Below are 287,533 nucleotides of genomic sequence, written 5' to 3'. Positions count from 1 at the left end.
GAAATGACACAGCACTTTTGAGCTGGCATGGCACAATTCCAAGGTGTGTTGTGAGTGAAAAATGCAAGGTGTGGGAGTTCTGTGTAAATAAAATAAAACATGCACTTGTTAATAAATGCATGAACTACTTCTGGAAACATGCACAAGTGGGGTTGGGGTGAGAGGGAGATTATCACAGAATATACTTTGTAATTTTAAACTCGAATTGTCTGCATTTATTCTTTTTCCAAGAATAAAATACACAGAACACAAATCTATCTAATTTAGCTTCCCTTTTACTGATCATCAAAGTGGTGGCCAGAGAAGGGTCAGACAGTGAGTCATGAGGTTAGGAGTGGAATCTGGATCTTCCAACTTCTATTTCTCTTTGTCATTACTTGTTTCAACTTTCTGAGGCACCTGCTGGCTCTTTGCAACCCATTTTTTATGGGAATACCCCCAAGTTATAGGATGTGGGGTGGGGGTTACAAGCTGGGCTGGAAAGAGGGCTCTCTGTGACACCTTCTTAGGCCATCATCTATCAGGTGGCGGGGGGCGGGGGCTGAAATATGCATGTTGATTCCACACACAAGAAGCAAATTTTTCATCTGCAGAGGTTGAATCTCGTTGTGCTGTTAAGGATTTCAGATGTGATATGTTGTATAGACATTGTTGGAGCCCATACCATTTCCATCTGACTATGATTCCTATGCTTTTTTATTTGCTTTCCATTCCTAGTTAAGTAACTATTATTTGGAAGAATTTGATGCTGTTGTCCTTACTGAACTTCTCATGGTTTTGTCTCTTTGGGCATCCACTTGGCCTTATAGTATCTCTTTCCCTAGTTCCCTCCCTTTCTTTAAGCCACTATCTACATGGCACAAAACATAGTAAATAATTGCACGATGGTGGTGATGGTGCCAAGGAACTAAAATCCAAGACATGGTTGTCTACCTGAGCTATAAAACTTTTCTAACAACTTTCTATATTTTTTGCTTTTGCAAATGGGAATCTTAGGCACCTTTAGTGATTTTTACTCCATTCCCTAATGTTAACCAGTCATTTATATGTGCTAGACATTGTACTAAACACTCAGGCATTGTGCTAAACATGCTAACACACCCGTATACAACAATGTGCTGGAGATATTACAGGTCCAGTTCCAGAATAAGGGTTCTGGAAATTTTGACTCATAAAATCAAATTAATTTTTTGGTTCCTCAGTGCATATAGAAGTTGTGTTAATATTATACTGTAGTCTGTCCAGGGAGCAATAGCATTATTGCTAAAAAAAAATGCTAACCACACTATCTGGGCCTTCAGCAGGCATAATCAATGATCATAGATTGCCATAACAAATACAGTAATAATGAAAAAGTTTGAAATATTGTAAAAGTTATCAAAATGTGACACAGAGACCCAAAATGAGCAATGCTATTGGAAAAAATGGTGCCAACAGCATTGCTTAATGCAGGATTGTTGCAAACCTTTGATTTGTAAAAAATGTACCTTTAAAGTGCAATAAAGTGAAGCAGAATAGAATAAGGTATGCCTGTATATCAAAAAAGGCACATTTATTGTCTCCATTTTACAGAGAAGGAAACTGGAGCTTAGAAAGGCTGGGTGAACTGCTCAAAGTGCACACAGCTTGCATGGAGAATGAGCCCATGGTGGTCATGGTCTCTATCATTCTGTGGGCCTGCATCCTACAGAATGTTCATGCTCCCACAGCATCTGATCAGGGAAATCTTTGCTTACAAGGGGTCTCAAAGGAAGGTGCTCATGTGGGCTGGGGATGAGGCTGGCTGAGGCTGAAACCATGCAAGGGGGTTGGCCATAGAGAAAGAGGTGGGTGTCTCTAGTGGTGGGAACAGTATATACAAGGTTCAAGGTGGAGAGAATGTGGCTTCTCTGAGATTTAGTCAAGAGGTAGGAGTGGTGAGCAATGAACAAAGTAAGGGAACACTTGGCTGGGGTAGCTGGCTTCCAGGGGTCACAGGTCACCCATGGGTGTCAAAGGTCACCCATGTCCCAGCCCTCCAAGCAGATGCCCCTCTGATGAAAATTTCCCAATTTCCCCATGGAAGCCTTTTGCCAGCTCAGGTAGTCACAGATGCACAGGGTTTCCTGAAACAGTCCTACTTTCATGAAGTTAAACATTTTCAGTAAGATTGGGTTTATTAATTATATAACTAAATGTGGTTTACTTACATGTAATCCTTTGTAAGAAATGCTCTCATATGAAAAAAACAGTTGAATAGAAACTTTCCTTTTCTAGATCATGCTTTGATCTTGACATCTGATACTTTTGAATCTTTTGGATCCATCCAGACCTTTGGTCCTGACATCCATGTACAAGCTCTGGCTTACTCTCTATACCTTTAAGCCATTGTAGCAGATGTTTTTGTGCCCTGTCCAGACCCTTGGGATATCCTTTTCTGGTCAGAGGGTATGTCCTCCCCAGATACTATGGGGGTTTGGGTTTCACTCCTGTCACCTGCCCCTGGACCCTTCCAGGGAACTGAAGCTGCCTGGTCCAGAGAAGCTGCTTCCATCTGCTGATGCCTGGTTGCCTGTAGCCTCTGATTACCTGGCTGGGGTGGGTGCCATGTGGGTACAAAGTCCCTGCCTCCTGTCTTAATAGGATGGTCCCTGCTCCAGGACCCCTGTGGGATCAGTTTGGAACCAGACTTCACCTGAAACCACATTCTTGCTTCTCTCTGTTTCCTGCCCTGCTTCTTCCCTCTTTCCCAGGGTTTACTCCAGTGCACTATGCACATATGGATCCCATCTGGGCTCTGCTCCCTGGGGGCAGGGGATATGGACTGGCATTTTTGGCACTCCTGACAGTCAGGCACAGCATGGGGGTTCTATGGACCTGAGATGGTGTAGATACCAGTTAGACAGTGGCTGCACCTACTTGTAGAAAGACCACCAGAAGAAGGTGGTAGATGATGTTTCAGCCTCCCTGGCGAGAGAACAGCTCACCAGGTGGTGACCTAGGTAAACGGGTTAGTCAAAGGTGGTTGATTGGTGGCTATGTAAGGTATGCAAACCAGATGTGAAGCTGGAAGGTAGAGTGGTGGCAATTCGCAGGGCTCAGCATTGGTGGGAAGGGGCATATGGGACCAGGACAAAACAGCCATAGCTAAGTGTTGCTGGTGATTCCAGGAAACCCCAACCTGGAGAGGAAAAGTGAGGCAGGCAGTGGGGGCAATACCATTGTGGATGACTAGAGCTTCTTCCCAGAGGGGAGCACTGGGAACCAGAGAGCAGGTACCTCAGGGTGATTGTAGCTAAAGTCCAGGGTGCTGGAACAGTTGTCTATCAGCTCCTGCCCTTGTTTTTTGGGGGCTATTTCTGGGGCCATTAACTCTCTGGAACTCCCAGTAGTTAGGTAAGTGTCCAGGCCAGAAAAATTCCCAGAGGTAGAGTTATAGGTGTTTACAGTGTGAAACGTAAAATGAAATGGAGTCACTTATATCAAAGAGTTTTAATCTCTTTCTTTCTTTCTTTCTTTCTTTCTTTCTTTCTTTCTTTCTTTCTTTCTTCTTTCTTTTTTTCATGAGCTCTATGTAGGGCTCGAACTCATAACCCTGTGATCAAGAGTTGCATGCTTTACCAACCAGGTGCCCCTCAAGTGGTTTTAAAATGAACCAGGGGGCCATTAAGGAAATGGATCTCATTGTAATACAAATTGTTGTAATACATAAAATGACATAATACAAAAATATAGAAGCAAAGTTAATTGTCTTCACTTGTCTGCCTTCTGCTTAAGCCTGTCATTTCTCTCTGGAAATCAATTTTAGTGGTCTCGTATATATTTTTCCATACATTTTTGTTGTTCAAATGGATATATAGCATAGAAAGGGATTTTGGTTGATTGATCATTTGTGCTTAAATGGTATTTTATTACACATGTAAGTTATTCTACAGTGTCCTTTCACTTGTCAATATGTTGTAGCGATTTCTAGAAATCAGTAAAAACAGATCCAACTTGCTTTTCCAATTTCCTTATGTAGACAAAAGCACACAAATATTATAATGATAACCTAGTGATCTCATATCTTATATATGATTATATCATATACATATATATTCATATGTATAGCATTTTTTTAATTTTTTAAAATTTACATCCAAATTAGCATATAGTGCAACAATGGTTTCAGGAGTAGATTCCTTAGTGCCCCTTACCCATTTAGCCCATCCCCCCTCCCACAAGCCCTCGATTAACCCTCAGTTTGTTCTCCATATTTATGAATCTCTTATGTTTTGTCCCCCTCCCTGTTTTTATATTATTTTTGTTTCCCTTCCCTTATGTTCGTCTGTTTTGTCTCTTAAAGTCCTCATATAAGTGAAGTCATACGATTTTTGTCTTTCTCTGACTGACTAATTTCACTTAGCATAATCCCCTCCAGTTCCATCCACGTAGTTGCAAATGGCAAGATTTCATTCTTTTTGATTGCTGAGTAATACTCTATTGTGTATATATATATATATATATATATATATACACCACATCTTCTTTATCCATTCATCCATCAATGGACATTTGGGGTCTTTCCATACTTTGGCTATTGTTGATAGTGTTGCTATAAACATGGGGGTGAATGTGTCCCTTTGAAACAGCACTCCTGTATCTCTTGGGTAAATGCCTAGTAGTGCAATTGCTGGGTGTAGGGTAGTTCTATTTTTAGTGTTTTTTAGGAACCTCCATACTGTTTTCCAGAGTGGCTGCACCAGCTTGCATTCCCAGAACCATGAACTTTTAACTGGGCCAAACAGCAAATATTCCAAGGACTTTGCTGGAAAACCTGCAACTTGCTACAGTGAGAGACTTAGCTTAGTGTTAGCCTTAGCAACCAATCATATTTAGTCAAGATTAGCTTTCTATCACCACAACCAATCAAAATTATTTGCAATCAACACATACAAGTATTCCTTTTGTCTTCTAAAATCCTCAACTTACTTTTGTTCCCTAGGGGGATGTAATTTGGGTTATTACCCCTATTGCTCCCCGAATTGCAATTCTGAGACCCCAAATAAATTCTTTTGTTCTGTTTTAGCTCTGCCTTCTTTCTCAGTTGATAGTAGGAAGTACTTTCAGCATTTGCAGGAATAGAGGGGGTCTGGCCAGTGAGTCTTACTGGTATTATGTTCTATCTGTCCTGAGTTGAAAGATAAACTGAGTCATATTAAAGGCTTTAAGAGTTTATTTGAGCAAAAATTTGAATAAGGCAGCATCCAATCCAGCAGATAGAAAGGAGCTCAGAGGAACTGCACAAAATGAAAGGCTTTTACAGGCAGAAGGGAGCAAGAGCCAAGAAGTTATAGTAGGCAAAAAGTGGGTTGGTTATTGCAAGGTTACTTTCCTTTAGGGGATTGCAAGGGTCTATCAGGCAGATATCCAGCTAGTGCTGATCAGGGAATTTCTGACTGACTGGTTTATGATTCCATTCCTGGGAGAGCTGAAGCTGTAATTAAGTTAGGCCTTGGTTTGATGACATGGGACTGAGCACAAGAGACTCCATTTTGGGCTCTTTGTCTTGTGTCCTAAAACCTCATTCCTTCAATCCTTACCACCACCTGTGGGATACACAAGACTGCTATCATATTACAGAAAAGGACACTGGTGGAGGCTGTGAGAAGCCACATCAGCTGCTGGGTGTTGCACAGCCACCAAGATGAAGAGTGGGGACTCAAGTCAGCCTGGCCCAGAGCTCTTGTCCTACCACCACCCGAGTTGTTTGTAGTCTAAATTGGAACTTCCCCACATGTTCTGAAGGCAAGGGCAGGTCCTCACCCTCCATGGACCATCCCATCCCATGGACCCTGCTCCTTAGGGCTGTGCTCTGGGGCTGAGCATGCTCATCCCCTCAGTTCTTCTATCTAGCCTTCCCCACACCTGGTGTGGGGAGTTCTCCCTCACTCATGATAAAGGATAATTTCAACTTTTAATATTTGTGAACCCTGCTTCTGGGCTCCCAGGGAAGCTATACTTTAACACTCACTAAGGTTAAACAAAATGACTCAGCAAAACCTTAAAGTATGACCTCTATTTCTGCCCTGGGCACACATTATACGTCTGCTTTTTAAACAAAACAAAATAAAAAACCAAAAAGGAGCATTCCAAGCATAAAGATAAGAAAAACAAAAATACCTCTCTGGTTCCCATAAGACTCAAGCCCTATAGCCTTAACACACACTAAAAACATGAGGTAAAGTCTGTAACTTTTTGGAATGTCCTTTACCATGATGATTTGTAACTCTTTATGTAAAAAATATATAACCCTGCACCAAATGTTCCTTCCCTGGAGCACTCTCTTCTTTATGAAGATTGTGTACCCTGGACAGCTGTCCTCACTTGGGCTTGAATAAAACTCTTTTCCTTTCTCTTTAAAATTTTAGTGTTTATTTATTTTTGAGAGAGACACACAGTGCGAGTGGGGGAGGGACAGAAAGAGAGGGAGACACAGAATCTGAAGCAGACTCCAGGATCTGGGCTGTCAGCACAGAGGCTGATGTGGGGCTCAAACCCACAAACTGTAGGATCATGACCTGAGCCAAAGTCAGATGCTTAACTGACCGAGCCATCCAGGAGTCTCTCTCTAAAATTTTATAAAAGGTTTGTTCATTTTGGGCCTAAACTCACTGAACTCATACAAGTTGTTAATCCCTGCTTGGGGTCGGGAGGAGAGGCAGGTGGCTGCAACTCACGTTCATGTCCACATGGGAGTGTGATTGGAATTTCCTGCTTGCCTCTGTGAACCACAAAAGGGTTAAACACTTTATTTAGATGGCTTTGCTTGTTCTGGAGAATTAATGGAAGATAAGCTAAAAGTTCATTTATAAGAGTATTAAAGGATAATTATGATGGAGTAAGTGCAGAAGGTCAAAAGGCATTATGATGAACAGACTTATGACACAGAGCTGGGAAAATAGGCTACAGTATATTCAGTAATGCAGCACCCAACATTTCTCCCACAGATTCCAGTATATGTGAAAATTTCTCTCCCTCCCTTCCCCTGTTTCCCTGCCCCCCCCCCCTTTAATTAAAAGAATAGTAATTCAATCCCTGGCTAGGTCATCTATGAACTTATAATTATAAATTTATCCCAGGAACTTAAGAGTTTCAGTCAGATGCAAATAGGTGACCTTTTAATAGCTACAAAATTAAAAAAAAAAAAGACTTCGTACAAAATCTGCTTCAATCAGATTAGATGGAAAGTGGGTAAAGCTGATTACAATCCCACTAAAGACAGTATTTGGGCAGTATTTGTTCTCAAACAATAGTATTAATTCTTCTTTAACAAGTATTATCTGGAAAAAATCAATAATTAATGGGAACTCAGTATTAACTCAGTATTAACTCATGCTCCATGTGGCATAGGGAGAAGGAAAGATTGAAGCCCTGGGTGTTGCCTGACCCGAGGAAAGCAGAAGTCACCTGAGTTCCTCAAGTTTTGGGTTAGATTTGAGCATGTTTGCCTGTTTAAAACATAACACTTTTTTTTGAGGAATAATTCATGCACTATAAAATTCAACCCTGTAAAGTGTACACTGCAAGGTTTTCAATGACAGGATGTTAATAATATTCTGAGGTTTTCAGCAGACACTTGACTGATAAAATGGTAGGGGCTTTGTGGTGATCTTTAGCCAAGGACTGTGTGTCTATACAGGCATGTGTGGTACAGGATGATCTGTCAGGCACCACCTGGAGGGGATGCATTTTCCCAGACATAGCCCTCAGCTCCTGCCCAGTTTCCAGGAATGTTTTGTTTGGCCCCAAGTGTATTAAAACAAAACTTTGAGCTACAATGAAAAATAGATTGATTTTATATAAATATATGGATTTTTTCTTTTTTTAAAATATGAAATTTATTGTCAAATTGGTTTCCATACAACACCCAGTGCTCATCCCCAAAGCTGCTCTCCTCAATACCCATCACCCACCCTTCCCTCCCTCCCACCCCCCATCAACCCTCAGTTGGTTCTCAGTTTTTAAGAGTCTCTTATGCTTTGGCTCTCTCCCTCTCTAACCTCTTTTTTTTTCCTTCTTCCCCTCCCCCATGGACTTCTGTTAAGTTTCTCAGGAGCCACATAAGAGTGAAAACATATGGTATCTGTCTTTCTCTGTATGAGTTATTTCACTTAGCATAACACTCTCCAGTTCCATCCACATTGCTACAAAAGGTCATATTTCATTCTTTCTCATTGCCACGTAGTATTTTTTATTTTTACAGAGACATCAGAAGAGCTACAGACTCCAGGCTCTCATTTACCCATGGTCATGACGAGCTGTTACCTGAGAAGTGTGTCCCCTTGGAAGAGGTGCTCTGTTTCCCCCCAGTCCCCACACTCCCTATCCATTCCCAACACTGTGTGTCTGTACATGTGCAGTTACCTAAGAGGAAAAGAGCATTGCATTGCAGTGTTGCCACTCTCAAGAGGGCTTAAATAAATAATAGTTGGGAAGGCCTCATGGTCATTTTCATACTCCTTTCACCTTGCTTATCACCTGCCTGGTTCCTATGCAATTGTTCTATCTATCTATGTATCATCTATGTTTTCAATTAAAAAACTGGCCTAAATTTGTTTTTCATCAACTTTGCTTTAGTGACAATTTAAGAAACAAGTAATCAACTGCCACATATAGTGAAATTTGAATAGGAACTGAATAAATAGGCCTTTGGTGTGAGGTTTTATGTTACCCTGGCTGGGAACTGTATGTATTTTGCCTGTACTTTTTGGTGTCATGTCCATGAAATTATTGACAAATGCAGTGTCTTTAAGCTTTCACCCTATGTTTTCTTCTAAGAATGTTATGGTTTTAGGTCTTCAATCCACTTTGAGGTAATTTTTTTAATATGGTATAAGGTAAGGATCCAACTTCATTGTTTTGCATGCAGATATCCAATTTTCCCAATACCATTTGTGGAAAAGTCTGTCTTTTCCTCACTGAATGGCATTGGTACCCATCAAAAGTCATTTGACCATATATGTGATGGTTTGTTGCTGGGTTCTCTATTCTATACCACTGATGTATGTGTCTGTCTTCACGTGAGTACCATGTGGTTAGGTGACTATAGCTTGCAGTAAGTTTTGAAATTAGGAAGTGTGAGTCCTACAGTTTTGTTGTTTTTCAAGATTGTTTTGGCTATTCCAGGTCTTCTGATATTCCATATGAGTTTTAGGATTCTGTTTCTGCCATAAACATTATTGGGATATTGATGGGGATTGCATGGAGTCTGTAAGATCCCTCTGGGTGGTATGAACATCTTAATAATATTAAGTCTTCCAGTCCACGAACACAGGATGTCTTTTCATTTATTGGTGTCTTCTTGAATTTCTCTCAGTAATGTTTTGTAGTTTTCAATTTATAAGTTTTCACCACCTTGGTTAAGTTTATCCCTAAGTATTTTATTGTTTTAGAAGCTATTGTAAATGGATTTTTTTCTTAGCTTCCTTTTCAGATGTTCATCTTTAGTATATAGAAACATAACATATTTTTGTGTGTGGATTTTGTATCCTGCTGTGTGTGTGTGTGTGTGTGTGTGTGTGTAATCTTAAGGGTTTTCTACATATAAGATCATGTCATCTGTGAACTGGCCCTCATTATTGAAAGATTATATCAGATGGGTAGAATGCTAGGATTCCAGTTATTTTTTTTAATAGGAGAAAATCAAATTTAATAGGTGTACATAAGGGGAACCCATAAAGGCATGGAAATTCCAAAGTTAGCCCAACAAAATGAATCCTGAACTAAGAAGAAGGGGGCAGGGGGCAGGGATTTCAGAGGAAAGGAATGCACTTCACAGGGTGATAAGAGGAGTAGATGTTTGGCAGGTGGATGTTTACCCTATGATACAGATGGGTCACCCAGATGAAACTTATCTCCATTAATAACCCTTATTCTGGGAAAGAGCTTCAATCTAGATTCTTCTGTGAAAGTTATTTTCTCTCAGTTTTTGAAGGTATCAACCACTGTCTTCAGGTGTCCATTGTTGCTAGAGAAGTCTAACTGTGGCTTCTTTGCAGGTAACTCCGTTTTATCTCTACTTGCTTTTTAAGATCTTCTTTTTGTATTTTTGTTTTATCCTTCTTGGTAAATATTGCACTTTTGTATCTGCAGGATTCAAGTCTTTCCTTAATCCTGAAAAATACTTAGGAATCATTAGGACAAATAACTCCCTTTCCCTTATTCTCTCCTTCAGAGATTCTGATTAGACACAAGTTAGGTTTTCTTCTTTCTTGTTATCTCTCTTTCATATTATCCATGTCATTTTCTTCCCTTGCTGAAATCTGGGCATTTTCTTCAGCTTTGTCCTGTTCACTATTTCTGTTTTCAGCGAGGCAATGAAATTATTACTTTAGTGAATATGAAATATTCACTAAATAAATATTCACAATGAAATATTTTTCTCAGAAATTTCATTTTCAAACTATGTTAATTTAAAAAATTTCTTGATTGTTCAGTTTTGATAGTATTTTCAGCCTTGCTCATTTTTTAACATCACTGTTTATATCCTCAAACTTTTCATATGTAACAATTTTATAGACCATATTTGATAATTCTAATACTTAAAGTCTTGGAGGGGGTATCTAAATCTGATGCTTACTTTCTGTCTTCATTTTGAGTCATTAGCTGAGTATGAACCGTGAGAATTCTTAGCAGAACATTGTGTTTTTTCTTTAGAGTTGATTAGCACTTTCTAGTGGCATTTCTATTGGTGCTTTCCATCTGGTACCCAGATGATTAGGTACCAGAGAGCACAACCAGCCTTGAAATGATTTAATTTAATTTTACTGCAATTATTTTGTTTTAATCTCTTGGGCTTGGCCAGGTTACTCTTACTGCTTGGGCAGTGTAAGATTACCAGATCCACATGTTCAATTATCAGGGGAGTCTAATTTTTTCTATCCAGATCAGGGCAGAGAGGAGGGCTTTTCAGGATACTTATGACACCATACCTCCAGAAGCAGAAATCAAGGTAGCTTTTCCAGAGTTTTACAATTTCTCCCTAATGTTGTACAGGTATACTCTCCGAATCTAATTTGAAAGTTTTTTTTTTTTGCATTTATATCTTGTTGGTTTACATATTATTCATATCTTATTGGTTTACATATTACTTCTAATTCTTTGTTTACAAATTATTTAACTAACTTGCATAATGCAGACAAGTACAACTGGCATAGATAGCTTTGGTAACAACCCCTACAAGCACACTACTTGATTAGTAGGAATGGAAGTATGAAGTCATTTTTGAAAGTAACTATAAGCATTCAGTGTGCATTTGGATTACTGCAGAGGAAATAAAGGATGTCTTTTGGCTTACTAGAGATTATTTTAGAGACCCTAAATGTAGTTTAAAAACTTAGGGGTGCCTGGGTGGCTCAGTCAGTTGGGCATCCAACTTCAGCTCAGGTCATGATATCACAGCTTGTGAGTTTGAGCCCCACATCAGGCTCTGTGCTGACATCCCATAGCCCGGACCCCACTCAGATTCTGTGTCTCCCTCTCTCTCTTCCCCTCCCCTGCTCACACTCTGTCTCTTTCCTTCAAAAATAAATAAACACTAAAAAAAATTTTTTTTAACTTAAGACTACTGGTAGCTTATAAAGTACAATAATACCTTGGTCCAAGTAGCATTTCTGGTGCCCCATTGCTACCCACTTTGTCCATCTCAGATGTTATCTGTAGTCTCAGCGGACATGCTCATGAATTCCTACCTTGAGCACCTGCATCTATCTGCTTGAAGGTACAATTTGGCCATAGGAGTGTGCTTGGTGCATGCATGGAGCAGGCACAAAATTCCAGTGAGTTAGTGCCTCCAGGAGCAGCCCTCAGTCAGTAAGGGATGAGTAGTGATAATTCTGAGTATGTTCTACATAGTCTCTCAGAGATTTCCAGGAGGATTGAGCTCCAGCTGTCTACAGTGGCAACCTGATCATTAATTCATTCTGTATTGGCTTCCTTCCTTTCCCTGTCCCACTCTCCACTTTGTCTACCAGTGTTTCCTGGAATCATCTTCCAAATAAACTTCTTGTACTAATTGCCTGTTTTAGGATCTGCTTTGGGGAGAAACTGGGCTAAGATGTCCTACTACTTCTCACCCTCCCTTCCCACTGTACAGAGGCAACAAATTCCAATCCTTTTAGCTATTTCTAGAATTTATCTGCTTATTACTAAATAACATGTTTATTTAGCCATTTCTTGGTACAAGCATTTTAGAGATTATAGTGTATTAGAACTTTGCTATCTTCTCTGCTTTCTTCTTTTTCTCACATCCTCCTTATAATTTTTGTTAAACTGATTATGTTTGTATTATTATAACTATGTAGTGTGTTATAATTAGTTGCTTTCTTGTAGAACTTCTTGTTTCCCTGGAGTTAATAATGATCGTCTCATTTAAAATTTGCTTTGTTGTATGGAAAGAGACCAAATGTCTTTTGACTGATGAATGGATAAAGAAGATGTGGTTTATATATACAATGGAGTATTCCTCGGCAATCAAAAAGAATGAAATCTTGCCATTTTAAACCATGTGGATGGAACTAGAGGGTACTATACTAAGTGAAATTAGTCAGTCAGAGAAAGACAAATATCCTATGACTTCACTCATAAGAGGACTTTAAGATACAAAACAGATGAAGATAAAGGAAGGGAAGCAAAAATAATATAAAAAGAGGGAGGGGAACAAAACATAGAAGACTCTTTAATACAGAGAACAAACAGAAGGTTGCTGGAGGGGTTGTGGGAGGGGGAGGATGGGCTAAGTGGGTAAGGGGCATTAAGGAATCTACTCCTGAAATCATTGTTTCACCATATGCTAACTTGGATGTAAATTAAACAATAAATAAGTTTAAAAAATGTGCTTTGTTTTCTGAGAATACCACTAATTCTTTCCCCACCCTCTGACAGCATGCTATCACAACATTTTTTTTTTTTATGCTGCCAAGTATGTCAGATAACATTACTGATCTACTGATCTATTTTCCCTACAAACATATCTCCTGGAGCCCTCCAATCTCCTCTTCAGCCAGGGAGTTGCACAGATATCATCTTGGAATTTCTTCAAACTCCCAGGAGTTTCTTTGGCTTTTCCCTTATGTGACCTTTTCTCCTGGATCCCATATTTTCCTCTTTCTCGGTTTCTGGCCTTCATTTTAGTGGAGTGCTTTTTCCAGTGGCTTCATCTGGGAAGATGAGTCAAAATTGTTGCATCCACATGACTCCTGAAACAGAATGCTACGGGCACCAGTGACAGTCACAGCAAAGTTTATTGCAGTGAGAGGCAAGGCCAACCGATCTATCCGGACCAACACTCTTGACCAGAGTGTAGTCCTGAACAGCCGGGATACAGAGTTTTTATAGCCGACCACATCCTCTTATCATCACCTGGGAACAAAACAAAGAAATAGTTCCCAGATGGGGGTGGAAACAGTTCAGACATGCCCTTGCCCCAATCTAATCAAACACGAATCCAGTTGATTTTCCTTGAACTTTTGTTTCCTTGATTGATAGGTCAAGGATGTTATCTCTTAATCTAAAGTGTTAAAACAAAGCTGTTATTTCTTAAAGCTACAGGTTAGCCCTACACTACAATTTAACCCTTACAAAAATAATATTTCAAGTCTTATAGATCTGAAAAAAGCCTAATTTTCACATTAGAGATCACTTCCCAATTGATTGACAGTTTAGTTGTGGATAAAGTTCTAGGTTGGAAGCAATTTTCCTTCAGAATTGTGAAAGCAAGTCCCCCTTGCCTTCCATCATTGTGTTGGGGAATCTTTTCCAGTTTCTCACCCTAGGTGTTTGAATTGTTTTTTCCTCTCTAAGGACTTCTGGGATCTTTTATTTGTCCCTAGTACCCTGTAATCTCTTCATGATGTGCCTCAATGTTAGGCCCTCCATCATTTCTATTTCTGGGTGTCTGGTAGGCCTTTTGATCAAAAGAAAAATTCTGTTCTGGGACATTTTCTTGTGTGCTTTGTTTGGTGATTCTCTCCATTTCCCCCCCTTGACTCCCTTTGTAGAACTCTGGTCAGCCAAGTGTTGTATCTCTGAAGTGATTCCATAATTTTCCTTAAAATTTTTTAATGTTTATTTGTTTTTGAGAGACAGAGGAGAGACAGAGTTAGTGGGGGAGGTTGCAGAGACAGAGAGGGAGACACAGAATCTGAAGCAGGCTCCAGGATCTGAGCTATCAGCACAGAACCCGACGTGGGGCTCAAACTCATGAGCTGTGAGATCATGACCTGAGCCAAAGTCAGATGCTTAACTGACTGAGCCACCTAGGCACCCCTGATTCCCTAATTTTCTTACATTTTCTCATACTGTTCACCTCCTTGCCTTTCTCCACTTGCCTTCTGGGGGATGTCTTCAACTTTATCTTAAACTCCTGCTACTGAACTATTTTTGTTTTGGCTATCACATTTTTTAATTTTCAGGAAATCATTCTTAATTTCCAACTGTTCCCTTTAAAAAAAAAGTATGTTCTAGTTTCATAGATAAAAATATCATCTCTTTGAAGATGTTAGTTATAGTTCTTTTAATGTTTTCTGTTCCACACTTTCTCTATTTCCATTGGGTTTCTCTAGCTCTTGGTTATTTGTTTTCATCTCTGTGTCCAATATTAAGGGCTTTCCTCAGCTAGCCCCTCACATTTAAGAATGATTAACCCCAAAGCAGATGGAAGTTTTGTACATAGGTGTGGTGGAGTGTGTGGATGTGTGAGAGTATATGTGTGTGTGAGTGTGGGTGTACATATGTGTGAGTGTGAATGTGTGAGAATGAGAAGAGAGTGTATGTCATTGTGTTTGTGTTAGTGTGTGGTGGGGGCGCTTGTTGACTGCTGGCTTTCCCTTTAGGTAATTAGGCACCAACCTAGTGTCCTGGCCAGGGGGGTCTCACAATTTCTTCTCAAAGTTGCCACTTTCTGTCTTGTGCCAAGCCTTTTCCTCCACTGTGATCAATGTCGCCACCTCTGGAGCCTTTCTGGGTTAATTTCTCTAGAGAAAAAGCCCTGGCTTCTGAAGTGCAGGGAGAGGAGTGGTCCTGTGGTGAAAAGGGATGGCTCTGTGGGAGTCTCCTTCTTCATACAGATTGCTCCCACTTTTAGCCCCAGACCTTGTCCTGCCTGCAGTGGTACGTGGGTTTTCAATACGGAGGCTTCCTGGGTCTCTGTGGCACGTGATACCCCACATTTCATTGGTGTTCCTGCACCAGCCCTCAGGCCTTTCTTGCTCTGCCCCGAGCACCAGTCCTCTGTTTACTGTCTCTGTTTGAAGTTTTGTTGACCTTTCCTGTCTACTGTTATCTCCTATTCCATTTGCCATTGTAGGTTTATACATCTTCCCCCTTTACTTTCATTTGGCAGAATTTGGGAAAGTAATGAGGACAAAATCTGCTGCTCAATTTATCACTGTTAACCAAGTGTCAGACTCCTGTGTTAATGGTCATATCATAACCAGTCAAATGAACTTATAATTATTTATTATCTGCCTTAAAGGGATATTTTAAGCTTTTCTCAGTTTTTTGCTATTTAGCAAATACTTCAATGGACATCCATGTAAATTGAGCCCTTTATTTCTGTTAAAATTTTTCTCATTAAAAAATTGAGATACAATTGACATTTAACATTGTAGGTGTTTGAGATGTACAGTGTGTTGGTGTGATACATGTATGTATTGCAATATGATTACTAACTATAGTGGTGTTAACTAATACCTTTATCATGCCACATAATTGTCATTTCTTTTTTGTTTTGAGAATAGTTAAGGTCTAGCCTCTTAGCAACTTTGAGTTTATAGCACAGCATTATTTACTATAATTACTATGTTGTGCATTAAGTCTTCAGAACTAATTTATCTACTAGTTGTAAGTTTGTACCCTTAAATATTTCCCCAGTTCCCCCAGCCCCAGGTTACCACCATTCTACTCTCTTTTTACAAGTTCAGTTTTTTCAGATTGAACATATGAGATTGTATGTATTTGTCTTTCTCTGTTCGACTTTCCTCACTTAGCATAAAGCCCACCCCACAGTTGTATCCATGTTATCACAAATGGCAGGATTTTTTTCTTTCTCATGACTGAAAAAATTCCATGTATATATACTCCATGCCTTGTTTATCCATTTATCCACTGAATGACATTTAGATTGTTTTCATATCTTGGCTATTGTGAATAATGCTGCAATGAACATGGGAGTGCAGGTATCTCTTTGAGACCCTGACTTCAATTCCTTTGGGTATATACCCAGGAGTGGGATTGCTGGATCATATGATAGTTCACTTTTTAGTTTTCTGAGGAACTGCCTTATTATTTGCCATAACAGTTGCACCAATTTACATCCCTACCTACAGTGTATAAGGGTTCCCTTTTCTCTACATCCTCACCAACATTTGTTATGTCTTGTCTTTTTTGACAAAAGCTATCCTAACAGGTATGATGTGATATCTCATCGTGGTTTTGATTTCCCTGACAACAAATGATGTTGAGCATGTTTTCCTTTGTTAAATGATCTCCTTAGGATAAATTCCTGGGAGGGCACTGGTGACCATTCTCATGAACTTTTGTACCTATTGTTTTCTCACCTGTAGCCACTCCCACCTGAGGATGTGTCCACATTGGCTTTTATTTTCAGTTGGCAGCAATGGTGTTATTTGTCCCAAAGTGTCCTCTGTGTTCACTTGGGAACAAGGAGGAGCACATGGGTTCACCTCTGGAGAAGGCCCACAACTTACAGGGAAATGTAGGGTTTTTTGACAAGTGGTGGCACTGGCTTTAAGAAGAAAAGAACAGGCTGTGGATGAAGGGGAATGAGGGAGGCTCACAGAGGAGGAGGTGCCTCTGCAGTTTCATTTAATCACTGGACATTAACAGAGGACATCTGTCACTGCCCTCAACAGGGAGGGCAGGCTTGCAGCCTTGGTATGGCAATATGTTCTGGGCCTCATAATCACTTGAAAAATACCACTTTTGCAGAGGGTTCTTCCAACGTTTGTTGTAAATCCTTCTATTTTATTACAGAAATCCGAGGCAAATCCTTCATCAAGGGGGGCTTTCTATTAACATGCAGCTGTTAAGTGAAAAATAAACAAGAAGAAAACTATGCCGCACCCCGAATAATCACACTGACCCTGTGAACACAGCACAGTTAGGCAGAGGAAGCCTTTAGAGCTTTGAGCAGTGCTCTTTTGAAAGGCAGAGCAGGAATCCCAGCCCAGACTTTGTCATAGATTACCAAAGGAGCTTGGAAGACCTCTTCTGTGGGTGGGGAATGTGGCCCTAGGTCCAGACTTTCCTGCCTCCTCTCTTTTCCTTTCCATCTCTTGCTTCCTCCTTTTCTCCCAAAAGGGAGATCACTTTTGTTGTTGTTGTTACTGTTACTAGCCATTGTGAGCATGACATTTATTTTCTTTATTTTTTATTTTGATTTGAGTATAGTTGATACACACTGTTGCATTAGTAACAATTGACTTAGCAATTGACTAGTTTATACATTATGATATGTTCACCACAAGTGCAGTGTCTGTCCTATTACATTGTTGTTACAATATCATTATATGTATTCCTTATACTCTGCTTTTTATTCCTATGACTTACTCATTCCATAACTGAAGGCCTATATCTGCCTCCCACAAGGGAGATTTTAATTGTACTCATCCCTCAGTCAGTACTTGGGACACCGTGGAATGACCCAACCCTTAGCTCATTCTCTCACCTGTGAGATGCTGCACATTAGGAAGCCTAGAGAATATTTTAAACGCAGGAAGGGATCCTTTGTCATGCTTCCCTTCTTGCTTTTCTGAAATCTTCCCTTGGTTAACATGTTATAAACAGAGATCTTTTGTTCTTGCAATAATAACTATTTTTCCATGGAAATTCATCTTCCTTTTAAAAGGCAGGTTTATTAAGGTAAAATGGAAAGGCAGTGGGATTCATCCTGTTTGATGCACAGTTCTATGAGTTACACTCATGTACCCACCACTTGGAGGCCCATTCTTCTGTAACCACTTGGCTTAGGTGGGTTTCCTGGAATCAGCGTCTGAGATGGAATTTGTGCCTGTGATTTGTTGAGGGAGGGCTCTCAGGGAGTGAGGAGGTGGGATGGGCCAGGAGAAGGAGCTGAGCAAGGACATGGAGCAGCAATAGTACCACAGTGAATCCCATCTTGAGGCTGGGGCTCTACCTGAGGACTTGCTCAGTCAGTCAGTGTCTGCCACTGAGGGGAAGTTGAGTCCTCAGGCACTTGAGGGCATGGCAGTTCTGTCAGCCTTAGGAAGATCCCCAGGGAAGGATGTCCAGTGAGCCCATAATCAACAACTCCCACAGCAACAGGGGATTGGTGGCACTGGCCCAGCAAAAGCATTTGGGTGGGCACTGACCTTCCAACTACACTTCCTTAGAAGCAGAATATTTAACATTCACAAAAACCATCCTGGGAAATACCAGTGTCCTAGAAGCATGCCAGTTCTGCATCCCCTGACTTCTCAGTTATGGGGAAAAGCTTGTGGGTGGTGAGACCTGTGTCTCTGCTCTGTGTGTGTATGTGTATGTGTGTGTGTGTGTGTGTGTGTGTATAATATTTATATATTATATATAAATATATATGTGTATATAAATATATATTATTTATTTATTTATTTTGAGAGAGAAAGAGAGAGAGTGCACAAGTTGGGGAGGGGCAGAGAGAAGGGGAGACAGAATCCCAAGCAGGCTCCATGCTGTCAGCACAGAGCCTGATGCAGGACTCAAAGTCACAAACCAGGAGATCACGACCTGAGCCAAGATCAAGAGTCCGACGCTTAACAGACCACACCATCCAGGCACCTCACTGCTGCATATTTTAATGTCAAGGCAAAAGAGGTGAAAATTTTCACCTTTACTTCTGACTGATAAATATTCTATTTGCATGTAAAAATATGTTGGAAATAAGTTCTGAATTTATATTTTTGAAAAACATTCATCTAAATTTGTAGGAAAAATATCGTCATTGACTTTTGTAAAAAAAAAAAAAACTTTTGGGTACTGGAAATCCATGAAATAGAAAATAAAAATAAAAATATATTTTACGTTGGCACAAATCTCCTGCTGTCACTCATGAGACATTTCTCTTCTCTTTCACTGGTTGGGGAGTGCATTGTGGAATACTCTGTAAATAACGCACTTAGAAGCAGTCATTCATGCCCCTGCTGTAAGCCTGGATTATGATGCTCTCCTACCAGCAGAACATATACTGCACACATGTGCAGGATAAACATCTTCCTACAACATAATCTAGGAATCAATTCCCTGAATTTGAGAAAACCGGCTTCATTTGAGTAGGATTAATTCCTCCCTCTCAGATGTGGAGAGGCTGTGCTAATTCTGTCAGAAACATTAGTGTGAAGTCAACTCCTCTGTGTGTATTATACATATATCTGTCTCTCTGTCAGGCATTTTATTTTTAAGCACTTTAAGATAACATATAAAATGGAAATTGATTGAATGTATTAGTTTTTGCTCAGCATTGCTGGAACATTTCTAAAATGCACATTTTTGAATCTTACCTCAATTTCATGGTTTTGTTCCTTAAACAAGTTATCTCTAACAGATCCTAGGAGATGGTACTAATCAAGGTGACTGTAAAGCAAAAGAGTAGTAGGTATAATTGACAGTCATTTGATAGATCTAAATAAAACCTTTTGGGTTATGCTTTTTTGAAAAGGAAAAAGTGAAAGACTCCAATGGCTGGATAAGAAATAATTTTGGCAGTTTTCTTATTCTTTGTTTTAACAAATTGAAAGACTACCTGATTAAGTTTTTAGTTAATAGATAATTGAAAAATGGGACTTGGGGTGTGGGATAAGAAAGGGTTCAAATAATTGAGTGAGGTTGCTCTGAAGAAACTGCTTCGAGCTCCATCCTCTTCTTTACATAAACAGGCAATCCAATGCTCTGCAATACTCTGTACATAAAAAATGAGAATTAAGACAAAATGGATGATGTAAGCTGTCCCAGGTTAGCAACAATGAGTATTCACCCATGCATACATGAAGTAATTGACAAAAGTTCTATTTTAATAAAAGATACATTTCCAATAAAACAGAAGTTTCTGTATTCAATGGTTATTTAAAACTGAAGTATGTTTATTGTGTACTGTTCAATTGTGCATTAATAATAATTGTTATAATTCAACTCAGGTGACTTTTTTTTAGTTTTTATTTAAATTCCAGTTAGCTAACATACAGTGTAATATGTATTTCAGGTGTACAATACAGTGATTCCACAATTCCATTCAACAGTTGGTGCTCATCACAAGTGCACTCCTTAATCCCCATCACCTATTTCCCCCCTTACCTCCCATCTGGTAACCATCAGTTTGTTCTCTATAGTTAAGAGTCTGTTTCTTGTTTTTTTTGTCTTTTTTCCTTTTGCTTGTTTGTTTTGTTTCTTAAATTCCACATATGCATGAAATCATATAGTATTTGTCTTTCTCTGACTTAATCTTGCTTAGCACAATACTCTCTAGCTCCATCCATGTTATTGCAAATGGCAAGATTCCATTTTTAATGGTTGAGTAATATTCCATTTTACACATATAACACATCTTCTTTATTTATTCACCAGTTGACAGACACGGGCTGCTTCCATGTCTTGACTATTGTAAATAATCCTGCTCTAAACATAGGGATGCACGAATCCCTTTGAATTAGTGTTCTTGTATCTTGAGTAAATACCCAGTATTTTGATTACTGCATCATACAGTAGTTTTATTTTTAACTTTTTTATGAACCTCCATACTAGTTTCCACAGTGGCTGCACCAGTTTGCATTCCCATCAACACTCTAAAGGGGTTCCCCTTTTTTTACATCCTTACCAACATCTGTTGTTTCCTATGTTGTTGATTTTAGCCATCCTGACAAATGTGAGGTGATATCTCATTGTGGTTCTGATTTGAATTTCCCTATGATAAGCAATGGTGAGCATCTTTTCACGTGTCTTTTGGCCATCTATATGTCTTCTTTGGAGAAATGTCTGCTCATGTTGTCTTCTGCCCATTTTTAATTGGATTATTTGCTTTTATAAGTTGTTTATGTATTTTGGATACTAATCCTCTATTGGATATATCATTTGCAAATATCTTTTCCCATTCCAGAGGTAGCCATTTAGTTTTGTCGATCGTATCCTTTGCTGTGCCGAAGTTTTTATTTTGATGTGGTCTCAATAGTTTATTTTTGCTTTTGTTTCCTTTGCCTCAGGAGACATATCTAGAAAGTAGTTGCTATGGCCTATGTCAAAGAGGTTACTGCCTGTGTTCTCATTTAGGAGTTTTATGGTTTTGGGTCTCACAGTTAGGGCTTTAATACATATTGAACTTATGTTTGTGTATGATGTAAGAAAATGGTCCAGTTTCATTCTTTTGCATGTAGCTGTCCGGTTTTCCCAACACCATTTGTTGAAGAGACTGTCTTTTTCCCATTGGATATTCTTTCCTGCTTTGTTTAAGATTAATTGACCATATAGTTGTGGGCTTATTTCTGGGTTTTCTATTCTGTTCTACTGAGTTATGTGTCTGTTTTTGTGCCAGTACCATACTGTTTTGATTACTACAGCTTTGTAATATAGCTTGAAGTGTGGAATTGTGATGCCTCCAGTTTTGCTTTTCTTTTTCAAGGTTGCTTTGCAAACTTTTAAGGTCTTCTGTGGTTCCATACAAAATTTAGGATTATTTGTTCTAGTTCTTTGAAAAAATGCTATTGGTATTTTGATAGGGATTGCATTAAAAGTGTAGTTGTTTTGGGTAGTATGGACATTGTAATATTTGTTCTTCCAATCCATGAGCATGGAATGTCTTTCCATTTCTTTGAGTCATCTTCAATTTCTTTCATCAGTGTTTTATAGTTTTCAGAGTACATATCTTTCGTCTCGTTGGCCAGGTTTTTTCCTAAATATCTTATGGGTTTTGGTGTAATTACAAATGGGATTGATTCTTTAATTTATCTTTCTGCTGCTTCATTATTGGTGTATAGAAATTAAACTGATTTCTGTACATTGATTTTTCATCCTGTGACTTTCCTGAATTCATTTGTCATTTCTAGCAGTTTTTTGGTGGAGTCTTTTGGTTTTCTACATCCAGCATCATGTCATCTGCAAATAGTGAAACTTTGACTTCTTCCTTGTCAAATTTGGATGCCTTTTATTTCTTTTTGTCTTATTTCTGAGGCTGGGACTTCCAGTGCCATCTTAAATAATGATGGTGAGAGTGGACATCCCTGTCTTGTTCTTGGGTGCAGAGGAAAAACTCTCAGGTTTTCCCCATTGAGGATGATATTAGCTGTGGGCTTTTTATATATGGACTTTAATATGTTGAAGTATGTTCCCTGTAAAACTACTTTGTTGAGGGTTTTTATCATGAATGGATGCTGTACTTGTCAGATGCTTTTTCTGCATCTATTGACAGGATCATATGGTTCTTATTCTTTCTTTTATTAATATGGTGTTATCACATTGATTGATTTGCAAGTATTGAACCACACTTTGAACCCAGGAATAAATCCCCCTTGATTCTGGAGAGTGATTTAAAAATTTTTTTAAATATTTATTTGTGAGAGAGAAAGAGACAGACTGTGAGTTGGGGAGGGTCAGAGAGAGAGGGAGACACAGAATCTGAAGCAGGATCCAGGCTCTGAACTGTCAGCACAGAGCCTGACACAGGGCTTGAACCCACGAACTGTGAGATCATGACCTGAGCTGAAGTTGGATACTTAACTGACTGAGCCACCCAGGTGCTCAGAATGATTTTTTTTAAATGAATTGTTGGATTAAGTTTGTTAGTATTTTATTGAGAATTTTTGCATCTATGTTCATCCAAGGATATTGGCCTGTAGCTTTCTGTTTAAATGGAGTCTTTATCTGTTTTGGTATCAGGGTAATTCTGGCCTCATGGAATGAATTTGCAAGTTTTCCTTCATTTTCTATTTTTTGGAATAGTTGGAAAGACTAGATAGTAATTTCTCTTTAACTGTTTGGTAGAATTTCCCCGTGAAGCCAACTATCCCTAGGCTTTTGTTTTTTGGGAGATTTTTTTTTATTACTGATTCAGTTTCTTTGTTCATTATTCATCTGTTCAAGTTTTCTATTTTTTCTTGTTTCAGTTTTGGTAATTTATATATTTCTAGGAATTTATCCATTTCTTCTAAGTTGTCCTTATTGGCATATAGCTTTTCACAATATTTTAATTGTTTGTATTTCTGTGGTGTTGGCTGTTATTTCTCCTCTCTCATTTGTGATTTTATTTATTTGGGTTCTTTCTCTTTTGTTTTTGATAACTCTGGCTAGAGGTTTATCAATCTTATTAATTTTTTCAAAGAGCCACATCCTGGTTTTATTGATTTGTTCTATTGTATTTTTAGTATCTGTATCATTTATTTATTCTCTAATCTTTATTATTTCCTTCCTTCTGCTGATCTGAGGTTTTGTTTGTTGTCCTTCTTTATCTCTTAGGTGCAAGGTTAGGTTGTTTATTTGAGATTTTTCTTGCTTCTTGGGGTAGGCCTGTATTGCTATATACTTCCCTCTTAGAATCTCTTTTGCTGCATTCCAGAGGTTTTGGACCATTGTATTTTCATTTTCATTTCTTTCCATGTAATTTTTAATTTCTTCTTTGATTTCCTGGTTGACCTATTCATTGTTTAGTAGCATATTATTTAACATCCATGTATTTGTGCTCTTTCCAGATTTTTTCTTGTGGTCGACTTTTAGTTTCATGGTGTTGTGTCAGAAAAGATGCATGGTATGACTTCAATCTTCTTGAATTTGTTGAGACTGGTTTTAATGAGTTAATATGTAATCAATTTCCATCTGAATTAGAAAAGAATGTGTATTCTGCTGTTTTATGATGGAATGTCCTGAATACATATCTGTTAAGTCCACCTGTTCCAGTGTGTCATTCAATGCCATTGTTTCCTTGTTTTATTTTCTATTTAGATGATCTGTCCATTGATATAAATGGGGTGTTAAAGTCCCCTAGTATTATTGTATTATTATCAGTTAGTTCCTTTATGTTTGTTGTTAACTGTTTTATATATTTGGGTGTTCTATGTTGGGTGCATAAATATTTATAATTATTAGATCTTCTTGTTGGATTGTCCCATTTATTACTATATAGTGTCCTTCTTTGTCTCTTGTTACAGTCTTTGTTTGAAAATCTATTTTTTCCAAAATAAGTATTGCTATTCCAGCTTTCTTTTGGCATCCATTTGCATGGTAGGTGTTTCTCCACCCCCTCACTTTCAATCTGCAGGTGTCTTTAGGACTAAAATGAGTCTCTTTTTATAGGCAGCATATAGATGGATCTTCTTTTTTATCCACTCTGCCACCCTATGTCTTTTGATTGATTTAGATATGTATTTCTTGCCATTTTATTACTTGTTCTGTGATTGTTCTTATGATTTTCTGTGATCCTTTCTTGTCTTTTTCTCTTTCATAGTTTGCTGATTTCCTTTAGTGATATATTTACATTTATTTCTCTTTGTTCTTTACATGTTTGTTAGTGGCATTTGATATATGGTTATCATTAGGTTTGCATATAACATCTTCTGAATATAGCAGTGTATATTAAGTTGATGGTCATTTAAGTTTGAATGCATTTTTTCTCCTCTCCTTCTCATTTTTATGTATATGTTATTATATTTTATATCCTTTTTTATTGAGTTGCTTCATTTTTTATAGAAGTATTCATTTTCACTGCTTTGTGTATCTTACCCTTTTACTGTCACTTTTGGTCTCTCCTTTAAACTCAAAGAGTTACCTTTAATATTTCTTATAGGGCTGGTTTAGTGGTCACAAACTCCTTTAGTTTTTGTTTCTCAGGAAACTCTTTATCTCTTCTCCTATGCTGAATGATATCTTTGATGGATAGAGTTTTTTTTTGGCTACAGATTTTTCTCACTCAGTACTTTGAATATATTATTCCTCTCCCTTCTAGCTTGCAAAGTTTTGTGGAAAAATCTCCTGCTAACCTCGTGGTCTTCTCCTTTAAGTGAATGACTTCTTGCTGATTTTAAGCTTTTTTTCCTTATTGCTATATTTTGCAAGTTTAATTATAATATAACTTGCTGCTGGTCTCTTTTTTATTATATATTTTTTATTTATTTATTTTTTCAATATATGAAATTTATTGTCAAATTAGTTTCCATACAACACTCAGTGATCATCCCAAAAGGTGCCCTCCTTAACACCCATTACCCACCCTCCCCTCCCTCCCACCCCCCATCAACCCTCAGTTGGTTCTCAGTTTTTAAGAGTCCCTTATGCTTTGGCTCTCTCCCACTCTAACTTCTTTTTGTTTTTCCTTCCCCTCCCCCATGGGTTTCTGTTAAGTTTCTCAGAATCCACATAAGAGTGAAAACATATGGTATCTGTCTTTCTCTGTATGGCTTATTTCACTTAGCATCACACTCTCCAGTTCCATCCACGTTGCTACAAAGGGCCATATTTCATTCTTTCTCATTGCCACATAGTACTCCATTGTGTATGTAAACCACAATTTCTTTATCCATTCATCACTTGATGGACATTTAGGCTCTTTCCATAATTTGGCTATCGTTGAGAGTGCTGCTATGAACATTGGGGTACAAGTTCCCCTATGCATCAGTACTCCTGTATCCCTTGGGTAAATTCCTAGCAGTGCTATTGCTGGGTCATAGGGTAGGTCTGTTTTTAATTTTTTGAGGAAACTCCACACCGTTTTCCAGAGTGGCTGCACCAATTTTCAATACCACCAACAGTGCAAGAGGGTTCCCGTTTCTCCACATCCTCTCCAGCATCTATAGTCTCCTGTTTTGTTCATTTTAGCCACTCTGACTGGCGTGAGGTGATATCTGAGTGTGGTTTTGATTTGTATTTCCCTGATGAGGAGTGACGTTGAGCACCTTTTCATGTGCCTGTTGGCAATCTGGATGTCTTCTTTAGAGAAGTGTCTACTCATGTTTTCTGCCCATCTCTTCACTGGATTATTCGTTTTTCGGGTGTGGAGTTTGGTGAGCTCTTTATAGATTTTGGATACTAGCCCTTTGATATGTCATTTGCAAATATCTTTTCCCATTCCATTGGTTGCCTTTTAGTTTTGTTGGTTGTTTCCTTTGCTGTGCAAAAGCTTTTTATCTTCATAAGGTCCCAGTAGTTCATTTTTGCTTTTAATTCCCTAGCCTTTGGGGATGTGTCGAGTAAGAGATTGCTACGGCTGAGGTCAGAGAGGTCTTTTCCTGCTTTCTCCTCTAGGGTTTTGATGGTTTCCTGTCTCACATTCAGGTCCTTTATCCATTTTGAGTTTATTTTTGTGAATGGTGTGAGAAAGTGGTCTAGTTTCTATCTTCTGCATGTTGCTGTCCAGTTCTCCCAGCACCATCTGTTAAAGAGACTGTCTTTTTTTTCCATTGGATGTTCTTTCCTGCTTTGTCAAAGATGAGTTGGCCATACGTTTGTGGGTCTAGTTCTGGGGTTTCTATTCTATTCCATTGGTCTATGTGTCTGTTTTTGTGCCAATACCATGCTGTCTTGATGGTTACAGCTTCATAGTAGACGCAAAAGTCTGGGATTGTGATGCCTCCTGCTTTGGTCCTCTTCTTCAAAATGACTTTGGCTATTCAGGGCCTTTTGTGGTTCCATATGAATTTTAGGACTGCTTGTTTAGTTTCGAGAAGAATGCTGGTGCAATTTTGATAGGGATTGCATTGAATATGTAGATAGCTTTGGGTAGTATTGACATTTTGACAATATTTACTCTTCCAGTCCATGAGCATGGAATGTTTTTTCCATTTCTTTATATCTTCTTCAATTTCCTTCATAAGCTTTCTATAGTTTCAGCATACAGATCTTTTACATCTTTGGTTAGATTTATCCCTAGGTATTTTATGCTTCTTGGTGCAATTATGAATGGGATCAATTTCTTTATTTGTCTTTCTGTTGCTTCATTATTAGTGTATAAGAATGCCACTGATTTCCATACATTGACTTTGTATCCTGCAACTTTGCTGAATTCATGTATCAGTTCTAGCAGACTTTTTGTGGAGTCTATCGGATTTTCCATGTATAATATCATGTCATCTGCAAAAAGTGAAAGCTTGACTTCATCTTTGCCAATTTTGATGCCTTTGATTTCCTTTTGTTGTCTGATTGCTGATGCTAGCACTTCCAACACTATGTTAAACAACAGCAGTGAGAGTGGACATCCCTGTCGTGTTCCTGATCTCAGGGAGAAAGTTCTCAGTTTTTCCCCATTGAGGATGATGTTAGCTGTGGGCTTTTCATAAATGGCTTTTATGATGTTTAAGTATGTTCCTTCTATCCCGACTTTCTGAAGGGTTTTTATTAAGAAAGTTGCTGAATTTTGTCAAAGGCCTTTTCTGCATCAAATGACAGGATCATATGGTTCTTATCTTTTCTTTTATTAATGTGATGTATCACGTTGATTGATTTGCAAATGTTGAACCAGCCCTGCATCCCAGGAATGAATCCCACTTGATCATGGTGAATAATTCTTTTTATATGCCGTTGAATTCGATTTGCTAGTATCTTATTGAGAATTTTTGCATCCATATTCATCAGGGATATTGGCCTGTAGTTCTCTTTTTTTACTGGGTATCTGTCTGGTTTGGGAATCAAAATAATGCTGGCTTCATAGAATGAGTCTGGAAGTTTTCCTTCCCTTTCTATTTCTTGGAATAGCTTGAGAAGGATAGGTATTATCTCTGCTTTAAACGTCTGGTAGAACTCCCCTGGGAAGCCATCTGGTCCTGGACTCTTATTTGTTGGGAGATTTTTGATAAATGATTCAATTCCTTTGCTGGTTATAGGTCTGTTCAAGCCTTCTGTTTCCTTCTGATTGAGTTTTGGAAGTGTGTGGGTGTTTAGGAATTTGTCCATTTCTTCCAGGTTGTCCAATTTGTTGGCATATAATTTTTCATAGTATTCCCTGATAATTGCTTGTATTTCTGAGGGATTGGTTGTAATAATTCCATTTTCATTCGTGATTTTATCTGTTTGGGTCATCTTCCTTTTCTTTTTGAGAAGCCTGGCTAGAGGTTTCTCAATTTTGTTTATTTTTTCAAAAAACCAACTCTTGGTTTCATTGATCTGCTCTACAGTTTTTTTAGGCTCTATATTGTTTATTTCTGCTCTGATCTTTATTATTTCTCTTCTTCTGCTGGGTTTAGGCTGTCTTTGCTGTTCTGCTTCTATTTCCTTTAGGTGTGCTGTTAGATTTCTATTTGGGATTTTTCTTATTTCTTGAGATAGGCCTGGATTCAATGCATTTTCCTCTCAGGACTACCTTTGCTGCATCCCAAAGCGTTTGGATTGTTGTATTTTCATTTTCGTGTGTTTCCATATATTTTTTAATTTCTTCTCTAATTGTCTGGTTGACCCACTCATTCTTTAGTAGGGTGTTCTTTAACCTCCATGCTTTTGGAGGTTTTCCAGACTTTTTCCTGTGGTTGATTTCAAGCTTCATAGCATTGTGGTCTGAAAGTATGCATGGTATAATTTCAATTCTTGTATACTTATGAAGGGCGGTTTTGTGACCCAATATGTGATCTATCTTGGAGAAGGTTCCATGTGCACTCGAGAAGAAAGTATATTCTGTTGCTTTGGGATGCAGAGTCCTAAATATACCTGTCAAGTCCATCTGATCCAATGTATCATTCAGGGTCCTTGTTTCTTTATTGACCATGTGTCTAGATGATCTATCCACTTCTGTAAATGGAGTGTTAAAGTCCCCTGCAATTGCCACATTCTTATCAATAAGGTTGCTTATGTTTTTGATTAATTGTTTTATATATTTGGGGGCTCCCGTATTTGGCGCATAGACATTTATAGTTGTTAGCTCTTCCTGATGGATAGACCCTGTAATGATTATATAATGCCTTTCTTCATCTCTTGTTACAGCCTTTAATTTGAAGTCTGGTTTGACTGATATAAGTATGGCTACTCCAGCTTTCTTTTGGCTTCCAGTAGCATGATAGATAGTTCTCCATCCCCTCACTCTCAATCTGAAGGTGTCCTCAGGTCTAAAATGAGTCTCTTGTAGACAGAAAATAGATGGGTCTTGGTTTTGTATACATTCTGATACCCTATGTCTTTTGGTTGGTGCATTTAGTCTATTTACATTCAGTGTTATTATAGAAAGATATGGGTTTAGCGTCCTTGTGATGTCTGTATGTTTTATGCTTGTAGCGATGTCTCTGGTACTTTGTCTCACAGAATCCCCTTTAGGATCTCTTGTAGGGCTGGTTTAGTGGTGACGAATTCCTTCAGTTTTTGTTTGTTTGGGAAGACCTTTATCTCTCCTTCTATTCTAAATGACAGACTTGCTGGGTAAAGGATTCTCGGCTGCATATTTTTTTTCTGTTCATCACATTGAAGATCTCCTGCCATTCCTTTCTGGCCTGCCAAGTTTCAGAAGAGAGATCAGTTACAAGTCTTATAGGTCTCCCTTTATATGTTAGGGCATGTTTATCCCTTGCTGCTTTCAGAATTTTCTCTTTATCCTTCTATTTTGCCAGTTTCACTATGATATGTCGTGCAGAAGATCGATTCAAGTTACATCTGAAGGGAGTTCTCTGTGCCTCTTGGATTTCAATGCCTTTTTCCTTCCCCAGTTCAGGGAAGTTCTCAGCTATTATTTCTTCAAGTACCCCTTCAGCACCTTTCCCTCTCTCTTCCTCCTCTGGAATACCAATCATGCGTAGATTATTTCTCTTTAGTGCATCACTTAGTTCTCTAATTTTCCCCTCATTCTCCTGGATTTTTTTTATCTCTCTTTTTCTCACCTTCCTGTTTTTCCATAATTTTATCTTCTAGTTCACCTATTCTCTCCTCTGCCTCTTCAATCCGAGCCGTGGTCATTTCCATTTTATTTTGCAGCTCGGTTATAGAATTTTTTAGCTCCTCCGGACTATTCCTTAGTCCCTTGATCTCTGTAGCAAGAGATTCTCTGCTGTCCTCTATACTGTTTTCAAGCCCAGCAATTAATTTTATGACCATTATTCTAAATTCACTTTCTGTTATATTGTTTAAATCCTTTTTGATATGTTCGTTAGCTGTTGTTATTTCCTGGAGATTCTTTTGAGGGAAATTCTTCCGTTTGGTCACTTTGGATAGTCCCTGGAGTGATGCGGACCTGCAGGGCACTTCCCCTGTGCTGACTTGAATAACTGAAGTTGATGGGTGGGGCCATAGTCAGACCTGATGTCTGCCCCCAGCCCACCGCTGGGGCCACAGTCAGACTGGTGTGTACCTTCTGTTCCCCTCTCCTAGGGACAGGATTCACTGTGGGGTGGTGTGGCCTGTCTGGGCTACTTGCACTGCAGGGCTACTTGCACACTGCCAGGCTTGTGGTGCTGGGGATCTGGCGTATTAGCTGGGGTGGATCGGCAAGGTGCATGAGGGCAGGAGGGGCAGGCTTAGCTAGCTTCTCCTTCGTGATCCGCTTTGGGAGGGGCCCTGTGGCAGCAGGAGGGAGTCAGACCCGCCACAAGAAGGATGGATCCGCAGAAGCACAGCATTCGGTGTTTGCGCAGTGCAAACAAGTTCCCTGGCAGGAACTGGTTCCCTTTGAGATTTTGGCTGGGGGGTGGGTGAGGGAGATGGCGCTGGCGAGCGCCTTTGTTCCCTGCCAAACTGAGCTCTGTCATCCCGGGGCTCAGCAACTCCCCCTCCCATTGTCCTCCAGCCTTCCCGCTCTCTGAGCAGAGCTGTTAACTTATAACCTTCCAGATGTCAAGTCCCACTTGCTGTCGGAACACACTCTGTCCGGCCCTTCCACTTTTGCAAGCCAGACTTGGGGGTTCTGCTTGCCCCCCCCCCCCGGCAGCCCCTCCGCCCTGGCTCCCTCCTGCCAGTCCGTGTAACGTGCACTGCCTCTCTGCCCTTCCTACCCTCTTCCGTGGGCCTCTTGTCTGCGCTTGGCTCCAGAGACTCCGTTCTGCTAGTCTTCTGGCAGTTTTCTGGTTTATTTAGGCAGGTGTAGGTGGAATCTAAGTGACCAGCAGGACGCATTGAGCCCAGCGTCCTCCTACGCCGCCATCTTCCCCTGGTTGAGTATCGCTGCTGGTCTCCTTTTGTTGATTTTGTTGGAAGTTCTCTGTGCCTCCTGGATATCTGTTTCCTTTTCTAGATTAAGGAAATTTTCATGTCTTATTTGTTCAAAATAATTTTCTGCCTTCTTTTCTCCTTCCTCCTCCCCCTCTTCCCTCTCCTTCCCCTCCCCCACCTCCTCCCCCTCCTCCTCCTCCTCCTTCTTTCTCTTCTACTCCTTCTCCTTCTCCTCCTCCTGGTCCTCCTCCTCATAGTCCTCCTCCTCCTTCTCCTCCTCCTCCTCCTCTTCTTCTGGGACTCCTGTAATATGAATATTATTATGTTTGATGTAGTCACCAAGTCCCTAAAACTATTCTCATTTTGTGTAATTCCTTTTTCTTTCTTTTTGTTCAGCTTTATTATTTTCCATTACTCTTTCTCCCAGGTCACTAATCATTCCTCTGCTTCTTCCACCAGCTATTCATTTCTTCAAGTGTGTTTCTCATTTTGTTTACTGAGCCATTTACTCTATGATTCTTTGTCTCTGTGTTAAGTGTCTCACCCATGTCTTCCACTCTTTTCTCAAATCCAGCATGTATCCTTATGATCATTGCTCTAAATTATCTATCAGACATATTACTTATATCTGTTTCACTTAGCTCTCTGGCTGTGTGTTTTTCCTGTTCTTTTATTTGGGATAAATTTCTCTGTCTCCTCATTTTGTCTGCCTCTCTGTTTCTGTTTCTCTATCAAGAAAGTCAGCTGTGTCTTCTGCTTTTGAAAGTAGTGACTTTATGAAGAAGGAGTCCTGAGGTGTCCTGCAGTGCAGTGTCTCCTGTTCACCAGAACTTGACATTTCAAGAGAATATCCTATGTGTGCTGCTTATGCCCTGCCATTGTATCTGAGTCACTTTTCTTTTCAGTGCAGTCATCTGCAGTGACTCTCTTTCTGTTCTGGGCTGTGCTTTCTCTGTGGTGTTAGTGGGACCCAGGCAGTCCAGCTTTGTGGAGGATGCCCACCAGGGAACTTGGGAGTGGAGTGGAAGTAATAGCAAAATCTGCATTGGACCACTAGTCCTATACAGTACCCCAAAGCACTATGGTGGCTGGGGGCTGTGTGCCAGGGCTGCCAAGGGTGTGCAATGATGGCTGGAGGCATGTAACAGGGATTCAGGGTGGATGGATGTGGTGCATGTAGCAGCTGTGCACACAGAGGCTGGTCAGGGTGCATGCATGGCCAGGACCAAGGCCAGCAGGTGGGAAGTGGACTAATATTCAGGAGAACTCAGGAATGTGATGCACTGCCAGCAGGTCAGGCAGCAAGTGTGTGTGCAGCCTCACCTCTTGCAGGTTGCTCTGTGTTTATGCTGGGGGTGGGGCAGGAGAGGAAACTGGCACCTGTCAGCTTCCTCATTTTCAGAGAAGTCCCCCAACATGCTTCAAAATCATTATGAGCAGAGCTGTCTCCCATTTGTCCCTGGCATTGTGCAAACTGCCATTTTTTAGATGCCTGTGTGTGCAGACTGCTGTCTCTTAAAGGCAACAACCCAGCTATCACTCACCCTTCTGGCCTGCCCAAAGCTGAGTAAGGAGACTTTTAAACCTTCAGGTCCACTGATTTTATAAATTCATGGAATTCAGTCCTTCTGGCTTTTAAAGCCAAAAGTTATGGGGATTAGTATTTCCTGTGTGAACACCCTGGTACAAGAGCTTGCTTCTCTGCTCTCTCTGCACACACACATGCCTCCCTCCTGTGGGCAGCCTCCCTTCACCTTTCTGACTTTTCTAACCTTTGAGCTATAGATTCTTCCCTTTATTTATTTATTTATTTATTTTATTTAAAAAATTTTTTTAACATTTATTTATTTTTGAGACAGAGAGAGAGCATGAACAGGGGAGGGTCAGAGAAAGAGGGAGACACAGAATCTGAAACAGGCTCCAGGCTCTAAGCTGTCAGCACAGAGCCTGACGCGGGGCTTGAACCCACAAATGGGGAGATCATGACCTGAGCCGAAGTCGGACGCTTAACCGACTGAGCCATCCAGGCGCCCCATTTCTTCCCTATATTTAGTTACAGAGTTTGTTTTTCCATCTTTGGACTGGTTTCCAGTTTGTTGACTTGGGTGTAGATAATATCTAGTAAAAAATGTGGGATGGAGTGAGCTCTGGGTCCTTCTACTCTGCCACCTTCCCAACCTCTTGATTCAAGTTGTTTTTGACACCTGCACCCAGAAGAGCCTTGAAAATGTTTCTGAGGGAAAGTATCTGATTTCCATTTGGGGCCATAATTGTGAACTGATTACACTAACAGCCTTACCTAGAAATGCTGAATAAAATATAATAAGTGTCCTTTTAGAGTCAAAGTTTATCTCTCATCATTCAAGGGGAATTTCCAGGGACTATTTATAGTACACATTTATGTGCACAAAAATCAGGAGTGTGAAGTACTGAGAGCAAACTTTCCCTTGTGGGCCTTGCCAACATCAATGATAAGACTTCATTTTTTTTTTCTTTTAGTTTTAAAAGTTGAGCAGAAAGTACAGAGGATTCCTATGTACAAAATCTGCCAAAACACATACAAGAAGAAATAGACAACCTGACTAGGACTCCTATCACTAATTAACAACTATTTACTTATTTAAAAATGTTTATTTATTTATTTAATTTTTAAGAGAGAGAAAGCACAAGCGAGGGGTGGGGGCAGAGAGAGAGACACAAAGAAATCATAACCTGAGCCGACGTCAGATGCTCAACTGAGCCACCCAGGTACCCCGATAATTAATAACCTTTTAAGTAAAAAAGCACCATGCCCAGATGGGTTCACTGGTGAATTCAACCAAACATTTAAGGAAGAGATTATACCAATTCTCTGCAATTTCTTTTAGAAGGTACAGAAGCAGAGAAAATACTTCCTAACTCATTCTGTAAAGCCAGCATTATTTTAATACTATAAGTAGATAAAGACATTACAAGAAAGGAAAATTACAGTATCTCTCATGAACATAGATGCAAAAATCCTTATCAAAATATTAGCAAATCCAAAGTCCATTAATTTTTTTTTAATTTTTTTTCAACGTTTATTTTTGGGACAGAGAGAGACAGAGCATGAACGGGGGAGGGGCAGAGAGAGAGAGGGAGACACAGAATCGGAAACAGGCTCCAGGCTCTGAACCATCAGCCCAGAGCCTGACATGGGGCTTGAACTCCCGGACCGCGATATAGTGACCTGGCTGAAGTCGTACGCTTAACTGACTGCGCCACCCAGGCGCCCCCAAAGTCCATTAATTTATAAAAATAATTACATCATGACCAAGTGGGATTTATCCCAGAAATGTAAGGCTGGCTCAGCGTTTGAAAATCAACTAACATGATCCATCACACCAACAGTCTAAAAAAGAAAAATCACATGATGGTATCAATAGATGCCAAAAAAGCTTATGACAGAACACAACATCCATTTATGACCAAAACTAGGAATAGAGGGGAATTCTGTCAACTTAATAAAGCATAACTATATCAACAATAGCCAAATTATGGAAAGAGCCCAAATGTCTATCAACTGATCAATGGATAAAGAAGATATGGTACATACATACAATGGAATATTACTTGCAAATCAAAAAGAATGAAATCTTGCCATTCGCAACAATGTAGATGGAACTAGAGTGCATTATGCTAAGTGAAATAGGTCAGTCAGACAAAGACAAATATCATATGATTTTACTCATATGTGGAATTTAAGAAAAAAAACAGGTGAAACACGGGGGAAGTGAAGGAAAAATAAGATAAAAACAAAAAGGGATGCAAACCATAAGAGACTCTTAAATGCAGAGAACAAACTGAGGGTTGTTGGAGGGGAAGTGGGTGTGGGGATGGGCTAAATGGGTGATGGGCATTAAGGAGAGCACTTGTTGGGATGAGCACTGGCTGTTATATGTAAGTGATAAATCACTGGGTTCTACTGCTCAAACCAATATTACACTGTATGTAGGTTAACTAACGAATTTTAAAAAACAGAATACCTATAAAACCTACAGCTAACATCGTACTTTTTAATTTAATTCTAATTAATTGATATGGGATATATTAGTTTCAAGGGTACAACATAGTGATTTGGTATTTTTTTTACATTACAAAATGATTACCACACAAAATTATTATTTAAAAAAATTTTTTTAATGTTTATTTATTTTTGAGAGAGAGAGAGACAGAGCACAAGCAGGGAAAGGGCAGAGAGAGAAGGAGGCACAGAATCTGAAGCAGGCTCCGGGCTCTGACCTGTCAGCACAGAGCCCAATGTGGGGCTTGAACTCATGAACTGTGAATCATGACCTGACCCGAAGTTGGCCCCTTAACTGACTGAGCCACCCAGGTGCCCCCACACAAAATTATTTTAATATTATTGTTGACTATATTCTCTATGCTGTATATTACACTCCCATTATTTATTTATTTTATAACTGAAAGTTTGTACATCTTAATCCCCTTCACCTGTTTTGCCTTACCTCACCCCCCTCCCCCCCACTGTTGGCAACCACTGGTTTTTTCTATGTATCTATGGGTCTGTTTCTGTTTTGTTTTTTAGATTCCACATATAAATGAAATCATATTGTATGTCTTTCTCTGTCTGACTTAATTCACTTAGCATAATACCCCAAGCTCTATCCATGTTGGTGCAATATATATGTATGTATGTATACTACATATATATCTCCTTTATCCATTTATCTATTGATGGACAATTGTCTATTGTAAATAGTGCTGCAATGAACAGAGAAGTACACATATTTTTTCAAATTAGTGTTTTTGTTTTCTTTATATAGATACCCAAAAGTGGTATTAATAAGTGCTGGATCATATGGTAGCTCTTTTTAAAAATTTTTTGAGGAATCTTCATACCATTTTCCATAGTGGCTGTACAAATTAACATTTCCACTAACAGTGCATGAGGTTTCTCTTTTCTCTACATCCTTGCCCACACTTGTTATTCCTCGTGTCTTTGATCATAGCCATTCTAACAGTTGCCAGGTATTATCTTATTGTGGTGTTGATTTGTATTTTCCTGATGATTACTGATGTTGAACGACTTTTCATGTGCCTGTTGGTCATCTGTATGTCTTCTTTGGAAAAACGTCTATTTGGATCCTCTGCCCATTTTTAAATTGGATTCTTTTTGTTATGGAGTTGTATGTGTTCTTTACATATTTTGGATATCAACCCCTTTGTCACATATATTGTTTGTAAGTATCTTCTGCCATTCAGTAGTTTATCTTTTCATTCTGTTAATGGTTTCCTTTGCCATGCAAAAGTTTTATTAGTTTGATATTCTTATTTGTTTATTTTTATTTTTTGTTTTATTCTTTTGCATATAGCTGTCCAGTTTTCCCAACGTCATTTATTGGAGAGGGTTTCTTTTCCCCCACTGTATATTCTTGCCTATTTTGTCATAGATTAATTGACCATATAAGTGTGGGTTTATTTCTGGGCTCTCTATTTTGTTCTGTTGATCTATGAATCTGTTTTTGTGCCAGTACCATATTATTTTGATTACTATAGCTTTGTAGCTTAGTGTGAAATCTGGGATTATGATACCTCCAGCTTTGTTCTTACTCAAGATTGCTGTGGTTATTTTGGGTCTTTGTGGTTCCACAAAAATTTTAGGATTATTTGTTCTAGTTCTGTGAAAAATGACATGGAAAATTAGATAAGGATTGCATTGAATCTGTAGCTTGCTTTATGTAGTATGGACATTTTAACAATACTGATTCTTCCAATTCATGAGCATGGTATATATTTCTTTTTGTTTGTATCATCTTCAATTTCTTTCACCGATGTTTTGTAGTTTTCAGTGTACAGGTCTTTCACCTCCTTGGTTAACTTTATTTCTAGTTATTTTATTCTTTTTGATGAAGTTATGAGATTTTTTTCTGAATTTCTCTTTTTAATGATTCATTATTAGTGGATAGAAATGTAACAGGTTTGTTTACATTAACTTTGTATCCCAAAACTAATAAATTCATTTACTCTGATAGCTTTTTTGGTGGTGTCTTTAGGGTTTTCTATATATTGTATAATGCTGTCTGCAAATACTGACAGTTTTACTTCTCCTTTTCCAATTTGCATGACCTTTATTTCTATTTCCTGCCTAATTGCTGTGGCTAGGACTTCTGATACTATGTTGAATAAAAGTGGTGAGCATTGGCAACCTTTTCTTTTTTCTGATCTTAAAGGAAAACCTTTCAGCTTTTTACCCCTGAATATGTTACCTGGTGGTTTGTAAATACAGCCTTTATTATGTTGAGATTCATTCCCTTTATACTAACTGTTGTAAGTTTTTACCATAAGTGGATGTGAAATTCCATCAAATGACTTTTCTGCACCTGTTGAGATGAGCATATAATTTTTCTGCTTTGTTTTGTTAATGTGGCGTATCACCTTGATTGGCTTGTGGATGTTAAACCTTCCTAGCGATCCTGGAATGAATCCAATTTGACCATGTTGTATGATTATTTTCATATATTGTTGAATTCAATTTGCTATATTTCGTTAAGGATTTTTGCATTTGTGTTCACCAGGAATTGGCCTGTAATTTTCTTTCTTTCGTTTTCTTTTATTAAATATAATTTATTGTCAAATTGGTTTCCATACAACACACAGTGTTCAAACCAACAGGTGCCCTTCTCAATGCCCATCACCCACTTTACCCTCTCCTCTAATCCCCATCAACCCTCAGTTTGTTCTCAGTATTTAAGAGTCTCTTATAGTTTGCCTCCCTCCCTATCTGTAACTTTTTTCCCCTCCCACTCCCCCATAGTCTTCTGTTAAGTTTCTCAGGATACACATATGAGTGAAAACATATGATATCTTTCTTTCTCTGTATGACTTATTCCACTTAGCATAACCCTCCATTTCCATCCACATTGCTGCAAATGGCCAGGTTTCATTCTTTCTCATTGCCAAGTAGTAATCCATTGTATATATAAACCACATCTTCTTTATCCATTTGACAGTTGATGGGCATTTAGACTCTTTCCATAACTTGGCTATTATTGAAAGTCCTGCTATAAATATTGGGGTACATGTGCCCCTATGCATCAGCACCCCTGTATCCCTTGGGTAAATTACTAGCAGTGCTATTGCTGGTTTTCCAGAGCAACTGCACCAGTTTGCATTTGCACCAACAGTGCAAGAGGGTTCCCTGAGTTACTCATTTTAGCCACTCTGACTACCGTGAGGTGATATCTAAGTGTGGTTTTGATTTGTATTTCCCTGATGAGGAGCGACATTGATCATCTTTTCATGCACCTGTTGGCCATCTGGTCTCTTCTTTGGAAAGGTGTCTATTCATGTTTTTAGCCCATTTCTTTACTGGATTATTTGACTTTTGGTGTGGAGTTTGGTGAGTTCTTTATAGATTTTGGATACCAGCCATTTGTCTGATATGTCATTTGCAAATATATTTTCCCATTCCATTGGTTGCCTTTTAGTTTTGATTGTTTCCTTTGTAGTGCAGAAGCTTTTTATCTTGATGAAGTCCGAACAGTTCATTTTTGCTTTTAATTCCCTTGCCTTTGGAGATGTGTCAAGTAAGCAATTGCTGTGGCTGAGGTCAGAGAGGTTTTTCCCTGCTTTCTCCTCTAGGGTTTTCATGGTTTCCTGTCTCATATTTAGGTCCTTCATCCATTTTGAGTTTATTTTTGTGAATGGTGTAAGAAAGTGGTCTAGTTTCAATCTTCTGCATGTTGCTGTCCAGTTCTCCCAGCACCATTTGTTAAAGAGACTGTCTTTATTCCATTGGATATCCTTTCCTGCTTTGTCAAGGATTAGTTGGCCATACTTTTGTGGGTCCAATTCTGGAGTCTCTATTCTATTCCACTGGTGTATGTGTCTGTTTTTGTGCCAATACCATGCTGTCTTGATGGTTACAGCTTTGTAGTAGAGTCTGAAGTCTGGGATTGTGATGCCTCCTGCTTTGGTCTTCTTCAAAATTACTTTGGCTATTTGGGGCCTTTTGTGGTTCCACACAAATCTTAGGATTGCTTGTTCTAGTTTCGAGAAGAATGCTGGTGCAATTTTGATTGGGATTGCATTGAATGTGTAGATAGCTTTGGGTAGTATTGACATTTTGACAATATTTATTCTTCCAATCCATGAGCACAGAATGTTTTTCCATTTCTTTATATCTTCTTCAATTTCCTTCATAAGCTTTCTATAGTTTTCAGCATACAGATCTTTTACATCTTTGGTCAGGTTTGTTCTTAGGTATTTTATGCTTCTTGGTGCAATTGTGAATGGGATCAGCTTCTTTATCTGTCTTTCTGTTCCTTCATTATTAGTGTATAAGAATGCAACTGATTTCTGTACATTGATTTTGTATCTTGCGACTTTGCTGAATTCATGTATCAGTTCTAGCAGACTTTTGGTGGAGTCTATCGGGTTTCCATGTATAATATCATGTCATCTGCAAAAAGTGAAAGCTTAACTTCATCTTTGCCAATTTTGATGCCTTTGATTTCCTTTTGTTGTCTGATTGCTGATGTTAGAACTTCCAACACTATGTGAAACAACAGTGGTGAGAGTGGACATCCCTGTCGTGTTCCTGATCTCAGGGAAAAAGCTGTCAGTTTTTCCCCATTGAGGATGATGTTAGCTGTGGGCTTTTCATAAATGGCTTTTATGATGTTTAAGTATGTTCCTTCTATCCCGATTTTCTCGAGGGTTTTTATTAAGAAAGGACGCTGAATTTTGCAAATGCTTTTTCTAAATCAATTGACAGGATCATATGGTTCTTATCTTTTCTTTTATTAATGTGATGTATCACAGTGATTGATTTGCGAATGTTGAACCAGCCCTGCAGCCCAGGAATGAATCCCACTTGATCGTGGTGAATAATTCTTTTTATATGCTGCTGAATTTGATTTGCTAGTATCTTATTGAGAATTTTTGCATCCATATTCAGCAGGGATATTGGCCTGTAGTTCTCTCTCTCTCTCTTTTTTTTTTTTTACTGGGTCTCTGTCTGGTTTAGGAATCAAAGTAATGCTGGCTTCATAGAATGAGTCTGGAAGTTTTCCTTCCCATTCTATTTTTTTGGAACAGCTTGAGAAGGATAGTTATTATCTCTGCTTTAAACGTCTGGTAGAACTCCCCTGGGAAGCCATCTGGTCCTGGACTCTTATTTGTTGGGAGATTTTTAATAACTGAGACAATTTCTTCACTGGTTATGGGTCTGTTCAAGCTTTCTCTTTCTTCCCGTTTGAGTTTTGGAAGTGTGTGGGTATTTAGGAATTTGTCCATTTCTTCCAGGTTGTCCAATTTGTTGGCATATAATTTTTCATAGTATTCCCTGATAATTGCTTGTATTTCTGAGGGATTGGTTGTAATAAGTCCATTTTCATTCATGATTTTATCTATTTAGGTCATCTCCCTTTTCTTTTTGAGAAGCCTGGCTAGAGGTTTCTCAATTTTGTTTATTTTTTCAAAAAACCAACTCTTGGTTTCATTGATCTGCTCTACAGTTTTTTAGATTCTATATTGTTTATTTCTGCTCTGATCTTTATTATTTCTCTTCTTCTGTTGGATTTGGGGTGTCTCTGCTGTTCTGCTTCTATTTCCTTTAGGTGTGCTGTTGGATTTTCTATTTGGGATTTTTCTTGTTTCTTGAGATAGGCCTGGATTGCAATGCATTTTCCTCTCAGGACTGCCTTTGCTGCATCCCAAAGCATTTGGGTTGTTGTATTTTCATTTTTATTTGTTTCCATATATTTTAAAATTTCTTCTCTAATTGTCTGGTTGACCCATTCATTCTTTAGTAGGGTGTTCTTTAGTAGGGTTTTCTTTTGAAGGTTTTCCAGACTTTTTCCTGTGGTTGATTTCAAGCTTCATAGCATTGTGGAATGAAAGTATGCATGGTATGATCTCAATTCTTGTATACTTATGAAGGGCTGTTTTGTGCCCCAGTATATGATCTGTCTTGGAGAATGTTCCATGTGCACTCAAGAAGAAAGTATATTCTGTTGCTTTGGGATGCAGAGTCCTAAATATATCTATCAAGTCCATCTGATCCAATGTATCATTCAGGGCCCTTGTTTCTTTATTGACCATGTGTCTAGATGATCTATCCATTGTTGTAAGTGGAGTGTTAAAGTCCCCTGCAATTACCACATTTTTATCAATAAGGTTGCTTATGTTTGTGATTAATTGTTTTATATATTTGGGTGATGTTGAATTAGGTTCATAGACATTTATAATTGTTAGCTCTTCCTGATGGATAGACCCCGTAATTATTATATAATGCCCTTCTTCATCTCTTGTTACAACCTTTAATTTAATGTCTAGTTTGTCTGATATAAGTATGGCTACTCCAGCTTTCTTCTGACTTCCAGTAGGATGGCAGATAGTTCTCCATCCCCTCACTCTCAATCTGAAGGTGTCCTCAGGTCTAAAATGAGTCTTTTGTAGACAGCAAAGAGCTGGGTCTTTTTTTTTTTTTTTAATCCATTCTGATACCCTATGTCTTTTGGCTGGAGCATTTAGTCCATTTACATTCAGTGTTATTATTAAAAGATATGGGTTTAGCGTCATTGTGATATCTGTAGTTTTCATGTTTTTACTGGTGTCTGGTACTTTGTGGTCCTTGCAAAATTTCACTCACAGAATCCCCCTTAGGATCTCTTGTAGGGCTCATATAGTAGTGATAAATTCCTTCAGGTTTTGTTTGGGAAAACCTTTATCTATCTTTGTATTCTGAATGACAGATTTGCTGGGTAAAGGATTCTTGGCTGAATATTTTTTCTGTTCCTCACATTAAAGATTTCCTGCCATTCTTTTCTGGCCTGCCAATTTTCAGTAGATAGGTCTCTACTACACTCATGTGTCTACCTTTGTATATTAAGGCCTGTTTATCCCTAGCTACTTTCAAAATTCGCTCTTTATTCTTACATTTTGCCAGTTTCACATGATATGTCATGCAGAAGATTGATTCAAGTTACATCGGAAGGGAGTTCTCTGTGCCTGTTGGATTTCAAAGCTTGTTTCGTTACCCAGATCAGGGAAGTTCTCAGCTATGATTTGTTCAAGTACACCTTCAGCCCCTTTCTCTCTCTTCTTTTTCTTCTGGGCTCCTATGATACTGATATTGTTCCGTTTGCATCACCTAGTTCTCTAATTCTCCCCTCATACTCTGGGATTTTTTTTATCTCTCTTTTCCTCAGCTTCCTCTTTTTCCATTATTTTATCTTCTAATTCACATATTCTCTCCTCTGCCTCTTCAATCTGCACTGTTGCTGCTTCCATTTTATTTTGCACCTCACTTATAACATTTTTTAATTCATCATGACTATTTTTTAGTCCCTTGACCTCTGTAGCAATAGATTCTCTGCTGTCCTGTATGCTTTTTTCAAGCCCAGTGATTAATTTCATGACTATTATTCTAAATTCTTGTTCCATCATATTGCTTAAATTGGTTTTGATCAATTCATTAGCTGTCGCTACTTCCTGGAATTTCTTTTGAGGAGAACTCTTCCATTTCATCATTTTGGCTAGTTTTCTGTCCCTTATGCATTTTAAAAGCTTGTGTGCTCAGCACCTGCCAGCACTGCTATATGAAAGGAGGGTCATACACTGTCCAGGGCCTGGCCCTTCAAGAGGTGTTTTTTCAGAGATTGTTACTTGATCTCTGTTGTTGTGACTTTGCTTATTTTATTACCCTACTTGTAGTAATAGTTTGGACCCTCCACCAGGTGTGCTTTGATTTGTTCCTTGGAGTAGCCCTGTAAAGGAAAACAGACAAACAGGAGACAAAAACATGCCAACACACAAACAAATAACACAAACAAACAAAAAACAAAAGCAAAAACCTAAAGACTAAAAACAAAAAACCCTAAAACACCTAGTACAAGTAAAGAAGAGGGTGGAGGTGGTGTGATGGAAGAGAACATACAAAGAGAGAAATGACAGGAGTGGGGGGGAGGAGGGGTAACCATTGATTAGGCAGAGAGACTAACTTAATCCAGAGAGAGAGAAAAGAAAATAAAGGAGGCAGGGAAAATGAAACAAAGATAAAGTTACCCAGACAGGAAAACTGTATGGCTTGATTATTCCAGAGAGAGAGAAAAGAGTGTAAAGAGGGAGGTGTAGAACATGTATCAAGACAATGGATTAAATATGTCTGTTTAGACAGGCCAATAACAAGAGTAACCAGCCTAGGTGAGGGAAGAGATAAGGAGGAGAAATGGGGGCGAGGTGGAGAATATAGCTATATATCCAGAATTGACCTAGAGTTAATCTAGGCAATGCTGCATCACTTGTTGGGAGTAGCTGTCCATTGGGTCTGTGCTGCTCTGGTGGATTTGCAGTTACCCAGTACAAAGCAGTGTGGCTTGGCATAATCTGAACCCATCTCTACTATGGGCCCGGGACTGATCTCTGAGGCCCCGCCTTGGTGGTGGTAGGGGCAGAGGAAATGGTGATTCCCCAGTCTCTTCTCCACGGAGCTGGACCCGTGGACTCAGTTTGAGTCGTCCTGACTGTGCCATGGGTGCAGATGGGGTGGTCCTTCTCTCTCCACCAACTGCCCTCACCCTGCACGCTTGGCTAGGATTCAAAGTCCTGCTCTGTGTGCTCTGGCCCTGGGGAAGCGCCTCTCAGTGTGGTGATATGTGGTCCTGGCTGGCTTTGTGCCACAGCATTTCAGGGAGGACCGCCTTCTACTGCAAACTGAGCCACTGCCCTTGCCGCCTCAAAGCCCCTGGGGTGGGGGGATGCAGGCAGCCTTTGTCTTTTCCCCCCAGTACTCTAGGGAAACGGTGGCGTTTTTTTTTTTTTTTCCTGCAGATTGCGCTCTTGGCCCAGCCACTGCACCCGGTGTGGCTAATGCAGGCAGATTCTGTAGTAAGGTGCAGCCCTCCAGGGAGGGAGGGAACCACTTTCTCCAGCTTCAGACTGAGCCCCTGAGCTACAACCGCACCCAGGCCTGGCTCCCCTTATAAAGACCTCTTTTTTAAAAAAATGTTTATTTATTTATTTTGAGAGAGAGAGATAAAGTAGGGGAGGGGAAGAGAAAGGGAGAGAGATTTCAAAGCAGGTTCCCTGCTGACAGCACAGAGCCCAACACAGGGCTTGAACCCACAAACTATGAGATCATGACCTGAGCTGAAATCAAAAGTTGGACACTTAACCGAGTCACTCAGGTGCCCCTAAAATGTACAAAAAACTTTTAAATCTCAACGGTAAGAAAACAAACAATCTGATTAAGAAATAAGCCAAAGACCATAGCAGACACTTTACCGAAGTAGATATATAGGTGGAAAATAAGCATGTGAAAAGATGTTCCACATTATATGTCATCAAGGAAATGTAAATTAAATCAACAGTGAGATACCACTGCTATTAGAATGGCTAAAATCCAGAACACTGACAACACCAAATGCTGGTGAGGATGTGGGGCCACAGGGACTGTCTGTCATTCATTGCTACTGGGAATGCAAAATGGTTCAGCCAGTTTGGAAGACAGTTTAGTGGTTTCTCACAAAACTGAAAATACTTTTACCATAAGATCCAGCAATTGCACTTGTTGATATTTATTCAAAGGGATTGAACCTTATGTCCATACAAAAACCTTCACACAGATGTTTATAGCAGCTTTATACATAATTGCCAAAACTTGGATGCAACTAAGCTAAGCTATCATTCAGGAGGTGAATGGGTAAGTAAACTATGGTACCTGCAGACAATGGAATATTATCTAGCACAAAAAAGAAATGAACTATCAAGCAATGAAAAGGCATAGAAGCACCATAAGTGCATATTACTAAGTGAAAGAAATCAATCTGAAAAGGCTACATAGCATACAATTCCAACTATATGATATTCTTGAAAAGGCAAAGCTATGGAAATGGTAAAATGAGTGGTTGCCAAGATTTTGAGGGAGTGAGGAATGAACAGGTGGAGTGCAGGGGATTCTTAGGATAGTGAACCACTCTGTATGATACTGTAATGGTAGATACATGTCATTATACATTTGTCCAAACCCATAAAATGTACGACACAAAGAGTGAACCAAATGTAACCTATGGACTTTGGGTGATAATGATGTGTTGATGTAGCTTCATCAAATGTAACAAATGTACAATCTGGTGGGGGATGTTAATAGTTGGGGAGGGTGTGCATGTGTGTGGGTAGGAGGTATATGGGAAATCTGTGTACCTATACTCAATTTTTCTGTGAATTTAAAACTGCTCTAAAAAAAGTCTTAATAAAAAACAAAAATCAAAACAAAACTACTCTGAGCAGGAGTCAGCAGAAACAACAAATAACAGAATTTAACCTTTAAGTGCTCAAATACTGTTTGAGGCAGATTCTAAAATGAGTGAGTTTAAATCAGACAGTAATGAAAAATATAGCCACTGAACCTAAAGCACAATAGACTACTTTAGCAGATTGGGCACAATTTAAGAGAGATTAGGAAATACCAAGTTAAGCTGTAGCAAAACAAAAATATGAAACAGAGGCTTAAGAGTCATGGAGGAGAGAATAAGAAAGTCTGACCAAAGAATAACCGGAACTCAAAAGGGACAGCCTAGAAGGAATGGAGGAAGGACCATATTAAAAAGGATAAAATCTGATAATTTCCAGAACAAATGAAACAAAGGTGACCCCAGGCTGGGGAATCACCAGTGACCTCCCAGCATGTGAGGAGTATGCAATGAAAGTCCCTCCAAGTGTGAGAGGACCAAGAACACAAATCACTTCTAAATACCTTCCCCTTTTGGTGGGTGAAAGCCTCGCCTGTAATAGCCCCGTAAAGAATGAAATATCTCAGTGTTTGCCACTTCCTCTCTCTCTGGGGAGCTGCCCTTTGAATAGAGGCATCTTTGTTGTGTTCAGGAAGGGCTGATTTAAAGCATATGGCAGCCTGTGGTGGGGGGGCGGGTGGCGGGAGGCTTCACTGTCATACCTTCTTTTCTGCTTCCTCCTCTCCTCTTTAATGAGGATTTCTTTAGTCAACTTGAAGATGTCTGGTTAGTTAGCATGTTTGGGGGTAGTGAGGTAGAACAAGTAAGATTCAATCACCAGATAGACACGCTGCAGTCCTTGCCCAGGCTGATGGAGCACAGATGGCTTGTTCCAGCCCCATCCTGCCGAAGGCCTGGGCCACCACAATCCAGCCTCTAATGCCACCTCCTTTAGCCTCACAGGCAAAAACCCAGCACAAATGAAAATACAGTTTCAGAGTGGCTGCTTGGTGCCATGCATTTCAAAACCTTGGTTGGCAGCAGTGAACACAACAGCTCTGTGAAAAGAAGTACTAGGCAGGATGACTAGTCCCAGGGTTGGGTTGTGAGTTCCAGTGTTGGTCTCCTTTCTGCCCTGAGTGCCAGGGTTGCTATGGAGGAGATGTGCTCTCAGCTCATCTTTGTGGACCAGGCCTTGAGCTTCTGGGGTGGGAACTCTTGAGAAAGAGTGCTGAGTAAATGGGGAGGAACTGAAGTTTTGGCAACAGGCATGTGGTCTATTTGTGTCACACCCTTGGATTCTTTCACTCAGCAAACCTTCCAAAAGCACTGATTCTGTGCCAACCATGTGCTGGACACTGAACACACAGTGCTGCCATGCTGGCTTAGCCCTGCTTTTGTGGAGCTTATCCACTGTTAAGGTTTCAGTCCCTTCCCCCCACCCCAAAGACCCTGAGACAGGGACTGGGGTAAAATAGTTCACCTGGAAAGTGAAACAAGGCAGCTCTGGTAAGGGAGAAGTGGAGGAAGTCTGTGGTAATGAGTGGTGTTTGTTGGGGCTCAATCCTGATGGGGTCTTTGGAATGAGTGTGTAGAATGCCCGCAGTCTCTTTGCCCCAATTGGCAAGGATGCTTTGGTATTACCCACCAACTCCCAGTCATGCTCAGAAGGTTGCTGCTGAGGCCGTTGCCTCCCCAGACACCAGACCTGGCCACTGCATTCCTGGGACCTGAGAATGTTTTTAGGCAGCATTGAAGGTGCTGTGGAGGAAGCTGTTGGTGTGTTTGGGAACTGTCCACAGATGCTGCAGGTGACCTAGGGGGATGGTGGACAGTCCTCAGACAGTGCCAGCTATACCATCTTGTAAGGGGGATAGGCAAAGCACAATAATCCTCTAGGCAAATGAATAATTACAAATGTGGCAGGTATTTCTGAGAGAGCTGACAGAGAAAAGTGCTTGGCAGGAACAAGGACCTCCTTCAAATGGGAGGTGTCTGTGTCCTTGGGGGTTGCTCCTTGAGCTGGAGGAACCTGTAGTCACCCCTCCCTGGTGGAACTGTTCTTACCTTCACCCAGAGCCTCAGTGCCTAGGTATGGACCTGGATGGTGATCACATATTCACCTCTTCTACAAATTGGTTACAAACTCATTATCATTTGCTGCCAGATAGTTGTCTCCACCAGTAGATGACCTAATGCATGTTTAACACTGGAAATGAAACTCATCAACAGCTCCTGTCTGCCCTTAGTGTCCCCTTCCCATGACCTTTTGGTTGACATGACCTGTGCCATTACCCCCTCACTCCATTCCATGCCCAAGCAACATACCTGTTGGTGTCTCTTCCTCCCATTTGGTGAGGCAATGCACACCTTCTGTCTGCCCTGGGGTTCAGTTGACTCACAGATGGCAATCATGATTCATGGCCATGAGTCCTTTTGATGACCTATATTGAAGGAGGCGCTGAGCAGGAGGGGAGAAGGAAGAAGAAGGAGGAGAGAGACAGATACAGGGTCCCAGAAGGAGGAAGGAAAATACATTCCTTGGGGCCAAAGTGTTACCTACATTCCTACCTGGGATTTCCCTATTATCTCAGAACCTAAGGAGAAAAGACCAATGATGGGTATGTGAGTCTCTCACAGAAATCTGCCTCAAGCCCACTGTACCATCGACTGACAGCAGTTAGAGATGTGCCAGATTAAGTCCTTTACAGGACCCAAGCATATAGAAATCAGGCCAAATCCAATGCCAAACAACAGACAAGTGTGAGGAACATTGTCATTTTCCCCATCATGACTTTGCTGCTTCAAGGCTGACAGTCAGGGTTTGGATCCTGACTTCACTTCCATCCAGGCAAGTTACAGTTCTGTGCCGTGGTTTTCTCATCCACAAAATGGGGATAATAATAAGACTTCTCTCATTACAGTTGTTGCAAGTATTAAATTGATACATATAAAGCACTTGCACAGCACATGGCACACAGCCAGTGCTCCACTACTGGGGTATATTAGTTTTATTATTAATATATTTTTTGACATACAACATTTTAAAATAAAAGTTTCTCTCCTCATTTTTTTTATGCCCTTGATTTACAGGTCCTTTTAGCTCACATCTGTCTGCTGTGAGCTCCTCAGAGCATTGGGGAATAACTGGGAGTTTGTGTGCTCAGACCATATTTGTTAAACAAAGAAGAACACAAGGTTCATGAAGCATTGCTAGAAGACCCTGTTTCTCAAACTTGAACAGGCAGCGGAGTCCCCTGGAGAGATTACTGGGTCCCACCCTGAGTTTCGATTTAGTAGGTGGGTGGGGTCCAGAGTTTGTCTTTCTAGCCAGTTCCCAGGTGATAACTGATTCTGCTGGCCCAGGGACCACACTTTGAGAACCACTGGTCTAGAGTGAGAAGATAAATCCAGAAGCCACATGAAAAAATGCATTGTTTTGGATGATAAAGAACATTTTTCTGGGAATATGATTGTAAGACTTGGTCCTGGGCACCTGAAGACAATGGAAGGATAAAGACAGAAAAGACTGAAGGGCAGGACAAGATGCATAAGGAACATCAAGTACTGCAAGAATGTGGAAGAGATTTTTTCCATTGGGGAATCTGGGAAGGACTTAAGGTGAGGAGCCCTTTGCACTGGCCTTCTATGGCTGGGTGACTACTGTTCAGCACCTGCCTTTCAACTGCAGTGTGGAGGTCTTAAAACATGTGCTTCTGGGGCACCTGGGTGGCTCAGTCGGATGAGTGCCTTCAGCTCAGATCATGATCTCGCAGTTCGTGAGTTCCAGCCCCAGGCTGGCTCTGTGCTGGCAGCTGAGATCCTGGAGTCTGCTTCAGATTCTGTGTCTCCCTCTCCCTCTGTCCCTCACCTGCTCACACTCTGTCTCTCAAAAATAAATAAATGTTAAAAAAAATTAAAACATGTACTTCTGCTATGGAGAGGTAGGGTCTATGTTCTATCCTTGACTCTGGCTGGACCTGTGTCTGCTCAAATCACAACAGAGACAATTTATTGATTAGACACAGCAGGTATGGTGCCCAATGGCTTATACTTTAGGTCCCATGAATATATTTTAATTTATTTTAAAATCAGAAATAATATAATTATAATGAACAAATAATGAATCCAGACTGGATTACACTTACTTTTATACCAACACAGTCGTAAAATAAAATTTGAATATTTTTTTGGAGGAGGGGGCCATTATGGCAAAAGTTCCAAGGTCCCTAAAGTGTTATAATGTGGCTCTGCTAGTTGAGAGTGCTGGAGGTGCTACTCTGTGACTTTTGAGGCAATGTCAGCAAAGGCCATGCAACTCTGTCTGGTTCTCTTGGGAGGCTCCCAACTCCCCTAACTCAACTATGCTGGAGAGGCCATGGCCCCATCAGCCTTGGGCTGAGTGAGTGAGCCACCTTGGACACTAGCCTCCCCAGAAGACTGCAGCCCCACATAGCAATAACATGACAGGCTCCAAGCCAGATCTGTGCAGTCAAATTCTCCCAAAATATCTGATCCACAAAACCATGACCACAATAAAATGTTTCATTTGAAGCAGCTAAATTTTAGGACAATTTGTTATGCTGAAATAGTCTGCAGAACATTCAGCCAAGGAAGGGACCTCAGAAGTTGGGGGCCTCATGGGGGTGATGAAGGATAGGTAGTTCCTGATCCCAGCACTTCCCACAGTTTTGGGTCAGTTTTATAAGAAACTAGGTTGCTGACTCCCTATAGTCCACTAATTCATTGATGAGCCCTGCATGTGATGGAATCTCTTCTTCAGTCAGTGGAATTAGGGGCATTGGCAGTGGGATCTTCGCTGTTGGGGAATTTGAGGTCCTTAGCAACAAGGTTGCGCTTTAGAGGGATCACTGTGGCTGAGGAATAAAGATCAGTAGGGGAGGTATATGGGAAGGGGTATAAGGAAGGTAGGGGAGATACCAGAGGAGAGGCCCAATGCCTAAGACAGGGTTCTTGGATTCAGATCTCAGAAACAACATCCAGCTAATTTATGCAGCAAAAAAGTTTACTAAATGGCACCTTCTCCCTCTCCCACTCCAATTGATGGAAGCCTGGAGAAAAAGGGCAGGGATTGGCAGCCAGACATCTGTGAACAAGGCCAAATTGTGCCAAAGGACAGTGACAATGATATGCAGAGTAGCTGTTGGACACTCAATGCTGCCATTGTACAAAAATCACCACCTCTTCCTCAGTCTTTGGGGGGAGGTCCCAGGTAACTGAACTGCCAGAGAGTGGGAAGAGAAAGCATCTACCCCACCTTGAGGTGCCATCTTTGTGGGCACCTCAAGACTTGTTTGGATACTGAGTAGCCCTAGACTGACAAATACATTTCCCTTCAGAAAGTGCAAACTTCTCCTGACCCACAGTGTGGTGATGGGCAGGGAGGAGAACTTGAAGACAGATGCAGGCTAGCTAGTGGAACAGAACCAGGCATTAGTCTCACAGTTGTTTGGTTCAAATCCTGGCTCTGCCACTTGGCAGCGGGGTGAATGTGGGTAACTTATGTGATTATTTGTCCCCCAAAATCTTTGGTTCTTTACCTGAAAGATATAGGACAATAATAGCATCCACCCTTAGAGCTGTGGTCAGGATGAAACATGATCCTTTTGATAAGCATATGCAATAGTAGCTGCCCATAGTAAGAACCTAAGAGGTATTAGCCCTTGTTGTTATTTATGTTATTTTTGGCAACTGAAGGTAGACCTGTGGGCAGCGTGCTGTTTGGGCCTGTGGGGTGAAGGTGAAGAAGTCTTGGGGAGATGTACCCTGGAGGGTGCAGATGTTGCATTCAGCACTGGTGGGCTGTGCTTTGGTGCTTCTGTGAGACTGGGACAGAGGTCCAGAAGGCCATAGATGTGCATGAAGGAGCATGTACCCAGGCTGGAGACAGATTTGGCAGTTCTTGGCAAGCAGATGATGACTGAATCATGGGATCTCACATGGGGGAGAGAGAAGAATGCCCAAGGGAGCTTGAGAAATACAATGTGTGAGTCTGGGTTTTCCTAGAGGCAGGCTCTGAGTCAAGCACTCCAGCATAAGTCATTTATCTGGGAGATGCCTTGGGACAACACCAGTAGGGGAGTGGGGAAGCAAGGTGAGAACAGGTCCCTAGAAGTAGAGCTGAACAGAGAGTAGGATGTATGAGCTTTATTGGGAAAGGGTCTGAAGAGGTCTCAGGGGTGAGGGAGGTCAGAAAAGAGGGAGGAATTAGGCAAGGGTGTGCTCATAGGTCCAGCTGAGCCTTGGCCTGATCTATGAGCAGAAAGAAGTTTGGAGCAAAAAGGGCTCTGCAGAGTTGTCCCTCTGCAGGCAAGCGGTAGCCTTGTATCAGTCTAATATGTCAGTCAGACATTGTGGATGTGGGGATAGAAGGGTCTAGGTTAAGGGCTTTTGTCAGCAGAGGGCAATTCTCATTAGGGGCAATGGTGAGCTGTTAGCAGCCTACAGTCAAGGCAGCTGAAGGGAGGTGTCAGAGCCCAAGAATGGGAGTCTGGGTGGGGCACCTACAGCACCTAGGAAGAAAGCAAATTGAAATGTAATAATTAGCAAGTAACTGGGGCACACCCTTTTGGGGACCTCTGGGAAGCAGAATAGAATGCAAGTGTGAGTTATTCTACCCTAGGCCTAGGGCTGGTAGTCCAGGGCTTCTCAGGGCCTGTTAAGCCTTGGCACCTCTGGCTAGGAGGCAAAGTGGCCTCTGGAGACCAGACAAAGACCCCAGGCAAAGATGTGGTCGGGTTGGCACTGGAGGCTGGGCTGCCTGTAGGCAGAATGGTCAGGGCATGAGATGGTGGACAGGGCAGAGCAGTGTCTACACAGCCTTTGAGGGGCGATATGAAAGAAGGAGCAGCCAGAGAGGCAGGATGTAAATCAGAAGAGGAATGAATGAATGGTCTTGTTTGTGCACTCACATGGCAATACATTTTATTCACCCGTGTCTATCCTACTCCGATTGTATCTCTAATGCTGCCAGCCTGGCCAGGGCCGTCTGGGAAAAGCTGAGGAGGCATCTCTGTTGAGCCACTCACACCTGGTCTGCTGAGAAGAGCTGGGATCCGTGGGAGACCAGGGGAAACGGAGAGCACATTCCTGGTTAGCCCCAGAGAGGAGATGGAAACATTCCTTGGAAAATAATGAGCAGAGGAACCTTTACTGATTAGTTAAATCCCGGATAATCCCAGTTGAGGAAGACAGATCCGGACCTCTTAACAGATTTAGGGTTCCAAAACGACTCCGAGAGTGACCCAGGGCAGAGAGGCTCGAGAGGGCTCTGCCTCTGGCTGCAGATTTGTTTGTGAAGAGAGGGGGCTGGGAGGAGCCTACCCTTCACCCTTTCAGGGTCGAAGTTCCCCAAATTCTTGCTCCCGCCCATAGACTCTCTAACTGCAAGGGGCGCAAGGGGACTCGCGGAGTGTGGGTAGGCTCGGGGACCAGCTCGCACTCTCCTTTCCTAGTCTCCTAAACGACTGGAAGCGCTCCCCACACCGTGGCGGTCGTGGAGCCAGGCGCTGGGTCCTGCTCCGGTGGCTGCGTTTCCATCCTTGGGCGCCGGGCCTCTGAGCAGATCCCGCAGAGTCCTGCGCGGTAGGCGACCTTCCGCCGCAGGCTGCTGGGGATGGGAGTGTGGACCTGGATTAGCGCTGCGAGAGAGAAGGGGAGGCACTTCTCACTGGGGAGGAGACCATGAGAGTGCCCTCAGCGCTGCGTTCCAGTCGCCGCCACGATTCAAAAAGGAAGACACCCGGGGTTCAGCGGTCTCTCCAACCTGGTCTGGCGGACCCCTTCCTGCAGGTGGAGCAGGAGGAGGCCGTAGGGATGCTCCTGTACAGGAATTGCAAGGTTCCCTTAGAGCTCTGATTCCGGCTCCTTCTCTCGGCTTTCTCTCTTTCAGCTTCGCTTTCCCGGTTTCTCTATCTGTGACCGGTGTGACCGGGTTAATAAGCCTCAGTAGTTTTCATCTGCAAAAGAGGTTTTGTAAGATCCTTCAGAATGGGTTTAACCGGTGTGCTCTTGGCTCACCCCACCGTGTGGGGTGGCCGAAGTTGGGCTCCTCCCGCCCTACCTTTTGGTACTTTGGGATTCCTAGCCATCCACTTGAGGTCTGTCCTCTCGGTGATCACCTGCCTGTTCTGCAGAGGGGAGGGGAGGGAGACTTCAAGACCCTAGTGGAGGCGAGGGGAAGCTGTCGGCACTCCAAACTGCTAGAGCTGCGAGAGCATCCGGGCTAGCAGGGGAGCCGCCTCTTAGACCCTCCCCTTACGAGTGACCCGGGTTGGGCCACCCTAGGGCCAGTGGTTCAGCCTGTTGGCCCAGGAGTTGGTCTGCAAAATGTGTGGATCGTTAGGTGTCTTCCTAAACTGCGGCCCCAAATTCTGAATTACAAAACGACTATTCTGCAGGGCAAAGAGCTAGAGCACTTTGGTTTGGTCCTTTACCACCAACACCCTACTTTAAACCCAGAGATAAATTTGGGGAAAATTCCTGGCGGAGCCGAAAACGACGCTGGCGTCTAAAGCCGCCCCCGCCCCTGAACGATTCAAATGACAATTATCTCAGAGGAAAGTTATTGTTTTGCTAATCCCAGGAACAGCTTGCGAGGGGGAGATTTGGGTCTTCCTTTAATAATGGAAAGCTAATGCGCAGCCTCTTGTAATTATCTTTATCTGAAACCCCTCGTTTAATCTGCATGTTTAACAGTGGCCCCACTCGAAGGCGCAGGGAGCGGGAAACCCACTTTCCCTGACTTGGGGTCCTCTCTGGCGCGCGCAGGGAGACAACGCCGCGTACGGGTGGTCTCAGAGAGTTGCCGCCTGCTCGCTGGGCGACCTCAGACCGCTGGGCCCTTAGGAGGTGGAACTGAGGAGATTCTGTGTCCATGGTTCTATGTTTGGGAAGGGTGGGCTCAGGGTTTCGAGCGATTCGGGTTGAGTGGACTCAGATTTTCACAAATTTCACTTGTGAGCCAGGAGTGATTTACTCACGTGCTTTGGCGCCAACTTCAACAAGCCAGGGGGTTTCACAGGAAAATCTTTCTTTGAATAATTGTAAAATCTGACAGTAATTTGTTTGCCTCCGTGAAGAGGGGTGTGTCCCAGTAGACAGGTCCTATGTTCCGATTTACGCCCCCCCTACACACCCAATTTAGAACTGTCAGATAAAATACTGATACATACTCATACTAAAAAAAAAAAAAAGTTCATTGTATATCTGAAATTCAAATTTCACTGGATCTGCAGTATTTTTGTTTGCTAAACCGGCACGGTTCCTTAGTCCACTCTATATCTGTTTCTCCCTACTCCCCCTTCTCTCAGCTCTTGTGAGTTTTGCGGCCCGCTGCAGCTCAGCCATTAGGGCTCTGGGGGTGAATTTGGCTGGAGGTGGAGTGGGCGTGGATTAAATAAACGTTTTCCACTCCTCTCCCTTCAGAGGTTTTCGTGGAAGGTCTTGGCTCTGGCGGTGGAGTTGGAGGGCTGGTGAGTGTCATACTGGTGGTAGTGTGGCTAGGAATGAGGCCCTAGGTCTTAATGAGCAACTGTGTCTTGGGAGGGAGCCTTCGAGGTAGCTGTGAGGGGGACCTCCACCTAGAGAATCTGGAAGGAAAGGAAGACCACTCCAGGGCCTGAAAACTGCAGCTTTTTAGAGGAACCAGCAGATAGCAGGGTCGTGCCCTCCCTACTTTCCTTTCACGGAGAACGGGGGAGGGGGCTGTCGGGTGGGGACTGGGCAGGGGGACAGCTGGAGAGGAGAGAGAAGGAGGTAATTGAGGGGACTGCAGCTGGGAGGGCGGCGACCGAGGGGAGGGAAACTGGTGGCGTCCCCATCTCGCAGGGTCCTGGGCGATGACGCGTCCGCGCCCCACTGATTGGAGCCCTCCCGGCCTTCTGCGCCCGACGGGCTGTCAGGGAGTATAAAGCACCCTCCGAGCTGTGTCCTCTCCGCAAACGTGACCTAGAGAAAGTCAAGCCTCACCGACTGAGAAGCCATGACATGCCGGGACGCACTTTGCGACGGGCGCTCCAGGAGCAGGGTGCTGGTGCCAGGCAGCTCCCCCAGCGGCTTGCGCCCCCGCGGGTTCGCCATTACGGATCTTCTGGGCCTGGAAGCTGAGGTGCCCGCGCCTGCTGGCCCCGGGCCAGGATCTGGCTGCGAGTCCTCCGTGGCCGCACCCTGTACGGGTTCGGGTCTCGCGGGCTCCTGCATGGCGCGCGGGGCCCTCCCATTGGGGCTCGGCCTTCTATGCGGCTTCGGCGCACAGCCCCCCGCGGCCCCTCGGGCGCCTTGCCTGCTCATGGCCGACGTGCCGTTCCTGCCACCCGGGGCGCCTGAACCCGCTGCCCCGCAAGCCCCTGGTCGCCCGCCGCCCCCTCTCGGCAGCCAGAAGAGCAGCGAGAGCGTCTCGACGTCCGGTAATCAGGCCAACGCATCGGGGTCTTGCCCCTGTTTCCTCAGGCTTGGGGCCGTACAGGGGTAACTCACCATCGTCTCATTGAGCCCCTACTCCCAGCATCCCAGATCTAAGGGAACTCGGGACCCCAGAGCGCGGCCCCGTCGGGGGAGGCGTATTCTAGCAGTCTCGCTCCCTTCCCCTTGTCTTTCCCTAAGTCCCTGCCTCATCTCCGGGACCTGGTCCCGCAGCACAGCAGATACTGCCACCACTCCGTTCCGGACCTACCCCGGGGGTCTTGGCGACTAAGCAGCGGTCTCTGAGGGTTTTTCCCTAGCCCCCGCCTGAGCCTCGGTCTCTGCGAACGGCATAGGTCGAGGAGGCCAGGGCGTGCTTGTTCATCACCAGCACAGAACCCACTACCCCGCGGGGGCTCAAAGGTTTGCTGGATTCAAAGAGTGAAGAGCTCAGGGCCTGGAGGCCTAGAACTGTCCGCCTCCCGGGGTGCTGAAATAGGAGCCTAGGTACCGCGCTTTTTTCCTTGCGTTGCCTTCCGTCCTCCTGCACACCTGAGAAAGGAAGCAACCTTGCCAATTTCATTGCAGCTATGCTCAACATTTTGTTCCAAGTCCAGCTATTTCCTCAAAGAAGTTGAGGTGCATTACGGGGAAAGAGAAGGCAATGAATGTCTATAAAGAGCAAAGGCCAAGAAATTGAGAGGTTTGGGGTGTGGGGGGAATAAAATGGAGAATTATACAAGAAAACACAGACTGAGAGAAACTATATAGTAAAACCTAGAGCTAAGCATCTAGTAGGCAGATAAGGCAAAAAAGTACGTTGAGTCTCTCCACTGAAACTAAAAGTAATAATATAATAAAAGTAAGCATGCCAATTTAGCAGACAAGCAAGCTTTCACTCAGTTTTAAAAAAAACAACAACACTTCACAAGTCTCTGTGTAAGATAAAATGACGCCTTCTATTAGTGGTTTCATTAAAAATGCAAAAACCACCTTCATAGGATGAATTCTTTCTGTGAGAAAATGAAAGGCAAAATACCACTAGATCTTGTCAAGAGTGAGTTTCCTGGATCTGCTTCCAGAGATTTAGAATTGGTACAGGAGAGCAGGGAGTGCACGTCTGACAAAGGTTTTGATGTCAAACCTTAGCCGCCCCACTTAGAGAAATGTTGGTTTATTGGTTAAGATGAGGAGTTGGAGGCAGAAAGAAGTGGATGAATTTGGGAGCTAAGTGGGAATAGAGAGTGTCATTAATGGCCAAGTAGCTTCACGCAGTCTGGGGTTTGACTTCCAACTTCACCATGTACTTACTACCTGTGTGATCTTGGGCAAGTTACTTAATCTCTCTGCACTTCAGTTTCCTCATCTGTAAAAATAAAATAATACTAGTAGCTATCTTGGAGTTCTTTTATGAAGAATAACTGTGATAATGCATGGACAATGCTAAGCACAGTGACTGGAATATAGTGAGTGCTAAAAATGCTAGTGAATATTGTTAAATACTCACATTCTCCAGCAGAATAATAACTTCAAACCTCATATTAAAATCCAGAGAAGAAAGTGAAAAATGTGCTCACCTTTAAAAAGTTTTCCTTCCTTCCTTCCTTCCTTCCTTCCTTCCTTCCTTCCTTCCTTCCTTCCTCCCTCCTCCTTCCTTCCCTCCCTCCCTCTTTCTTTCTTTCTTTCTTTCTTTCTTTCTTTCTTTCTTTCTCTTTCTTTTTCCTTTCCTTTTCTTTCTTTCTTTCTTTCTTTCTTTCTTTCTTTCTTTCTTTCTTATAAAAGGTAATATGCTCACCTTTAAAGTCCTCTCTTTTTTCCGGTGCTAACAGATGAGGACAGCCCATCTGAAGATAGGAGTGACCTGAAGGTGTCCCCCACCCTTGGCAAGAGAAAGAAGCGGCGACACAGGTATACAGCCAGGCTGTCCTCCCTGGCTATTTCCTCAGGACACAGTATCTGAGAATATATGATGCTGCATTATGGCAGGCCCAGTGACCTCCTGGTTGGCACACAGTAGGCATTTGGGAACATAATTCTGCTATTCATAAGAGGCTACAGGACAATCTTTGTAGCATTTTAAAGACAAATTTGTGGACCTTTAAAATAGATATTCTTAGAATGAGTTGATAGAATTCATTGAGGAGAAAAAAATGTCAAAGAACTTTATTGTTGTTTTTGAACGAAACTTCTGGACTTTCCAGAGGCTAATCATTCAGAGGTGATATGTCCAGTTATCATGAGGAGGGCTTTTAGGGTGTGGAAAGGCAGGCATGGGGTCTTCTAAGTCTGGGAAGCCTGGTAGCCTCCTGAGGACATGTGCCCACATATGTGCTTTGGGCTTCCCTACAGGACTGTTTTCACTGCCCATCAACTGGAAGAGCTGGAGAAGGCGTTCAGCGAGGCCCACTACCCTGATGTGTATGCCCGGGAAATGCTGGCTGTGAAAACTGAGCTCCCTGAAGACAGAATACAGGTGTCTAGGGTCCCTTTTCTCTTTCCCAGAGACATCACAGAGAACATGTTTTTCTCACACACAGTGGGTCAACCCACAGCCACCTGTAGACAGCCTAACACATTCCCATTGACACACACTGAGGCTCACTAGCTGCAGGTACCACAATGCTAGAGACTTTCTGTATTTTTATTCCAAGAAGATATTTCCTGTAATCTGCATGTCTTTTTTTCCTTTTATTTATTAATTCTTTAAAATTACACAATAATGTGTGCTGCAACTAAAAACTACATATATAGCTATATATATCTATAACTCTATCTATCTATCTATCTATCTGTCTGTCTAATCTTTGACTATCACTCCTTGAGAGAAAACAATGTAAATATCCTGCTGTAATCTTCCTTCACACCATCTCTGTGTTTATATCTGGCTGGGAATATGTTTATATATCTCTATCTCTCTATCTCTCTATCTCTATCTCTATCTCTATGTCTATCATCTATATTTATACTTACACACACAGGATTTTGTGTGTAAGGTATTGAGTTATACTTCTTAGTCTTTTGTTTGACAATGCATCTTGAACATTTCTCTAGGAAAGATTTGCCACTAACTCACTCTTTTTTTCACAGCTAAACAATATTCCATATTGTTCCTTTATTAAGATAATATTTTCCAGGAGAAGTATCACCAACAACCCAAAACCTGGGGGTTAGAAAGGACCATTGCCAGCGTGAACTCTTTCTAATCAATGAAAAAAATCAGGAAACATAATAGTCTACTTCTTTACACAATCTGCGAAAGAACACTTTGATTTTATTTTTTGTCATTTCTCATTTTCTGGAAAGCCCCAGTGGAAACTGCACATTAGCCCCACAATGATAAGTCCTTTTGAGTTCTGAGTGAGCAGTAGGTACAGCTCCTCAAAGGTCTGGGACTTGAGTGGATAGTTGGCCCTTTTAGAACTCCCTGCTCAGGGGCACCTAGAAGCATCCTCTTTACTGTGTCTCCTCCTGTATGCTCTTCTGCTTCCTGTCCTGCCTCATATTAGGTCTGGTTTCAAAACCGGAGGGCCAAGTGGCGGAAGCGGGAGAAGCGCTGGGGTGGCAGCAGCGTGATGGCGGAGTATGGGCTCTATGGGGCCATGGTGAGACACTGCATCCCGCTGCCAGACTCTGTCCTCAACTCCACCGAGGGTGGCCTGGTTGGTTCCTGTGCACCATGGCTTCTGGGTAAGGAAGAAGGGCCTTGCAGCCAGCAAGAGGCCCAGAGATACTGGGGGAGGGAGTGGGGTTCCCACAAAAGACAGCCATTTGCAAAGCCAATCAATGTAAATTTACTCAGATTTGGGCCCAGAATATCACATCCAATTTTTAATTAATTTAAAGGCTTGAACTGTGGTCAATTGATTTATTTTGCATTGGAACTGTGTACACAGTGTGTGGAAAGGTCACATTAAGCCTTGGTTTTAAGAGTGGAATGATGTAATATGTGAAATACATTCCAAAATGTTAGAATTTTTGGAAATCATACAACTTAGAGCTCGTGGTAATAGTAATGAGGGCAGTGCTAAGCAGTGAAACCTGCAGGTGATTAACGCCCTACAAATCAGAGCCAGGAGGTCTGGGTCTGGGTCCTGGCAGTCTGCCACTAACAACCTGCTTTTCTGTCTCTTAGACTTTTGGTGCTAGAACAGCCTACACTGGTAAGGTCCAAGTTTTGAGGCTAGGCATTCTGGTGTTTTCTGTTGTTACCAGAGACCAATGGGCAGAGATCACACCTTAGAGGAATGAGTCACAAGATAGCACCTAGGGCAGGGTGGGAGATTAGAGTTAGGTGTATGTATGAGGAATTCTAGGCTGGTAGGGGGAGGAGGTTTTTTGTTTAGCAAACATTTTTTTTAGCCCCTACCCCCAGACACTATGCTGAGACTAGAGATACCAATAGTAAATATGGTCCTGACTTTGCCCTCAAAGACTGAAGAGACAGAATTTGGGGCAGGGAACCAAGTTCACCCTTCTGAACTTCCACAAGCAGGTCAGATGTGGGGCAGTGATGCTCACTGGCATCTGCATATCTGTGGCCTTGTAAGAAAGTGGGCTCAGTGCTGCCAGACACTCTTACTTCCAGAGAAGCTGGAAATCTGGCTTTTGATGTAAAATCTCCTGATTTTAAAATATTGACAACAATTAAATTTGAACAATTACTGTGATATCCAAATAAGACACCTTTGTTGGGTGCACCCCACAGACAGATATTAGATTTAACCCTTAATGGGGGTAGTTGCCTAGCTGGTTCCCCTAGAGGCCCTGGAGACAGATGCTGATGAAGGCATTTTTTTTTAACGTTTAATTATTATTGAGAGACAGAGAGAGACAGAGCATCAGCATGGGAGGGGCAGAGAGAGGGGGACACACAGAATCCGAAGCAAGTTCCAGGCTCTGAGCTGTCAGCACAGACCCCCACATAGGGCTCCAGCCCACAAACTGTGAGATCATGACCTGAGCAGAAGTTGGATGCTTAACCAACTGAGCCACCCAGGTGCCCTTATGATGAGGACATTTCTAATGGGATTTAGAGAAGCTAGACAAGGAAGAATTTACAAAATTGCTGAATTTGGAGATACCTATTTTTATTTTTTCTCTTCTTTTTTGCAAGGGATGCATAAAAAATCCACAGGGATGATAAGGAAACCAGGAAGTGAAGAAAAGCTGACAGGACTCTGGGACTCAGACCAATTCCAGGAAGGTTCTAGCCCAAGGCAGACAGGATCCCAGAGAAGCTCAGATGAAGCCAGCACTGAGAATGGCTTGGAAGATATGGCCATTGATCTCTCCAGCTCTGCCCGGCAGGAGACCAAGAAAGTACACCAGGGCACCAATGCTAGAGGATGCTCAGACTCCTCAGGGCTGGAGGGGCTCCAGCCAGGGAAGGTGGGAGCCTGATGAGGCCCACAGGCCCTACCCTCAAAGGCTGGCAAGTTCATTCCTTATGGCATTTTCCACAAGATAACAGTTGTCTAAGACAAGGACTCTCAGCTGGATTTTCTTCTTCCAGTGTCAGGATAAAATGTAATGCCACTTGCTTTAAGAAGACAAATGGATACCTTAGGGAAAGCCCATTTCACCCTAGAATGGAAACCATTCCTTAAAGGCAGTTAATTTTATGTAAAATTTTACTTCTTTTTTGTAGAACTTGAGAAGGGAGGATTTAAAGTTCAAAAAGTGTATTCACTGCTGGGCCTCATTTGAGATTTGGTTCAATATACTGTGTAAATTAATAGGTGGTCTGATGTCCTCCATCTGAATTTGAAAATATAAATTTATTTAATCTCCAGAGAATCAGATGTCTTTATAAATAGCAAAGACCCCATACAGACATATGAATGAATTATAGTATCTTTACCTTGAACTTGGCTTTGGACATTTCACTTTTCTCATTAAGCAATACTTTGTATTATCCTGAGTGTCATTTGATAGGCTGTGCATATCAGAACTCATAAACAAGAAAGCAACCCATACTTTCCCTTCCCTTCTGAAATAGCATGGGACTGTGTTTAATATCTATAAACAGTGTTTTAAGGTCAGACAAAGCTTCTTGGTCTTTTAAAATTTATGTTTGAAAGCACTTTAGCAACTTGGATTTCATGAATGTTTTGTTTCCTGTATTTCCTTTGCAATTTATTTATTATTTAAGAATAAACATTGTGTGGTGTGTTTGCTTCTCAAGGCACTATTTCTGTTATACATATGTACATCTCCAAGATCACTGATCCCCTAATGAAGCTCTCCCCCCACCCCCCATTCCTATTGGCCCTTTTCAATCAGGATTGAAGGATTGAAGGATTTCATTTTCCAGGCTGCAGCACGTGTCATGTGTAGCTTTGTAAACTCCCATAGGGTGGTGGCTGGGTCTAATTCACCTTTTAGAGTTCAAGTTCAGAGAGACTTAGGTTTGAGGGGGAAATGTGAAGCTTCATGAAGAAGGCAGAATGGGGAAGGAAAGTGGGGAGCTTGAGAGGCTTCCTCTGGAAATCAGTGCAGTCAGGCTGGGCCTGTTTTCTCTCATCTCTCCATGAGAACACAAAGGATCCCTTCCTTTGGCCTATTTTTCTCATCCTTGTTAATTCCATACTCTGTGAGAATTAAGTATCACCTATCCTTACTGCAGATGCAGAAAACCATGAGCACTACCTTCTTTTATTCATTCTGGCTCATAGAAATTATTGCTGAATCCTGACACTGCACAGCGAAAGAGCAGGTGTTGGTGAAGAACTCTAGAAGTTATGTTCTATCTTTCCTGTTTAGAGGCAGCATGCCAGGCTCTAAGCCAAGTGGCCATACTTGCTCTGGACCATCTTCTGCCTTCCAGCTGGTCATAAGATTCTTGCTTCCATCTCTCATCCTTAGTTTATCCAGGGTTGAATTTGAGCTAGTAACCTGTTTAACTAATATACATTGCACTCATAGAATAAAATATTGCGCAACCTCTAAAAATGGTAACAATAGGGCATATTGTTTCATATTTCATATTAATTAAATATTGGTGATTAAAAACTAACTCTAAATAAATGGAAAAAAGATATAAGTAGAAGTAAACAAATATGTAAAGCAGAATGAAATAAACAATTAGTTTTACATAAAAATATACAAATAGTGGACAAATTTCTATGAAATATTATAAAGAAAGAACAAACAGGAAGAGGCAAAAGAGAAAGGGACCAGAATGAGTAATGTAGACAATTTTAAATACATAAGAAAATACTATTCATGACTGGCAAGTATACTGATATGTTTTAAAACTCCCCCACAAATGGGCACATTTTCTGGAAAAATATGTATTACTAACATTAACTCTAGAATAAACATGGGATTTGAAAAATCACTAACCAAGAAAGTCAATTGTATTATAAAGTGGCTCTAGATCTAGATGGGGTTACGTGTGAATTCTTGACATTTTTGAAGGAAGAGATCATTTTCATGGTATATAAGTTGCTGCTGAGCATAGAAAGAGGTGAAAGGGTTTCTAACCCTAACATAACCTGGTTTCCAAAACCCAATGAAGATAGTGTAGCCACTCTCCTCAAAACTCTCTAGTTAGCACCACTAATGGGAATATGAAATTCCTAAATAAAGTGTCAGTGTCTGGAATTTAATAGTATGCTGGAAACAATCTTGGACGACAGAAGGTCTACCCCAGGAATCCAAAGAGAATTTAATATTGTGAAAGAAAATTATTTAAACATTTTATTGACAACCCAGATAAACAAAAAGCTATCTTAACAGATTCATTCAACAAATACCTATTTCTTTAAAAAAAACCTTAAAGGTAGGAATAGAAGGATGCTTATTTCAAAAACAGCATCTCAATAATTTATAATGCACATATACATATATATAAAAACACAGTCTTTGAGGTAGCTCTGTTACCTTCTCACTTTGTAACTGTGGATGCATTACATAACCTTTTTGATCTCTCACTTTTTCAGTCATAAAATGGGGATAATAATAGAACACTTATTTTCCCGGAAGATTAGACGAGAGAACATGAGTAATGTACTTAGCTTGGTTTCTGGCATGCAGAGAAAGCAAAATAAATATTAGCTATCATTATGACTATTAATGGCATTCCTATTAATATCAAGACTCAAATGAGAATACTTACCACCATTATTTAACAACATGGTACCAACTAAGTACAGGATGGAATAGTAGTAACCTGTTGGAATGTTTTGTGTAAATAACATTTAGGAAGAGCTCCAGGAACAAAGTAGGACAGACTTTTGGTCTTTTTTCATGTTTTCTAAGTTCTGTAAAGTTGGTATGTAAAAATAAAATAAATTTGTTGTTAATATTAATATTATTAAAATAGTAATACCTCTTTTTCAATTTAAGGCTAAGTTCGCACTGGACAAGAACTCTTTTAGGGGTGCCTGGGTGGCTTAGTCAGTTAATCATCTGATTCTTAGGCTCAGGTGATGATCCCAGGGTCTTGGGAATGAGACCTGTGATGGGCCCTCTTCCACCCCCCACTCCACCCCCACCCACGTGGCTTGGGTGTGGAGCCACCTTGAGTTTCTCTCTCCCTCTGCCCCTTACCTCCTTTCTCATGCTCTTTGTCTCTCAAATTAAAAAACAAAAACAAAACTTTTTAAAAACACAGTGTGAAAACTTTTTTTGATGAGAAATCTGCACTTTGCTCATGTCTCCTGTCTGGTTCTCGAAAGTGCCAATTTAATAATGAGGAAACAAGCAGGCATTTTATACAAGTGTTTTAAAATCCTTACTAAAATCATGCAGCAGGTCAAATTTAAGCCTGGCCACAGACTGACAGCAGGACTGAATCATTTCCAGCTTTCAAAATTGTTTTCTGGCTGAAATGTGGCTGTAAAAGCCCCAAAGCAGATTTTTAAAAATTACAATTTTAGCAAGGCCAATTTGGAAAGATTCCTAATATGTCACACTCCCAGAGTCATACTCCCAGCTGCTGAGAGTATCAGGAGGCAGCATATCAGTGCATGAGAAACATTCATGATTTCAGGAGATATTTTCAGAAATGACAGAAGAACAAGAGATAGAAATCAATATTGTTTCCTTTGGTTTAGCAGTATAAATACAATAAACTATCCACACACTATGTATATACATACATACATATCTGAACCATTTGAGAGGAAGTTGCATACAAAATCTGCCCCTTTATTTTTTTTATGGCTTTATTGAGGTATTATTGACATAGGCCATTTTGTAAATGTAAGATGTACAATATAATGATTTGATACATGTATATATTGCAAAATGTTTGCTGAAATAGGTTAGTTAACACATGCTTCACCTCACAGAATTATCATTTGTTGTTGTTATGGTGAGAACATTAAAATGCTACTCCCATAGCTACTTTCAAGTATGCAATACAGTACTGATAAATATAGTCACCATGCCGTACCTTAGATCTCCCAAATTTATTTATCCTATAACTGAAAGTTTGTACCTTTTGACCATATCTATCTATTTCCTTCACTCCTCTGCCCTGGCAGTCACCATTCTACTCTCTGTTTCTATGGGTTTGGTTTTTTCAGATTCCACATATAAGTGAGATGATATAGTATTTGTCTTTCTCTGTGTTGGTTTGTAAGCCCCTTGGGAGCATCCTAGGTAAAATCTGAAACCCGCAACTGTACACAGAAGGCAGAGAGAAATAAAGAGGCGGCCACTCAAGGTTGGTAGGTGGGCATTCTAATACACAAAGAAAACTCACGTATGAGGCTTGTCTTTGGTGGCAGCAAGACAAATAGATTTCTGCACCCACCTGCCAGATCTTAAAAGTTTTTACAGAAGCCTTTACTGGGTTTAGTCATATATACTGCCCAGATGGTCTCAGGACCACATTCACTTTCTCAAGGTTGTGTCCTTGGGGAAACCTCTAGAGTGGGGAAAAGCAAGTAGAATACATATTCTAAGAACAGGGGAGGGGGTGAGGAGCCAGATTGCCAGGGTCCAGTTCATAGGTGAACCAACAATCAAGTCATATCCCCCAAAAATCTGTCTGACTTATTTCACTTAGCATAACCACCCCCGCCAGGTCCATTCATGTTGTTGCAAAAGGAAGGATTTCCTTCTTTTTCGTGGCTGAATAATAATCCATTATTGTTATTATATATTATAATATTATATATTATATGTATATCACTTTCTTTAAAATTTTTTTAAATGTTTTTATTTTATTTTTGAGAGAGAGAAACAGAGCATGAGCAGGGGAGGGGCAGAGAGAGAGACACAGAATCTGAAGCAGGCTGTACTGTCAGCATAGAGCCTGACGCAGGGCTTGAACTCATAAACCTCTAGATCATGACCTGAGCTGAAGTCGGTGCTTAACCGACTGAGCCACCAGGTACCCCATATATCACTTTCTTTATCTGTTCATCTGTCAGTGGACACTTAGGTTGTTTCCATGTGTCAGCTACTATAAATAATACTGCTATGAACATGAGGGTGAAGTTACCTCTTCAAGTTACTGATTTCATCTCCTTTGGATCTATCCCCAGAAGTGGGATTGCTGGATCATATGGTAGTTTTATTTTTAATTTTTAAAACAACTTCCATTCTCTTTTCCGTTGTGGCTGTGCCTCTTTATCTCTTAACACTGTGTGTATTTCCTAAGAATATGGACTTTTTTTTAATGTTTTTTACTTATTTTTGATAGAGACAGACATAGCAAAAGTGGGGGAGGGGCAGAGAGAGAAGAAGACACAGAATCTGAAGCAGGCTCCAGACTCCTAGCTGTCAGCACAGAGCCCAACGTTGGGCTCAAACTCACAAACCGCAAGATTATGACCTGAGCCGAAGTCAGATGCTTAACCAGCTGAGCCACCCAGGTGCCCCAGGACATTCTTTTATATAACCTGAGTAGTTATAAACTTCAGAAAATCTGAATCAATATTTTGAATATGAACACAATATTCTAAAATTGAACAGAATACAGTATTTCTCAATCTGAATCTTACATTTTTATCTGATACAATACAGTATCAATTAGATACATACCTAATACTGAATTAAATACAGTATTCTAATCTGAACATACATTTTATTTAATACAACTCTGTATGATTACAATATTCTAAATCTGAAAAAAAAATACAGATTTCTAAATGTGGATGCAAGCCTCTTATCTAACCCCACAGTCACATTTCAATTTTGCGAATTGGTTCCATAATGTCCATTGGTTCCATAATGTCTATAATGTTACCACAATTTCCTTTTTCCATACAGAATCCAGTCGAGAATCATGTAGTACATTTAGTTGTCATGTCCCTTCAATCTGGAACATTCCTCAGCCTTTCGTTGTCTTTCATGACATTGATATTTTTTAAGCACATGGATCATTATAAGATGCCCCTTCAGTTTGGGTGTGTTTAATGTATCTTCATGAGTAGATTTCAGGTTTGGTGGGACTATCCCTGATGTGAACAGCTGACAGGATTAGAAAGGTGGCTGACTAGAAAGGCTGCAGGTGGGAGATAGGAGAGCAGGGGCTCCTGTTACCTGCTATACATCCACTTGCATTATTTGAGCTCTTAACATATTACTATTTGATAACTTTTTTTAAGACTGTATTTTTAAGTAACCTCTACACTCAACGTGGCGCTTGAATTCACAACCCTGAGATCAAGAGCCGCACACCCTACTGACTGAGCCAGCCAAGCACCCCAACAATTTTTTCAAACTAAGGGAAACTTATATTGGAAGGCACATATTTTGGAGATAGATGGGCATGGTAGTTGTTTTTCAAATCCTTTGAGGAGGTTAAAGAGATGGACAAGGCAATACATGATCTAAGGAAGAAGCTTTTCTGTTGAGGAGAGTAAATCACTTTCCATCTACTTAGACATTTTGCAACTCTTGGAGGTGGTGTCCTAGAAATTCAAATCATAAGTGCTTTGAAGGTTGAGAGACCTAGACTTTCTGCTCTCCCTTTCATGCTGGGCATATAATGGCAGCTCATGAACTCTGGGCCATTGGTTCAGATATTGCTTTTGAGATTCTTTGGCCTCACTTTGGATGCTGAGTAAGGGCTGGAAAGTTTTTAAGAATTCTGGGAATGGGACCATGGGTTTGTAATGGGTGTAGTGATTTCCCTAGCAGTTCTAAGATCTGCCTTTCCAAGAACTGTTGTTCTTGGAACAACACAATTTTAACTTCAGTTCATCTAGGCCCCTATTTATAGGATTTTATCAGATAGCAAGCAAGCCGCTTCAAACTCTGTTTTGGTTCATGATCACCTTTAGCTACACCCTCTACTGCTGTTGAATTTTGCTCCTCTGGGAAACTTCTCATGAAGTTTTGTTCTGCCTAAATAAACATGCCAATTTCCCTTTGTCATCACTTATGATCCCCTTTCCAGACTCCCCACTTGCAGGCCTCCTAGAAATGCAAAAATTTCCCAGGTGGTTGTATTCTTTCCCACATCTGGTACCTGGCTGATGAGAGTAAAATCTTATTTGTGACATCTAGGTCCAACATACAGATGCAGGAATCTGTTCTTTTGGAAACACCTCTCCATATTAAAGAAAGGGCTTTGTCCATCCTCTCAAGTACTTCTACAGCACTTATCTGTCAGGAAGGAACTATAGATACCCATGGTGCTATTCTCACTTTTTTGGATACCTCCTTTCCTTAAAAGTTCACCCCAAGGCTGGTTATTTTCTCTCTTTCTTCTATAAAAGAAATAAAGAGAAAAAGAGAGAAAGAGAGAAAGAGAGAGAGAGAGAAAGAGAAAAAGAAAGAAAGAAAGAAAGAAAGAAAGAAAGCAGGAAAGAAGGAGCAAAGGAGGGAGTGAAAAAAGGAAGGAAAGAAAGGAGGGAGTGAAAAAGGGAAGGAAGGAAAGGAGATAGGGAAGGAAGGAAGGAAGGAAAGAAGGAAGGAGAGAAAGAAGGAAGGCAGGCAAAACCCCCCAAACCCAAAACTCACATAAGCATCACAAGTTTACCCACTGGTGCCACCTGTTGGCAAGCACACTGATATGCTTTTGCCTTGCTTGTAGCTTAATATCCATCTAAATTCACAGCTTGAACATTTTTATGTGAAGGACATTCTATGTTTTTCTACCTTCATCTTTCTAACTCATTAGCCACCTTGCTTGTTCAGCTTCACAGCCTTAGGATTTCTCTTTCACTCCCTTCCACCCAAGGCCACCTGCACTATCTCTTTTCTCTTTCTCTCTTCAACACACTGTCAGTTTTGTACAATGACTGAAATTGCATTAAATCCTGAGCAAAGGGAATGGGGATGCAGCCAAGGATGGGAGGTAGGGGATATTCTGGGATATCTTTAAATGTCATGTGTAGGGAGCCCATGGCCGGGCTGGAATTCCATAAAAATAACCAGTGTAAGCCCAATATTGCAAAGAAGTATGTGTTCGTGTGGGGGGGGGGTGCGGGGGGGGAAGAAATCCATTTCTTTTACCAAGCAATACAGTGAAGAGTCCTTCAAGAAATTTCTGATTGAGATACTCTTGTGCCCCACATTACATCTTCTCGAACATCTCTTAACTTTGGCTGTATCCACTGGCTTTGCAAGTCTGGATGCTGCATTGAATGTCTCCTGCTTTCTGCCTGAGATTCTGGAACACTGAGGCATGGATCCTTCTGGGAGTCCACCTGGTACTTCCACCTGTGAGACCTGGAAGTGCAAAAAGTCATAACTCATGACCAGCAGGTGGTGGAATCCTTGTGGATGAATGCTCTCCTTTCCACCTCTGTGATGGACAACTCTACCCTGCGTTCTACAAGGCACCTTGAAAGCCTTGGTGGATCCATCTCTCATGGTCCACAGGAGTGACAGACAGGAGAATGGACTCTTGCTGTGGCATTCCCTCTTTCTTGTTCTGTCTTGCACTCCTCTATCACCCCTCCTCTTTCTCCCTGGATGTCTTCTCAAGCCAAACCACCTGTCACAAGCCCTCAAGGGTCTCAGGCGGGTGTGGTAGAACAACATCCTAACCATGACAGAGTGTAGTGGAAACTGAAAGAACTCTTATGATCTGAAATTCCACCTGCACACACAAACTGGCTTTACTGAATTCAATTTTGTAAACAAAGCCTGAATCCAATCAAACAGCCGTTTTTGTAAATCTAAATCCAGTCACTGTCCTGATTTTTATAAGATGGTTTTGGGATTGTGTATACATGACCTGAAAATTATGAGGGTTAATTTGTTGGTTTCTCCTTGTATTTCTGTCAATTTTTACTTAATGCTTTTGGAGTTGTATTTTTAAGTGTACACAAGTTAAGAATTACTGATGACCATTTATCATATGTAATTTCCCTCTTATTTTGAATTACTGTCCATTTTGTCTGATATTTAATTCATATTCATTTGGTAAATATTTTCCATGCTTCATTATCAATATTTCCATATATTTACATTTTATTTTTTCCCACATATTTACATTTTAGATTGAGGTAAATTTCTTGAAAAAGTATCTAGTTGGGATTTTTTTTTTAATATATGAAATTTATTGTCAAATTGGTTTCCATACAACACCCAGTGCTCATCCCAAAAGGTGCCCTCCTCAATACCCATCACCCACCCTCCCCTCCCTCCCACCCCCCATCAACCCTCAGTTGGTTCTCAGTTTTTAACAGTCTCTTATGTTTTGGCTCTCTCCCACTCTAACCTCTTTTTTTTTTTTTTCCTTCCCTTCCCCCATGGGTTTCTGTTAAGTTTCTTAGGATCCACATAAGAGTGAAACCATATGGTATCTGTCTTTCTCTGTATGGCTTATTTCACTTAGCATCACACTCTCCAGTTCCATCCACGTTGCTACAAAAGGCCATATTTCATTCTTTCTCATTGCTACGTAGTATTCCATTGTGTATATAAACCACAATTTCTTTATCCATTCATCAGTTGATGGACATTTAGGCTCTTTCCATAATTTGGCTATTGTTGAGAGTGCTGCTATAAACATTGGGGTACAAGTGCCCCTATGCATCAGTACTCCTGTATCCCTTGGATAAATTCCTAGCAGTGCTATTGCTGGGTCATAGGGTAGGTCTATTTTTAATTTTCTGAGGAACCTCCACACTGCTTTCCAGAGTGGCTGCACCAATTTGCATTCCCACCAACAGTGCAAGAGGGTTCCCATTTCTCCACATCCTCTCCAGCATCTATAGTCTCCTGATTTGTTCATTTTGGCCACTCTGACTGGCGTGAGGTGATATCTGAGTGTGGTTTTGATTTGTATTTCCCTGATAAGGAGCGACGTTGAACATCTTTTCATGTGCCTGTTGGCCATCCGGATGTCTTCTTTAGAGAAGTGTCTTTTCATGTTTTCTGCCCATTTCTTCACTGGTTTATTTGTTTTTCGGGTGTGGAGTTTGGTGAGCTCTTTATAAATTTTGGATACTAGCCCTTTGACCGATATGTCATTTGCAAATATCTTTTCCCATTCCGTTGGTTGCCTTTTAGTTTTGTTGGTTGTTTCCTTTGCTGTGCAGAAGCTTTTTATCTTCATTAAGGTCCCAGTAATTCACTTTTGCTTTTAATTCCCTTGCCTTTGGGGATGTGTTGAGTAAGAGATTGCTACGGCTGAGGTCAGAGAGGTCTTTTCCTGCTTTCTCCTCTAAGGTTTTGATGGTTTCCTGTCTCACATTCAGGTCCTTTATCCATTTTGAGTTTATTTTTGTGAATGGTGTAAGAAAGTGGTCTAGTTTCAACCTTCTGCATGTTGCTGTCCAGTTCTCCCAGCACCATTTGTTAAAGAGACTGTCTTTTTTCCATTGGATGTTCTTTCCTGCTTTGTCAAAGATGAGTTGGCCATACGTTTGTGGGTCTAGTTCTGGGGTCTTTATTCTATTCCATTGGTCTATGTGTCTGTTTTTGTGCCAATACCATGCTGTCTGGATTATCACAGCTTTGTAGTAGAGGCTAAAGTCTGGGATTGTGATGCCTCCTGCTTTGGTCTTCTTCTTCAAAATTCCTTTGGCTATTCGGGGCCTTTTGTGGTTCCATATGAATTTTAGGATTGCTTGTTCTAGTTTCGAGAAGAATGCTGGTGCAATTTTCATTGGGATTGCATTGAATGTGTAGATAGCTTTGGGTAGTATTGACATTTTGACAATATTTATTCTTCCAATCCATGAGCACAGAATGTTTTTCCATTTCTTTAAATCTTCTTCAATTACCTTCATAAGCTTTCTATAGTTTTCAGCATACAGATCTTTTACATCTTTGGTTAGATTTATTCCTAGGTATTTTATGCTTCTTGGTGCAATTATGAATGGGATCAGTTTCTTTATTTGTCTTTCTGTTGCTTCATTGTTAGTGTATAAGAATGCAACTGATTTCTGTACATTGATTTTGTATCCTGCAACTTTGCTGAATTTATGTATCAGTTCTAGCAGACTTTTGGTGGAGTCTATCGGATTTTCCATGTATAGTATCATGTCATCTGCAAAAAGCGAAAGCTTGACTTCATCTTTGCCAATTTTGATGCCTTTGATTTCCTTTTGTTGTCTGATTGCTGATGCTAGAACTTCCAGCACTATGTTAAACAACAGCGGTGAGAGTGGGCATCCCTGTCGTGTTCCTGATCTCAGGGAAAAAGCTCTCAGTTTTTCCCCGTTGAGGATGATGTTTTTTTATCCATTCCAACAATCTTTGTTTTTAATAAGAGAATTTATTCCATATGCATAGAATATAATTATTGACTTTTTTGAATTTATTTTCACTAATTTATTTTTATGTGTATTTAAAAAATTTTCCACCTTTTCTTTTTTTTCTTTTAAATTTGTTTCTTTCTTTCCATTTCTCAGATTGCTCAGACTTTCTTACTCCATTTTCCCTGCTACTAGACTAGAAGTTATAGATTCTGTTTCTATCTATGGTTAATCTAGAAATTGTAACAGGCATATTTATTTAAGTTTAAAACTCTCCTAACCGTGGGAAGAATTATAGAATGCTACTCCCATCAACTTCAACACTCCTGTTGTTCAGGATTTTGTTTCCATCTCATTCATTAATTCCACCATGTAGACATTGTTACAATTTCATATAGATAATGTTTGTTTTGATTTACCCACAAGTGCAATGATTTCCTTGCTTATCCTTTTGAATTTCAGATCTTTATTTGGGCTAAATTCTCTTCCTTCTGAAGTAATTCATTAGTAAAGGAATAGAGTGGAGAACTCTATTAGTTTTTGTTTTGTACTTTGTACTTGTTGAAAAATGATTTCACTACACTATAGTTGACAATTATTTTCCTGTAATACTTTATTTTTTAAAAAAAATTATTTATTTTGAGAGAGGCAGAAACAGCATGAGTGGGGGAAGGGCAGAGAGAGAGGGAGACAGAGAATAATCCCAAATTGGTTTCACATTGTCAGCATGGATCCTGCAATACTTTAAAGATATTCCTCTTTTGCCAGCTGTCAATCTAATTATCATTCCTGTGCAGGTGATCCACCTTTCTTTTATGTTTAAAAAAAGTTTTTTTAACGTTTTATTTATTTTTGAGAAAGAACGAGTGAAAGTGGGGGAGGGGCACAGAGAGAGGGAGACACAGAATCTGAAGCAGGTTCCAGGCTCTGAGCTGTTAGCACAGAGCCCAACATGGGGCTTGAACTAACAAACTGTAAGATCATGACCTGAGCTGAAGTCGGACATTTAACCAACTGAGCCACCCAGGCATCCCCCCTTTTCTTTCTGTTTTTATGACCTGCAATTTGTCTTGTCTTTGATTTCTGACAGTTTTACAATGATGTGTATAGGTGTTGATTTCATTTTGTTTAACTGGCTCAGAATTTGTGCACTTTAGAAGTTGAGTATTGTCTTTCATTAATTCTATAAAATTTGAAGTTCTTAAGTCACTGAGTATTGCCTCTTCTCACTCTCTTCTCTAAAACTCCAAGGGTGTGTGTGTGGGTGTGTGTGTTTGTGTGTGTGTCTTCTATACTCCATGTCTTGCATCCTCTTTTCCAAACTCTTTATCCTTTTGACTCTGTGATACAATGTCTATTTAGTGGGGGGAAATTTGATTAATTAATTCATAGCTATTACTGATATGATGTTTGGTCATATACCCCTTGATCTTGTTTTATATTTTCTAATTTATCATTCTTGCTTGTTCCTTTCCCATCTTACCCATTTCTGCTTTTTATTTTTTGATTGACCAAATTTTGTTCCATTTCCTTCACCAATGGTTTGTAACTACATTGCCTATTTTTAGTTTTCTAGAATTGTTTCTAATTTCTAAGAACATACTCTATGTGTGTTTTGGGCTGTAGTTTCTTCCCAAAATTCCACCATTTGTCTCCTATCTTCCAAGGGCTCCTCCCTCAGGATTTCTCTTCAACCAGTTGTTATGGACCAAATGTTTGTGTACCCCCAAAACTCATGTGTTGAGATCCTACCCCCAGGGTGATGGCATTAGGAAGCAGGGCCTTTAGGAGATGCTGAGGTAATGAAGGTGAAGCCCCCCTGATCAGGTTTAGTGCTCTTGTGAAAGAGACCCCAGAGAGCTCACTCACCCCTTCCACCATGTGGAAGACACAGTGAAATGATGGCTGTCCATGAATCAGGAAGAGGTTCTCCCCACCAGACACCGAATCTGCCGGCACCTTGTCTTGGATTTTCCAGTCTCCAGAACAATGAGAAATTAACTTTTGTGTTGAAGTCAACCAGTTGGTGGTACTTGTTATAGTGTTGCATCCACACGACTCCTGAAACAGAATGCTACAGGCACCAGTGACAGTCACAACAAAGTTTATTACAATGAGAGGCAAGGCCCACCGATCGGGACCAACACTCTTGATAAGAGTGCGGCCCCGAACAGCCGGGGTACAGAGTTTTTATAACCGATCACATCGTTTTATCATCACCTGGGAACAGAACAAAGAAACAGTTTCCAGATGAGTTAGAAACAGTTGCTTAATGAGATGTTTACTTTAGACTTTCTGCCTCTAAGTTGCAACCAGTGGATCTCCTTGACCCTGCCTCTGATGCTCTTTTCTTTGAACTTTTGTTTCCTTAATTGGTTAAGCCTAATTTACAAGAGTATGAGGCGTAGTTTACCAGAGCAAAGCAAGGCTGTTATCTCTTAACCTTCAGTGTCAACACAAAGCTGTTATTTTTCAAGCTAAGCATTAGCCCCACACTACAATTTAACCCTTAAAATCACAGCTAAAATGAAGTCTATCTTTTCCCATTTTATCAGAATTTCAAATAAATTATTTCAGTTATTTCATATACCCTGTCTACCACCTTGATATCCCCCACCGCCACCGCCCCCCCCTTCCCCTGGTCATATATAACAGATGTCTCATCTCCTTAACCAGAGTGTCTGTCCCTTGAGCTCAGGACTGCCACACTGCTTTGTACATAGTCAGTCTTTGTTCATGAACTCACTAAAGAGACAAAGACTATTTCAAGGGGTGTCATTATTCAGGAAATATTTCTGGACTTTCTTTGATGATGACATGATTTCAAGGAATGTGTTGTGTTCTTCTGGTTGACCTGTCCTGTAAATTATAATCATTAGGTTTCCCAGTCAGGATAGGAAGTAACTTTAAAGTTACATGTAGACTCCCCATAAAAAAGAATGAAATCTTGCCATTTGCAACAACATAGATGGTTCTAGAGAGTATTATACTAAGTGAATAACATCAGTCAGTCAGAAAGACAAATACCATATGGTTTCACTCATATGCGGAATTTAAGAAACAAAACAAATGAGCAAAGGGAAAAGAGAGAGAGAAGCAAACCAAGAAACAGACTCTTAACTATAGAGAACAAACTGATGGTTACCAGGGGGGAGGGAGGTTGAAGGTTGTGTGAAATAGGTGATAGGGATTAGAGTACACTTATGATGAAAAAAAGTTAAACATAGAATCTATCACCAGGTGGCAGTGTTGGCCAGCTTGAACTTTCTCAAAGTCCTTGCTGTCAGAAATTTGATTGATACTAGTTTTGTATTTTCTATCACTGATTTTTCCATCCAATCAATCAATATAGCAATCAATACACATTCTCTGGACACTCAGTGGGTGCTTTCAGGGTTGGGACACTGTTTAATCTCTCTTTGGGACCCACAGGGATTGGCCTCAGAGAAAGCAGTGTCCATTCCAGGCAGTCAGCACATGTTTGCTGGCTGACCCCTTTCCTGCCACAGTCTTTGTCTCAAAGCTGTGCGTGTATGTAAACCCTTACACTTGGGTTGATTGAGCTAAGAGGCTGGAGAGCCCCTGGAGACATTACCAAGGCCACAACAGAGATGGCAAGAGTGGTTTCAGCTGCCATTGCCCTCTTGGGGCAGGAAAAGGGGCCCAACTCCTCAGACCTGCCCAAAGAGTTCTTCCTGGTTTGCCTTCCTCTCTTATAGACTCTTGCATCAGAGAAGCCAAGCATCCAGGGTGATCACTGACAGACAAGCTTCTGAGCAAAGATAGATGACGAACCCATAGGATGAACCATGAGGACAAATGGCCACTGAGCCTTCCTGGCACACGGGGAAATCCACACACTGTTCAGGATGACTGTCCTGGTTTAAGAGTTGGCTTCTCTGAGCAGTGTTGCTCTTGGCTGTCTCATCTGCTTTGCCCTCTGGAGTATAAATAAACCTTCTCCTCCTCCTGTTATCTCTCCACTAGTCACCATTTGAATTCAAAGAAAACTCTAAGAGTGAGCTGAGAGCACTTTCTCTAGCTGTCCACCCCCTCAATTTTTTGTTTTATGCAAGTTGAAATAAAAACCTTCCCAGGCAGAACTGGCTGCCATTCGTAGAAGCTGCTGGATCAGAAACCCATTAGACATAAACTCTGATTGCACTTCTGTCCAGAATAAAGCCAATTCTAGTTGTGCCAACTTTAAAGGAAACCACAAACAGTGCTCCTGACTGCATCACTCAGCCCTAAAGGAGTGTGAGACACAGTGGCTGTCCTGATCTGATGGGGACAGTGCCCATCGAGCTGGGCTGGGGGCAGTCTACTGAGTTGGAAGCCAAAGAAAGATAAGGAATGGGGAGGGGATAGGGCATGAGATCCATAAACCTGAAGTGCAACAATCTTTAAATCTATCATTAAGTTTCCCATACTAACAGAAGCTATGATTTTATTGAAACAGAACAAAAAAACCCTTTGGATATTAAATCTGGCATCTTCTTATGAGGAAGAATACACTGCTTGGAATTTTAGAGCTAAAGGATTTAGAACTTGCTACATTTGCTCATTTTGTAGATAACAAACCTGAGGCCTAGAGACATCAAGGGGCTTGCTACATGGTGGGCTGAGGGAAGAACTGAAGGCCTAATCCAGTCTCTTGGCACCCTGTCCAACGCTGTCTGTCTACTCAGCTTCCCCAAGGGCTGCTGAATGAGGAAGCAAGGGTTTGACCCATGGGTGATGGTTGCCAATGGCTCAAAGTTCTTACCACTTGGTGCTTGGAGGGACCCTCATTGTGTCTGTATGATCACCACTAATAATGTCAGCCTGCCATTGGGTGAGAGCAGGCAGTGCTTTTGCCACAGCAAGTGTGTCTGCGGGAGAGGCAGCTCTGAGACTGAGGAGAGTATACGTGGGTGCAGGGAGCCTTGCTCTCTCCCCTTGGCCCTGTGGACCCTAGCAGTTAGAAGATTGGTTCTTCCAGCTATCAATGACTACTAGACACAAAGATGCCATTGTCTTTACTGATGATGCTTTTGACTATGTGGGCTTTTGTGTGTGAGGGGGAGGGGGTCTTATGGAGGTGAACCCAAGAGCATAAATCCTTTCTGTGGGTTTGTGGATAAATGACACCCTAGCCTTTCATACTCATGTAGGGCTAGATAACTTCCAGGGCTTGGTGTTGATGAAATTGAGTTAGCATATTACTAGAATTGACAGAGAACACACCCGCCACAATGTCTGGCTGCTGTATATGCAGCACTGCCTTCAGATGGAGGGTCCCCCACATCCAGGAGGACACTCGCTGTCAACCCAGTACCACCTGGAGGTGGTCCTGGTTTTCACTTCCTCTCTGTTTTGTTCTTTGGTGGTGAACCCTCTTGCTCTGTGGTTGCTGTGCATGTTGGGTTAACCCCACAGGGTAGATACAAAGTAAGCCCCAGCTTCCTATGGAAAATCTCTCAGGCCTCCCTACTTCTGCACCTGCCAACGTACATCTTTCAGCTGTAAGGGCTTGGCCCAGGGGCCTCTTGGGAAGAAAATGTGACTAGCACTTCCTGAATGTCCTGCTGCTCTCTCTCAGCACCACTGAGGCTCCACAGAAGCAGTCTTGTGGATATGGCAAGGGCAGATGGATAGAGTGGTTCCACCTTGTTCTGGGAGATAGGCTTCCTGGAGGCAGCAGGGATGGCCTTGGCCTCAGGGGCCCCAAGGGCTGTGACACTCAGGAGGAAGCTCCTCCAAGTCACCTCTTGGGTAATGGGCTGCAGGAAGTGCAATTCTGTACCACCCGAATTCTGAAATATTTTATGTACACATAATCACTTTTCTTTATGCAACCTGAAGGAAACAAGAACTATGTACTTCTTTCTTTCATTAAAATCTTTTTTAACGTTTATTTATTTTTGAGACAGAAAGAGACAGAGCATGAATGGGGGAGGGTCAGAGAGAGGGAGACACAGAATCTGAAACAGGCTCTAGGCTCTGAGCTGTCAGCACAGAGCCCGACGCGGGGCTCGAACTCACGGACCGCGAGATCATGACCTGAGCTGAAGTCGGCTGCTTAACCGACTGAGCCACCCAGGTGCTCCTATTTTAAAGTTGAGTCAATTCTATGTACTTTCCTCATTGTTCTCATTGTGGGGTCTCTTCCTCTGGAAGGCTATATGGGCTCCCTTATAGCATCACAGCTGGGTTCCAAGAAAGATGGGGCTGTGGCTGGGGTCTCACAGAGCCTAGACCTAGGCCCATCAGAGAGGGGTGCTCCCTGTGTTCCAGCATCAAAGCAGTCCACCAGCCTGCATTCAAGAGGTGAGGGACAGGCTCCTCATCTTGCTGGAGTGTACACCATCACTTACAGGGGATGAAATGTTGTTAGCCATCTTTGGGATCCCCTGCCACAGTTATAATCTTCATTCACAATTCTATATGTTCTATTAAAATGAAGATCCAGGCCAAATGGTGAAGCAGATAATGAGGAAAGAGCGGGGGTGCTGGATGTTACTGCTGCTCCTCCACTGTTTTTCTTTGGGCTCAGTTTCCTCATTTGTTCCACCAGGGGGTTGGTAATTAACAGAAATTGATTGCCCTAGATAATTTTTAATCTAAGTAAAAGATGCGTTTGGCACAGAGCAAGGCACATGTCTAGTGCTAGCTGTTGTCACTGGCTTACCAGCCTTAAAATCCTTCATTCTCTGGCAGAAGACAGGCATTACAAACACACACACACACACACACACACACACACACACACACACACACATACGGCCTGGGGTTGACTTCCAGTGGAAGCTCCTTCAAAAGACCCTCTTCTGCATCGTATTTCCCTTTCCAGATCTTACAGCTAACAGGAAGTAATCTTTCCCAAACCCAAAGAACTCAACCAACCAGTTTTCCAAATTCCCTTTCCCCTCTGTTTGTCTTCTTTAGTATGTGTTTACTCCTTGGGTGTTGAAATATTTAAGTATCTGGTTGAGACAAGATTCTATGAGTTTCCTTCTTAGCTTGACAACAAGAACACAGCATCCACCACTGGGCTTCCTGTGTGCCCATTCCAGGCTAGACTTTTCAGATACTACTGCATTTAGTCTTGACTGAGGCCCTGGGGAAAGAGATGTTACTCTTGTTTTGAAGAAAAGGAAAATGAGGCACAGAGAGGTTAAGAAACTTGCTCAGGGTCACAGAGCTCGCAAAGTCAACGTTTGAACCCAGGCCACAGACGCTGGAGCAATGGGAGAAACCTTCATGTTTCCAAATCAGCCAAGGTTAGTAGGCCATTTGCTTCCCTGTTACACTCTCGCTCACCTCCCCTTAGCAGGTGACCTCCGCGAGGGCTGAGGCCGGCAGCTGGCTGATAAGAACATCAGACTCCGGACCAAGGTCCTGGCCCAAGGATCACTAACCAGCCCATTTGGCCCACGGGAGCCGCTTGTGTGTGTGTTGGGGGGTGGGGCATGGGCCAGCCTGGCAGGGTGACTGGCTCACTCTCAAGGGTACACCAAGGGATTAATACTTTGACTTCAACCTATGAAATGCTGAAACGACCTAACTTTGGTGGTCCTCGGACCCACCTGCGCACTTCTCTCCACCAGTCACATTCTGCGCTGGCTCCTTCCTATTGCAGACGGTTCCGGGAGCCACTGCCTGGGAGCCTGCGTCCCCCAACGCAAACAGGTCGCTGTTTTGTTCTGTTTTGTTTCTTCGTGGCGCAGCTCTCAGATCCTGAAGACCCACAAACTGAAACCAAAACATCCTGGCCTGATGCCCAGAGTCTGGACGGGAGCGAAGAAACGGGAGGGGGGCTGTGGCATCGCAGTCCCGCGAGAGCAGCGGCCCTCCCTTTCGTATGCATGCCCCAGCGCTTCTTCCTCCGCGGACCCCTTCTCAAACGCCGGAGAAGAAAGGGTGGGACCCGCGCAGGTCCGGGAGTGAGGCAGGTCCCTACAGGACCCGGGCCCCGAGAAGTGGGTGGTGGCCGGAGGGCGGAGACGGGGCGGGGCTCGCGGAGACACCAAAGGGCGCCCCCGGCTCTCCGCATCAGATCCTGGCTCCAGAGTGCCTCCGGGCGTCGGGCAAGATGGCTGCGCGCGGGCTGGGTCGCAGCTTGGGGAGACTCCTGGGCAGCCTGAGCTGGCGCTCGGGTCAGCCCGTGAGGCCGCTACGCGGGGTGAGCGCCCCCGCCGCAGCCGCAGCGCAGCCCGGCTCATACCAGACACAGATCGCACAGGCGGCCCGAGAGCCCGCCGCTTTCTGGGGGCAGCTGGCGCGGGACATGCTCGTGTGGGACATCCCCTATCACACCGTCTGGGATTGTGACTTCAGCAGCGGCAAGATCGGCTGGTTCCTGGGAGGCCAGTTAAACGTGTCTGGTGAGTGGGTTGCCGGGGACCCAGGGCGCCTTTAGCTCACGCGTCTCGAGGGGACGTGACAGAAACTGGCGGGCCCAGCCGTCCCCGGCCCGGCGGGTCAGGCCCCACGGGAGGCCCTTTTTCCAGTCTTCTGCTAGTCGAGCTCTCAACTGTGGCGCCTCGCCATCCCCGCCCCCATCCTACCCAGCCCGGCAGGCTCCAACTGCCACTGCAACCCGGCGCCCCGACTCCACCTTCCCGGCTTCCGCACGCACCTGTGGAGACCTCCGGGCATGAGCTTGAGTCGCCCAAAAGTTGGCCTTGTCCCAGCGCGGCTCCTGTCTCCACTGCCTCCAGAGTTAACTACTTGGTTCCACCGCAGTGCGGAGCGCGCGCCTGCGGAGTTGCGGGCGAACTATGTGCCAGGCTGGGGTGTAGGGTATGGGGCACAGAGGTGTCCGTCAGGACTTGCCCGCTCCTATCCCTGGGGGAGGCAAAAACCGAAAAGTGTCTGACTTGTCACCGCCAGTTGCGGGGCCCAGCGACTTGCCTGGGGAGAAACTACCCATGTAAACAAACATAGGAGTGGAAGGCATTCGGGTAGGAACAAATCCTGAGCCAACAGTAGGAATCGGTTATTTCCTTGCTTCTGGGACTGTGGGTGGGAAGGATGGAATGGGTGTCTCCTGACAGTTTCAGCTGCACCGGGAAGACCCACGACTTGCTTCAGACCTGGTGGTGATTGAGACCCCATTAACCAGTTTCGTATCTGCTGAGATTGAATCCGTTATAGTTTCATTAAGATTTGGGATTGGGAACACTGTGTTCCCATACCACAAGGGGAGAAGGTCCAGGAACTGGAGGCAGTAGTGGCCAGGCAGGGTAGGCCTGGTGTTGGTCTGCTGGGGCAGGATGGGACTTGCAGGCAGGTGCGGTGGTCAGAGGGGCTGCCTCCTGTCTGGGAATATGGAGTTAGATGGGCTCTGGGAGGTGTTTAAGAAAAGGGCCTTCAGGTCTTCACCGCAGGGCCATGCCAGGGTCTGAACTTGGAGGTTGGATCTGCTGTCTGGCACAGCTCCACCAAGTTTTTCTACTCAGAGCCTCAGTCTCCTTCTGTGCAAACTGGGGGTGATAATGCCCACCTGCTACTCTGGTTGTCAGGACAGAGTGCCAGAAAGTATGGACCAGTCCAGCATTTATTGGTGATCAATAGGTAGTAATGATTTTAACTTATTACATTCTGAAGTGGTCTTAAAATTATAGGTAGTGCCTGGCAATTATTTTTCCAGCAAAGAAACTTAAGGGAACTTTGGACCATATATATATTTTTTCATACTGTACATTACTTTGCTGGTTTAATCAAAATGAGTCACTTACTAGCTAAGTGTTTTCTCTAAAATTGAATCAGCAACAAGTGTCCTTGAACTAAGTGGGAAAAAAAACCAAACCCTTAGGTTTGCAGAGTTGGTGGAATGTGCCTTTGAAGGGGAAGACAGTGACTTACAGAAGGAAGGTGCATAAAGTGCAGCTCCTTGAGGCTGCTTTTGGACGTGGAAGGCCTGAAGTGGGTGTAAACATTCATGGTTAGCTTGTGTGCACTTGCAGCCTCTTACTCTTTGATAAGAGAGTGAGGATGGACCTTGTGGGGCAGGTACCTAGGGCCTGGTGAACCTCAGTCAGTCACGGCTGGGTGTGGTGAGCAGGAATTCTTCTGCCTCTTTTTCCTTCACTTATTTCTCCTTTATGGCTGCCTAGCCAGCAGCTGAGCTTCAGGAAACTGTTATGGAGAGAGACAGCTTTTTGCAGCTTCCTTCTTCCAGTGTGTATGCCCACCCATTCATCTGCCTGGGATATGTCTGTCCTTTGCCAGTGTCTGTAAATCACAGAGGTGACACTATGGAAGAGGATCAGGCCAGGCCATAGCTGCCCTGAGTACCATCTAGAGAGTTGTGGAAGGGGTGGGGGTGTTTTGGCCTGATCTGTCTGTGTGATAGCACAATGATGGCTTGTTCCAAAGGTGCATTGCTCTCAAAACTGCCATTACCCCTTCAGGGTACTAGCAACTGTACTAGCAGTTCTCAAAGTGTGGTCCCCAGACCAGCAGTATCAGCATCACCTGGGAACTGTTTAGAAACACAAGTTCTCAGACTCCATCCTAGACTGTCAGAATCAGAACCCCAGTGAGTGGGGCCCTGCCATAACAAGCCCTCCATGCACATTCAAGGTGGAGAACCACTGACCTATCAACCCCAAACCAGGGCAGATGAAGGCACTTTTGAAATGGGCAGGATTGGGATTAGTGTCCTGGAGATGACTCTGCTGAACGAACAAAAATGGTATATGAGTGATGCAGTACAGTTTAGTGGTCCTGGGTGTGTCTAGAATCACACCTAGGTTTGAGTCCTTACTTTCCCCTTACTGTTTTTCGTATGCATCTCCTCCTCTGTAAAGTACAGATAGTGTATAACCAAACTCTGTTCTAATTACTATTGTTGCATATCCACCACCCCACGTTTACTGGCGTAAGGTAGCAACCATTTTATTACTCTTGCAGATTCTGTGGCTCAGGGCTTTGGACAAGGCCTGTTGGGGATGACTTGTTCCTGCTCCTGAAGGCTGTCTGGGCTGTTGCATCTGCCTTGTTTCTCAGTCCCAGGTCTGGGGCTTAGGCTGGGATGACTGCAGGCTGGGCTCAGCTGGAACTGTGGCCCAACGCACCTACACAGGGCTTGTCACAGCATGTTGCTGGGCCCGGGGAATGCTGATGACCAGTGGTCTCAGAGACCAAAGCAGAAGCTGCTAGGCTTCTTCTGACCAGGAGGGAACAACCTGGGGACACCTGGGGCCGTGGTTAGCAGCAAGTGAGAAGTGAGAGACCTTGTACCCAATCACTGGCTTTTGTTATTTATTAATGAATCATGGGGAAGCCTGTGACCTTGAACTTGGCCTTCAGCAGTGGTACTGGGAATGACGTTTTCTGTTAAGACCATAGGAGTTTGCATTGGATCAGTCTTGGATAAGCGGGAAGCAGGCTTGGGAAGACATGCTGGTGGCCGACATGGCTCTCAAAGTCCATCCTGGGGCTCTGGGATAGCTAGAGTGTCAGGTGGGGTCATGGTGTCAGAGGACCCCTGAGCAGGGCAGATAGAGTATCCAGCCTTCACTGATTTGCTTCTATTACATTTACATAAAACTGCTTTTCAAGTTTCTGTGGAAAGCCAAGACCTAAAACTGATTCTAAAAAAGATTCTTTTTTTAATTAAGTTTTTTATTTTAATTCCTATATAGTTAACATACAGTGTTATATTAATTTCAGGTGTACAATATGGTGATTCAACAATTCTATGTATTACTCAGTGCTCATCATGATAAGTGTACTCTTTAATCCCCATCACCTATTTCACCCATCCCCATACCCACTTACCCTCTGATATTTGCAAATGACATAGCCGATAAAGGGTTAGCATCTAAAAAGGATTCTTACCAGTCTTTGAAATTTGGCTCTGTCTTTTGCAGGGCTCAACAGATTAAGGTTTTTGCTCTGTGGCATATAAACTCAGGATGTCAGGAAATTGCAAATGCAGAACTGGAGGGTAATGATGTGTGTTGGTTGCAAAACACACAACTAAATTCTGTTTTCTGAACACCAAATTCTGCATCAGATTTTTAAAAACTTTTTTATTGAACATTTTTTAAAATGTTTATTTACTTTTAAGAGAGAGAGACGAGTGCGAGCAGGGGAAAGACAGAGAGAGAGAGAGGGAGACACAGAGTCGGAAGCAGGCTCCAGGCTCTGAGCTGTCAGCACAGAGTCTGATGAGGGACTCGAACCCATGAACCGTGGGATTATGACCTGAGCCGAAGTTGGACGCTTAACTGACTGAGCCACCCAGGTGCCCCAATGAATCAGATTTTTTTTTTTTTAATATGAGTTTTCTTACTTTTAAGCAAGGGTGTAGAAAAACTATTTTAATCCAGAGATTTCTGGAAGCTTTTTGGAGCATGAATTGCAGCCGTGGAAACCATTTTGCTATACTTTTCTCCTCTTTACAATTGCACCTCCCCTAATTCAGAAGACAGACACACTGAGAATGGAAGATGCTGCACTTCTGTGGTCCACTTTTCTGTCAATGGTTAAAGTAACTTTTCTGAAGTCTTTCAAGGAAGTCTAAATGAAAGTCTAACCCCAGGTCTTAGGAGGAATGTCCTCCTGAAGACACTGAATCCTTCCCAGTTGTCAGATGCACAACTTACTTTAAATAGCAGATGCTTCTGGAAAATTGGCAAATATAATTTATGACTGATGTAATCTCTTAAAATATGCCAGGGAGATTTTCTATTTAAAGAAAACCCATTGTGAATCCCTTTGTGAATATTAACTCCCTCATTTCTTTTGATTAAAAAATTGAATTTCCGTATGTGGGTTCACTTAAAGTTGGGGAGGGGGAGGGATGTACTTAAACATCTGACAAGAGTTCTTGAAAATCCCTACATAAGTGTGTGCCATCTTTATAATGGAAATGATAATCCTATTGTAATCTTTTTTAAAAAACACAGCTCAAGGGGCGTCTGGGTGGCTCAGTCAGTTAAGCAGCTGGCCTAGGCTCAGGTCATGATCTTATAGCTTGAAGGCTCATGGGTTTGAGCCCTGAGTTGGGCTCTGTGCTGACAGCTCAGAGCCTGGAGCCTGCTTCCAATTCTGTGTCTCTCTCTCTCTGCCTCTCCCCTGCTCGTGCTCCATCTCTCTCTCTCTCTCTCAAAAATAAATAAACATTAAAAAAAAAATTAAAAAAAAAAAACGCAACTCAATACCCATGAACCACCAGCAGGCTTTGCTTATCTGTTTGCAGAGTAGTGTCAGGCCTGAGTTGTAGATCTGTACTTAGGAACATGGTGGAGCCTCTTCTCATCTCATCCTTATGACACCAGTGTGAGGTGGTTGGTTTTCCCATTGTACAGATGTGGAAATGAAGGCTGCAACTTAAGCACAGTGATGAACAGTACAGAAACCACGCCAATACCACAGGGCATACATTCTGCCCAGGAGACGAACCACAAATCAATAAGTGAGAAAATCCACACTGGGGTAACTTGCTCAAGATTTTTCTAGCTGCTAAGGAGAGAATTATGATAGCGCCCCTCCACCCCAACCCCGTGATAAATGAATCTTAGGCACATGGTCCCTGTCCTCAGGGACTGGTGACCCAGATGGGGGAGGATTTTGCAGAGTTAGCATTATGTCCCAGAGTGGAGACCACTGGGCAGGTAAGTAAGCATTAAATGGTGTGAGCCATAGAGTGACAGGGAGGGAGAGGTCACTGTGTGCTAGGATATTGGAAAAGGCTTTTAGTAGGAGGTGGTGTTTGAGCTGAGCCTTAAATCGACCTAAGTCCTTGCCCATTTGTTCTTGGAAATGGAATTTTCTTGTCCCACTGCCCAGTTCTTTTGGTAGAAGCTTTGTTTTTAAATGTGGAGAAGGGGGGAGTGCTTGGGTGGCTCAGTTGGCATTTGACTCTTGATTTTTGCTCAGGTCATGATCGTAGGGGTGTGGGATCAAGCCCTATGTTGGACTCCACACTCAGCGTGGAGTCAGCTTAAGATTCTCTCTCTCTCTCTCTCTCTCTCTCTCTCTCCCTCCCTCCCTCCCTCCCTCCCTCCCTCCCTCTCTTTCTCTGCCCCTTCCCCTGCCTCAGATAAAAAAATTAAATGTGAAGAAAGAATTTCCTTTCTTTCACTCCCATCCCCCTTCTTTCTTTTCCTCCCTGCAATGAAGGCAATAGCAGGAACCATACACATGTGTTAAAAGCCAACACATACATGGCATTTTAGGACCACTATCATCTCAGACCCTGAGCTGTGCTTTGTGTATGTGTTTGTGTCATCTGAGCATCATCTAGGGCAGCTGTGGAGGGTGCTTCTCTTGGGGACACAGCAGAACCATCTGACCCCATGCAGGAAACCCTCAAATGGCCTTTAATTCCTACCTTCTCTCTGAATCAGGAGCCATTACCCCCATGATGGATTAGGAAAGCAAGATTTAAATTAGATAAGCAAAGCACTGTCTGTGGTTAGTGAGTGGTTGGACAGGGTCCAGATACCAGAGCATGGGTTTTTCACATGACTCCAGGCTGCCATCCAGCAAAGGTCTGGCCAGATATCTTACAGAGAGTCTTATTTTTTAAAAAAATTTTAATGTTTATTTATTTTTTAGAGAGAGACACAGAATGTGAGTGGGGGAGGGGCAGAGAGCAGGAGACATAGAATATGAAGCAGGCTCTAGGCTCCGTGCTGTTAGCACAGAGCTCGGTGTGGGGCTTGATCTCATGAACTGTAACATCATGACCTGAGCTGAAGTTGGACACTTAACCGAATGAGCCACCCAGGTGCCCTGAATCTTTAATTACTCCTGTCCCCAAAAGGAAAAGAAAGGCCCCCCCGCCCACCCATCCCAAATCTAGAATAGATTGTGTGTAGATGTATGCATTCACATCTATCTGCTGGGGCAGGGTCCTGAACCACCACTAGCAGCAGCAGCAGCAGCAGCAGCAGCAGCAGCAAGTGGGATCTTCCTAGAGGTGAAGATGTTCATGCCCACCCAGACCTGCTTGTTCAGAGACTCAGGGTGAGGCCTCACCATCTCTGTGCTAACAAGCCCTCTGGGAGTTCTGGAGGATTCAGAAGTGCTAGTTTAGATTAGAAAGAGACTCTGAGGGATAAGGCTACAAAGACAAGAGGTCTGTTCTTTCCCTAAGGGTGGAGCTAACCTGGTGTCCTTTAGACTCCAGTGTTACCCTCCAGCCTGAGGACTTGAATGGTCTGTCCATCATTCCGAGCTATGGTACTTCTTTGCTCTGTGCTATGGGTTAGGCTGCACAGGTACAAATATTGACAGGACATTGGGTCCCAGCCTACAGAGGGGCAGCAAGTGTAAACATCTCAGGAAAAGTTAGAGGGAGGCATGAGGTCCACAGGATGTGAAGTGCTTAGTGAGAGTGGGAACATGTAGGCCAAGACCTGCGTGAGTGTGGGCACCAGGTGAAAGGAAGCAGTGGGGACAATGGGACAGTGTCCCCCAGGCAAGGAGAAACAGCACAAAGGCCCAGAAGCAGGAAGGAGCTCACCAGACTCAACATGGCCAGCAGTGAGAGGTAGATCATGCGCAGCCTTGGCTGATGCTTGTTGAACACTCCCTGTGTGCAGGGAAGGCGCGTAGGGGATACTGCACCTGGGGCTCAGTGCTTACCTGCCTGGATTCCTGCCATCCATAAGCCCCAGGAAGATGGGGATACATGGCTGCTCTCACTGGCCACTCATCCACACCCTGGATTCCCAGTGTCCATCCTGTGGCAGATATTTCTCCTCTACTTTTTGCAGCTCTTCCTTTTTGCTTGGTATAAACCAGGTGCAGGATGCCCTGCTGGGGTCTGAGGCTGTGAGGGTCTTGGCTTGAAGCTGGGCCATCACTCATGGGATGAGACGTATATCCTGGTTCCCTGGCTGCTGTAGGAACAAGCAATGCTGGGAGATGAATCCTGGGTGAGGCGTCATGTGTGGTTTGTGGCCTTTTCCACTGTGGCCTTGGGCAGGTCACTAGACCACCCAGAACACCTGGTAACTGTTTTCTAGGCTACACCTGAGCTGCCCACTTTTCAGGGTGACACAAAGGGTCAAACTCAGAGTGGGAGAAGGTATTTTAAAGCAGGCTTCTTGGTTCAGTGTGCACACATCTCAGGGGGTCTTCTGTGGGGCAGGTTTGGTGTGAGGCTTAGAGTTTGCTCTTATAACTAGCTCCCCTGTGATGCCTGGAACAGCCAGGGGCCAGTGAGCACTCATGTGCACATGGGAGCAGCCCCCTCCTCCCGCTGGACCACCCATCCCCACACAGTGCACAGCTGTAACCCAGTCTGTGGATTCTCAACTGGGCACTTTCAGGTTTGTTGTGACCTTCCCAGAGTCACTTCTTCCTGATTCATCACTTAAATCCTTCAGGGCCCGGAAGCATGGGTGGAGGGTGGGGTGGTGGGCTGGTGTTGGGGGGTGGGGAAGTGGGGGGTATGAGTGAGAAAGGGTAAGTCCCTCCTGGGGAGGGGGCAGTCACTGCTTTAGTTCCTAGGTGAGGATGTGGCCTCATCTGCTGATTGTTCAAGAGAAGCCAGAAATCTGTGGTTTTGTGTGAAAACTCTTGATTTCTAAATTTTGGACTAATTGACACCCCCCCCACACACACACCCACATACACACACTGAGGTCAGGTTTCTTGTGCAAACCCAGATTTTGCCACCAATCTCCTCAGTTTGACTTCTTTTTGCATTTTCTATCTGCTGTTTTTTTCCTCTCTCTTTTTTTTTAATGTTTATTTATTTTTGAGAGAGGGAGAGAGAGAGGGAGAGAGGGAGAGGGGCAGAGAGAGAGGGAAACACAGAATCTGAAGCAGGTTCCAGGCTCTGAGCTGTCAGCACAAAGCCTGACACGGCACTCGAACTGATGAACTGTGAGATCATGACCTGAGCCGAAGTTGGACACTTAACCGACTAAGCCACCCAGGTACCCCTCTATCTGCTATTTTTATGGCACTTCTTCTCTTTTGTTTTTCTAGTAATTTAAAGAACTTTCCTGCATCAGTAAGTACTAATAGTATTAATAATTTTTCCAGATGACCTCTATCTTTGTTTATTAAATTTTTTGAGGTATAACTTGTATACCTGTTAGGAGTCAGAAAGTTCAAATGAAAATTTGTTTAATGTTTATTTTTGAAAGAGAGAGGGAGAGAGATAGAGCATGCACACATGCGGGTGCAAGGGAGGGGCAGAAAGAGAGGGAGACAGAGAATCCCAAGCAAGCTCTGTACTGTCAGTGCAGAGCCCCATGTGGGGCTCAAACCCATGAACTGTTGAGATCATGACCTAAGCTGAAATCAAGAGTTAACTGACTGAGCCACCCAGGTAGCCCTGAAATTTTTTTATTATAAGAGTAAATGATAGATAAAATAACCCAAGAAGGAGAAAATGTAATTCAGCACATGCAGCTAAAGTATGTAAATATTTTTGTGTGGGTTCACCCTGTCAAGAATTATGGGAATCACATGATCTTTTATGAGCATCGGCTCCCATAACTTTTGTCAGAACAGTTACTTCAGCAAGAAATATTTATTAAAGTCCCTGTAGCTCACAGCATGGTATTATCAGTTGATAATAGTACCTTGCATTCATATAATAGCACTTCAACATTCAGTCTTTCTTTGATCCCAATTATAGTCTTGTGAGTTAAACATGGTAGATAATGCATATCCCATTTATATGGGATGATTTGGAATTGGAGAAGATAAGTAACTGCACTCAAAAGAAAAAAAAAAAAAATATATATATATATATATATATATATATATGCCTGAACACTGGGGTGACCCTGAAGACCAGGTTGGCAGAGGCCTGCTGGCCCCAAAAGCTGTTTGTGGTTTTTGTTTTTCCTGCTGAAGGAGAAGTGAGTAATGAAAATCTGGCTGTGAGGGCTGATAGGAAAGGGCGCCTGCATGAACCAGGCAGATCGAAGCTCACCTTGAAATCAAGAGTACTGAACAGGATGTTAGCAAATGAACCTGATCTTACTAATCTTCAGGTTTACAGTAAATCGTCAGAACTGATTTTCTGTTTTTGTGGGCAGTCATGTGATCTGAGCTTGGGTAACAGAGGGGGCGGGAAGCAGAACCTTCCGGAAAATGAGCATGACATTTCTCCATCATTTCATCACATGGAGTAGAGGCTTGTTTGTAGGGTACTGGCTGGACATCTGAGAAGGGATATGGATCCTTGTCTTGGGTCGCACCTCCAGCAGACTCCAGAGCTTTCTGCATGAACTGTATACTGAATCGGGTGGCTTGTTTGCATTAAGCATTCTTTCCAGCATCTCAGGTTACAGTGCTCAGCCCCAGCTGCATGTTAGAACTACCCAGGGAGCCTTGAAAACCATGGAGCTAATTGGGTCAGGGTCCCTGGGGGTGACCTGGGTGACGCCCATGTGTGGCCAGGGTTGGGCCCGCAGAGATGAAGTGCCTGCTTCAGAGTATTCACAAGAGATCGCCCTGGACATGTGAAATCCTATTTGTGTACTGGTAGTTTCATTTTGCAGGCTCTGACAAATCACCTTTCCTGCAAGGAGGTAGAATACTTGCTTTTGAGGATGGTAGGGTCCACCTCAGTGGAGAGTAGCCCAAGCCACAGCAAACCAAACCCTCCCCTTATCCAACTTTAAAAGCACCAAGTGTAACATCCGTAAAACCTGTTTTTGTGCAGTCAACTGCTTGGATCAGCATGTTCGGAAGTCCCCAGAGAGCGTCGCTTTGATCTGGGAGCGGGACGAGCCTGGAACTGAAGTGAGGATCACCTACAGGTATTGTGTATCCCCTGACAGCATCTCAGTGCCCAGCAGGGTCTTCTGGGCCTTTACATCTGTGTCTGTGGTACACACTAGCCCCAAACACTTTTGATGGGCTGTTTATAGGAGCAAGATTGCCCAGCCTGGGGGAGGGCTGCCCTTGTTCACCTCAGTAATACTTGGTGCTGTTAGGTTCCCACAAAAAGAACTGGGTCTTTGGACACGAATATGACAAATGTTCAAGGCATGGGGAGGCTTTTGCCACAGTGCTGTGTGCTTCTGTCTGGTTCTGAGCAGGAGGTCATCTGAGTATCAAGGGGCATGTTTCAGCTTTGGAAATGTTCTCTGGTCCCAGGAAAGTAAACATGAATGCAAACTGAATAAAATACATGCTGGAATTAACAAATGAGTCTAATTAGCATCTTTCTCCCAGTGCTCTGAGAGTGGCACCATAAATAAGATCAAGCCATTTCAAGAGGGGTCCTCCTGACATCTTTAGATAAGTGTTCCACACATTCCATGTGTCAAGCACCTTTCGGGATGTTGTGTGCATGCTGAGGGTTTGAAGGAACCCTGTGTCCAGGAATAGTAACCTGGCTTCCTAAAGCACTGCCTCCTTCTGGAACTGCCTTGCTCAGGGATCTCTGTGGTCAGTCACTGCAGGGCATTGGTTTCCCCTTCCAAGGGGTAAGCCCCCCTCTGCTTAAGCCTAAAGTTACCTTTACAATGCTATCTCAGACCCACTGTGAATCTAAGTCATATGACCTTTATCACTACGCACCCTTCACCATCAACTAGTGATCATTCTCCTTGTGGGCAGCTTGTGGCTTTTCTCGTCCAATCATTCAACAAGTTTCACTGAGTGCCATTGTATCTGTCAGGACAGGCTGGGGTATATTGTAGTAACAAACAGTCCCCAAATACATGGTAGCATGTGGCTGGATGGCCACTTTAGACTGAATAGTCTGAGAAGGTGACATTGGAGCTGAGGTCTTGTTGCCAAGAAGGAGTAGCCAAGATTGGGGGGAGAATTCTCAGGCCCACCTGGGACTCTTAATAAGCACAGGTGTCCAGGAAACACCTGTGGCTGGGGCAGTAGGAGCGAGGGGGGCATGGTAGAAGGAGTGTTCAGGGAAGGAGGGGGCCTGAGAGCGGCAATAACTCCCCTGCCACTTCGGTGACTTGGGGACTACTGGGCATCCCTAATTTTCTGTTTGTTTCTCAGACTCAGGTTTTATCACAGACCAAATTCATCAAACCTGGTAAGTGTGTACTCATTGACTTTTGGATGCAGCAAAGTGATGTTTGTTAATCTGCTGCAGCTCCTGGTGGGCACCACCTTACCATCCCCCAACCTCAACAACCCTCCGCTGTCCCAGCTTTTACCAGTGCCTGCATTGTTTGCTGACCTGTCTCTCCATGAGCCTGTACAGATAAACCTCTTGCCTCCATGCAGCCCACCGGCCAGCAGCATTGCCCCCTGGGAGCCTTGGGCCCCATGCTGACAACTGAGGCAGAGCCCCAGGCCCCTATGCACACTTGAGTTTGAGGAACACTGCTCTAACAAACAAACTGGCTTCACTGTTCATTACTATTATTGGCCCAGCTTGATTAATGTGTGATTCTTTAGTAAAAGATTAAGACTGTGGGTGGGGGTAGAAGGGCTTACCAACTGGTTGTTGGAGATAAGCTGGCCCAGTGATGAACCATTTTCCCTTTGTCACTGCCTCAGGTGTGCCTGGACTCTAAGGATATCCCCTTAACTGGACACCCCCCATCCACACTGAGTTAATGGTCAGCAGTGTTAAGTGATCCGAGAGCTGGGCTTGGTCTGGCCTGCTGAGATGTGTGGTTAAATGTAAGCCATGGGGGAATTTTCAGGACTGCAGCCAGTGTGTTAAATCTCAGTTCAGTTGCACCAAAGCAGTCCCAGGCAAGGGACATGCTTATGAGTACAGGCAAAGTATTTATTATTCTCTTTCTAAAAATAAGCAGAATTAACTTGAAATGGTTTTATAAACCTTATCTGGACTTAGTACCAGATGACTGTTTCTAGTTGCTGTTTGAGTAAGTGTGTGTTTGAGTCAGTGTTTGAGTAAGTGTGTGTACAGGTTGTTTATAATTCCAGCTAGTTTTTGAGAGATATGGGTTAATTATTCTCCTGGTCATTTTAGGTTTTTGACATGAGGTTTTCTTTCTCCCTGTTCAGAGGAAAGCCACCTAGACATTGGTGCTGGATGTCCTGCCAGCATATAAACTGCCACTAAAATAAAGTGCTCTCCTGCCCAGTGTCTCATGCAGTGGCAGCAAGGTGACTTTGTCGGCATGAAGACCAAGTTGCAGACTTGGAGCCCTAGCTCTTTCAAGAAACTCTGTGGGGCTGGGGTTCTCAGAGGCTGTGTGCTGGGGACCACACCCACCTTGTCTGTTTGGAAGTTGTGGGTGGCCACTCCAAACTCTTCCCCCACTGTGACCTCAGACACAGAAGGTAGCAGGTTGATGAGTCCAGGACTCACCCCTGGGACAAGCACTGTGGCCTTTGCTCTGGACATGGAGGAATTTGCAATCTGCCATTCTGAAGCTGCCTCCTACTGGCTGGGTGATCTTGTGAAGCTCTGTAATCTCCCATCTGTAGGATGGGTTAATTGTGATAACCAAAGTGATTGTAGGCATGGGGAAGTGACAAAATGTGTTGGAGGTTAAAGTAGTACTTATTAAATGAACATGGTGATGATTATGGTAGCCGCTACTATTTATCAAGTACTTCCTGGGTTCCAGAACTGTTTTAAGCATTGTAGCTAAGTTATTTTGTTTAAGTACCACCGCCTGATTACATAGGAATTATTATTGTTCTTATTGTTACTTCCAACATTTTATTATGGAAAATTTCATAATTTGAAATTTTTCAAGTAGTGCACCTACTGTCTCCCTACCACCTAGATTCTACCCTTAACATTTTACAATGCTTGTTTTTATCACATGTGATCTATATATCCATCCCTCCATGGGTCAGTCCATCTTATTTTTTGGATACATTTTATAGTAAGTTGAAGACATTAACATATGTCCCCTGAGCAATTTGATGGCATGATATTAACTACAGTTAATTGTGTGTTTATTTTCTATTTTTTGCTGTGAGGTTTATATACAACAAAATGCACAAGTGTGCATTTGCTGAGTTTTGATCAATGTATATACCTGTATAACCCAAAACCCTATGAGATACATAACAAGGAGCACTGTCCCAGAGGATTCCCATGGCCTTTCTCAGTCGCCATCCCTACCCTCCTGAAGCAACCGCTGTTCTGATTTTTTTTCCCAAATAGGTTGTCAAAGCTTTATCTTACAGATAAGGAGGAGACTCAGAGAGAGGAGTTGATCTGTCCTGGGGCAGCAAGGTCAGAGTGGTGAAGCCATGTCCCATCCATCACCTACCTCAGCCATGATCAGCAGTCTCACTGGGGCCCGATGATGGAGTCTCTCAAATGGGCTGATGCGGAGCCTCTGCCTGGGGTTTAGCTCATAGGGAATGGTCACTAACTTGTCTCATTCCTTGGGAGCCCAGAATCTCTCCCTTCTGTGACTGCTAAAGTTTTTTGAGGAAGCATGTTCCTGGAGAATCATTGTAGAGCTTGTAATGGGTGCAAGTGACACCTCCACCCTGCTTACCAGAATCTCCACTATTCATCACATGTCTGGGCAGACACACACGTGGTACACTTACACACGTACATTTTGAGTGTGCTTATTCTCCAGGTGCGTTTCTACAACTTGCTTTCTCTTTGTGCTTGGGATCTGTCCTGGAACGTTCTCTTGGGTGGCAGGTAGGGTCCTGCCACCTGTTCTGGGAGCTGTGCCCAGAGTTGCCTGTGTGTGGACTCTGCTATTCTGAATACTGGCACATATTTGTAATCTCACCTCCCTCGGGTGTGGAAGGCCTGGCAGGATTGGCTTTGGGAATCTTGGGGAGGCCCTGTGTCCTCGCCTGCCCCATCAGTTCCTTCCCTCTGCGACACCAGCTGGCACCGGTTCCAAGGCGTACCCTGCCAGATTGACCAGGAAGCTGCAGGAATGTGCTCAGCGGTGCAGGTGGGCCCTGGGATGGCAATGGGGCTCTGGGAGGAGGCAAGATAATCAGCATGGTTCTGTTGAGCTCCCTTCTTTAGAGGTGTGACACTTTTTTCCCGCAGGGAAGTGAGGGAGCAGGAATGCTTTGCTTGGCAGGGATCAGCCTGGGATGGTCTGTGCACATCTCCCAGAGAAGAAGGCAGACTGTGACTTTAGGCTGGAGCCAGAGCCAGAGGGCTGCCCCAGCCCACCTTCTAGCCTGCCTCTCTGCCCGGAGAGATGTGTTCAGAGCCAGTTGGAGGAAGCTGTTCTATCCTAGTGAACCAGCAGACTTCAGACCCTGGGCCCCTTCTGCATCTCCTGAGGCTGGGCCTGTGGGCTTGAGGCCTCCGAGGGCAGGGACTTCAGGTGTCCCAGCTGGGGGCACAGATAAGCTGGGTGGCTCCTTGAGGCTGTGTAGCCAAATAGCACTCTAGGCACTGCCCCTTTCAACTGTCCACGTGTCCTTTTGTAGCATAGTGCCTTTTTAGAAGACTGTCCTTCACCTGTAGTTCAAGTGACAGATTCTAGAGGTCCCTGGGGATGAGGATGTGTAGAAAAACAAACTCCTCAGGAAGTTGGTGGTGAGGTAGATTATGAGGCTTCAAGATTACTGTCTGCCTGGAGCCTGGAGGTCTGGACTAGGGATTTCTGAAGCTGGGGATGGACGAGGGCATAGAGTGGAGCAAACTGAGGTCCTGTGGCTGGTCCCAGCCTGTGGGGTATACGTGGGTGCCCTGAAACAGAGGTGACAGCAGGATGTGGGTGTCTTACGTAGAGTATTTACCAAGGCTTAGCTCATCTTTTGTCTGAGTTCTCCAAAAAGAGGTCTGAACTTGAACTCGAGCCCAGAGCTTAAGAATTTTAGCCCTGGCCAGTTCTGTGACCTTGAAGCCTGTCACTCTGGGCCTCAGTGGGCTCAGCTATAAAATGAGGGACCAGATAAGACCTGCACTATTCCAACACCAGCAGGTGTGGTTCAGTGTGGTGGTCACGACCAACATAGTTCAATAGAGCTGGATGTCCACAGGCTTCACCAAAAAGGGTAGGTGTTGTCTTGGGTGTGCCCACAACATGAACTGAGTATAGTTTTCACTGTGGGTCAGGGCCCTGGAAGGGGTGATTTCTATGGCTGTTCCATCTTCTTATTGGTAGCAGGTGTACACAGTGAGGAACCCCTGTCCAGAGGAGTGAAGGGGATGTCAGGCCTCTTTCTACCCTGCCTGCCTCAGAACCCCTGGATGGACACTGAGGAGACGGCTTTCTTCCCAGACATGGTGGGCAGACACTGGGTGTTATTGAGACTACACAGCCTTGTGCCTAATGTGGAGGGCCCACAGAGAATACAAGATGGGGCCCACAGGGAATACTCTTTCTGGGGCAGCTAGACCAACACACATAGAGCTGTGGGGCAGGTCTGCAGTTTGGAGGCACCTCCTGCACAGGATTCTTTGTTTCCTTGGCCCTGTTTGTGACAGAAAGGAGGGTCCCTCTGGATTCCAGCAGTAGGAAGTAGGACTCCAGCATGGACACCAGGTTGGAGAAGGCTTTGGGGAAGTTCTGAGGAGGGCTGGGTTTTGAGAGGCACAAGAGGGGCAGTGTGATGATGAAGACAGAGAAACAGTGGCAGGTGAGGGCACTGTAGGGTGAAGTGGCCAGGGAGGGTGGAGGTGGATGGACCCTGTGCTCCATGCCTGCTCTGTCCTCTGGCTGTGTATGACCTTGAGCAAGTCATTCTACCATTCTGACCCTCTGTCTCCTCATCTGCAAAATGGAAACATCCTTCTCCTCTGCTGGGTGTCTGAGTGTGGAGCATGGGGAACAAAAGCCCAGAACAGTGTCTGGGATGATGAGGATTTCAGATTTGATGATGGAAAGGCATGGAGTGGCCCTGTGGGGTGGCGTTTTCAGAGTGAGGACTTCACCTCGGGAGAACAATCTCTAGTCAGCTAAAAGGCAGCCCCTTCTCCTTCTTGTGGGCCCAACCCTTGCTGCTTGCTCTTCTCCTTGCCCCCAAATTAATTACTTAAAGGAGCAAACTCCTTTGTTAAAATATTAGGGCAGTTGAAGGGGAGGATCCTTAATGGGCATAATGAGGTTGATGGGTTAGGTGCTTTGGGGTAAAACAGCCCTGTGATTAGTGAAGTTTCCCATGGCACGGGCCATCTGTCACACAGAGCAAAGTCAGTTTGCTCAGTGGGCTCCCCTGGATATGGGGAGGAGGGGCCAGAGGCCCTGGGCTCATGTGCTGTGTCCTGGCTTCCCTAAGAGGAGGGAGGTGCCCTGGGCACACTCTTTCCCCTGCTGACCTCTGAGTAACTCTGATTGCAAAACTTGGTCGGGAATCCGCATGCTGACTGCCAGGATCTGGTAGAAACCCTGGGTCACTTGGATTGTGTACTTATCTTTCCTTAAGACTTTGGCTCCAGATGTTGAAACTGAGAAGGGTTTTGAATCTTTCTATACATGATCACTTATTGTTCTTGTTCTTCTTTTGAACCAGCTAAGTCTCTTGGAATTTCATATTTTAGAATGCCAAATCTTGGGACTACAGCAGGAATATTGTACCCTGAGAGTGTCTATCTTCATGCCTAGGGAAACCTCCTTGATGGAGACCCTTCTGAGAATTCTCTGGGGCAAACAGTGGCAGAGGTTTACTTCTGGGAGCACACTTAAGCAAATACCTCCCTTGGAGCTGGATTCCTCTTCTGCATGCAGGGACTATTGGGGGATGGTTGGGTTGTGGGAGGTGGAAGGGCACAACCTGGTGAGGGCATGGTGCAGGCCCTGGGGTGGGAGTGGACGGGGGAGCACACACCTGAAGGGTGGGGGGGAGTCAAGCTCTGGGGTGGGGAAGGGGCTTGATGCATGTTCCTGAGGAGTGGGGACAGTTTGGGGAGGCGTCTTCTAAGACTAGGTGTTGTCGTTTCTGACTTTTTTCCTTTCTGCTTCTGGAGGCTCAAGACAGTGGGATGAGCCTGACTTACAGCTTCACTGTGGGTGGCCGTGTGGTGTCACATGGCCCTTCCCCATGTTGGTTTTCATCAGGGCAGCACCGTGGGCACAGAGGGCAGTGGTTGAACCTCCTCACCTGTCCAGAAGTGCACATTGAGGGGGCTGCATCTTCATTTCTGCCCCCTCTCCCTCCCAGTGCCCATTTCCTCTCATGCTAGGTGGATACAGAAGGAAGGGGTCACAATGAGGTTAGACATACTGTCCAATGTAGAGTTGAAAATCGATGCGCAGCTAGAAGGGAGTGGGCCCCTGGCTGGCTGGGCCCCTGGGGAGGGTGACGAAGCATGGCCCTCACTGCTGGGGGACACATATGGCACTGCACTTGGCCCAGTCCCCAGCGGTGTGGCCCCTGCAGTGCTGGCTTCTGGGCACCCAGTCTGGGGCAGGGCTGAGAGGAGGGCAAAGTGGGTAGGTGGCACGTGGGTGTGCCCTGGGGGGTCCCTTCCCATGCTCAGCCCAGTGTCCAGTCTCCAGTGCCTGCCAGGCTGGATCCTTCTGTCCATGGCCTGCCTGGAACAAAGGGCACCAAGAACAACTCCTGGGAATATTCCTGGTGACTGGGAATGGGGTGTCCAGGCCTCCATCCTCCAAAAGTCACGTCTGACCCTGCTGTCTGGGGGTAGCCCCTGGCTGATTGGACAGGAACTCACACTGATGATCTTAGCTCACACTCATGGTCATCCTTGGTTTTAAAGTCCAGGACCTGAGGTCCCAGTGAGCTTCCAGGATCCTCAAGCTTACCCACCTGCAAAGGTCAGAAATGGGGTTTGAGTTCAGCTTTGTCTGGCTCTAGCTGACGTACTGAGGAATCTGAGTCTTCTTTCTCCATCCTGAGAGAGGAGGTGACAGTGTAAAGGGGCCTCTGGCTGCTCTGCTATACTAACTTGGTGACAGGCTGGACTCCTGGTGGTTCCTGGTGGTTCCTGGTGGTATGTGCAGAGAGGGTGAGCTCTGCTGACAATAGCCTTTTACTGACCAGGACCCTGTGTTCCCAGCATCTGCCCCCACCCCCTGCTTAAGCACACGTTCATTAAGTGCTAACATCAGCTGGCGATGAGGAGGCTTGTCAGTGCCAGCATGCTCTGGGTGGCCTTGAAGAGGGACAAGGGTCAGCTACAGAAGAAGGCGGGGCTAAGGGCTGTGGAGTCCTGCCGTGACTGTGGGACAGTGAGGGGCAGGAAGCAAAGTGTGTGAGGGGTGCTCTGGGCCTTGGAACACCTTAGAGGCAAGGGTGAGGGATGCCATGGGTGCCGGGGGAGGGGTGACAGAGTGACAGATGGGTGCTGTCAGAACAGGGGCTGCCTGGCCTGGCACTCTCTTACCCTTCACTCTTTGTCCTGGGCCTCCTGTGGCTGTCTTGGACCTATTCTTCCTCCTGGCCCTGCCCAAGACTGTCTTGCACCTCATCTGAATGTGGTAACAGCAGTGGGTCAGGTTTGAATGAGAGGCTTGACAATTTTCCATCAACAAATCCATGTAAACTTCCTCTGAGAGGGCTGGAGTGAGGTTTCTGAGCCTTTGGCAGATAAGGTGACTCATTTGGGCCAGCATATCCCCATTCTCCCTGCTGGTTTTGTTTGGATGAAGTCTTGGGGACACAAGCTTTGACTGAGTTAATGTGGCAACAAGGACATGGAATTTGGAAGAGGGCATGTAGGGTCCTATCAGATGCAGACATCTTCAGAAATTCCATGTGGTCTCCACACCTCAGTGATGTGTCATTCTGGTATCATCTAAAGCAGTGATTTCCAGCTCAGGGTGTGCCTGACTCCCCTGAGGAGGTTTCCAACAATAAAGACCCAGCCCTGCTTGGGCCCTGCCGAGTCAGGATCTCCTGGGGGTGCCTGGGAACTTTATTTGAAAATACGTCTCTGGTTATACAGCTGCTGGCACCCATCATAGGGAACATATCTGTTAGGATTCAGCTGTAGAAAAGGGAAGTCAATGCCACTCTTTTAAGCAGAGAGGGAGCTTACACAGAGTGCTTACAAAGCCTTTGGGCTGACTCTAGGCCTCACCCTCTGGCACAATCAGAATGGACTCAGGAGACCCCGCAGGCACTGCTGAGTGCTCAAAACACACCACTGTGGCTCTGGTCCGGGGCCAGGAAACCACCATTTTGATGGCTCAGCTGCTCAGTTTTCTCTTGACATCTTTGTAGCTAGTGGAATCTCTCCAGGAAAACCCCAGCATCTCCCAAACTGCAGCAAAACAGCAGCCCACACTGCAATTGCTCCCCATGTGCAGCTACCAGGTGCAGCCTGAGTCCTACACAGAATTTCAGATGAGAGGTGTCTGAGGTGGCAGGTGCGTCCTGAGGAGGCTGGAACAGATGCCGAGTGAGAGAAAGGCATGGTGACTGCAGGCAGGTCTAGTCCAGCATGGGTTTTTGGACCCTGATTCTGTTTGATTCCTGTGCAGTTGAATGTAACAGTATGAGGACCGGGCCTATAACCGCCCAGATCCCAGGCCACTCAGGTGGGGCCTGGTGGTCCTTCCTCCTGGTGCAGGTGAACAAACCCTCTGAGTCACTCCTGTGTGTGCCACAGCAGTTCAAGGTCTGCTCTAATAGGTTCTGATCTTAACCCTGTCACTCACTTAATCCTTTCACCAAGGTAGGCCTGGCTAGATATGGATTCATTGCAGGATAGGCCATTTTCCAAAAGGGCAGTCTTCTATCCTCACATTATAAACCTGTTAGTTTTCTGGGCTTTATGACTAAACTGTGGGACAGTTTTCCAGTCTAGTGTTCTACTTGAGGAGGTCTTTGGCATGTTACCAGCTGGTGCAAATGGGGGCACTTTTGTGGGCCTCCAAAAGGGTGCCCCTCAGAAGGGGTGTGCAGCCAGCATCCTGGGGCAGGTGCCTTTGAACAGGGCTGAGCTGTGCAGCCATCTGCAGGGGCCCTGGTGACAGGGTTGCTGTGGAGTATATGTGCACAGTAGGGGGAAAGCCTCAGAAAGCCCAATTTCTGAACTTACACAGAATGCAGTGCCTTAAACTCAGGGTCAGAGAGACTGTGGCCTGAAAAAGGAGCTGGCTTGAGTGGAAGAAGGAGTGTGCATTTTGCTCCTCCCTGTCCTTCCAAATGAATATTTAAATTTCTATTAGCAATTATTTGCTTATTATTAAATGCATGATTATTAATGAGTTAAATAAGCAAACAACAATTACTGTTTTTATGAAAGAAACAGTTGAAGTAACCTTTACGGACAGCCTCCATGGGGGTCACAGGCAGCTTTTGGGGTGTTGAGGGCTCATGAGGTGAGTTCTGGTGTCACAGGGGCTCCCCCTCCTGGCCCCTTGCTCAGTTGGTCAGTAAATCGTGTTGGTAGCTGGAAATCTTTCATGGGGGGAATATTCACACCACAATAATTGGCAAATGCTATTATAAATCAGGGCTTCCCCCTGCCCCACCGAGATAATTTGTTATTAAACATTTGGCAGCACAACAGTATGTTTCATGGACCCCTTATTCTTTTTTTTTTAATGTTCATTTATTTTTTGAGAGAGACAAAGACAGAGAGACAGAGCATGAGATCATGACCTGAGCTGAAGTTGGTGTCCCAGACCCCCTGTTCTTTTTAGCAGTTTCTCCAAGCTGCTACCAAGAGGCCGGAAAGGCACCCTGGACCTGAGGCAGTCGTACCAAATTCTTGCAGCCTCCAGATTGCCACTGGTGCGGCTGTGTCTTCTTGCGTACTTTACTCTGCATGCTAACTTGGAATGTTCTGTGGACTCACAGGAATGCCTGGAAATAGAGGAACCCCTGGGTCCTGTCTGGTCTGGAAGTGTCGGCGTGAGCTCTGCTGCCCTGTGTCCTGTTGCCCTTGCTGTCCAGGCAGCAATGTGGAAAGAGCTGCCACACCACACGTGGGACATGTGAGCCTGGAGTGGGACCTGAAAAACATCCTGTGGCTTTTGTTCTTTTTAAACCAGGGAAAAGGGAATGTTTTTAGAAAGTTAAAACTTCATTCTGTTCCAGATTCCACCAGGGAAAAGAAATACTTCTGTGACTTTCCCTGGGAGTAAACACGCCTGGCCGGCCAGTGGGTGAATGTCCTGCCAGGGCGCCAGCTGTTTTCTGGGCTGGTGGCCAGGACTGGAGTCCACCAGCGCAGTCTTGACCAGGGCCGCTAGCCTGGCATCCGGCTCCCTCAGTTTTGTGAACTAGGCTTTGGGTCTGGAAAGGAAAGAACTCCTTTTCCGGAGACAAGACTTGGCTGGAGGCCAAGCATTGAGGTCTGAGGGGAAATCAGGCGTTAATTAGGACAGAGATTTTTTTCAAGTGTGACTGTTAACCTCCATTCCACAGGGGTTTGTCTAGAAGCCGACTGCATGTCGGGTTGTGTCAGAGCAGGAGAGAAAGACTTAGGGTGAACGCTTCAACCTAGATATGCCTAGCAAGGAATACCCTTGGGCAGGTGGTCCTGAATGCAGAGCCAAACACAGAATCATGAAGGAAAAGTACACCCCACCCCCATCCCCATCCTCTCTCTTGTTCTCCTCTATCTTAATTACAAGAAAGCCTCCATGTAACTACAGTGAGCTGGCTTTGAACACTGCTCTTATTAATTTTCCTTTTGAACAAGGTCAGCCTCAAGTTTAGAGTTTTTAGTTTATTCTTAAAAATAATTTATGTTAAAAAATAAACTACCCTCCCCCAAATGTTACATAAATAACAATAGAGTTGGCAGATAGCAGAAATTATGAAATTTAGGAAGCTTTGCCATGGAAAACAAGCTGTCCTGATGCTGAAGGCTATGGTGGGGTGGGGGGAAACTGCTTAAGAGCAGGACCCTTGGAACCACGCCAGGTTCAAATCCAGCCCTGACCCCTTCAGGAAGTCAGTTAAGTTCTGTTTGCTTCAGCTTCTTTATCCAAGAGATGGAAGGGGGGTGGTGGTGATGGCAGCTCATACCCATGAGCTGTTGTGAGGGGTAAATGGGTGTGTGCAGTCAGAGCAGTCCTAGGCACTGGACATTCACTGAATAGCTGTTACTGTGTTGTTCCATGGGAAGAAAATGTGAATGGGGGGATCGATAGGCAGGAGGGAGGTATCCTGGATGCCAACATATGGGGGTTGGGGAGGGAACTAGAAAGTAGTCATGGTTGGCCTGGAGAGGAGGTTCCTTGTATTCACAATAGGCGACAGGTGTTGCTGGAGAAGGTGGGGCAGCTAGTGGAGATGGTGGAGATACAGTAGGTGACAGACAGGTGGGGTGCTCAGAGCATGGCACCTCCAGCCTCTCAGAACCAAGGCCAAGGGCTGAGTGCCTGTGACCTGCAGGACATAGGCAGTTCCAACTGTGCATGACATATGCTTCTCAAATCCACTGACCCCCTCAAGGTGAAGCCTTCCTGTTGCCACCTGCTGTGAGGGTACAGAACAGGTGGGCTATGCAGATGAGGGCTTCAACACAAGGCATTCAAATATCCTTGAGTCTCTTTCATCCTGAGCTAATGACACCATGACTGACACAAAACCAAACTGGGATTTTTATTCTTTCTCCTGAGAAGAAGCATGGGGGTACCCACTTCTATTAAGGAATCACTGATTTACACTGAGTTTCTTTTTCTGCCGTAATTATAGCTACTGTTTATAGAATGCCTTTAAATGTGCATGGGACTTCATATTTGGTCCTTCTCTTCATCTTTTGGGGCTGCTGTAACAAAACACCACAACCTGGGTGTCTTATAAACAACAGAAACTTATTTCTCACAGTGTGGAGCCTGGAAGTCCAAGATCAAGGCACCAGAATGGTTGCATTCTGCAGAGGGCCCTCTTCCTGGGTGATAGCCATTGTCCTCTCACATTGTTCCTGTGGGAAAGGGCAAGGGAGCTCTGTGGGATCTCTTCTGTGAGAGCATTGACCCCACTTCTGAGGGCACCCTCATGATCCAATCACCTCATGACCCCATGCCCCAGCTCGTAAACCGTCATCTTTGGGGTTAGGATTTCCATGTATGAATCTGGGGACACACACATCAGACCACAGCAGTCCTCACAGATACCTTGGTAATGAGTCCTGTTATTAGGCTGTTGTCTAGATGAGACAGTCAAGGCCCCAAGTGTATAGGGAGCTGGGGTGGGAACCCATTTATGATCAGATGTAGTTTGACTTCTGATGAAACACTGTCCTGAGATATTAGCTCCCCAAATCCAGTACTTTCCATAAACTACAGCATAGCCTCGAGAAAAATACACTTGTTTGCCAAACACTTGTTTCTGTAGAAAACATGCAGCTGTAGTGACCCCAGGTTCACTGGTTGACCTAGTGTTACCAGTGGCAATTCAGCTATTATTTCTTGAAAACCCTGTGTCTGGGGCCTTCCTTGGCAAATAGCAGCTTCAACAATTTTTCATCTTTAAGTGTGGCTACTGTTTTATATTCCACTGCAGCTTTTTTTTGCTAAAGATCATGGTCATGAAAACAAATGATTATGTATAAGAAATATCAATCTTGGTTTATGAACGTATTTAGCCCATTTCCTGGGTGTCTATTCTCCCAGTGGTAGTGAGTGGCAGAGTGACCAAATTTTATCACCATTAAATCAGATTTAGCGGCTACAGTAGGGGTCTGCGCAGAGGAAGGAGTTTGTTCCTAGAGCTGGTTCTGAGATTCATGAGCCATCTCCATGCCCCATCTGGCCCTCCAGGCAAACCCTGTATGAGGAAGGGATCCTCATGCTTTCTTCTCATTCCCTTTCTTCTCTTACTATCCCATCTTCCTGAAATGGCTTGCTGAAGAGAATATCGAACTGCAGAGAAGCAAGATGAATGTCCTTTCAAGTTCTGCATCTAGACCCTGGAGTTGGCCCTTCCTCTGTCAGCACCAGGCTTGCTGGGGAGCAGGGACTATGAAGTACTTTGTGTCTGTCACAAGCCTTACATTCACAATATTGACATAATTGCCTGGGTTTATTTCCCTTATTGGCATAAGAAAATGAAGAGAAAAGTAGCTGTGAGTAGTTTATCAGTGGGAGTAGTCCTTCCCATTTGCTGTCAAAGGGATAGGACATCCTGCCAGTGTGACACTGATGTGATGGCCAGCCTCACCTTTTCTAGCACAGAGAGACAGAAGGCGTCTGCAGAGTGGACAGGTGCTCATGATAAGACCACAGGCCCAAGTTGTCCTACATATGCCAGAGTTCTCATCATTTCTCACTTATCTGCTGTTCTTACTGATTTCAACAAACATTTATTGAGCACCTTCTATGAACTAGGCTCAGCTCTAGGCACGGGGAAGAAGGCAATATCCCCTAAATCCTTACCCAAGTAGAGCTTGTACTTAGTGGGGCAGATGGACAATGAAGGTGGTAAGTATCTATTTAATGAACACTAAGAGCCAGAGTAACTATAGGAAGTGAGCAAATCATGCATTCCTAATTTGTTTATTTCTTAAATACAAGACGCACACACACACACAGCTTTTCTTACTTCCCTGGATTGGGAAATGGCTAGGAGGGAAAGATACTTTCAAATAGTAGCCATGAAAAAACACTTTAATTAGAATATAGATAAATAAATAAATATCAGTGTATTTCTTCCTTGGTTTCTTCTGAACTCTGTTTCCAGCTGTGTCCTGTTTTGGACTGAGTTGGGCCAGGGAGCCTTTATCCCTGCTGACAAGTGTCATGTTGTTTACAAATACTTGAGGCCAGATTATGTCTTTAGCATTATATAAACATTATTCTCTGCTGATGTTTAACAGTTGGCTATGGAATGTCTCCTCCCATTTCCCAAGGTCAGTCAGCGTTTTGCTGGTAGTAAGCACCATGAAAACCATGCCAGATTTATGTATTTGTGCACATTATTTCCATATGTCCACATTGAAGGTTTGGCCTTGAGGAGCCTAATTGCAGATAAACTTAGATATCTTGCTCAGTACCTGACAAACAAATGTTACTTTTCCCTTTGCACTTGAAAATATAACTAACTCACTTCAGTGAGATCATTTCTCAGAAAGCTGTATGTTGCCGTCCCTTGGAAAGACCCTGTAGGCACAAGGAAGCCAGTATTTCCTGCAGTGACATCCCAAAGCACCAGCCTCTGAGTGGCTGCTTTATCTTTTTGGTACAGAAATAGTAGCATTTTAGTTTGTGGGAGTCTTTGAGAAGTCACAAATGTCCAAGAACATGCTTTTGAACAGGTTTTGAGTACGTAGAATGACAGGATCACTCAAATGACATTGATTTTTCAATGATTTGAAGTCCCAGGTTTGCTGATCATATTTTCCAATGGTACAAGTGTGGAGGAAATTAATGTGCTCTTAATTTATATTATTAAATGTAGAGTTGAGGTTAAGGGTCTGGGTACCCATATTCTTCACTGAACAGACACCATGGGAATGTAGGGGTCCATTTGGTAACCTGGAGGTATATCTACAGAGAGTAAGTGGGGTCATGGATGGCTGAATAAAAGAACTGGGAGAAGAAAGGCTTCTTGGGGTGGGGGTATTGAAGAATTTGAAGGGGTGTTATTGAATGACAAATTAGATTTATTCTGGGTAGCTTTAAAGGGCTGAGCCAAGACTGATGGTTGGAATTTGAATGGCTACAAAACTTAGTCCAAATTTAGGAAGACTCTTTCTCTACTAAAATGACAAAGCAAGAAGCAGCCTGGTGAGATGGTGACCTCCAGCAGTATGATACTGAAACAGAGGCTGGGCCACTGTGGGCAAGAGTATGGCAATGAGATTTCTGGACCCCAGGGAGGCTGTACCATCTGACCTTCAAGGAGCCCTTTGATTTTGAGGTTTATGGCTTTGGCAGAGTGCATAGGAAGGGGAGTGTGCTTGGAGATTTACCCAGATCAAATTCTTTATTAGAAACTGCTCCTTCTGATGCAGAAGCAAGAGTATGGGACCCACTGGATGCAGCTCTGGGTCCAGCACATGTTGATACCCCTTGATCCTCCAGGGAACATGTAGGTTGCCTCAGCTTGGTCTTCAGACCTCCTCCAGGGCCATAGCTCAACTGCCCTACAACAGCCAGGTGACTCTTGCCCCTGTAGGGAAAATCCACCGTTCCTTTCCTCTTTGCTGCCTTGCTCCTCCTCACCACAGACAACTTTTCCAGAAAGTTCTCCCTGCTGCTCTCAGAGACTGTAGCATGAAGTTGAGGTGATAAATGCCCTTCACACTGTCATGCATGTGTCTGCATTTCTCTAGTCAGAGCTGTGGTCCTGGAAGATACTTTCTCTCTAACCCTGTGGTGTTTGGAATGGAATTTTTAACATCTTAGGATTTAACCAAAGTAGTTAGTTGATTTTAGTGGTTTTAGAAAATGATTTTAAACACAGACATCTGATGGGAAAGGTAATGCTTACTGAATGTTTGGCAGGGTCCTGGGTGGATGACGCTTGTCATTAACACTTGTGACAGTTACACAAGGTGCATGTCACCTGTTGTTTCTCAGATGATCACATGGCAGCTGAGAAAGGTAAGCTGCCATGTTTAATACAGCTACTATAGAAAGCTAACCCAGGCCACTCTGTCTAGACAGTTCATACTTGTTCCTTGACTTCTGACTGCTGCCTTTGGTCTGCAGGATAAGGACCGAATTTCATTACCATATGCGTAACACACATTCAAGCCTCCATCTCCCTGAGCACTGCTCAGAAGCTTAAATCCTTAGCTATGAAAATGGTGCCTGCACTGGACTTGAATTATTCTCCTGCATCACTGACCATAGCTACCTCCTCAGTACTGTCACAGGCTGTCCCATCCTCCTTCCCTGGAGTAGTAGGAGTGCTTCTGAGCTCTGGATTCTGGGGAGTTTGGTGTTGGGGACTGTCAGGAAGTGCTCTTTCCTTCATCATAAACTTAGGCAAGGGGTGGGTGAGGCACCAGTGAATGGAGCCTTTGTCCTGAAAGCTTTAAGGAGAAAAGATGAAATCCTGCAGAAGAGGCAGGCTGGTGCCAGCCTGGGCAGAAACCACTGGTTGGGGGGCAAAGTGCAGGCTGGGCTTGTGATCTTGTTCTCATTAGGTCTCCTTGCAGGATGGCTTTGGGAAGAAACAAAGGCCCCCCTGAAGTCTCTGCCTGAAATGGGGAGTGTTCATTTTCATTCCGTTGGTGTTTCCAGGCGGCCTCTTGTTGAACTTGGCCTTTCTCTGGAGCCCTCTCCTTGATGAACAGAGGGGAACTAGACACACAAACTTTTAAGGAGCTTTGTGAAGCTTGGAGGGTTTGGCCTCTGGCTTCCAGAGCCTGCGGAAGTCGGTGCTGCCCCACTAGGGCCTGCTGAAGTGATGCAGAGGCTGGTGTGTGGTTCAGGTGGTTGCCCCTCATTCTGTCTTTCCATGTTAGTTCCGTGATTAAATAACAAATTAAAATCAAATTGTGTACACAAAAATGGCAAAATGACTGGCTATTTGCTAAGTCCAGGGTCAGCTGGACCAGCTGGTGGAACAAGATGGAAGGGAGTGCCTAGTTCTCAGGGTTGCCTTTTCTCCACTTCCTGCCCCACAGTCAAGTGGGCGGTGCCTGCGTGTGCTCCCTGTTTCCAGAGTTGACTCTCATTGACTCTGACTGGGCTGGATTGGGTCACATGCCAATCCCTAAACCAATCCGTTTTTCCGGGGAGATGCTGTGCTCTGATTGGCAGGCAGAACCTCAAGATTAGCCTGGGAGTGGAGGGAAGGGTCTCATGGATAGGAGAGGTGCCAGGTGGTGGGTGTCAGGCTGCCTCTGCGTATGCTCTGCCTATTTCCATCACGCCAAGCCCATTCAGTGCCTGGCCCGGAGGAAAAGGCGGTGCTGTCACTACCCCACAACCATTCCTTGGGGCTACTGGGTGGTTGGTTGTCCTGCGACCTGCTTTCCCTCCCTATTCGCTGTGGCTATGCAGAACAGGAGTCTTTTGCATGAGCCTGGGCCCTTCTGGCTAGGGCCTTACTTGACGGCCTGCATTGATTCAGAAAACTGGGGCCTTACTTTCCCCACTAAAGGCCTTAGGAAATCTCTTTTGAGGATGAACATTTCCAGAAGTCTCAGGGATATGATGATTTTAGGCTTTGGACTCTGTGTTGAGAAGCCCTACTGTAAATGGACACAAGGACAGCCATTTTACCACAGTAATATGGGTGTGAATCTCTGTAACAGCCTACAAAATTGAAAACATTATTTTCTGGAAAAGATCTTGCCATGCAATAAGCACTTGAATGCCTGCTGGGTGTACAGTACTTGCTGTTTACAGAATTATTCCACCCCAAATTACTCTGTGTTTTGGCCCTTTCCTATCTCTGATGCCCTTCTCTCCCTTGTGCTGCAGGGAACTGCTGGAGACCACGTGCCGCTTGGCCAACACGCTGAAGAGACATGGAATCCGTCGAGGGGACCGTGTGGCAATCTACATGCCTGTTTCACCACTGGCTGTGGCTGCAATGCTGGCCTGTGCCAGGGTTGGAGCTGTCCACACGGTTGTCTTTGCTGGCTTCAGTGCAGAGTCCCTGGCTGGGAGGATCAATGATGGTGAGCATGTGGGAAGGACCCTGGTCTTTGTTCCTTGGGGCCTGGCCATCAGGGACTTAGACAGATATTAATAAAAGTCACCCAAATGACAGATACCACCAGGGACAGGGACATGGCTGAGTGTGCATTTAGTTCTCAGTTCTGCGAGCTGAGATCTGAGGGCAATGAGATGAAGAAGGGAAAGAAGATTCCAGGTGGAGGGAACAGCTAGGTACCAGCTGACTGGTTGGAGGAGCACAGCTTGTGAGGGCTTGAAGGAGGCTGGCGTGGCTGTGGTGGAGGAGGGAAAAAACATGTAGGGTGAGATAAGACTGGAGATGTATGGGGAAGGTCTCACAGGTCAACAACTAGAAGACTTTCGTCATGAGAGAGGGTGGGTGGACCACTTCTGGAGGCCTGGAGTCAGGTAGGGGCTTATGTTGCATCTTTAAGGCTTTCTGTCTACAGGTAGGTCAGAGTCTTTTGAACAGTGTGCAGAACAATAATGTCTCCCTTCTTTTTCTGGTGGGAGAGCTGAATGTATGGATGGTGACCCCATGTCTGCAAAGTCTGACCGCTGCTCTAGTAAGATCCTAGAGAGTCCCCTGAGCTGGTTCCCTAAGAAGGTTGCCAAATTATGGGTGTCACTGAGAATTCTTTGTGTCTCACTGAAGACTTGCCTTTGGGTAGTGAACAGAGCTAAAGGGCAGAATTCTCAGAACCCTGCTGACTACCTTTAGGAAGGGCTGGGAAGCCTTTCTACTTTCATTCTGTGTCTCTCCCTCCACTTTCAAGGGTTGGTGCTGTCATTCATTTCTCTTTCTCTCTTTAAACTCTGTAGCACCGACTATGTGCCAGGCACTGTTCTAAATACTTTGCAAAGGTCATCTCCTTAAATTTGACTAACTTTGTATTTGTAAATATGGTATGAGATAATACTCTCTTTCTCCTTTTCTTCATTTTTTATTACTGTTATTGCCATCCTAGAGTATACAATTCAGTGGCATTGAGCACATTCATGCAATGAATGTTGTGAAAACACCATCACGGTCTATTCCAGAACTTTTTCATCACCCTCAATGGACACCTCATACCCATTAATCAGGAATTCCCCATTTCCCCCTCCACCCAGCTTCTGGCAACCACTAATCTGCTTTCTGTGTCAATGATTTGCCTATTCTGGGTATTTCATATAAATGAACTCATATAACATGTGGCCTTTTGTTTATGACTTCTTTCACTACTCACAATGTTTTCAAGGTTCATCCATGTTGTAGCATGTATTATTACTTCATTTCTTTTTTCCATAAGTAAAATTTCACTGTATGGATGTACCATGTTTTGTTGATTTATTCATCTGTTGATGGACATTTGACTTGTTAACACTTCTTGGTTATTGTGAATAGAGTTGCTGTGAACATTCATGAGAACATCTGTTTTCAATTTTTTGTGTATATACCTAGGAGTAGAATTGCTGGCCCATATGGTAAATCTATATTTAACTTATTGAGGAACTGCAAAACTGTTTTCCAAAGTTGCTGCTCTGTTGTACCTTCCCACTAACAATGTATGAAAGTTCTAATTTCTCTGAATCTTCATCAACACTTGTTATTTTACTTTAAAAAAAATTATAGAGGCACCTGGGTGGCTCAGTTTGTCAAGCATCTGACTCTTGATCTTAGCTCAGGTCTTGATTTCAGGGTCATGAGTTCAAGCCCCACATTGGGCTCTGTCCTGGGTGTGAAGCCTACTGAAAAAAAATTATAGTCATCCTAGTGGGTATGAAGTGGTTCTTCATTGTGGGTTTGGTTTACATTCCTAATGACTAATATCACTGAGCATCTTTTCATGTGCTTGTCCGTTAGTATGTCTTCTTTGGAGAAATGTCTACTTAAGCCCTTTGTCCATTTTTTAATTGGCTATTTGCTTTTTGTTGTTGAGTTGTAAGTGTTCTCTGTATGTATTCTGGATGCCAGACCTTTATCAGATTTATAATTTGCAATGATTTTCTCCCATTCTGTGGGTTGTGTTTTCATTCTCTCCATAGTGTCTTTTGATGCACAAAAGTTTTTAATCATGATGAAGTCTGGATCACCTATTTTTTCTTCTGTTGTGTGTTGTTTTGGTGTATTATTCAAGAATCCATTACCAGCTCCAATGTCATGAAGATTTGTTCCTATGTTTTCTTCTAAAAGTTTTATGGTCTTAGCTTTTATATTCAGGTCTTTGATCCAATTTGAGCTCATTTTTTGGGGGTATGGTGTGAGATCCAACTTCATTCTTTTGCCTCTGGGTATCCAGTGGTACCAGCACCATTTACTGAAGAGACTGTTTTTTTCCCCCTCTTGGATGGCCTTGGCACTTTTTCAAAACTAATTTGTCCTATATGTGAGGGCTTATTTCTGAGTTCTCTATTCTATTCCAATGATCTGTACATCATCCTTGATTTTCATGTGTCAAACCACCCTTGCATTCTAGGAATAAATTCCCCTTGGTCATGATGTGTAATCCTGCTAATATGCTGCTGGATATAATTTGTTGTCATTTTGTTGAGGATTGTTGCATCAGTGTTCATAAGGGGTATTGGCTTGCAGTTGTTTTTTTTTTTTTTCTTGTGATGTGTTTTTCTGACTTTGGTATCAGGGTAATGCTGGCCACATAGAATTAGTTAGAAAGTGTTTCCTCCTCTGCAGTTTTTGGGAAGAGTTTGAGGAAGACTGATGTTAATTTGTCTTTAAATGTTTGGTAGAATTCACCAATAATACCATCTGGTCCTGGGCTTTTCTTTGTTGGGAGGCTACTGTTTTTGAAGGTGAGGAGACTGAGGCACAGAGAGGTTAATTGACTTGCTCAAGGTTACATTGCTAGTTAATGACAGAACTAGGATTTGAACCCAGGCATTGGGCCACCAGAGTTCATGCTTTTAGCATTACACTAGGCTGCTCTTTTTCTCTCTTGTTGACATGGTCATGGTTGTCAAGTGTTTCTGTTAAGATTCTTTTTTTTTTTTTAGATGTTTTATTTATTTATTTATTTATTTATTTATTTATTTATTTATTTAAGTTTTTATTTATTTTGAGAGAGAGCATGAGCAGGGGAGGGAGAGAAAGAGGGAGATGGAATCCCAAGCAAGCTCCACACCATCAGTGTGGAGCCTAATGTGGGGCTCAAACTCATGAACCATGAGATCATGACCTGAGGTGAAACCAAAAGTTGGATGCTTAACCAACTGAGCCACCCAGGCACTCCTGTTTTTTTATTTTTTTGAAAGACAGAGAGAGGGCACAAGTGAGTGAGGGGCAGAGAGAGAGACAGACAGAGAAGGAGAAAGAGAGAAGCAGGGCTCACCTGAAGCAGGGCCTGTGCTCACCTGAAGCAGGGTTCAAGCTCACCCAATGTGGGACTTCAACTCATGAACTGTGAGATCAGGACCTGAGCTGAAGTCAGATGCTTAACTGACTGAGCCACCCAAGTGCCCTAAGATTCTTTAAAACAAGCAAAAGCAGTGGGCCCTGGAGATTCGGTAGCTGGGTGCTGGAGCAGATCCAAGAACTTCAGAAATCCTAAACAACAGGCCATGGAAGGGTAGGAGCCAGGTCATATCTGAAGCCCTCAGCAGGGGAAACTCCTGTAACTTCTTTCTGGAACTTTACCATTAAGAGGCTCTTACCCAACACCTACAGCCTCCATGTACATCTGTTCAGGTGTCCATTTCCAGGGACAAGACTCTACTGGGACAGTTGTTTGTGTCAATGAGGGTTTTTTTTTGTTTTTTTTTTGTTTTTTGTTTTTTTGGTTATTTATTGCTGTGTAACAAACTACTCCAAATCTTAGTGCTTAAAACAGTAAATTTTATTATTATATTTCATGATTCTGTGGGGGCAGGAATGCAATGGGCTTAGTGAGAATGTCTTTTTTTTTTTTTTTTGCTCCATGTAATCTGGTATATAAACTGATTGGTTTACATGATTGGAGCCTGCCATGCATCTCTTTCATGTGGCCTGTTTGTATGACTAACCCAGACAACCTCAGGCAGTCAGACATGTTATATGACGGTTCATGGTTCCAACAGGAAGGAAGTGGAAACTACCAGTTGCCCTAAAGGCAAGGTCCAGAATACACATGGCATCATTTTTGCTATATTCCATTGGTTCAACAGGTCTGGACATTCCAAATTCAAGGGAAGGAGACCAGGACTCTACTTCTACTTGAGAAGTACTATGAGACCAGGTGAAGGAATTTGCCACTACCTTTAATCCATCAGTGTGAAGGGCAGGGTGGGAGTGTGAGCATGGCCACCAGGGTCTCATCATGAATTAGGCATGGCAACCTCAGTGTGTTCTAGTCTAAAGTTTCTTTCTCCTGGCCTGGCGTCCAGGCTCTGACCACTCCTCTTCCCTTTATGTTCTCTGTTGCTTTAGGCTGTGTGAGGAATAGAGAGAGAGGACAGTATGGTGGGGAGGGTAGAGGACAACAGGAGGATGATTCTGAGAGGTTGTGGGTAGGGGCAAATAATGGCCACCACAGATGTCCACACTCTAATTCCCCCAAACTTTGAAATATGTTACCTTACATAGCAAAAGGGCTTAGGAGATGGGATGGGCCCTAAAATGTGGAGATTATCCAGGTGGGCCCAATCTAATTACATAAGTCCTGGAAAGCAGAGAACTTTCTCTTGTTGGAGGCAGAGGACATGTAGCAGAAGGGGAGTTCAGAGCATAAGAAGGACTTGACCTGCCTTTGCTGGCTTTGAAGATAAAGAGGGTCACAAGCCGGGGGATGTAGGTTGCTCTAAAACCTGAAAATAATCCCTGGATGACAGCAAGGAAAATGGGGAAATGGGGACCTCAGCCCTCCAATTACATGGAGCTGAGTTCTGCTAACACATGGAATAACCTGGAAGTAGACTTTCCTCCAGAGCCTCCAGATAAGAACTCTGCCTGCTGACACCTTGATTTTGGGCATGAGATTCCAAGAAAAGAACCCTATCAAGCTCACCTAGACTAGAGAACTGTGAACTAAATTATGAGTTTTCCAAACCACTAAGTTTGTGGTAATTAGCTATGGGAGCAATAAGAAATGAAGATAGATGCCAATACCTGCTCAAAAACCAAGGAGGTAAAATTGAAGCTTCCTAGATAAAGTGTCACACTGATCTGGTCTGTGCCCTAATGCTATACACACACCCTGTGCCCATCACACAGCCTCGGTTGGGGGGAACCACAGAGTGAGCTGTGCTCTCCAAGCACCTCCTAGGGACTGGGCATGTGCACGCAAGTTCCTGCCCTGGAGAACTGCTTGGGCAGGAAGCCTTGGACAAGTGAGTGCCAGGAACAAGGCAGGTGCCATGGGAGGCTGCGGAGGGGCCATAACCCACATAATGTGATTCTAACACCCGAGATGGGCTGGGGCCACTACTTTCTCCTGGGGGATCCTGAGCTTTCTTTGTCTATCATCCCCTTGAGGATAGTCTCTTTCTACCTGCTGGATCTTCTCTCTTCCTGCCCCACTAGGTGTTTACCTGGACCAATTCCAGCTTCCAGGATGTAGGCCAGGGTGGTCTCTGACAGACTCTGCCCAACTGATTTAGTTGTCCCAGGGTGACCGATGGCCAAGGCCTGAGGAGCAAAGAGTGTGTAGCTGGGGGCCTCTGGTGTGCAGAGCTGGATGACACTGCCCTGGGCACTGCAAGCACTCTGTATCTATGTGACCCTGGGTGACCCAGAGAAGGACTGAGAGAATTCTTAGGTGGTCCTCAAGGTCATGTCATCTCTAGCGCCCTTGGGAGGAAGAAAGAATGAGTATGTTGCTAGAAGGCACTTTTCACACTGAAAAGCTGAAGGAGATTGGTGCCTCAGTCAGGGCTCCTGCAGAAGCAGATGCTGAGATAAGAGCTCAGGGTAGCCAGTTCATTTGGGAGGTGGTCCTAGGAAGCACTGTAGGGCAGTGGGGAGTGGAGCTGGAAGAGGAATCCACCAGACAAGCATCCACAGTGGGTGCCTGGAGCTCAGTCCCTCAGGGAGCCCTGGGAGGCAATGGAACCACATGTGTCAGGATGTGACACCACATGTGAGGGACCTGGGGTATGTATATTCCAGCTCTTGAGTCATTGGTGGAGGGCTCCTGGGTTTGTGTAATCCCCTAGTGCTTCTTCCTTTGGCTTTGGAAGAAGCCCTTGGTGCAGAGTGATAAAAGGTCTGGGGATGTGTGTGGGACCCTGGCAGTTAGTACTACAGCTGAGTATTTGTTCTGGGATCTTCCTTAGGGACCAGCTATATAATAGCCCACTGCAGCCTTGATCCCTCTGGGTCATCCCAGGTTGAGGCACGATGTTGGTGGTTGGGGGGTCATTCCTTTGCTTGTGGTTCTGATGCCCAGTTTTTGTCTGTACCTGATACCTTGCTCAGGGCCCACCCTAGGTCAGCTGTGGAAGCTTGGGTCTTCCCTGCATTGCCCTGGGCCTGGCCAAGCCAGGTTGTTGAAGAGCAGGTGTGAATCTTGGAGCTCCTTCAGTTAAAGGCAAGGGTAGGGACTGGCAGCTCCTGGCACCCACTGGGGTGTGGCCTCTATTTTCTGGGCAGTGAAGCCTCTTGACCCTGGACAGGGCAGGGGCCACACAAGACATGTTGGGGCTTGGTCTCTGGCTGCCCAGCTTTCTTGGTCTCTGCATCTTAATGTTGCTTTGCCACTATAGTGGTTGTGGCTGAGGGCAGTATGATGGCCTCTCACCTGGGAAAGCTCCCAGGGCAGGTGGGAGGGAATGGTGGAAGTCTCCCCCTCAGAGCTGGGAAAAGGCCTGGCATTTCTGCATTGAGCACAAAGATCACAAAGCAGGCAGACCCCCTCCCCCCACATTTTGCTGACTCTTTTACTCAAGAATGGACTTTGTGTATCACACTCTTAGGCCTGGACTGTGTGGCTGTCAGTCTGGGCTGTGAGAGTCATAGTAGGAAGGAAACTGACCAGAAATATCTGTTTGTCTCCATTAGCTAAGTGCAAGGTGGTCATCACCTTCAACCAAGGACTCCGGGGAGGACGCGTGGTGGAGCTGAAGAAGATAGTAGATGAAGCTGTGAAGCACTGCCCGACCATCCAACATGTCCTGGTGGCTCACAGGACGGACAACAAGGTCCACATGGGGCGTCTGGACATCCCCCTCGAGCAGGTGGGTTTGTCTCACATTGTACAGTTTAAGGAGAGGTTAACTCTTATTGGGTTAACTGGGTCTGAGTCTTGTCGGATCGTGGTTCTCAACCTGGGTCCCCCAGCAATGTTCAGGGTTCCCTGATGGTATCTGATGGACTTACATCCTGGTTGGGAAGATGGAGCTCAAATACCACAAACATACTGAAACACTTAATGGAATAGAAATGATCAGATCCATCCTTTTATTTTGTGTTCTCTGCATCTGGAGTTGAACTAGGGCAGAGTAGAGCAGGTGAACTGAATCTGGTCTGCTGAGGCCTGCAGCAGCTGGGCAAGAGGTGTTCCTTAGGATGGGTGAATGTGGAGCAGAGGGTAACTGCCTTGGATGGGGCTGTTTGTGTCTTCCCCCTTCTAGGAAATGGCCAAGGAGGACACTGTTTGTGCTCCAGAGAGCATGAGCAGTGAGGACATGCTCTTCCTGCTCTACACCTCGGGGAGCACCGGAACACCCAAGGGACTCGTCCACACGCAGGCGGGCTACCTGCTGTATGCCGCTGTGACGCACAGGGTATGGGCCTTGGTGGGGAAGGTTGAGAGTGTGGGGTGTCCCACCTCCCGGGCAGGGCTCTGAGCAGGGGGCCAGGAGAGGCTGAATTTAGGGCTAGAACTCCTGCTGTAACATAGTGCCTGAATGCATGAGGTGCTAATGTTTCTTCTTGTGTGCTCAGGAGCAGGGCCATTGTGAGTTGTAGCACTGGCATAGCGAGTGGTAGGCATGGGGGCTGAGTTCTGTCCTTGTTGGGACAGTCTGGATCGAAAATTTGAGACTCACTGCAGGTCTTTAGCCCCTTTGCACCTGTGTCTGTACTGTCTGCTTGCTCTGTAAGAGTTGAGCCCTCCCCAGGTCTGACATGTTCACTGGCACAGCTGTGTTCTGATGCTCAGGGTCCCAGATGCTGAGGCCATCCTGGGCCCCTCCCTCCCTAAAAAAATGTCAAAACACATGTTTTACAACTGAGTTGTTATAGAGATGAATATGTTACTATTACATGTTAAAATGTTCTCTTCTACTTAAAAGGTCTTTTTTTTCCTTGTGATGTTAAAAGAAAGGAAAACATTTTTTTTTGTTAAAAAAAATTATTTATTTTGAGATTGGGGGGAGGAGGGGCAAGAGAGAGAGGGAGAGAGAGAATCCATGCTGACAGCGCAGAGCCTAATGGGGTTCCATCTCACAAACTGTGAGATCATGACCTGAGCCAAAATCAAGAGTTGCACACTTAACCGACTGAGCCATCCAGGCGCCCCTGGGGCCACATTTTAAAAGTAAAATTAGAAAAAGATTTACTTTTGTAAGGAAACTTAAATTTAGTATATGGCAATTATATTACAGTGGGCCATCCTTTAGGGCCTATAAAGCAGATGGTATGTCATTTTTTTTATTCCAATAAGTGCATTTAAAAAATCAGTTCTGATTTGGGGGCACCTGGGTGGCCCAGTTGGTTAAGTGTTGACTCTTGATTTCAGCTCAGATCATAATCTCATGGTTTGTGGGGTTGAGCCCTGTATCTGGCTCTATGCTGAGTATAGAGCCGGCTTGGGATTTTCTCTCTCCCTCTCTGCCCCTCCCCTGCTTGCACTCACTATCTCTCAAAATAAATAAATAAACATTTAAGAAAAAAAATCGGTACTGATTTGAATATTGGTGGGTTGTGGGGGTTGTGTTTTAATGTGGCATCCCTGGTTACTTGGGGAGTAGTTGACTTTTCCCAGGTAGGATTTGGTTTCAAGATAGTGTTTATGGACCTCTCTGTTGCAAAAGGCAAAACTGCACTGCTGGTGCCAGCTGCAAAGGGAACTGAGTAGCCAGGTGACCAGCAAGCCCAGGCCCATCCAAGAAGGGCTCCGATTTTGGTCCCGCATCTCTCCTGCCTTGGCCCCCTTCCTCTGTGCTGACCACATTCCTTCCCAGGGACTGGAGAGAGCCTCATAGTGCCAGCAAAATCACTGGCCTGGTTGCAGTCAGGGCCCCATTTGCCTCAGTCACTGTGGCTAGGGGTGGGGGTGGAATGTGCTCATTGGTCAGGCTTGGTCATGTGGGAGGTGAATCTCCTGAAATGAATGGGGAGGAGCAGGTGCTGGGAGGCAGGTAACAAGCATGCACACTGCGCATCACACAGTCTCTGAGTGGTGCTGCACCAGTCCCACTGGCGGCTACTCACACCCAGGACTAACGATGTTGAAAAGCAGAAAGACAGATGTTGTACCGAACCAGGCTGAGCAGACAAGTACCTGAACTCAAATCCATATTAGAACAGTTGTCTTCTGCCTGCTGGGTGACCTTGAGCATGCCACAGAACCTTTCTTGACCTCAGTGTTCTCAACTGGAAAACCCCACCCCTCTTCAGCTCTCGGTGGTGGGAGGAAGGTTGAAGGATTGACACATCATGTAAGTAAAAATACTTTGGAAAATATAGCTAATGAAACCAAATACCAAGAAAGTCACAGAGTAGATCAAATTGTTTCCACCAGTTTACAGTGAAGTTAACATTAGGGAAGCTGTAAACGTGGAGAGAGATTAGTTTTTAGTAATAATAATTACCAAAATTGTTGGAGGACCCAGTCTACATGAGCAAAAGCAGTCGGAGTATAGGCATGGGACCATCTTTGAATTTCTCTTCAATAAGAATTTTTTTTTTTTAAGAATTGGGAATAGAAACTTTGAGCCTTCTATAGATGAAAGTATGCACACATGTAGTTCTCTAGGGGATAAGGACAGTTGGCTCTGAAGGGTGTGAAGAGATTTTGGAGGTATACAGTAGGGTCAGGCCCTTTGGAGCATGGCTGGCCCCAGGCACTTGCTACCCTTCCCAGAACTGCAGGGAGAGAAATCTTCAGCCCCATGAAAGACTTGGCAATTTGGTCCAAGTTGTATTAAACATTCTTTCAGTCCCCAATGCTGTGGGGCTTTGGGTGTGGGCGTCCTGATGCTCTGGTGCTGTGAAACCACAGTCTTCCTTGAAATAATCCCCCCAGCCCCCTGCCTTGGGACACAGCTGCACAGGGCCCTGCCCATCTCCAGACCACTATACTGTGTGGAGACTCCTGGGGATTCTCCACATTCATCTGTGGCAGCAAGAAACTAGTCCACTCGCCCAAAGATTGATTGATTGATTGATTGATTGATTGATTTTTATTTTTTAATATGAAATTTATTGTCAAATTGGTTTCCATACAACACCCAGTGCTCATCCCAACAGGTGCTCTCCTCAATACCCATCACCCACCCTTCCCTCCCTCCCACCCCCCATCAACCTTCAGTTTGTTCTCAGTTTTTAAGAGTCTCTTATGTTTTGGCTCCCTCCCTCTCTAACCTCTTCTTTTTTTTTTTTTTTTCTTCCCCTCCCCCATGGTCTTCTGTTAAGTTCCTCAAGATCCGCATAAGAGTGAAAACATATGGTATCTGTCTTTCTCTGTATCACTTATTTCACTTAGCATAACACTTTCCAGTTCTATCCATGTTGCTACAAAAGGCCAGATTTCATTCTTTCTCATTGCCACGTAGTATTCCATTGTGTATATAAACCACAATTTCTTTATCCATTCATCACTTGATGGACATTTAGGCTCTTTCCATAATTTGGCTATTGTTGAAAGTGCTGCTATAAACATTGGGGTACAAGTGCCCTTATGCATCAGCACTCCTGTATCCCTTGGGTAAATTCCTAGCAGTGCTATTGCTGCATCATAGGGTAGATCTATTTTTAATTTTTTGAGGAACCTCCACACTGTTTTCCAGAGCGGCTGCACCAGTTTGCATTCCCATCAACAGTGCAAGACGGTTCCCATTTCTCCACATCCTCTCCAGCATCTATAGTCTCCTGATTTGTTCATTTTAGCCACTCTGACCCACTCGCCCAAAGATTTAAAAGAAATCTTTTTATTGCAAAATAGATCAGAATACAGAATAGAATCCAGAAAACCACTCAAATCCTATGTGTGGCTTACTGAATTATTATAAGGCAACCCACTTCAATGTCACTGGGGTACTGGGTGTTGTATATAAGTGAAGAATCACTGGCTTCTACTCCTGAAACGAATACTACACTGTATGTTAACTAACTTGAATTTAAATAAATTAATTTAAAAAAAAAAGGAGTGGAGAAATGTCCTGTCAGCCTCACAGAAGCCCTTCCTGGCCTGTCCAACCACAACCCCTCCCCCATATCCTGACTTTGATAGTGTCACTGCCCCGTGTTTCCCCTCTTCTTGCTTAGTCACCCAACATGCATCCCCTGATACTGTAGCTTACTGTTTGTTTTTTTAAATATGTCTTTTAAGCCTTTTTAACCTGTTGGTTCTCTTCTATCCCTTCTGTTTCCTTCAACTTTGTTGTAACACCCAGAGGTTTGTCCCTCTGATCTCTGTGTTTCCTGCAAAGGGGCATTTGTATCCAGAGGTAGGTCAGGCTCAGGTTGGACCCTGTGGCAAGAATGCAGGAGGCGCATGTCTCCCTGCTCAGGCTCTCAGAAACCGATGATGCTTGAGGCATTTCTTGGTCTTTTTGGCTTTTTTTTTTGTTTTTTTTGTTTTTTTTTTTTGGCAATTTTTGAGATTTAAAAAATTGGAGTATAACTTAATGCAGAAAGGTGCCCTTATTTTGGACATATGGCTAGATGAGCTTCGACCTGTGGATACACACTTGGCCACCACCTGCCTCAGGACTTGGGGCGTCTCCAGCTCCCAGAGGCGCTGACATGCCGCTGGCAAGCAGCCCCCCAGCAGGGCTAGTACTAGCATGACCTCCAGTATACAGATCAGCTTTGCTGGGTTGGGGCTCATACAGTATACACCTGGGGTCTGGCTTCTTTCACTGTCATCTGTGAGAATCCGCATGTTGTGTGTGGCAGTAACTCTGTCTTGTTACTGCTGTAGCTTCATGGAGCTCTGGCGGTGCACTTATTCTTCCTGCTCTTGGTGGCCTGGGAGCAGCTGTGTCTTGCATTTATAGAACACTGTTAGTGACTTATGGGAGCATGGGGTGACAGGCTCCTAACAGCCTCTTTTTCCTGTTTCTGCAGCTTGTGTTTGACTACCGGCCAGGCGATGTTTTTGGCTGTGTGGCCGACATTGGCTGGATCACAGGACACAGCTATGTGGTGTATGGACCCCTCTGCAATGGAGCGACCACTGTCCTTTTTGAGAGCACCCCAGTTTACCCTGATGCTGGTGAGGACTGGGGACCAAACAGGGTCCCCAGGAGGAAGCTTGAGGAAGGAGGAGAAGTTCACAGGAGGGTGGAGTAGATTCCCTCACTCTGTCCTGTCTCTGGTCCTTGTGGTCACGTGGCATAGCTGCCAGGCCTTTCGCTCTGCCAGGTGGGCTGGGGCCAGGGGCCATGTCTGCAGTAAGATCAGATAAGCAGTAGATGGGAGTGTGATTTGTCACTGGGAGCTGTCTCAGGACAACCCACTCCAGAGTTCTTGTCCTGCTAGCAAACTGGGTGCCTTGGGCCATCCCCTTAGCACTGTCCCTCTCCCCTCTCTAGCCACCTGACCAGATCCAGCCCTTAACACCCAGGCCAGCTGCCAGCCTCCTGTTACCACAGACAGGGGGGGTTTTCTCCAGCTCTGCTGCCTGTGCCTTCAGGCACATCTGTCAGAGAGCATTGTGTGTGTCCTGGAGCCACCTCCATGAATTGAGATTGCTTTGAGGACCCACATCTTGCTCACCTTGGCATCTCTCTTTCAGGCAGCACAAAACCCCAAGTATTTGTTATAATTCAGTTGAATTGTGGTGGCTCTGCCAAGCATTCCACAGTGCTAATAATGATGTGTGTAGAACTTCTTTGTCACCTCCCCTGCTCCTCTTCAGCCTCCTGATGGACTAGATGCACCCTAGGAAGATTATGTAGGGGGCATAGTGAGGGATTAAGGGCCACACCTTAGGTGTGATCTCAGGCCCATCACTTCAACCCCTCGAAGCTCAGCCCACTCCGTGTGTAGAGCCATGGTGGTGAGTTGAGGGGGATTGTGGGAAACCAGGTGTGTGTGTGTGTGTGTGTGTGTGTGTGTGTGTGTGTGTGTGTATGCTGGACAATTGCCCTGCTCCCCAGGGCTCACTCAGTTGTGGCCACTGCTATTCCAGGGGAAGCACCTGTCACAACCTCAGAGACATCTAAGTGTGAACATAAGTTCTTTGTTAGTACTACATGGGTTATTTTTTAAATTCACAGTGATATCCCTTTGAACCAATCTTTGCTGTATCTTGTGGGATATACCACGTGGATGCAGCCATCCAGAGCCAGGGGAAGGCTGTTTCCAAATGCACCAGCCCTGGATGTGGGGTGTGCTGGGTGATGATTGCCACAGGGCTCCCTTCCTATCCCAATGATGGGTGTTAGATTCCTTTTTGTTAACACAGGGGTTTGCATGTATCCAGCACACAGTAACTGTTGTCTGATTTCTAAATAAGTTAGAATAGATGCTATCTAGTGGGCTCAGACTGATGGTGAACTTGGGTCTTTTTGTAGGTCGATATTGGGAGACAGTGCAGAGGTTAAAGATCAATCAGTTCTATGGGGCCCCGACGGCTGTCCGGCTATTGTTGAAATATGGTGACTCCTGGGTGAAGAAGTACGACCGCTCCTCCTTGCGGACTCTGGGGTCAGGTGAGTGGCCTGCTGTGCTGCTGGAGAGGTGTGTGTGCCATGTGGCAGAGCCAGTGCAGGCTTCAGGATGGTTTTAATTATGAAAGCTGCGTGGCTATGGCTGTGGTGAATTCAAACAGTGCCATACTGAATAGAAAGCAGATGTCCCTGCCCATAAGCAGCTTCCTGGAGCCCCCAGGTGATAACAAACAGTCTGGAGCACAATATTCCAGATGTTTCTGTGCCTGAGTTCTGTGCTTCATCTTTATTATGAAAAATTCCCAACCTGGTAAGGTGGCCCAAGCCCTCCTTCAGTGGTCACATGGGACTGCAGTGCAGGAGCTGACTGGGTCACTAAGGTGTTCCTCTGTTGCTTAGTACTGGATAGTCCCAAGGACTATAATAAACATCATTCTGTGCTTGTGTGCTGTTCTTGCTGTAGATATTTCCAAGGCAAGGAGTTATGAGATCAAAGGTTATCTCCATTTATAATTTTTATATATGTCACCAAGTCACATGGAAACATCTGGGAAAGGTGATGTGGGGTTAGTTCAGATGATACCAGTGGGGTGGAAGGTACCCATGCCCGTTCTCTCTCCTTGTTCCTGATTCATTTCATTTCTGCTCCTACACATGTTGTGAATAGGCAAAACAAGGGCAGGGAGGTCCTCTGTGCTCCTTGGGTGAATACTTGGATCTTCTTGGTTTTTCACAGAGGAGGCATGTAGGCAGGTACCACAAGGGGGGTGTCTTGCTGCCAAATGTGTCCACGGGGAAGGGAGCTCAGGACAGCATGTGCATGTCACTCATCAGTGGCACAGGTGTGTAGCGCTGTTATAGGTCTCAGGGCCCTGGTTCATACTACTCCCCTTGCCTGAAATGCCATAGTGCTCCTCTCCATCTGTGTGGGTTCCAACCTTCTCTCAAGGTCCGTCTCTGTGCACCTTCTCCCTGTGGAGTTCCCTGGCTGCTCTGGACCTCGGGCTCTCTTTTCTCAGACAAATCCATATTCTGTACTTGGATAGCTGTTCTCATGCTGACTGTTTCCCTGGGCAGTGAGCTCCCAAAAGTCACACCCATCAGTATCCTCAGCATCCCAATGCCCACACACAGGGAAACATAGCAGGTCAGTGAGGGTTGACTGCTCTTTGTGAAGCTGAGTTGCAGGGCCAGAAACAGAAGGCTCAGATTTGTGCTGAGGCTCAACACCCAGATGCTGGCATCTCCAGGACAGTTGCTACCGAGCAATGCTGCTTCCCACCCAGGATGGCCTGGATCCTTGCCTGGGAGACCTGTTTTCATGTGCCTAGCTCCCTTTTATTCAGAGCCTCCCTTGTGATTAGGGTCAGTTGGTGTCTGGATGACCAAGTACTTTGAATTTTCCAGGTGGGGTCAGCAGAAAGTGTTTTGGGCTCCTTTCTAGATGGTGGTGAGTCTGAGATGCCTCTCTTGGCATGTTTAGGCTATGGAGTGTGAGTCCTGTGTGTATTGACTGGGGGCTGTGTGGATGCAGAAGACCTGCCCTCCACATCACAAGGGCTATGACGTGCCCCTGCACTTTGGGCTGGGCAGTGCTTAGGGACCGAGGGCAAGCAGAGGGCCACAGAAACTCACTCAGATCCTCCAGGTGCCACTTGTAGGCCACCTGAATAGGACCAGGAGTTAGGTTAGTGATGAAGGGAGGTTTGATTTTCTAGATGCACTCATGGGATTCAACTGCTAAGGAAGACTCACTAGGACCCCCAGTGATAAGGCATTTGCTCTGAGCATTTCAGAAGGAGATGCTCAGTAGCTGCATTAGAGTGGGGGTGCACGTCCCATCCAAAAGCTGCCTCAGCCAGGCATCCTCTAGGCCAGACAGGCTTCTGTAGTCCTCTCTCCGCTTCCTCTCTTGGATCAGGCCCAGAACAACTCTGTACCAGGGAGCACACACAGAGGATTGGCCAGGCTCTGTGTATTTTGCTGGTCTCGTGGGCACATTCCTGCCATGTAATGAGCACCACCAGTGGAGCCCTGCAGGGGTTTCCCTGGGACCTGGTTATCAATAAGCAGTGCTGGCAGGCAGGTAAACAGCACTTGGCATCTTCTCACACTGGCAAAAGAGAGTAGCACCATGGACCAGGAAGCTTCATGCCTTGACCAGAGCCAGTGCGGTGCTGATCTCCACTGTGGTTCCACAGTTCAGGCTGCTTCCGTGTGGCTGGATTAGCCCCCACAGCCCAGGCTTTGGGTGCATTGACTTCATTTAATCTGACTGGTCAGCAGAATCTAGTTTACTTAGGACTTTAACCCCAAGATTTGCATTAATTTTTTTTTTAACTTTCAGCTTCACAAGTGACACATAGTTATACTCTTGCTGGGGAAAAAAAAAAAATTGGAACATGGTAATGAAAGCTGATGTCCTCCATGGCGCTGCTCCAGGCAACCCCATTGCCTGTGCACCTTCTGATGCCTTCTTCACAGTTATATAACTGTGAAAGACATAGCTCGGTTCTGAAATGTCTTCTTTCCCTGAACAAGATCAAACTGTGCTATTATCCTATGTTTATTGTAACTCAGCAACATGCAGTTTTCCATATGGCTCTGTTCTATGTTTTGAGAACTTGATTTTACCCTCCTGTGGGGGCTACCGTGGGTGTGGTCCAGTAGTCACGCCCCAGTGTTTGCATATTCTGTCTCTTGCTGTTCCTCAGTGTATGGGCCAGTGCTGCATGGTATCCTCTGGCCTCCCTGTGGGTGTGGGTGAGTGCAGGAGCAAAACACACAACATCCAGCACCTGTGTGACCAGCATGGGAGGCCCTGGCCAGGTCAGGCCTTGGTTACTTGCTGCATGTGAGTGGTCCTGAGCAAGAGACAGCCAGCATGAGAGGATTTCTCTATTTTAGCAGCAGTATGTTTAATCTGGCAAGTTCTGACTGAGTGCCAGCCTTGTATGGGCATCTCATTAGGGTGGTAGCTTAGTCATTTGGGCTGCTATAACAAAACACCAATGACTATAAACAACAGGGATTTATTTCTCACAGTTGTGGAGTCTGGGAAGTTCACAATCAAGGTGCTAGCACGATTGTCTTCTGGTGAGGGCCCTCTTACTGGTTCATAGATGGTGCCTTCTCCCTGTGTCCTCATATGGTCCAAGGGAGGGGGGAGCTGGGTGGTCTGTTTTACAAGGGCACTAATCCGATTCCTGAGGGCTTCATTACCTCCCAAAGGCCTTATCTCCTAATACTATCATCTTTAGGGGTTAAGATTTCAACATATGAAATATTGGGGGTACACAAACATTGAGGTCATAGCAGCTAGACATTGCTGTAGAAGTCAGGCTATAGAGTCATAGGATGCAAGCACATTTGTGTGTGTGTGTGTGTGTGTGTGTGTGTGTGTGTGTGTATAGCATGTGTGTGTATATACGTGTTTAGCTTTAGTGGATTCTACCACAGTTTCCTAAGTAGTTGTATCAGGTGTATGCATGTTTATTTTTTCAATTTTTAAAAATATGTTTATTATTTATTTTTGAGAGAGTGAGAGAGTGCGTGCACTCATGCTAGTGGGTGAGGGGCAGAGACAGAGAGGGACAGAAGATCCAAAGCAGTCTCCGTGCTGACAGCAGAAAGCCTGATGTGGGGCTCGAACTCACGAATGACAAGACCATGACCTAAGCCAAAGTCAGTCAGTTAACTGACTGAGCCACCCAGGTGCCCCTCCACTTTTAAATATTAAGAGAACCACCCAAGTTGTTCCCCAGTTCCATACCAAATTACACTCCTATAGTGTATGTGCTATTGGTTCCCCCACATTTTATCCAACTTAAAAATTTTTTACATGATGGCTAAAATATCTTGTTGTAATTTGTATTTTTTTGATGGCCATAAACATGCTGAATCTCACTGCTTTTTCAAATTTTCTTTTATGTCCTTCAGAAAAATTATAGAACAGTTTCCCCTATAAAAACCTATCCTTTTTATTTTCAGTTTTGTTGAGGTGTATTATATCGTTTTTTTCCTTTTGTGTGTGGTTTCAGTGGGAGAACCAATCAACTATGAGGCCTGGGAGTGGCTCCACAAGGTGGTGGGGGACTGCAGATGCACGCTGGTGGACACCTGGTGGCAAACAGGTGAGAATGCCCCTGAGGAGAAGGGGACCTGATGCAGGGCTCACTCACTGCATGTGACAGCATATGAGAACGTGTGGCTGAGCCTGAGTCTTGGAGGGTCAAGTGTGAGTGAGGCTCTGTGAATGCCATCCAACACCACTAATGCTTCAGCCCCTCAGCATATGTGGTGGTTGAAAAATCTGATGTCTAGAGTGAGAGACAGTGTGTGGCTGCCCTTTTGCAGCTGTAAGATGTGTAATGACTTCTCTGGGCCTTGGGTTCCTCATTGGTAAAATGGGGGCACTCCACTACAGGCCCCAGTGAGGATGGAAAGAGATGATAGAAGTGCTGCACGTTGCCTACTGCTGACAGGTAGTAGGTGCTTAGCTAAATGTTCATTTTCCCTGTAGGGTCCATGTGTCCAACACAAATACATCTGATGCAGATGGACCCTGCTATAAGGGACCAGGGTCTAAATTTAGATTTTAGTGGGAAACACATTTTTTTCTGTGTCATTTTGTTTTTCTTTGTCCTCTCTGCTCCGGAGTATTGTTCGGAGTAAGAGATCACCACTGATGTAATAAATGTAGCGAACTGTGGTCTCATTCTCCAAGAAGCCAGAATGTGAGGTATTGCAAATAGCTCTGTTCTCCTCCATTTGGGAAGGCTCAGGACAGAGACTCCCTACAGCTGAGTCTTGTGAGGCATTTCCATGCAGGCTGATAGAGGGAAGTGCCAGAGATGTGAGAACAGAATTGTGAGCATCACTTTTCATTGTTTGGTGTGGGGGATGGGGCACTGGCCCAGAAGCAGTTCTTTTCCTCCATCTTCCTGTGCAAGTAGGTGGGTTCTTCCCCTTCCCACAGAGCCATGGATGAAGGCAGGAAGCCCCTATCCCTGTGGAGAGCCATAGCTGGACTGACCTCTCCTCCTTGGGTCCCCATCTCGTTTCTGCAGATGAGAGGACCAGAACCCAAGTATGGGCTTGCCTCAGAAAGAGGTCTTTGTGTCACTGGGATCACTGTGTCATTTCCTTGAGCAGACAGGGGCAAGCACCCATCTCCCACCCTGGGAGAGCACTTGTGTGTCTGCAGTGGACACTTTCATGGCAGTGTCTCGATAAACATTCCACTAGGTGCTAGGCCCATCCTGCATTTCTTCCCCATTCTCCCTGCAGAAACGGGTGGCATCTGCATCGCCCCACGCCCCTCGGAAGAAGGAGCAGAAATCCTCCCTGGCATGGCTATGAGACCCTTTTATGGCATTGTCCCAATTCTCATGGATGAGAAGGTAAGGGCCTTGCAGAGGCATCTCCTTCCTTCACGGGTGCCCTGCCAAACTGCTGACACTCTTGTCTGCCTTCATGGCCTCTTCTGCTCGCTGTCCCACGTCATGTGTGCCAGGCTCTTTTAGGTGGTGGAGGGCAAGCATTCAAGGACACAGTTGAAACTGCCACATGGGGTGAGCCCTAGGTTTTCTGGGAAGCCCTCTCCATGCTGCTTCCTTACGGAGGAGAAAGGCAGTTCCTCTTGGGGCCTCCTTGTCATTTTTCATGTTTCTGTTTTCATGCATTTTTCTGGCACTTCCCTCTATCATTTTTCAGAAGAATGTTAGTTTTTTGCTTCTGAAGCAGAATCTGCCAGTTCTCTCACATGTGTGTCTCTGGGTCTGTAGGGAAACGTTGTGGAGGGCGGTGATGTCTCTGGGGCTCTGTGCCTGTCCCAGGCCTGGCCGGGCATGGCCAGGACCATCTATGGAGACCACCAGAGATTCCTGGAGGCCTACTTCAAGCCTTACCCAGGTGAGCTAGCTAAAGTGGATCATGTCATGCATTTTTGCACACACTGGGAATCATAAGCTCAGAAAACATTTTTAAGGAAATGATGACTGAGTGTAGAGCAGTGATACTTTGGAGTTGGAATCCTCCCCCCATCCACTTCACCTCCCTAAGTCCCCTGGTCTCTGGACTGGTAAGAATTCTTGGGGGTTAAGTGGGGCTGCATGCAGAGCCCAAAGTGCCTGGCCTGTGGTGTGCATGCCTTAGGCTACTAAGAGAGAAGGATGAAGAAACAACTTTGGAAAACTGTCATGATGGCTGTGAGTTTTCTTCCGGTTTACTTTTTGTTTTTTTCCTGCTTTGCTTTGTGTTGTTGGGTTGGAAGATTATATACACAGTGTGCCTGTGGGAACCCATCATCTTCAGTCTCAAGCTTGTGAAAGAGACTCACTTTTGGGGATGCTTGGGTGGGCTCCTTGTACATCTATCTGCTCCCCAATGTTTGCGGTTATGACATGGTCAGAATTCTGCTGACTCAGAGCCACTGCCCTCTCTCTAGCACATAGCCAGATGGCACTATCTAGAGAAGTGTCTCCACAAGGGGTTGCCAGGAGTACAAACAGGCAGGAGGTTAGCAGAGCTGGGGCTTCAGGGCTTTCTTCCATAGAGAGAGTTGGGGTGTGGGTACTACTGTATCCTTCCTGGAGGGACGGGAGCCCTGCTGGGTCCTGGTTCAGAGGTATTGGTGCTGAATTCTCCCGTTGTGGTGCAGGCTACTACTTCACTGGAGATGGGGCTTACCGGACCAAGGGCGGCTACTACCAGATCACAGGGCGGATGGATGACGTCATCAACATCAGTGGCCACAGGCTGGGGACTGCTGAGATCGAGGACTCGATGGTGAGAATGGCCCAGCCTCCTTGGGTAGGATGCCTCTTTGAGGCCTCAGATTTACTTGTGTGCTGACTCAGGCGGTTCACCTCTTGCATGTTTTGTCTTGTTGTGTTCTGCACAGGCTAGCCACCCCGCTGTGGCAGAGACTGCTGTCATTGGCTACCCCCATGACATCAAAGGAGAAGGTGAGTGCCCACAAAAGGAGCTCCTCATTCCTGGTCTTACGCCCATTGTGGGCACTTTGTAAAAGGAGCAGAATCTGGAAGGTGGGTGGCAGGGGATTTTTATAGGTCAAGCTGTTGCTTCCTTCTGTCTTACGTGGATTTTGGGTGAATAGATTTGATGGCATGCATGTTAGGTGAGGGTCAGATTTCTGAAATGTCCTAATTCTGCCGTCCTTTGAGGACACACATCCACAAGCAGCCAGGACCTATTTGGCCTCTACTGAGCTTGGGAGTCTATTTGGCCTCTACTGAGCTTGGGAGTTTCATCCTCTGTCTGTGTGGCTGTGGTGGCCCAGTTGCCGACGGTTCACATGAAATGTCCTATCGTGCTCAGAGCGTCTCCTTGCACATGCTGGGTTACAGCGCCTGGTGCCAGCTCAGCAGCCACATAGGAGCTGGCAGACAGGAGTGTGCCCTGGAGTGGACTCTTCTGCTGCTCTGGGACTTGTTCTGGAGGAATTTGACCTGTGGTTCCCATGCAAGTGACATGCCAGGGGAGTGCTAAATGATGGTCAGGGTGGTCTTACTGAAGACACACATTGTTCCAAAGTCTGCCAGATTCTAAGCAGGTGGGTGTGGGAAGTGGCAGGATCACCTGAGTATCATAGTGCTTGGTGCACAGTGGCCACACTCACTTGGGTTGGCATTAGCTGGACACTTTTGACCCTACACTGCCCTGCTGGGCAAACCATCCTCCACTGCCTGGCCAAGCAGCCTGGGATTGGACACTCTCCCTCTTGCTGTCAGGGACAGCCTCTGTCGCAGCATGTCCCATTGTTACCTGCCTTCCTGCCGTGTTTATGTGCCACTATTCCATTATTTACGCAAACACCTTATCTAAATCAACTCATTGTAAAATTTAACATTTATTGAAGTTCCTTTAAAAACAGCATTTTCAGTTGCCGTGAGAAGCATGTGTTCATGAGGTTGCCCCCCTGCCCCCCTTCCTTAGCAGGAGACTGGGAAGCACTGGAGAGGGGGCAGGGATAGGAGGGGGATGGAGATGGGAACACGTCCTTGCCTGTGACACTCAGAGGCCTTGGGCCACCTCATAATCCCATCAGCAGATGCACACAAATAACTTTGGGATCACCAGGACTTTAGTACTGGGGAAGACGTGTGTATCATGGGTATGGTGATATACATTTTTCTGATTTCTAACAAATTTGAGCAGCCATCTATTTGTAATACACAACAGCAAAAGCTGTTGGGTACCTGTTTGTCCCTACTCCCTGTGCACTTGATCTAATCGAGGGGAGGCCCTGGGTCTTGTCTGATTAGGACCCAGACCTGGCAAGAGACATAAGTCTCTGCTTCATTGAGCTTTCATGCTGGAGGGTCAGGGAGTAGAGGGGAGAGATGGACAATATGCAATAAACACAATCAATGAAGAAGCTACAAGTAGGTTGTGCCGTGGCATGTGCCATGGGGAGAATTAATTAAGATGGGTGGAATGGTGCAGGCATACACAGACTACACATATATAGGAACTCCATGTATGACAGGGCATTGCAGATCCATGGGGAAAGAGACTGTCCCCACTGGTTGTGGGATTGCTCACGTAGAGAAACAATAGAATTGGATCCCTGGGTACCACATATGCAAGATTATCCCAGGTGGATTCACAAGAAATGTAGAGACCTGTGGGAACCACTGTTAATCCTTTCTGGAACCTGGCAGGATACTGACAGACAAAACTTAGTGTTTATGTTAAAATATTGGTTAGTCAGCATTGCCCAACAGAACTTCCTGCCAAGATGGAGCTTGCTTTTCATCTGTGCTGTCCAGGAGAGTAGCCATAGCTATAAGTGGATCATGCGACCAAGGAACTACATCTTAACCTTAACTTCATTTACATTTTAATAGCTACTGTGGCTAGTTCCCACTGTGCTATACATGTACCCACAAGATTAGTGCCATGTGCTGTGTTCCCATGTACCATCTCACAGGAGTGGATAGTATTCTCCTGTCAGCCCACATTATGGTCTACTTCACAGGTGCAAGGACAGTGGGAGGGGGTTAAGTTATGCCTCCAAGGTCACACCCCCAGCCAATCAACACCAGAGCCCCAGAGAGCTCTCAACTATGTGTTGGCTTCACTGGGATGTTCAAAGGAGCTGTGAGAATTGCTTCTGCTTTGGATGAAATGGAAACACATCTTCAGGGCTACAATGAAACAAAGCAGCTGCTACAAGGTCACCAGTGTATGATTTTAAGATCTTTAGGATTTATAGTGACTATATACAATGCTGTGCCTCAGGAGATGGTTTGTGGTCTAATACACCCCAAATCTTTGCTTCCTTCCAGCTGCATTTGCCTTTATTGTGTTGAAGGACAATGCAGGTGACCCAGATTTGGTGGTGAAGGAGGTCAGGTCAGCAGTGGCCAACAAGATTGCCAAGTATGCGGTGCCTGATCAGATTCTGGTGAGTGGCACCTGCCCTTCAGGTGTGATGGCGCTACTGGTTGTAAGCCTCCTTCTCTGCTTCCCACAATTAGCAAACAACAAGTGATCCCTTTCATCAGCAGCAAAGTGGACATTAGCTGTTTGGTTTCCAGGGAGGTAGGTGGGGATGGTGAGTTGCTGTATCCTCATAGAGAGGGGAAGGTCAGAATACCTCGCAGCAAACCTTTACACAATTCACCTGTTCAGGGTACAGTGCTGGGCAGGATTAGGCATTCTCTTACTTTGGCCTTTGGAAGCTATTTATAGGAGCAGGTCTGAGTGGTGAAGAAAATTAGAGATTTTAGTTATTTTTTTTTTTAAGTTTTAATTTAAATTCCAGTTAATTAACAATACAGACTGATAATTAGTTTTAGATGTACAATATAGTGATTCAACCATTCCATATATTACTCTGTGTTCATCACAACGAGTGCACTCCTTAATCCCCACCACATATTTCACCCATCCCCCTGCCCACCTCCCCTCTGTAGTTAAGAGTCTGTTTCTTGGTTTGCCCATCTCTCTTTTTTCCCCTTATCTCTGTTTTTTTTCTTAAATTACACATATGAGTGCAATCATAATGGTATTTGTCTTTCTCTGACTGACTTAATTTTGCTTAGATAATATTCTCTACTATATATATACACACACATATATATATATACACACACACACACACTCTACTATATATACTCTCTCTCTCTCTCTCTATATATATATATATATGTACATACACACACACACACACCCACACACACACATACCACGTCTTCTTTATCCATTCATCAGTTGATGGATACTTGGGCTGTTTCCATAATTTGGCTATTGTAGATAATGCTATAAATATCAGTGTGCGTGCATCCCCTTGAATTAGTATTTTTGGATTCCTTGGGTAAATACCTAGTAGTGCAATTGCTGGATCATAGGGTAGCTCTATTATTAACTTTTTGAAGAACCTCCATACTGTTTTTCGCAGTGGCTGCACCAATTTATATTCCCACCAACAGTGCAAGAGGGCTCTCCTTTCTCCACATCATCACCATGACATACTGTTTCCTGTGTTGTTGATTTTAGCCATTCTGACAGGTGTGAGGTGATGTCTCATTGAAGTTTTAATTTGTACTTGCCTGATGATGAGTGATGTTGAGGATGTTTTCATGGGTTTGTTGGCCATCTGGATGTCTTTTTTGCAAAAATGTCTATTGATGTCTTCTCCCCATTTTTAATTAGATTGTTTTTTTGGGTGTTGAGTTATAAAACTTCTTTATACATATTTGATATTAACTCTTTATCAGATATGTCATCTGCAAATATCTTCTCCCATTCCATAGGTTGCCTTTTAGTTTTGTTGATTGTTTCCTTGCTGTGCAGAAACTTTTTATTTTGATGAAGTCCCAATAGTTTATTCTTGTTTTTGTTTCCCTTACCTCAGGAGACAGATCTAGAAAGAAGTTGCTATGGCTGATGCCAAAGAGGTTACTGTCTGTGTTCTCCTCTAGGATTTTGATGATTTCAGGTCTCACATTTAGGCCTTTAATACATTTTGAATTTATTTTTGTGTTTGGTGTAAGAAAATGGTCTAGTTTCATTCCTTTGCAAGTAACTGTCCAGTTTTCCTAACACCATTTGTTGAAGAGACTGTCTTTTTCCTATTGGATATTTTTTCCTGCTTTGTTGATGGTTAATTGACTATGTAGTTGTGGGTTCATTCTGGGTTTTCTGTTCTGTCCCATTGATCTGTGTGTCTATTTTTGTGTTAGTACCATACTGTTTTGATTACTACAGCCTTGTAATGTTCCTTAAGTCTGGAACTGTGATGCCTCTAGCTTTGCTTTTTCAAGGTTGCTTTGGCTCTTCAGGGCCAAAAAGGCTCTTCAGGGCTCTTCTTTGTGGTTCCATACAAATTTTAGGATTGTTTGTTCTAGTTCTTGTGAAAAAATGCTGTTGGTATTTTGATAGGGAATGCATTAAATGTGCAGATTGCTTTGGGTAGTATAGACATTTCAACAGTATTTGTTCTTCCAACTCATGAGCATGGAATGTCTTTCTATTTCTTGATGTCATCTTCAGTTTCTTTCATCAGTGTTTTATAGTTTTCAGAGTACAAGTTTTTCACCTTTTTGGTCAGGATTATTCCTCTGTATCTTATGGTTTTGGGTGCAATTGTAAATGGGATTGATTCCTTAGTTTCCCTTTCTGCTGCTTCATTATTAGTTTAAAGAAATTTAACAGGGGCACCTGGGTGGCTCAGTTGTTTAAGCGTCCAACTCTTGATTTCAGTTCAGATCATGATCTCACAGTTCATGGGTTTGAGCCCCATGTTGGGCTTCACGCTGACAGTGCAGAGACTGCTTGGAATTCTCTCTCCCTCCTTTCTGTCCCTCCCTGGTGCTCTTTCTCTCTCTCTCAAAATACATAAAAACTTTAAAAAAAAAAGAAATGTAACAGATTTCTGTATGTTGATTTTGTGTCCCATGACTTTACTGAATTTGTGTATCAGTTCTAGCAATGTTTTGGTGGAGTATTTCAGGTTTTCTATATAGAGTATCATGTTGTCTGTAAATAGTGAACATTTTACTTTTTTCCTTGCTGATTTAGATGCCTTTTATTTCTTTTTGGTGTCTACTTGCTGTGGCTAGGATTTCCAGTACTATGTTAATTAACTGCAGTGAGAGTGGACATGTTCTTGACCATAGAGGAAAAATTGAGAGTTTTTCCTCTTTGAGGATGATGTTAGCTTTTCATATATGACCTTTATTATGTTGATGTATGTTCCCTCTCAACCTATTTTGTTGATGGTTTTTTATCACGAATAGATGCTGTATTTTGTCAGATGTTTTTTCTGGATCTATTGAAATGATCATATGGTTTTTATCTTTTCTTTTATTAATATGGTGTATCACATTGATTGATTTGTAAGTATTGAATCACCCATGCAGCCCAGGAATATATCCCACTTGATCATGGTGAATATTTCTTTTAATGTATTGTTGGATTCAATTTACTAGGATTTTATTGAGAATTTTTGCATCCATGTTCATTAGGGATATTGGCCTGTAGTTCTCTTTTTTAGTGGAATCTTTATCTGGTTTTGGTAAGAGGATAATGCTGGCCTCATAGAATGAATTTGGAAGTTTTCTTTCCTTTTTTATTTTTTGGAATGGTTTGAGAAGAATAGGTATTAAGTCTTCCTTAAATGTTTAGTAGAATTCATCTGTGAAGTCATCTGGCACTGGACTTTTTGTTTGTTGGGAGTTTTTGATTACTGATTTATTTTCTTTGATGGTTATTGGTCTGTTCAAGTTTTCTATTTCTTCTTGTTTCAGTTTTGGTAGTTTTTATGTTTCTAAGAATTTATGCATTTTTTTCCAGATTATCCAGATTTTTGACATATAATTTTTCATGTTCTCTTATAGTACTGTTTGTATTTCTGTGGTGTTGGTTGTTATCTTTCCTCTCTCATTTGTGATTTTATTTATTTGGGTCCTTTCTCTTTTCTTTTTGATAAGTCTGGCCAGGGGTTTATCAATTTTGTTAATTCTTTCAAAGAGTCAGCTCCTGGTTTCATGAACCTGTTTTATTATTTATTTTGTTTTAGTTTCTATACCATTTATCTTTTCTCTAATCTTATTTCCCTTCTTATGCTGGCTTTAGGCTTCATTTATTGTTCTTTTTCTAGGTCCTTTGAGTGTAAGGTTAGGTTGTTTATTTGAGATTTTTCTTGCTTCTTGAGGTAGACCTGTATTGCTACATACTTCCCTCTTAGAACCACTTTTGCTGCATCACAAAAGTTTTAGACCAACGTGTTTTCATCTTCATTTGCTTCCATATATTGTTTTATTTCTTCTTTGATTTCCTGGTTGACCAATTCATTCTTTAGTAGCATGTTGTTTAATCTCCATGTATTTGTTGTCTTTCCAATTTTTTTTCTTGTGGTAGACCTCTAGTTTCATAGTGTTGTGATCAGAAAACATGCATGGTATGATCTTAGTGTATTTGTACTTGCTGAGACCTGTTTTATGACTTAATATGTGATCTATTCTGAAGAATGTCCAATGTGCACTCAAAAAGAATGTGTATTCTGCTGCTTTAGGATGATATGTTCTAAATATATCTGTTAAGTCCATCTGGTCCAGTGTGTCATTCAAAGCTATTGTTTCCTTGTTGATTTTCTGTTTAGGTGATCTGTCCATTGATGTAAGTGGGGTGTTAAAGTCCCCTATTATTATTGTATTATTATTAATTAGTTCCTTTATTTTTGTTATTGTCTTATATATTGGGGTGCTCCCAATATTGGGAGAATAAATACTTACAATTATTATATCTTCTTGTTGGATTATCCCCTTTATGATTATATAGTATCCTTGTCTCTTGTTATAGTCTTTGTTTTAAAATCTGTTTTGTCCAAAATATGAATTGCTACTCTGGCTTTCTTTTGACATCCATTTGCATGGTAAATATTTCTCCATCCCCTCACTTTTAATCTGCAGGGTGGCTTTATATCTAAAATGGGTCTCTTGTAAGCAGCATATAGATGGGTCTTTTTTTTTTTTTTTTATCCATTCTGTCACTCTAGGTCTTTTGATTGGAGTGTTTAGTCTATTTAAATTCAAAGTAATTTTTTTAATTTTTTTAATTTTTTAAAAATGTTTATTTATTTTTGAGACAGAGAGAGACAGAGCATGAATGGGGGAGGGTCAGAGAGAGAGGGAGACACAGAATCCTAAGCAGGCTCCAGGCTCTGAGCTGTCACTATCAGCACAGAGCCCAACGTGGGGCTCGAACTCTCAGACTGTGAGATCATGACCTGAGCTGAAGTTGGACACTCAACCGACTGAGCCACCCAGGCGCCCCTCAAAGTAATTTTTGATGGATATGTACTTATTCTTATTGCCATTTTATTACTTGTTTTGTCATTGTATCTGGAGATTTTCTCTGATCCTTTCTTGTCTTTGTCACTTTTGGTCCTTCTTTTCCACTCAGAGTCCCCTTTTAATATTTCTTGCAGGGCCGGTTTAGTGGTCACAAACTTCTTTAGGTTTTGTCTGTCTGGGAAACTCTTTATCTCTCTTTCTGCTCTGAATGGTAGCCTTGCTGGATGGAGTGTTGTTGGCTACAGATTTTTCCCATTAAGCATGTTGAATATATCATGGTCTGCCAAGTTTCTGAGGACAGATCTGTAGCTAGCTTTATGGGTCTTCCCTTACAAGTTGAGGACTTTCTTTCTTGCTGCTTTTAGGATTTTTCTTTCTCACTATATTTTGCAAATTTAATTATAATAGGTCTTGGTGTTGGCCTGCTTTTGTTGATTTTGATGGGAGTTCTCTGTGCCTCCTTGATCTTGATGTCTGTTTCCTTCCCCAGATTAGGAAAGTTTTCAGCTTTCATTTCTTCAAAAAAAAAATGTCTGCCCCCTTTTCTCTCTCCTCTTCTTCTGGGACTCCTATAATACAAATGTTAATGTTATTATATTTGATGGAGTCACACTTAGTTCCCTAAGTCTATTGCTATGTTTCATAATTCTTTCTCACCTTTGTTCAGCTTCATTATTTTCCATTATTTTGTCTTCTAAGTCACCAATTCATTCCTCTGCCTCTTCCAGTCTGCTGTTCATTGCATTAAGCCTGTTTCCAATCTTGAGTATTGAGTTCTTCATCTCTGGTTGATTCCTTTTTAAGTCTGTTATCTCTGTGGTCAGGGTCTCACTGATGTTTTCTATTCTTTTCTCAAGCCCAGTGAGTATCCTTAGGATTGTTGCTTTACATTCTCCATCAGGCATGTTACTTATATCTTATAAGGCATGTTACTTATATATGTTCCACTTAGATCTCTGGCCATGGACTTACCTTTTTCTTGCATTTGGGATAAATTCCTCCATTGTTGCATTTTGTCTAAGTCTCTGCCTTATTCATAAGAGATTTTAAATAGAGAAACATGGGGAAAGTACCAGTGTTCCCCAGCCCCAGTTAGATTCTGAACATATCTCCTGGTGTCAGTGCAGGAGACACTGCCAGACCCTGTCTGAGAGGGTCTGTGTTAGAGTCCGGTCTGGGGAAGAAGGGGGCCCATTCTCTAGCCTTATTAGGTTTCCACTCCTTCCTTTGTTAACATTTCCCCCCACAGTCTTCCTTGGTTCAGAGGAGGTCCTCTGAGATGGGAATGGCCCTAGCTTCCCCTGGTGTCATACGAAGTCAAGCTGTTTGGTGACCAGAGTTTTAGGGAGACCTGAACTCCCCTTTCAAAAGATAGGTCACTGTTCCAAATAAGCCCCAAACATAGCTCTTAGCATGTTGCTGTTCACATTAAAGGGGCCATGGCTATTTGAAAATGCTGAATTTTCAAATACTAAGCAAGACAACATTTTTGTCTGAAGTAGCTCTTACCACTTATGTCAGCAAAAAGCCACTTTGGGCCCGGCCAGTGGGTGGAGACGAGGTGCCATGGCATATACTTGGTTCTGTTCCTATCTGGGAGCCCTCATTAATGTAGTGAACAGGAGACAGAGGTATCAGCAGTGAGGCAGACCCAGGTATGGACAGACCTGACCTGGAGGAAGGCTTCAGCAAACCCCTGATGTGTGGTTGATTCTGCCCTTCAGGTTGATTTCAGCTTTAGGTCCAGATGGTGTGAAGATATAACCAGAGACCACAGGTCTCCATATCTTTGGGGCAGGCCTGGCATCTCAGTCATTCATTCCTGAGCCCCCAGGAAGGGTGTCATCCCTTGCTGTTATCCCAGTGCAGGTGGACACTGCTGGGAGTATGGGCACCACCTGAACTTGAATTCCACACCCTTTCCTTGCCAGGTTGTGAAGCGTCTTCCAAAAACTCGGTCTGGAAAAGTCATGCGGAGGCTCCTGAGGAAGATAATTACAGGAAGAGTTCAGGATCTGGGAGATACCACCACCTTGGAGGACCCCCATGTCATCATGGAAATCCTGAAGGTCTACCAGAAGTACAAAGACAAACAAACTGCTGCTCAGTGATGGGCTTTGGCTGAGACCCAGTGCCCATGCCCCTAACTGTCCTTCCAGAATGTAGCTCTCAGATTGGCTCATTTCCTACTGTCCCAGAAGCATTCCTCTCCTAGAGTGTAATCCACACTGCCCAAATGTGAAGTCTGTGCTAAGCCCTGCTTTCTTTCTGCTGAGGACCCATGAAGAGATACTATTAGATATGCTTAGCATTTGTTTCCCTTGTCCTGAATTTGGTTTCCTGGGATGAAAAGTCAATGTCATCTCCATTTCTGTGTCACCTCCAGACAGCACAGGAAGGTGAGGTGTGCCTGCTCAGATGACTGAGAACCAGAAGCAATCATATTTTTTCCCCCAGATGTACTAGATACAAAAGGCAGAAATTTTATTTTTATACTTTTATATTTTGGAAGAATGCGCAGATATACACATGTAGTGTGCAGATTTACTTATACACATTCTTCGTAACATTTAGAGTTATGAAAATATCCTTTTGTGCCTTTGCTCATGGGGAAATGTGGAGAGGGTCAGAGGATGCCTTTTTAATGTTGGCATTCTGGGAATCTGAATTTGAAATGTTTGTACCTCTGTCTAAATATAGCTATCTTGAGAACTTTCAAGCTTGTAGCATCCTTGTTTTGGTGTATATTTCTATTTACCCTGTCTTATGTATAATGAAATCTAACTTCTAAAAGTGATGGTGTGAACGTGCTCCAATTTTAGTTCTAGAACCACTCATATATTCTGTTTCTCCAAGCTGTGATGTGGAAAGATTCCCCTTTCCACCTCAAATGCCTCTTGGTAGAAGGTCAGCATGCTCCAAATATGTACGGATGTTCGGGGAAGCCCATGAAAACTCAGGTGACTTGTTTGGCCAGGACTGGATCCTTGAAAACTGCCTATCCTTCATTCTGTGGTTGGTGTGGGAAGAACCACAGAGGTCCAAGGATGAGACTTAGAACTCTGAATCAGGTGTCTCTCTTTTTCTTAAGAATGCCTTAAGCCATCTGAACATTAGCAAGATGACATAAACCTTTAGGTTTGCAAAGTGTTTATTAGCCAAGCACAAGAGGGCCAGTGGCGTGGAACACAGGTGAAGGCAGCCTGCTGAGCTGGGTCCTTGGAAACAGGGAAAGGTTGTTCTTATCTTTACCCCACATTATATGTGCCTTGCAGCTGTGTAGGTGTTCAAGGGGTGTCTGGGGAACTGAACACCTACTGTGGGTCATAGTTGTGCTGGCTTCTCTCTGATTAGGCAAGTATGCCTGTGACACCAACAGGGTGGCCACTGGCTGTGGCCCACAGAAATAGAGTGATGGTCTGTTCTCTGTTGCTAAGTAACAAGCAGCGCTTAGCAACAGAGAACCATGCACTTGGACCTGTCACATGTGTGGTGGACTTGGCAGACTGTAGGTATGGTGCTATTTATGAAATGGCTGGGGTATAAACTCGGACAGTGAGCAGGATAGTTAAAATAAAGTTTATTTTGTTCATTCTCTTCCTTCTGTTGTGATGTTTTTGATCAAATAATGCTATTGTTATTGCTGAATATAATCCCAAGGACAAAACTGAAAGGGCCTAGTCATTCAAAAGAGAACACTTAAAAAAAAATCCATTGGGGAGGAAATCCTTTACAGGGAGGAAATACATACTAAGAGCTTACCTATCTTACACTCTTATTTGGTAAACCTATCTGTGTCTAGATTGCTGTGCTATCCAATACACTAGTTATACATAGCTATTTAGGCATAAGTAAAAAATATATACAGAATAGAGAAGAATAAAATAAAATATTCAGTTCCTCAGTGGCAGTAGCCACAGTTCACATGCTCAGTAGCCACGTGGCAAATAGCTACCGGATTGGACAGCATGGACAAGAACATTTCCACCTTCACACAAGGTTCTGGTGGTGGGCACTGATTTGGAGCACAGACGAGGACAGGGAAGCAAAAAGAATCTCATTGTCATAGACTGCCTCTGTGAAAAGCACAGGCTTGCCTGAGAGAGACGTCCCATTACTCAGGTTTGTCCTTTCTTTAGATGTGGGTGGATGAGGTTTCCATGAACTGGGGACATGGGGGATGGGAGGTGAAAGGCCCTGACCCAACTGTCTCCTAAGAAAGCTGGACCAAAGCAGGAACTGGGAATGGCTATTCCTAGGAACAGTGCTTGTTCTTGTGCTCTGGAGGTTGGGGGGCAGGGAGGCTGGGAGTATTCCCAGGGGCCTCAGCCAGGCACTGAATGCATGGGGAAAGACACATTTTTGCACCCCAGGTTGCGGTGGGAAGTCACGGCAGGATCCCTCTTTTGCGGGAATAATCTATGGCCACAGACAGGATGTACAGATGAGCTACAGTAGGATTTTGGCTGCCCTGAGGCAGGGCCTGTCTGAGAACAGAAGGGCACAGGAAAAATGGAGCCCAGGAGGTAGATGTGCAGAGGCTGGTCAAGCTGTACCACATCTGCCCTGACCTCAGATGTCACTTTTTGCTTTGGATTTTCTGTCAGAACTGAGATGTCCTAGCAAAAACCAAGTCAGGAAAACTGAGAAGCAGAGAGAAGAGAAGGCAGCTATAGTGAAAGCAGAGAGGAGACATCTGTAGGTGTGGAAACAGAGACAGGGTTGGACTGGGATCCAGAGACAGCTAATCTTGGCATTAAGTGCGTCTCCAGGCCAGCATGAAATTGGTAATAACAATAAACCCAAAGGGAAATTCTATTCAGATTCAGAAAAAAAGCAGTATGCGGTACCTTTGAAGAATAATTCTCATTTAGAGTAGCTAAAACAAAATGAAAAGTTGTGCTTCAAGGGAAAATTCAGCTTTCCAACATAATTAATTCCCAAAGGGAAAATGTCCCTATTAAGTCTAGAAACAGAAAAATCACAGCTAATGTTCATGACAGCAGTTATCTAAAGATCAGTCATGAGCTGATTCAGGCTCATGCTCATTCCAGGTTCACCCACAGCAGTGAGATCATAGAAAAGCAAGGGGAGTGTGAATTCTCACCCAGTCTCTCTGGCCTGACTTGAGAGAGGAGATCTGGCCGTGGAATGAACCTGAGCCATCAATCCTTGCAGAGCTGACTTGCACCCACTGCGCCAGCCGCCCTCAGGATACCCAATGTCAGGAGCACAGCAGCAATGCTTATACTGTTGGGCACAGTGTGCAAGGAGGCCCTAAGCAGGTCACCCCATCTCCTCCTCTCATTTCACTTCGGGGCAGAGCTGGGGTGTGGATGGAGCTGGTCTGACTCCACCCTTGACCCCCAAGTTCAAACCAAAGGTGGTGTGGTCCCTTCTTGCGAGAGCTTTGAAGAATATCAACGGCATTTTAGTTTTATTATTTTATTGCTTTTTTAAGGCACCTTACTGTTGACCTCTGAGTAGCTCTATCTTTGATAGGGGGGAGAAGCCTAAATCCAGGCCGAGAGGAAGCTTTCCAGGAGACAGTGCTTTTGGAGGGGTGGTGATGCCAATTTGAGTTTCAGTGATCTTTAACTGGAGTTATGTAAGGTTTCCCTTCATCACTGTTTGGGAATTTTGCTGCATAACAGGATTAAACCAAGTAAATACACAATTTCTCCACCTGTGAATACCAATGGTCTTTAGTTTTTGCAGTATTACTTTTTGGTTGACTTGTTTTATTTGTCCTGCTTGGGCTCTGTAGGGCTTCTTGGTCCATCTTAATGGCTTGTTGTCCATCTTAATCAGTTCCAGAAATATTTCAATCATTATCTGTTCATATGTAGTTTTTGCCTATTTGGTCTCCTTTTTTGAAGATCGTTAACTTCCCATATGTTGGGACCTCTCACATTCTATTTTCTAGTTCTCTTACTGCCTTCATCTCCATGGTCCTGGAGCAGAAACTGAGATGAGGGCCTGCGTGCAGGTGATTTGCTTAGGAATGTGATTCCAGGGACAGGTGTGAGGAATGAGGTTGTGAAACAGGGAAGGAGGGAAACCAACGCAAGCAGACTCACATCGGGCCAGCCAGCGCTGTGAACCACTGCTCTGTCTCACATGACTCAGTAGGACTCTTACTGGTGTGTCTTTGAACCAACTGAGAACCAGCTGTCTGAAACGTGGCATGGCCTCCCAACTTTCCCCAGAACTTGCAGATGCTGTCGGGAAAAAGTGGCTCCCAGCAGTGGCCTCACCTCCCTGAGCCTCTGTTTTCCCTGGCCCAGTAATTCCTTACCACGCTCAGGCTCTCTGGTGTTGGTATGCAAGTGTTGTAAATGTTTTGCTCATCATTATCCCCATGGAGAGTGTGAGTCTCAATTACTCAATCTGTTTTCACATGAGGAGGAAGTCTTGCATAATGTCCCTAAAATGTGACAGATTCTGGTTTCCAACATACTTTTCATCCAAACGTTTCACATAAGTTAGTGAGGCTTTTCCATATTACTCTGTACTTCTTTTCTCCCTTCCAGTGTTACATGACTATCTCCCCATCAGTAGACGGTGACCCATCTTCTTTGTAATGGCTGCATGTAGCAAACCACTGAATTTGAGCATTTATTTAACCATTATGAATGGATATGTAAGGTGATTACAAGTTGTCTACATTAGAAACAAGACTTAAATGGAATCCATGTACATCTTTACACCATGTAATCAATCAAAAGATGTGCTTGGCTATCACAATGGTGTGAATGTTTGTGTCCCTTCAAATTCATATGTTGAAATCCTCATCTCCAAGGTGATGGTATCACAGGAGGTGGTGGGGCCTTTGGTAGGTGGTTATAAGAGGTTATAAGAGGTGGTTATAAGAGCTGAGCCTTCATGAATGGAATCAGTGCACTTCTAAAAGAGGACACAGAGAGCTCCTTTGCTCCTTCCATCATGTGGGGACAGAGCGATGACAAGATGGTGACCTCTGAACCAGGAGGAAAGTTCTCGCCAGACACCAAATCTGTTTGCACCTCGATCTTTCACTTCAGCCTCCAGAGCTGTGAGAAATAAATTTCTGTTGTTTATAACCCTCCAGTCTATGGTGTTTTGTTATAGCAGCCTGAACAGAGTCAGATAACTGCCAACCTACAAATTTGGGTTTTTTGTGAATATGGTCCACGAATACAGAGTGTGCAGAGAATCTTATGTGGTGAATCTTATGTAGTGTAGGTGAGAAATGTAGCACAAATAGGAGGACCAATGTAATATAAATAAATAAAACCTGGCAAAAGGTTATCTTCACCCCAAAGCTTAAAAAGCTGGAAATTACTCATATGGTGTGTTATCAATCAGTCAACAGCTGTAGAGATAGGTAGTAGCCAGCGATAAAATGCCATACAATAATTTTCAGACCATGACTTTTCTAGTCATTCCCTTTTTCCTAAAACATTTCCCTAGAGGGTTGCAGTTACTACTTAATATAACCTTTAAAATTTGTCTCTGTATGGGACTTAGATTCAGAAGTAGCTTTTATGATTTGGTCATGTGAAAATATTTTGTATAACTTTCATACTCCAGGCACAAGAAAGACATTTGATGAAATTCTCTTCCATTATATGTTTTGGAAGCAACTTCTTGTGTTAACATTTTATTTCTAAACTGTTGGGTTGGATGGACATTTTTGCTTTTTTGAGTTCAAGTAATTAAGACACTGATAAAAATAAATTCACTTTTCTCTCAAAAGTGGATCTAAGCCAGCTGCATGCTGATTGCTATTCCAAGTTGTGGATTCTTGGGTCCAGAGGGCTTTCAAAGTCAGGTCCCCACTTTGGTCTGTGTTCATGATGGGCTGCTGGCTGCAGAGCATGCAGTGGTCCCCGGGGAAAGTTTCCAGGGACTGGTGCCAGGCTCACCTGGATGCCTGCTTGATGACAACACAGATTCCTGTCTCAGAATTGTTAAGCCTGAATCTCAGGAGGCGGGGGTTGGGAAATCTGAACTTTTAATAATTCTGCATAGTCAACTAGGTCCTAGTGACCAGCTTTCAGAGACCACTGAATAATCCCAACACTTCATGTATTTCTGTTTCCATTTAAGAAAGTGACCTGGAGAAAGAGAGCTTTCAAACTAGGCAATAGCTTTTTAAAAAAAAATGTTTGTTTGTTTACTTGTTGAGAGAGAGGGAGACAGTTGGGGGATGGGGCAGGGAGAGAGAATCCCAAGCAGGCTCTGCATAGTCAGCCCAGTGAGGGGGCTCAATCTCATGAACCATGAGATCATGACCTGAGCCGAAATCAAGAGTCAGATGCTTAACCAACTGAGCCACCCAGGCACCCCTAGGCAATAGCTTTTTTTTTTAAATAATTTTTTTGGATGAAACATAACATATATAGAAGGGTGTATAAAACATGTACAGCTTAACAAACTGACATGAAACAAAACCCAGGTAACTTCCACTGAGGTCATGATAGGAAACACTGCCAGCATGTCAGAGCCTCTCTCCTCCCATTCCTGACCACAGTCTGTGTTCCCACCAATAAATCACAGCCCCTCAGGGTCCCAGACAAGAGGAGGGGTGTTTTGTCAGGGTTTTGCCAAATCTCTGCAGCCTCTTTCAGCCCAGAGCTGCCTCTCAGATGTTCCTGCAGGCAGGCAGTTCTTCAGGATCCGAGTGCAAATTGGTAAAAGGGGTGATTCTTTTTGTCTCTTAATCATAGCGACACTGGACTCAGACCCCTGTCCCCTCTACCTCCCTAAAATGGAATACTATACATATTTCTCTATTTCTTATTTCCTCTCTAAGCAGTGATGCTCAACTTGGCTTTTAAAAGTACCTAGAGAGCTTTCAAAACTCACAATGCCCAAGCCACACCCTGGACCAATTTAATCATAACTTCTGGGGTGGGGCACAAGCATTGGAGTTTTTTTAACTTTTTATTTTAGAGAGCGAGTGCAAGTGTGGGAGAGGGGGAGGGAGGGAGAGAGAGAGAGAGAGAGAGAGAGAGAGAGAGAGAGAGAGAGAGAGAGAATGAATCCTAAGCAGGCTCCATGTTCAGTGTGGAGCCCAATGCAGGCCTTGATCCCACGACCCTGGGATCATGACCTGAGCCAAAATCAATTGGTTGAGTGGGATGCTCAACCAATGCAGGCATCACCATATTTTAAAGCTTCCCAGATGCTTCTAATGTGCAGCCAAAGTTGAGAACCACTGTCTTGAAGCTCAGCACTCTGGGGCAAAATAATTCACTAGGGACCCACTGAGGCACTGAGCCACTGCTGCCTAGAATCAGCTTTATTTTTACCTTCATTTTATGCCTTTGAGTCCAGCTGTTGACACTGTGAAGGCCACACACTCTGATTATGGCATCTGACTACTAGGATGGTCCTCCTGGCACAGGTGATTTAAGGGGAAGCAAGCTGAGAGCAGTACTATGGGGCAGAAAGGGGAAGAAGAAGCAGTCATCTGCTTGGTGTTGTCTCTGGTGTGTGGACCCTGGGCAAAGAGTAGAACAAGAAAATGCCCTTGAGAAAGTGTAACTACTTAAAATCAGTGGATAAGTTCAGGAATCCTTTTTCTCAGTGAATTTGTAAATGCCCTGTGTTCAGGGCTCACTTCCCTGCAAGGACTTTAGGAGCTTGGTGACACTTACGGGAATGAAAGCAAACGTGTTCACAGCCTATGTCTGCAGCCACACCCTGATAAACAATGCAAATAATACCCAAACACCAAGACCCCGATCTTCCCACTCACATTCAGTTAGTGGACTTTATTCACAGTTTAGTGTCAACTGCTTCCATCTACCACCCCACACAAACAGTAGCCCCCACTCCCTGCCCTCTCACCCACTGTGCAGTGTACGTGCATCTACAGTCTCCTTCCTCTCTTGTAGGTAAGCTCCCTGAGGGCAGGATCCACCTGCAAATTACCAGTGCCTAGACTACTGCCTAACACATGACATGGCAAGTGCTTAGTATCTGTTGAATGAATAGACATCACACTTGCCTAGCTGGTAGCTGGTATGTGTCAAGAATGGCTCTTTGTCTTGCAGAGTGAAGACACACACTCTGGAATTCTCTGGTGGAATGAGGGGAAGGTGCCACTGTTAAAGAATGGCACAGGCCTGTGAAGAACACAGCCCGTTTTGACCAAACCCTGTGGCTGCCTATGGGACAAAAAAACCCCTCCTGCAGGCTGTCTTGGTTTACAAGTATTGGAGATGGGAATCATTTTGTTCTCACCCTGCTCTCTGGAGGGAAAAGAGTGGGAAGAAAAAAAAAGAAGTCTCTATTTCAACACTCTTTTGCTTGGTTGCTGGGATTCCTCTTCTCCTTATCATAAGGATATGGGGAAACTAGGGGACACCACCAAACTTGTTCCCAGCCAGTCATGCCAGAGGCAAACTGTGACCCTCCAAGAGTACCACTTTGAGGGTTCCATCACTATGGCCTTTGCTAAACGTGAAGCTGAATTCCTGCCTGCACCAGCCTTTATTCCAAATAGCACAGGAGCTGATTAGTGCCCCTGACATCTGCACGATAGGGTACCAACCATGGCCAAAGAGGTGACAAGCCAGAGGCAAAAATCCGACTCTAAATAAACTGAGAAAGAGACAAGGGAAGAAAGCTGTGGCTGCCTGTCCTAGGACATTATTAACAAACTGCTAAGTACCAAGGAGTTTAGAAAACCTGTTGGAATAGTTGGCCTGCCAACTTCTCTTGCAAATAGGGTGGGATTTTCTAACGTTTATTTATTTTTGAGAGAGAGTAAGAGACAGAGTGCGAGTGGGAGAGGGGCAGAGAGAGAGGGAGACACAGAATCCAAGGCAGGTTCCAGGCTCTGAGCTGTTAGTAGTCAGAACAGAACCCAACACAGGGCTTGAAACCACGAACCACAAGATCATGACCTGCGCCGAAGTTGAACACTTAACTGACTGAGCCACCCAGGTGCCCGCAGGGTGGGATTTTCTTAGTAAGAGCCACCAACTGGGTAACTCTGTCTAGTCTCCTTGCTCTTGCAGACCCAAACTTCTGCCAAGCAGCCTTCTGGATGCACAGACATATTTTGGGCTGATTTCTTTCCCAAAGAAGGACGTCATCTCCGCCAATCATATATCTCTTTATTCTTGAGAGTCAAGGAAACACTTAACTCTTTTATTTGAATATTTTTAAAGTTTATTTATTTTGAGAAAGAGCAAGCATGAGTTGGGAGGGGCTAAGACAGAGAGTCCCCAAGCAGGCTCACGTGGAGCTTGACACAGGTCTTAAGATCATGACTTGAGCTGAAACCAAGAGTTGGATGCTTAACCGACTGAGTCACCCAGGAGCCATACACTTACAAGTATGCATATGTTTGCTCAAAAAGGCAGAGTAGAAATTGCCTAAGTGAAATAATTAGTTGCTTTCAAGAAATGATTTCTGGGTGTAATGAAACGTGATTAACAAGTGACCCATGCCAAATAGGAAATGTCAGTGTTAAGATTCCCAAAGAACAATGGGACAGACGAGCTACTTGTCAACAGAAATAATAACAATGAATGTCCATGTCCATGCAGACACTGGGGAATGTCTTTCTTACTGAGAACCATTTCCTATCAAGTCTGGGTCGACCTTAAGAATCTTCCTCATTAGTGTAATTAAGGGAGTTTTCTCCAGTCAACTTATTTATAATCCTTACCTCTTCCCCTACCTGCTTCTCATTGGAGCAGACATCATTCAATGTGCTGTCCTGTCCTGCTCACGCATAGTCCTGCCGCCTAGTTCCCTCTCTCGTTCCTCCTGAACGTTCAGTGGAACGTGGGATTTTGTCCTCTAACACAGCACCAGGCTTGGACACCTCACCAAAGTTGGGAACATTAGAGTCTCAATTCAGGAATCTGGACTTGGGACAAAGAGACTGTAGTTAGTTGGTGGGATTCCTGAAATGGGAAGTCATGGAGAACTGGGCTTGAGGCAGTAGTTTTCTGCCATGGACATGTCCATGCAGAGAATGCGTGTCAGATGGAACGCATTCAGGTGCAAGCACAAACTGCTCACATGCATGAGGGGTTGTTTTCCTCATGTAATCTGAAAGCCCAGGTGTAGGTGGTTGCTGGCAGAGGTGAGCAGCCTAGGTTTTCTGTTCTCAGACTGCTGTCGTTTAGACCTCAAGGTGTTTTCCCATGGTCACAAGACACTACTGTCACTCTAAGCACAACTCTGGGGTTCAGAGCAGAAGAAAGGGCAAGGCCTATCTCTCCCTTTTATCAGAAAAGCAAAAACTTTTCCTAGAGGTCAAAAGAAACCCTAGATTTCTTTATCTCAAGGCCAGAATCTAGCCTAGGACCACCTTAGCTTTAGGAGCTGGAAAAGTAACAATGTATCCAGCTGTAGTAGAGGGCAGCAAAAAAGAAGGGAGGCAGTCAAATAACAGGGCTTGCCCCAGAAACATGCAGGGACCAAGAGACAAAACGTGGCGAGGCCCCAGGGAGGATGAGACGAACATTGTTCCTGTTTTTCCAGGCCCTTGTTCCAGTCCCTGTGAGGCTTGGCTGTATTTTCTGTGATGGTATTCTGTGAGATATCCCCATATCCTTCCAATAGATCCCTCCCTCATCTTAAGTGGGCTTTTGTGGATGTCTGTGCCTGGGACCTGCATGATCTCTAAGATGCTTTTTCTACAGTGAACAAGTTATTTTACATTCTCTAACTTTCCACTTTCCTGCCCGAGCTGACACCAGAGCTTCCTATCACAATACAAGTTAGCTTGAAGCCCTGTTTAGGGCAGGCCACTCTTTCTCTCCCCTGGATTCAGGGCAGGGAGAAGGGCTCTGTCTATTGCTGCTCTTCTTTACCCCTTTGAGATGGTTTGTCTTCCTTGATTACTCATAACCTTGAAGTCTGCCCTGATTGTCATCACCTTATCGATCAATCCATGGGCACTCCATACTTTTGGCCTGTTTCTTGTCCTCTTCCATCCCCTCAACCTGCCCATTATAATGTTACTTATCCAAGGCCTGGTTCACACATCACCTCCTCCATGAAACCTTCTCTGGGCATTGCTACCTGATGGCACTTGTTCCTTGTGGCCCCCAAGGCATCATGCAGTTCTTCCATGACACTGTTTTATATCGGTTATTAGGCTTATCTCCCCTCTGAGATTATAACATGTCTGCATGTTGGCTCACCTTATTTCACCTTCGTTTCGTCACAGCACTTGGCTGAGCACCTGGAAGGCTCTCAGCAGATATCTGTGAAAGAAATGGAAACAGTATGGGATTGGGAAAAAGCACTGGACTGGAAATAGGGAGTATTTCTAGTTTAAGCTGTGAGGTATACAATTGGCTGCTTGCCCAGCATCACTGCCTCTCCTTCCATGCTGGTAGAACCCTGATTTATTGAAATCAATTGCCCTCCATGTGGGCCAAAGTTTAATGAAAGTGGGCCTCATCCCCAGTCTCAGGGTGCAAAGAGGGTGGCTTCTGGTTGGTCTAACCCAGTGGTTCTCAACCAGGGGCTATTTTGTCTCCTAGGGGACACTTGGAAATGTCTGGAGACATTACTAATTAGCATCACTAGGTGGGACGCTATTGGCATCTGGTGGATGGAGGCCAGGGATGCTGCTAAACATCCTGCAATGCACAGGAGAGCTTCTCCCTGCCACCCCCAACAAAGAATTATCTGGCCCAAAATGTCAGTGGTGCTGAAGTTGAGAAACTTGGTCTAACCAATTATAGGGGTCCCATCTCCCTGCTGATAACTGGGTGGCAGCTAGGCTGGAGCCTGGGGGGAGAACTGAAGCCACAAACAGCAATGTGGACCTCACCATGACTTGCAAACAGAAAAACGGTACTAAACTGCACTGCCCAGCAAAAACAAGCATTACATTCAGACCATTTAACTAATTTAGCTCATTCAGACCATTTGCTCCAAGATAAGACAAGCTGACCTCCCAATAACTCCACATGGACTCATGTGTTCCAGATAAGACCACTGACTCCTCCAATGACTCTCCAAGTTTATAAATTTTGACCCATCCCTGCCAAGACTATCTGTTACTAACACCGGCCCTAACCCTCACATGGATGCTTCCATAACTCCCCCCTTTTAAGGAGCCTCACAGTTCCTCTGGTGAATTCCTTTGCTGTAGCAAGTTCAATAAACTTAACTTATTATTATTACTTTTTTTTCTACAATTCTGTTCCTGGCTGTTTTTTGTTGGTGGTCCTTACTGCTGCGCATGAAATACAAATAAATCTAATGCAATGAGCTTAGTCCTATAATTGGGCATGTTCAAAGTGTCTTAGACATAAAGATGTTCTGCTTGAGAAATTAGGAGAAGGGTTCTCAGCAGAGAATTAGAAACAGCAAGCAATGCTGAGTATCTGAAAGATAGGATTCAGAACCGGAGAGGTAGTCCAGACAGGCAGGAAGGGCCAGGTCATGCAGTGCTGTTTAAATTATCCTTGATACAACAGCTATACCAGTTGTATTGGAGAGGGAATGAAATAAAATACTTACCAGGCCTTAACTATATCCCTGGCAGTCCTGGAATCCCTGAACTGGATTTATATATACTCATTTCCCTTATGCTGGCTCTTGGTTTCTTATTAAACAGTCATGTGGGATTCTAGTGCCTAAGAACGATAATGGCATGTTTGATCAGGGGAACCTTCAAGTGCAATAAGGAGATTCCTTTTTTTTTTTTTAAGTTTATTTTGAGAGAGTAAGAGAGTGCAAGAGCACATGAGGGGTGGAGGGGCAGAGAGAGAGAGGGAGAGAGAATCCCAAGCAGGCTCCCTGGTGTCAGCACACAGCCCAACATGGGGCTCAAACCCACAAGATCATGGCCTGAGCTGAAATCAAGTGAGATGCTTAATTGAGCCACCCAGGCACCCTGGAAATTAATTCTTTAATACTTCATCCTGAACATGCCTTTTCTAGAGATGATGCACAGTAACAGGACTTGGTTTCCTCTGATTGGAAATCCTGTTTTTCCCCCAAATCCAATCCTTTCTCAGCTCCTTCATGTGTCAAATGCTCTCACAAGATCATATTATTCTTTTCTAGTTCAATTATTACATTTCACATTTTACAGTTATCTTTATGATGACCTGATTAAAGTCATCTCTCATTAGTTTACCTTCAGTGAGGGGACTTGTCTATGGTTGGCTCATCGTCATCTCCCAGCACCTAGAAATATACCTAGTTGACTAAAATATTGCTAACGAACGAAGATTGCTTCCTGCTTACTTAAACCTTATTTGTTGCAATTAATGATAGCTTCTATTTATACCCCACTTTTACTTTTTTTTTATTTAGACAAATTCTGATTTTATTCACATTAAATCATGTTAAAGGGACTAAAATAAAAACAGGCATAGCTGTGCTTAGTAATGCCCATTATGAGTATGCACACGTGAAAAATGCTAAACTTACAAAACAATAATTTTCAAAATTCCTCTTTTGTCATTCTAAAGTCACTCTGCTTCTACTCTTGCTATATTGAGGGACTCTTAAAACAGTAATGTCACTTTCTTGGCCTGTTCTGCGAATCCTCTGACCAATCATTTAATTACTTTCCCCCTCTTCATCAAAGAAATGCAAGGTGTACACAACTTAATGGGTTTCCCATTCTGTCTATCATTATCCACAACTTAGTGTATGCTACCTCAGATACATATACTTACAGCATGGACAAAACAGTATGTATTAGTTAACGTGATTTTTGCAGTGTATTAAGTGAAAACACCTGCACGTTCAGTCAATGGACTATTCTACCCAGTGGTTCTATTAAGTATAGACCTGGGATAAGCTCTCTAGTTGCATATATTCTACTTATGACTATGTCAGCCCCACTTTTACTTCTAAGGGTAACTCTTTCACAAACTTTATCAAATGTTCTGTTAACAAAAAGATTTAATACTCAATGTCCCTAATCCAAAGGGCGGCATATTTGTCCCAAATTTTCCCCTCAAGTGGATGTTTGTAAAAGGTAATATAAATTTCAGGCGGGCGTTACTTGCACTCGTGTCCCTCCCAAAATACGAACTTGTTATTTTTTTAACCCGCTTATATGAGCCAGGGTCTATGTCACTTCACAAGCAGCGCCAACTTCTACCGACACAAAAGGCCAACACCTAAGTCCAGCACCGCCTATGTGCACTACTCTGAGCATAACGTTTCCTGCCTCCCCACCGCCTGCAATGAAAACACAGGAAGCGCAGACGCTGAGCTGGGCGACCCCGGGGTTAGGCTACGCGCCTCCCGATGCCTCTAAGGCGTCCGCACTGGGCCGGGACGCGTTTCGGAGCCCCGCACCCCGAGCCAGGTACGTGACCCCAGACCTGCCCCACTCACTAGTCCTGGCGGAGAGGAACCTCTGACCTACGCTCCTGAGGCCCCGCGCGCTAGCTCCCGGAAGGGGCGGTGGTCGTAACGTCACATCCGCGCGCTGTCGGGTGAGGGGCGTGGCCGAGGGCGGTGCGGCGGTATTGCGCAAGCGCTGAGCTCTCGTTGCTGTCTCCCGGGTTGTAGCGGGGCTGGGAACCGTGGCGCTCGCACCATGAGCGAGGCGGACGGGCTGCGGCAGCGCCGGCCGCTGCGGCCGCAGGTCGTCACGGACGATGGCCAGGTCCCCGAGGCCAAGGACGGCAGGTAGGCCGGGACCCCGGACGTGGGCCGCGAATGGCTGGGTCGACCCTCCTAACCAACAGGACAGCAATAACAGCAGTTGGGTAAATGCGTTGCCAAGCGGGGTGCAGGTGCCATTCCAGTTAATTCCTCTGGCTAAATTCATTTTACAGGGCAGGAAACAGGCCCTGGCCAAGGAAATGCACCTGCCGCCTTCTTGAGGCTTTGGTGCATTCTGCTTCCAATCTCAGCATTGTTTCCCGGCTCTCGGGGTCTCAAGACCGCCTTGCTTCCCATCTGCCCCTTTCTTCGTCTCAATCTCACCCTAACTTCTAGAGCAGTTGCTTCCTCGCCTTTCCCTCAGCCCCCCTCCTCCTCCGCCGCCCTATTCTTCTTGCTGGCTTACCTGATCCCCGGGGGAGAGCCATCTGGCCAGGGTCCAAGGTCTTCCCTGTCCCCGGCTCACTCTGTCCGGAAGGAAGGTCCGAAATGCTCAGGTCGCGCCTCGTGTTCCAACGTAGAGCTGGCCTCTGCACCTGCCCACCTCTCTCTGCGTGGTCACCAGCCTCTACCGTGGTTTTCAGGGAAAAGTAGAGAACAGAAGTGACATTTAATGTTAAGCAAATTTTGTGAGAATTCAAGCTTGCAGATTTTTTCCTGATAGGGACAGAGAAGCATAGGAAACTAGTTGATGCCTACCTAATAAAGAAATCTCAGATTTTTGGCCTTTGCTTCTCCCAACCTTCCAGAATTTAAGCACACTATTTTGTTAGCTAAAAACTGAAGCATGGCCCTTAAACATCTATTTACATATATAATACTTAAGCTTCTTTTTTTAATTTTGTCTCCTGAGGCTTGTAACTTTGAATTTTTAGGGAGAACCAAGAGGCTTCATGTAGACCAACCTCAAAGTTGTGGAACTGATTGAATTCTAAGTTGATGGAGATATTTAGTGGAAATATCAGTATGTCAAAGGGTGTGGTGCATACTGAATGAGGGCCAGTTTTTGTGGGGAAAGACTGAATTTATTCACTGATAATAAGAGGACCACATTTGAAGGAGAGCTATAGCAGAGACGAGTGTTTTGACTCTAGAAAGGCAAATGGCAGAGAAGAGATTTTGGTTATTTTTGACTCCCGGTGCCTGTGGAAAGGTCAGGAGTATGCTGAATAAACTCAGAGGTTTCCACGGATGCAGGACTTTCAATGCTAACCCTGGGCAAACCAGGACAAGTTGGTCACTCTACTTATTGTGGATATTGTGAAGTCATGGTCTGCTGATGACAGAGGAGCTTTTTAGAGTTAACATGCAAGGATTGGCAGTGCTTTACGGCAGAAACCATGAAAACGAGACTTGTTTCATACTTGCTATATGAGAAATGAAAGAGCAGCTGGCCCTGAGTTTGCTTTGAGGTGCAGTGTGTTGAAAACCAGGGCATGTAGCATCTGCAGGCACTTGTGGGATGGGCCCATCTCACCTGGGCTCCTCTGAACACTCCTGACCACAGGACAGAGGGGCAGAATTAAATTGTTTTTCAGTTTCTCTGGGATTTCTTAGTGGCAGGATAAATTGGGTGTTCCAGAATCATCATCTGCTGCTCATCTTTTCCACTGTGCCTTTTACAAAACTATGTTTATTTAAGAAATTTTCTTGACTTCCCTGTCCATGAACATTGTTCTTATTTTCCTGTGTTTCCTTCTTTCTCTTATGTATTTGATCCCATTGCCATATATCTGTAATGATCTTTTTTCAAAATGAGTTCTCACCTTCTTCCTTACATTTAGTATTGTATATTATAGAGTTATAGTTGTTTTTCTAAATTTTCTCATTGTCTTCTTGATTTACCTTAAAAATTTAGGATTCACCAAAAGACAGGGAAGCATTGTGTATTGTGGGTGAAGTAAAGGAAACCGAAGGAAATAGAAATCTGACAACTATAGAATAAACTTTAGATGTGCTAAACAGGAAAAAAAAAAAAAAACAAACCCTTGAATAATATGTTATTCAATTAACAGAAATAGGACAGTAGATTTTAGTGGAAGGGATGCCTAGTGATACCTTAGCTAGTCTCCTGACTCTTGACATAAAATGTGATGTTAGCTCTGATTGCTAAGGTCATTGAGATCTATGTGAGTGAAGTGATTTATATAACATTAGAGTAATGGAGGCAAAAGAGAAGCAGAAATGAATGAATGAGGATAGCACTGGCAGCTGGACAAGGATTGAGAAGCATATTTTTAAAATTATGCTTTGGAAATAAGGTTTTATACCAAAGCTCTTGAATTTCTGTACTTAAGCTATAATGGGGAATGTGGTCATTAAATCCTTTTATTCAGTTTGGAATATAGATGAACTAAGCACTTGAACAATACTGGAGCAAGCTGATAATTATTTGGCATTAGTTTCCCCGTATGCTTTAGAAACTCTATCAGAATGATTGTAACACTGAAACTATTCCTCCTCTTTTGGAACATAGTTCAGTCTGGAAGAGAGAATAGCTGCTTAATGTCTTTATGTAACTGTTAAGGACTGAAGAGTGAATACATTGAAATTTAACAACTGCTTTTTCAATAAACTTCTAAAGGATTTTAGGCTAATTAAAAATCTCTACTACATTCATTTTTCTTTTTAAGACTGAGGAAAAAGGGAGGCAGGGTGGAGAGACAGATGTGGCCATCATAAAGTCATGGACATGAGGAGTCAGGAATCCATGATTTCTTCTCAGCCCTTCCCCCTGAGTGTGTGTTTCAAATGGCTCTTTTAACTTGTTTCTTATTATTTTCAATGCTAAAATGAAGACATCTACGGTCCAGGAGCCCCAGTTTAAAGTAATGTGTGACACCAACAAATTCAAGGTGCAGTTGGTTAAAAGACTAGGCTGGCTGCTATTTGACTTTCTCAGATTCCACAGGTCACCTTGACACCTGGGCCTCTGGTGCCCCACAGATTTGTGGCTAATAGGTTTTCCACAAAATCACGGGTTGTTTTTGATCTCATGAAATCTTCAGTCCATGAATGATGCCTTGCCCTGATGTTGGAGAACATCTTTCAGGTTCGCCTGGTGAAATTATAGAGGATTTTGCAAATCATGGATGAACCAATAGTAGTTGCCAAATCCTGTTGTATCACCATGATTGTTCTATTGCCCTTAGAAATGTTGGAAATTTCAGGGTGCAGGTGTCTTCAAGGAGGTGAGCATCACTCTGGGGTTTTCTAAGAGATTGGGCAAACAAATTGATTTCCCAAACTGCCCCTGGAACGGAAGTTGCCAGCCTTCCTGGATGTGTCAACACAGATTGGGAAAGAGAGTATTGTGGGAACGTGCGCACTTTTGTCAGTGAAAATGGATAGAGATAAATGGAGTGTCCTTTATTTAATAAGGCAGATGTGCAGAGGCAGGGGGCAGACATGGAGGAAAGGCAGAATTATAGGTGAATGTGAGTTTGCAGGAATGAACCTTGGGCTAAAATAAATGGGTACAGAAGCCCCATTGCCACACAGTCACAGACTCAGATGCTGCCAGGGGAGCAGCATTCCTGCTACCTACCATTTAGGGAGTGCTTTTATTTTTATTTTTTATTTTAGAGAGAGTGGGGGAGAGGGGCAGAAGGAGAGAGAGAGAAAATCTTAAGCAGGCTCTATATGAGTGTGGAGCCCAATGCAGGGCTCAATCCCATGACCCTGGGATCATGACCTGAGCCAAAACCAAGAGTCAGATGCATATCCAACTGAGCCAGCCAGACACCCCAGTGCTTTAGATGTTCCAGGCCCTGGCCTTAGCACTGCACATATAGTGGTCATTTTGTTTGTGGTAGAGTCTGTAGCAGGTGTGGGGCTGGGAGAAGAAAAGAGTGTGTGATTGTCTGAAGAGTGGAAAACCCTGTGCACCTGTCCTGCAGCCTTAGGTTTCATAGATCTCTTTTTTCCAGAGAAGCTGGAAACCCAGATTTTTATGTAAAATCATCTTATTTTTCAGTTATGGCAATTAAAGCCATTTTGTGGAATGATGGTTATGGTTTAAACTAGAGCTTTGCTTTGAGTTCTGGCACCACTTTTTTTTTTTTTTTTTTTTTGAGAGAGCAAGTGAGAGAGCACATGCGCATGAGAGTGGGAACCTGTGGGGTATGTGGGGGAGGGGGAGAGGGAGAAAGAATCTTAATCCGGCTCCATACCCATCACAGATGGACACCACATTTAATTTATTGGGGAATTTTGACAAACTCTGAAACAACCAGGAAAGTTCTGCAATCCCTACCATCTGAGGAACTCCTGCAGGACTGGGGATGCTTTGCCCAAGGATGGTGGTGTGATCTTGGGTGTCTGGGAGGTCAAAGGTTTGCTGCCCCTGAAGGCACACAGCTGGGCCCAGTCAGTGCAAGCAGAGATGAAGTGTGTTTCGCAGAACATATTGTGTGAGGTGACCTGAGCAGCCAATGTCCCCCAAGTAAAAGAAGTAGGGAAGTGCTCTATGTTGTAGCCTTCGTGGACATTCATCCTGCATGCCGGCAGGCACTTCCCCGACCTTCAGGGCACTGTGGGATCTGCCCCTGGCTGTGGGCCTGACCTGTTCCAGCAGCTTCCCCTCAATGCTTGTCTTGGTCATTCTGTCTGTGTGGTCAAGGTTTGGGAATGGGGGCTTAAAGTTAACCCCTTAAAGCATGTATTCTTTATTCATGCCAAGTGCTTATTGAATCTTACTGTGTTACCTCTGTCTACATTGCTCTGCCTCAGGTATTTGATTTTTTCCCCAGCTTCACTGAAGTCTCTGTTCAAAAGTCATCTGCTTTGACCCCTGTGTGTGGCCAACCTTCCCCCTCTGTACCCCATCATACTGTGTTTTTCTTCATTGTATTTGTCACTGTTTGGCATCTACTTATTTACTAAAATAAACAGAGGGCAGGAAACTATTTTATTTATTGCTATCCTCTCAGGGCCGTGGATAGTACCTGGCACATGTATATGGTTTGTTATTAAATGCTCATGTGTGAAGGAATGTTAAATGAGCTGTCTGATGTGCTAGCTGCTTGCCATATGTAGCTATTTAAATTAAATGGACTAATGTTAAAAATTCAGTTCCTCATTTGCACTATGTAGGGAGTGTGAGGGATTTGGGGGCTCATCAAGAAAAAAGATACAACTGAGGGAGCAGTGGCACACATGAGCTTTATTGGGTGACACTTGGACAGTTTCGCATATGGGAGCAGGAGAGGGGTCCACAGTCCAGAAGGGAGGGGATTCAAGGGGGAAGGAGAGGGGCCACCTGTATCTCAGTAAGTCTCTGTGTCAGAGAGCCCCAGGGGCAGCAGTAGCAGGTAAGGGCCTTAAAACTTCAAGGCCTGTCTTATCAATGGGTAACTGCCCTCCACGAGCTTTCATAGAGTATGGAAGGCAGGTGACTCTAAATGGCTAAAAGTTTGCTTGTTTGGCTGTTTTAAAGATAATTGAGTATGTAAAAGTTAGAGTTTGGTGCTGGTGGGCCTTTTGAACTAAAGGTCTCAGCCTGCAGTAAAGAAATAAACAACACAGAGCCAATATACAGAGGCCATCTTTGGCTCATTTGTATAACATGCTGGCCCCATTTCAGGTGCTCAGCTGCCACATGTGGCTAGTAGCTGCTGTATTTCTATCATGACAGTTCTGTTAGCTGGCACTGCTCAAGGAGTTTAAGTTTAGGCTCTTGTTTCTAAAACTTGACCATAGAACTTTCCATCAGAGGCTGTGTCTCATGATCAGCCAGGGAGATGTTGATGGACTTCTTTCACCTGGTAGGGAGTTGGACAAGGTTGGTGGTATCCAGTTGCACATCAGGAACAATTGGGGAGTGTGAAAACAGAAAAAGGGTTCCCAGGCCCCTGTTGGTCCTGCCCAATCAGAATTTCTGGACTTTATTTAAAGTTGCCCTAGTCATCTGGTGTAGGCCCTCCAGGGACCGGCCAGCTTTGGGAGCCCAGGACTGGGTGGCCTCTGAATTTTCTTTAGCTTTTTAGACTGTGATTGTAAGAAGACAGTAGCTAGAACTCTGGCAAGGATGGACTTCCAATTTCTGGCTGCCTTTTTAGCTGTAAGCACCTGCTTTCAGTCCTGGCTGGACTTTTTGTTCTGGAGATCAGTGAGCTTTTTACTATTATGTGAAGGGGCAACCAGATATTCAAGCAGGGACTCGAGATCTCTGAATTGGGTTACTAAATTAAGATTAAAATAAATGTAAGCTATGGTGTGGTAAAGGAGAGTTTAGAGTCTGAGACAAATGAGAAGGATGTGTTTTATGTAGAATCATGTTAGGTAAGGAAAAGGTAAAGTCGCAGTTTGGCCAGAGTGTCACCATTTTTGTTCATGACAGCTCTGTGGTGAAAGATTGCACAATGCAGCTTGTTCTGGGGCTGACTGCACCTTTAGCAGGGGTGGTGAGGGGTGATTACATTGGCCTCCTTGTAAGGACAGGACCTCCTTGTTGGACCTTACCTGAATGCTGTGTGCAGTGCAGCCACACACGTTCACCACACGCCTTTGCATTTGTCTCTCTTGGGATTCTTTTAAAAGAATCACACAAAGTTATTCCTGTTATTTGGACTTGTAAATAGCCCTGCTTTACCATACAGAAACATTGTTATTTCCTGTGTGTTGAAAGACTTTAGGCCACTTAAAGAAAATCACTTTGAGTTACAGTGTCCTGGCCTCAGAGTGGCACTTTGCATAGTTTGGGTCATTGACTTTTTTTAAAACAAGATATAATTCACATACTGTGAAATTAACCCATTTTAAAATGTCCAGATCAGAGGTTTTTAGTATATTCAGAGTTTTGCAACAGTCACCACAGCCTTAAGTTTAGAACATTTTCATCACTGTTAACATTTTAAAAAATTGAGGTGAAATTAATATAACATGAAAATAACCACTTTAGAGTGTACAGTGATACTTAGTGTTGGGCAACACTTTCTAGTTTCAAAACTTTTTCATCACCCCATAAAAACATGTTGTACCCATTCAGTAATCACTCATTTCCCCCTCTCACCCAAATGTCCATGAGTGGATAAACAAATTGTGTTACAGGCATACCTCTGAGATAATGTGTGTTCTGTTCCAGACCATTTTTACCTCAATAAAGTGGGTCAGATGAATTGTTTGGTCTCCCAGTGCATATAAAAATTATGCTTACACTGTAGTCTATTAAATGTGCAATAGCATTATGTATAGAAAAACAATGTACATACCTTAATTTTAAATACTGCCTAAAAATGCTAACCAGCATCTGAGCTTTCAGTGAGTCATAATCATTTTGCTGGTGGAAGGTCTTGCCTCGATGTTGATGGCTGCTGATGGTCAGGATGGTGGTTGCTGGAGGCTGGGTGGCTGTGGCAATTTCTTCAAATAAAGCAATGAAGTTTTGATGCGTCAATTCACTCTTCCGTTCACAAATGATTTCTCTGTAACAGGTGATGCTGTTCAATAGCATTTACCCCCAGTAGAACTTCTTTCAAAATTGGAATCAATCCCCTCAAACCCTGCTGCTGCTTTATCAACTAAGTTTATGTAATAATTCTAAATCCTTTGTTGTCATTCCAACAATCTTCACAAAGTCTTCTCCAGGAGTAGATGCCATCTCAAGAAACCACTCTTTGCTCATCTGTAAGAGGCAGCTCCTAATCCATTTAAGTTTTATCACAAGATTGCAGCAATTCAATCACAATTTCAGGCTCCACTTCTGATGATTCTCTTGCTGTTTCCACCACATCTGCAGTTATCTCCCACTGAAGTCTTGAACCTTTAACTCGTAAAAAATGCAATATCTGTGAAGCGCAGTAAAAGAGACATGCCTGTATATACTTGCAATCGAATATTGTTGAGCCATAAAAAAGAATGAAGTAGTGATAACATACTCTAACCTGGATGAATCTCAAAACATATGCTGAGCGAAAGAAGCCATTTGTGAAAGGTCACATTTTTATATGATTCCATATATACGAAATGTTTAGAATAGGCAAAACACTGTTAAGTTGTGCAGAGTTTTCAAACCCCAGCTCCGAGGGCTCCAGGTCTGGGCATCTTCTCCCCATCCACTTGTCCTTGGCAGGCAACATTGTTAACGGTGACTACAGCCTTACATTCAGATCTGGCCCTCCATCGTGCTCTTCCAGTTCTGGCAGTGGGCTGTGGGCCCACTTGTCTCTCTCTGCTTTCTTTTCTCTTTGGAAAGCAGAGAGGTACATAGTTCTACCTGACTACCCATGTGAAGCCCATTGTATGGCACATTCTTATTGTCACTGTTTTTATCATTACTCTTTTTATGGCCCTTATTCCTTCTCTTGCTGCAGATCTCTCAGGTTGCCTTAGCCAGCTGTCATGTCAGGTCATAGCTGATCTGTGCCATATGTGCATTTTCATGTACTGTATTCTTGTACCCTTGACTGGTGTCAGTCACATTAGAAGACTCTGTGGCTTAGGGTTTGGAGACAGGGCTGAGAGGGAGAAATTGGCCTGAATTTTCCCTTTCTGGCTACCTGTCCCCTTCTAGGAGCTTGGGCACCCTTGGCCTCTCCCAGCCGGGTTCTGTGGGAGGGACTGCCTTCTTTCCCAGCTAGCAAAAGAGTAATGACTGATGACCTGGCCTGGGGTGGGGGTTGGGCTCTGAGCCCTGTGTGAGTGAAGAGAAGGAAGTTAGGAACAAAATTCATTTTTGGAAGGTTATTAGAAGGAAGGTAAACACAGACTAGAGTTCTCATTAGCAAAGGAGGAAATGTCAAAGGCCAAAAGAAGTGCTTAGTGCTGCCCCCTATGCTGTCCTCTGGAGGAGAAAGGACAAGAAGAAATCAGGCCACACCTTCCATTCTGCTTGGAAAGGGCCTCAGCTCAGCATCCTGGCTCGTCATTTACAAGTTCTACTTTCTACATTGCTGCAGGACACAGTATAATAAGGATTTGCTCTCTTCCAGTTTCCAGTAACTTGTTCCTGACATCCTTCTGAGCCCTTACCAGCAGTGCCTTCACTGTCCGTGTTTCTGCTAACAGTCTGTTCCCAACAATTTAATCATTCCCTGTGATGATGTACATTTTCTCTGCCATGCTCCTTGCTGCTTTCTGAGCCCTTGCTAGCAGAGTCCTTAACATCCATTTTTCTACCATGTCTGTTCAAGGAAGTACGGACTTTTCCTGTCCTACTTCTCAAAATGTTTCCCTCTATCTACTGCCCAATTACAAAGCTATTTCCACATGTTACAGCAGTCCCCCACTTCCAGGCAACAAAAGTAGTTTAATTAGAAGACTGTGTTAGTTTTCTATGGCTGTCATGGCGGATGACCACACACTTAGTGGCTTAAACAACACAAATGGATTAACTTGTGGTTCTGGATGTCAGCAGTGCTGGACAGGTCTCACTGTGCTAAAATCAAGGTGTCAGCAGAGCTGTGTTCCTTTCTGGAGGCTCTAGGGAGACTGTTCTCTTGCCCATTCAGATTGTTGGTGGAAACACTCTTCAGTTATGCTGTCCATGGTTCTGCAAGGTGACACTATGAAAGCTTTTCACTCTCCTCTTTTGTCTTTCTTTCCCTTTGTCTTTCATTTCTACCCAATAGAAGCAGATGCTTTATTTTCTTCCATATTCATTTATTAAAATCATGCATGTTCAAATTGGGCAAGACTTTGAGGTTATCCTGCCCCAAACCCCATTTCGTAGTGGGAAACTTAAGGACTTTGGGTGAAGAACCTTGCCTGAAGTGGAGTTGCTGACTATTGGGAAAGTTAGGACTTTCCCTGAAGCCCCCACATTTCTATGCTCTACCTGGATCAGGTTTATACAGTGGAAGCCTAGCTTGTCAGAAGTCAAACAAAACTTTGTCCTTAAATGAAGTGTTTGTTAAGTGTGAGTCTGGATTTTTTTCTTTAAGTCAACTTTTTTTTTTTTTTTTTGGACAGAGAAAGATTCTCTGCCTTAGGAGCTCATGATTTTATTTACTTTAAGTTAATCTTGATGTATTTAGTAAATTTTCATTTACAGCAAATAATGATCCTATAAAGTTTATTTAGTTGCAAGAGGCTAAATGTGTTCTCTTGTTTAGCAGATGAGCAATGATGTATGTGAGATCATTTGAGAGTTATTTTAGTTACCATTGGTCATTTGTCCAAAAATGTCACACAGAATTCCCAAGACATCTTCTAGATCTTTGTAAGGCTTTAGTAAAGATGACTTGGAATTGTGATCGTACAGATTCTTTTTAAGTAACTGTCAGTATCTGTCAGACTTCTACCAGGTAGAGAGCTGGGATGTGCTTTTGAGTTCTTAAAAGTGTGATTGGAAAAATGATTGGAGAGTTGGTCACTCAGGAAGTTGTCCTGTGTTCTTTTTGCTTCATGAATTTGTTTCTCTTGTATCTACAAAATCTGGGAATCTTAAGGTTGCTGCTTTGAATCTATGTGCCAGGAAATAGTGGCTTTTGGGAAGCATGTGTCTTCTTTATAGACGAGTGTGTCTCCATTACCTCCTTGTACCTCTTTTCTCCCATTTTTGTGTTTATCAATTCTTTGATTTGCCCTCTTTGAGACATTACTAGACGATTGAAGGTGCAACCTATCATACTGTCTGGCCAGTAACTGGCAACTAAGAGTTTCCCACACCGCGGTCCTAAAGTGTCATCGCAAGCCACAGAGGTTGGCAGCCTTGGGGTGAATCTAGGCTAGAGGCCTGCTCCTGCTTGATGGGCTTTAAGACCAGCCTAGCTTGTCCTGGCTGAGCCTCTGCTAATTGCCTTTTTATATTCCATCTCTGTCAGCTCCTTTAGTGGCCGTGTGTTCCGAGTGACCTTCTTGATGCTGGCTGTTTCCCTCACAGTTCCCCTGCTTGGAGCCTTGTTGCTGCTGGATTCTCCCATAGACCCACAGCCTCTCAGGTGAGCTTCCCTGGCCATTCTTGGGAGGGCTTGCATGGCAGATAGAGTAGGCTGGGATAGTATCTAGGGTAATAAACCAATTTGGTTTGAAAGGTAAGTTACTAGGGGGGGCACAGAGAGAGAGAGAGAGAGAGAGAGATAGAGACTTGTGATTTCTTTACTGCCTGTGCTTTGTGTGGATTCAGGTGTACCAAAATATATGCATGGTATTGTCCATGATACTCTTTCAAAAACAAAACTATACAAACCAAATGCAAAACCCAGAAAAAAATCCCGAATATGAATCCCGAATATGTGTTAGAGATAATTAAAACTTGAATTCATTTGAAGTGGCAAAAGCACACACAAAGGTTGTTACCTTGTTTAAAATTTATAAGTAACTGATTTTTATTTTAATTTTTTTAATGTTTATTATTTTGAGAGAGAGAGAGAGACAGAGCATGAGCAGGGGAGGGGCAGAGAAAGAGGGAGACACAGAATCCAAAGCAGGCTCCTGGCTCCAAGCTGTCAGCACAGAACCTGATGTGGGGCTCGAACCTACAAACTGAGTTCATGACCTGAGCCGAAGTCGGACACTTAACCAACTGAGCCACCCAGGTGCCCATATAAGTAACTGATTTTTTTTTTTTAAACTTGTGATTAGTGTTCTATTTTTCCTAAATTACCTTTCATTGGTGGGCATCTATGAGTAATGTAGTCCATTATAACTTGAAAAAAATAGTATACACCTAGGGGCCCCATGAAATGTATTCACACTTGTAATTATAATAGTGCAGAGCCAGGCTCTTACTGGTGGGATGATTTATGACGTTGATGTTGAGGGTTGTGCAGTCTGGTTTAATAAGTAAATTCCCCTTTTCTTTTGAAACTGCCCAGAGGTGATGCTTTCTGAAGTTTATTTTAAGTAAGTTAGTCCATGTAAGGCTTTAAAAACTTCAGACCAGAACTATGTCCCCATTATAGAGTGAATATAACATATACAATGGAATTATGTGTTGATGTTTTATAAATAAAAAGGCATTATATTGGACTCAATTTACTGAGAAAGTATTTGGCACCTACAGTGCTTTAAGTAGGTACCCAGCTGGATTCAAGGATATAAAAAGGACACAGTTCTGACCTTAGATTGACATCTGTATACAAGAGTCTACTTTTTGTTGTTGGATTTAGAATTAGTAAAGGCACAAAGTGCTGTTAAAATATAAGATTGAGATTGGGTGAAGGCCTGGGCATTCTAGACTCATGAGATTGCTAGCTTATAATTCCTGGTGTGTCAGTGGACCCTTGCATGCGGCTTTTTGGCTGAGCAGGACCCAAGTGCATACTGGGTATCCTCTCTGAGGGGGTCTCCCAGGACACATGGTGGAGGAAGGAGGCTCTCTTTGCTAACCCCTCTCAACATGTAGAAGGATGTAGCTCAACCCACCCCAAATAGAAACTGACCTGGGGCTTTCTAGGTAATCTAGTTGTTTAAGGTGGGAGTGTGAACCGTGTCCACAGCCGGGGATCAAAACCTTGGCTGGGGAGCTAACCTTGGAGAAGAGCAGGAGAGTGGAAAGAGCAGGCAAAGATGGAGCTTCGGTAACTAGAGGCCTTTGATCTCAGTAGAGGTGAATTTGTGCGTGGAAAGAGTAAAGAAATTCAAAGGAAAGATAGGTGTTTGCTCCTGACCAGAAACTGAAAGGAAACATGGCCCACTAAGGATTTGAAGTTGTACAAAGCAAGTTCTGTCTGTGGAGTAGACGAGCCTGATGAGGAGGAAAGGGAGGAGAAACTCAGTGAAACCAGAATGGCTGACAGGGATCTCTCCAATGCTCAGACTTCAGGAATGACTTGCTCAAAACCTGGAAGGAGTGGCCCCAAAATGCAGAACAAAAGCAGAAGACTGGCGAAGGTGTAAGAATAGGAATGAGCTGAGGTTTGGAAGAAAATGCTAGCGACGACAGCAAAAAAGCTTCTTTCAAACTCTATTCAGAGCAAAAAGAGCAAGGAAGGGGGAAACCCACTCTCTGGAGCAAGTAAGTGGTTGCAGTATTGATGATGATGGAAAAGCAGAGCTACCAGCTTCTGCTCCGCTTCTGTTATCTCCACGAGCCAAGGAGTATGGGACATGGCAGGGAACGGGGTCAGGCCAAGCCAACTGGCCAGGTGGGAGGGCAGCTGATGGAGGTGCCTCAGAGAGTCTACCTCTAGTTTACATGACATCCTGTGAGACCTTACACCACACTTAGAAATCTCTGAGAAATCAAAGAGAAAAATGAAGAGGGGTGCAGATCCCTCCAGAATGGATTGTATGAAGTTGGTTTCAGTTCTAAGCAGCAGTCACCAGAAAGATTGCAGGGCTTTGTCAAAAACCTGCCATGCAAGGTGACTTTCTTTCATTCCTTGTTTGGCAGATTGGAGGACCATCGTAGACATAGCATGTATGACATCCTGATTTCTGGAGGATGTTGGTCAGTTCTTTCAGGATACATTTAACACATGGATTTAATGGGACTTGATATGAGTTAGCAGGACTTAGTAGGAATTAACAGGGAGTTAATAAGAGTTGATAAGTTCACAGGCTTTAACAAGGTTCCATGTGGCCTGGCTGGCCATAGAGCACTGATTTGGGCTTCCTGGGGCCATTCTTCCTTGATGCTTCTGCTCAGGCTACAGGAGTGGGAGCCCTTTCTTACCCATCCTTTACATTTTTTCATTTAAGTTTCTTTGTGTCTGCCAATCAAGATAATACTCAGACTTCTTGTTGGCAGGGACAGTGCACGATATACTGATTAGGTTGATGCTATATATATTTCTTAAGGACTTCCTTTGTGTAAGGAATTAGGCAAAGTCCAAGGACTGGGCAGTAGGGGGTGGCTGAGTATCTGGTGTGCTGTCCTCTATCTCTGGCTGTATGTGCTTGTTCAGTCTTCACGCACACCTCAGGAGGGCTGACCTTCCCAAGGTCAGAATTTGAACCCAGCCGTGTCCATCTCTGTAGCCTAGGCTCTTCTCACCAAAGTATGCAGGTTGCAGCCCTGCTCTCTTCCTTTGGAAATAAAACTCCTAGTTACACAGAGTGTTTTTTTAAAGCAGGTAGAAAGCCATAATTGGGAGGCAGGGTATAGTGAAGGTGTGGGATGGGGGGTAGGGGTAGAGTTTAATTCAGAGGAAATTGTACAGTGTCTTGAGTACACACCTGACTCAGAGGAGGCAGTAGGAAGTGAAGTGCTCTGCCGGGAAGGAAGGGATTGGGCAAGGTGGGGAAACTTCTCCATCATTCCATAGCCTCAGCCACCACTCCCTCTTGGTTCTTGCACTCTGCTGGACTGGCTGGGAAACTGCCCTGCTTGAGGGCAAGGTAGGGAAGGAATTGGGAGATATTCTCCCTCTCCGCTCCATTCTTCCCTTCCTCTCCCCACTCCTCCCTCCCACAGTGTTCATTAGGAGCCTCCTGTATGCCAGGTGCTTGAGATTCGGCAGTGAAAAATAGAAACAAATCTCTGATCTCACGGGCCATGTGTTCTACTGGGGATAGACAGACCATAAATGTAACAGAGAAGTGAGAAGCTGATAAATACTATGGAAAAAATAGAGTAGGGTAGGTAGGGGCTAGCCTTTTGGGGGAGTATTAGGTATGGAATGTTATATTGGGTGTTAATAGCAGGCCTCACTGAGAAGGTGAGGGTGGAGCACAGATTTAAGGATTTAAGGTGGGAGGTGCCTGTTACGGTCAGGGGGAGAGGAGTAGAGAGAGGTAACTGTGGGTATGCTGGGAAGGGCGTCCCTGCAAGGCTGTAGGCTCTGGGTGAGATGGGGCTGTTGCAGGGCTGTGAGAGCCAAACGCTGTGATCTGACTGTGTCTCACAAAGTGCATGGTGCTGCTGGGTTGAGGATATACTGTAGGGAACAAGGGAGGAAGTGGGAATGAGAAGGTGGTGGCCTGGACCAGGGTGGTAGCGGATGACATGGGGAGAAGGGCTTTAAACTGTGTCTGTTTTCTGTAGGTGTCACCAGCAGGATTTGATGGCTCGGGAGAAGTAGGTGTATTTGTGTGTAGATGGGAAGGACTAGTGGAGAGGGAAGATCTCTGGAGCTGAAGTCTGTTGTCAGGGGAAGGGTCCAGGGCCCAGCGAAAGCTGGCTTCAGAGAAAAGCCAGGCTGAGCCCTGAGAGGGACAGGTAGGAGGTAGAGTGCACCTGTGCTGAATGATGGGCTGGTGGTACCAGCCCCAGGCCAAACTCCTCTTATTTCTTGTGTCTTCTCCTTGAAGCAGGAAGCAACTCTATCAGCTGTGAAATGTCAGCACCACTCTCCTCTGCCTTAGTTGGACTTTAATGACTGGGCAGACTGGGCAGACTGGGCAGCCACTGGGAAAATAAATGCCAGGGTGTGTGAATCAGAGGGTGTGAAGAGGTCTAACTTGCCTCAAGGTCTGGGACAGGAGCTTGTGTAGTTGGAGGCCCCAAGTTGTCTTAAGTGATTATCAAAGTTCTTGCATTAGGCATAATCATATTTTAATTTTTCTGTACGGTGACCTTTTCTGATATCCTAGAATGTTTTTTTCCCCTTGACCTTTGTGTTTCTGGCAACTGAGGATGTTATTGCAACATGCCCTCTTTGTCAAAAACCAGGGAATAATGCATGAAGGTCCCCGGTTAACACTTTCTTCATGTATTTCTTATAGACAAATCCCTATAATTGCATTATTTTACAGCTTCAAAGAACCCCCTCTCTTGCTTGGTGTTCTGCAACCAAATATGAAGTTACGACAGGCGGAAAGGCTATTTGAAAATCAACTTATTGGGCCAGAGTCCATAGCAAATATTGGGGGTAAGTAGTAAACCCCTGGAACGTCAAGGCTCTATGAGGGGGGTTCTGCCAGAGCAGCCGCGATGCATCTGCTCCTGTGTGTGGGGGGGTCCTGGACGTCCTCCTCAGTTGCAGAGGCGCTGTGCTTGTTGAGCAGATGCCCCTCAGCTGTCTGAATTACAGACCATTTCAGTGCTGTGTGGTTTTGAGCTCATGTCTGTGGAGCAGTTTTTTCTGCTCAAAGTGTTGGGCCCCTCAAATTGAAGAGAAAAAGGAAAGATGATGACCTTGATGTTAGCTCATTTATCAGAGTTTGGTAGGTATTACTTGATAGGACATTGCTTCTTCATTCAGTTTGTCTTTGTACAGATTTCATTTTTGAAAAGAGTACAAATGATTCTCTGTATTTCCACTGTTGTTTTGTTCGTTTTTGTGTGAGGCTGACTTTGGTGGGTATGTTTAGGGGTAACTTAACTGTGTGCTAACAACTAGATGTGGCTCTGGTTCTGATTCTTGAATCTCTAGCCACAAGGCACTTTCTGCCTTTTAGGATGAAGATTAAGATCAGGAATCAAAAGACACGGTTAATGAGAAGTTAAAGAACTTAAAATGGGATGAGGATTTCTGAGCCGCTTAATGCGGCAGGCCACTCCTCGTTCTGAAGGATGGTGTGTTTCTGTGAAGTGGTGGTGGACTTGTGCGTCCTGTGTGCTGCTGGATGTGGGACCCAAATCTGATGCATTCTGTGACTATTGGTTTGTTTGGCTGGCTGAGTCAAAATTGTAAGAGGGATAGGCACTTCATGATAGAACCTCATGTTTCTCTTTAAAAGACATTGATATTTATTAATACATTTCGCAGATTTTGTGTTTTTTGGTGAAAAACCAAATATTGATATTTACAACTGGAACTTCAGGGAGTTACAGTGATCTTTTTCGTTCTCTTTCAAAGAGAATGCTTTTCTTTGTTCCTCCCTTTTGTCTTAGACTGACTCCTCATTGCACCTTGCCACCAGGGCTTGCTTTTTTTCCTTAAAGGCCCTGGTTATTCTCCTTGTGACATTTCTGGTTAGGCAGAGTGGGGGCCTGTTAATTTGCCTGCAGCTGTAACCACACGGAGGCCCCCAGGGAGCCCCTGCTTCCAGCTTCATTTGGAAGCTGTCCCTGGGGATTGGCTGGCATGTTGCTGGCAGCAGAAGGAGGCACTAGCCTCGGGACGGTGCCAGAGAAGAGTAATCACCAATTAACATGCTTTCATTTTTCTAAATAGATTTGTTTTTTTAGAGCATTTTAGATTCATAGCAAAATTGAGGGGATGGTACAGAGATTTACCATCTTCCCCTACCCCCCCACCACATATAGACAGCCTCCTTCATTATCAACACCCTGTACCAGAGTGGCTCATGTGTTACAGTTCATGAACCTATACTGACACGTCATTATGACCTGGAGTCCATAGTTTACCTTAGGGTTCACCTTTGGTGTTGTACATTCTATAGGTTTGGACAAATGTGTAATAAAATGTATCCACCATTATAATATCATACAGAGTAGTTTCACTGCTCTACAAATCCTCAGAATTCCTCTGTGCTCTACCTTTTCATCCCTTCCCACCCTGCAACCTTGGGTACCTTTTTACTCTCTATATTTTTGCCTTTTCCAGAATGTCATATAATTGGAATCATGTAGCATGTAGCTTTTTCAAATTGGCTTCTTTCACTTAGTAATTTGCATTTAAGTTTCCTCCACGTCTTTTCATGGCTTCATAGCTCATTCCTTTTTATTGCTGAGTAATACTCCATGTGTGAGTGCACCAGAGTTTATCCATTTACCTACTGAAGGACATCTTGGTTGCTTCCAAATTTTGTCAATTGTGAATAAGGCTGCTGTAAACATCCATGTGCAGGTTTTTATATGGACTTATGTTTTCAACTCATTTGGGTAGGTACCATGGAGCGCAGTTGCTGGATTGTAAAAATATGTTTAGTTTTATAAGAAACCGTCAAACTGTCTTCCAAAATGGCTGTACCATTTTGCATTCTGACCAGCAGTGAATGAGAATCCTTGTTGCTCTATATCTTCACCAACATTTGGTGTTGTCTGTGTTTTAGATTTTTGGCCATTCTAATAGGTGTATAGTGGTATTTCATTGTTTTAATTTGCAGTTCCCAAATGGACATATGATGTTGAGCATCTTTTCATACACTTATTTTCCATTTGCATACCTTCTCTGGTGAGGTATCTAAGGCTTTTGGCCATTTGAAAAATTGGTATATTCATTTTCTTATTGTTGATTTTAAGAGTTCTTTGTATATTTTGTGTAACAGTCCTTTATCAAATGTATATTTTGCAATATTTTTTCCCGGTCCATGCCTTGTTTTCTAAATCCCTTGACAGTGTCTTTCACAGAGCAGAAATTTTTAGTTCTAATGAAGTCCAACTTATTAGTTATTTTTTCATTGATTGTGGCTTTTCTGTTGTATCAAAAAAATAATTACCACACCCAAAGTTCCCTAAATTTTCTCCTATGTGATCCTCTAGGCGTTTTATACTTTTACATTTTACGTTCAGGTCTGTGATCCATTTTGACTTTACTGTTGTGAAGGGTGTAACGTCTGTGTTTAGATTCATTTTTTGCATGTGGATGTCCAGATGTTTCAGCACCATTGTGGGAAATATGATCTTTGCTCCATTATATTGCAATATATTATATAAGATTGCATTGTGAAAGATCAGTTGACTGTATTTATGTGGCTCTATTTCTGAATTGTGTTACATCAAACAATTTGTCTAATTCTTTTTGCCATTACCACAATGTCTTGGTTATCATAGCATTATAGTAAGTCTTGAAGTCAGGTAGGGTCAGTCGTCTGACGTTGCTCTTCAATATTGTGTTGGCCACTCTGGATCTTTTCCTTCTCCATAGAATCAGTTTTAGGATATCTACAAATAACTTGCTAGGATTTTGATTGGGATTGTTTTGAATCTGTAAATCAAGTTGGGCAGAACTGAACTTTTCACAATTTTGAATCTTCCTGTTCATGAACATGGAATATCTTTCCATTTATTTAGTTTTTTTTTTTTTTTAATTTCTTTCATCAGAGTTTTGTAGTTTTCCTCATATAGATCTTGTGCATATTTTGCTATATTGAGACCTAAATATTTTATTCTCTTGGGTGCTGATGTAAATGCTATTCTGTTTTTAATTTTAAATTCCACTTGTTCATTTCTGGTATATAGGAAAGTCATTGACTTTTAAATATAACCCTTGAATCCTGAAACCTTGCTATAATCACTTATTCTATGAGTTTGTTGTTGTTGTTGTTGTTGATTCTTTGGGATTCTCTACATAGACGATCATATCATCTATGAACAAAGATGGATTTATTTCTTCTCAGTATACCTTTTATTTCCATCTCTTTTTGCATTAGCAAGGACTTCTGGTACAGTATTGTGAAGGAGTTGTGAGGTGGGGATATTCTTGCTTTGTTCCTTAATCTTAGTGGGAAAGCTTACAGGTTTGTTGCCAAGAATTAGGATGTGTTAGCTGTAGGTTTTTTGTAGATGTGCTTTATCAAGTTGAAGTGCCCTTCTATTCCTAATTTGCTGAAAGTTTTTATCATGAACAGATGTTGGATTTTTGTCAAATGCTCTTCTGCATGTGTCAATATGATCATGTGATTTTTCTTTAACCTGTTGATACTGTGGATCACTTAATTGATTTTCAAACGCTGAACCAGCCTTGCATACCTGGGATAAATCCCACTTGATTGGGGTGTATGATTCTTTTCATATATTATTGGATTTGACTTGTTAATATTTTGTTGAGGGTTTTTGCATTTGTCTTCATGAGAGATCTTGGTCTGTAGTTTTTGGTAATGACTAGTTTTGTCATTAGGATAATGCTGGCTTCATAGAACGAGTTAGGAAGTATTCCCTCTGCTTTTATTTTCTGGAAGAGATTGTAGAGAACCGGTGTTATTTCTTCCTTATAAATGTTTGGAAGAATTCATTAATGAGAGGCTTGTGCTTTCTGTTTTGGAAGGTTATAGTTATTGATTCATTGCTTCCATAGATATAGGCCTATTCAAATAGTCTATTTTTTCTTGTGTTTTGGCTGATTGTGTTTTTCAGGGAATTGGTTTATTTCCTCTAGGTTGTCGAATTTGTGAGCATAGAGTTGTTATGATATTCCTTTATTATCCTTCTATGTCCATGGGGTCTATCAGGATATTCCCTTTTTCATTTCTGATGTTGGTAATTTGTATCTTCTCTCTTTTTTCTTAGCCTGGCTAGAGGATTGTCATTTATTGATCTTTTCAAAGAACCATCGTTTGGTTTTGCTGATTTCTCTTTTGATTTCCTGTTTCCAGTTTCATATTAATGATATCAGTCTCCTCTTATCCTTTCTTTCTTACTTACCTTGGGTTTACTTGGCTCTTCTTTTTCTTTTTTAGTTTCCTAAGATGGAAGCTTAAGTAATTGATTTTAGTTTTCTTCTTTCCCAATATATGCATTCAATGGTATACATTTCTTCCTAAGCACTGCTTTCACTGCATGCACAGGTTTTGATAAGTTGTATTTTCATTTTCATTTAGTTCAAAATGTTTTTCAGTCTCTCCTGAGATATCTTCTTTGACCTCGGTGTATTTAGAAGTGTGTTTAATCTTCAAGTATTTTAGGATTTTCCAGCCATCTTTCTGTATTGATTTGGATTTTAATTCCATTGTGGTCTGAGAGTAGATTTGAGAGTCTGAGAGTATGATTTATATTCTTTTAAATTTATTAAGGTGTTTTTATGGCCCAGATTGTGGTCTGTCTTCCTGAATGTTCCATGTGAACTTGAGAAAAAGGTGTATCCTGCTGTATTTGGATGAGTAATTGATAGATGTCAATTGTATGTAATTGGTAAATGATGCCCTTGTGTTCAACTATGTCCTTATTGATTTTCTGTCTGCAGGACTTGTCCATTTCTGATATAGAGAAATGCTGAAGTCTTCAATTCTTGTGGTGTTTTTATCTCTTTGTCGTTACATTTCTATCAGTGCCGCCTCGTGGATTTTGATGATTTGTTATTAGGCACGTACACATTAAAGCTTGTGATGTCTTCTTAGAAGATTGACCCTTTATTATATGTAATGTTCTTCTTTATCCCTAATATTCTTTTCTCTGAAGTTGGCTCTGTCAACATTTGACTTGGTATATCTTCTTCTTGGTGTATCTTTATATGTTAAGTGCGTTTCCTGTGGACAGCATGTAGTGGGTCTTGTTTTTTGATTTCTTCTGAGAGTCTCTGTATTTTTGATAGGTATATTTAGACCGTTGATGTTTAAAGTGATAATTTATATAGTTGGATTAATATTTACCATAATCATTACTGTTTTCTGTTTGTTCCTTTGTTTTTTGTTCCTGTTTTTGTCTTCACCCTCTTTCTGCCTTTTATGTTTTTTTGTTTGTCTTAGTATAGTTGACAGAGTGTTAACATTAGTTTCAGGTGTATGGCTTAGGAATTTGATAATTTTATACATTATGCTATATTCACCACAAGTATAGCTACTTTTATAGTTTTATTGACCATTTTTATGATTCCATTTTATCTTCTTGTTTAGCATATCAATTATACTTTTTCTAAAGAATTGTTTTAGTGGTTGTCCTAGAGTTTGCCTGTATACATTTAAAAACTATGGAGTGTTTTCATGAATTTGTGTGTCATCCTTGCACAGGGGCCATGCTAATCTCTGCATTGATCCAATTGTATATGTGCTGATGAAGTGAGCACTCAGTGTGCTTTAGTTTTATCCCGAGCGACTTTCTAGCAGTTCTTTCTCTTCAGTTGGATATAATCCACGCAGCAGCAGACACTCACTGGAGGCGGACATGATCATATATGCCCCTGAGTGCTGAGTCAGCCCGAGAGTCCTTGCTCCTTTGAGAGTAGAAAATCCTCACTTGTTTTTTCAGATTGGTGTCTGCTGGCTGCACCCTTGCTCCAATGTCAGGTTCAAGCCCACATACCTGGGACATTGGGCCCCAGGCCCCCGTGGTTTTATCACTGCTTGCTTGCTTTAAGGACTTTTTAAGGACTCAGACAACTTCTTCATCTTCAGAACTGCCATTTTCTCTCTAGAGATGAAAAATACAAACAAACCACCTCTGTTGTAGAAGGCTATGACAGTTCTTAGGCTAATCTAGTAACTCTTATTCCTTTTTATTTTTTTAAACAGATGTGATGTTTACTGGTACGGCAGATGGCCGGATCGTAAAACTTGAAAATGGTGAAGTAGAGACCATTGCCCGCTTTGGTTCAGGCCCATGCAGTAAGTTAGTGACCGTCCCCCTGATACACGTCTCTTGTTACTGAGAAAAGTGCTGAATAACTGTGTGGAACTAACTCTCCCTAGAAGTCAGGTTCACCCTTGAAGAAAAAAGAGCCCCTGACCACCTGGCAGATCGAACCTGACCTGGGCATTACCACCAGCTCTTCATTTGCCCTGTGGTCCCTGGACCTCACTGTACCTGATTGTTACTCTTCGAGGCAGTGGCCTTCACACCTGCCAGTTATCTCATGGGCCCCGCCCCCTGCCATTCCATAGTGGCCTGTGTTCATCCTTGAGGTTAACTTTGGAGAAGATTATAGCCATTGTCACAGTGCTGCTGTGGAAGCACAGTTGGCTTTGTTGTTACTCGGAGGTTTAAATGTCATTCCTACATTAGCTTCCCAGGAATTTCAGCAGTGTCATTCAAAGTCAAAGCACCCTGGAGTCACTCAGTTTTTGGGAAATGAGAGTAGAAGAATCTCACCATTAAAAACTGATAACCCACAGATTTTTTATTAGTTATTGTTTTTTTTTAATGTTTGTTTATTTTTGAGAGAGACTTAGTGTGTGAGTGGGGGAGGGGCAGAGACAAAGGGAGAGACAAAGAATCTGAAGCAGGCTCCAGGCTCTGAGCTGTCAGCACAGAGTCTGATGCAGGGCTTGAACCCACAAACTGCAAGATCATGACCTGAGCCGAAGTTGGACGCTTAACCCACTGAACCACCCAGGTGCCCCTAGTTATTGTTTTTTAATAGGTAGAATGTTTTTGTAAAAATGATGCATTTTCATTTGCAAACAACACAAAGGTACAAAGAAGGAAGTAAAAATCATCTCAGAGTTTTCACAGATGTAACTGTTAACGTTCTAGTGAATAGCTTTTCAGATATCTTTCTGTTCACAGATACTCTGGTTTTGTGATGGAATCATACTGTATATCCAGTTTTTTAACCTGCTTTTTCCATTCCATATTTTGGCAGTAAGTGATCTTGCAGTCAGTGTCTTGAAGTAAGGATTCTTGTAGTAAGCACCCTGCAGTAAGCACCCCGCAGAAAGCACCCTGCAGTAAGCACTGCTCACCCCTTTACTGCAGTAAACAACCCTGCAGTAAGCAATCCTGAATGCAGTAAGCACCCTGCAGTAAGCAATCCTTAAAAACCCTGCAGAAAGCACCTTGCAGTAAGCAACCATGCACTAAATACACTGCAGAAAGTACTCTGCAGTAAGCAACCTGGCAGAAAGCACCCCTCAGTAAACAACCCTGCAGTAAGCACCGTGCGGTAAGCAACCATGCAGTAAGCAGCCCTTAAAAACCCTGCAGAAAGCACCTTGCAGTAAGCAACCTGCAGAGAGTACCCTGCACTAAGCAACCCTGCAGAAAGCACCCTGCAGTAAGCAACCCTGCAGAAAGCATCCTACAGAGAGCTCCCTGAAGAGAGCACCTGCACTAAGCACCCTGCAGTAAGCGACCCAGCAGAGAGTACCATGAAGTAAGTGATCCTGTAGTGAGCTCCCTGCACTAAGCACCTGGCAGTAAGCAACCCTGCAATAAACAACCCTGCAGTGAGCACCCTGCAGTAAGCAACCCCATAGTGAGCACCCCACAGTAAACAACCCTTCAGAGAGCACCCTGCAGTAAGCATCCTGCAGTAAACAACCCTGTAGAGAGCATCCTGCAGTGAGCACCGTGCACTAAGCAACCCTGCAGAGAGCACCCTGCAGTAAACAACCCCGCAGTGAGCACCCTGCAGTAAGCAACCCTGCAGTGAACACCCCACAGTGAGTACCCCATAGTAAACAACCCCGCAGTGAGTACCCTGCAGTAAGCAATCCCGCAGTGAGCACTCCACAGTAAGCAACCCCGCAGTGAGCACCCCGCAGTAAACAACTCTGCAGTGAGCACCCCACAGTAAACAACCATGCAGTGAGTACCCCGCAGTAAGCAACCCCCCAGTGAGCACCCCGCAGTAAGCAACCTGCAGTAAACAACTCTGCAATATGAGCACCCCAGAGTAAACAACCCTGCAGTGAGCACCCCGCAGTAAGCAACCCTGCAGAAAGCACCCTGCAGAAAGCACCTTGCAGAAAGCAACCCTGCAGATAGCACCCCGTAGAAAGCACCCTGCAGTAAGCATGTTGCATAAGCACCCCCACAGTGAGAATCCTTGCAGTAAGTGCCTCTGCATAAGGAACCCTGCAGTGAACACCACTGCAATAAATATTCATTGCCTCAGGTTTTAAAAAGGTATTAAAATAGTAGCTCTTACTTTAAGCCAGGTGGAGGGACAACTGGCAGTGCCATAGATGGGCACAGTGTTCAGGTCAGGCTATTGGGATTAAACTCACAATTCCTGAGATTCCGGGGTGGGGGTTCTAGAGTTGGGGCTTGGGTCCTGATGATGTCCCTGAGTTAACTGTCCAAGTCTCAGGATGCTGATATGAATGTGATTCTCGGGTACCAGTTGTTGTTCATATGTTCAGATCCATGTTCTCAGTTGGTCTCTCTGGATACACCAGACAGTTGTCATAAGTTCTGAGGGGGCTGGAATGCTAGGGTATACATCTGTCTCTAAAGCCATGGTCTTTTTTGTTCTGAACAGCTTGACATATATTTAGTACGGGATGGATGAGATGCTTGGAGACACAGGTAGAACCTGGGACCAGCCACTGATTCCTACCATTTGTTTCTCTAGAAACCCGAGATGATGAGCCTGCTTGTGGGAGGCCCCTGGGCATCCGGGCAGGGCCCAATGGAACCCTTTTTGTGGCTGATGCGTATAAGGGACTATTTGAAGTAAATCCATGGAAACGTATGTAACAATGTCTTCTTTCCTTCTGTGGTGACTTCAGATGTTTTAAACAATATGTACATAAGTGGATTTGATGATATTTGTTCAGTAAGACTACTGGAAACTTTGTATTATTTTCTTATTCATTGAATAGTACTGCAAGTAATGCCTACGTGTATCATGTATCAGTTACATGATGGTATTTGTCATATATCCCAATTTCCTATTTGTTTTTTAGCTGCAGGATCTTATCCTTAAAAAGTTAGAACTCCTCTATCTTTGTTTTTCTGTGTCTCTCTGTATCTCGTCTGTTTGTTTTCTGTGTCTGTCTTTTCATTTGTTCTTTGTCCACCTGTTCCTCCTGTTTTTCTCTATGTGCTTCAGCAGGGGAGTTTGTATGATGGAGGAATTTGTTATCGTGGGTAGTACCTGGGACCTGTTTGCTGGCTGTGTGACTATGCAGCTGCCTCAGCCTCTCTGTGCAGTTTACCCATCCATGATACAGGGCTAATGGTAGTGCCTACCTTGGGGGATCGTGTGAGGGTTTAAATGAGATTATACAAAGAGAGAGCTTATCATTCCATAAATGGTTGTTTTCCTATTTTTAAAAGTTTACTACCATCACTATTTCTTTACTTAAAACCAGGTGAATGGAACATTTTGTATTTCTCTCAAGCAAATGAAAAGAAAGTTGCCTTTTGTCTAAGACTTGTAATAGATTATTTTTTTTTTCTTTTTGGGGGGGGAGAGGGGGAGGGAGAGAGAGAGAGGGAGGGAAAGAATGGGGGAAGAACAGAGAATGAGGAATAGAGGATCCAAAGCAGGCTCTGTGCTGATACACAGGGTTTGAACTCACAAACCATGAGATTATGACCTGAGCTGAGGTCGGATGCTCAACCGATTGAGCCACCCAGGCGCCCCTAAGACTCATAATAGATTTTTAAAAGTCAGTTTGTCTTGATAAAAGGAAGAGGTCCTCATCCGTAGAGGGAGGATTCTGCCTTTAATGAAGTTAGTTTAAAAAAATTTATCACCTAACATGAAAGAAAGGAAAACACTGGTTTTTAACTGTAAGGGAATAAATCTACTGGCATGTGAGAGAAGCTCATTTTAGTTTTTCCTTTTAAATCAGGTAAGCTGATTAATATTTTGAGATCCTTGAGATACAATTTCTTGGAATGAAAATAGGTCTTCTCTCCCTCCCTTCTTTTCTTCCTTCCTACCTCAGGTGAGGTGAAGCTGCTGCTCTCCTCTGAGACACCGATAGAGGGGAGGAAAATGTCCTTTGTGAATGATCTTACAGTAACTCAGGATGGGAGGAAGATTTACTTTACAGATTCTAGCAGCAAATGGCAGAGACGAGATTACCTGCTTCTGGTTATGGAGGGAACAGATGATGGGCGGTGAGTGTTTATTTTAGATCTTCTGCTCAATGAGATCATCAGTCAGTCAGGGTGACTTCACAGAGCTTATTTGTGGGAGTCATTGGAGTGTTTCTGAGCATAATAATGCAGCTTTTGAGATAGGACATTAATGGCTTCTGGAAATGGGTGATGGATGCAACACAACAGAGCAAGATGTTCACACTTTCTCTTTGAAAAATGAAATTAAAACAGGCCAGTCCATCTGAGCATGTGGTCGGTTGGCACCCTGGGTGGGACCGTGCAGGTTGGCCTGGGTTTCAGGTCATCCCTCCAAAGGGGAACTCCTGTGAGGCTGGAGCCATGGGGGCCCTCCCTGGTGCTGAGCCAGATTCCAGCTCAGCGAGAAAACTGACTAGGGGGTTCTCAGGAAGAGGATGCCTGGGTCTGCTTCAGATGGGAAGGCCTTCAGGGGCAGCCTGGAGCCAGGTCTGGGCAGAGGACCATCAGGGGCCTTGTCACTGCAGCGTAAGGAGGATCCCCTTCTGCAGGCCTCTGCCCCAGGCTCAGAGGGGAGCAAGGCTCCAATGGGGCAAGGCCACGAACTCTCCCACGTGAGTCTTAGCTGTTGGCGCCCTGCAGCCTGCTAGAGTATGACACCAAGACCCAGGAAGTGAAGGTTTTACTGGACCAGTTGCGGTTCCCCAACGGAGTGCAGCTTTCTCCTGCAGAGGACTTTGTCCTGGTGGCCGAGACAACAATGGCAAGGATAAGAAGGTACATGCGGTACCCACTGAGCTGTCGGGATGGCCAGAGCTCACTGTGGCCTGGCCTGGGATGGGCTGGGAGACATCAACCTACATGATCTGAGATGCGGCAGGTTACCTTCTCCTTTGTGTGATAAGGAAAGCAGTAAAATTCAGGAATGCGTTTTCCTTCTCCCCCGTCTCACCCTGCTTGAAAAGTCGCAGCCTTGGAAAGTCTCAATTTAATGCTGATTGCATGCAGCCTGGGTCCCTTTATCCATTAGGTGGGCCATCTTCCTGCAACTGCATCTAGTTGGGCCCAGGGCAGGGGCCCCTGTCATCAGCTGTGCTTTTGTTCATGATGGACAGGTTTATAGTTGTTTCCATAAATTGATTGGAACCAAGACAATTTTGGAGCTTGGCTAAAATTTTTCCATAAATCCAGGGGCTACTGCTCACTACCTGCTTGGGTGAATTTTTCAGATTCTACGTGTCTGGCCTGATGAAGGGAGGGGCTGATCTGTTCGTGGAGAACCTGCCTGGATTTCCAGACAACATCCGACCTAGCAGCTCTGGCGGGTACTGGGTCGGCATGGGGACCATTCGCTCCAATCCTGGGTTTTCTATGTTGGATTTCTTATCTGAGAGACCCTATATTAAAAGAATGATTTTTAAGGTAAGTATGAAAACTACAATTCCAAAAAACAAAGTGAAAATGCCTCTAATTACGATCTTTTTTTGACCTTCGTAGCTTTAAAAATTCTCATTCTGATCATATTTAGTACTGTTAGTGACTTCTTTAAAACATATTTTATTATTCAGCCTGAAATGTAAATTGAAACATTTGAACCCTTTGATATTTTCCTTCTGGTTTTGTTGTCACCTCACCATCATGGTCTGTCAGTCATGCCTGCCCCCTCCATACCTCCCCTTTCCACAGATCCTGCAACTAGGCCTTCATATGGGGCCCCTGCAGACCATACTGCTGCTTCTCAAATGGTCATCAGGCACACACTTACCTTGGCCCCATCCCACCCTGTGTTCTCCTACCTTCTGGGACTTTCTGTCATTCACATCCCGATCTCTCCTGCACCCTGTACCAGATCTTGACCTTTGACCTCTTAGCAACCAAACTTTTTCATTAAAAAAAAAAAAATCACCTACCCCCACCAATGGCCAGCCACAGATCCTTTACAAAAGCCTTTTTCCCCAGTGAGTTCCATGAAATGTACTCAGTGTAATTCTATATGTTTTATACTGGATGAGCAACCTGCTGATATAGGTACTTCATCATGCAGAAACCTTCATTTCTAACAAGCTCCATTTCACAGACCGAATAGATGTTTGAAATTGATATTGGATATTGAATATTGAATAGATGTTAAAATAATTGTAACTTAAGGCCCTGAAAGGTACTAGGCAGCAATTACTGAGTCTCTGTACTGCTGGACCCTGTGTCTGGGCCCTGCTGAGGGGCTGTGGGTACCTGCTCTGTCGGGCTGGCCCATGGCCTTCAGTTTTGTTCCAAGTTCAGTGTGTCACTGTGGATAATCCTGATCTGTTTAGAAATAACACATTCTTCCTCTTCACTTTGTTGGTTCCAGAGCCACCATCTGTTCCTACAGGGACCTAAGAGGAGGCAGAATAGTGAGGTGGGAAGGACGGGAGTTTTGAAGAAGGCCAGACCAGTTGTGGGACCCTGGGCAGATGATATCATCTCTCTCTGCCTCAATTCCTCCATCTTTCAAGGGGAAAGAATAATAGCATTGTTCTATTTCATTAGGTACTGAAAAAATGTAATGAGAATATGCACATAATGCCCGTGCTGACTGTAGTGAGTACTCCAATTCTGTGCCTGTCTGTCTTCCCACAGCAAGGATGTGATATGGTGATGGGGGTGGTGGTTTGTCTCTTCGCATGACAGAACACATGCTCCATCTTTAGTTCGCTCCTGTGTTCGCAGCACCTAGAACAGTGTCTGGCACACGGTAGGCTCTCAGAATTACTGTGGAAGGATGTGTGCTCAGGGAGCTGAGACCACAGGTGTGAGAAGGAGCCAGAGTGGTGACACATGTTCCTGGTGCGGGAGAGCTCAGCACCTTTGTGTGGCCGCAGAGACGGCAGATTGAGTGCAACGGGAGAGGACCACAGGCCTTGCAGATGTGAAAAAGAGGCTCGATTTTATTCTAAATGTGATTGAAGTCATTGAGGATTTTGGTATGTTTTTAGTTTTTCTGTGTTTTTAGTTTTGAGACAGTATCAGACTTAGAAGAGCAGCAAAGGACTTTTATCCTTGAACTATTGCAATAAGTTGCTGACCTGATGCCCTGCATCCTCAGATACTTTTGTGATTTTCCTGTAATAAGGACATTCTCCCCATGACCACCCACTGAAACAGGAAACTCACATGGATAGTGGTGGCCATCCAATCCACAGACCCCATTTGAGTTTTGGGAGTTACCCTGGTGATGTCGTAACAGAGGATTCAACTCAGGACAAGGAGTGGCCTTGACTTGTCACATCTCTTTATTCTCCTTCAGTCTGGAACAGTGCCTTAGTCTTGATCTTTTTGAGAATTACAGGTCAGTTATGTTGCAGAGTATACTTCCATTTGGGTCATCTGGCATTTCTAATGATTAGATTTAGGTTATGCGTCTCTGGCAGGAAGACCATGAAGTGAAGTTGTGTTCTCAGTGTGTCCTGTGAGGAGGCACATAATGTCAGCTTGTCCCATGCTGGTGGTGGCAGTGTTGGCCACTTGATTCTGTGGTGAATGCCAGGCTTCTCTATTGTGAAGTCACTCTTTTTCCACTAGTAATTAACACATATTTTGTGAAGAAGTACTTTCTAAATAAGTAAACATCGGTATGATCTCATGGTTGTCTTTTTTATTCAATGGATTATAGTCTATTATTATCAGTATTTATTTTGAGGCTCAAATTGTCTGGCTATGGCCAGTGGGAGCCCCTTCAGTGTGGCTCCCTGACCTTTGCACATATTCCTAACATTTTTGGAGTGGTTCCTTACTTTCTGGCACCATACAGTGTTTAGGCTCATCTTGTATTTTCCATGTTCCAGTATTTTCCATGTTCCAGCTCTGTAATCAACCATTTCTCCAAGGAGCCCTGGTTCCTTCTAGAGAGGATCTGGTGTTGCCTGTGCTCATTGCTTTTGGTGTATCACTGCCACCAGGCTCCCTCAATAGACAAAACCAGGGAATATATGCATGTGTATTCATACATTTATCAATACATTTGACCGTTGAACAACATGGGGGTTAGGGACACTGGCCCCTGTGCAGTTGAAAATATGCCTATAACCTTTGATTCCCCAAAGACTTAACTACCAACAGCCTGTTGACCAGAAGCCTCAATGATAACAAACAATTGATTAACATATAATTTATGTGTTATATGTATTATATACTATATTCTTACAATAAAGTAAACTAGAGAAAAAAATATTAAAATTGTAAGGAAGAGAAAATACATTTACAGCACTATATTTATCAAAACAAATCTGCATATAGGTGGACCTGCTGCAGTTCAAACCGGTGTTGTTCAGGGGTCAACTGTATATACAGTGTATGTACACATGTTTACACATGTTTATTTGCCATCTGTTTATTTAAATTGATGCTGGTAAGTAATGCTGGTATTGCTGCTTCCAGTCTCATACCACGGGATTTATTCTAGTTTTCTCCACTTCCGTATTTGTATTTCCCTTCTCTAGTAGTGAGAAACCTAGATCCTATTATCTTTCCTACCTATTTGATCAGATTCCCCAGACATCACCAATCTGACCATTGTCCCTCCATCATGGGTCCTGCTAGAGCTCTAGCATCCTACACTGGGCCTTCTTCCTCCTCCCAGCCATGTGAGGGGCTTGCCTTTCCTCTCAGAGGCTCTGGTACCTGCACCAAGTCGTCCCCAAGCAAACACCCTCCTCACTCTGCCTGAGCTCTGCCAGCCTGTGCCTGATCACCCCACTGTAGGAACATGTCTCACCCTGCCTGGGTTCTGATGCCCTGCTTCATGCCACTGCCCTCTCCTTACCCCCAGCGTGGACTGTCCCTCACCCTGCTAAGACTGACTCTTGGTCTAGGCCACTGTGGTTCCACCCTCTGCACACACCTACCCTGCTGGGTTTCACAAGTCACTTCTTGACTGAATTGTTTGGGTGGGGAGTGATATAGCACAAAGGAAATTTTAAAGTGACAACTGAAGCTGCTGTGTGGAGAGCAGCCTGTGGCATGGCTGCACTGGCTGTGAGGAGCTTGGCGTGGAGGAGGCTGCGGCAGCCAGGAAGGGTGGTAGGGCAGAGGCTGGGGTGGGAGGTACATACACATGATAAGACCCCATGGAGCCCGGCTTGCATGGCTTGGAGAGAAGGGATCAGGCATGAGGGCAGGGTTCTTGGCATCAGCAGCTGGTGTCAGGGGCCTGGTCTCCTCTGCTGGGGAGTCTGTTGAGTTTGAAGAGCTTTTAGAAAGTCTGGGTGGGGAAGTTTCAGCACTGGGGGGTTAGAAATTGGGGTGAAGATTTGAGGGCTTTCTGGGAAAGCAACTTAAACCAAAGAGAGAGGGTGAGATGTCTTAGGGATAAGATAGAGCAGAAAAGGGAGGACCTAACACTGAAGTGAGATGGCATTTCACAGGCCATGGGAAGTCTTATGGAGTGTTTTAAGTTATAATGTAACTTTGGTTGCCATAAAACTTTTTAGAACTCAGTCAACTTGTATGTCTGTTTGGACCTTTGCAAGGTTTCTCCTTTGTCTAGGAGACATTATCCACTGGACACGTGCAGTTGTTTGGCTGTTTCCCCTTACATTAAGAGGTAGATAGGGGCGCCTGGGTGGCTCAGTCAGTTAAGCATCCAACTCTTGGTTGTGGCTAAGGTCATGATCTCATGGTTTTTTGAGTTCGAGCCCCATGTCTGTGCTGACAGTACGGAGCCTGCTTGGGATTCTCTCTCTCCCTTTCTCTGCCTCTCCCCCACTCACTCTGTCTCTTTCTCTCTCTCAAAAATGAATACATTAAAAAAAATTAAAAAGAGGTAGACATCTGCCTATTAATTTGCGCTCATTGGCCTTATGCAGTCGCGTACTGGCATCATTTCCTCCCTAGTGTCCTGCTGTGCCAGAAATTTCATATTTCACCCTCTGGTTTCTCTGCTCTTAAAACCCTTCAGTAGCCCCATGTGGCCCTTGACCTGGCTGAGTCAGGAGGCTGCTAGATGGTGCCTTGCTTAGCATGGAGGGGTTTTCCTCCATCTGTACTCTGGCCTTGAGCAGAGCTGCCAGGGCTCAGGGGGCAGGGACATGCTCATTTAACTTGTCCAGGTCTTTTCTCATCAACACAAACTGCCGTCATGTCTCCATCATTTGCACCTTGCATGTTTGAAATGTGTTAAACTTAGTCTGAGAGCTTGGCGTTCATTCTGGTTAAGCTGTGCTGGAGTCCATGTCAGTCTGGACATTGGCTTCAGTGTTGTGTCTTTGTCAGATGTGGGGAGCCCTGAACCCTTCTCTGGGTTCAGCTGGGTTGTCTGGAGTAGCACCTGCATTGGGTCTAGTGCGTACCATGCAGAGGGCTGTTAGAAAGCTGTAATCCTTGTGCTGGGCTAGTCTTGCCTCTGGGTGCACATGTCAGGAGGCTCCTTGGCCTGATCTGCATGGGGGCAGAGGTGGGGGATGCCTGTGGGGTGGCAGGTCCTGTGCCAAGGGCAGGGAGCTGGTTTATTCTATGTGGCTTCCCTGTCACTGGAAGAGCTGGGTCCTTATGAGATGGCGAGTGGCTGTGGCATCTGTTAAAAGTAAAATTTAACTGAGTAAATGTCAAAGATCTTATTGGCTTTGATCAGTGACTCCTGATTCGGGCAGCATCTAGTCGAGCAGATAGGAGTTTGGAGGAACTGTACAAAATGAAAGACTTCCAGGCAGGAAGAGGTGGGAACAAGGGGGTTACACTGGGAAAACAAAAACAAAAAAACCCAGGTTGATTATTGCCAGGCTGTTTTCCTTTAGGGGATGGAAGGGGTCTGTCAGGCACATTACCTTGCTAGTGCTGATCAGGAGATTTCTGATTGACTCATGTAAGATTCTATTTCTGGGAGAACCCAAACTGTAAGTAAGTTAGATCTGGTTTAGTGATGTGGGACTGAGCATAAGTGATTCCATTTTGGGCCTTTGGTCTTGTTTTTAGCAAATTGGATCTGCTCACACCACTCCCTTGGTCAGAAACTAACCTCTCCTCATGCCGTTTCCTTCCCAGCTGTTTAGTCAGGAGACTGTGATGAAGTTTGTGCCACGGTACAGCCTTGTTCTAGAACTCAGCGACAGCGGGGCGTTCCGGAGAAGCTTGCACGATCCCGACGGGCAGGTGGCTTCCTACATCAGTGAAGTGCACGAGCACGATGGGCACCTATACCTGGGCTCCTTCAGGGCCCCCTTCCTCTGCAGACTCAACCTTCAGTCTGTTTAGCCAGCCTGACTGTAGCTGTGCCAGGAGTCCTCACACTGGGCACCACTCCTATTCCAGGAGGTACCATGCACACAGCCCTTTCCACCTGCACCTGCCAGTCCTTGGAAGTGGACAGTGAGACCCTGTGGATGTCTGGGCCCCTGTGGGATACCTCTCCCCTGGGTTTGACATTGCATTTAGAGGGAAGCATAATTTGCCATAGGGAGGATAAGTCCATGTTAAACTGTTTTCTGTTAAAAAAAAAACCTTTCTAAGTACAGTGATTCTCTAGGACTTAGGAGACTTCATACACTTATAACAGGCCTCAAGGTTTGGTGGATAGAGCGTAGATGAGCTGTCTAAGGATCTTGTTTTTGCTACTGGCTGTCCTGCCAGCCTCAGTGTCTTTACTGTAAAATGGGGTAATACCTGTCTTTGGGGGAGGGGCATGGGAAGGGCAAGGAGAGCTCAGTGCAAACATGTGTTGAGGCCAGTGGGCAGAGCTATGTAAGTAAAGACCTTAGAGCCATATTCTAACTCTAGATGTAGAGTTGTGTGGGACTTGGGACCTTGATCCTGGGTGTTCCCTTCCATAGCTCACACCCTCCAGCCTGCCCCACTCTGAACCAGAGGCTTTTCAAGACTCCTGAGTCCCTATAACCATTTAAAGGCAAGGACCCGAGTAAATGCATAGAAGCAGCAGCTCAGGACTCCCTGGGCTCTTCTCTGTGAACAACTTACCACGTTGATGGAATGATCCAGCAGCTGGGTACTGCAGGGGAGAATTTAGGCAGGTCCTGTTTACATACCTTTGTTCCTCACCACTAGGCCCACAGATGAATAGTGCACATGCTAGTGCCATTTGCTAGAGGGTCACAAGCCTGAAGTTGCTGTATATCCTGACAGGTATGCCTGTACACTGGTCCTAATTTTGTCAGGGGAACCCATGTAATAATGATAATTAAATTGACTTTTCTGCTGATTAATCTTTTTTGATGGTGTTGCCTGGGAGTTTTTCTCTAATATAATTATGTTAACAGGGACTGGAATTTGATTCCATTGAGGGCTGATAAGAGGATCATTTTGGTCAGGACCTTGTTTAGGGACAAGCAGTCCATCTGACTGGCTCAGGGCACAGGGCAGCCCCTCCAGCCATTGCCTCCTGGCAGTGCTTTATTCTTGGGCTTGTTGATGTCATACTGTGTTCCTGTTTCCAGCCTACAAAATGGGCCTAATATCTGTTCCTTTCTGTCCTGTTTGTGAGAATCCATAGGAGATCGTCTCTCTGGAATTGTTTTAAGTAACTTAACAAAGGAAATATTTTCAATAGGTAATGATATTAAAATTCAAAGAGGATTGATAGCTGTGGTAAAATCTCAACCATTTATGTGGTGTTGCACTAGCTGGCACTAATCCCTTCATTCCCTTTCCCAACAGCGGCCACCCCCCTCCCATGTGTTGGGCTGGCCTCATTTTAGGGGAAACAGGCAGGATCTGGTGGTTGGCTCATCTGGTGTTACCTGTTCAGGGATGGCTTTATGTGCAGCAGCAGTAGCACAGGGTCAGAGATTGGCTTCAGTCCAGTTGATGCAATGCAGAATGTATTAGGTGAATGACTTAATGTTATTTATATTACTTTATAGGAAAGAAAGTTGAGTAGTGATTATTAAATACTTCTTAGTAGATAATGGTGCATCCCATACATCAGCTGTACAGGAAAAGGGAAAGCCTGATCATTCTGCCATAAAAAACAATTTAAATGTGAGGAGCATATATAAGTTGACTTCTTGATTGAGAACAGAGGGCTTTGGTGTTAGTGCTTACTTTTTAGCAGTGCAGAGAAGCTGGTAAATTGCTTTGCAGAGTTTTCAGCAAAGGAGTCTTGATTTTGACTCAGATTTTGATTTTCTGTCTCAAAGTGTCATTTGCTGTGTTTTATCTGGTAATTTGCCATGGTGAGGTACAAAATATAGTCTTGTTAGGTTTAAGTATGTGGTGTGCTTTTGTTGTAAACATGAAGCAGATTTGCACTAATGTGAATTACTAACATGCTTTTAAAATTAAATTAAGTGATTCATTCATTGTGTGCTTCTTTATTATCTATTACAAAAATTCTGTCAGGATTCACTTATTGCCTTTCATATGACAGAGGCCCTGTTTTGAGATTTTTATCATCAACATGCATTTGCAGAGTGGTCTGTAGTTTAGAAAGTGTTTTCACAGGGACTCCTGGGTGGCTCAGTCAGTTAAGCATCTGACTCTTGATTTCGTCTCAGGTCATCATCTCATGGTTCCTGAGTTGGAGTTGAGCCTTGTGTTGGGTGCTGTGCTAACAGCATGGTGCCTGCTTGGGATTCTCTCTCTCTCCCTCTCTCTCTGTCCCTCCCCCAATGAGTGCTTTCTCTCTCTGAAAGTGTTCAGTTAATTTATTTTTTAAATAAATTTAAAAAAAAGGGGTTTTCACATACACTGACCTTTTACTGATGGAAAGAGATGTGGCCTCATTTTATAGGGGAATGGAAGCTGGGGGGAGTGATTTTCCCAAAGTCACTGGGAACACAGGGCCAGTACACTGCTGGGCCAGAAACCGTGCTCTGACTATAAAATGTGCCAGGGAAGCTGGGAGATGAGGAGGCAGGGTGGTGTTCCCAGGACCTGGCCTTTTGGTGGTCACTGCCCAGCCCAGGGGTTGGACCTTGGCTGCACATCAGAGTCCTCTGGGGTTCCTGGTCTTCTAGAGTGGCCTGGCATCATCATAGTTTCAAGCTTCACAGGTGGCCCCCATGGCAGTTGGGGAGGCACCCGTCATGGCTGGGGCCTGTCTGCACTCCTGGAGAACGGACAGTAGAGCTGAATCCCTTAGAGTCTGTGTATAGTTAGTGAGGAGGCATGGCTGGGGAAAGTGCTAGAACACTCAGGGCAAGACTGTTAGAATTTTGACTGGTTTTGCTCAGTTTCAAGACCTTGAGCAATTAGTATTTCTTCTCTTCAGTCCTATTTCTGGTATGTCTTAGAATCCCAGGTACTTAACTTTACATTTCTCAGTAACAATAACATTAGATGGTATCACAGCTTCCCTCTGTATCAGTCATTCTCTCCTAGTCAGAGTAAAGCTCTAAGTTGAAAACAGCAGGTAAAATTGGGTTGGCAAGACGAGACTTCAGGGCATCACTGGCTGACATCTCCCTGCAGTAAGTTACACCATCTCTGTGTGGGTGTTTAGTTTCATCTGTTTGAATCCTACCAAATGGCTCTCTGGCATCCCTTCCCAGGTCAGTCGGAGAGAAATCTTGATAGGGCCAAAGTGCATTGATGGAACAAACATTGTGCCCTCAGGGCCTGCTCAGGGGCGGCCAGAACAAAAAACGTCTGCGAGAGTATGATTGGTAGATATATCTCTATGGAGGACACAGGTATTCCAGCTCTTGTCTTCCAAAAATCAGAATAGCCTCACACTGGCTCACTGGCCCAGCCTCTTCTGTTGTGACCATGGCTGGTGTAAGAGTTATTTAAAGCATTGTTTTCTATGAGATGTAGTACATAAAGCAGATTGGAAATAATAAAACAGCAGATGTCCCATTTCCACCTGGAGTTTGGTCCCTGAGGCTCCCCAAGTAGAGAAGGTTTGCAGACGCCTGAGGTTGGGGGCCCACGGCCAACTGGCATCTTTGGTAGCTGATTTGCCTTAGTTCTAAGACTTCTCTTTGTTTACTTTATAAGAAGAGATTTTATTTAAAAAAAAAATTAATATTTATTCATTTTTGAGAGAGACAGAGTGCAAGCAGGGGAGGGGCAGAAAGAGAGGGAGACAGAATCTGAAGCAGGCTTCAGGCTCTGAGTTGTCAGCACAGAGCCCAATGCCGGGTTCGAACCCAATAACCGTGAGATCATGACCTGAGCCAAAGTCAGACTGACTCTTAACCTACTGAGCCACCCAGGCATCCCTGTAGGACAAGATTTCAAATGATGTTTTGAAAATTGTGGGGATAGGTTAGTGTTGAAACCTGAGAGTTTTGAGATTAAACTGTGAGGCTTCCTTCTCTGTTTCCAGAGGGAAGGTCAGCCCTAGCTCTTGGCTAGGCAGGGGGAGTTCAAATGCAGCTCAGCTTGGAGCAGTGGTACTGTGAGGCTGCTCTACCCCAGACATGTGTGCATTCTCGTCTTTGACCTTGAGGCCAGGTGATACCACGTTGGCCAGTGGGGACTGGAGGGTTAGTAATAATTTTCAGGAGAGGCCTGGCCTTCTGTGCTCTGATCCGTATTTAAATGTAAATGAGCACTGACTGGGAGCTAGGAGGGGGTCTTCCCTTCATTTGCTGTGTCTTCTTGTCCCCTTGTCTGTGTCCAAGGTGGTGTTCCTGCCACCTTGTTAATGTATGTATGGGATCAACAGGGCCGGGTGAACTCATTTATCTTTATGAAAGGATGGCCTTCAGAGTCATCGAATAAATTAAATGTCTTGTGGCATAGTTGCCATTACTGTCCCTGAATTAAATGACCAGAAGGCGGTGAGCCAGCAAAAATGAATGAGAATTTGGATTATTAAAGTAGTTCTGTCCTCACTGAAGGAAGCCAAAGGATAATTCATTATGATGTTCACACTGATCGAGTTTATAACTGTGTACTAAGTTGTCATACATATTTAATGTAGATTTTCTGTTTCCTATGAATTATCAAGTTGTATTTTTTTTAAAGGCAACAGTGTACTTTGCCTGTAGTTTGAAGAGACCTGGAGAGGAAGAAGTCCAACATGAGGGGCTCTGCATTTGAACCCAGGGTTACACAAGGTGGCTGGAGGGGCTGTCTTCTCTGAGTGAAGCCTCTGTCTACAAGCTCCTAGGTGTCTCTGTGGCCCAGCCTTGCACTTTCTAATGCCAGTTCAATCCCTGTCTTTTACGAGGACCCTAGTGCCTCCCGCCTCGCAGTGGTCCCCTCCTTCTCCCAACTCCTCAACACAACACCTCCATCCCTAACCTCGACTCCCTTCTTTTGAGGTGCTGTGGGCAGTGGTCCCAGCACTCTTCCTCACCCCACCTGCCCAGGTGCTGCTGTGTGCATGCTGAGCCTCAGAGGCAGTGGAGAGAACTTGGGTGTATGGCTCCCTGTCAGAAGAATACCCAGCTGGAGGGTAAGTGCCCTCCAAAGTCGGGTGCTTTCTGTCCTGCCAGTTCATGATGTAGATATATGCTGGCCTGTTTTGGCTGCTTTGGTCTTCACTATATTTTAGCTAGCAGTGAGTGGCTGGAAAAGCCTCCAAGGGGCTTTATGGAAGTCACTTATACTCATTAGACCACTAAGTGAGGGGCACCCCTCACAACACCTCACCTTCCTAACTGTCCCTTTAAAGATGCTTTGAGATGGTCAGTTCTTTATTCCTATTTATTCATGACTTTATTCATCCATGAAAGGCCAAAGATGCTTAATACCAGACTTGGGTCCTCTGCCCAGTGCTGTAACAGTTATTCAGTCAGAAGGATGGATCTCTGGGCTTTTCATTGGTGAGCGTGGGACCACAGGGTAATTGGGCTTGCTCAGGGGTCCAGAACCTGAAAAATTCCCTCCCACCAGAGGACTCGCTCCTGTGTGTCCAGACCCCAAATCTGTCTGGGACACAGCATTAGTAAAATGAAGTTTAGAAAAAAATGTGAAATAATCTAGCCAGGGGCAGTATCTTTTTCTTCCACTCCGGCTACTTCGCAGTGAACCTGTGGGCACTTCTGCTCACTGCTGAGCTCCTATAGAAGGTCCAAGGGTCTGTAACAGCCAGGACAGGGCTGTGACTGAGCACAGTAAACAGCCCAGGTGCAGTCTTGCTGTGAGGTGGAAGTCACTGACAGTGGAGGACGGGCACCTCGAACCTCTGGAGCCAGGGGATGACCCAAACTTCAGAGTAGCAACTGAAAGTCTGAAACAAAGAAGAATCCTCCTGAGAATCTTCCTGGGGCAGAGGCCGCCCTCCCAACATGCTCCACAGAGGTTAAGTTCTGGTGCTGCTGCCTGTGGGCTATGCATGTGCACACATACCTGTGTGTGTGCATTTTCCTTATTAAGCTCTCCCCCTGCCCCAAGTTGTTTTGAAGAATTTCACATCTACAAAGAAGTTGAAAGAGTGATTCAAGAATATATACTTCTTTCATTTGCAAATTGAATTTTGCCACATTTGCTCTCTCCCTGCATGTATATGTGTGTCTATAATTTCTGAACTGTTTGAAAACTCTTTTTGCTGTAACTACCCCTGTCCCCAAGTTCGTGGTGTTTATTTCCTGGAGGTGTGTCCCTCAGGGAGGAGGAAGTGTGAGGTGGGCAGGTTGAGGTGCTCTCTTGGGAGTCTCATCTCTGTGTTCTCCTGGGTCTGTGAGTGAGATTTGGAACTTTGCAGGCAGAGAGGTGATGAAGGGGGTGTTTCCCAAAGTCCTGGGGAGCAGGTAGGGGCTGGGACAGCAGTGAGTGCGTGTAAGGAGGCGAGACCCCTTTGATTACCCGTTGTAAGGTGTGGTTTGTCTGGAAGTCACAGTTGTCTAGACTAGGGTGCTGGGTCTTCTTGCAAGAAGTTCTGCCAATCTCCATGTCCAGCATGTACTTCAGACCCTTCACAATCTAAGGGGGAAACAGGCCACATCTGTGTTACTTGGCCACACCAGCAGGAGGCATGGAGACAGGGAGGAGAGAAGCCTGGACGTGACCCCTGGAAAGGGGCTGAGGGTGTGCAGGCCTATCTGGGACTCACCAGAGAGCTCTGGGAGGGACACTGCCACCTGGACCCCAGAACCCTCCCTTCTTACCCATTCATGTTGGTCCTGCTCATGGCACCAGTTCTTGGTCCCCAGGTGAGACTGCGGCTCTGTGTCCAAGACATTTCCTTCCTGCCCAGAACTCTCCATCAGCAGGGATGGGCCCTGTGCCCGTGAAGGCGAAGTGATGCCACCTCCACGCCCAACACTCACCTGCAGCCTGTGCTGACCTGCTGGTTAGTCCCTGCCCTGCATGCCAGCAGTGGTTAATTTTTTCCCAGTTTCAAAATAGATCTTCTCCACTTGCATGTGGCAGCACCCTGGATCATCTCCTTGTTTGTGGTCTCTCAATAAAGCCTCAGCCCCACTAAGAACCAGGTGAAATAAAGTCCCCAGTGTCACCAAGGGATAACCTCCCATCCACCAGCTCCTGTAGGCCCTCGAGCACCAGCAGGAGCACCACGAGTTTATGGTGTTCCCGCAGGAGGTGAGAGCCAGGCTTGAGAAGATCCCACAGCCCCTTGAGGGGAGTCCCTGCAGAGCTAACACTTTGGCTATTTCCATGGGACAGCTTTTCAAAGCCCACTGTACACCAGACTGCCTTTCTACAACACACTTTCTGATCATAAAAATATGCTGCTCTTTAACAAGTTTGCAGTTTTGGGGCACCTGGGTGGCTCAGTCAGTTGAGCATCCAACTTGGGTTCAGGTCACGATCTCATGGTTTGTGAATTAAAGCCCCACATCAAGCACTCTGTTGTCAGCCTGGAGCCTGCTTGGTATTCTCTGTCCCTCTGTCTCTCTGCCCCTACCCCACTTATGCTTTCTCTCAAAAATAAAGAAGTTTGCAATTTTCAAAACGTATAAAGATGATAAGAATTTCCAATAATCTTGTCACACAGGGGTACCATTATTAGTTTATGTAAAAACTGTTAGAGTAGGACCACCTCACCACCTTTCCTTGGGGTTTGTGTGTGGGTAAGGGGCAGTGGTTTGGGCAAAGCTCTGTGAGTGAAAGAACATGGCCCAAATGGAGAATGGCAAGATGTCCTATGGGGCTGCTGAGGGGGCGAGACAGGGCAGGGGCTCTGATGGGTGGTGCAAGTGTGTGCACTCTGCAGGGGCAATGCTTTCCTCGCTTTGGTTCCTGTGGGGTGGCTTTCCACTTCTTCCCACTACCACCACCCCCCACTCCCACCCAGCAGCCTTCAGCACGCCCAGTGCCAGTTGCCCGTTCCGCCCCTGCCCTCCTTGGTTTAGCTCCAGATGTGCTGTGGGCCACAACCTGATGGCTCCACCCAGAAGCATGCTTTCGTAAGAGGTGGCTCAGGGCCTTTTGGCTGTGCCCTGGGTGACTCTGGCTTTGGCTGCTCATGGGCTGTTTGTGTGGCTGCTGCTCTCAGCCTCCTGGCCTGCCTGGGTCTGTGTTCTTGATGGATGGGTACTAGGTGGGCCAGCCCCTGGTAAGACAGGAGTCACTGCAGCCTGGCCTCTTAGGGATGTCCTTGACGGGCTGTTGGTGAGACCCAGACCCTCACCTGGACCAGGGCTCTGCTGATGTGGGACTCCTTGAACAAGAAGATGTCATTTGTGCAGTTGTTGAACCTTTCAACGCTGTGTCTGGCCGCTTTGAGGACTGCTGAGTCATTGGGGTTTATTGTTTTAGGAAATCCTGGTTTCACATCTGAGTTAAGGGTCTGGGCACAAAAATCTGAAAGAGAGAAGCACAGAACTAGACAAGAACATTACTGTTAGCAGGGTCCTCAGGCCAGTGTTGCACCTCATACCTTGGTTCTCCTGTCTGTTCCCAGTGTGGCCTCCAGCCATCTACCTACCCCCTCAACCAGCCACCCCACATCCCACAGGGCATTTATCATGCGTCCCCATGGTTGCTCCCTACTCAGAGCTGAGGACCAGGAGCAGTGAGTGGTCTGGTGATGAATAAAATATAGTCCTGTCTCTCTGTGCCTGCCCATACAGCCTCCTTCAGAACCCAGGTTCCTAATGCATTAAAGAAAACCGAAACATGTCTCCAGGTGGCAGAGCCTTTGGGCAGGATGCAGCCCCAGGGGTTAGAAGAATCACCCCAGTTGGCCTTTGAGGCCACAACCATCTGGCCCCAGCTCCTCAGCTTGTCCCCAAGAAGTGGACCATGGGGAAGTGCCCAAAGGCCTGTCCTACTTTCTCACTTGTGGTTACACTCCTACTGTACCCTGCCTCAGTGACTCTTGTCAGAATCTGCCCAGCTTCCAGGCTCTGGGTTGGCCTCCCCAGGGGCCCCAGCTCCCGGCAGCAGCATAGCACCCAGTACCCCTCACGTTCTGCCTCCTTTTGTGCTGTTCTGGATACAAGTCTGAGGATGGGGGTCAGGCCTGGGCGACGTTCCCACCCAGCTCCACTGCAGAGCTAGTGTATGGTGGAGGGAGGGATGGCTGGCTTGCTTTCATCCTTCCATGCTCTTCCTATTCCACAGAGGCCCATATTTGGATAAAAGATGGGGTAAACAACATAAGGGGCTTCTCCCCCAGCAGCTGGGTCCCTCAGTGCTTGACAGAGCCTGGTAGAACTAGGGACCCCCACACCCCTGCCCTGCTCTCCACATCCTCTGCTTTCAGCTCCCACAGAAGCAGAGCCAGGCCACACTCTGAAGAAGGACCCGACTTTATTTATTTGTCCAGCTCACTGGCCCTTCTGGAGCCCTCCTCATCCCACAGGCTCAGGGGGTGCAGAATCTATGTTCACTGGAGCTCACATTCCGTAAATAAACAGGCAAGACAAACACTAGAGAAGCAGGCAGGTGAAGCAAGGCAGGAGCTGTGCAGGGGTCTGTCCACAGGAGATGCAGGATCAGGCTGTGCCATCTGCACAAATCTGTACATAGAGCCCGGGGGCAAGCTGTGGGCCAGGAGGGCAGAGGAGTCTGAGGGCCCAGGACCCCAGCGTGGCTGAAGCAAGGAGGGCATGTAGAGAAGGGCTGAGAGCCGAGGCATGGGTGTGTGCCAATTCGGGTTACAAACTAGAAAACACGAATATATTGGGTGCCCGGGTGGCTCAGTTGGTTGAGCATCTGATTCTTGATTTTGGTTCAGGTCATGATTTCACAGTTTTGTGAGTTCAAGTCCTACATCTGGCTCTGTGCTGACAGTGTAGAGCCTGCTTTAGATTCTCTGTCCCCCTCTATCTCTGCCCCTTACCCACTCATGCTCTGTCCAAATAAATAAACTTAAAAAAAAAAAAAAAAGCCCACAGGTTCTGTATCACAACAAGCCAATGGTGGCCTTTTCTGGTTGGTGGCTCATCTCATGGTGAATTTAGGTTTCTCTGTTTGTCAGTTTTCTACAGCATTTGTCAATTTTTCTACAGTGGACAACTGGTGTATTAAAATAAAAAGTCAGGGGCACCTGGGTGGCTCAGTCAGTTAAGCATCCAACTTTGGCTCAGGTCATGATCTCATGGTTTGTGAGTTCGAGCCCCGCGTTGGGCTCTGTGCTGACAGACAGCTCAGAGCCTGGAGCCTGCTTCGGATTTTGTGTCTCCCTCTCTCTCTATCCCTCCCTGACTAGTGCTCTGTCTCTCTGTCTCTCAAAAATAAATAAATGTAAAAAATAATAATAAAAAAATTTTTAAATAAAAAGTCAAAAGTTTGGAGGGAAAAGTCTAAATAAACTGGTGGGAGGGAGAATGGGAAGAGGATTTTACATTCGTAAACTGCTTTACTAAGACTTTCTCCCAGAGTTCCCTGAAATATTAGCATGCCAGAGATGATCCTGAGCTGAGTGGTTTTATTTCATTAACTAAATTAAACAGATTGTGACAATCAGCTCCTCAGTAGCATGGCCACATTTCAGGTGCTCAGTAGCTATACGTGGTTGTGGCTGTGGGTACAGATAGGGACATGGTGTCCTGAGCTGCTCTGAGACTTTGCTTCCCTCTACTGTGACCTTGGGGAGCACCTGTGGTGCAGGCGGCTATGTTCAGTCGGGGGAGGCCTGAGTTTAGCACCAGGCAGAGGTGCCGAAACAGCAGGAAGTGGAGACTCAGGATGTGTGGGTAGCAGCAGCACTAACCAAGCTTCCGGGCTGAGCATATGTAAGGTGGAGAGATTAGTCCTGACCTGTCCCCAGCCCACCCCAGCCCACCCCATCCCCTCCTGAGAGACAAAGTCTGGCTCAAGTCGGAGACACTCAAGTGTATTTGGGTTGAGGAAGATAATGGTGACAAGGCATGCAGGCCTTCAGGGAGTCAAGATACTTGCTGGTTCCCTGGGTTGTCAAGAAATCTCAACTTGAGGGGAGGAAGTGGCAGTGTAAGTTCAAAAGAGCTTTAATAGAAGCTCTGGGAGCTTCTAGAATGGAAGCTGCATTGGGATGTTCCACTGGGGACAAGGAGTCCCCCACCCATGGGCACTGACAGAAGGGGGCTGAGGGAAATGCCTGTTACCTTGTATGGGAGTGGGGGTAGGGGTTAGATAGGGCCAGTGGGCTGGCTGGGCCTAGGAAGTGCTGAGCAGGATGGTGCCTTGTGTGCTGTGCCCCTGCTATGGCACAAGACCCCCTTGTGCACATAGTGCCTTGTATGCTGTACACCTCCTTGTGTACATGAGACCCCTGCCAAGTGTGAGAACCAGGACAGGTGGGATGGGAGGTGGGCACTGGCTGGTTGCTCTCCCCTCCCCCGTGTGAGTTGTACAATGGAAGGACTGGCATGGGAAGGTACAGGTCTGTGTGTTCTGTGGCCCTGGGCTTCCTGCTGTCTGGGGAGGGCCAGCACTGCTTGACCAAGCAGGGCCCTGCCTGGCAGATGGATCTTCCCCAGCTGGTTCCTTGGGCCAAAGGCGAAACATCAAGACTAAGCCCATGATACCTCTGCGAGGCTCCCAAAACTTTAGCAGCCCCAAGGACCTGGCCCTCTGTCCCCTGTGAAAACAGCATACTGCTGGTGCCCTTACCAACACAGGGTTATGGCCATCTGCTGGCCTCAGTTTCCCTCATAGCTTTGTCCCTTACAACACTGGGATTCTCTTGCAGGAATCCAGTCCTCGCAGGACAGTCTTTGGTTAAAGTCTCTGAAGATGGAAACAAGGAAAACTACTTGTGATCCTTGAGCACCAGCAGCTCGGCTGGTTGGGCTGGGTCAGGCCCTGGAACCTGCATTTCCCCAGCTTCCCACATGGTTGTGACTCAGGTGGTGTTACTGGGGGGGCCTCCTGGCCCCTGCACACAAACATGCTAACGTGAGGAGGGAGGGGCTGGGCCCAGGGCCTGCTCCTCTAGCACCTCTGCCTGTTGACCACAGGAAGTGTAGCATGATCTTTAGTTTAAACAAAAAAACCATTTTGATAGCTTCATTTCTGCTCATCAATGTAGTCTAGATGGCAGAGAAAGAATGAAGCCACGTTGGCACAAGGATTGAAGCTCTAATGTTATTCCTGCTCTCAGAGATTAGAGGACCACCCCCCCCCCTTGCTATGGATCAATATGACTTCTATTTTTTGCTTTGTATAAATTACATTTATTGCTTTTTCGGATTATAAGCTTATGTATTTTTGGTGGGACATTCAAAAAATACAGAAGAATATAAGAACAAAATTAGAAGTCACTCATGATCTCAAAGGTAACCACTGCTAATGGTTTTTTAAATAAAACGTATTAAATTTAATTTTCCTTGAATTTAACAGGATTAAAAAATGAAGTGAAAATAGGTGCGGCCTAACCTCAGATAAGTGTCCTGTTCAAACATGTGATGTTGGTTCCTGAGCAATTTCGGTAATGTTACAAAAAGTTTAGGGAAAACACTGAAGTTGGTTTATTTTTATTTAACCACATTTCCTAAAATGTAGGCTTCAAGTCAGTAAAACTTCATCAGCACAGTTGTCTGAACAGTTTTTAATTAAAAAAAAAAAGTTGAAAAGTCAAATCTATTTTTAGGATCCTTCAAGAGAAATCAACAGGGAAAGGCTTTTCATGGAGAATCAATGTCCCAAAGAGGCAGTGGTCCTTCAGAGAAGAACAGGAGCCACCACGTGGGTTCTGAGCAAGAGATGACAGGGCAGCCTGGGTGGCCTGGGCCAGGGGGGAGCCCCTCCCACACGAAGGGGGCCCTGGGCTGTCGTCAGGGATGGGGCATCTGGGTGTGTGCTGTGCAGCTGAAGTCTGGGGAGCAGGAGAGCCAGAACTGTTCTTTTCTTGTCAGAACCAAGGGCAGCATGTGTCCCCATTCCACCCAGGAGAGACTAAGGCCCCAGAGGAGTGCAGAGTGGGTTTAAATCAGCTTCAAATAATTATAAAGACCAAACATTTTTTTTTTTCTCATCCAAGAAGTATTTCTTGTAGGTGCTACACTACAGGTAACACCAAATGACTCAGAGCCTGGGGAGCCCACAGTCCTGGAGGGGAGGTTGGAAGGGGAGGTGCGCAGGCCGGGAGGCTCCCAGGAAGCTGACACTGGGCAAGAAGAGAGCCCTGGGGGGAGGGGGTGGAGGCTGGCAGATGGGAGGCCACTGAAAAAACTGTGGAGGTGACCCAGGTGAAGAGGACAAGGCTGTGCTAAGACAGGACTGACAGGGCAGCTGGAGGTTGGGGGGCGGGGGCAGCAAGCAAAGGTTGATCCAGGATTCAGACCGGGGGCATGGTGATGGCCTGGGTGACAATAGAAAGAGCAATGGGCAGAGGAGCAGTTTTGTGAGGAGAAATGAGAAATTCTGCATGGAGCTGCACTGTGCTGCCCCTGCCCAGGCAGGTGGGCCTTCCCTAGGGAGTGCAGTCCCAGATTCTGCATCACAGCCTGAATGGTTCTGATGCCAGCTGGGGAGTGAGTGGGGGGCACACCCAGAAGGGCACAAAGCCTGGGGGAACAGCAAAGATAAAGGTGGGCAGATGTCCCTTGTGGGGCCTGGCCAGGGTGGACAAGTATGAAAGGAGGGCATGCAGGCTCTGCCAGAGCAGCCCCGGGAGCAGGATGCCCAGGGACCCTTCCTGCTCTCAGGAGAGGAATAACTGTAGCTGATCTTGAAGAAAATGACTCAAGAGACTAGGCAAGACACCAGGGCACAGGGGGATCTGGGGGCAGATGAGGGAGACAGCAGGCTGTGCTGGGCTGAGTGGGGGACTGAGGTCTGCCCCCAGCATGCACAGTTGTAACAGCACCCGGGACTGAGCACTCGGGGTGCAGATGCAAGATGCTAAAGTTAGAGGGCTGCTTATCTGAGGCTGCTGTAGCCTCCTCCCAGGGGCCGTGCACTCAGCAGGCCCAGGACAGCGGGCACTGCAGCAGAACCTGTGGGTAGGAATCAGCTAGGGGGCAGCCGGGGATCCCACAGTCTCCGCAGCTGCTTGCGGCCTGCCCCAGGGGATCTCCCCCTGTCGTCTTCCATAAACCACCCCTCCTCATTGTTCAACACCCAGAGGAGTCTAAAAGTCTCCTCTCCCTCTGATCAGAATGGGAGGCAGAGCTTCAAGGAAATGTTCTGCTATTCCTTGCTTAAAAATGTAACTTTCCATATAAATCCCAAATGATTCCTACTCCCAACATCCTGTCCTGTTCTCCATCTGCCTCCACACCCTTTCCTTCAGAGGTATGACACTGACCCCTGTTTGTGTGCCAGGCTCTGCAGGCCACCCCAAGGTGCTCTCCGAGCACCTCCTCTCTAAGGGGAGTACTGCACGTACAGGCCCCAGAACACCTAAGAATTTAAATGAAATCCACAATTGGACAGATGATGCCAGAGCTTGGGGACACTGCCAGGATGTTACCTGCTGCAACAGTTGACTGTTCCTACACACAGTAAAGAGGAGTAATCTGCCTTGGAATTACCACCAAACTTACAAGCAATGTCTGTAAGAGACGTGGGGCAAAGACTTCCTCACCAAGAACAGCTGGTAAAATAATCCAGTAGCAAATGCTTTTGGTAGATGTTCCTTAATTTACTTTTCTGAAAAACTAAGATGTGTTGGACACATGTCCTATAGGAAGGCAGTAGAACCCAGGATGCTGGCCATGTGTCCAAGTACTAAAGCTGTTTGGAAGACTAGACCCTTTGGAGAGAGCTGTGGTCCCCTCCGGCCTGCCCTGCCCCACCCTGATTGCTACTTTGGGGGTCCCAGTTATGAGGGGGGGGGCTAGTTCCTGCAAGTGGAAGGAAAAGGGGGTGCTCTGGGGAGGCTGGGGTTCCCCATCACCTTTCTCTTTCAGGAGTGTTCTACTGGAGGTGAAGGGAACCAGGGTGCCCAAGAGCCAAATGCTGACAGTCCCTGCAGATGCCTCTTCCCCTGTCACCTGGGGTGGTTTCCTCTGTGCAGCTGCTTGGACACATCCACGCTGGGCTTTCCCCAACAGCATCTCTGAGCCCTTGTTGTGGGTCAGGTGTTGAGACCCCTGGGGAGGGGGCCCTATAGGTTCCTGCTCCTAGAGCTTACAGTCTGGAAGGCTATGCTTAAGAACTTGGGTGGTGGGTGGTGAATGTTAGGCTCATGGGTACTGGGGTCCACTGGGGTAGGGTACTGCCCCTACCTGGAGATGTCACCCTGAGCCCCATATCCGTGTGCTCTTCTTGTAAGACACAAAAATTCAGTAAGTCTGGGTCATTGCCATGAATTCCATGGGGCTGCACCCACCCAGCTGTGTTCAGGGGGCTCTCAGTTAAGGATAGGCCCATCCTTTTGAGGCTACATATGGTTAGTCCTTGATTTAACCCACTGACGCATGCTCAGAATTTGAATCCCAGCTATGCCTCTCAGGCTGTGAAGCCTTGGGCAAGTTGCCTACCCCTCTCTGAGCCCCTGTATCCTTCTCTGTAAAATAGGGATGTTAAGGGCACTGGCCTCACAGAGCAGTGATGAGAAGACAGGAGCCAGTACACATGAAGCTTTATGGACAAATGACATGCAATAGTGTAATGATTATCAAATATCAAATATGTAATATGGCTACAGCAGGGGTCTCTGAGGGTAAACAGGTGACCCCCATGGGCCCAGATGCAGCCTATAGCAGTTCTCAGGGCCCCTTCCCAGGATGCAGGGGAGTGTGAACCTTGCTGCTGGTGGTCTCTGGGTGTGGCAGATGTACCTAGCCCTTGCTACTGCTAACAAGAACTCATGTCATCTTACAGGTGGAAAGAGTGGTGGCTGCTGGTCTCTGGGGCCTCTGCTCTGGCAGCCCTGTAAACGGGAAGATGGGCCACTGCAAGTTTGGCTAGGGGCAGGGGAGGGAGGCAGAGTATGACATGGCAGCCCAGTGGAGCCTCCCAGAGAGATAACAGATGGGCTAAGGACAATGATGCAGCAATTTCCCAAGTCCTGAAGGGATCAGAGAGGGAAGCTGCCATGGGGCTCTGCATTTCTGTCAGTGCAGTTTAATGTCTGTGTGTGGGGAAGTCATATGCCCAAATGGCACCATCATCAGGGGCCCTGTCATACTCTACTCCCCCATGGGAAGGCTCTGGAATCTGTTCTCAGAGGAGGGAAGGGAAAGGCTGTCAGAGCCATGGAGGCAGAGTTGGGGCTGGGCTGAGTTCCTGTCTCTGTCCATCCACCAGACAGAGGGGCCTCCAAGCCCCTCTTTCTGAGGTTCTTGCTGGGCCTTCATCTGTCAAATGAAGGAAGCACCAGAAGGGATTACATCAGAGGGGTGGGGGTGGGGGAAGCTATCAGCATGGCAGAGACATGGCAGAGACTCAGAGCAGGGATGTGGGTGGGTGGCTTCCAAGCACCCCAGACCCAGTGAGAGTGCTTTCCATGGGCCCCCACAGTCAGGACTCTCCAAGGTGATGCAGTTATTTACCCATCTCATGGATGGTGACACTGAGGCTTAGGGAGGCTAGGCTGCAGGTTCCACAGCTAGTAGGTTTGGGGAGTCTATGGTGCCCCAAGGCTCTCTGCATGTGAGTGTGGGCTCTGGACTTTCCAGATGCTGCTCAGTGACAGAGAGTAGGTCTCACAGCAGAGGGCTGCTGCTGTGGTAGAGCCCATCTCCCCTACCTCCCAAGGGGACAGGCGGCTCTGGTGTGGGCATGGATTGGAGAGGGTTTGGTCCAGCAGTAAACAGCAGCAGAGGGAGCACCTGCCAGCAAGAGGCCACTAGTAGTTGGCCAGTGCCACCTGTCTCTGGATTTCCCACTCAATCCTGTTCCTGTCCCTGCTTTGTTCAGTGAGGAAACAGAGGCAAGCAGAGGAACGTGGCAAAACAATTGACAATGAGTGTGAATAATGAAATCCCAGTATAGTTAAGACGGCAGGCTCCAATCTCTCCAGCAGACCCTTCACTAAGGTTTTGAGAAGGAATGTGCTGAACATCCAGTTTTTTCCCCTGATGTCCCCTCCTGGGATGGGCACTAAGTAGGGGGCACAGGAAGACAGTGGCATCCTGGGGAGAAGGGGGGTCTCCTAACCATGAGAGCTAAGAAGGAGGGTTGGGGAGAGAGAGGAAGCAGGGTGTCCTGTCCCTGATGTCCCCAAATGCAGCACCCACCTGAGACAATCCAGAGGTCAGAGGCAGTGTCACCATGAGAGCATGTGAGGCCTCCATCATATAAGTTAAAGGAGGTGGAGTGGGGGCCCTCTAAGTCCCCACCAGTGACCCTGGCCTATGATTCCAGTGATGGGAGGGCATCGCCTGCTTCTCCGTGCTCTAGTGAGGACAGGTGCTCACTGGCTGTGTAGCTTGGGCAAGTCACCCAGTCTCCTGCCTCAGCTGCCAGGAGCACAGCAGCGACTCCCTCCCTCCCCTTCTCCCCCAGCGCTGGACCGGCAGGAAGTATTTGATATTCAGGCTCCTGGGAGCCAAGTCGAAGGACAGCAGCAGGAACTAACCATTGGACATTTCGGGGCTAGGTCCCCGTGGAGGAGCCACAGGAAAGCTTCCCTCGGGCGGACGGTTCTCAGGCCCCCGGTCTCTGGAGGGGCGGAAAACAAAGGACGCTTCCCTGCCCGCCCCCTCCCCCCGCCCGCCCCAGGCAGTTCCCTGGGGCTCAGCAACATGGCTTGGGCAACCTGGCTGGAAGCTCATGGCGCACCCAGCCGCCGTCGGGCAATTTCGGGACCTCGCCACGGGGACGACCAGAGCCCTGGAGCCCTGACACGAAGTGGCCCAGGGGAGACCCTGTCCTTACCTCGCGAAGGGCGCCCGGTGGTGCTCAAGACCAGGCAGCAGAAGGCGAGCAGCTCCCGGGCTCGCCGCATGGCTGCCTGCGTGGAGAGCGGTGCGCACTGGGGGAGTCGGTGCCCAGTGCTAAAGAGCAGGGGGGGCCCCGCCCTGCAAACCGCCCCCAGGCCGGGGTGGGGGCTGCCTGCCTCCGGCTGGGGCGGCGCGGGGCGGTGATGGTTTCTTGCTGAATCATTTTGACTAGAAGCTCCTCACCTCCACATCTTTGGGCTACCAAGTCAACCGCTTCCTTTACAAAAGTTTCCAAACCGATTATTTGCAAGGGGAGGAGGAAGAGAAATGAGAAGCTGTGAACAAAACCTTCGTGATTTTTCTACCTTCAGAACATACATGGAAGAGAACGCATTAAAAAGATAACGGGGGCGCCTGGGTGGCTGCGTTGGTTAAGCCGCGGACCCTGTTTGGCTCAGGTCATATCTCACCGTTCCTGAGTTGGAGCCCCAAGGCTCTGTACTGACAGTGCGGAGCCAGTTTGAGATTCTCTCTCTCTCCCTCTCTCTCTCTGCCCCTCCCCCAGTTCTCTCTCTCTCTCTCTCTCCCTCTCTCTCTCTCTCAAACTAAAAAAATAATAAGGGATTTTCAGAAGCAGAATGATCTGAGTTTCCTTTTCCAAAGAAGACACTTCTTAGGCCCAAGATTCCAGCGTTCTGAGTGGCCCCTTGTAGGAGACCACCCTCCTGTTGGTGTCAGTGGGCATCTCCCCCTAGGAAGTGGGCAGGAAAATGGGGTGCAGACTGCAGTTTCAGAGAATGAACATCACCAGGAAACATGCTCCCTTTGGGTTATTACTGCACCTGGAAATGGGCAGACAGCAGTGTTTGCTGGTTAAGTGTATGATTACTTCCCAACTTTGGCTCCACACTGGCAAAGAAGAAGGAAGAACAGAATCTGACCCAAGAGGTTTCCCTTTACATTCCCAGCCCAGCAGTTAGAGTGGGAGTTTTGCAGCCACACAGCCTGAATTTGTTTGAATTCAGCTCTGCCTCTTAACAGCTGGGGACCTTAGGTGAGGAACAGCCTCTCTGTGCCTCAGTTTCCCCCTGATGGTTGTGGTGAGGGTTTGGGGACTTCCTCAGTATAAATGCTCAGGGCTGGGCTAGAGCACATTGTATGGTCTTAGCTTTGGGGTGGTTCGTACAACCCCCCAGACTTTAGGACTGCCCTACAAGGAGGAAGAAGATGCCTGAGCCTTCCTCTGATGGCTCCTGCTGGGTCATACTGACTTTCAAGTAGGAGATCAGACAAGCCATATCAACTCTTGGGGCCTCCTGGGTCCCTGGCTACCCAGATTTATCAGGAGGACTGTTATTAGCAAAGCTCATTTGGCACAGAGTGTAGATGGTAGATGGTGGCATTCAATAAGGGCCCCTGCTTTCTGCTGGGTCTGCTGTGTCAGTCGTGGACACTCACCCTCTGGCTGTCAGTGGCCACGACACAAGGGCTCCAAGGTGGTGTCTCCTTGCCAGGCTCTGTGCCCTGATCATGTGTGCCAGGTTTGGTATTCATCCTCAGCAGGGGGCTGGGCTGCAGGAGAGGTGGGTGTCTTGGCATTGTTGTCTGTGCCCGTGGACACAATTGGCAGCCTCAAGGCAATTCAAACACATTGAATTTTACTGCAGAGGGTGCATCTTGGCACAGACGGTGTGAACTTCCGGGCAGCCCTGCTCTCAGGGTACTTGGCTTGTTTCCTCCACTGTCCCTCCCTTTGCAAGTTTGCAAGAAAAATCCAATGGCATGGCTCTAGTTATTGGATTCATTACCTATTACTGCATAGCAAACAACTACAAACTTAGCAGATTGAAACACATGTTTATTGTCTCAGTAATTGCGGGTCAGGATCTGGTACAGCTTAGCTGGGTTCTCTGCTTCAGGGCTTCACCAGGCTACAATTCAGGTGTTGACTGGGACTGAGTCCCATTTAAGGGCGCAACTGGAGAAGGATCCCCTTTCAAGCTCATGTGCTTGTTGGCCATCCTCAGTTCCTAGCCATGTGGGCCTTCCCAACATGGCCACTGGCTTCCTTAAAGCCAGCAAGGGAGGGAGAATGTCCTAAAAAATGACTTCAGGCTCTCTGAGCCTTGAGAGTCTCATGTGCACAAAGGGCACAAGCTGGGCTCTTTGTGGTTTGTGAGGGTCCAATCTGAGCAAGTGTGAAGGCAGCCCTCCAAGGCCTGTTGACTCACCTGAAGACAAATGGCAATGAAACATGCACCTCACAGAATCCATGGGAGGGTAAACGGGACAATGTGTGTTGGGCACTTGCAAGGTTGTAAAAGCTTCATCCGTTGAAAAACATGGTAAAGGTTTGTTTGTCCATAGCTTCCAGACCAGTGGCCTTCTCCCTAGTCTCTGGGAGGTCAGCTGATCTGGAGCTATGGAGGGCAGGGGTGCCAGGTGGAGGCAGAAAAGGTCTGAGGCTACCTAGGGTTGGTGTGTTGACTGGATGGAAATAATCAGAAGAGCTGATGTTTGTTGATCACCTCCTGGATGCACAATAGCAAATTGGCTCAGTTAATTGTTATCATAACTCTTTAAGATGGGTATCAGTGTTCCCACTTTGCAAATGAGAAAACTGAGCTTCAGGGAGGGAAGTCACTTGCCTAGGGTTACACAGCTTGCTTATTCTAGGGCTGGGCTTGATCCTAGCTCTGAAGCTCAGCCTGAGGTCTGGACTGTGAAGATCAATAAAGGAAACCTCACTAAAGTGGGGTGGAGAGGCTAGAAGGGGGAGCCCTACCACTAAACACCAATTACAGGAAGAGTTGTCAATTACAGACCCCAACAGAAGAGTCCCCAACAGGAAAAAATCATCAATCGCAGATCCTAATAGGGAAAAGATGTACATTGCATCTCCTGCAAGAAATCTACTACTTCTGCAACTCTGCTAATGAGAAACCGTCATCACCCTGAATTCCAATACACATTGGTTTCAAATTGGTTTCAAATAACCACTTCCAATTTCCTCCTTCTCCATTAAATAATGTTCCTCTGCTTTGCTGGACTTGCCTATGGTTTTGCAGGAGCGTGCCTGTCCCAAGTTGCAGTTCTCTGCTATTCCTGGATAAACCCATTTTTGCTGTTAAAATAAGTGACTGTGTTATGCCCAGAATTCGTGATCCCCAAAGACCACTAGGGAGCCGAGTCCGATGCAAAAGCAAAGAGCCTTTATTCGAGCTAGCTCGAGCTCAATCCCCTACCTGCACCGACGCAGCGGTGAGATACCAGGGAAAGAGCGAGTTTCAAAAGGACAAAGGTTTTACTGGGGCCTAGGGGCAGTTGGTGAGGTAATGGCTGTGGCCTCAGCCGATTGGCTGGGGAAGGGTCCTGGGGAAGGGTCCGAGTCCAGTTAGGCAGGTGAGGGGGGGTTACTCAAGGGGAGGAGGTGTGGTCAAGGTGAAGGACACAGAACAAGATGGAGTCGGCTGGCGTAGGCCCGCCCTTTCAACTGTTTTATTTTTAAGCTTAGCAGGACTTTCCACAGTGCTCTTTCCAGCAGAGGAGGCTGCTTGCAGATTCACCTGCTCAGCAACACAGCGATATTACACTGAGTTCTGGGAATGTTCTGGAGTCCTGGCATCCTAGAAGACAGTTGAAGGCCACAGCCTTGTCCAGAAGGGAAGAGCCTGGCAGGCCCCTTTGGGATACTTTCAAGATCTGACATTTGATGTTCCTTTGCATATCTGTTGTTTCTATAGAGGAAAGAATGAGTGTAGGGTCAGAAGACCAGTTTGGGTTGATTCTGGGCCTGGAGTTTTGTGCTCTGTGACCTGAGCATGTGCATTTAATCTCAGGAAAGGTGACCTTCTGTTCCTGTACCCAACATCCTCTGTCAGTCCATGGCCCTCACTGCAGGGGCTGGGAGTCTGGGAGGCCCAGTCTCATGCAGGAGAGGCTGAAGGTGAGGGGGATGCAGAGGCCTGGGGGTGAGCAGTGAGGGGGCAGGGGAGTCTCCATGATGCAAGCCAGGATCCTGGGAGGACAGACCTGACTCCAGAGTGGAGCTCTGAGAGGCTGGATGAAGCCTGACTGGCTTCATGGCTGAGGATCCGTCTTGGACCCAACTTGCATTTGTGCCCACTGGGGCTCAGTTGACCTGAACCAATCAGTTCTAACACTGTCCTGTCCCCAACCACCTAGCCACACAGCTGAGAAGCCAAAGGGACAGCTGAACCATCCTGCTATTTCCAAATCCTGAGCTTCCCTGCTTCATGCTGCCTGTCTCAGCCACAGCCAGGCCCTAGGGCTCAATTAGTTAGTAATAGAAATGATGACAGTGAGAGGGAACAGATTGACAGCTCCCTCTAGGTACTTGCTAGGTACTTTCTCAGCACATTATGACTACTTCCTCACTTGATCCTTGCACCATTACTATAGAGGCAGGAGACTGAGGCAAGAGAGGGTAAGAAGTTGCAAGATGTCCTGCAGAGCAGGGGCCTGGCCCTGGCAGTGTGGCTCTGGCTTCTGGGTCCTTGCTGCTGTCCTCCACCTCTTCCCTGCTTGGCCTAGTGCTTGGCCTGGGGTGTCTGTGCCAGCCTCATTGGCACTGGCCCATCTGGGATGGATGGGGTATGACTCCTGAGCTCTGGTTAGCCTGCAGATGCCAGTTTGGCAATGGGGGCCTCTGATGGTGGCCCAAGTGCGCTGGGACAGATGCAAAAGGGCAGGTGGTGCTGATACACCATCCAGAAGGACTGTTGGCCAAAACATCACAAAGCCTTGCAGAGCAGGGAGTGAGTGGCCTCAGGAGTCTCATGTGTTGTGTGAATGAGAGAGATTTTTGTGTACCTAAACCAGGTAAGGAAGAAACAAGAACCAGTTGTTCTTGAGAGGATTACCTGATGGCCTTCTGATACCTTTATGTTCTGCTTGTACTTTCTTTTTTAGTCAGTGGTGGTTATCTGAATGGTGAGGTTACAAGACCCTTTTTTGTCCTTGTATTTCTCTGTTCACAAAGAATGTAGTTTACACATTTGTGTGAGGAGAATTTTATCCACATGCTGGCGCTGTGATCCAAGAAATGAGCATAGTGTTCCTTCTGCTGTAGCCACAGACCCATTTAGATTCAGAGGATAGGAAACAAAGCAGACCCCACCTCTCAGTGAGACAGTGTCACTGTCACATCTTAAGAAAAGCATGTGGGAGGGGATACACGGATGTGGGCATCTTTGGAAAGTTACCTGCTTCAAGTGGGTCCAGAAAGAACTCAGGTCTAAACCTCTCCGAAAGGGACCCTCTCTGACTTAACCCATCCAGTGAAGATGCCACCTGTTGCCATTATGCTGGGCGTGGACAGGGCAGGGCAGTGGGGCAGTAGGCATGCTGGCCTTGTAGCCAAAGTGTTCAGGAGAGGTTGACACCACCCCAGCTCATGGAATGGGCTCTGATTGGTCCACATCAACTTGGTTTTTTCAGGTGGACAGGTGACTGAGGTGGCCCGGTCAGAGTCCAGTGAAGGACCTATTTCCCATAGTTGAGGAAAGAAAAGCTATCTCCCATTTCTCTATCCTGCTCCCTCTCTTTCTTTCTCTCTTCTTCCCTTGGATGAATAAAACAGTATGTAGTTCCTAGAGCTGCTGGGAACTGTCTTGGTATATAAGGGCAGGCCAGACTGAAGAGAAAGCCATAAAAGGGGAGAACTGTAGAGATTCAAGCATGATAACCCCTGAATCAAACCCATCTTGAGGCTCACATACTGCTAGATTTTCCAAGTGTGACTTCCCATAAAATCCCTTTCTGTGTAGTCCATTCAAATTGGATTTTCAAGTTGTTTTCTTTTTTCTTAGAATAAAAGGGCCCCAGCTGACATGGATAGGAAGCAGGTTTGTGGCTGGGTCAGATCAAGGGTATGTGCTTTTCAGTGGCCAGCAAACCAGGGAGTGTGCCAAAGCTGGCAATGCTGTTTACCAGGAGAACTGAGGCCTTTCTAGTGGTGATGGAAGTCCAGATCAAAGGGTGGAACTGAATTCAGGTGCCACAAGCCTGGTCAGTTTTCAGCAGACTGACGTGGAGTTGATTCTCAGAGGCTGGACACAACCTGTCTTCCTTGTTGCCAGTTCTGTGGCATCTACGTATAGGCGACTTAGAGGCCTGGCATGGCTTCTGACATCCGGTTACCTAAGGTTGCCAGTTAAAATACAGGGCCAAGCTAAATTTGAATTTCAGAGAAACAACAGATGAATTATTGGTATAAGCATATCCTACATATTGCATGGGACATACTTGAACTAAAAATTATTCACTATCTGAAATTCAAATTTAACTGGGTATTTTACTTACCAAATCTGGCAAACTCTACTTTCTGTAGCCTGGTGAACTTTGTAGGACAGAGTTGCTAACTCTCTACACATGATTCTCCTGTGTGCAATGGGGAAGCTATCAGCTTGGGGCTTCAGAGTTTAGAGCCTTGGTGGGTCAGCCTGATCAGCTGACCATACTGGCCAGCTTCAGAGTTCTTGCTTGGTCACCAGAGCAAGAACAGGTACTGACATGGCAGGATGTGTTTCCTTTGCTCCTCTCACCCTTGTGTTTTTTAGGTAAGTATCCTCAGAAGTCCTAATACCTGTGTGGGGACTAGACTCTCCACCCGGCTGTGTCACTATGTCAATGATTCATGACATTAGTTGTGAGCGTTTTCAAGAAGGCTGCACCCCTTCAGTCAGATCTAGATGATGTCTGGAGACCAGAGCTCTGTCAGCAGAACTATCTGTGCCTATCCTGAGGGTGTCTGAGGCCCAGGCTTGGTCCCAAGGAGCTCATCTGGAGGGGAGAACAGGTGTCACTTAGATAGCCAGTGCTGCCCAGCAAGAGCGGAGGGTGGAGCTGCTCACTCTGTCTGAGCTGCTTGGTGGGAACAGGGCAGCGCTGGGCTCTAAGGCAGAACCAGGGTGCTCACTTCCCCAGCTGCTGGGAAGGTCATCCTTGGCTGAAGAGAGCCACCTGTGTCAGGGTCACCCCTTTCCTAGGGGCAGCCTGAACCCCGTTGGCTCATGGCAGGGTATGTCTGCATGCCCACTGCCGCTCCTGAGTTCCAACTGCCCTCACTCCCCACCAGGCTCCTGCTCCTCCAGCACCATCTATCTCATTTGCTCCCCAGGGAACTCATCCATAACAGGTGGGATGCACTCTATCCACAGAAGGGATATTTAAGTTGGGTTCTGGTGATTAGATAGGAGTGTCCTTGGACAGGAGAGGGGCAAGAGCTGAAGGAAGAGCTCAACTAAGGGCATGGCATGCAGGTGTGGGGAGCTCCTTGTTAGGATAGCCATGCTGCTTCCATATGGCTACTGCTGGGGACAGTGGAGGCCAGTCCAGCCCTTGTCATGTGGTCCTGGATGTTTGGGTCATTCTTGGAGCTGCCTGACCCTAGAAAGGTATGCTTGAGGGGAACAAGTGGTGTTAACAGTGAGATTTGTTTTATAGTCATCAGCAAGGCTATGTAAGCCTCACCCTGCAGAAGAGTGACAGCAGTGTGACTTGTCACCTGGCACAGGAGAGCCAAGGACCATGTGTAGATTGACTGTGTGTTCACCCTAATTGTCCCCCTACCTGCCCTGCTGACATGCCCCCATGAGCTACACCCCCTTGAATTGGGCTTTCAGATCTAAGGGTATGAAAGGGTTGCCTCTTCTCAGGGGTTTTGGAGTTGGGACTCTGGGCAATCCCTGCAAGAGGTGGGGGCCAGAGAGGATGAGGAGGTAAAGGCACAGGGCAGGATTCCTTGGTGTCCAGAGCCTAGTGCAACCCCAGGGACATGGGGACTTCTGACAGCTGAGGGAAGGCATCTCGCTGACCGGTCTCCCCTCTTCACATTTTTCTGTCCAAAACCAGGTTCTCTGCTCTTTAAGGATTCATGTGATTACACTGAGGGATCACCTGGGTAACCAGGGAATCCCTCCACCCCAATGTCCTTAATCACATCTGCAAAGTCCCTTTTGCCCTGTAAAGTGCCATATTAATGTGTCTCGGGGTCAGGGCATGGGCATCTCTGGGACCATTACTGCATTAGCCACAGGGTGTGTCAGGAAGAGGAAGACCCCCTTTCATGGCTGCCAAGCTTAGGGCTACCCCCACACTGGATGGGCACCTTTGTGGCCTGCAAGGTGGCAGACAAAGAGCTGGTAGGCCTCTGGGGGCATGTCCCCTGGCTCCACTGTCTTGTAAGCCACTTAAATTTCATCCTTATCTCTTGGGGAAGGTCTTGTGCTAAGTCCCCTGGAAAAGACCCAAGACAAAGGTTGGAGTGTACCCAGCATATCAGGGAGGCGATTCCAGGGAGAGACACATACACATAACAGACAGCGGCCAGACCATAAGTGACAATTGAATCTGAACCACAACTTGCAGAACCAACCCAGGAAGCCAGACCACAACCTCTGTAGCAATTGGACCAACGGTCAGACTTGGTCAATAACTGCCAGCTTCCCTAATTTTTGTCCCTGTATCCAACTTAGCATCAACCAGAGAAAAAAGGAATATGCTTCCCTAACCAGTCACATAGGATGTGCTACATCTGATTGCCTGCCTGCAGTGCCCCCAGGCAAACTTGAAGCCTTCCCCTTTTCCCATCATAGAGCTCTCCCACTCCCCAGCCGGCACTCCAGACTCTGCCACATGCAGGAGATAGTAGCTCACCTCCCCTGCTATAACAAGTTCTGAAAATGTAGCATTTTCTTGTTCTCATTTGGGTAGTCTTTGTTATTTCCACAATAAGAGATGTGGGTGGAAGAGTGAGGTAGGGACACAGCATACAGGGTGGGCTAATAAGCAGGTTCTCACTGGGCATCTGGGGGTCTCAGAGCTAGTGCCCTGGAGGGTGAGGAAGCTATAGGGTCATGGGCTGAGGGCTGTCCTGGGAATGGTAAGAGAGTACCCGGGGCAGAGTTGGTGCTTGCGGTGTCCCTCTGTCAGCACTGAGGCACTGGGATGTGGGTGGGGCCCCAAGAGCACCTGCTTCCAGCATAGGTAGCTTTCAGAGTGATTCTTGGTTTTCATGGTGGCTGCTTATCAGAGTAGCCCCGCAAACTTGGTAGAAATGCAGCCTATTTGCTCCTCAGTGCATCCCCATTCTGTGGATCTGGGTGTGGAGCTGGGAATGAACATTTTAAAAGCTCCTAAGGATAGACCCTCCTACTCAGCTATGTCTCCACATGGTTCTCGGGCCGACTGCCCAATAGACATACCTGCCTCATGGCCCTGATTTGCCTCCAGTGTTTACTCTCCTCATTTTTCACAGAATGATTGCTGACTTAAATGGAGATGGCATCTCTGTTTCAATCCCCCTTCTGCGACTGGCAACCCATTTATTACTGCATTAATCAAGTGCCCCGGGTGTATCTTCCCTCAGGCATCTGTAATTCTCAGGTGTCATTCATTGGCTCTATGCTGACATGGAACCATGGATAACATATCTCACTGGCTTTTCTTCTACCATTAGTTTCTACAGCTCTTGTATGAAATTTCCAGATTGTAATTCCAGGACTCTAATTTGGTCCATCTTGATCCAACCCCCCTCATATGGGAGAATCTAGGGTTGGTTCTACCACTTCTCTCCCTCACTTTTGTTTGATCATTAGTGATCTTTTACTCTTGCAGGGGAATCTGCTGAGATATGTACCCTTCCAGTGCCTCTGGTATTGATCCAACCCTAGGGCTGGCTGGATTCACACAACACTTTGTGTCAGAGAACCACAAGTCCAGGGTCAAAGGATGGTTATTAAATGAAGTTCTTCACTTGACTTCTTCCCACAACATTTTATTAGAAAATTTTTCAGAAATGTTGAATGAATTGTTCAGCGGACACTCATATGCCCACCCTCTAGTTAATCCACAATTACCCTTTTCTACATTTGCTCTATGATCCATCTATCCATCCATCAGTTTGTCTTATTACTTTTGTGCATTACAAAGTAAGTCGTGCTTCAGTTGATGTTGAGTCTCAGGGACTCCACTCTGCCCAGTGATTGCTTGGCCTTTGTTTAAACTCCCCTGGAGATGGGAAACTCACTACCTGATATGATTCCCCATTACATCTACTCTGGCTGTCACCAAGTTCCCTTCTGTGCAAGGGGTCCAATGGCAAGCCCTCCCAGGTGTGACTATTCAAAGGAAAGACACTGAGAGGAACAAAGAGTCAGAATTCACTGGAGTTGTTACAGCCTGGTTTTTGGGCCCGGCTCTAGGACTTCCCATGAAGGAGGTGGCTGGCAGGGTCTGAGAATGTGCATTACTAACAAGCTCCCAAGTGTGCCTGATTTGGCTCATCTAGGACCCCACTTTGAGAATTGCTGGTCTAAGCTTACACAGAAACCTGGAGGTACAATTATCCCTAAAACAACTGGCTAACCAGAGTGTCGGGTGTCCCTTTGGAATAGATCTGGAGACATGCTTCTGCTCTGAAAGTGCCACAGTCTTTACCTCAAGGGAAGCCAATGCCACCCCTCTCCTGATGGCCTTGAATGCACCTGGTTGCTGGCCAGGGGATGGGGCAGGTGCCTTCACTGAGCCAACTTGCTCCTGACTTGTGTGTGGTTTCCTTGCAGGCTGTGTCTGCTGGTGCTGGCATGGGTCCCCCCCCCAGTGGCTTCTTTGGCTTTCTTCTTCACCTGGGTGTACACTGGCTCCACTGACCATACAGGGATGGGATCCTGCCCAGGGAGAGGCATCATCATTCGACCTGGGTGAACTGGTGCACACAATAACCTTTGTTTGCTTTATTTCCTCTCTGCCCAAAGCTAAATGTTCTGTAAAAAAGCAAGTGTGTGTCTCCGAGGTTGCCTTTGCCTCTGTCGGCAGACTGGGGATGCTGTCTTTCACACTCTACTTTTGCAAATTAAGTCATTTAAGAAAAAGTAAACTTGTGTTAGTTGTTGACGGTTTATTAGTACCCATCTAGATGGCCTGGCTGGGGATAGGTGTGAATTTCATTAATTTCCCCTATGCTTTTGGGGTTTGGCTTCAAGGTCTTTCTTGAACGACCTCTTGTGAGAGCTTTAATTAACTCTTGCCAGTGTCAATATGTTTTATTACCTTCTGCAGACTGCAGCCTTCCCCCATGACTAATTTACTCAGATGTTTGGGGCCTTGGTAATGAAGGCAGGAGCTCTGTGCAGACGCTGAAGTGGATTAAATCATTTCATGGGCTCCAGTTCTAGGGCAGTTCCTCTCCATCAGAGGTGATAATGGAGGGTCACTCCTCTTTGGGAGGAGGTGTGCACGCCAGCAGACTCTAAGCCTATGGTGAGTAATGCTCCTGTGAGGCCAGAGAAAAGTCCCAGAGGCAGCAATCAAGACATAGGTTTAGGGGCGCCTGGGTGGTGCAGTCGGTTGAGCGTCCGACTTCAGCCAGGTCACGATCTCGCGGTCCGTGGGTTCGAGCCCCGCGTCGGGCTCTGGGCTGATGGCTCAGAGCCTGGAGCCTGTTTCCGATTCTGTGTCTCCCTCTCTCTCTCTGCCCCTCCCCCGTTCATGCTCTGTCTCTCTCTGTCCCAAAAATAAATAAACGTTGAAAAAAAAATTTTTAAAGACATAGGTTTATTGGAGAACTTACATAAAGCCCAGGAGCGGCTGGCTGGATAAAGCTGCTGGGACCCTTACAGTAAGCATTTATAGCACAGCCACTGAGCCTAGTGACTCTCTGTAGCCCCTCCCTCCTTGCACCACCAGCACTCCAGGGAGATCAAGGCCTGCCACCTGGGCAGTCTTTGTCACAAGGGAGACACTCCGGGTTGTCCACCCCTGGGAACCACTGACCTTGAATGATAAAAAACATGTTATTCTTCACATTCTGCTTGATGGGAATAGAGAGGGAGGACAGGATCTCCATGTTCTCAAGATAGGGAGTAACAGGGGCATTCAGGGTATGTCTGTACCAACTAGCCATCCGGCATGTTCCATACAAGAGGGCACCCTGAAGTTTTAGTCAGTTTTGTTGCATCAGAAACAGAGAGGCTGAGTTGGTCATATGACCTTGGGTGTGGCCTTTGAGATCACAGACATGGGGTCCAGGACTTGAATTCAGGTCCCTGCCATCACTTAAAAGCTGTGGGGTGTGGCATATTCACCCCTGCCTTGGGACCCCTTTCCCTCTATTTGATAGTGTGGGTAGGAATCTTGCCCCTCAGAAGGCCAGATGTGGGGGGCATCATTTCAGCCACAGTGGATGTGGAGTAGCTGACCTCCATTGGTTGGGTGGGCTGGGGTCTGTGGAGGTGTGGCCGCTGGGGTAGAAGCAGGGAGCTGGCTGTCACAGTCCCCTCCAGCAGCCACATTCTAGGGTACACCTGCAGCTCCTTGTGTCTCTGCCCACAGGACATGAAGGGCTGGGGGGAAGCACCCTTCTGAGGAGCACCTTCCCTAGTCTTAGAGCCCCCACAGATAGAGCCCAGGGGCCCATGGTGGCCACCAACCTTCCTCTTTCCTGGCCTTTTCTTCTGACCTCACATCCTTGGAAACTACTGGCTGTCATGTCCTTTCAACATCTGCTGAAACAACATCCTTTCATCGGGAAACCCATGAAGGACAGGAGTGTCAGAGGTGGGACGGAGGTGGGACAGCATGAGATTAAAGAGCCTCAAGGACATGGAGCCCTGCGGGGGTGGGAGGCAGACGTGGGAGGTTGTGGAGAAAATGAGAGAAGAACTATTGAAAACTTCACTGAAAACCCAGACATGTAACACCCAATACTCAGAACTCAGGTGATAAAACCCAGGACCCTGGACCAGGAGCAAGTAGTCACTGCCCTGCAGACACAGGCCCGTGTAGCAGGTAGAGGCATGTAGGGTTGGGATACCTCAGCCCTCTGAGGCTGCATCCCCAAATCCAAGTTAATCCAAATGCTGATCTTTGAGGTTATTTGGATTTGATTGAGGTAAAATTCATGTACAGTGAATTGAATGTAAGGCTGTAAGTAAATGATTCCATGAGACTTGAGAAATCCATACACTCAGGTACCTGGCACCCAGTGGAGACAGTGAGCATTCCACCCTCCGGAAGCCCCTGCGATGTCTGCCTCTCCCGAGGCACCAGGCATTCTGGTTCCTCACCACGGACCAGCCTTTCCCATCAGCTCCACGTCCAACAGAATTGCAGAGGTGACACTCCTGTCCCACTTCTTTTGTGTCATAACGTTCTTGAGGTTGAAGGTGCTTGCTTGTATGGAGTGTTCGTTCCTTTTTATTGGGGAGTATTCCATTCTGTGAACAGACCACATTTTGTTTGTTCAGGTACTTGTTGATGTACATGACATTTTTGCCAGGTGTTAGCTATCATGAGAAATGCTGATATAAATGTTCTTATACAATTTATTCATTATGTAGACATATGATTTCATTTCTCTTGGGGACATCATTTCCCTGAGTCATCATGTGGGTGTATATTTAAGTTCACAAAAAACCGCCAGACGCTTCTCCAAATTGGCTGTACATTTTCACTCCCAAGAAGGGTGCGTGAGTTCCTGGTGCTCCACATCCTCACCAGCACTTGCTACTGTCAGTCTTTTTTAGTCATTTTGGTGGGTGCATAACAGCATCTCATTGTGTATATAATTTGCAATTTTCTGACAACTAATGGTGTCGATCATCTTTTCATATACTTAATTCTGTGTATCTTATTTTGTGAAGCATTTGTTCATGTTTTTTTGCTCATATTTAAAAACTGTGCATTTAGTTATTTTGAGAGAGAGGGGAAGAGAGAGGGAGTGCGGGAAGGGCAGAGAGAGAGGGAGAGAGAGAATCTCAAGCAGGCTCTGTGCTCCTAGCACAGAGCCTGATGTGGGGCTCAATCTCATGAACTGTGAGATGGTGACCTGGGCCAAAATCAAGAGTCAGACACTTAACTGACAGAGCCACCCAGGTGCCCTGTTATTTACTCATTTTAAAACTGGATTGTCTTATGGAAAACAGTATGGAGGTTCTTCAAAACATTAAAAATAGAACTAACATACAACCCAGCAATTGCACTACTAGGTATTTATCCAAGGGATACAGGTGTGCTGTTTCGAAGGGGCACATGCACCCCAATGTTTATAGCAGTGCTATTGACAATAGCCAAAGTATGGAAAAAGCCCAAATGTCCATCAATGGATGAATGGATAAAGAAGATGTGGTATGTATGTACACACACACACACACACACACACAATGGAGTATGACTCGGCAATCAAAAAGAATGAAATCTTGCCATTTACAGCTATGTGGTAGGGTATTATGTTAAGCAAAATTAGAGAAAGACAAATACTATATGACTTCATTCATATGAGGAATTTAAGATACAAAACAGATGAGCATAAGGGAAGGGAAGCAAAAATAATATAAAAACAGAGAGGGGGACAAAACATAAGAGACTTTTAAATACAGAGAATAGAGGGTTGCTAGAGGGGTTGTGGGAGGGGGGATGGGCTAAATGGGTAAGGAGCATTAAGGAATCTACCCCTGAAATCATTGTTGTGCTATATGCTAACTAATGTGGATGCAAATTAAAAAATAAATTAATTTAAAAATAATAAAATTGGATTGTATTTTAAATTATTAATTTGTATTTATTTATATATTCTTTTTTTTAATATATTTTTTTAACATTTATTTATTTTTGAGACAGAGAGACAGAGCATGAACGGGGGATGGTCAGAGATAGAGGGAGACACAGAATCCGAAACAGGCTCCAGGCTCCCCTGATGCGGGGCTCGAACCCATGGACCATGAGATCATGACCTGAGCTGAAGGCAGATGCTTAAGCAACTGAGCCACCCGGGCGCCCCTATATATTCTTTATATAAATCATTTATTAGGTATACCTAGTGCATAGTTTCTCCTAGCCTGTAGCTTGTCTTTTCATCATCTAAATGTTGCCTTCATAAACTGAAGTTTTTAATTTTGATGAGTGCATTGTACTTTTTAGATGGAGGTGTAATTAGACTCTTGGAGCTGGGTTTGTAACTTTAGGATTTTAAATTATTCCCATCTTGGGGCACATGGGTGGCTCCATTGGTTGAGCGTCTGACTTTGGCTCAGATCATGATCTTGCGGTTTGTGGGTTCGAGCTCCGAGTAGGGCTCTGTGCTGACAGCTCAGAGTCTGGAGCCTGCTTCGGATTGTCTCCCTCTCTCTCTCTGCCCCTCCCATGCTCATGCTCTGTCTCTGTCTCTCAATAATAAATGTTAAAAAAAATTAAATTATTCCCATCACACACACACACACACCCTTTACCCCAAGGTAACCTATGTTGGCAGCTTCCTATGTATCCTTCCACATCTGTTTCCATGCTCCTACCAACATATACTTATGTATGAGATTTTTTTTTTTTTTTTTACTTAAATGGGAGCACACTATAGACCAAGGAAACTATTCTTCTCATTTAACAGTGCACTGACCAACAGGTACATGAAAAGACTTGTCAGAATGTCTATTATAAAAAGGACAAGAAGAAGTGTTGAGGATGTAGAGAAAAGGGAACCTCCATGCATTGTTGGTGGGAATGTAAATTGGTGCAACAACTATGGAAATGGTATTGTGGTTCCTCAAAAATTAAAAATAAAACTACCATACTGCCCCATAATTCCACTTTTGGTAATTTATCTGAAGAAAACAAAAACACTGAACACTAACTGAAAAAGATATCTGCATCCCCATGCTCACTGTAGCATTATTCACAATAGCCAGGACATGGAAGCAACCCAAGTGTCCACTGATAGATGAATGGAATATATATATATATGTATATATATATATGTATATATATACCATATATTATATACCCATATATATATATATATATGGTATATAATCCATTATAGGGTATATATATATATATATATATATGGGATATATAATCCATTATATATATATGTAAAATTATACAGCCACAAAGAAGAAGGAAATATATATATAATAATATAAATTATATATAATATAATACATATTATAATATATATTATAATATAATATATAATATATTATATATATTATATAAGGAAATATAATATATTATTCAGCCACAAAGAAGAAGGAAATCTTTCCATAGGCAATAACATGAACGAACCCTAATCTGTTAAGTGAAATAGGCAGAGAAAGCAAATACTGTCTGATTTCACTTATATGGAAAATCTAAAAAGAAAAAAATATAAAGAAAACCAAGCTCATAGATACAGAGAACAGATTGGTATTTGTCAGAGGTGGGGGGGTGGGATGAGAGAAATGGGTACAAGGGGTTGTCAAAAGATTAAAAAAAAGAAAGACTAAGGCTAGCATAAGTATAACAAAACTGAAAGGGTTAGCGGGGGCCCAAATGTTTGGTAGATTTCTCCACCAGATAATGCACATTGTTTTATTTTTCGCTAGTTTGACGAACATTTTGCCATTTTTTTACACTGTATAGGAAAACTGAACTGTAACTTACATTTTATGACATGGGAAACCGATTTCAAATGCAGTGTTGAAATTCATTTATTATGAAATTTGACATACACACTTGAAGGACACCTAAACATGTGGACTGAACAAAGAATGAAACCACAGCAAGCGCTTTTGTAGCTAAGACCGAACCAGGTTGTGAGTGAGTGTTGCCAGGACCCCTGTACACTTCTGCACATCATATCCACTCCAGGGATATATCCCTGTGCAAAAATATCACAAACAGAAAAACACATTTTTTTCCCTGACAATTTTGTTATGCCATTTTAAATTATATTCAAGGCTGTGCTGCTTTAGAAATACTTCTGTTAAAACACAGACATGGGAAATGGAAATTAAGGACAAAATAACAGGCTGCAAAAAATAAACAAAGACAAAATGATAGGTGGGTTTATCCACTGAGGCTAGAGGCAGAGTTCTCAACCATTTCTTTTTGGTTGCTGTTTAATATTCCAGAGAATGAATATACAACCATTGATTTAACCCTTCTCTTTTTAACGACTTTTCTCTCTTTCTGCTGCTGGACATTCAGGTTGTTTCCAACGTCGTGCCGCTTCAAACAACGCACACAAGTGAACCAACGAACACACCAAGTGCACAGCTCTGCGAAGCCTGTTGTTTTTTTCCTGTGGGATAAATTCCAACAATGAGATCGTTGGGTCATGGAGTGTGTGTATTTTGAAACTTAACAGCTACTGCAGATTTCTTCCCCAAAAGGCCATAGGAATTCACAAGCTGTAGGTGAGGTTCTGTGTCCCTGTGTCTGCAAGCACAAGGTGTTGTTGCTGAACTCATTTTTCAGACTCACGAGTAAGAAAACTCTTATCTCACTGCAGCCCAACCGTGCTTTTCTATTAACTCATTTTAAAAACTGATTTTTAAAATTTATGTACTTTTTTTCTGTTCAGAAATGGTTTTCTTTTTTTATTCTCCCCTTTTTCCTCTCCAGCATTTTCTCTTGCTCTTCACCTTGTTATTTCTCAAATGACATGTTTCAGACATGTTTCAGATGTGTTTAAACATGTCCCAGGAGATCCTCTATTCGCAGTTATTTTTATGTGTGATTTCCTCCAGTTCTCAAGCCTTGCTTACAGAGCAGTGTGCCTGCTCGTGAGCTCCCTGGGGATTCAGCATCAGCATTTCTAGATAAAACTTTTATCACGGCCTGCTATGTAGGAAACTCTTCAGTTTTGTAATTGGGTCCAAGGGTTCTGAATGCATTTTCTTTTTCGAAAACTGATCCTGTCTGAGATCAAATGCATATTGCCTGAATCTGAACTTCCTGTGTGGAGGCTAAGCTGATTTCTGAACATTTCTTCTCATGGCTGGGAGAGGCTCGTGGCCTCTGTGGAAGCAGCACCACCCCCCACAGCACCGTGATATCCCAGCCAACGACCAGAGGGGTCTCTGTGCCCTGTGGGGGCAACAGACCCTTCAATGGCAGTGAGCAGGTGTGCAGGTTGGGTCATGCTGCCCCATTCACAGGGAGAGAGGCAAGCAGACTCAGAGCTACCACATTGCTGGCCACAGGCAAATGGAAGTTTGGGGAGAGTCTTGGACCTTCTGAGTACCTTTCTCCTCATCGACTCTGGATAACTTTTGAAGAACTTCATAGAAAACCAAACCACAGAAGTTTCTTTCTTTCAGTGTTGCTGAGATGTAGTTGACATGGAGCACTGTGTAAATTTAAGGTGTATAGCAAGGTGTAATGTCTTAGCTTACATGTGTCGTGAAATGATGACCACAGTAAGTTCAGTTAACACCCATCATCTATACAGAGTGGGGGGGGGGGGGAAGAAGAAAGGATAATTAAAAAAATGTTTTTTGCTTTTTCCCTTGTGATGAGAATTTTTAGGATCTACTCTCATAGCAACTTTCAAATATACCAACAGCAGTGTTAACTATAGTCCTCATGTGTACATCCACAGTACTTATACCACTGGAAATTTTTACCTTTTGACCCCCTTCATCTGTTCCCCCACCACCCCTGCCTCTGGTAACCACACATCTGATCTTGTTTCATATGAGGTTTTTTTTTTTTTTTTAAGATTCCACATATAAGTGAAATCATACAGTATTTGTCTTTCTCTGACTTATTTTGATGAGGAGAACAAAGGCAAGAAAAAGGTAGCGAAAACTAAATTTCCTTACAGCTGGCTGATACATGAAACATGCAGAGCATTACATTCTGCAAGGAACTCATGGCTGCCCTTATGTCTTATTTTTTTTTTTATTAAAAAAAATTTTTTTTTCAACGTTTATTTATTTTTGGGACAGAGAGAGACAGAGCATGAACGGGGGAGGGGCAGAGAGAGAGGGAGACACAGAATCGGAAACAGGCTCCAGGCTCTGAGCCATCAGCCCAGAGCCTGACGCGGGGCTCGAACTCACGGACCGCGAGATCGTGACCTGGCTGAAGTCGGACGCTTAACCGACTGCGCCACCCAGGCGCCCCTGCCCTTATGTCTTAATGGTTATGTTTTATTAAAGACTAAGAGTAACCTTATCTTAATAGCTAGTCCCTCAAGGTCTTGAAAGTCTTGCTTCCAAATTCCTTACAGACTTATGTTATCCCTAACCTCCACTAATTAAAAAGTATATAATCAGTCACTCGTCACAACCCTAGTGCAGCAATTTCTTCTTTGAGGTCCTGTCCTTGTGCAGTAATAAAATCATCTTTTTTGCATCAAAAACGTCTTAAGAATTCTTTCTTGGTCATTTGCTCTAGAACCCAAACTTCAAATCACATCAATTTCATTTAGCTCAGTACCCTCAAGGTCCATCCATGCTGCCACAAATGACAGTGTTTCCTTCTTGTTTAGGATGAATAGTATTCCATCCTGTGGTGTCTCTCTCACTCTCTCTCTCTCTCATCTATCTATCTATCTATCTATCTATCATCTATCTGTATCTATCATCTATATCTATCTATCTATCTATCTATCATCTATCATCTATTGCCTAGCATCTATATATCTATATCTATCTATCATCTATATCTATCTATCGATCGCTCTATCATCAGATTATGTGTTATGTAGAAAATTTGAATTATTATACCAGAGAATATAACAACTATAAGAAAACTTGTGTATAGTCTCACTATCCACAGATATCCCACAGTAAGTAATTAACACACACACACACACACACACAAACACATATATATTTAAGCATTTTATATATATTTAAAATTTGTCTCACATTGTATGTCCAATTCTCTTAAATAAAAAATCATGTGCACAATTTTCACACCAGCAAAGTAAGCAGCAGGATGCAGAAACTCTGAGAAGGGCCAGTTTCACGTACCCTCTGTTCCCAACTAAATTCAGAGCCCAGTCATACGCATACATGATGTTCCCTGATCCTACCCTCTGCCTGAATGTGGGGTTCATTAACTCCCAAATCTCCAGAGCCCCAGAGCTGCCTCTGGGTGGCCCTCCACGTTCTGATAGACAAGACAGAAAGGAGAAGGTAATGCAAACAAGCTCACATTGGTTATGAAGGGATGTGACACAGCAGCTACCAGTGCAAGTTCCAGACTCAGACATCCTGGGTTCAGAGGTCCTGCTTTGCCACCACTGGCTGCTGACCTCAGGCAGGTTACATGACCATTTTGTGCTGTGGTGTTCACAGCCATAAAATGCAGGTAATCACAGCACGTACCTCATGAGATGGAAATGTTGTGAGGGTTAACATGAGCTTAAATTGCATAGAAGAGGATCCAAACACATTAAGTGCTCAATAAACAGTGCTCATCATAACCCCATTTGGGAGATGCAAGACATGGCTGCCTTTTCTGGGAAAGGCACAGAGACCCAGCAAGCCCTCAACTTTTCATGCTGGCTGTGTCCTGTGAGAAGGGGACACCACAGGGCAGAGTCAGGGAGTCGGGGGTCCCAGGGAACAACATTCCCAAGAAACCTTGCCACTGGGTGAGAAGATAGCCCTGGGCTCCTCCTTTAAGAGTGACATTGACTAAATCAGTCAAGAAAGAAATTCCAAAGCCAGACTAAGCATGGAGTGACAATCTATTTCCAGTCCACTGAAAATAAGGTCTGCCAACTAAGATGAGGCAGCTAAAGGCGTTAACTCGAATTTGGAAATATCATGGAAGGGAAGTTGGGGCAGCCAACTCCTGGGACCCTCTCAGACATGCAGATTTGGGGACTCCAGTCACAGACCCTGTGAGTTACGTTGAGGACAGTGTGTTTCCTGAGTGTCCTGTAACCACCCTGTCTTTCCCGTGGGGTCTGCTTCTAACAGTCAACACTCAGTGTGGGAAACTGGTCTGAAGCCAGATCAAGACAAACCAGCTGTGAAAGCTCTTGTTGAGACTACATCTCCCAGTGGAGGGAATCAGGTGGTATTAGGACTCACTGTCTGACAGCAGAGTGGAGGGCATATGTTCCCAAGCCATCCTCAGAGAGCCTCAAGTCTATGGCACCCTGAAAAGATCCCAGCTTCTCATAACTTCCTCTTTGTTAAGCTAGAGTTGGGATTGTCTCCCTTGAATGAAGTGTCCTTGAGAAGAGCTAAGACCTTGGGAGAGGCTGCCTTGGAGGTACCCCATTCTCCTGGCTGCCTGGACTTGCATAGTCCTCATGGGAAGAATTAGCATTTATGGAGCACCAGACAGACTTGGTGCTCCATACCCTGTGGCCAATCCTCAGAAAAACCTGTGAAGGTAGTTGTCTTGTCCACTTTACAGTCAGGCCAGGGAGAATGAATGATGAAGCTTTCTTCAATAAAAATTACAATTTTAAAGAATACTTAATGACATGGATAAATAGTAATGATATAATGTTAAGTAAGAGAGAATTCCCAGAAAAGTCTGTAGAAGCTCAGAGGGAGGAATACTGATTCTAAGTCTTGGCCCCAAATTCCTTCTGGGCTGAAAAAGCACACCTGTAGAGTCTCATAGGGGCTGAGCAAGGGACCATGGTAGGTGAGGTTCAAGCTCAAGAGGGATCAGGTGGCATGCATGGAACCAGGCTTTGCCCTCTGGCCCTCTCCTTTCTGAGACTCCTGGAATAGTGAATGCACTGACGTGGTTCTCTGGCCTCCTGTGCTCTCTGGAGTTGCAGCTACTCTCAGTGCTAGGCCTGCCTGTTGGAAGCCGTGGGTCTCGAAAGTCATGGTGCACCTCTCTTCCTCCAAGTGTCAATGCCCGGCTGGCATCTGCCTACTCTGGGTGGTTTCCTAGTGCCTCCAGTGGTTGACTTTAGATTTTATCCTTATGTAGTTGTTGTAGTCCATGGGAAAGTCTAAGTGCTTGCTTGGCCATGACCAGGAGCAGGGGCTTGGATGCAGAAGATTTGTCTATACAGCCTAAGATACACTATTCTTTTCCACATGAGTGGGTATCATCCAGCACCCATGGCCTTTCTAGGCCTGTCTGTTTCTGACCCACATTCCAGCACACATCTTCACTCTCCCACTTCCTTTCCCTTCCTACACATCACCCCCTCACTGTCTCCCCCCAAAGCCACTCTGTACTCTCACCACCCTTTACACTTGGATCTGCATTCCCACTGGCATGGGGGAAGGGCCCTGGGCCAGTGATTCTCAAACCTGGCCTATAACCACAGCAACCACATCAGGGTCCCTGGGGTGGGCCTGGGCTCACCAAGTGATCCCACTTTGTGGTCGAGGCCAAAAACCACTTCTAGGAGAAAGAAGTCTCGCAAGACACCTGCTTTTGATGCTTCTTGGTAATAAAACACAGTGTTGTGTCCAAAATGGTTTCTTGAGGGGTATTACTTCTTGCGGGCTACATCCTAACTGTGCAGAGACCCCTGAGGTGGCCACACCACCCAATCAGAACTGTGGGACATCTCATGAACGGGCCAGAGCTGACCACACGTCTGGGGCTGCTGCCCTTCCTTCCTTCTGTCCCATGTGTATCCCTGCTCACTCCTCTCTAGCCTCTGCCCTCCATCTCAGCTAGCTCAGCTTTTCTTATTCTCAGAAAGGCTGTTGCTCAGGCCATAGGGGCATTAGGGATCTTGGAGAAGGGCTCCATAAAATGAGAAACTGTATTGTCTGCCAGATGGCCCTTTCAGGACAATGGTGCTGGCAAGCAGAGAGCTTAATGAGAAGGGAAAAGTGAGCCTGTAATGGACTATGGAAGGCAGGAGATGCTCCTGCGTCTGAGTCAGGCCTGAGACGGAGAAGGCCTGGCTGTCAGAAGGGAAGATACTTCTGCAAGGAGGGGACATGACACTTTGGTGGCCCCTCACTACCTTGCTGGACCAGATGCCCTGGAGTCATTATGAATCATCTGAAGTCATGTGAGGGGATGGTGTTCCTAATTGTTGCCACTCTTGGAGACTTGTGGCATTTGGAATTGTTTTGGGAACACAACAACACTTCTGTTGTGTTGCAGAACCTCTTTGGAAATGCAGGTGTTGGTGTGACCCAGCCCCTGCCTCATGTTGATGTATTGGTGCCACAGAGCTGGCTGCTGAGATCCATTGTGTCCCGGCAGAATGTGCACAGATGGTTGGCTCCTTCGTGGCCAATGCAAAAGCACCAGGAAGGAACAAACCACAAGACAGGGAGGTGAGCAGGGAGTCTTCAGTACTAAGGATCTGAAGGTGCCCTGCTGGGCTGGCTAGAAGCAAAGTTCATGGCAGAAAATGGATTTTGAAGTGAAGCCAACAATGCTTCATCCATTCCTCTGTCATCTGCTCTACAAATGTTTACTGAGCACCTACTGAGTGCTCCAAAAAGCAACAGGCGTATGTGCTAGGAGTCTCACAGGAGATGGGGGAGAAATCTGGGCCTGCCACTTACCCAGGATATACTTCAGGATAGTCCCTCAGCCTCAGTTATCTCATTTGTGAAACTGGCTCTCAGTCCAGCCTGGATGTCATAACAATGTAGGAGGCCATTGAGATCCTATCAATAACTTCTATAGGGCTTATCTGTGCCAGAGTCTGTTCTCAAGGAACCCATAGGCCCTGGGGGTGGCTGGTCTGCAGGCATATGATAATGTTCCAGAAATCCCCTGCCTTTGGAGCAGCAGGCAAGGGGTTCCTAATAGCTGTACTCCCTGGGAACACCTTCCTTCTGAAGCACCAACTTTCTATTAATGGGCAAGAGCTCCTCTACATTAGAGGTGTTATTGACTGAAAGGAGGGGGCTTTTAGGGCTCAGAGTTCACATAGATGTTCCCAGATTTTGAGCCAAGATGTTCCGTTTTGACTTGAGATGGCAACAGGGGCTGCAATTGTGGTGGCACTGACATCTGCCTTTTTGGGAGCTGGTTTTGTGGACATCACAGACTCTTTGTTACACCCATGAGAACCAAATATGAAGGGGCAGGCTGCCTCTGCCACAGTCGAGATGAGGTGGGAGGGGGCTGATCTGGGTCCTTGAGTTCTGAGAACCTTGGGGCTGTTTGAAGCAGAATTATTGAGGGCAAACATTCACTGGCTTGGAGAAAGATAAGACAAATAAATCAATGAAACAGAATAGAGAGCCTAGAAATAGGGCCTCATAAGTAGTCAGGTGATCTTTGACAAAAGAGAAAAGACAATGAAATGAGACAAAGATAGTGTCTCTAGCACCAGTGTTGTAACAACTGAACATCAATATGCAAATAAATAAATCTAGACACAGACCTTATACCCTTCACAAAAGTTAACTCAAGATGGATCACAGACATGAATGTAAAGTAAAAAATTATAAACCTCCTAAAAGGCACCGTAGAAAACCCAGACGACCTTGGGTATGGTGATGACTATCTAGATACAACACCAAAGGCATGATCCATGAAAGAAATAGTTGAAAAGGTGAACTTCATTAAAGTTAGAAACTTCTGCTCTGTGAAACACCCTGTCAAGAAAGAGAAGAGAAGCAACAGACTAGGAGAAAATATTTGCAAAAGATACATTTGATAAGGGACTGTAATCCAAAATATGCAGAGAGCTCTTCCAACTCAACAATAAGACCAAAAAAAAAAAAAAACCCAATTAAAAAATGGGCCAAAGACCTTAACAGAAACCTCACCAAAGAAGATGTACTGATGCCAAATAAGCAAATGAAAAGATGCCCCACATTATACTCATCAGATACTTGCAAATGAAAACAACAATGGGATACCACTGCACTCCTATTAGAATGGTCAAAACCCAGTAGACAGCACCAAGTACTGGAATGAATGTGGAGCAACAGGAACTCTCACTCACAGCTGGTGGGGATGCAAAATGGTGCAGCCATATGGGAAGACAGTTTAGTAGTTTCTTATAAAACTAGAAATATTTTTATTATACGATCATTTGTGCTCCTTGGTATTTATTTACCCAAGGAAGTTGAAAACTTATGTCTGCCCAAAAAGTTGCACATGGATGTTTATAGCAGCTTTATTCATCGTTGTCAAAACTTAGAAGAACCAGGATGTCCTTCAGTAGGTGAATGGATAAATAAACTGTGGTGCATCCAGACGATGGAATATTATTCAGCAATAAAAAGAAATGAGCTATCAAGCCATGAAAAGACAGGGATGAAATTCAGATGCATATTATTAAGTGAAAGAAATCAATCTGAAAAGGCTACATGCTGTGTAATTCTACCTATATGACATTCTGGAAAAGGCAAAACTGCAGAGACAGTAAAAGGATTAGTGGTTGCTAGGGGTGAGATGGGGAAAGGAGGGATGAATAGGAAGAGTACAGAGGATTTTTAGGGCAGTGTAACTACTTTGTATGATGCTATAATGGTGGATATAGGTCATATATTTGTCCAAACACTGAGGATGAACCATGATGTAATCCCTTTGGAGGGGAGGCTGTGTATGTGTGAGGGCAGTAGATATTTGGAAAACCTCTGTACTTTCTTTCAATTTTGCTGCTTTAAAGAAATGAAGTTTTAAATAACTTTATTTTCTTAATGTTTATTTTTGAGAGAGAGAGTGAACACGAGTGGGAGAAGGGCAGAGAGAGAGACAGGGACAGAGGATTTGAAGCAGGCTTCATGCTGACAGCAGAAAGCCTAATGTGGGGCTCGAACCCACAAACTGTGAGACCATAACCTGAGCTGAAGTCTGATGTTCAAGCAACTAAGCCACCCAAGTGCCCCTAAATAAAGTCCTTAAAACGCTTCATTGGCTTAATCACCCCCGGATATCATTCTTGTTGAATTATTGCTGTTACTAACGCTGTGTGAGATCATGGTGTCTTTCCTCTCACTCCCACCCTTGAGGACGAGGTCGTTTTCTGAAAACCTTTAGAGGTATTGGACAGTGAAGAGTGAGGATGTCTTGGGTATATGGTTGGCAGGCAATTCAGGATTGGGGCTGCTGACTGGCAAGGCTGCCCTCTGGACCTTCCAGCAGAGGACACTGAAACTGAGGCTGGTTTGAGTTGGATGAGTACACTCATTTCAGATGGAGCAAGTTCTTTTTGGGGCTGGCCCAGGAAAGGCTATGGGCACCAGCCAAGGGGAGCTGCCAGGGCTTTCTTCTCTTGCCTAGCCCCTCATTGGCACTAGTGGAACACCTGTGAATTATGTAGGGCAACCCATTCCCCAGCGCCTCCCAAGTGTGTCACTCGGGCAGGTGTTACCAGAGCAGTCCGCAGGTATTCTACTGTCATAGGATTGGTTCTGGGGTCAAATACAATTTACAGTGGCTGTTAACCAGTGCTTCTCTGACCAGCATCAGTAGCTCCTGGGAGCTTGTCAGAAATACAAATTCTGGGCCTCCCCCAGGCCTACTGAATCAAACACTGTAGGAGTGGGGATGCTGATGATCCTTTCTCAAATCTGAGATCCTCTGCTGTGAACCAAGGGTGGCTGAGCCCTTGTGGCCAAATCTAGCTGAGGCTGTCGAATAAATAAAGTTTTACTGGGACACAACCCCACCCATTCATTTACGTGTCATCTGCTGCCACTTTTACTCTTCAACTGCAGAGTGGTTGTGACAGAGCCTGTGTAGCACACAACACTAAAATATTTACTATCTGGTCTTTTATAGAAAAACATGGCTGACCCTGGTTCTCAGCCTAAGCTGCACATCAGGATTACCCAGGGAAGTAAAAAGACCCACTGAAGCCAATACCCAAGCCCAGAGATCCTGATTTGGGTGGTGTGGGGATGCCCTGGCTGCTGGAATTTTGAAAACCTCCCCAGCTGATTGCTCAGCCATACTTTTGAGACCTACAGCTTCAGACCAGCATTTGTTTTTGAGCTTTGCAATCTGCTCAGCCTTTCTCAGCCAGCTTTGCTCACATCCCATGCTCAGCCAGCTCACTCTTCCCGACACAGGCTGGGGGAATTGGTGGTTTCCTTTCCTTCTCTCGGAGTTGTGCCAGTTCTTAAGTGTGGTGAATGCTTGGGCTCCATGCGCTGCACTCCAGCAGTGCCTGCACTCATGAAAGCATTTGAGTGGCTCTCCTGTGAGAAGGGCCACCTTGCAGCTGCCAGCCTGCAGTTTGGGCCAGGCGTCTCTCTCTACGGGGTGGAAGGGCTGGCTTGACGGCAGTGTGGGTATTGACGGAAGCGTGGTACCTAGATGTGCTTCTGCTCAAGGGTTCCAGCACACCGGGAACATCAGTGCACCAGAAGCCAGGAGACCCGGGAGCTGGGAGTAGGTCACAATTTACCAGATGGAGAAGCTAGGCAGGCAGCTCCAGGGCCCAGCGGTTTACACAGGTACTGAGTGCAACAGGTCATCCAAGAGGAATTTACCATTTCTCATGCCCTATTAGTTGAGGTTCACACTTACTTGTTTTTAAAATAAACTATCCCTTTTATTGTGATGACAGAAGAAAAGCATCCAGTGGATGAAATTTAAAAACTAAAATTTAGATCAAATAAGAAACAAGAAATCACTCACCAGAGAAAATCCCTGTTAAGATGTTTGTATGTATCCTAGTCCTTATTCCAAAACTGAACTCTATGTAAAATTTAGTTACTTCGCAATAGCTCTGGGATGTTGGTGGGAGTGGACAATGCCATCTTAGCAGGTTGAGGAGAAGAGTCAGCCCTGAGGGTAAATGTGAAGGTGAAACGTGCAGGGTTATGTAGGTTTGTGGATATTCAACTTTGGGAGATATAAAATCACTCATCTGTGATCTAACCTCTCCTGGAGACTTGCTAATATGCAGATTCTGGCCTCTGGGCTGGGCCTGAGAGTGTGCATTCTAACCAGCTCCCCAAGGAAGTCCATGCTGCTGGCCTGTGGGCCACATTTGAGTACCAGGGACTAGAGAAGAATTGAGAAAATCCAGCTGAGCTGTGTGCTCCATGCTCTTGTGGTGCTATGGTGTGAGATGGGGAAGGAGTTCATGTTCACTTAAATGTCTGCTATTGACCTTTCAATGCAGAACTTGCAAAATATTTTATTAGGAAAAAGTTCCATGTAAAAATTTCACTGTTTTCAAACTAAAATACTGTCTCTCTGGGAAAATTCTTTCCTTGTCAAGGATAAATATATCAGGCTGCTCACTCTGAAGCATCTTGTCAGCTTCTAGGGTGCCTGTTCTCCCACATCTGTGGGAGGGGTTCACTTCTGCCCCAGCTGGGCAGGCAGACCTGCTTTCTCTCCCCATAGGCCTTTTGCATAGCCCCTGATCTCAAGCGAGGAAGAAGGAATGAGCTTGCAAAAGAAAAGGTGTAGTTTTCTGACTTGAAAAAGCAGGAGGTGAGTGCAGGCAGGCTGAGTTGGCTGCTATAGCAAAAGGCCTCACCCCCAAGTGGCAGGCACTGTGTGGGCCCCCTCTGCAGCTTGCAGCTGCAGGTGAAGAGTCCCCCATAGTTGCCTCTGTGGGAAAATGAGCTTAGGAGGTGAAGTGAAGGGCAGCTTCATAAACAGAGCCTGAAATGTCTTTTCCTCCAGCGAAATACATTTTCCCAGAAAACATAATTACGCTGCCAAAACCACTCCAAGCAGCTTGAAGATAAGAGCACCACAAAATGGAATGAGGCCTTTAGTTTTATCTAAAGAAAAATCCGGAGAATTCAAAATGGCTTAATTGCAAAGCTATGAAACAGCTCCTAAATCTGGGAAGTTAGAGCTATTTAGTTACCAATATTTTCTTTCAGTGTGCTGAGCCCCCTTCCTCATTGCAGGTGGCATGTGTGAGGTTTGACTGCCTTTTCTCTTGTAGTTTGATGATGAACATTTTTATCCTGGCTGCAGGAGCATAAAACTCCAGCCTGCCTGGGTTTATGCAGCAGCTTCCCCAGGAGGGAATCTGCTCTGGAGACAATGCTTCTGGTCTGGGGGAGTGGATTCTTTTCCCCAAGGACCCTGAACCATTGAGGGTCTTCCCAGCCTGTCCAACCCCAGGGTCTCTGCCAGAACAAAGAGGCTTAGTATGGAAGACAGATGGGGACTTGGGTGTATATAGTACTGAGGCCCTGTGAATGGGGGCAACCATTTACCTCAGGAGAATCAGAATTCAGAGTCTGACTTAGCCAAGCCCTCTGTTTTCCTTGCCCTCTCCTGAGTGGGCCCTGGCCTAGAGACCTGAACATGGGGGTGGCATGGTGCAGGCATCCTTCTGGAGCCTTTTGTTTTCTTGCTCATCAGTTTGGGTGGGTAACAAGTGCACCCACCATGTTCATCACTTTATCAATGCTTTCAATAAGCAAGAAACTCGGGGTGCCTCGGTGGCTCAGTTGGTTAAGTGTCTGACTTCAGCTCAGGTCATGATCTCACAGTTCATGAGTTCCAGTCCTGTGCTGGACTCTGTGCTGACAACAAAGAGCCTAGGGCATGCTTCGAATTCTGTGTCTCCCTCTCTCTCTGCCCCTCCCTTGCTCACATTCTGTCTCTCTCTCTCTAAAATAAATAAACATTAAAAAAACTAAAAAAAATTCAACTTGATTAAAAAAATAAACAAGAAACTGATGAGTGAACCCTCTGCATCCCTCTGCCTTCCCTGGCATGGAAGCCCCCTTTGTCCCTATACCATTATATTTAGGAGAGTTGACCATATTCCTAAAACACTCAACACTGCAAATTGGCAAGCCTGCTGGGAGTCAGCACCAAAGGCACTACACTGCCTCTTGTTATTCTGCTTTTCACTGTGGACTTGCACTTTTCCTGGTCCTAATGCAGCATCATCTTTTTGTTTCTTGCTCTTAACTTTTAGGACAGTCTTTGGTTCTAAGGAAGAGGGACCAACCACTCTGGGGGGGTTAAAAACCTGTCTGAAATTTTATTCTTTACAACTGGTACTAATTTTTAAGATTATGAAATATTTCAAACATACAGAAAATCAATAGAGTACCATAAGCACCTATACATCTACCACTCAGATTCAACCAATGAGCATCATTTGCTTCAGATTAAAATTAAAACATTTTAATTAAAAAAATTGAAAAATATATTAATTTTTTTAATGTTTATTTTTGAGAGAGAAAGGGGCAGAGTGCAAGTGGGGGATGAGCAGAGAGAGGGAGACACAGAATCTGAAGCATGTTCCAGGCTCTGAGCTGTCAGCACAGAGCCTGACGTAGAGCTTGAACTCATGAACCACAAGATCAAGACCTGAGCCAAAGTTAGATACTTAACCAACTGAGCCACCCAGGTTCCCCTGGATTACATATTTTTTAAAGAAGTAAAACATCACAGCTGAAGAAACCATCAACAAAGCTAAAAGACAACCTATAGAATAGGAAAATATATTTTCAAATAATATATCCAATAAGGGATTAAGATCTAAAATATATAAAGAACTTATACAACTCAACACCAAAAAAGCAAATAATCCAATTTAAAAATCCAAATTAAAAAATCCAATTAAAAAATGACATGAATACACATTTTTCCAAAGAAGATGTACAGATGGCCAACAGACAACATGAAAAGATGCTAACCACAGCAAGCTATCACCTTACACCTGTCAGAAGGCTAGAATAAAAAAGATAAGAAGTAATAAGTGTTGGTGAGGATGTGAGGAAAAAGGCACTCTCATGCACTGTTGGTGGGAATGCCACTGTAGAAAACAATTAAAAAATTAAAAAAAATTAAAAAGAGAAGTACCATATGATTCAGTAGTTCCATTACTGGATATTTACCCAAAGTAAAAACAATAATGATTTAAAAAGATATATGCACTCCTATGTTTATTTCAGCATTGTTTACAATAGCCAAGACATGAAATCAGTGATGTAGAAGATAAAATTACAGAAAATAATGAAGCTGAAAAGAAGGAAGAAAAGTATTGGATCATAAATGTAGATTTGGAGAACTTAACAACTCTTTAAAGCATAATAAATATTCTTATCATAGGAGTCCCAGAAGAACAATTAGGGAGAAAAAGGGCAGAAGTTTTATTTGAGCAAATTATAGCTGAAAACTTCCCTAACCTGGGGAAGGAAACAGACATCAAAATCCAAGAGCCATAGAGAACTCCCATCAAGTTCAACAAAAGCCGATCCACATCAAGATATATCATATTCAAATTCACAAAATACACAGACAAGAATCCTGAAAGCAACAAGGGAAAAAGAATCTTTAACCTACAATGGAAGACAGATCAGGGTCACAGCAGATCTGTCCACAGAAACTTCACAAGCCAGAAGAGAGTGGTGTGATATATTCAATGTGCTGAATGGGAAAAATATGCAGACAATAATACTTTATACAGCAAGACTGTCATCTAGAATAGAAGGAGAGATAAAAGGTTTCCAAGAACAAAAAAACCAAAGGAGTTCATAACCAGCCCTGCAAGAAATATTAAAAAAAAAATTTAATGTTTATTCATTTTTGAGAGAAGGAGAGTCAGAGGGCAAGCAGGGGATGGGCAGAGAGAGGGAGAGACACAGAATTAGAAGCAGGCTCCAGGCTCTGAGCTGTTAACACAGAGCCTGATGTGGGGCTCAAACTCATGAACCATGAGATCATGACCTGAGTTGAAGTCTGATGTTTATCCAACTGAGCCATACAGACACCCCTTTGAAAGAAATATTAAATTTAGGAGACTCTTTGAGTGGGAAAGAAATACTATAATCAAAAAAAAAAAACTAGAAAGGAACAGAGAATGTCATTGGAAAAATCAGTTTTACAGGTAACACAATGGCACTAAATTCATATCTTTAAATAATCACTCTGAATATAAATGAACTAAATGCCCCGATCAAAAGACTTAGGACATCAGAATGGATATAAAACCAAAACCCATCGATATGTTGCCTACAAAAGACTCATTTTAGACCTAAAGACACCTGCATATTGAAAGAGAGGGGATGGAGAACCAACAGCTGTGCTAATGGATGTCAAAAGAAAGCTGGAGTAGCCATATTCATATCAGACAAGCTAGATCTTAAACCAAAGACTGTAACAAGAGATGAAGAAGGACACTATATCACAATTAAGGGTCTATCCATCAAGATCTAAAAATTGTAAATATTTATGCCCCCAACTTGAACACCCAAATATATAAATCAACAACAAACATAAAGGAACTTATTGATAATAATACAATAATAGTAGGAGACTTTAACACACCACTTATGGCAATGGACAGATCATATAAGCAGAAAATCAACAAGGTAACAATGGCTTTGAATGACACACTGGACTGGATGGACTTAACAGATATATTCAGAACATTTCATCCTAAAGCAGCAGAATACACATTCTTTTCAAGTGCACATGGAACATTGTCCAGAATAGATCACATGCTGGGTTACAAATCAGTCCTCAACAAGTCCAGAAAGATTGAGGTCATACCATGCATATTTTCAGGTCACAGCACAAGGAAATTTGAAGTCAACCACAAGAAAAAATTTGGAAAGAGCACAAATACATGGAGGTTAAGGAACATCCCACTGAGTTAACAAGGAAATTAAAGAAGAAATAAAAAATACATGGAAGGAAATGAAAATGAAAACACAACAGTCCAATACCTTTGGGATGCAGCAAAGGTAGTCCTAAGAGGAAAGTATATTACAATACACATCTACATAAGAAGAAAGAAAAGTCTGAAATACACAACCAAACCTTACTCCTAAAGGAGCTAGAAAAGGAACAGCCAATAAAGCTTAAAGCCAGCAGAAGATGGAAAATAATAATGATTAGAGCAGAAATAAATAATAGAGAAACAAAGAAACCAGTAGAGCAGATTAACAAAACTAAGCACTGATTCTTTGAAAGAATTAATACAATTGATAACCCCCTAGCCAGACTTATCAAAAGGAGAAAGGACCCAAATAAATAAAATAAATGAAAGAAGAGAGGTCACAACTAACACCATAGAAATACAAACAATTGTAAGAGAATACTATGAAAAATTATATGCCAAAAAACTGGGCAATCTGGAAGAAATGGACAAATTCCTAGAAACATACAAAGTAGCAAAAACTGAAACAGGTAAAAATAGAAAATTTGAACAGATCCATAACCAGCAAAGAAATTGAATCAGTAATCAAACAAACAAAAGTCCGGGGCCAGATGGCTTCCCAGGGGAATTCTACCAGACATTTAAAGAAGAGCTAATACCTATTCTTCCCAAATGTTTCCAAAAAATATATATGGAAGGAAAGCTTCCAAACTCCTTCTACAAGGTCAGCATTACCATGATTCCAAAATCAAAGAGCCCACTAAAAAGAAGAATTGCAAGCCAATATCCCTGATGAACGGGGTTGCAAAAATTCTTAACAAGATACTAGCAAATCAAATTCAATAGTACATTGAAAGAATTATTCACCATGATCTAGTGGGACTTATTCCTGGCCTTCAGTGCTGGCTCAATATTCACAAATCAATCAAAATGATACACCACCTTAATAACAGAAATCATAGGAACCATATTATCTTGTCAATAGATGCAGAAAAAGCATTTGACAAAATACAGCATCCATTCTTGATAAAAACCTTCAACAAAGTAATGATAAATGAAACATACCTCAATATCATAAAGGCCATATTCCAAAGATACACAACTAATATCATCCTCAGTGGGGAAAAACTGAGAGCTTTTCCTCTACAGTCAGGAACAAGACAGGGATGCCCACTCTCACCACTGTTATTTAACATAGTTCTGGAAGGCTTAGCCTCAGCAGTCAGACAACAAAAGTAAATAAAAGGCATCCAAATTGTCAAGGGAGAAGTCAAACTTTGAGTATTTTCAGATGACATGATACTCTATGTAGAAAACATGAAAGACTCTAGCAAAAAATTGCTAGAGCTAATACATGAATTCAGCAAAGTTGCAGGCTATAAAATCAATGTACAGAAATCTGTTGCATTTCTGTGCACCAATAACAAAGTAGCAGAAAAAGAAGTAAAGGAATCAAATCCATTTACAATGGCACCAAAAACCATGAGCTACCTAAGAATTAAGGTACCTAACCAAAGAGGTAAAAAATCTGTACTCTGAAAACAATAGAAAACTTATGAAGGAAACTGAAAAGGGTATAATTAAATGGTAAAACATTCCATGCTCATGGATTGGAAGAACAAACATTGCTAAAATGTCTATAGTATCAAAATCAATGTACACATTTAATACAATCCCTATCAAAATACCACCAGCATTTCTCACAGAGCTAGAACAAACTGTCCTAAAACTTCTATGGAACCACAAAATATGCCAAATAGCTAACGCATTACTGAAAAAGAAAAGTCAAGCTGGAAACATTACAGTTTCAGACTCTGAGTTATATTGCAAAGCTGTAGTCATAAAATAGTATGGTGTTGGCACAAAACAGACACATAGATCAATGGAACAGAATAGAAAACCCAGAAATGGACCCACAACTATAAAGCCAACTAATCTTCAACAAAGCAGGAAAAAATATTCAATGGAAAAAACAGTCTCATCAACAAATGGTGTTGCAAAAACTAAGTGGCAGCATGCAGAAGAATAAAACTGGACCACTTACACCATACACAAAAATAAATTCAAAATGGATGAAAGACCTAAAGATGAGACAGGAAGCCATCAAAATCCTATAGGAGAACACAGGCAGCAACCTCTTTGATTTTGGCTGGAGCAGCTTCTACTAGACATGTTGCCAGAGGTAAGGGAAACTAGAGCAAAAATAAACTATTGGGACTTCATGAAGATAAAAATCTTCTGCACAGTGAAGGAAACATTCAAAAAAACCTAAAAGGCAGCTTATAGAATGGGAGAAGATATTTTAGATGACCTATATGATAAAGGGTTAGTATCCAAAATTTATAAAGAACTTACCAAACTCAATACCCCCAAAACAAATAATCTACTCATAAAATGGGCAGAATACATAAATTAAAATTTTTCCAAAGAAGACATCCAGATGGCTAACAGACACATGAAAAGATGCTTACCATCACTCATCCTCAGGGAAATACAAATCAAACCCATGAGGAGATAGTACCTCACACCTGCCAGAATGGCTAAAATTATCAACACAGGAAACAACAGATATTGGCGAGGATGTGGAGAAAGGGGAAGCTTCTTACATATTGGTGGGAATGCAAACTGATGCAGCCACTCTGGAAAATAGTATGGAGTTTACTCAAAAAGTTAAAAATAAAACTATCCTATGACCCAGCAATTGCACAACTAGGTATTTACCAAATCATAAAGATTTGATGTTTATAGCAACGTTATTAAAAATAGCCAAACTATGTGAAGACCCCAAATATCCACTGACTGATGAATGGATAAAGAAGATTAATGGAATATTATTTAGCCATCAAAAAATGAAATCTTACCATTTGCAATGAAGTGGATGGAGATAGAGTGCATTTGGCTAAACGAATTAAGTCAGTCAGAGAAAGATAAATGCCATATGATTTCACCCTTATGTAGAATTTAAGAAACAAAACAGATGAGCACTTAGGAGGGGGGAAAAGAGAGAGAGAGGGAAACAAACCACCAGAGACTCTTGAAGATAGAGAACAAACTGAGGGTTGATGGAAGGAGGTAGGTGGGGGATGGGTATTAAGAAAGGCACTTGTTATGACGAGCACTGAGTGTTATGTGCATATGATGAATCACTAAATTCTACTCCTGATGGCAATTTTAAACTATATGTTAACTAACTAGAGTTTGAATGAAAATTTGAAAAAACCCAAAACTCGCCTCCTTTATCATTTCCATCCCCATTCTTCCAGTTGTTTTCTCCAAATTGCATCTTTATACATTTATGTTTCCAAAATGTAAACTAATATATTGTTTAATGCATTAGTCTCCAAAAATATGTAGAAAATAAAATGTGTAGTTGCAAAGTTAAAATAATATTAGTTTTTAGACTAATAATTGTTTTTGTGTATGAAACAAAACCTGGAGTTATATACCGTTGTTACAATAATACAAGCTTTTGTAATTGCCCATGTATTTACCTTTACTGAGATATTTATTTCTTCATATAGACTTTAAGTTACTGCTTAGTGTGTTTTCATTTCAATCTGCAGGACAGTTTTTTCATATATAGATAGGATCCTTGGTTGACTATGTTTTTCTGTTTTTCTTTTTTTTCTTCTGAATTTTATTTGAGAGAGGGGCACCTGGGTGGGTCAGTTAGGAGTCCGACTTTGGCTCAGATCATGATCTCATAGTTCGTGGGTTCGAGCCCCGGGTTGAGGTGTGCTGACAGCTCAGAGCCTGGAGCCTGCTTCAGATTCTGTGTCTCACTCTCTGTCCCTCCCCTGCTAGTGCTCTCTCTCTCTCTCTCTCTCTCTCTCAAAATAAATAAATTTTATTTGAGAGAGAGAGACAGACAGAAGATCTGAGGCAGGCTCTGTGCTGTCAGCAGAGAGCCTGATGTGGGGCTCAAACTCATGAATGGTGAGATCATGACCTGAGCCGAAGTCAGACACTTAACCAACTGAGCCACCCAGGAGCTCCTGGACTCCAAAATTTTTGACAAGAAATCTTCTGGTAATCTTATTGAGGACTCCTTGTTTGGAAAGAGTCACAATTCTCTTCCTGCTTTCAAAATGTCCTTGTCGCCTTTTGAAAGTTTGATTTTAATGTGTCTAGGTGTGGGTCTCTTTGAGTTCATCCTTTGGAAGTTTGTTGAATTTCTTACATGTTTATATCATTCTTTCATCAGATTTGTTAAATTTTTGGCTATTATTTCTTCAAATATTCTCTCTGCCCCTTCCTCTCTCTCTCTTCCTTCTGGGACTTCCACGATGCGTTTGCTGGTCTGCTTGATGATGCCCATAGCTCCTTTAGGCTCTGTTCACTTTTTTTTAATCTTTTTCTCAGAGTCAATAATTCTCATTTAGTGATTCTTTCTTCTGCCTGCTCAAATATGCCTTTGAATTCTTCTAGTAAATTTTCATTTCAGTTATTATATTTTTCAGTTCCAGAATTTCTTTTTTGGTATCTTTTTAGATATTCTATTTCTTTATTGGTATTTCCACTTTGTTAACACATTTTTTTTCTTGACTTTTCCCACATCTTTCTTTAGTTCTTTGTGTATCTTAATATAGTTGTCTTTGTCAAGTAGATCTGCCAGCAAGTCTTCTTTCAGGACAGTTTGTTTGTTTGTTTATTTATTTACTTTGGAGGAGCCATACTTTTCTATTTCTTTCTATGACTTGTTATTTTGTCGTTGTTGTTGTTGAAAACTAGACATTTGAATCTAGTAATGTGATAACTCCAGAAATCTGATTCTTTCCCATCTCCAGAGTTTGCTGTTTTTGTTTTTATTTATTTTTGATCTGTTGTCCAATCTGCCACCTGACTGTGCTTAAGATCAGACAGAAGTATAAACTCAAGGTATTTTTCTGGTCTTTTCTGAGCCTTCACCTCCCCCTGGGCATGTGTGGTGACATTCTAATTTCCCCTGTATATGTTGCTTTTGAATGTCCTAGTTTTTAGTGTATATCTCCCAAAAATGGAAAAAGAGAAAGACAAAAGGCAGGGAAAAGATGTCGGCCCTTTACAATCCCTAGAAGTTATTTCTGCCAGAGGGAAATGAACAGTGCAATAATGGGAGGAAGTGCAACAATGTCTGCCCTCCACTTTGTCTGCACTTCTGAGAGCAGAAGCAGCAGTGATCAGAGCATAATCCTCAGTATTTAGAGGATAAGTTTCTTTTTGCCCACTCTTGCTCCTGCAAGGTGTGTGCAAGCTACTCTAGGAGCACATGCACAGTTTTCTGCCATGTGGCTGGGGGTGGGGGATGGGTAGCTGCTTTGTGCTAAAAGCTGAAATTGACTAAAATTAACCATAGCTTACTGCTCAAGCCTTCCCCTGGAAGTTTCAAACCTTCAATAGACTCCAGAGTTCCAAAATAGCTACATCAGGGGATTCTGCCAGTGCAATTGTCCCCTCTCTGTGGGGATATGGATTCCTGGTGCTTTCTACTGTGCCATCTTCCCAGTGTGTTTGTTAAGAAGTTTTTTTTTTTTTAAATTTTTTAAAATGTTTTTTTAAAATTTATTTTTGAGACAGAGAGAGATAGAGCATGAGCAGGGGAAGGGCAGACAGAGAGGGAGACACAGAATCTGTGCTGAGCTGTCAGCACAGAGCCTGACATGGGGCTCAAACTCACCGACTGTGAGATCATGACCTGAGCCGAAGTCAGACCCCAACCGACTGAGCCACCCAGGCACCCTTAGAGTTTTTAACTTGTATAAGGTACTGAATTTTATCAAATGCCTTTTCTACATCTGTTGATGATATTGATATTTAACTTGTATGAGGTACTGAATTTTATCAAATGCCTTTTCTACATCTGTTGATGATATTGACATTTCTTTTTTTTTCAATCTATTATGTGATAAACCTCATTCCACAACTTTAAGCCAACTTTGCATTTCTGAGATAAACCCTTTTTGATCAAGCTATTAGGTGTTTTTTTTTTTTTTTCCTGCAACAAACTTTATTGATTCCATTTGGTCCATGGCTTGGGAGAAGGCTCCAAGATGGATAAAAAGTTGCCTACTGCATCTTCAGGGAGAGGCTCAAGAACAAGCCCTGGCACCAAGGGGATGCTAAAGGGGCCCCTCAAAGGCTTCTGGGCTTCAGGGGCTCCTAGTCATGCTTGCAGGTGAGCCTTTTGAAGAGACACTTGCCTAACCAAGTCTGCAGAGGTTAGTCAGGTGGTTGCCCATCTTCTTGATGAGTTTCACCTCATCATCTAGGAAGTGGTTCTCCAGGAAGTCACAGCGATGATGGTCTGTGTGGGAAGAACCCAGGGCGTGCAGATTCAAAAGGACTTCGTTCAGGTTCTCCAGAACCAGGGCGGCTTCTGTGACCTCTAGGGTTTTACTTCGCTCATCTTGAGATGGACTTTGCACATCCTGGAAGAGGGTGTGGCCACTTGCTGAGTTGGTTTTGCATCTTCAAGAGATACTCAGTGCCCTTGCACTTCTTAGTCAACTTGTGGAAGAAACGCCCATGCCCTACAGAGCCAACTTATTGTGGTCAAAATAGATGCCCAGAGAGAGGTATGTATGGAGCCCCACAGGTGCATATTGACCAGGTGGTTGATGGCAGCCTCCACCTTGGTGGAATAATTCTGATGAATCTGAGAGCTCATGGTTGATTGATAATATGGAGCTAAGCTCAAAATAAGGTGTTGGCTGGTTCCAGAGGCAGAGGGTGGCTGAGAAGATGCCTCCAAAGGTTCAAACTGGAAAAAAAGTTTGGAGGGTGGTCAGAGGCTGGTAGAAGGGGCATCCCTGGGTCTGTTCCATCCAAACAGTGTTGGGGCAAGAAATAGATCTGCAGGACCACCAGGTGTACTGCCAAGCTATCAATTTTTAAGTGCTGTATTCAAGTTCCTAAAATTTGTATGGGATTTGAATTTATGTTTGTGGGTGAGCTTATCTTGTCAGTCATTTGGGTTTGATATCAAGGTTTTACTATCCTCATGAATCAAGCTCTTTTTTTAATGTTTATTTATTTTTGAGAGAGAGAGAGAGAGAGGACAAGTGGGGAAGGGGCAGAGAGAGAAGTGGATAGATAGAGAATCCAAGGCAGGCTCCATGCTGACAGCAGAAAGCCAAATGCAAGGCTTGAACATGAGAACCACAAGATCATGACGCTTATCTGACTGAGCCACCCAGGTGCCTCATCAAGCTCTTTTTAAAAAAAAAAGTTTATTTATTTATTTTGAGAGAGAGAGAGAGAGGAAGAGAAAGAGGGAGAGAGAGCTTGAGTGGGGGAGGGGCAGAGAGCAGGAGAGAGAGAATCCCAAGCAGGCTCTGCACTGGAAGCCTGATGTAGGGGCTCAATATCATGAACCATGAGATCAAGAGTTAGACACCTAACCTACTGAGCCACCCAGACGCCCCCGAATCAAAATCTTTTTACATGCTCTGGGGAGGTAATGTGATTGCAGAGCTCTGTCATCTGATTCTGTCATCTGACATATCAGCTGACTGTAAAACCATCTGGGCCTGGTGCTTTCTATGTGGGAAGATTTTACCTTCTTATTCAATTTTTTGAAATTGTTATGAGGAAATTTGGGCCATCTCTTAAGTAAGCTTTTCATTTTGAGTGTAACATACATACAAAATGCCCAGTTTCTGTTACAACTTGATGAAGTTTTGCAGTAAACACATCCATGGACCATTCATCCAGATCAGCCATTCATGTCCTCATGTGGGTGTTTTATCAAATGGTTGTCTACATTTATTGAAATGGTTCTATTTTCTCTTAATCTGTTAATGTGGTGAGACACTATAAGTGATTTTCAAATGATAGACCAACTTTGCATTTCTGGGATAAATCCAATTTGGACATTCTATTACTCTTTAAATATATTGCTAGATTTGATTTGCTAATATTTCCTTTAAGATATTTGTATGTATGCTTATGAGAAGATTAAGCTGTAATTTTCTATTTTCGAAGTGTCCTTTCAGGTTTGGGAATCAAGATTATGGTAGCTTCATAAAACAAGTTGTTGTATCTATGTGTCAGTTTATTGTTTTCAACTGCAAGGAATTGATTACCAGCTTAGTAGTGGCTTAAAAAGCCACATAATTATTTCACATCAGAAAGAGTAGTGAGGGAGATGGTTGGAGGGCTGATTTGGGGGCTCATCGTTGTCATGTGAGATGCAAACTCTTTCCATCTTTCTGCCATACTCATCTTGTTGACTTTTTGTCTTCAGGCTTATTGCCTCATGGTTACAAGATGGCTGCCAAAGCTCCAGGCCATACTATCTCACCACATTATCTTGTTCAAAGTACAAGAGCAAGTAGAAAGCCTGGGAGGTGAGATAGATAGAAAGATAGAGAGATAGATAGATAGATAGATATCTTGGCTTCTTCTTTCTTTTTACCTCAGAGGAAAAATGGCTTCCTTCAAAATCCAGAGAGGATTTCTCCTAATGTTTCATTGCAGAAGAACTGGGTCATATGCCCATACATTAAACAAGCACTACTAAAGGAATTAGGCTCCAAAGTCTGCTTCTGACAAGTTATGACTCCCTGCCAACACTCCCTGCTCCACATTAGAGTTGGGTCACTGTTGTCTAAATACCAGTGAGATTTGTTGGACATGAAAAGGAGAAATATCTTTTGACTAACTTTATTTGAGACACTTGTATCCAATAAATTTAGTAGGTTGGTAACTGTCCATGGAGGAGCCTTGGCCCATGTTTTAAGAGCCAATATGTGCCTGTGAACTGGGCTCCTGAAAATGACCTGAGTTCTCAGAAAGTGACACTATTTTTTTAAGTTGCTTTCTTTTTAATGTTTATTTATTTTTGGCAGAGAGAGAGGGAGAGAGAGAGAGAAAGAGAGAGAGAGAGAGAGAGAGGGAGAGGGAGAGAAAGAGATAGGGAGCAGAGGAGGGGCAGAGAGGGGGACAGAGGATCTGAAGCGCTCTCTGTGCTGACAGTAGAGAGCCCAATGCCAGGCTTGAACTTACAAATGGGAAATCGTGTCTGAGCTGAAGTCAGATGCTGAACTGACTGAGCCACCCAGGTGCCCCTAGGCAGGTGATAATATTTAGTAATATTAGCAGTATAGAAGTTAGACCTGTTCTGTATAAATACAAGCAACAGAAGACTCTGCCCCTGAGCTAAGGAAGCTGTCAAACAAGGTTTTTGTTTTGTTTTGTTTTATTTTTTAGAATGTCCCACATGTCTTCATAGTGGGGTTTGAATTGAGTTCACAGCTGGTGTTAAATCTTAAAAGGGTTAGCTCTATTTTTCACATATTAGTTACAAGACATAGGTGGGAAGCTGGAGACCACAAGTAGATGTCCATGAAGACCTGTTAACGCAGAGAACATAATTAAATCCCAGTGTGATAGAGCTGATGGCCACCTCCCTTGAAGAAAGGCCTCATCCAATCTCCAAAGCTTCCCTCTTCACATCTCTGTTGGCTTTTAGTGGACCAGAAGATTTGATGCACAGAATCCAAGGAAGAGAAAGAGAAAGCTCCAGTGGAAAAACAGCCATTTGGTTCAAAGTAATTTCAGGAGCTCTGGCATGGCAGGAAGGGGGTAAAGTGCACTGTCCTTCAAGTCTGATGACTTACATTTAATTCTCAGCCCCTTCACATGCAATCTGTATGACCTTGGGTTCCAAGGCTGGGCTGTGAGATGGAAGTGTGACACCCAGAGTGCCCACCTCAAGCAGGTAATGACCACAGAACCTGTCAACTGTTGCCATATAACCAGTGCTCTAAAGATCAGCTGCATGAGCAGCTAGCTGAGAGCTGGCTAATACAGGCCAGGGTGGTCTGCTCCATACGTCTCAGATCCTCCAGTAGGCTGACCTGGACATGGTCCCATGGCTCTGGCAGCGCCACAGGAGGGCAGGTGGAAACACACAAGGCCTTTTGGGACCTGGCTATGAGCTGGCATACCATCACTTCTGCCTTATTCTATTGGCCACACTAGAGGCAAGGGGCAGGGGAAAACCCTCTGCTTTTCTAGTGGGGGGACTGCAAGTGGTAGGTGATGTCATGGGTGTGGGTCTTCTTGCTACTGGGAGGGAGGAAGTATGGTGGATTGGATTGTTTCGGAAACAAAAGTGCTAGTTAGAAGGAGAGAGGAATATTCACCTGTTTGTACACAAGATGGAAATAATTTTAACAAATATTGTTGAGCTGTAATACAATTCTGGGGGTTCTGTGTGTTAGTCACTCTTCTGTTGCTCCTCATCACTTCTATTTGGAGATGTTTGAAACCTATGGCACTCATTAATGGATTCAGGGAGCACATGCATAGGGGAGGTAGTCCAGCTTGGTGGTTGAAGGTGCTGGCTTCAGGTCCAGAGTGGCTTAGTTTTGGCATCCAGGCTTTGTTGCACCTAGTGTATGACTTCTGGAGTTTCAAATCCCCAACGCTCAGTTTTCCCAGGTTGCCCTGAGAGGGAATTGGGTCTGGCATGTAGAAATAGTCCTCTTAATGGTTATGGTCACTGTTGCTTCCATGAGGTCCCTCTGGATAGCTCCAGCGCCCATGGTGGGCATGAGTCCTGGATGCAGCAATGGCAATTCTTCTGTAACCCAACCCAAGTCTGTCTGCCTGATGTGTAGCAATGACAGTCACTGAGACTTCAGGTTTGCAGCAAGGAGAGAGTTTATTTGAGAGGCAGCCAAATGAGGAGACAGGAAGGCAAGTCTTGAATCTACCTCCCTGAAGGGGGAGAGAATCAGTTTTTTATAACCACAGGCATGAGCTTACATACATATTGATAAAAAGGGTGGGGAAACTTATGACTATTTATGAGAAAAGATGGTGCATGCACACTGAACAAACATATATGTAACATACCTCTCATATTCACTTGGAGTGGACACTTAGCATCACACCAAGGCAAAATTTAGTCCCTGATGTCAGGAGGTTACCTTAGGACACGGAGAAGGGGCTGTGGGCATGTTTTGAGAGCCTGTATAAATTGGATGGGGTCTTGAGCTTATTATTGCAGGTAAGAAATTCAGGACTTTGCTCATTCCTAGGCTGGAACCATATCAGTTGATCTTGAGTCCAGGATTCTGTAGAGACAGCTAGTGGGCTTGTTAGTGGGGTCTGAAAAGACACAACAGCTGATTAGGGTGACACAGTTTTCTGATAAAGAAACTTTAAACTTTCTGCTAGTCAACATCAATAACCCTGTGGGCACAGTTTCACTTCCGCACTGGACTCTGGTTGGGTCAGTCTCTGCTGTCCAGTGCTGCATAGGGCCATCAGAATAATCTCCTGTTTCTGCTTCTCTCCGCTGACAATTCCAGTAAAGAGCCCACAGTGCTTATTATATCAGGTCCAGATTTCTCATTCAGTTTGAGCTCTGTGTATAAACAATGCTGGCAATGTCCAGAACAGAATGTGCATGTAAAGAAATGAGGTCCTTTTGCTCTTCAAAAAAATCAATAAATCATATATAATGCCTTGAGTAGATTGGTTACAATAAAATGAAGTTGATAGTTTGCATATGTACTTTGATTCATAATGTTGACTACTCATATTGAGATTGATTATGAAATAGAGCTGTTAAGGAGTGGGACAGAGAACTTCAGATTGGCTGCCACCCTTCCCAGCACTTCCTACATGTGGGGCTTTGCAGCATTGTGCAGGTGCACAAGTGGTTCCCTTGGTCCCTGTCCTTCCAAGGTCCTTGACTCTGCTGCACAAACATGGCTTCACACTTGTGCACATCTTTGTTCTCATGTAAACAGGAAATGTGGGGACTGTCCATTTTCATTTCTGGTACAAAAAATTGGAATTTTGAGGTTTGTTGTAGGTCTCATTATTAACAGGCAGATAATGACTTCAAAATGCTGTGTCCAGCATTGAAGGCCAAGGGCATCAGCCTTCCCTATGTCCCAAATCATGTGGTCTTTGCCACTAAGTTTCTCATTTCTCTCTCTCTTGCTCTCCTTCTCTTTCCCTCTTTTAAAATAGCTTTACTGACATACAATTTACACTCCATACAATTCAGTCATTTACAATTCTTTTCTTATATACTACATTATTAAAAAAATTAGTAAAATATATATAACATAAATTTGCCATTTTAAACATTTTAAGCATAAAATTCAGTGACATTAATTACATTCTCAATGTTGTGCAACAATTACCACTGTCTATTCCAACAATTCTTTCATCATCTCAAACAGAAATTCTGTAACCACTCAGCAGTGACTCTCCACTCTCCTCCCCCAACCCCTGGCAACTTGTCTACTTTTTATCTCTACAAACCTGCCTACTCTAGATACATCATATAAGTGGAGCCATATATATTTGTCCCTTTGTGTATGGCTTATTTCACTTAGCTTAGTATTTTTGAAGTTCATATATGTTGTAGGATGTATCAAACCCCAGTCCTTTTTGTGGTTTAATAATATTACATTGTAAAGTAAATACCACATTTTGTTTTACTGATAGGTTGTTTCCACTTTTCAGTTATTGTGAATAATGCTGTTATGAACATGGAGGTCCAAACATCTGCTTGAATCCACGTTTTCAATTCTTTTCCACATATACTCACAAGTGGAATTGCTGGATTACATGTAATTCTATTTTTGTTGTTTTGAGGAATGGCCAGACTGCTTTCCACAGCAGCTGCCCCATCTTACATTCTCACCGGCAATGGACAAGGGTTCCAATTTCCCCAAATTCCCACTAACACTTGTTATTTTCTTTTTTTAAAAACTTAATTAATTATTTAATAATAGCCATCCTAACGGATGTGAAGTGATATCTCATTGTAGTTTTGATTTTTCTCTGATAACTAGCGATGTTGAGCATCTTTTCATGTGTTTATTGACTCTGTATATTTTCTTTGAAGCAATGTCTATTCAAGTCATTTGTCCATTAAAAAACTTTTTTTCCCTTGTTAAGTTGTAGGAGTTCTTTATATATATTTTGGGTATTAATCTCTTATGAGGCATGTAATTTGCAAATATTTTCTCCCATTTTGTGAGGTGCGCTTTTATTTTGTTGATAGTCTCTTTGATGCACAAAAGGTTTTAGTTTTGATTAAGTCCAAACTAGCAACATGTTGTTGTCCTTAGGTTACTTGTGTTTTTGGTGTCATATCTAAGAAATTGTTGTGAAGTCCAATGTCATGAAGATTTCCCCTTAAGTTTTCCTCTAAGGATTTTATAGTTCTAGGTTTTACATTAGGGTCATGAATCCATTTTGAGTTAATTTTTGTAGATTGTGTGAGGTGAGGGTCCCACTTCATTCTCTTGCATGTGAATACCATGTAAAGTGGTGATCACTGTTCATGTTTGATAGGCAGGAAAGAGAAGATGTGGAGAGTCATATGCTCTGGGGCTTAGAGAATCTTTGTGCAGGCTTTCCATTCATTCTGGGCTTGGCTAGCACCTTGTTTGACTCCAGTTGTGTGAAGTCATGTGTCAAAATCTATTCTATACTTTCATTACCTACATGTTTTCTGTCTCCATTCAGCTTACCCCCAGACTCCAGTGCTCATGGCTGTAGGATGGGGTAAAGTCCTGGATACCAACATGCTGTCCTTAAAAATGTGTTGCTGGTGTAGAAATGGAGAGCTGCTCAGCGGCTTCCAGAGGCAGGGATTGGGGGTGAAGCTGGCCCCAAAATGGCAGCATGAGGGAGTTTTGGGGGGTGATGAGACTGTTCTGAATCTTGATTGTTGCGGTGGTTCCATGACTGCATACAGTTGTTCACACTCATAGAACTGTATTCCAAAGCAATGACTTTTACTTTATGTTAATTTAAAACAGAAATTAGAGATCGAACAATGGTGCTGTTAACAGGCAGCAGAGCATTGGGTGAGAGTGCCCCCCGGGGGCAGATGGTCTGGGTTCAAGTCTAAACTCCCCTGCTTCCCAGCTGCTTGACCTTGGCAACCACTGAGTGTTGGGTCTCCTGTTCTGTAAAAGAAAGGTGGTAGTTGTTATTGCATAGAGTTGGAATGAGGATTAATTTTGTGTGGTCATACAAAGCTAGTAGGACAGGTTGGTTTGCCATGTAAAGGATTGTTATCACCATGTGCATCTTCAGACCCCAAGGGAGGGTGTCTATCTGTGGGGGAAGAAGATGATGGAGTGAAAATTTCTAGCCCTTGTAAAGTACTCTGTTGTCACTTGACTTTATTTGTTCATGTCACACTGTACCACGTTTGAGTGGGATGCTCTGTGTCACCCATGGCATCTCTCATGCCCTGGACATATGGCCTGAGGAGACAGCTGGGCTGAGCTGGACTGTGCCTCCTGATCCCTGGTGGTGGCAGGAGGCCTTCGATGCTGTAGCCCTGACGCCCAGCCTTTGGGGCCTCAGCCCTGTCTCCCCAGTTAGGTGGGACTATTTCTGGATGTCGGTGCTGCTTTCCTTATAGTGTAACCTGTTTTACTGATCATTGGTCACAAGGAAAAGAGAATGAAGCAAAGGAGGTGAGAGTGGTCACCTCGATTTGAAAAGTGTTCACTCTGCTTTATGCTATTCCAGGTACTGCACAGTCCAAGGAAAGAAAATGCAACCTGTTCTGGCCTGATAGGAGCTGTTCCTTATGGATTTTCATGGTTAAGGGGCAGGAAGTCAGACCTCACAACCTGTTGGGTGTGTCCGTGGCATTCTTTCCAGATATGTCTCCTCAGATTTACCCCCTTTCTATGGGCTGGGGCCTCTCTGGGTCCTTCCAGACATGCTCACCCCCGTCTGCCTGTATTTTGTGTTGAGGCTCCCCACCCTTTGTTTCATCTACCACGGCATTTCCATCTGCCTTCTGTCTCCCAGAAATTGATTGAAATCTCATGTCTGCTCACTGGTCTGCTTCCAATTCTTTTTTTGGTAACAGGGTTATATTCCCTTTTAAACTTATTTTCTGGCTTTGAAGGGAGGAGAGACAAGCATGTATGGTAATCCTGGGACCAGAATTGTCCTCTTAGAAGGCAAATGTACATAGGAGTCAGGAACCCAGGCAGTCATTATATCCTATCATGAATGATGCTGATAAGTGTCTTTGAAAGGGCATTTTGGAGTCTGGAGAGCTAGAAAGGGCCATCTGTGTCTGAACAGGAAGGCAGGAGGCAGTGTGAGGGCCATGGAGGAGAACACTGGGAACGTGGGAGGTGGGGGTGACATCGGTGCAGGAGCAGCAGATGAGACCCAGGATTACCTTGTAACGGAGACCCAGAGCTTGCTTCATTCTCAGTGGGACCTTTGGGGGTGGCTCTGCACTGTTGGGACAGTGTTTGAGGGTATTGTAGGGGAGATTTTGGCCAGACATCAAGGCACTTTCTTTTTCTCCTTGCCAGGCCCCCAACTGATGCATAAACCAACTCTATGAGATGGAAAGTAAAAGGTTTAGAACTCTAACAAGCAAACATCAGCCAGAAAAGTTTTCACCTAAGCCCTTTATTCAAGAAAATAAAACCTAACAGACAGTTTGTATGCAGATTCTCACAGTGAGGTCCTTTGCAAAAGCCATGGGCAAACATTTGGGAGCCCAGCAAACACTTCTGTGCTGTCCTGGAGCAGGAATGAGGGCAGAGTGAGTGAGTAGGGATGGAGGAAAAAGGCTGTCCAAGCCGTCCCTCGGATCAGGGGAGTGGTGCCCCATCTCCACTGGGTGATGCTCTTCTGGGGGCTGGTCCCCAGCCTTTCCAGGCCTTTTCCCACCTAAGCAGCATTGGTGGAGCCCTAGGTGGGAGTTGAGGGGTATGTGGTGCGGGGTGAAGCCACTGGGCACACTTATGTGGCAGGGCCCCTAGAGAGGCCAGTGGGTAGACCCTGAATCGGTTCCAAATGCCACAGGTACGAGCAGGTAGTTAGTTTCCTTTATCCCTTTGGATTCTTGTTCTTTTTCATAACTTCCTTTTTATATAAAATGGTTGGTGGTGGTGGCTCCAACTCTAACACTGAACTTTGTCTTGTTTGAAGCACTAACCATCAGCTTCCTTGATCCTAATGGAGGTCTCCCAGGGAAGGGAGCATGGGAAAGTCACAGGGCAGAGTGAAGCATTGTGAGGCCCTCCTGCTCTCTTCTGTGTGCTTCCAGATCTGACCCTCCCCTGAGGCCATGACCACAAGGTACAGTGCTAAGGCTGAGTTAGAGCCTCGTGCTTTCTGTGTCAGGAAGTGAACCCTCAGCATCTCCTGTGCCTCCTTCCTCCTCAGCCCCTCTCTATGCTGGCCTAAGACTCCTGGCCAGGCAGAAGTCTTCTCTCAGTCTGACCCACACACATGTTTTTGGCCCCATATTTTCTTTCAGCCCACAAGGCTGTGCTGTAAGTTTGGATCGTCAGAGCCTGGGGCCCGTGGCTCTCCTGGTGGCCCTGGAGACTGCATCTCCCATTCCCCAATGTGCTCTGCTCTGCTCTGTGGCCTTGTCTGCACAAGCCTCTGTGGGGGTCACTTGGGACTTTTGCACTCCAGTGGTTGTTAATTTTATTTCAATCCTTTGTGTGCTGCCAGCAGGATAGGAGGAATAGCCATTCATGCCACACAGACCCCTGCTATGGAAGCCACAGATGCTGTTGATGCCACATGGCTGCTGACCATGAGAACCCTGAAGTTATTCATTTGGCCTGGGTGGCCACCTTCTCCCTTCATTTTGCTTTCCATTGTGGCAGTTGGTGGTGTCTCTACTTCCTTCCTTGCCTGGGATGAGCCAAGCACAGGTTTTGTTGAGCCCCAACAGCACACGGTACCGTGCACCTTTTCCCCATACTGGCTCAGGCACTGGATGCCCCCACAGCACCAGGACAACCTGTCCTTATACCCAAGAACCCTGGGCCCCACTCAGGTTCACGCCAGCTCTGATGAGAGAGGAGCAGGAGAGGAGTCACATGGGGGCCCAAGCCCAAGGGCTCACCCTCTGCCAGTAGGGGAGTAGGGGAGGCCAGGTCTTTCTGGTCTGAATTGCTGGGGCTTGCTACCAAACCCCTGCCCACACAGTGTGCATTACCAGACAAAAGAAGCCAAGGTCACCACGCCGCCCTCTCCCGCTGGGTCTGCAGGCTATGCTGTGGACTAGGCCTGGGCACTCAACCCCAGGAACACGTTACCTGCCTCTGCTGGACCTCAGACAGACTTGACCCCAATTGCTGTGCCCTGCTGGGGGTAAATTTCATGTTACGTGAATTATGCTCAATAAAAATTGTTTCAGAAAATATTTTAAAAAATGAGCTGTGAGATGTCTGTTGTATGAACTGGGTGTTAGAATCCAGTGCCTCTCTACTGGGAGGGTGTAAACTGGGAAGACTTCTGCAGGCACAGCTGTGAACAAAGGCGCGCCCTGCTGGCAGCCACATGAAGAACTCTCTGCAGGAAGTTGAGGGGGAGGTGTAGTTTATGCTGACCTCCCAAGTGGACCTTCTTTCTCCAAACAAGTATAAATCTTGGGACCAGTTTGCTCAGCCAAGCCTGCTGGGTGGGGTGAGGAAGAGGATGAGATGCACAGGAAGCAGGCAGGAAAGCTCAGGGCCCTAAAAGGGTGGTGATTTTTTTTTTTAATTTTTAATGTTTATCTATTTTTGAGAGAGAGGGAGAGAAAGAGAGAGAGAGAGAGACAGAGAAAGGGAGACACAGAATCTGAAGCAAGCTCCAGGCTCTGAGCTGTCAGCACAGAGCCTGTTGTGGGGCTCAAACTCATGAATTGTGAGATCATGACCTGAGCTGAAGTTGGATACTTAAGCGACTGAGACACCCAAGCGCCCCAAGGCTGGTGATTTTGAAGACATAGTGGACCTGCCCTTTAGTAAGTGAGGCCTAGCAAATGCCCATCCCAGCCAGTAAGATCAGCAGCTCCTTCTCTGTGTGGGGAATTGGGGGGCAGTTGGTGTTCAGTGGAGCCAGGACGGCACAGTGGAGCAGAAAAGCTGATGAGGATTCCTTTGCTGCTAACAAGTTGTCTTTCACCCCGTTTAATAGTTCTTGATAACACACATTCTGTGCAGCCCATCAACATGGGGCCAGGGAACTCTGGGAGAGCATGCGGACTCCACCTGGTGACATTGCCTTGCAAATCACGTGGCCCTACAGGGCTAGCAGCTGCTCTATTTACAGGCATCTGGCCCAAGAAGGAAGGACAGATGCCACTAAGATCATAAGATGAGTGAGGACCACCACTTCACGGATGAAGGGAGCAGTCTGGGGCCTTCTGCATGTCACTGTTCTTTCCAAGATGGAAGACAGAGCCCTGGCAGAAGGAGCTGGAGGCGACAGACATCAGGACTGTCTTTCTCCTTCCTGAGTTTGCACCCAGCCCATCATCTCTCTGTCCTCCTCTGTCCTCACCTCATGGCCTGTCCCCTTCCTGGAGGTGACCTCTGTCTGAAGAGATGTCTTTCAATCTTCCTTTTCTCCAGCTCCCCTTTTTGAGCAACAAAAATGAGATTACATTGTTCTGCAAATTGCCTTTGTCCATTTCACAGCATACTGTCTAAATTTTTCCATGTTTGTATCAGGGTCAATCCCATACCTTTTTAATTTTATTATTTATTTATTTATTTATTTATTCATTTATTATTAATTTATATCCAAGTTAGCATATAGTACAATGATTTCAGAAGTAGATTCCTTAATGCCCCTTATCCATTTAGCCCATCCCCCCCTCCCACAACCCCTCCAGTAATCCTGTTTGTTCTTCATATTTAAAAGTCTCTTATGTTTTGTCCTCCTCCCTGTTTTTATATTATTTTTGCTTCCCTTCCCTTGTGTTCAACTGTTCTGTGTCTTAAAGTCCTCATATGAGTGAAGTCTCATATGATAATTGTCTTTCTTTGACTGACTAATTTCACTTAGCATAATATCCTGTAGCTCCATCCATGTACTTGCAAATGAAAAGATCTCATTCTTTTTGATTGCCAAGTAATAACTCCATTATGTATATATACCACATCTTCTTTATCCATTCATCCATCGATGGACATTTGGGCTCTTTTCATACTTTGGCTATTGTTGACAGTGCTTCTATAAACATTGGGGTGCATGTGCCCCTTCGAAAGAGCATACCTGTATCTCTTGGATAGATACCTAGTTGTGCAATTGCTGGGTCATAGGGTAGTTCTATTTTTAATTCTTTGAGGAACCTCCATCCTGTTTTCCAGAGTGGCTGCACCAGTTTGCATTCTCAATAGTGCAAAAGAGATCCTCTCTCTCCACATCCTCACCAACATCTGTTGTTGCCTGAGTTATTAATGTTAGCCATTCTGACAGGTGTGAGGTGATACCTCATTGTGGTTTTGATTTGTATTTCCTTGGTTATGAGTGATGTTGAGCATTTTTTCACATGTTGGTTGGCCTTCTGGGTGTCTTCTTTGGAGAAGTGTCTATTTATGTCTTTTGCCCATTTCTTCACTGGATTATTTATTTTTTGGGTGTTGAGTTTGATAAGTTCTTTATACATTTTGGATACTAACCCTTTATCTGATATGTTGTTTGCAAATATCTTCTCCCGTTCTGTCAGTTGCCTTTTAGTTTTGCTGATTGTTTCCTTCACTGTGCAGAAGTTTTTATTTTGATGAGGTCCCAATAGTTCATTTTTGCTTTTGTTTCCCTTGCCTTGGAGACATGTTGAGTAAGAAGTTGCTATGGCCAAGGTCAAAGAGATTTTTGTCTCCTTTCTCTTCGAGGATTTTGATGGCTTCCTGTCTTACACTTAGGTATTTCATCCATCTTGAGTTTATTATTGTGTATGGTGGAAGAAAGTGGTCCAGGTTCATTTTTCTGCATGTCAGTGTCCAGTTTTCCCAGCACCACTTGCTCAAGAGACTGTCTTTATTCCATTGGATATTCTTGCCTGCTTTGTCAAAGATTAGTTGGCCATACATTTGTGGGTCCACTTCTGGCTTCTCTATTCTGTTCCATCGATCTGAGTGTCTGTTTTTGTGCCAGTACCATACTGTCTTGATGATTACAGCTTTGTAATACAGCTTGAAGACCGGGATTATGATGCCTCCAGCATTGGTTTTCTTTTTCAAGATTGCTTTGGCTATTCAGCATCTTTTCTGGTTCCATACAAATTTTAGGATTATTTGTTCTAGCTCTGTGAAGAATGCTGGTGTTATTTTGATAGGTATTGTATTGAATATGTAGATTGATTTTTGGGTAGTGCTGACATTTAACAATATTTGTTCTTCCTATCCAGAAGCATGGAATATTTTTCCATTTTTTCATGTCTTCAATTTCTTTCATAAGCTTTCTATAGTTTTTAGTGTATAGATTTTTCACTCTTTGGTTAGATTTATTCCTAGGTATTTTATGGTTTTGGGTGCAAAATTTATTCTTAGGTATTTTATGGTTTTCTATTCCTTGATTTCTCTTTCTGTTGCTTCATTGTTGGTGTATAGGAATGCAACCAATTTCTGTGCATTGATTTTATTTATTTATTTATTTATTTATTTATTTATTTATTATGAAATTTATTGTCAAATTGGTTTCCATACAACACCCAGTGCTCATTTCAACAGGTGCCCTTCTCAATACCCGTCACCAACACCCCCTCCTTCCCTTATCAACCCTCAGTTTGTGCATTGATTTTATATCCCACCACTTTGCTGAATTCATGGATCAGTTCTAGCAGTTTTTTGGTGGAATCTTTTGGGTTTTCCATATAGAGTATCATGTCATCTGCAAAGAGTGAAAGTTTGACCTCCTCCTGGCCCATTTGGATGCCTTTTATTTTTGTGTTGTCTGACTGCTGAGGCTAAGACTTCCAATACTATGTTAATAACAGTGGTAAGAGTGGACATCTCTGTCTTGTTCCTGACTTTAGGGGGGAAAACTCTAATTTTTTCCCCATTGAGGATGATATTAGCATTGGGTCTTTCATATATGGCTTTTATGACCTCAAGGTATGATCTTTCTATCCCTACTTGAGGGTTTTACCAAGAAAAGATGCTGTAGTTTGTCAAATGCCTTCTCTGCATCTATTGGGAGGATCATTTGGTTCTTGTCCTTTCTTTTATTGATGTGATGAATCACATTGATTGTTTTCTGGATATTGAACCAGCCCTGCATCCCAGGTATAAATACCACTTGGTCATGGGGAATAATTTTTTTTAATGTATTGTTGGATCCAGTTGGTTAATATCTTGTTGAGGATTTTTGCATCCATGTTCATCAGGGAAATTGGTCTGTAGTTCTCCCTTGTAATGGGGTCTTTGGTTTTGGAATCAAGGTAATGCTGAGTTCATGGAAATAGTTTGGATTCTTTCCTTCCATTTCTATTTTTTTGTAACAGCTTCAAGAGAATAGTTGTTAACTCTTACTTAAATGCTTGGTAGAATCCCCTGGAAAGCCATCTGACCCTGGAGTTTTGTTTTTTGGCAGTTTTTTGATTACTAATTTGATTTCCTTACTGGTTATGGGTCTGTTCAAATTTTCTATTTCTTCCTGTTTCAGTTTCGGTAGTTTATATGTTTCTAGGAATTTTTCCATTTCTTCTAGATTGCCCACTTTATTGGCATATAATTGCTCATAATATTCTCTTATTATTGTTTGTATTTCTGCTGTGTTGGTTGTGATAGCTCCTCTTTTATTCTTGATTTTATTTATGTGGGTCCTTTCCTTTTTCTTTTTTATAAAACTGGCTGGTGGTTTATCAATATTGTTAAAGCTTTCAAAGAACCAGCTTCTGGTTTCATTGATCTGTTCTACTGTATTTGGTTTCGATAGCATTGATTTCTGCTTTAATCTTTATTATTTCCTGTCTTCTGATGGTTTGGGGTTTATTTGCTGTTGTTTTTTCCAGCTCTTTAAGGTGTAAGGCTAGGTTGTGTGTCTGAGACCTTTCTTCCTTCTTTAGCAAGGCCTGGATTGCTATAAACTTCCCTCTTATGTGGCCTTTGCTGCATCCCAGAGGTTTTGGGTTGTGGTGTTATCATTTTCATTGACTTCCATATATTTTTAATTTCCTTTGTAACTTCTTGGTTAGCCCATTCATTCTTCAGTAGGAAGTTCTTTAGTCTCTAAGTATTTGTCACCTTTCCAAATTTTTTATTGTGGTTGATTTCGAGTTTCATAATGTTATGGTCTGAAAATATGCACAGTATAATCTCGATCTTTTTTATACTTGTTGAGGGCTGATTTGTGTCCCAGTATGTGATATATTCTGGAGAACGTTCCATGTGTACTGGGGAACGTTCCATGTTTACTGGGGAAGAATGTATATACTGCTGCTTTAGGATGAAATGTTCTGAATATATCTGTTATGTCCATCTGGTCCAGTGTGTCATTCAAATCCATTGTTTCCTTGTTGGTTTTCTGATTAGATGATGCATCCATGGTTGTAAGTGGGGTGTTGAAGTCCCCTACTATTATGGTATTATTATCAATGAGTTTCTTTAATTTTTGTTTGTCTAAGAAACTTTTAATCTCTCCTATTTTGAATGAAGTCTTGCTGGATAAAAAATTCTTGGCTGCATATTTTTCCAATTCAGCACATTGAATATATCCTGCCACTCCTTTCTGGCCTGCCACGTTTCTGTGGACAGGTCTGCTGCAAACCTGATCTGTCTTCCCTTGTAGGTTAAGGACTGTTTTTTCCTTCTTGCTTTCATGATTCTTTCCTTGCCTGAGTATTTTGTGAATTTGACTATGATATGCCTTGTTGATGGTCAGTTTTTGTTGAATCTAATGGGAGTCCTCTGTGCTTCCTGGATTTTGATGTCTGTATCTTTCCCTTAGGTTAGGAAAGTTTTCTGCTTTGATTTGCTCCCATAAACCTTCTACCCCTTTTTCTCTCTCTCATCTTCTGGGACCCCTATGATTCTGATGTTATTGCTTTTTAATGAGTCACTGATTTCTCTAACTCTTTTTTTTTGGGGGGTGTCTTGACATCAGTTTATTTCTTGGTAAGTAAAAAATAAATCTAAAGTAAAGAGATGGTTGTTGCTATTTAAGACTGATTAACTTGAGATGACTGAAAATAAATGTTCCTAGAATACAAGTGAACGGAAATGATCAACCTTCAATGCTGTGTAGGTCCCATAGAGTTTCTTTTTTTTTTTTTTTGCATTTATGTATTTTTTTCAATATATGAAATTTATTGTCAAATTGGTTTCCATACAACACCCAGTGCTCATCCCAAAAGGTGCCCTCCTCAATACCCATCACCCCCCTCTCCTCCCTCTCACCCCCCATCAACCCTCAGTTTGTTCTCAGTTTTTAAGAGTCTCTTATGCTTTGGCTCTCTCCCACTTTAACCTCTTTTTTTTTTTCCTTCCCCTACTCCATGGGTTTCTGTTAAGTTTCTCAAGATCCACATTAGAGTGAAAACATATGGTATCTGTCTTTCTCTGTATGGCTTATTTCATTTAGCATCACACTCTCCAGTTCCATCCACGTTGCTACAAAAGGCCATATTTCGTTCTTTCTCATTGCCATGTAGTACTCCATTGTGTATGTAAACCACAATTTCTTTATCCATTCATCAGTTGATGGACATTTAGGCTCTTTCCATAATTTGGTTATTGTTGAGAGTGCTGCTATAAACATTGGGATACAAGTGCCCCTATGCATCAGTACTCCTGTATCCCTTGGGTAAATTCCTAGCAGTGCTATTGCTGGGTCATAGGGTAGGTCTATTTTTAATTTTATGAGGAACCTCCACACTGTTTTTCAGAGTGGCTGCACCAATTTGCATTCCCACCAACAGTGCAAGAGGGTTCCCATTTCTCCCCATCCTCTCCAGCGTCTATAGTCTCCTGATTTGCTCATTTTGGCCACTCTGACTGGCGTGAGGTGATATCTGAGTGTGGTTTTGATTTGTATTTCCCTGATGAGGAGCGACGTTGAGCATCATTTCATGTGTCTGTTGGCCATCTGGATGTCTTCTTTAGAGAAGTGTCTATTCATGTTTTCTGCCTGTTTCTTCACTGGATTATTTGTTTTTTGGGTGTGGAGTTTGGTGAGCTCTTTATAGATTTTGGATACTAGCCTTTTGTCCGATATGTATTTTGCAAATATCTTTTCCCATTCCATCGGTTGCCTTTTAGTTTTGTTGGTTGTTTCCTTTGCTGTGCAGAAGCTTTTATCTTCATGAGGTCCCAGTAATTCATTTTTGCTTTTAATTCCCTTGCCTTTGGGGATGTGTCGAGTAAGAAGTTTCTGTGGCTGAGGTCAGAGAGGTCTTTTCCTGCTTTCTCCTCTAGGGTTTTGATGGTTTCCTGTCTCACATTCAGGTCCTTTATCCATTTTGAGTTTATTTTTGTGAATGGTGTAAAAAACTGGTCTAGTTTCAACCTTCTGCATGTTGCTGTCCAGTTCTCCCAGCACCATTTGTAAAAGAGACTGTCTTTTTTCCATTGGATATTCTTTCCTGCTTTGTCAAAGATTAGTTGGCCATACGTTTGTGGGTCTAGTTCTGGGGTCTCTATTCTATTCCACTGGTCTATGTGTCTGTTTTTGTGCCAATACCATGCTGTCTTGGTGATTACAGCTTTGTAGTAGAGGCTAAAGTCTGGGATTGTGATGCCTCCCGCTTTGGTCTTCTTCAAAATTACTTTGGCTATTCTGGGTCTTTTGTGGTTCCATATGAATTTTAGGATTGCTTGCTCTAGTTTGAGAAGAATGCTGGTGCAATTTTCATTGGGATTGCATTGAATGTGTAGATAGCTTTGGGTAGTATTGACATTTTGACAATATTTATTCTTCCAATCCATGAGCAGGGAATGTCTTTCCATTTCTTTAAATCTTCTTCAATTACCTTCATAAGCTTTCTGTAGTTTTCAGCATACAGATCTTTTACATCTTTGGTTAGATTTATCCCTAGGTATTTTATGCTTCTTGGTGCAATTGTGAATGGGATCAGATTCTTTATTTGTCTTTCTGTTGCTTCATTGTTAGTGTATAAGAATGCAACTGATTTCTGTACATTGATTTTGTATCCTGCAACTTTGCTGAATTCATGTATCAGTTCTAGCAGACTTTTGGTGGAGTCTATCGGATTTTCCATGTTTAGTATCATGTCATCTGTAAAAAGTGAAAGCTTGACTTCAACTTTGCCAATTTTGATGCCTTTGATTTCCTTTTGTTGTCTGATTGCTGATGCTAGAACTTCCAACACTATGTTAAATAACAGCGGTGAGAGTGGGCATCCCTGTTGTGTTCCTGATCTCAGGGAAAAAGCTGTCAGTTTTTCCCCATTGAGGATGATGTTAGCTGTGGGCTTTTCATAAATGGCTTTTATGATCTTGAAGTATGTTCCTTCTATCCAACTTTCTCTAGGGTTTTTACTAAGAAAGGGTGCTGAATTTTGTCAAATGCCTTTTCTGCATCGATTGACAGGATCATATGGTTCTTATCTTTTCTTTTATTAATGTGATGTATCACGTTGATTGATTTGCGAATGTTGAACCAGCCCTGCATCCCAGGAATGAATCCCACTTGATCATGGTGAATAATTCTTTTTATATGCCGTTGAATTCGATTTGCTAGCATCTTATTGAGAATTTTTGCATCCATATTCATCAGGGATATTGGCCTGTAGTTCTCTTTTTTTACTGGGTCTCTGTCTGGTTTAGGAATCAAAGTAATACTGGCTTCATAGAATGAGTCTGGAAGTTTTCCTTCCCTTTCTATTTCTTGGAATAGCTTGAGAAGGATAGGTATTATCTCTGCTTTAAACGTCTGGTAGAACTCCCCTGGGAAGCCATCTGGTCCTGGACTCTTATTTGTTGGGAGATTTTTGATAACCAATCCAATTTCTTCGCTGGTTATGGGTCTGTTCAAGCTTTCTATGTCTTCCTGATTGAGTTTTGGAAGAGTGTGGGTGTTTAGGAATTTGTCCATTTCTTCCAGGTTGTCCAATTTGTTGGCATATAATTTTTCATAGTATTCCCTGATAATTGTTTGTATCTCTGAGGGATTGGTGTAATAATTCCATTTTCATTCATGATTTTATCTATTTGGGTCATCTCCCTTTTCTTTTTGAGAAGCCTGGCTAGAGGTTTGTCAATTTTGTTTATTTTTTCAAAAAACCAACTCTTGGTTTCGTTGATCTGCTCTACCGTTTTTTTAGATTCTATATTGTTTATTTCTGCTCTGATCTTTATTATTTCTCTTCTTCTGCTGGGTTTAGGCTGCCTTTGCTGTTCTGCTTCTATTTCCTTTAGGTGTGCTGTTAGATTTTGTATTTGGGATTTTTCTTGTTTCTTGAGATAGGTCTGGATTGCAATGTATTTTCCTCTCAGGACTACCTTCGCTGCATCCCAAAGCGTTTGGATTGTTGTATTTTCATTTTCATTTGTTTCCATATATTTTTAAATTTCTTCTCTAATTGCCTGGTTGACCCACTCATTCTTTAGTAGGGTGTTCTTTAACCTCCATGCTTTTGGAGGTTTTCCAGACTTTTTCCTGTGGTTGATTTCAAGCTTCATAGCATTGTGGTCTGAAAGTATGCATGGTATAATTTCAATTCTTGTATACTTTTGAAGGGCTGTTTTGTGACCCAGTATATGATCTATCTTGGAGAATGTTCTATGTGCACTCGAGAAGAAAGTATATTCTGTTGCTTTGGGATGCAGAGTTCTACATATATCTGTCAAGTCCATCTGATCCAATGTATCATTCAGGGCCCTTGTTTCTTTATTGACCGTGTGTCTAGATGATCTATCCACTTCTGTAAGTGGAGTGTTAAAGTAGCCTGCAATTACCACATTCTTATAAATAAGGTTGCTTATGTTTATGAGTAATTGTTTTATATATTTGGGGGCTCCTGTATTCGGCGCGTAGACATTTATAATTGTTAGCTCTTCCTGATGGATAGACCCTGTAATTATTACATAATGCCCTTCTTCATCTCTTGCTACAGCCTTTAATTTAAAGTCTAGTTTGTCTGATATCAGTATGGCTACTCCAGCTTTCTTTTGGCTTCCAGTAGCATGATAAATAGTTCTCCATCCCCTCACTCTCAATCTGAAGGTGTCCTCAGGTCTAAAATGAATCTCTTGTAGACAGCAAATAGATGGGTCTTGTTTTTTTTATCCATTCTGATACCCTATGTCTTTTGGTTGGTGCATTTAGTCCATTTACATTCAGTGTTATTATAGAAAGATACGGGTTTAGAGTCATTGTGATGTCTGTATGTTTTATGCTTGTAGGGATGTCTCTGGTACTTTGTCTCACAGGATCCCCCTTAGGATTTCTTTTAGGGCTGGTTTAGTGGTGATGAATTCCTTCAGTTTTTGTTTGTTTGGGAAGACTTTATCTCTCCTTCTATTCTAAATGACAGACTTGCTGGATAAAGGATTCTCGGCTGCATATTTCTTCTGTTCAACACATTGAAGATCTCCTGCCAATCCTTTTTGGCCTGCCAACTTTCAAAAGAGAGATCAGTCACGAGTCTTATATGTCTCCCTTTATATGTGAGGGCACGTTTACCCCTTGCTGCTTTCAGAATTTTCTCTTTATCCTTCTATTTTGCCAGTTTCACTATGATATGTCGTGCAGAAGATCGATTCAAGTTACGTCTGAAGGGAGTTCTCTGTGCTTCTTGGATTTCAATGCCTTTTTCCTTCCCCAGTTCAGGGAAGTTCTCAGGTATTATTTTTTCAAGTACACCTTCAGCACCTTTCCCTCTCTCTTCCTCCTCCGGGATACCAATTACGCGTATATTATTTCTTTTTAGTGTATCACTTAGTTCTCTAATTTTCCCCTCATACTCCTGGATTTTTTAATCTCTCTTTTTCTCAGCTTCCTCTTTTTCCATAATTTTATCTTCTAGTTCACCTATTCTCTCCTCTCCCTCTTCAATCCGAGCCCTGGTCGTTTCCATTTTATTTTGCATCTCATTTAAAGCGTTTTTCAGCTCCTCCTGACTGTTCCTTAGTCCTTTGATCTCTGTAGCAAGAGATTCTCTGCTGTCCTCTATACTGTTTTCAATAATTTTATGACTATTATTCTAAATTCACTTTCTGTTATATTATTTAAATCCTTTTTGATCAGTTTATTAGCTGTTGTTATTTCCTGGAGATTCTTTTGAGGGAAATTCTTCTGTTTGGTCATTTTGGATATTCCCTGGAGTGGTGCAGACCTGCAGGGCACTTCCCCTGTGCTGTGGTGTATAACTGGAGTTGGTGGGCGGGGCCACAATCAGACCTGATGTCTGTCCCCAGTCCACCGCTGGGGCCACAGTCAGACTGGTGTGTGCCTTCTCTTCCCCTCTCCTAGGGGCAGGATTAACTGTGGGGTGGCGTGACCCATCTGGGCTACTTGCACACTGCCAGGTTCGTGGTGCTGGGGATCTGGTGTATTAGCTGGGGTGGATAGGCAAGGTGCATGGGGGTGGGAGGGGCAGGCTTAGCTCGCTTCTCCTTCGGTGATCCGCTTTGTGAGGGGCTCTGTGGCAGCGGGAGGGAGTCAGACCCGCTGCTGGATGGATGGATACGCAGAAGCACAGCATTGGGTGTTTGCGTGGAGCAAGCAAGTTCCCTGGCAGGAACTGGTTCCCTTTGGGATTTTGGCTGGGGGATGGGTGAGGGAGATGGCGCTGGTGAGTGCCTTTGTTCCCCGCCAAACTGAGCTCTGTCACGGGGCTCAGCAATTCTCCCTCCCTTTGTCCTCTAGCCTTCCCGCTTTCTGAGCAGAGCTGTTAACTTATGACCTCCCTGATGCTAAGTCATGCTTGCTGTCAGAACACACTCCGTCTGGCCCCTCCGCTTTTGCAAGCCAGACTCAGGGGCTCTGCTTGGCCAGCAGGCTGCCCCTCCTTCCAACTCCCTCCCGCCAGTCCGTGGAGCGCGCACCGCCTCTCCATCCTTCCTACCCTCTTCCGTGGGCCTCTCGTCTGCGCTTGGCTCCAGAGATTCTGTCCTGCTAGTCTTCTGGTGGTTTTCTGGGTTATTTAGGCAGGTGTAGGTGGAATCTAAGTGATCAACAGGATGCGCGGTGAGCCTAGCGTCCTCCTATGCCGCCATCTTCTGCCGGTCCTTCTCTAACTCTTAAATGGTGCTCTTTTGCTTTAATATCCCTCTTTTTTTTTCTGTTTCATTTTTCACCATAAATTTGTCCTCTCTATCGCTGATTCGCTGCTCTGCCTCATCCATCCTTGCTGCCATGGCATCCAGTTGAGATTGCAGCTCAGTTTTAACATTTTTTTATTTCATCCTGACCAGATTTTACTTCTTTTATCTCTGAAGAAAGGGATCTTAATCTATTTTCGACCCCAGCTAGTATTCATATTATTGTGATTCTAAAGTATCATTCAGACATCTTACTGGTTTCTGTGTTGGTTAAGTTCCTGGCAGTCGTTTCTTTCTGCTCTTTCTTTTGGGATGAATTCCTTCGTTTTGGCATTTTAAGGAAGAAAAGGAATTAATGAGAAAAATATTAAAATTAAAAAAATTTAAATTAAAAAATTAAAAACAACAGATACACACACACAAAATCGAATAGATGATGCTAGAGCGTAGGTGTGTTTTGGTCTGTGTGTTGAAAGGGGCTTGATAGAATAGAGAAAAAGGGGAAAAGAGAGAGAGAAAAAAAGGAAAACATTTGAAAATTTGAAAAAATGAATACAATGAAATAGAATAAGATGAAATGATGGAAGTAAAATGCAATTTGAAAAATTTACAAAAAAGTGTAAAGTATAGCAGAGAAAAATTAAGGAAAATATTTTAATAATTGAAAATAAAACTAATTTTTTTCTTTTTCTGTATTCAAGAAAAAGAAAGAAAAAACAAAAAAGAGAAAAAAAGGAAAAGAAAAAAAGAAAATTGAATAGCTGGATCAGCAAACACTGAAATACAATTGAAATTACATCGTTTTCTCCATATGTCAACAACAAAGCAATTTATAGTCTGTAAAGTAGGCAGGTGGAGAGAATTGTGGTGGTCCTGAAGAGCGAGGTTGGCCCATTTGGGCGTGGCTTAATATAATGGCTCCTTTCTCCACCTGATGGCGCTGCTTAGCCCACTGGGGTGGATTGTTGTGTCGCTTGTAGGTGCATATGTGCATGCGTGGGAGTGGTGACAATGGTGTCACCCAGCTACCCAGTCTCTAGTATTGCAACTCTGTTCTTGCCAATCCGCAATTGCACACCTGTCCTTTGTCTTTGGCTTCTGTCCACTGCCCACTTTTACACTGCCTGTTACCAAGCCATCAGGTTGCCAGGTGGCACCTCACTCCTGAGTTTTATCTCAGATATGGCTGTGTTTCCCAGCTCCTCACTTCTGAGGTACTGTGGCTTTGTCCCATTCAGGCATTCTGGGGGAGGAGCTCACTAAGCAATAGCCAGGTGCCAGATGCACTCAGGAACATTCAGAGGACTATGCTGCTGCTGATGCCCAGAGATTGAAGCTGGGTGCCAGGCTGCCCCATAAAATGTTCATGAAATCATGTAGCAGCAGTATTTAAAGGATTATGGAGAATCACAACACACATCTGGCACTGGGCTTCACCCTTAGTGACCTTGTCCCAGCACCAGCAAATGTGGTAGGTCTCCAGGGTCTGCTGGCACCTTTGTCTGGGGGGTGGGGCTGCACAGCTCTACCAAATGTCCTCCTAGCAAGGGAACCACCTCTCCCTGTGTGGCCCGAGGACCCCCAGACTTCACTTTGTTCCTGGGGATTTGCCCTTCTCACCCGAGCACTGCCAGTTATCAAGCTGCAGAGTTTCAGACTCCGTGCTCCCCTTGTTTATAGAGTCTTAATGGAATTTAAACCCTCTTCTTTCTCCTTTCTCCCTTTTTTAGTTCAGTCCTTGCAGCTGTTTCCACTTTTCCACTTTCTCTCCAACTGCTTTTGGGGAGGGATGCTTTTCCCATACTCTCTCCCCATCTCTGTCCTCTCTCTACAAACAAAAATAGCTCCCTGCCCTCTGTGGCTTCTCTCTTCCCCAATTCACCTCTCTATGCCATGTTCCTGACAAGTTCTGTGTTCAGGTTGTGCAGATTGTTGTGTTAATCTTCAAATCAGTTTTCCAGGTTTGCAGGATGGTTTAGTGTTGATCTGGCTTTATTTCATGGACGTGAGACACAAAAAAAACTTCCATGCTGTTCCGCCAACTTGGCTCCTTCTATCCTTTTTTAAGAAACAGTTTTAGTGAAATATAACTGACATATGATAAAATGCACTTATTTAATATATGCAATCTCATTTTAAAAATCATCTCAACCATTTGATATTGTACAGGTAAGTATTTGGCATTATTGACTGTATCTAGTGCATCTATTCCTATTTTATTAACTTATTCTCTCATTTTTATTATTCTCTTCCTTCTATTTTTTGCATTTATCTGTTGTTCTCAACTTCCTAAGTGGGAGGCTTAGCTAATACTCTCCTAAACATTTAAGGCATAAGCTTTCTCATAAGTGTCACTGTGCCTGCACGATGCAGGACTTGCTGTGCAGTATTTTTGTTATTATTCAATGTTAAGTGATTTGTTATGTCCATGATGATGTCTTCTTGGACTTATTTATTACTTCCTTTCTCCATGAGTAATTTAGAAGATGTTTTTTAAAATTTCCAAACATATGGTGTTGTTGTGGATATGGTTTTTTTCATATAGCACATAAGGATGTATATTATGAATGTACAGCAATCTTTTGCAACCTAAAAAGAAATAGACTGGAAATCCAATAGAGAAATAAACAGTGGGTTTGAACTGAAAACTCCAAGAAGTGGAAACTAGTACACATATGGACAAGTAATTGACTTTTTGGGTCATCGGGTAATGTAAGTAAACTCTCAAAAAACAAATTTATCCTTCTGATTTGCAGCAATAAGTGGTAAATACAAAGTATTGACAGGGATGTAGGGAAATGGAAATTCTTTTTTTTTTAATTTGTTTATTTAAATTCAAGTTAGTTAACATATGGTGTAGTACTGGTTTCAGGAGTAGAACCCAGTGATTCATCTCTTACAAATGACACCCAGTGCTCATCCCAACAAGTGCCCTCCTGAATGCCCCATCACCCTGTTAGTCCATCCCCCACCCACCTCCCCTCCAGCAACTCTCAGTTTGTTCTCTGTATTTGAGAGTCTCTTATGGTTTGCTTCCCTCTCTGTTTTTATCTTATTTTGCTTCTCTTCCCTTATGTTCATCTGTTTTGTTTCTTATATTCCACATATCAGTGAAATCATATGATATTTGTCTTTCTCTGACTGACTTATTTCACCTGGCAGAATACACTCTAGTTCCATCCACTTTGTAAAAATGGCAAGATTTCATTCTTTTTAATCACTGAGTAATATTCCATTGTATATGTACACCACATATTATTTATCCATTCCTCAATCAATGGACATTTGGGGAAATGGAAATTCTTACACATGATTGTTGAAGTTAATACAAATGCTTAGAAGGGTAATTTGGCAATCTGAACTAACTCATTGACTCATGTGTTATTTAAAAGTGTATTAATTTCCAAACATATGGTGATTTTCTATTTATTTATATATTTAAAAAATTTAAAAAATATTTATTTATATTTGAGAGAGAAGGAGAGAGAGACAGCAAGTGGGGGAGGGGCAGAGAGAGGGAGACACAGAATCAGAAGGAGGCTCCAGGCTCTGAACTGTCAGCACAGAGCCTGACGCAGGGCTTGAGCTCTCAAGCTGTGAGATGATGACCTGAACCGAAGTCAGATGCTTAACCAACTGAGCCACCCAGGCGCCCCTATGATTTTCTATTTATTTTTAAATGATTTTTTTTCTAGCTTAATTTTACTGTAGATGTACCCTGTTGATTTCAGCCCTTTGAACTTTGTTGAGACCCACTTTGTGCCTTGCATGGTTTCTTTTTTGTAAATGGTCCATGTGTACTTGGAAACAATGCATATCTTATTATCATTAGGAGTCAGGTCAAATTTGTTTATTGTGTTGTGCCTCCTCTCTACTTTTTTTTTTTGTCTGAGTGTTTTACCAATTATTTAAAATGTTTTTTTAATGTTTATTTATTTTTGAAAGAGGGAGAGAGACAGAGTGTGAGTGGGGGAAAGGCAGAGAAAGAGAGAGAGAGAGACACACACACACACACACAAAATCTGAAGCAGGCTCCAGGCTCTGAGCTGTCAGCACAGAGCCAGATGTAGGACTCAAACTCACAGACTGTGAGATTATGACCTGAGCTGAAGTTGGATGCCCAACTAACTGAACCATCCAGGCACCCCTTGTTTTACATTATTGAGTGAGAGAAGTTAAAACCTCCCTCTGTGATTGTGGATTTGTCTATTTCTTCCTTAAGTCCCTCCAGTTTTCACTATGTGTCTTGAGGCTTTGTTATTGTGTGTTCCAAGTTTAGGATTGTTGTACTTTTTGTTTGGTTGGCAATTTTTATCATTTTGGAATGTCTCTCATCTGTACTTCTGCTTGCTGTCTGATATTAGCATTTCTGTACCAGCTTTCTTTCTGTTAGTAGTTGCCTAATGGGTTTATCATCTTAGTTCCAGGTTTTCTGCAGTCTTATATTTTAATGTGTTCCTTGTATTTTATTCTTTCATTAATTATTTGATTAGTTTGAATCACTAAGTATTTGCTGATGACTACCATGGCAAACAGGTACTTGGGAGACTAGAGAAAGCAGGCATGCAGCACCTTCACTCAATGCCTTGGGCATGTGCAGTCATGCTGGGGTGACAGTGGTTTAGCAGACTTTCTTTGACTATCTCTTTCCATTGTCTCTCTGGTAACCTAACTGGCCTATGGTTTAGCTTATTGATCTCAGACAGCTACCAGATTATTCTTAAATATTTGTATTCAAAATCTCCATTTTTTTCTAGAGCACCTTTAGATTTGGACTTGCCTATTTGTTTCACATTCATTCACTTCCTTTGGGAATTGCTGTGAAGCTCTCTGTCCCTGTGGCCTGTCTCTCCCCCTAGGCACAATCTCTGAGTCACTACTCTGGAGATAGGGTGAGAATATTAGTCTGTGGTCTTCTTGTCTTACCTCTCACAGGATGAAGCCTCCATCCTATGAGTTAGTTGTGGGGGAGGATGGTCAGGGTCCCAGTATTTTAACCTTCCCACTCTGAAGTTAGGGTCTCTACCTTATGAATAAGGCATGAGGGTAGGAAGGGAGCTCTTGAACTCTCAGTCACATTCACCAGGAATTTAGCTTCCGCAACTCAGAGTTGGAGTGGAAGAGAAAGGTTGATTTCCTGCCCTCCCCAGTGATACCATATTCCTTGATATGATATCATATCCATTGATTGGGAATGGAAGTGATAGGGAGCCCCATCTCCATGACCATACCCTACGGAGTGGAGCTTCCATCAAGCTGAGGCGGGGCAGGGGAGGGAAAGAGTTGGGGCTTAAGTTCCACAGGTTATAGAAGTTCCCACTGAGACTTAGTAAATTTTCTTGAGCAAATATTCCTTCAGTTGTTCTGTACCCTTAGGGAAATTCCCAGAGACTTAAAAATGGTTTTTATTTAGAAAGATTAATTTTTACCAGTTATGGTTGTTTCACGGGAAAACAGTTCTGCAGGGGTCCTCACACTGCTATTCCAGAAATATAATTTTACTTATCTGTTTACTTAATGTATTGATTTATACTTTTAGTGCTTTTATTATTTTGAATTTATATTTCTTTCAGGTGTGAATTCTGTGTAATTTTGCTGGTTCTGCCTTCTGGTCGACTAAGTTTCTCTTCAGTGAAGTCTATTCTGTTATATAACCTGTCCATTGAGAGAGAGAGAGAGAGAGACAGAGAGGGAGAGAAAATGAGTAGGGGAGGGGAGGGAGAGAGAGAATTCCAAGCAGGCTCTGCACTGTCAGTGCAGAGTCTGATGCAAGGCTGAATGCATGAAGAATCAGATCATGACCTGAGCCAAAATCAAGAGTTGAATGCTTAACTTACTGAGTCATCCAGGACCCTGAGTTTTAAATTTCAATATTATGAGTTTCATTTTCAGAAATTCTACTTGGTACTTTATTAAAGCTATATGGTCAAATACGATCATCTTTTATTCCTTCTTTTTTATTTTTGGAAGTATATTAAGCATATTTTTATTTTTAAATTCTTACCTCTTCAGTATGTGCAGTGCAATTCTCTCTCTTCATGTTATTATTATTATTACTATTACTATTATTTTTATTTTTAAACTGAAGTATAGTCAACATACAATGTAAATTACTTTTGGGTATACAATTTAATGATTCCAAATTTATATACATTATTAAATGCTCACCACAAATGTAATTATCATCTGTCACCTTACAAAGTTAATACAATATTATTGATGATATTTCCTGTACTATACTCTACATTACTGTGATTTATTTATTTTATAACTGGAAGCTGGAGCACCTTAATCTCTGTCACCCCCATCTTCTCTGGTAATCATCATATATTCTCTGTATTTATGAGTCTTCTATTATTTTGTTTGTTGTCTTGTTGTTAAACATTCCACATATAAATGAAATCGTATGGTATTTGTCTTTCTTAGTCTGACTTATTTCACTTAGTAAAATATTCTCTGGGTCCATCCATGGGGATGCAAATGGCAATACTTTATTTTTCCTTATGGCTGAGTAATATTCCTGTGTGTGTGTGTGTGTGTGTGTGTGTGTGTGTACCACGTCTCCTTTATCTATGCATATGTTGATGGACATTTAGGTTGATTTCGTATCTTGATTATTGTAAGTAATGCTGCAGTGAACATAAGGGTACATATATATTTTCAATGTTTTTATTTTCTCCAAGGAAATACCCGAGTGGAATTGCTGCATTATGTGGTATTTCTATTTTTAATTCTTTGAAGAAACTTGATACTGTTTTCCATAGTGGCTGCAACAATATTCATTCCCATTAAGGGTGCACAAGGGTTCCTTGGGGTGCCTAGTGGCTCAGTCGGTTAAGTGTCTAACTCTTGAGTTCAGCTCAGATCATGATCCCAGAGTCATGGGATTGAGCTCCACGTTGGGCTCCATGTTGATCATGGAGTCTGCTTAAGAATCTCTCTCTCCTATCTGCCCTCTCTCCTGTTCACACACACACACACACACACACCCTTTCTCTCAAATGAAAAAGAAAGAGTGAACAGGGTTCCTTTTTCTGCACATCCTTGCCAATACTTATTATTTCTTATCTTTTTGATATTAGCTGCTCTGACAGGTGTGAAGTGAATACCTTATTATGAGTTTGATTTGCAGTTCTCTGGTGATTAGTGATGAAAATTTTTTCATGTGTCTGTTGGCCATATGTATGTCTTCTTTGGAAAAATGTCTATTTAGGTCCTTTGACCATTTTAAAATAAGATTATTTGCGGGCTTTTTGGTGTTGAGTTGCATAAGTTCTTTATATATTTTGGATATTAACCCCTTATTGAATATATCATTTGAAAATATATTTCTCCTATTCTTTAGGTTGCCTTTACATTTTGTTGATGGTTTCCTTTACTGTGCAAAAGCCTTTTAGTTTGATGTAGTTCTAATTGTTTATTTTTGTTTTTGTTCTCTTGCTGAAGAGACAGATACAAAAAATATTGAAATAAGACTGATATCCAAGAGTTTACTGCCTATGTTTTCTTTTAGGTGTTTTGTGGCTCCAGAACTTATGTTGAGGTGTTTAATCTATTTTGAATTTATTTTCCTATTCAGTGTAAGGAAACAATCCAGTTTCATTCTATTGCATGTAGTTGTCAAGTTCTCTAAATACCATTTATTGAATACACTGTATTCCCCATTTTATATTCTTGCCTCCTTTGCCATAGATTAATTGACCATATAAACGTGGGTTTATTTATGGGCTCTCCATTCTGTTCCATTAATCTATGTGTCTGTTTTGTGCTAGTATTACACTGTTGTGATATTTTGTAATACAGTTTGAAATCTGGGATTGTGATACCACCAACTTTGTTTTTCTTTTTCAAGATTTCTTTGGCTATTTGAAATCATTTATGGTTTTATACAAGTTTTAGAATTTTTAAAATTCTAGTTCTGTGAAAAATGTTGGTATTTTGATAGGGATTGCATTGAATCTGTAGATTGCTTTGGGTAATGTGGATGTTTTAACAATATTTAATTCTTCCAGTCCACGAGAATAGCATATCTTTCCATTTATTTGTGTTGTCTTCAGCTTTTTCATCAATGTCTTATAGTTTTCAGACGAAAGATATTTCACCTTCTTGGTAAAATGTATTGCTATGTATTTTATTCTATATGATTCAATTGTAAATAATATTGATTTCTTTTTCTGATAGTTCATTGTTAATGTATAGAAATGCAATAGATTTCTATATATTAATTTTGTATCCTGCAACTTTACTGAATTTATTACTTCTAATAGTTTGTTTTAATTTAGGGGTTTCATTTTTTTACTTTATTTATGTTATTTTTTGTTTTTTTATTTTTATTTTTTTAAATATGAAATTTATTGTCAAACTGGTTTCCATACAGCACCCAGTGCTCATCCCAACAGGTGCCCTCCTCAATACCCATCACCCACCCTCCCCTCCCTCTCACCCCCCATCAACCCTCAGTTTGTTCTCAGTTTTTAAGAGTCTCTTATGTTTTGGCTCCCTCCCTCTCTAACCTATTTTTTTTCCTTCCCCTCCCCCATGGGTTTCTGTTAAGTTTCTCAGGATCCACATAAGAGTGAAAACATATGGTATCTGTCTTTCTCTGTATGACTTATTTCACTTAACATAACACTCTCCAGTCCCATTCATATTGCTACAAAGGGTCAGATTTCATTCTTTCTCATTACCATGTAGTATTCCATTGTGTATATAAAACACAATTTCTTTATCCATTCATCACTTGATGGACATTTAGGCTCTTTCCATAATTTGGCTGTTGTTGAAAGTGCAGCTATCAACATTGGGGTACAGGTGCGCCTATGCATCAGTACTCCTGTATCCCTTGGGTAAATTCCTAGCAGTGCTATTGCTGGGTCATAGGGTAGATCTAGTTTTAATTTTTTGAGGAACCTTCACACTGTTTTCCAGAGTGGCTGAACCAGTTTGCATTCCCGCCAACAGTGCAAGAGGGTTCCCGTTTCTCCACATCCTCTCCAGCATCTATAGTCTCCTTATTTGTTCATTTTAGCCATTCTGACTGGCGTGAGGTGATGTCTGAGTCTGCTTTGTATTTCCCTGATAAGGAGTGACGTTGAGCATCATTTCATGTGCCTGTTGGCCATCCGGATGTCTTCTTTAGAGATGTGTCTATTCATTTTTTCTGCCCATTTCTTCACTGGGTTATTTGTTTTTCGGGTGTGGAGTTTGGTGAGCTCTTTATAGATTTTGGATACTAGCCCTTTGTCTGATATGTCATTTGCAAATATCTTTTCCCATTCCGTTGGTTGCCTTTTAGTTTTGTTGATTATTTCCTTTGCGGTGCAGAATCTTTTTATCTTTGTGAGGTCCCAATAGGTCATTTTTGCTTTCAATTCCCTTGCCTTTGGGGATGTGTCAAGTAAGAAGTTTCTGTGGCTGAGGTCAGAGAGGTCTTTTCCTGCTTTCTCCTCTAGGGTTTTGATGGTTTCCTGTCTCACATTCAGGTCCTTTATCCATTTTGAGTTTATTTTTGTGAATGGTGTAAAAAACTGGTCTAGTTTCATCCTTCTGCATGTTGCTGTTCAGTTCTCCCAACACCATTTGTTAAAGAGACTGTCTTTTTTTCCATTGGATATTCTTTCCTGCTTTGTCAAAGATTAGTTGGCCATATTTTGTGGGTCTAATTCTGGGGTCTCTATTCTATTCCACTGGTCTATGTGTCTGTTTTTGTGCCAATACCATGCTGTCTTGATGATTACAGCTTTGTAGTAGAGGCTAAAGTCTGGGATTGTAATGCCTCCCGCTTTGGTCTTCTTCAAAATTACTTTGGCTATTCTGGGTCTTTTGTGGTTCCATATGAATTTTAGGATTGCTTGTTCTAGCTTTGAGAAGAATGCTGGTGCAATTTTGATTGGGATTACATTGAATGTGTAGATAGATTTGGGTAGTACTGACATTTTAACAATATTTATTCTTCCAATCCATGAGCACAGAATGTTTTTACATTTCTTTATATTTCTTCAATTTCCTTCTTAAGCTTTCTATAGTTTTCAGCATACAGATCTTTTACATCTTTGGTTAGATTTATTCCTAGGTATTTTATGCTTCTTGGTGCAATTGTGAATGGGATCAGTTTCTTTATTTGTCTTTCTGTTGCTTCATTATTAGTGTATAAGAATGCGACTGATTTCTGTACATTGATTTTGTGTCCTGCGACATTGCTGAATTCATGTATCCATTCTAGCAGACTTTTGGTGGAGTCTATCGGGTTTTCCATGTATAATATCATGTCATCTGCAAGAAGAGAAAGCTTGACTTTGTCTTTGCCGGTTTTGATGCTTTGGTTTCCTTTTTTTATCTGATTGCTGATGCTAGAACTTCCACACTATGTTAAACAACAGTGGTGAGAGTGGGCATCCCTGTCGTGTTCCTGATCTCAGGGAGAAAGCTCTCAGTTTTTCCCCATTGAGGATGATGTTAGCTGTGGGCTTTTCATAAATGGCTTTTATGATGTTTAAATATGTTCCTTCTATCCCAACTTTCTCGAGGGTTTTTATGAAGAAAGGATGCTGAATTTTGTCAAATGCTTTTTCTGCATCGATTGACAGGATCATATGTTTCTTATTTTTTCTTTCATTAATGTGATGTATCACATTGATTGATTTGCGAATGTTGAATGAGCCCTGCATCCCAGGAATGAATCCCACTTGATCATGGTGAATAATTCTTTTTATATGCTGTTGAATTTGATTTGCTAGTATCTTCTTGAGAATTTTTGCATCCATATTCATCAGGGATATTGGCCTGTAGTTCTCTATTTTTGCTGGGTTTCTGTCTGGTTTAGGAATCAAAGTAATGCTGGCTTCATAGAATGAGTCTGGAAGTTTTCCTTACCTTTATTTTTTTTGGAACAACTTGAGAAAGATAGGTAGCATCTCTGCTTTAAATGTCCAGTAGAATTCCCCTGGGAAGCCATATGGTCCTGGACTCTTATTTGTTGGGAGATTTTTGATAACTGAGACAATTTCTTTGCTGGTTATGGGTCTGTTCAAGCTTTCTATGTCTTCCTGTTTGAGTTTTGGAAGTGTGTGGGTGTTTAGGAATTTGTCCATTTCTTCCAGGTTGTCCAGTTTGTTGGCTTATAATTTTTCATAGTATTCCCTGATAATTGCTTGTGTTTCTGAGGGATTGGTTATAATAATTCTATTTTCATTCATGATCTTTTTGGGTCCTTTCCCTTTTCTTTTTGAGAAGCCTGGCTAGAGGTTTATCAATTTTGTTTATTTTTTCAAAAAAACAACTCTTGGTTTCATTGATCTGCTGTACAATTTTTTTTTTAGATTCTATATTGTTTATTTCTGTTCTGATCTTTATTGTTTCTCTTCTGCTGGGTTTGGGGTGTCTTTGCTGCTCTGCTTCTATTTCCTTTAGATGTGCTGTTAGATTTTGTATTTGGGATTTTTCTTGTTTCTTGAGATAGGTCTGGATTGTAATGTATTTTCCTCTCAGGACTGCATTTGCTGTATCCCAAAGTGTTTGGATTGTTGTATTTTCATTATCATTTGTTTCCATATATCTTTTAATTTCTTCTCTAATTGCCTGGTTGACCCATTCATTCTTTAGTAGGGTGTTCTTTAACCTCCATGCTTTTGGATGTTTTCCAGACTTTTCCTGTAGTTGATTTTAAGTGTCATAGCATTGTGGTCTGAAAGTGTGCATGGTATGATCTCAACTCTTTTATACTTATGAAGGGTTCTTTTGTGATGCAGTATGTGATCTATCTTGGAGAATGTTCCATGTGCACCCGAGAAGAAAGTATATCTGTTGCTTTGAGATGCAGAGTTCTAAATATATCTGTCAAGTCCATCTGTTCCAATGTATCATTCAGGGCCCTTGTTTCTTTATTGATCTTGTGTCTAGATGATCTATCCATTACTGTAAGTGGAGTATTAAAGTCTCCTGCAATTACCTCATTCTTATCAATAAAGTTGCTTATGTTTGTGATTAATTGTTTTATATATTTGGGGGCTCCTGTATTCGGCACATAGACATTTATAATTGTTAGCTCTTCCTGATGGATAGACCCTATAATTATTATATAATGCCCTTCTTCATCTCTTGTTACAGCCTTTAATTTAAAGTCTAGTTTGTCTGATATAAGTATGGGTACTCCAGCTTTATTTTGACTTCCAGTAGCATGATAGATAGTTCTCCATCCCCTCACTTTCAATCTGAAGGTGTCCTCAGGTCTAAAATGAGTCTCTTCTAGACAGAAAATAGATGGGTCTTGGTTTTTTTTTTTTAATCCATTCTGATACCCTATGTCTTTTGGGTGGAGCATTTAGTACATTTACATTCAGTGTTATTATAGAAAGATATGGGTTTAGAGTCATTGTGATATCTGTAGGTTTCATGCTTGTATGATGTCTCTGGTACTTTGTGGTCCTTGCAACATTTCACACACAAAATCCCCCTTAGGATTTCTTGTAGGGCTGGTTTAGTGGTGATGAATTCCTTCAGTTTTTGTTTGTTTGGGAAAACCTTTATCTCTCTCTCTATTCTGAATGACAAGGTTGCTGGATAAAGGATACTCGGCTGCATATTTTTTCTGTTCATCATATTGAAGATTTCCTGCCATTCCATTCTGGCCTGCCAAGTTTCAGTAGATAGGTCTGTCACTAGACTTATTGGTCTCCCTTTATATGTGAGAGCATTTTTATCCCTAACTGCTTTCAGAATTTTGTCTTTATCCTTGTCTTATGCCAGTTTCACTATGATATGTCATGCAGAAGATCGATTCAATCTATGTCTGAAGGGAGTTCTCTGTGCCTCTTGGATATCAATGCATTTTTCCTTCCCCAGATCAGGGAAGTTCTCAGCTATGATTTATTCAAGTACACCTTCATCCCCTTTCTCTCTCTCTTTCTCTTCTAAAATTCATATAATATGGATATTGTTGTGTTTGATTGCATCACTTAGTTATCTAATTCTCCCCTCATACTCCTGGATTTTTTTATCTCTCTTTTTCTCAGCTTCCTCTTTTTCTTCTAATTTTATCTTCTAATTCACCTATTCTCTCCTCTTCCTCTTCAATCCGAGCTGTGGTCACCTCCATTTTATTTCGCACCTCATTTATAGCATTTTTTAGCTCCTCCTGACTATTTCTTAGTCAATTGATTTCTGTAGCAATAGATTCTCTGCTGTCCTTTATACTTTTTTCAAGCCCAGGGATTAATTTTATAATGGTTATTCTAAACTCTTGTTCTGTTATATTGCCTAAATCGTTTTTGATCAATTCGTTAGCTGTCGCTACTTCCTGGAGTTTCTTTTGAGCAGAATTCTTCTGTTTCATCATTTTGGATAGTCCCTGGGGTGGTGCGGAACTGCAGGGCACTTCCCCTGTTCTGTCTGGAATAACTTGTGTTGGTGGGTGGGGCCACAGTCAGACCTGATGTCTGTCCCCAGCCCTCAGCTGTGGCCACAGACTGGTGTGTACCTTATCTTCCCCTCTCCCAGGGGCAGGACTCACTGTGGAGTGCTGTGGCCTCTGTCTGAGCTACTTGCACACTGCCAGGCTTGTGGTGCTGCTTTGATGGGATCTGGCATATTAGCTGGGGTGGATCTGCAAGGTGCACAGGGGCGGGAGGGACAGGCTCGCATCACTTTGCCATTGGTGGTCCCCTGCGGGACAGGCCCTGCAGCACTGGGTGGGATGACAACCCTTTGGAGGAATGGATCCACAGAAGCACAGCATTGGGTGTTTGTGTGGTGCAGGCAAGTTTGGTGAACTGGTTCCCTTTGGGGTTGTGGCTGGGGGATGGGAAAGGGAGATGGCACTGGCCAGCACCATTGTTCCCCGCCGAGCTGAGCTCTGTCTTCCAGGGACCAACACATCTCCCTCCCAGTGTTCTCTCACCCTCCCACTTTCTGAGCAGATTTGTTGTCTTATAACATTCCAGGTGTTATGTCCCTCTGGCTGTCAGAAGTCACGGAGTCCAGCCCCTTCACTTTTGCAAGCCAGACTCAGGGATTCTGCCTTGCTGGGCAGGCTGCCCCTCCACCTCCCCGGCTCCCTCCTGCCAGTCTGTGTAACACACCACCCTTCCTACTCTCTTCCGTGGGCCTCTTGTCTATGCTTGGCTCCAGAGAGTCCATTCTGCTATTCTTCTGGCGGTTTTCTAGGTTATTTAGGCATGTGTGGGTGGAATCTAAGTGATCAGCAGGATGAGGTGATCCCAGCATCCTCCTATGCTGCCATCTTCCACTACTCCCAAGTTTTTTTAAAATTTAATTTATTTTTTAATTAACATCCAAATTAGTTAGCATATAGTGAAACAATGATTTCAGGAGTAGATTCCTTAGTTCCCGTTACCCATTTAGCCCATATCCCCTCCCACAACCCCTCAAGTAATCCTGTTTTGTCTCCATATTTATGAAGCTGTTATATTTTGTCCCCTTCCATGTTTTTATATTATTTTTGTTTCCCTTCCCTTATGTTCATCTGTTTTGTCTCTTAAAGTCCTCATATGAGTGAAACCATATGATATTTGTCTTTCTCTGACTGACTAATTTCACTTAGCATAATACCCTCCAATTCCATCCACATAGTTGCAAATGGCAAGATTTCATTCTTTTTGATAGCCAAATAATACTCCATTGTGCATGTATATATATATATATATATATATATATGCCATATCTTTTTTATCCATTCATCCATCGATGGACATTTGAGCTCTTTCCATACTTTGGCTATTGTTGATAGTGATGATATAAACATTGGGGTGCATGTGTCCCTTTGAAATAGCATACCTGTATCTCTGGGATAAATACCTAGTAGTGCAATTGCTGGGGCTTAGGGTACCTCCTCTATTTTTAGTTTTTTGAGGAACTTTCATCCTGTTTTCCAGAGTGGCTGCACCAGTTTGGATTCCCACCAACAATGCAAAAGAGATCCTCTTTCTCCGCATCCTTGCCAACATCTGTTGTTGCCTGAGTTATTAATGTTAGCCATTCTGACAGGGGTAAGTGGTATCTCTTTGTGGTTTTGATTTGTATTTCCCTGATGATGAGTGAAGTTGAGCATTTTTTCATGTGTTGGTTGGCCTTCTGGATGTCTTCTTTGGAGAAGTGTCTATTCATGTCTTTTGCCCATTTCTTCACTGGATTATTTGTTTTTTGGGTTATGAGTTTGATAAGTTCTCTATAGATTTTGGATCCTAACCCTTTATCAGATATGTCATTTGCAAATATCTTCTCCCATTCTGTCGGTTGCCTTTTAGTTTTGCTGATTGTTTCTGTCACTGTGCAGAAGCTATTTATTTTGATGAGGTCCCAAGAATTCATTTTTGTTTTTGTTTCCCTTGCCTCTGCAGACGTGTTGAGTATGAAGTTGCTGCGGGCAACATCAAAGAGGTTTTTGCCTGCTTTCTCCTTGAGGATTTTGATGGCTTCCTGTCTTACATTGAGGTCTTTCATCCATTTTGAGTTTATTATTTTGTATGGTGTAAGAAAGTTGTCTAGGTTTATTCTTCTGCATGTTGCTGTCCAGTTTTCTCAGCACCACTTGCTGAAGAGACTCTTTTTATTCCATTGGATATTCTTTCCTGCTTTATCAAAGATTAGTTGGCCATATGTTTCTGGGTTCATTTCTGGGCTCTCTATTCTGTTCCATGATCTTAGTGTCTGTTCTCGTGCCAGTACCATACTGTCTTGATGATTACAGCTTTGTAGTATAGCTTGAAGTCTGGGATTGTGATGCCTCCTGCTTTGATTTTTTTTTTCAAGATTGCTTTGGTTATTCAGGGTCTTTCCTGTTTCCATACAAATTTTAGGATTATTTGTTTTAGATCTGTGAAGAATGCTGGTGTTATTTTTATAGGGATTTCATTGAATATGTAGATTGCTTGGGGTAGTATTGACATTTTAACAATATTTGTTCTTCCTCTCCAGGAGCATGGAAACTTTTTCCATTTTTTGTGTCTTCTTCAGTTTCTTTCATAAGCTTTCTATAATTTTCAGTGTATAGATTTTTCACCTCTTTGGTTAGATTTATTCCCAGGTATTTTATGGTTTTTGGTGCAATTGTAAATGGGATCTATTCCTTGACTTTTCTTTGTGTTGCTTCATTATTTATGTATGGGAATGCAACAGATTTATGTGTGTTGATTTTATATCCTACAACTTTGCTGAATTCATGAATCAGTTCTAGCAGTTTTTTTGTGGAATCTTTAGGGTTTTCCATATTGAGTATCATGTCATCTGCGAAGAGTGAAAGTTTGACCTCTTCCTGGCTGATTTGGATTCCTTTTATTTCTTTGTGTTGTCTTATTGCAGAGGCTAAGACTTCAAATACTATGTTGAAATACAGTGGTGAGAATGGACATCCCTGTCTTATTCCTGACCTTTGGGGGAAAGCTCTCAGATTTTCTTCATTGGGGATGATATTAGTGTTGGGTCATTCTTATATGGCTTTTATGATCTCGAGGTATGATCCTTCTATCCCTACTTTCATGAGGGTTTTTATCAAGAAAGGATGGTGTAGTTTGTCAAATGCTTTCTCTGCATCTATTGGGAGGATCGTTTGTTTCTTGTCCTTTCTTTTATTGATGTGATGAATCACATTGATTGTTTTCTGGATATTGAACCAGCCCTGCATCCCAAGTATAAATACCACTTGGCCGTGGTGAATAATTTTTTAAAATGTATTGTTGGATCAAGTTGGCTAATAACTTGTTGAGGATTTTTGCATCCATGTTCATCAGGGAAATTGGTCTGTAGTTCTCCCTTGTAATGGGGTCTTTGGTTTTGGAATCAAGGTAATGCTGAGTTCATGGAAACAGTTTGGAAGTTTTCCTTCCATTTCAATTTTTGGAACAGTTTCAAGAGAATAGGTGTTACCACTTTCTTAAATATTTGGTAGAATTCCCCTGGAAAGCCATCTGGCCCTGGACTCTTGTTTCATGGATTTTTGTTCACTAGTTTGATTTCCTCACTGGTTATGGGTGTGTTCAAATTTTCTATTTCTTCCTGTTTCAGTTTTGGTAGTGTATATGTTTCTAGGAATTTTTCCATTTCTTCCAGATTGCCCATTTTATTGGCATATAATTGCTCATAATATTCTCTTATTATTGTTTGTATTTTTGCTGTGTTAGCTGTGATATCCCCTTTTTCATTCTTGATTTTATTTATTTGGCTTCTTTCTCTTTTCTTTTTGATCAAACTGGCTAGTGGTTTATCAATGTTGTTAATTCTTTCAAAGAACCAACTTCTGGTTTCATTGATGTGTTCTACTGTTTTTTTTTTTTTTTTTTGGTTTTAATAGCATTGATTTCTGCTCTAATCTATTTACTGTCTTCTGCTGGTTTTGGGCTTTATTTGCTGTTCTTTTTCCAGCTCTGTAAGCCATAAAGTTAAGTTGTTTATCTGAGACCTTTCTTCTTTAGGAAAGTCTGGATTGCTATATATTTTCCTCTTATGACATCCTTTGCTGCGTCCCAGAGGTTTTGGGTTGTGGTGTTATCATTTTCATTGGCTTCCATATATTTTTAATTTCCTTTGTAACTTCTTGGTTAGCCTATTAATTCTTTAGTATGATGTTCTTCAGTCTCCAAGTATTTGTTACCTTTCCAAATTTTTTATTGTGGTTGATTTCGAGTTTCATAACGCTGTGGTCTGAAAATATGCACGGTATGATCTCAATTTTTTTGTACTTGCTGAGGGCTGATTTGTGTCCCAGTATGTGTTCTATTCTGGAGAATGTTCCATGTGCACCGGAGAAGAATGTATATTCTGCTGCTTTAGGATGAAATGTTCTGAATATGTGTTAATAAGTCCCTCTGGTCCAGTGTGTCATTCAAATCCATTGTTTCCGTGTTGATTTTTTGATTTGGTGATCTGTCCATTGCTGTGAGTGGGTGTTGAAGTCTTCTACTATTATGGTATTACTATCAATGAGTTTCTTCATGTTTGTGATTAACTGATTTATATATTTGGGTGTTCCCATATTTGGCACATAAATGTTTACAACTGTTAGGTCTTCTTGGTGGATAGACCCCTTGATTATGATATAATCATAATCATAAGTCGGTCATAAGAGGAACCCTTTCTGCATCTCTTGATACAGACTAGACTTTATTTTAAAGTCTAGATTGTCTGACACAAGTATGGCTACTGTGGCTTTCTTTGTTTGACCATTAGCATGATAGGTGGTTCTCCATCCCCTTATTTTTATTCTGAAGGTGTCTTTAGGTCTAAAGTGGGTGTCTTGTAAACAACATATAGATGGGTCTTGTTTTCTTGTCCATTCTGTTACCCTATGTCTTTTGATTGGAGCATTGAGTCCCTTGACGTTTAGAGTGAGTACTGAAAGATATGAATTTATTGCCATGATGTTGCTTGTAGAGTTGGAATTTCTGGTGGTATTTTCTGGTCCTTTCTAATCTTTGGTTCTTTTGGTATTTACTTACTTACTTCTATTTTCATCTTTTCTGCCTTCAGCAAGTTCCCCTTAAAATTTCTTGCTGGAGTAGTTTAGTGGTCATAAACTCCTTTAATTTTCATTTGTCTGGGAAAATTTTATCTCTCCTTCTATTGTGAATGAAAGCCTTGTTGGACAAAGAATTCTTGGCTGCATATTTTTCCGATTCAGCACATTGAATATATCCTGCCACTCCTTTCTGGCCTGCCAAGTTTCTGTGGATAGGTCTGCTGCAAACCTGATCTGTTCTCCCTTGTAGGTTAAGGACTTGTTTTTCACTTGCTGCTTTCGTGATTCTCTCCCGGCCTGAGTATTTTGTGAATTTGACTACAATATGCCTTGTTGATGGTCGGTTTTTGTTGAATCTAATGGGAGTCCTCTGTGCTTCCTGCATTTTGATGTCTGTTTTTCCCCAGGTTAGGAAAGTTTTCTGCTATGATTAGCTCACTTAAGCTTTCTACCCCTATTTCTCTCTTTTCCTTTTCTCGGACCCCTATGATTCTGATGTTATTGCTTTTTAATGAGTCACTGATTTCTCTAATTCTTAAATCGTGTTCTTTTGCCTTAATATCATTTTTTTTCCTGTTTCATTATTCTCCATAAGTTTGTCCTCTATATCGCTGATTCTCTGTTCTGCCTCATCCATCCTTGCCACCATGGCATCCATCCATGATTGCAGCTCAGTTATAGCATTCTTAATTTCATTCTGACTATTTTTTACTTCTTTTATCTCTGCAGAAAGGGATTTTAATCTTTTCGACTCCAGCTATTATTCTTATTATTGTGATTCTAAATTCTGGTTCAGAAATCTTGCTTGTATCTGTGTTGGTTAAATCCCTAGCTGTCACTTCTTTCTGCTCTTTCTTTTGGGGTGCATTCCTTCATTTTGTCATTTTTAAGGGAGAAAAGGAATTAATGAGGTGGAAAATATTAAAATTAAAAAAATGTTAAAATTAAAAAATTAAACACACAGAGACACACAAAATCGGATAAATGATGCTAGATCTTAAGTGTGTTTTCATTTGGGTGTCGACATTGGCTTGATAGATTAGAGAAGAAAGGGGGTGGAAAGAAAAAATAATAAAAAAAAAAGGAAATCGTTTGAAAATTTGAAAAAATGAATGCACTGTAGTAGACTAAAATGAAATGATGGAAGTAAAGTAGAATTTGAAAAAACTACACAAAAGTAAAGAATATAGTAGAAAAAATTAAAGAAAAATATTTTTAATGGAAATTAAAAATAAAAATAAATTTTTTATGTTTCTGTATTTAAGAAAAAGAAAAGAAATGAAAAAGAGAAAGAAGACAAAGAAAAAAAGGAAATCATTTGAAAATTTGAAAAAAAGAATACAGGACGCTTGGGTGGCTCAGTTGGTTAAGCGTCCGACTTCAGCTCAGGTCATGATCTCACGGTCATGAGTTTGAGCCCCACTTCGGGCTCTGTGCTGACAGCTCAGAGCCTGGATCCTGTTTCAGATTCTGTGTCTCCCTCTCTCTCTGCCCCTGCCCTATTCACGCTTTGTCTCTCTCTGTCTCAAAAATAAATAAATGTTAAAAAAAATTTAAAAAAAAGGAAAAGAGAATACACTGTAGTAGGCTAAAATAAAATGATGGAAGTAAAATAGAACTTGAAAAAATTGACAGAAAAGTAAAAAGTATAATAAAAAATTAAAGAAAAATATTTTTAATAAAAATTGAAATTAAAAATGAATTTTTTCTCTTTCTGTATTCAAGAAAAAGAAAAAAAAAGGAAAAAGAGAAAAAAAGAAAATAAAATTAAGTAGTTGGACCTGCTAACAGATTGAAATATGACTGAAATTACTTAGTGTTCCCCTCGAAGTCAGACTATGAAACACTTTATAGTCAATAAACTAAGTAGGTGGTGAGATGTGTGTTCTTGAAGAGGGAGGTTGGCTCAGTTGGGCAAGGCTTAGTGTAATGGCTCCATTCTCCACTAGATGGCACTGCTAGTCTATTGGGGTGGATTGTTGCGGTGGTCAGAGGTGCATACAGGCATGCATGGGAGTGGTGAAAATGGAGTCACCCAGCTACCCAGTCTCTAGTATCGGACTCTGTTCTCAATCAGCAATCGTGTGCCTGTTCTTTGTCTTCAGCTTTAGTCCACTCCCCCCTTTTACAGTATCTGTGACCAAGCCCCAGGTAGTACCTCTCTCCCAAGTTTAGTCTCAGATGCAGATGTTTTCCCTGGCTCCTTACTTCTTAGGGACTGTGACTTTGACCCATTCTGCCCCTCTGTGGAGGGTCTCACTGAGCAATGGCCAAATGCCGGCTGCACCCAGAATTCTTGCTGGACCGTGCTGCTGCACATGCCCAGAGACCAGGTGCCAGCCTGCCCCGGAAAAAGTTCACGAGA

The 287,533-nt window shown here is 43.7% G+C and overlaps 4 protein-coding genes, 2 long non-coding RNA genes, 1 other non-coding gene and 1 pseudogene across 11 annotated transcripts; 4 read left to right on the top strand and 4 right to left on the bottom strand.

Annotated features, from left to right (window-relative positions):
- The first annotated feature begins 55,281 nt into the window (after window positions 1-55,281).
- Window positions 55,282-61,100, top strand: VSX1 (visual system homeobox 1). Its single transcript, XM_027069434.2, has 5 exons — window positions 55,282-55,705; window positions 57,530-57,608; window positions 58,050-58,173; window positions 59,207-59,387; window positions 60,814-61,100. Exons 1-5 carry the CDS (start codon window positions 55,282-55,284, stop codon window positions 61,098-61,100), a joined length of 1,095 nt encoding a protein of 364 aa, XP_026925235.1.
- An 18,701-nt stretch (window positions 61,101-79,801) lies between these two features.
- On the top strand, window positions 79,802-141,305 carry ACSS1 (acyl-CoA synthetase short chain family member 1). 3 transcript variants are annotated; one of them, XM_053200326.1, is made up of 14 exons: window positions 79,802-79,987; window positions 90,951-91,047; window positions 109,432-109,631; window positions 116,600-116,775; window positions 117,172-117,324; window positions 121,835-121,982; window positions 123,286-123,423; window positions 127,422-127,514; window positions 128,671-128,783; window positions 129,168-129,294; window positions 130,043-130,170; window positions 130,286-130,349; window positions 132,696-132,814; window positions 139,640-141,305. In XM_053200326.1, the coding sequence occupies exons 1-14, from the start codon at window positions 79,846-79,848 to the stop codon at window positions 139,817-139,819; spliced, it is 1,878 nt and encodes a 625-aa protein (XP_053056301.1). In that variant the 5' UTR covers window positions 79,802-79,845; the 3' UTR covers window positions 139,820-141,305. The 3 variants fall into 3 exon arrangements, with proteins under 3 accessions (XP_053056301.1, XP_026925237.1, XP_026925236.1); XM_027069435.2 differs by lacking the exon at window positions 79,802-79,987 and adding an exon at window positions 80,078-80,682; XM_027069436.2 differs by lacking the exons at window positions 79,802-79,987; window positions 121,835-121,982; window positions 123,286-123,423; window positions 128,671-128,783 and adding an exon at window positions 80,067-80,682.
- LOC128311169 (uncharacterized) lies at window positions 134,727-154,125 on the bottom strand. The gene is made up of 3 exons (XR_008289230.1): window positions 149,377-154,125; window positions 138,366-144,760; window positions 134,727-138,277 (listed from the first exon to the last, which is right to left on the bottom strand). It is a non-coding gene; the product is annotated as an uncharacterized LOC128311169 (long non-coding RNA).
- Window positions 154,126-154,155: 30 nt separating this feature from the next.
- On the top strand, window positions 154,156-188,644 carry APMAP (adipocyte plasma membrane associated protein). Its single transcript, XM_027069438.2, has 9 exons — window positions 154,156-154,334; window positions 165,074-165,190; window positions 169,890-170,005; window positions 176,208-176,300; window positions 178,991-179,107; window positions 180,315-180,489; window positions 181,090-181,224; window positions 181,677-181,869; window positions 187,465-188,644. Exons 1-9 carry the CDS (start codon window positions 154,243-154,245, stop codon window positions 187,672-187,674), a joined length of 1,248 nt encoding a protein of 415 aa, XP_026925239.1. The 5' UTR covers window positions 154,156-154,242; the 3' UTR covers window positions 187,675-188,644.
- On the bottom strand, window positions 175,661-175,762 carry LOC113602617 (U6 spliceosomal RNA). Its single transcript, XR_003424100.1, has one exon. It is a non-coding gene; the product is annotated as a U6 spliceosomal RNA (small nuclear RNA).
- CST7 (cystatin F) lies at window positions 187,463-205,759 on the bottom strand. 3 transcript variants are annotated; one of them, XM_053200328.1, is made up of 4 exons: window positions 205,489-205,759; window positions 195,923-196,116; window positions 194,134-194,250; window positions 187,463-193,743 (listed from the first exon to the last, which is right to left on the bottom strand). In XM_053200328.1, the coding sequence occupies exons 1-4, from the start codon at window positions 205,556-205,558 to the stop codon at window positions 193,738-193,740; spliced, it is 387 nt and encodes a 128-aa protein (XP_053056303.1). In that variant the 5' UTR covers window positions 205,559-205,759; the 3' UTR covers window positions 187,463-193,737. The 3 variants fall into 3 exon arrangements, with proteins under 3 accessions (XP_053056303.1, XP_053056302.1, XP_026925242.1); XM_053200327.1 differs by having other exon boundaries at window positions 187,463-193,558; window positions 205,489-205,752; XM_027069441.2 differs by having other exon boundaries at window positions 187,463-193,558; window positions 195,923-196,095; window positions 205,489-205,747.
- Window positions 205,760-215,110: 9,351 nt separating this feature from the next.
- Window positions 215,111-220,060, top strand: LOC128311168 (uncharacterized). Its single transcript, XR_008289228.1, has 2 exons — window positions 215,111-216,834; window positions 217,069-220,060. It is a non-coding gene; the product is annotated as an uncharacterized LOC128311168 (long non-coding RNA).
- A 23,819-nt stretch (window positions 220,061-243,879) lies between these two features.
- Window positions 243,880-244,387, bottom strand: LOC128311356 (ferritin light chain-like; annotated as a pseudogene).
- Between the last annotated feature and the right edge of the window lie 43,146 nt (window positions 244,388-287,533).

This window comes from Acinonyx jubatus, chromosome A3 (genome assembly GCF_027475565.1).
Source record: "Acinonyx jubatus isolate Ajub_Pintada_27869175 chromosome A3, VMU_Ajub_asm_v1.0, whole genome shotgun sequence".
NCBI lineage: Eukaryota > Metazoa > Chordata > Mammalia > Carnivora > Felidae > Acinonyx > Acinonyx jubatus.
The sequence above is the reverse complement of the archived record's forward strand: the minus strand, read 5'-3'. Positions and strand labels throughout refer to the sequence as shown.

What these genes read in the sequence shown, in the direction of transcription:
- VSX1 (XM_027069434.2), top strand. Translation starts at nt 55,282, where the DNA reads ATGACATGCCGGGACGCACTTTGCGACGGGCGCTCCAGGAGCAGGGTG. An exon ending in CGAGAGCGTCTCGACGTCCG is followed by an intron (nt 55,706 to 57,529) that starts GTAATCAGGCCA and finishes CGGTGCTAACAG; the next exon opens with ATGAGGACAGCCCATCTGAA. An exon ending in CTGTGCACCATGGCTTCTGG is followed by an intron (nt 59,388 to 60,813) that starts GTAAGGAAGAAG and finishes CTTTTTTGCAAG; the next exon opens with GGATGCATAAAAAATCCACA.
- ACSS1 (XM_027069435.2), top strand. Translation starts at nt 80,160, where the DNA reads ATGCATGCCCCAGCGCTTCTTCCTCCGCGGACCCCTTCTCAAACGCCG. An exon ending in GGACACCTGGTGGCAAACAG is followed by an intron (nt 127,515 to 128,670) that starts GTGAGAATGCCC and finishes TTCTCCCTGCAG; the next exon opens with AAACGGGTGGCATCTGCATC. An exon ending in CAATTCTCATGGATGAGAAG is followed by an intron (nt 128,784 to 129,167) that starts GTAAGGGCCTTG and finishes CTGGGTCTGTAG; the next exon opens with GGAAACGTTGTGGAGGGCGG.
- APMAP (XM_027069438.2), top strand. Translation starts at nt 154,243, where the DNA reads ATGAGCGAGGCGGACGGGCTGCGGCAGCGCCGGCCGCTGCGGCCGCAG. An exon ending in ATAGACCCACAGCCTCTCAG is followed by an intron (nt 165,191 to 169,889) that starts GTGAGCTTCCCT and finishes ATTATTTTACAG; the next exon opens with CTTCAAAGAACCCCCTCTCT. An exon ending in TTAAAAGAATGATTTTTAAG is followed by an intron (nt 181,870 to 187,464) that starts GTAAGTATGAAA and finishes TTTCCTTCCCAG; the next exon opens with CTGTTTAGTCAGGAGACTGT.
- CST7 (XM_053200327.1), bottom strand. Translation starts at nt 205,558, where the DNA reads ATGCGGCGAGCCCGGGAGCTGCTCGCCTTCTGCTGCCTGGTCTTGAGC. An exon ending in CACCGGGCGCCCTTCGCGAG is followed by an intron (nt 196,117 to 205,488) that starts GTAAGGACAGGG and finishes GTTCTTGTCTAG; the next exon opens with TTCTGTGCTTCTCTCTTTCA. An exon ending in TCAGCAGAGCCCTGGTCCAG is followed by an intron (nt 194,251 to 195,922) that starts GTGAGGGTCTGG and finishes TTTCCCCCTTAG; the next exon opens with ATTGTGAAGGGTCTGAAGTA.